At 36.5% G+C, this 278,900-nt stretch overlaps 16 protein-coding genes, 1 non-coding gene and 1 pseudogene across 23 annotated transcripts in view; 8 read left to right on the top strand and 10 right to left on the bottom strand.

The window, feature by feature from the left end:
• Window positions 1-24,670, bottom strand: part of LOC113108429 (slit homolog 2 protein-like) — a 63,864-nt gene extending 39,194 nt beyond the window's left edge. Inside the window, exons 1-4 of the mRNA XM_026271560.1 lie at window positions 24,482-24,670; window positions 23,627-23,698; window positions 22,125-22,196; window positions 17,527-17,598 (exon numbers count right to left, since the gene is read on the bottom strand). Of these exons, the coding sequence (XP_026127345.1) occupies window positions 17,527-17,598; window positions 22,125-22,196; window positions 23,627-23,698; window positions 24,482-24,639 (374 nt within the window). The 5' untranslated portion in view covers window positions 24,640-24,670. The remainder of the gene's footprint in view (window positions 1-17,526; window positions 17,599-22,124; window positions 22,197-23,626; window positions 23,699-24,481) is intronic.
• A 49,829-nt stretch (window positions 24,671-74,499) lies between these two features.
• LOC113108353 (ligand-dependent nuclear receptor corepressor-like protein) lies at window positions 74,500-93,851 on the top strand. Of its 3 annotated transcripts, none has more exons than XM_026271437.1 (7): window positions 74,500-74,601; window positions 76,119-76,184; window positions 76,283-76,362; window positions 77,075-77,204; window positions 81,171-81,383; window positions 81,668-81,737; window positions 82,402-86,557. In XM_026271437.1, exons 1-7 carry the CDS (start codon window positions 74,505-74,507, stop codon window positions 83,372-83,374), a joined length of 1,629 nt encoding a protein of 542 aa, XP_026127222.1. In that variant the 5' UTR covers window positions 74,500-74,504; the 3' UTR covers window positions 83,375-86,557. The 3 variants fall into 3 exon arrangements, with proteins under 3 accessions (XP_026127222.1, XP_026127214.1, XP_026127204.1); XM_026271429.1 differs by having other exon boundaries at window positions 81,665-81,737; XM_026271419.1 differs by lacking the exons at window positions 74,500-74,601; window positions 76,119-76,184; window positions 76,283-76,362; ... (1 more) ...; window positions 81,171-81,383; window positions 82,402-86,557 and adding exons at window positions 81,531-81,563; window positions 86,921-91,344; window positions 92,479-93,851 and having other exon boundaries at window positions 81,665-81,737.
• LOC113108369 (condensin complex subunit 3-like) lies at window positions 81,245-107,576 on the bottom strand. Of its 3 annotated transcripts, none has more exons than XM_026271458.1 (24): window positions 107,523-107,576; window positions 106,839-106,956; window positions 105,735-105,944; window positions 105,426-105,654; window positions 105,146-105,291; window positions 104,583-104,667; window positions 104,010-104,205; window positions 102,759-102,908; window positions 102,475-102,615; window positions 102,166-102,289; window positions 101,796-101,885; window positions 101,519-101,704; window positions 100,962-100,997; window positions 100,353-100,463; window positions 100,039-100,158; window positions 99,747-99,953; window positions 98,001-98,182; window positions 97,361-97,523; window positions 97,110-97,280; window positions 96,824-96,950; window positions 94,734-94,775; window positions 94,588-94,657; window positions 94,329-94,484; window positions 81,245-81,376 (listed from the first exon to the last, which is right to left on the bottom strand). In XM_026271458.1, exons 2-23 carry the CDS (start codon window positions 106,944-106,946, stop codon window positions 94,358-94,360), a joined length of 3,021 nt encoding a protein of 1,006 aa, XP_026127243.1. In that variant the 5' UTR covers window positions 106,947-106,956; window positions 107,523-107,576; the 3' UTR covers window positions 81,245-81,376; window positions 94,329-94,357. The 3 variants fall into 3 exon arrangements, with proteins under 3 accessions (XP_026127243.1, XP_026127234.1, XP_026127252.1); XM_026271449.1 differs by lacking the exon at window positions 107,523-107,576 and adding an exon at window positions 107,160-107,211; XM_026271467.1 differs by lacking the exons at window positions 100,962-100,997; window positions 107,523-107,576 and adding an exon at window positions 107,160-107,211.
• A 5,353-nt stretch (window positions 107,577-112,929) lies between these two features.
• On the top strand, window positions 112,930-126,592 carry LOC113108721 (protein FAM184B-like; annotated as a pseudogene).
• A 68-nt stretch (window positions 126,593-126,660) lies between these two features.
• Window positions 126,661-130,403, bottom strand: LOC113108399 (serine/threonine-protein kinase haspin-like). The gene is made up of 10 exons (XM_026271515.1): window positions 130,343-130,403; window positions 129,041-129,226; window positions 128,880-128,965; window positions 128,736-128,798; window positions 128,535-128,626; window positions 128,381-128,460; window positions 128,113-128,201; window positions 127,878-128,020; window positions 127,044-127,146; window positions 126,661-126,966 (listed from the first exon to the last, which is right to left on the bottom strand). The coding sequence occupies exons 1-10, from the start codon at window positions 130,343-130,345 to the stop codon at window positions 126,771-126,773; spliced, it is 1,041 nt and encodes a 346-aa protein (XP_026127300.1). The 5' UTR covers window positions 130,346-130,403; the 3' UTR covers window positions 126,661-126,770.
• Window positions 130,404-132,839: 2,436 nt separating this feature from the next.
• On the bottom strand, window positions 132,840-135,740 carry LOC113108404 (uncharacterized). The gene is made up of 6 exons (XM_026271528.1): window positions 135,635-135,740; window positions 134,254-134,432; window positions 134,061-134,156; window positions 133,606-133,770; window positions 133,431-133,518; window positions 132,840-133,354 (listed from the first exon to the last, which is right to left on the bottom strand). The coding sequence occupies exons 2-6, from the start codon at window positions 134,418-134,420 to the stop codon at window positions 132,842-132,844; spliced, it is 1,029 nt and encodes a 342-aa protein (XP_026127313.1). The 5' UTR covers window positions 134,421-134,432; window positions 135,635-135,740; the 3' UTR covers window positions 132,840-132,841.
• A 2,274-nt stretch (window positions 135,741-138,014) lies between these two features.
• trnar-ccg (transfer RNA arginine (anticodon CCG)) lies at window positions 138,015-138,087 on the top strand. The gene has a single exon. It is a non-coding gene; the product is annotated as a tRNA-Arg (tRNA).
• Window positions 138,088-140,786: 2,699 nt separating this feature from the next.
• Window positions 140,787-146,572, bottom strand: LOC113098113 (neuronal acetylcholine receptor subunit alpha-9-like). The gene is made up of 6 exons (XM_026263424.1): window positions 146,527-146,572; window positions 145,957-146,102; window positions 144,060-144,214; window positions 143,729-143,912; window positions 142,469-142,820; window positions 140,787-141,640 (listed from the first exon to the last, which is right to left on the bottom strand). The coding sequence occupies exons 1-6, from the start codon at window positions 146,570-146,572 to the stop codon at window positions 140,787-140,789; spliced, it is 1,737 nt and encodes a 578-aa protein (XP_026119209.1).
• Window positions 146,573-150,997: 4,425 nt separating this feature from the next.
• On the bottom strand, window positions 150,998-151,840 carry LOC113097120 (rho-related GTP-binding protein RhoH-like). Its single transcript, XM_026262641.1, has one exon. The coding sequence runs from the start codon at window positions 151,780-151,782 to the stop codon at window positions 151,204-151,206; it is 579 nt and encodes a 192-aa protein (XP_026118426.1). The 5' UTR covers window positions 151,783-151,840; the 3' UTR covers window positions 150,998-151,203.
• A 2,603-nt stretch (window positions 151,841-154,443) lies between these two features.
• LOC113108343 (NEDD4-binding protein 2-like) lies at window positions 154,444-167,707 on the bottom strand. Its single transcript, XM_026271407.1, has 16 exons — window positions 167,494-167,707; window positions 165,036-165,750; window positions 164,130-164,254; window positions 163,633-163,721; window positions 163,342-163,418; window positions 163,104-163,256; window positions 160,622-162,936; window positions 160,006-160,091; window positions 159,824-159,869; window positions 158,479-158,636; window positions 158,264-158,388; window positions 157,121-157,247; window positions 156,853-157,035; window positions 156,398-156,566; window positions 156,170-156,293; window positions 154,444-155,180 (listed from the first exon to the last, which is right to left on the bottom strand). The coding sequence occupies exons 1-16, from the start codon at window positions 167,630-167,632 to the stop codon at window positions 155,123-155,125; spliced, it is 4,689 nt and encodes a 1,562-aa protein (XP_026127192.1). The 5' UTR covers window positions 167,633-167,707; the 3' UTR covers window positions 154,444-155,122.
• Window positions 167,708-168,936: 1,229 nt separating this feature from the next.
• Window positions 168,937-195,095, top strand: LOC113108334 (sister chromatid cohesion protein PDS5 homolog A-like). 3 transcript variants are annotated; one of them, XM_026271360.1, is made up of 34 exons: window positions 168,937-169,075; window positions 169,765-169,908; window positions 177,795-177,998; window positions 178,177-178,263; window positions 178,431-178,528; window positions 178,600-178,726; window positions 178,822-178,902; window positions 179,006-179,146; window positions 179,238-179,353; window positions 179,440-179,534; window positions 179,616-179,761; window positions 180,796-180,947; window positions 181,080-181,193; window positions 181,337-181,418; window positions 181,647-181,695; window positions 181,783-181,922; window positions 182,098-182,213; window positions 182,774-182,879; window positions 183,293-183,453; window positions 183,612-183,735; window positions 185,770-185,928; window positions 186,017-186,085; window positions 186,172-186,308; window positions 186,401-186,524; window positions 187,489-187,693; window positions 188,195-188,309; window positions 188,405-188,537; window positions 188,921-189,040; window positions 189,124-189,192; window positions 189,953-190,110; window positions 190,209-190,293; window positions 190,375-190,712; window positions 191,666-191,879; window positions 194,720-195,095. In XM_026271360.1, exons 2-34 carry the CDS (start codon window positions 169,801-169,803, stop codon window positions 194,759-194,761), a joined length of 4,215 nt encoding a protein of 1,404 aa, XP_026127145.1. In that variant the 5' UTR covers window positions 168,937-169,075; window positions 169,765-169,800; the 3' UTR covers window positions 194,762-195,095. The 3 variants fall into 3 exon arrangements, with proteins under 3 accessions (XP_026127145.1, XP_026127164.1, XP_026127155.1); XM_026271370.1 differs by lacking the exon at window positions 168,937-169,075 and adding an exon at window positions 169,162-169,216; XM_026271379.1 differs by lacking the exon at window positions 191,666-191,879.
• Window positions 195,096-195,195: 100 nt separating this feature from the next.
• On the bottom strand, window positions 195,196-201,101 carry LOC113108341 (ubiquitin-conjugating enzyme E2 K-like). Its single transcript, XM_026271394.1, has 7 exons — window positions 201,003-201,101; window positions 200,355-200,448; window positions 200,197-200,255; window positions 199,241-199,323; window positions 199,031-199,130; window positions 198,820-198,948; window positions 195,196-196,755 (listed from the first exon to the last, which is right to left on the bottom strand). Exons 1-7 carry the CDS (start codon window positions 201,063-201,065, stop codon window positions 196,681-196,683), a joined length of 603 nt encoding a protein of 200 aa, XP_026127179.1. The 5' UTR covers window positions 201,066-201,101; the 3' UTR covers window positions 195,196-196,680.
• Window positions 201,102-203,261: 2,160 nt separating this feature from the next.
• Window positions 203,262-207,530, top strand: LOC113108332 (small integral membrane protein 14-like). The gene is made up of 5 exons (XM_026271344.1): window positions 203,262-203,432; window positions 204,515-204,595; window positions 205,081-205,129; window positions 205,220-205,368; window positions 206,379-207,530. The coding sequence occupies exons 2-5, from the start codon at window positions 204,521-204,523 to the stop codon at window positions 206,418-206,420; spliced, it is 315 nt and encodes a 104-aa protein (XP_026127129.1). The 5' UTR covers window positions 203,262-203,432; window positions 204,515-204,520; the 3' UTR covers window positions 206,421-207,530.
• Window positions 207,531-209,002: 1,472 nt separating this feature from the next.
• On the top strand, window positions 209,003-216,506 carry LOC113096134 (UDP-glucose 6-dehydrogenase-like). The gene is made up of 12 exons (XM_026261859.1): window positions 209,003-209,046; window positions 210,452-210,613; window positions 211,714-211,815; window positions 211,893-212,093; window positions 213,361-213,558; window positions 213,638-213,785; window positions 213,880-213,974; window positions 214,595-214,725; window positions 214,981-215,126; window positions 215,225-215,316; window positions 216,190-216,300; window positions 216,384-216,506. The coding sequence occupies exons 2-12, from the start codon at window positions 210,452-210,454 to the stop codon at window positions 216,486-216,488; spliced, it is 1,491 nt and encodes a 496-aa protein (XP_026117644.1). The 5' UTR covers window positions 209,003-209,046; the 3' UTR covers window positions 216,489-216,506.
• A 943-nt stretch (window positions 216,507-217,449) lies between these two features.
• Window positions 217,450-224,261, bottom strand: LOC113108330 (lipoyl synthase, mitochondrial-like). Its single transcript, XM_026271329.1, has 11 exons — window positions 224,045-224,261; window positions 223,028-223,191; window positions 222,427-222,520; window positions 222,277-222,357; window positions 222,044-222,200; window positions 221,774-221,831; window positions 221,554-221,682; window positions 220,216-220,361; window positions 220,044-220,114; window positions 218,886-218,997; window positions 217,450-217,956 (listed from the first exon to the last, which is right to left on the bottom strand). Exons 1-11 carry the CDS (start codon window positions 224,129-224,131, stop codon window positions 217,889-217,891), a joined length of 1,167 nt encoding a protein of 388 aa, XP_026127114.1. The 5' UTR covers window positions 224,132-224,261; the 3' UTR covers window positions 217,450-217,888.
• An 89-nt stretch (window positions 224,262-224,350) lies between these two features.
• LOC113108329 (60S ribosomal protein L9-like) lies at window positions 224,351-227,602 on the top strand. The gene is made up of 8 exons (XM_026271313.1): window positions 224,351-224,419; window positions 224,845-224,891; window positions 224,979-225,094; window positions 226,470-226,565; window positions 226,687-226,819; window positions 226,927-227,007; window positions 227,153-227,271; window positions 227,459-227,602. The coding sequence occupies exons 2-7, from the start codon at window positions 224,846-224,848 to the stop codon at window positions 227,257-227,259; spliced, it is 579 nt and encodes a 192-aa protein (XP_026127098.1). The 5' UTR covers window positions 224,351-224,419; window position 224,845; the 3' UTR covers window positions 227,260-227,271; window positions 227,459-227,602.
• A 2,060-nt stretch (window positions 227,603-229,662) lies between these two features.
• Window positions 229,663-243,059, top strand: LOC113108325 (replication factor C subunit 1-like). Its single transcript, XM_026271297.1, is given in 25 exon segments — window positions 229,663-229,748; window positions 230,248-230,355; window positions 230,504-230,570; window positions 230,930-230,980; window positions 231,060-231,361; window positions 231,461-231,535; window positions 232,020-232,097; window positions 232,358-232,389; window positions 232,391-232,667; window positions 232,988-233,095; window positions 233,186-233,365; window positions 233,466-233,570; window positions 234,077-234,464; window positions 237,056-237,165; window positions 237,328-237,442; window positions 237,527-237,615; window positions 238,156-238,293; window positions 238,616-238,711; window positions 238,787-238,885; window positions 238,997-239,151; window positions 239,933-240,050; window positions 240,575-240,720; window positions 240,813-241,026; window positions 241,181-241,363; window positions 242,458-243,059. Coding segments are annotated over 25 exon segments (3,339 nt in total). The 5' UTR covers window positions 229,663-229,745; the 3' UTR covers window positions 242,560-243,059.
• An 833-nt stretch (window positions 243,060-243,892) lies between these two features.
• On the bottom strand, window positions 243,893-276,902 carry LOC113108646 (multiple PDZ domain protein-like). The gene is made up of 42 exons (XM_026271936.1): window positions 276,896-276,902; window positions 275,016-275,185; window positions 271,613-271,813; window positions 271,371-271,507; window positions 271,115-271,277; window positions 269,942-270,064; window positions 269,669-269,842; window positions 268,817-268,913; window positions 268,634-268,722; window positions 267,292-267,469; window positions 267,103-267,199; window positions 265,907-265,985; window positions 265,635-265,781; window positions 265,068-265,250; window positions 263,829-263,978; window positions 263,487-263,696; window positions 262,443-262,523; window positions 260,744-260,855; window positions 258,019-258,217; window positions 256,832-256,963; window positions 256,503-256,760; window positions 256,258-256,435; window positions 254,667-254,765; window positions 254,462-254,527; window positions 254,316-254,375; window positions 253,324-253,471; window positions 251,675-251,883; window positions 251,407-251,498; window positions 250,948-250,993; window positions 250,622-250,687; window positions 250,262-250,543; window positions 249,130-249,213; window positions 248,699-248,922; window positions 248,442-248,589; window positions 248,260-248,331; window positions 247,290-247,338; window positions 247,163-247,206; window positions 246,979-247,077; window positions 245,748-245,852; window positions 245,573-245,667; window positions 244,183-244,306; window positions 243,893-244,057 (listed from the first exon to the last, which is right to left on the bottom strand). The coding sequence occupies exons 1-42, from the start codon at window positions 276,900-276,902 to the stop codon at window positions 243,893-243,895; spliced, it is 5,442 nt and encodes a 1,813-aa protein (XP_026127721.1).
• Between the last annotated feature and the right edge of the window lie 1,998 nt (window positions 276,903-278,900).

Genomic DNA, 278,900 nt, shown 5'->3' with positions numbered 1-278,900 from the left:
CATCTCCCTCTTAAAACATGGCCCTCAGTCATGCATTTATAGAGCGAGAGAGAAAGTGTGTGCATTCGTGTCCTGCATCTGTGAAAGCGTCCTATAGCTTTAGTGTGTCTAAAAACACACTGACTGGTGAAAGACACCATCCGCAATCACAGAAAACCAATAATGCGCATCGAACATCCACATAGCGCTGTAGTCTGTACACTTGCTTCCAAAAATTATTCATAGTCGGCAGGTTGCTTTTTTCCCAGTTCTGTCCATCAGACATAAACTTCAATAAACAGTCAGTCACCGCTGTCTGTCAAACACAAATATTTGCCTAACCACACCCACATCTCCAGAGCAGCTATACACCATGGTGGAGAGTTTTATTACACCAAATCAAAGAAAGAACCGATGCATTTGTGCTTTCAGACACAACATTCAGTAAAATACAAACGACTCCTCAATAACTCCCCATGCATGTCTGCCAACATTTAAATTCTGAAGAATTACAGTGTGTTTTAGTTATAAATATTATAACCACACCCTAACCCTAACAGAAAACTTTCTGCATTTTTTATAATAAAAATTACAGTTTTTACAAGTGAGGATATCACCAAAAGGAGGTTTTGTTCCGATTTAGCTGATTTAGATTTAGAGTGGACAATGCAGCAAAACTAGGCAGATTCTGACAAGGATAGGTTGCCCTCATTCTTAAAAAACTATCAATAAACTATGCATGGTAAAATAAAATACTATACAGACTACATGACAAATATATGATCACTTGATGCGATGAAAACGTGGTTTTTGAAGTCTAACCACCATGTTTAATCGTGCATCAAAAGCATCAGAATTCTTAAGACATTTAGAAAACAAGCACGTTTTTTTTTTATTCATCTTCAAAACACTAATTGTTTTTTTTTTTATAAAACCTGAAAGATCTCTTTTCATTTAAAGTCCATTTCGATAAAATGCTGGAGTTCATAAAGACACTGCTACTCCATATGAGTCAATAAATAGCAATACATATATGCATACATGCATCACATTAATTAGTAAACAGCAATTCAGTCGTACTTGATGCACGACTACAAATCTCAAACACGTATGTGACCCTGAAGCACAAAACCAAATTTTAATTTTTGATGAGTAATATGCATTGCTAAAAACTTCATTTGAACAACTTTAAAGATGATTTTCTCAATATTACATTTTTTTTGCACCCACAGATTCCAGATTTTCAAATAGTTTGTATCTCAGCCATCCTAACAAACCATACATCAATGGAGAGATGATTTATTCATCTTTCAGATGATGCAAAAAATCTCAATTCGAAAAATCACCTCAAAAATCACCTTATGACTGGTTTTAATAAGTTTTAGAATAGTCTTAATTAAACTTCCCATTATATAAAGTCCTCATATCTCTTGATATGCATCCATGCATCCAAAGTTTTGGTGGAATGGACAACTAAGTAGGTTTGGAATGACTTGATTGTGAGTGTTTAGCACATAAGTGTGATCTGATAAGCATCTAGTTTGGAAATCACTGACACCTCATGCATTCATCTGACACTTACAGTGACAAATTCCTACACAGACACCGGCGCGACGCGACAGAGACGTCTAAAATTAACTGGCCCACATGAGCAGATAGACATTACCACCCAGAGTGAAAGCACACACACATTTACACACATGCAAACCCCACACGGTGTCTACAACAGATGCACAAACGGTACCAGTGGGCAACTGTATTATGATTGATTAAAAGATTATTTTCACTTAAAGTCAAACTTTACTGCAGTGTGAGAGCGTGGATTACGACTCTTCTTTAGACTTTTATGAATGTGTCTAAATATGACGGCAGTTGTCGACAGGTTTAGGTTTATTGAGAGAGAGTGTTTTATAGTGTGTGTGTTTGTGTGTGTGTTGATCCATGTTAAGCTCCTGCAGTCATTAAATCTGTGTGTCACATTCCCAACAGTTCCTGCATTATTTTTAGAGGCCAGGGGTTTTACACAGACACAAGTTCAAATCCAGTTTCAACAAGTTCAGTTGAACGTGAACATATTAAACTGATTGCAGATGTTAAATTGTCTTCTACAAAATGAATCCACAAATTGTTTTTTTTTCTTTGCATTTATGCATTTGAAAAAAGCTCTTGTGATTCTCACATAATCATTGTGTGTGTGTAAAGCGTTGATTAGAAAAGTTAAAAAACAATCCAAACGATTTCTAGTCAGAAAGAGAAAGGCATCAGAAGACGAAGAGACCTTGTAGAGAAAGAGGTGATGAGGAGGAAGATGGTTTTGCAATGGCTGATGCTTTCAGGCTCTAAGGAAGGAGCTGGAAAACAGAGAATAACGTATGTGAGAGAAATCGTCAATGGGAATGAAGGAGTGGATTATCTGAAAATCTCCTTTCAAGAACTTAGGTTTAAAAGTCCATTTTGTCTCACTGGCAAATCTCTTTTTCCCTCCCTCGCTCTTTCTTTCAAACAAACACACTTCCGAACGGTGGTGTTATGTTGCATGTCTTCATCATAACAGTGAACTGGAGAAGTGAGATTGCAGTGAGCTAACATAGGAGGAATTCCTGCGAGAGCGACTGAGAGACAAAAGAAAAAATTAAATTAACACCTGCTAGACCCAGATTCCCAAGTGAAAACATTTCTATCCCAACGGGAAACATACAGTAGAGGGAAGGAAAGAGAGCGAGCGAGCGAGCGAGTGAGAGAGAGAGAGAGAGAGAGAGATGCACCAAATACACACCCATAGAAACGATCAGGGCCAATTAGTGCCCATCTGTCACGTTTGGGACTACACACACTGACAGACAGAAAGAGATGTGAGTGAGTGAGATCATGACAGACACACACTACACACACATACATGTGAAACACAGAAAGTCAAGCTTGTTTGGGTCAGAGCAAGAGGCATAAACTATCAACGTGACCTTGATATAAAACTCACTGAACCTGCTAGCTCAGGAAGTTAAATATTCTGAGCTATAAAGCACTTTTAAAAGGAACAGTTCATCTCAAAAATGACCCTCATGTTGCTCTTTTCCATGCATGCAATTACAATGAACTGGAGCTTCTAATAAAGTATTTTGTTCATCTTCATTTTCGAGACACAAATTAAGATATTTTAACTGAAACCTGAGAGATTTCTGTACCTCCGTTGAACGTCCATTATGCCAAAACTTTAACACTTCCAAAAGTTCAAGAATAGATTGTGTGGTAACAACTTTAGAATAAGGTTCCATTAGTTAATGTTAGTTAACTACTTTCGTTAACATGAACTAAGCAAGAACAATCCTTCTACAGTATTTATAAGTCTTAGTTCATGTTAATTTCAACATTTACTAATGCATTATTTAAATCAAAAGTTGTGCTTGTTAACATTAGTTAATGCACTGTGAATTACCATGAACTAACAATGAATAACTGTATTTTCATTAACTAACATTAACGAAGATGAATAAATACAGTAATAAATGTATTATTCATTGTTTGTTCATGTTAATTAATACATTAACTAACATTAACTAATGGAACCTTATTCTAAAGTGTTACCGGTTGTGTTTTATGAATTAAAAAAGGCTAAATTAAATCTGTCCATCATAGAAACCGGTAGTCATTCAGAAGACTTGACTTAACTTTAAAACTCGATTTATTAAATATATCTTAAATATATATATTGTTTTTCAAAAGATGGACAAAAGTCGTATGGGTTTGGAAAGACAGAATTGTATAATCGTTATGCAAAACGACATAAACAGCTTAAAGTATACTATAATTGGTCCCCCTGACTTGAACTTTGTCTGGAGCCATATAATAAAGTAAATACATTTTGATCTGTTTTCACTCGAAAAGTGGAATGTAGTGAGCATTTCATAACAAAATACTTTTATTTTTAGATTTCTTATTTTCTGCTTTGGAATGACTGAGCGTGAGTAAATGTAAACAGATTTTTTTTCTTTATTCCTTAACCTCTCTCTGTTGCTTTCTCTCTCACTCGTACAGTTTTATCTAAACTACTGATTTCTATGCCTGCCAGAGCATTGTAGACTTGCATAAAGATACATTCCATAAAAATGCATGTGCAAGACCATGTCAAGACCATTGCAGCAATTTCCATCTCACTGATAAAAATAATACAAGTACCTGCAGGTGACAGTGCCTTGTGTGTGTGTGTGTGTGTGTGTGTGTTCTTCCCCACCTTTTCTGAGCTCGACACTCATAACCTCACTATAATTGTGTCACTAGGAGACTAGTTCACCCAGAAATGACCCATTGCATTTTATGAATCACCAAGGAGCACGGTTTCAGCTAAAAATCTTCTGTACTGTTCTACTGAAGAAAAAAGTAGGGTAACTATCCCTTTAAACACATTGTGAGCTTGACATTCAAATGCATTGTGAATGCTGTGTCTTTAATCATCAATTCCATACGGTAACAACTGATGCATAAACTGGTTAACAAAAGCATGCATCTGGCTCATAACTATCACAGTTCAGTTGAATCAGTTCATCACGACTGACACCTGTCCTTCTCTCAAAGATGTGCTCCTTTAAAAGTTCATTAGTTCAGGTCTCTCTCCCCCCTGATGAGTAACGTGTTTTGGGTAGCTCACACACTCGCTGACACACACATACATGCATGCTCAAACACACTTTCATCTCCCTGTGCACACTGACCCGGCGCAGGGAGCCTCAGGCTTTTAATTGCTTCTATGGTGAAAAGACAAGCGTCTCCGCCCCTCTGCTTAGCATCACTCTCACTGCACTCGTTTACCTCCTCTCATCCCCCCCAAACCTCCACAAAGAGATGGAAAAAAGATAACATAAAATGAGCGTCAGATGTCACAGTCATTTGAAGCTGTTTGGGTCATTTGAAATTCTATTTATTATGCGGCAATGTGCGGATGTGTGTTTGTGTGCAAACATCACAGAGGCATAACAATGCAATCAATCATAAATACATGCAGTAATCTATTTTAAGTGAACTTTTGAACCTTTCCTGTTAACCCCCGCCAGACACACACACACACACAAGACAAAAGTCAGAAGAGCCCTCATTACATTTGTGTTTTGTTTCAACAGGTAAAGTAGTGTCATTCTCCAACCGTCTACTCCTCCCCTCCTTTTAAATGCACATTCCTGCAATAAGACACACACACACACACACACACACACATCCTTGTTCCAAAGTAGTATATTTCCACAGAAATGTATTACTTTGTGGGGTCCGTCAGTTGAACCCCGCATAGACAACATCTTAAAAATAATAATAAAAATGTTTAATAGGATGTTTAAACTCAACTACAGTATGGACCTAACCTACACAAACCTTAAACCTACCCAACTTAAACCTAACTTAATTAAAAAATTCTTATATATATATATATATATATATATATATATATAAAGAGAGAGAGAGAGAGAGAGAAATTGTTTTAACATTCTTCATTTAATCAATTAATCAATTAACATACATGCAGGAAATACACTCTGAAAAGTGCATTTTTGATGATTATTGGAGTACGTTTACAAGAAAATATGATTTCATCCGTTCTACTTCAAATTCTCATGTTTAATTAAAAGTGTTACTTTCTGTTATTTTGTTAATAATTGTGGAATTTTCAAACATTTTCTGAGTTAAAACTGCTTTTTTTCAGAGTACATTCTTTTCAGGTGTCAAATTTGCTATATTTCAAAAAGAGATAAAAGATATAAAATACAAAAAATGTATTTGTTTTTGACTTAATTATTAATTTATAGTTCCAAAAGATCTATTTTTAATAGAAAACCTGTTTGTTAAAAGCAAGGGAGACCACACGGCACTAAAACAGACAATTATACAATTTTATAAGTGTGAAAGTGAGTGTCAGATATATCACTTTTTCCTAAAGCTAAGCCTTTAATACAGTCAGCAGCTCAACTCTATTAAACTAAAAAAAAAAGTGAGTTTTCCAAAAACTCTAATTACAGCCACCATCCTGAAAATGTCAATTTAAATCTGCCTTGTTCTCTTTTTCCTTGTTAAACCGAGGCATCTCATTTTCAGGTGTAGCAGCAGTTCTATAGCAGTTATTTGAGGAGTGAAAGGATGTGTAAGCAAGAAAAAAAAGCCACGTTTATCCGGTATCCAAGCAAACAGATGCAGAAAGACATACCAGAGTCTTTATATCCTTCTATTACCTGAGGACACACACACACACACACACATTTAGTGCTCCCTGGGGCAGTGAGATCGGACACACCCTTGTATCACCCTGCAATTAGGAAACCCGCTTACATCATCCCTTAAGCTACTGTTGCACACACACACACACACACACACACCCAGGAAGCAAGCAACAAAGCTTACTCAGACATAATCAAGTGTCACCGTACATGTCTGCCTCCCACCGTGCCTGATCTTAAATAAAGGATCAGCTTTTCAGGCTATGGGGTGGTCTTCAGGAACTATTTGGTAATATCCTTTCTCTCAAAACAATCTCTGTGCTCCTACCCACTCCATCTTAAGGTGGCCATTATGACACTGTTTTGTGATGATATAATGCCTCACAATACTTGTGCAAAGACCCTAAGCAGGGGGCCATGAGACATGACTTAGTAAACGACTCATTTTGCTTTTGATTTAAAAGCTCTAACAAAAAATTCAGGAGTGAGTTGCATGGGTGTTCCAAGAAAAATAAAAAGTAAGCCTTTCTCGTGAAGCATTTTTATGAGAATGTGATGAGATGATAAGATCCTCTGAGAAGCCAAATGAACTTGCAATTGTTTAAGCTTTATGATTTGTCTGCAACAGCTTGTTATGGGGAATGTGTTTGAAAAAACTGTGCATTAAATTTTTGCTTAAGATTTCCATCTATACATGCTATTTTTTCTTTCCTATTGTCAGACATAAATAACATCAAGAACATTGTGGGACTGAATTAGTTTCAAATTTTCCATGCATTATTTGAAATGAACGTATTGCAACAATGCAATAATGAACAATGTTTCCCCAGCACTTTATTACTTAATCTCACATATTTACCAAAGATTTTGTCATAAACTGCATGAGACTTCATATTTCAGTTTGTTTAATTTAATAAATTAATGATAAATCTCTTAATAAAGAGGATTAAAACTACACAAAGCAGAAATAAACTTGTAAAATAGCTCAAATTAAAGACTTAAAAATGTGAGTAAACTCAACTTGAAGATACCATTCAACTCACTAACAGTCTATATTACTTTATAAAATTACACAAATAGATTGCTTTATTTTTTAAAACTTGATTTCAAAACCCAAAATTTGTCATAACAGCTAATGTTAAATAGAATAAATAAGTATAATATAATTTAATGGAACCTTAATGTTTTACAGTGTTAACAGCATTAAATATTCAGTAATAAAACACAAAAAAAATATATTTTTTTATGTCAACAGTCTCAGCTTAAAGTTGTGTGTCATGAACTGGAGTGAATCTGTTTGTCGATCAGTACAGTACTGAACTTGGTTAACATTTAAACCTATGAATATTTGTGTGAATATCCTTTAGTCAGTAAATCATTTTCTATTTTTGTTTTGTTGTGAATAGGCCCTTACATGGAAGGATCCAGTGGTGTGGTTACATATGAGTTTTTGTAAATCTATATTTAAAATTATGAACTTTAGACATTATATTGCATGACCCAGCTGATGTCTTAAATAATATGTTTTTCAAATGTAATGTTAATTTATTTACATCTTTTTAATGACACACACACACACACACACACATACACACATGTTTGTTTTTGTGTAAAGTGTGTTCATCCCATAGGTGTAATGGTTTTTATACTGCAGAAACTGTATATTCTATGGCCCTTCACCAACCCTACACCTAACCCTAACCCTCACAGGAAACTTTGTGCATTTTTACTTTCTCAAAAAAACTCATTCTGTATGATTTATAAGTGTTTTGAAAAATGGGGACATGGGTTATGTCCTCAGAAGTCACCCTCTCCTTGTAATACCTGTGTCATACCCATGTCATTATACAGAGTTGTGTCCTGATATGATACAAAAACAAGAGCACACACACACAAACTGACACACACACAGACAAAAGCACACACACACACACACACACACACACACACAAGGTGTGGTCCTTATAAGTCAGGGCTAAGTCCAGGTGCTCAGGGTTAATCCTCCATACAACTTTGACCAGTGACCCAAAGGACATCTCACCTTTACTCACTTAACCTCTGGACACTTTACACACACTGGCTAAATCCAGGAATTTACAACTTAACACACACACACACACACACACACACACACACATGAATCTTAACCCTCCAAGTACAAAGGAAGATTCCTTTAAAGGGACACATGGAGGTCTTGTGTTAGTGATCAGACCCAACCTGATCTAACAGTATACAAACAAAATCAACACCCACACACACACACACACACACACACACACACACACACAGAGAGAGAAAGAGAGAGAGAGAGAGAGAGAGAGAGAGAGAGAGAGAGAGAGAGTTGCACACCCTGCTGCCCTTATGTCAGCAATTAACTGGCAAAAATCAACAGAGTGTTTAACCAAGTAAAATAAAAGACGTGATGGCTGTTAGTGTTTGAAAGAGAGGGAGAGAGTGACGGTGATTGTTAGACAATTCACATTAGCAAAAGCCGATTAGAGGGCATACATGAACAGGATCAACTGTGTAAGCCAGAGAACAACACTAAGCTTTCATTCAAAGACTCAACCCTTTCAAACACATCCTGATTTGTGCAGCATCCAAGACACACACACACACACACATATGTATACACACACACAGGGTGGCAGACATTCTTCTGGGAATAAACCTCTGTGAGAACTCAGATCTCAGTGTATCAGAAGGGGTGGTGATTATGGGTGCTGTAGTGGGACAAAAAGCTCAAGAAGATTCTATGTTTCGCACACAATGACACTTAGACATGATCTATTCAGACTGGGCAAGTCTGACCCATAAACATGACACACTCTCTAATAAAAGAGTCCTATGAGCCCTTTCTGACCCCCTTCTCATCCACCTCATCATAAAACGTCTTCAACTCATGTTGGAATGATTGTATTTATGCAAGGAATAACACAGACATGGAAAACAGGATATTTCTAAATCAACGGAAGAAGTTGGAATTCAGAGTCACATGATTCATGTGCTCGAAACTCATAATTACGATGTTTTCGACTCCACTTGAATGAAACAATAGATAAAGCATCAGCTATACATTTGATCATTTCAACTGTTTATACAGGTTCTAAAAGTGTCCTATCCATGTCACGAACTGAAAGAGAGAGAAAGAAATCTGAAACTGTCCATTGTTGTTTTTATTCCGACCAAGTCATTTGAACGCACACCGCATTGTAATTACATCTTTTCAAATTTGCAAGTAGGAATTTCCCAGGAGGACGCCTTTTACAATGTAACATCCTCATATGTAACCGTAATGAGAGATAAATTCATGTTTTATTTGATCATTTATTATCTTACACCTGATTATCCGGCTCATGTGCTTTGATGCATACAGCCTCAGGATGGGACTTCAATCAACAATCAACTGAAATGCAAAAGAAGACATATTTACAAGAGCATGAAAAAGAAAAAGATTCGTTTTTCGTTACATTTTTCACAGAGCAATATAAAATAGACTCTGGTCAAGAATAAGGCCAAACCAACAAAACACATACTGTATATTGCACACACACACACACATACGCATCTTCCACAAACACCCACACACAGATTCTCACACACCAGACTTGAAAACCTGACAAACTAAACACCGCAGAGGGCGTGAGTGTGTGTTTGTGTCCAGTCTTGGTTGACCATAGGAAGTGTGTGATTCAGTCATCCCAATGTCTCGTTTTTCACCGGCTGTGTTGCAATACTCAATATGACCTTCCTAGTCAACATCTCTGTGTGTCTGTGATGTCCACAAATGCTGTCTATGTAGACAGCTCGTTATATTTTGAGACGCAGCCGATGCCTCACCTCGCTCTTTTAAAGTCGGGGAGTGAGGAAGTGACTCGGCAACCATACACCAATCAGGAAAACATTACGTTGCCACAGAGATGGGAGGAAGCGGTAATTAAATAATGACAGAGCTGCGGACGAAGCCTGTTATTACTGAATTACATACGTATACACGTGCACACAGATATATACTTTCACTTTGTGTCACCCTGTCAATCCCACACACAGTTTCCATGTGTACATTTTAGGCAAGTGTTTGCGTTCTTGCACCTCGTGTCTGGTGTGTGTCCACTTGTTTGTGTGACTGCGAGTGTGAGAACTCAAAGTGAAGAGGCTCTTTTAAGAGGTTAAAGATGACAGCAGTGCTGAAGAATGCTGACAATTCCACTCCAGCGCTGCTGAACTCACTCCTATTCCCTCAGAATGGCCTACTGTGCCACTGTGTGACCAGAGCCAAAATGGAGTCCACTTCAGAGCAATTACACTCCCATGCTTTCACTCAGAATAGACGACTGTGTGACTGAGCAAACGGAGCCAAGATGGAGTCCACCTTCCAGAGTTCACACAAAAAAAAACAAATGGACAGCTTTCACATCAACAATATTTGAATGCAAACTGTAGGGGATCTGAAGCTTAACATTAACAGTAGAATCCACAATGAAAGTCAAAACATAAGTATGGCAGAGCATTGAATCTATATTAGATTCAAGAGGGTTTTAAAATAAATTTCAGTAACTACAAAAGTTAGATTACAAGTTAAGACCAAAGTATGGTTGGGCTTTTGTGTATGCTAGGATATGCACACAGTAAACATTACTTAAACTTACATTTTTGCACTAATTAGTGGTGGACACCATGATCTAGGATGTTGCTTCAGTCTTAAACTATTTTAATCCACAACACGGCTGAGCGTTGTATTTATCATTATCGTTAGTTACTACAGCCTACAGCTACGCCTTCATTGCATAAATTCATATTACCTAGTTGTGATTATTTACAAAACAGCTCAGTCTCGTTATTTAAACAGAGCATCCATTCAGGTTGTAACAGTATTTGAGTTGAAGGAGAAGGCAGCTTTCCCGTGAGTGGGCGTGGCTTCAGCACAGAGGACACGCCCCCAGCTTTGAGAGCAGAGAATAATGCTTGTTTTTTCAGGATAACTTATTTTATTTATCATTCAAATTTGGCCGGGTGTTTAATAACACATTTTTCTGTGTTGTTACAAACTCAGAACACATATTAAATATTGCTTTACGTGGACTACATTATTTGACCGGAAGCATGATGGTTATTTCCGTCAGTTACTGCTTATTGGATCTTTAGTATTCTTCCCACTTTAAATATAACAGTTAAAGATAACAGTTATTTGATTTAATTATCGAGAAAAAGAGAGATGAAACTTGTGTGTGCGAATATCATGCATCTGAACATTTCTCAAACACATACAAGCTTCATCACTGTGTCTGTCACACCAATCTCTTCCCATTTCGGGCTTGAACTGATGCTAAAACGAAGGACATTATTAACTGTCTTCTCGCGATTACGGAGAGGGACGTTACATTTCCGACGAGTGCTTGCGGTGTTCGGCCAATCACAATGCACTGGGTCAGTTGGCCAATCAGAGCAGACTGCGCTGGTCAGAAGGAGGGGCTTTGTAGAAAACAAGGCGTTTGAGGGAGGCGGGGCATAGAGGATCTACAATAATAAACAGTATTTGAAAAATAATGTGTTTTTTTTACATAAAAGCATGTCAACATATTCTGTTACACCAAATACACAAAATAATGATCTTTAAAAAAGCATCATATGACCCCTTTAAGTATTTTGTTAAATAAAAAATAGTATTTTATGCAGTAAACATATGGCAAACTATTCTAAGGGGGTGCTAACGAGAAACTGCACACTTTTTGTTATTAACACTCACACTCGCTCACACGTTCACAATCTCAGACACAAACACACAAGCATACACACGGCCTCAAAGAGATCACAAAAAGTGGCTTGCTCAAACCGAAAAGGACATCTTTAAAACTCAGTGTGTGTGTGTGTGCGCACGTGTACATGTGGGTCCATGTTTAGACAGGAATATAAACCCCGCGTGGTGCAGCCTGACAGGTCAAATAAACAATAAAGATGGATGATGCTGTTGTGCGGCGTGATCCCCAAATCTAGTGTCAAATGTGGAAAAAGAGTCCAGATTACACACCCTGTTCATGAAGCAAAACACAAACACTTTCTCGCAGACCAATGACATTTCAAAAGCTTTCACAAAAGTTCAAATTCAGATTTCAGTATAAAAACAGCCTGGTAGTAACTGCTCACAATAAAATTAAGTACTTGTAACTGGATATATTACATGTTTAAATACTCACTAAATCAGACTACAGTTACTTTACAAAGTTACAGTTCAGGCTAATAAGGTGGTTATAAATACACAGAAAACTGAGAGGCCACACAGCAATTGACGATTGGATTTACAAAAAACATTTCAATTGTTAAAAGTGTTTTCTCAACGCTGCATCATCTATTAATGAACACATTCATGTTTATTTAAATGATCACTCAGGATATTATATAACCATGTATTGCTACGTCTTTGGAAGGCTTTTGTCTTTCAAACACATACAATTAGACAAATTCACATTATTTCTTACGTGTAATGTATTATGATACTAACTCAGTTTTCCACATGTAATTTGAAGTCAGTAACAGACTACAATTTGCAAGTAATCTGGCCAGCACTGTCCACAAATGACTACAAATATTGACATATTGAACTGTTCAGACAAACATAAATCACTTATCAAGTGGTTGAATGGTCAAAGGCCATAACTATGTGGTCAACTGATAAAAAAGGTGTCTTGTGAAACCCCTTCCCCCAACACACACACACACACACACACACACAGGTGTTTTTTCTTCTAATTGTGGATGGCTCAGTGCCTGGCCTGGAGACTGTCTGTCTGAGGCTCTCTCCTGAGGACTGCTCAGGTGTGTGTGTGTGTGTGTGTGTGTGTGTGTGTGTGTGTGTGACTGCCAAAACCCCTCCTTGGTTCTTTTACGTATCAAATAAAAGTAAGATGTTCTCTCTATCAAAAATAAATGATCAAATGAAAAGCTCATAAATCAAATGAAAAGCTTTTGAAATGAACAAAATTGGCTGAAATGAACTCATGCAAACAACTGTAAGAAAAACATCCAATCATAGCTATTCATGCAGCTTTATCTGCACTCCAAACATTCATAACACTGCAATTAAATCTAGTGCATCTATTCTCAATTACAAGAATACATAATGCCATGAACAAAAAACATACACACTGCTACAATTAAAACGTTTCTGGATACAAAAAAAAAATAAAAATACAAAGCAAAGATTGTGTCTGTGCGGGAATGAATGTGAAGGAGTTTATTCAAACAGCCTGCAGGCAAAAATAATAATCTAATAGAATTTCCTGAAATGTTTGAGTTATATTTGCATGACGGAAAACGGCAGAATTTAAAAAAAAACTATATTGTAATAAATGTTCTTACTTTTCTTTCCTTGCAATGTATAAAAAGTTGATAGGCTGCCAGTCAAATCTAATTACATGATATTTTAATTAACTAACATATATCAATATAAAAAAAGTGCTAAAGGCATTTTAATAAATCAATTAAAACGACTACTAAAACTGAGAGACCTATAAATAGTTTATATTTAGTAATATTGTAAATTACACATCTATCATATCTGCTTTTAGTTGCATTAATATTCACATGCAATTGCTTAAAATGTTGACTGCTTGCGATGACGTACCATATGATCAAATATCTGATGAAGAAGTTTAGCAAATGATGTACAGCAGATTTAGCCTTTACCTGTTGCGTCTTGCTTAAATATTCTCATTTGCATATTTTCAGACAGCATTGTAATGAACTGGCAGCTCAACACATCATTTACTCAAACAAGGAGTTTGTTGTTAAATGTGTTATTTTTGATCTTCTGACAAGGTCTGAAAATGTCTGAAATGCAGAGCATGCACAAAAACACACAATAACACATGAACAAACACACAGACTCCGACATACACGTACACACATGTCTACAAGCTTCAGGTTTTTCCATTATGAGTCATGGCAATAAGCTATAAACTCTTTTCCTGTCTTCATTAAAATCTGATTATGAATGAAATTAAATCCCACACATACACACACAGAGACATATGCACACACACACACACACACACACACACACATTTACACACACGCACCTAATAATGCTATACTTCAACAGACAGGCAACACTTCAGTTTATTTTATCCCTCTTTAATTTCAAAACTGTTCCCACCAACTCGTGTGAACAGACAAGGCTTAGCAAGTGCGTGTGTGTGTATGTGTGTATGTCTGTGTGTGTGTGTGCGTGTGGTTGTGTATGTGTGTGTGTGTGTGTGTGTCTTGTGAGCTGAGAGGACTGGGGTTAAGCGTCCACTCCGCACACAAAAGCCAAACTTTCTACAGCACTGTGACCTAGGAAACGCCGAGCTTGGTAAACACACACACACACACACACACACACACACTGAGATGGCAAACAGTTTGGCTTGTCTAGCGTTTGGTGGTGTGGATTAAGTAAGAAAACCACCATGATTTTTCACCCCGAAAACTCGTGGCACATTTCTCGAGAAAACCACATCGTCAAAGCCATATTTAAAACCAGCTAAGCGTGTGTGAACCCAAAGCCACTGCTAACAGACATGACAGGAATATGAAGATGTCTGCTGGCATACTCACATATTCAGTTTAAGTTTCTAATCTGTTCTCATAACATAACGTCAGTGCTCCCATGATGCTTTGCTTTGGCTTGGAAAACAAGCAGATTATTTGCATTTATGATCTGAGGTTAAAGCTGTAATTTCTGCGCTACTATTTCAAAAATAATTGCAAAACATAACAGAATTACAATTATGATGGTCATCTACAAAATCATCTAGTCATCAGCATCTACAAAATCTACACAATTAAGGCAAGACACTACAGGCAACACCACTCCTGGTCTGTTTTTGTTGTTGTTGTTTTTATTTCAGGCTTTTTTTTGCATCTGTAGATTTCAACAACACATATCTTTAAAGGCCATTTTCTTAATATGAGTTTTCATTTTTCATGCATTGTTCCAGAAATCTCCACTTCGGCAAAACTTGCATCAAACTCTCCAGTTGGTTTTCCTATTTATATTCCAAGGGGTTTATTCATATATCATTTGACTGGTTTATTGAACCTTTAATGGTCACACTTAACAATTAACTAACTATTAACTTTGACTAAACTCCTGATCTGATTTAATAGTTAGTCAGGTAGTTGTTCAGTTTAGGTGTTTATGTGGGATTAAGGGATATATAATATGGTCATGCAGAATAAGACATTAGTTTAAGTACTAAATAAACAGCCAGTAAGCAACTAGTTCAAAGTGAGAATAGTGTTACACATTTTATTCTTAAGAAACATGGAGATTTTTTTAATTTCAGAAAATGTTAAATACAAAAACTTTCTATTTGTTACAATTATCACCTGGTTCCTAAAGGTCTATTTTTTTTTTCTTTTTCTCATTTTTAAACTAATGGTGAATTTTAACAGCGTTCCTAATGGACCTATCCCTCTCTCTCTCTCTCTCTCTCTCTCTGCTTTCACACCTCCTCTTTTCTCTCTTTTCTTCTTTCCCACTTTCTCTCTATCCAAATACGCACAGCTGTGACCGACCTGCCGTCCGTGAGAAATGTTATCTGAACGTTCTCTCCAACATCACCAATGTTATTCAAAGGTTTTCAAACAGGCCTGGCCTCCGCGGAGACAAAAGACAGAAATACTTCAGTCGCTACTGTGGCAGCAGCCGTATGTGTGTAACCATAACTCATAATCAAGCAGACAAAGACACACAAACATATATGAGCACACACACACACACATGTACAGCAGAAGCTGGGGTCACTAGGGCACCCGGCAAGATGAACAAAACAAGCTCCCGCTACCAGACCATCCCCCTCCAAAAAAAAAAAAAATTAAATCACACACACTCCATCCAGACACATTAACGTCAAACCTGATCAGAGCAGCAGAGAGAGAGGACACACTGAGACAAGAAAGAAAGAAAGAATGCACATTAAAGAAGCATAAAAGATAGAAAGAATGAGAGAACAGGAAAAGGAGCAAAGTAAAGCAAAACGAGATAGACAGAGTGATGAAAGAGGCAGGAAGATAAAAGCTGCACATGTTAGCCACAGATGTAGACGAGCTGAGATAATCTAATGAGGGAAGAACACTGTGTGCGTGTGTGTGTGTGTGTGTGTGTGTGTGTGTCAGGGCATCAAATCAAATAATGCTATCAGAAAGTACATCTCTTTTTTTCTCTCACACACCTGCTACCATCTTGATGAAACTGAGTTGACAGACCAGAAAAATCCTTCCTAAGAATCATAAAATCTGATACGTGCCTTCACACACACTTTTCAAAGACTTCTATTGTTTTTCACACTGAGCTAATAATATGTCATATCCCTCACCCTGACCCAATGCACTTAACATTTTCATTAAAACATTACTTAAGATGTTTATTAATTCATTTTTCTATTGGCTGGTCGCCCGGTTGGTACTCATTTCAGGTTTATTATCTCTGAGGGGACATTACAATGCAGGAACAACAGTGAATTGTTGCTGAACAAATTAATCTAATTTAAAGACCAGCATTTTACTTTAAGTCTGATAGTTGAGCCTGAAGATCCCAGTGTATTTTTAGGAGCCCACACACACAACCATACCATGTCTAGAACATGAAGTGTGGCTGTATGATGGCAGAAACATGAGCGATATGTGCAGCAGGGTACTCACACACACACACACACACACAGAGACAGACATTTCCTCCATCAACCTCCTCCAAAGTCCGTTAGAATGTTGTTTTTCCTGGTAAAGCTGTTAGCGCTCGCTATCCTTCCTCTCGCTCTCTCTGAGCAGCAGATGTTTAAGCATGCATCTCCTTTTAACTCAATTTAGTCTGTTCATGGTCTGAACCTCCCTTACTGCTGATCCCTAGATGTCCTGCATAACTCAATTACACACACACACACATATGCACACACACTCATGTCTGGGAGTAATGAGCGAGATTTAGATTTTGCTGTGTTCATGCTCTAACTTTTTCTCCAGATTTAATGTCACTTTCTTTTGGTACTAATAACAATGCATTAAAACCGAACCTATAAACCACACAGAAGATTAGGGAAGCAAACAGAAACATTTAAATATATATAGTGCATGAATTGAGATCCTAGATGTGAAAGATCCCAGATCTGACTGCAGCAGCACAGCAACAGAAATACGCCGAGAAAGAATATAATGTCATAAGCAAACAGATTTGTAAAAGCTATATTGTTTAGCTTTGGTAAAGAGACAAATATCTAATTTTAAAAAATGCAACAAAAGGAGAACAGAGAGAGAAAGGGGCTGAGAAAAAAAAACAAGGAATAGAAAAAGAGGGGCTAAAAGATTCAGGACTCACAGTCTGAAGAGTTTGGTCGTGCTTAGAAACAGCAGCTCGGGAAGAACCTGAAGATTATTCCTGTTGAGACGCCTGCAAACACAGACACACGCCGCGACATGAAATCACACAAACACACAGTGGTGCAGTTTATGTACATTTACAGGAGACAAATTCAATGACTGTGAGGCACCAGAAATGATATGACCTTGCAGACGGTCTGATTTAACATGGGAGGTTGTGTGAAACAAGTGGAATAATCGAACCCAGTGACATATTATAGAAAACATCATGAAAAATATGAACCCATATGAATCATCAGATCTAAATGTTTACAGAAGTATGCACTGATTGTGCTGTGCTAGGAAAAATACTTTAAACATTTAATGTTATACATTTTTTCAATTCAGACAGCCAGCCGTCAACTTGGGCCTTGACTCTGCATGTGTGTGTGTGTGTGTGTGTGTGTGTGTGTGTTGTTGGCAGACACTGTCAATGTGTGGGGGCATCTAGCAAACACACGCAGACAAAGAACAGCCCGGAAAAACAGATGTGGGAAAAACAAACACAACTTCTCACACAAAGTGAAGCAAAAGATCTTATAGTGCAAATACGCACACACATAAACACATATGCACACATGTCAGGAAAGGAAATGATGCATATTTGCTTTCATTCAATGATAATTCGGTGATAAAAAGTAATTTCTCACTCTCTCTTGCTCAGTTCTCTGACATTGTAATAAACTGGGTAATGTAGTGTATGTATAATAGACGTTATGCATGACAGTCAGCACATATATAATACCCCCTGCGCATATTAATGAAGAGTGGCGCCACTGCTGTCTGTGCATTAGATTAATGAGGCTTGAGATTAATCAATAATGTTTTTAATACCAGAATACAGATTGTTCCGAGTGCCCTACTAAGCTCCCAAGATCTGAGAACTTCTATAATAATGGAAAAATTTTAAAATAGCACAAACAGCCGATCAGTTGACGTCAGCATGTGAGATTTCCCACACGTCAATCAGACAAAACCCAAGTTCTAAAGTGAACTCTGAAAGTACGAAACCACTCTCCCTCTCTTGTTTCTACACCCTCACTTTCCTCTGACACACTCTCGCACTCAAACACAGCAGCCGATGACATCATCGCTCGGCTCCTGGGGTTACATCATTCCATTTGAATATTTAATGAATGATGAAATAATAACGAGGCACACAGAGCTGCACACTCCAGAAATGCCCACGTGTTTCACTCAGGCACAGAGGACAGCCTTCCCTGAGGACCCCACTGCAGAGACACACAAGACATACACACAGTGCTTAAAGCGAATAAGATCGACCCTTAAAATAGACGAGTACACACAGACACACACTTGCAGATAGAAATGCACATAGCCAGACTCTGACACACACACACAGACATGCACTCGCACTCATTTCCAAGGAGGGCCATAAAGTGAAATTACTTTTAATGCCAAAAAACAGGCAACAAGACTGAACAGAGGAAAGAATGAATTGAAAATCAGTACAACACAGCTTCTGTAGTGTAAAGCAGACATGAAATGCAATCAATCACATACAGGGAATGAGATAAGTTTATAACTTCGTTTATAAATCAGACAGGGATGTACACAGTCTGTTCGCGGACAGCCTGATGCATATTGCACACAAAACTGGAAATAACTTTCTTTATTTGGCAAGCACTAATCTGATTGGCTAAATCTGTGCAGCTTCCTTATAGGCTTGCAAAGTTGCTGAGAAAACGGTATCAAATGTTTGAAAGACAGTCAGCATTTAATTTATTTTAAACATTTCTTCAAAATGATCAGATGTGGAGTCTATATTCCTTTTTGCAATATTTTCTGAACAACTGTTCATGGATAAAAAAATTTCCTTTTTATTTATTTTTTTGGTCACACTTAAGTTCTAATAAACAAACTATTAACTGTGACTTTTCCCTCAAATAAATCCTAATTTGCGGTTTATTAATAGTGAGTAAGGCAGTTAAGTTAAGGGATCTAAAATACGCTCATGCAGAATAAGCCATTAATATGTGCTTAATGTGAAATTAATAAGTTTGCTAAAAAGCAACTAGTTAATACTGAGAATTGGTTTCTAAAATAAAGAGTTACAGCTTTTGTCTTTCTTTACTTTTTTTTTCCAAAAAACAAAAAAACGAAACAAAAAAAGACACAAAACTAAACTAAATGAGATGGAAAAACTGAATAAAACAAAAAGAGAATGAGCTGCAATGTGGACTAGACTATACAGCGGTCTGGTCTCAATCCACACGACTTTAGCTCACATTCAACAGCTAACACAGGACTGTGTGTGTGTTTATAAAGAATAAAAAACAAAGATTGAAGGAAAAAAAGAACGGCAAAACCGGTGGCATCAATGAGGAAGGAAAGAGGACGCATGAAGCAAAGACTGAGATGAACAGTCCTTCTCCAAAGGTTTACTTCACCTGACTGCATTGCTCATAACTAGCAAGCCGTGACGAAGGGTGTTTGTGCGGATCTGAGTGTCTAAAAAGGGGGTCTTACATGGAACAGAGAGGTAATCACATCCAATACCTAAATGCATCTCCAATACGCATACACACACACATCTATGCAGGGCCTTTGGTAAAGGTATTATAATGTCTATGAGTTCTAATCCTCTCAGTTATGCAGTCACCCTCCAGCATTAGACTCCTGCTTTTGTACCGGCACAGTGGGACTGATCTTACACACTGACTTTAGCTGTGCTATTCAGCGCTATCGCTAGTTCCTCTATCCCTACACTTATCACTATAACCCTTCAGTTATGCCAGCACTGCACAATTTACGCCAAAAGCAAGTTTGCTGTTATTACTTGCTATCACCAGTTAGCTGTACCCTGCTTTATGAGCTATGTGTTACTGCACAAAGCCACAGTCACGGTTAACGCCACTGACCCTTTCGCTAGTTAGGATTCACACGCAACAAACACAAATCATTTATTAATCTAAAGTTATCAAATTCGTGAGTGAATTTTATGTTTCTCACAGAGCCGAGTTGGCAAAAGGCTTTTGTGGTTCAGCTGGGCTGATCGCAGTCATTAAACAGTTCCTCACCAAATTAAAAGGTAATGACTAGCGGAAAAAAACAGGAGTGCATTGAGCAGGTGACTGACTGAGCTTCACGAGGATTTAATGTGACCATCCGTGAAAACCGAACATCTGCCAGTCACCATTAAGTGGGAATTGACAGTCAGTCATCTTGAAGAATATTGTTTGAATCTAGACAGTAATCATGATTATGCAATAGCCTAACATAGAGTTTAATCTCTCCTCAGGAGAGAAATAAGGCTTTGTGCGGAATTAAAAATTCATTCATTATATAATACATTACTGTACTGCACAATAAGCTTTATTAATTGTAATGCATTATTAATTGTTAATTTGCCCTAGGTTCCTTTGAGAATGTCAAATGGGTTTTTTGAATTTATGATTAAAATTAGTAAGAGTGCTGTGTAGAGTGCAGTTACTGAGCAAAAGAAAACACAATTTATGATTAAGAAAGAATCTGTGTGTGTGTGTGTGTGTGTTTAAGAATTGTTAGGTTCAATGTACAGTACTTATTGTGTTTGTGTTGTAAAAACATGTTCACTGTATCAAAATGATTAATTTAAATGTTAGTGCATAGCAGCTAAAGACACTTGGATAGTAGATAGAGTCAGATAATAGTCAGATAATTCTGCAATACATGTTGTAACAAATGTATTAATAAATAGAGTTTATTCCGTTTAATAATACTTTAATTTCATAGAAGCAACTTAAATGCATTAACAAAATGCAATGGGTAGAAAAGGCTCCTTGCAGTTCATCACTTTCTACAATGTACATAAGGACTTTGACTTCAAGGATTTGAGTTTATATGCTGGACAAATCACACAACCGTAGCAGCTTGTTAACCACAGACCACACTGTACTCATAAATAGTCTAAAGACCCCATTAGATATTCCTCAGATGAGCTCATGGCTCAAAAATGCTAATTCAATTTTGTGTTTGCTCTATATTAATTTGTCGTACTGGTTAATATCGAGATCTGCAGTACACCAAGTGCAGCACTTTAAGAATCTGACGAAACATAAACTTTTGTCCGAGTCACTGACAAAGAGATAAAGGCCATCAGAATGAATATGGTCTGAAAATGGAGAATAGCTGAGGGGAAAGAGCTTGAAAGAAAATGTGTGTGTGTGTGTGTGGGGGGGGGTTCCTTAAAAGCATAATTCCCATTTCCATTTCAGCTTCCAGTGTCATTCTCTTAAAGGCCTGTGTGTGCCAGAGTTAGTTGTGCATGTGTGTGTTCCCCTGAGGCTGGGATAGCTGTCAGACGAAAATGTTGCTCCATGAAATCCTGACCACAATGCGCACATACACACATGCCCACAACATACAATGTCCACCATTGAAGTATGAAAACACACACTTGATTGTGCAATGCCATTTTGCAATTAATTGTACTCGGCAGGTCACACAGTTAATGTTAACTCACAAATACACTGCTGACTTTTAGCTAGTGCAGCATATCTGTGTGTGTGTGTGTGTGCGTGTGTGTGTGTGTGTGTGTGTGCATTAGTCACTCACAGTCTTTCCAGCTCTTTCAGGTCCTGAAATGCCCCCCTCTCAATAGAACTGATCTTGTTCTCCATTAGCTGCCTAAGAAAGGAAATAAAAATAAAGATAAGTAACTCATTGCATTAATTTCAAAGATTAAACTAGTTAATTTGTTTGTGCATGCTTGACTTTACATTTCACTGTCCGCAAATAGTTTTCACAAACACCATTTCACAGGATATCTCACGATCGGAGACCCTCCTCTCATTATAAAACAACTGTAAATAAGAGCTTTTAACTACAGTCTAAATTCAACCTCTATACTTAGACTATGATTTAAAAGAACAACATAATTGCACTATTTTCCTTCAGCTACACTGGCATTCAAAAGCAAACGCCTGTTAAAATTAGACTCTTATACTGTGATTTGTCCTGTGACACGCAGGTTTGTCTCCACTTTAAGAGTAAAAAGAGTGTGATGATTCATGTCAAATCACTAAATCAGACATTGCAATTTCTTTGTTTCAGCTTTAGCTGTAATGTTCTACCTTTTTATAACAGTACATTACAACAACACAGATACCCAGGCGAACTTTCACCGGTATACCCCTGCGGTATGAGAATAATATATTTATAACATCATTCAAAGGTTTACTGATGCATTATTTAACCCTTCCGTACCTGGAAATACCCCTTACATGAGAAATCACAGTTGACAAGTCACAATGTTCTGTTTGACCGAGAGACGTCTGTGAAGGATGTTATGAACTGTTGGTTGATGTCATTTTAAAATTGGTACACTCTTAAAATCCCAGCAACCACCAGAAGAATAATACACTAGGTTAGAGTAAAGAAAAAGTAAGAGTGAGAGGAAGAGAAAAGTATGCATCTGTGAGGGAAAGGGAAGACAGACAGAGAGAAAGTCTCAGGCTGAAATACTACTCTCCAAGTGGGAGGGCAAACCTGTTCTTACATGAGCTCTCTTTACGTCTCTCTCGAACACTTACAGTCACACCCACACATTCCATCTCACACACATTTACATTCACAAAATCTCCCGCTCTGTCACAATCTCACACAGAGCCAGAGACGAAGATAGAAAGAAAGATATAGACAGGCACGTCACATTCCAATAACGCAATCATTTTTCTGAATAAATGCTGTCTTTGTTTGACTCTGACAATCATGGCTCACTGCCTTGTTAAGCTTCATCTTTCAAACTTGTTTGCTCTAAGTGTGCATACACTACAAGTGTTTAAAACCCAGAACAATGTATTTTGTGACAAGTCATGCCATTTGGAATAATGATGCTTTCACTGGCATTAATCTAATAATGGGAAGATTGGGAAGAATGGGTATTTGCACAGTAACGTGCAAATAATGTGTGAAATATATATTTTCTATTTTACATTAACTTTCTTTTCTAGATGTTTTTGCTTTTTTGTAATAAGGTCTAGGCTACATTATGCATTTTGCATGCAAGATGCACTCTTAAACTAATAAAACGAATTAAAAATTAGTTCAGTACTTACAGAATTCTGAGGTGTCGTAGTCCCGCAAAGTCTGCCTTAGTGATTTTAGTCAGATTGTTTGCATTCAGGTCACTGTGGAAAGAAAAGAGGAGGGTAAAATGGTGAATAATGGCTTGGGTATTTAGCATAAATTAAGAAGTCTAAATTAGGCCATTAAGTGGTAAATGATGCTTTTAAACTTTTTTTGTTCTGTCCTTCACTACAATGGATTACACATTTTCCACAGCATGCTAGATTGCTTAAATTGTCTGTGTCCTCATGCACCATCCTTGAGTGTGTTTTATCACTGGTGAAGTGTGTGCTAGACTGTGGATGAGTTCGTGTCATGTAGCCTTTGAAACCTACGTTTCTAAATGACAGCTACTTACAGCTATTCAGACAAACATGCATATCATAGTATTTAAAAAAAAAAAAAAAAAAAGAACAGCATAGGCCAGGAGTGATTGGAATGCTAATAGTTAAGTAAAAAGCAGGATTTGAGCTGCGTCTGATGGTTTAACAGCTCCTCTGGCTTTGGTTGTATTTAAAACTTCATGCCAGTTTAATTAATTAATCCCACTTCAGAAAGACAGTCAATGTTAGAGATGCGTGAGTGGCATAGAAAAGGACACTCTGGTATTTTTCTGATGACAGCACTTCAATAAGCATGAAACAGAATCATATAAATAAATAATTAATGTGGCTTATTATACTAAATGCACACCGTTATACAAAATAATAGCAGTCAAATTACATAGCATATTTTCAAGAATATTTGGTCCGCATGTGCGCATTTTTTTTGGCTCAAATGCACACTGTAAAGTAAAGTGTCTGCCAGAGTAATCGTGTTGGTGGTGCGAGTCTCTGCGCACTCACAGTCGCTCGGCGTTGCGGGGAATGTTCCGGGGCACGCTCCGCAGATTGCGCCCGTGGCAGTCCACCGCTGTCCCGCTGCAGGAGCACTGAGACGGGCACGACTGAGCCCCAGCACCGCTGAGCAATGCACAGAGAACCACTGCTTCCAACACAAACATTACCGCTGTTCCCCTCCGAGTTCTAACAAAACGCACGAAATTCCTGGTGCGAAACAGTTGCACCAAATCACCCGCAGGAGTTTTAAATCCAAAAACGAGAGGAGTCGCAACAAAATATCTTTGAGAAGAAAACACTTGTAATCTCCTCCGGCTGGAACGTGTTCCGCTTCTTCTTTACAAAGGAAAAAAATTCAATCCAGGGTCGTAGTCTCTTCTGTACAGGGGACGCAAGTTTAGAGTCCAGATCCAGACGATTCAGCCGCAAACCAAAGTTTAAACTAATCCCGCACGCGCATTTCGCTTAGTGGCTCCTGACCTCACGCGCACACTTACAGCGACAGGAGAAACGCGCACTTGAAAAGCCACCTGGTGATAGAGATGCAGTCACACATATCCAGCTGAGCCAATCTTCACGTGCGCTTAGAGGGTATTGATTAATTAGGTGTATTGATCTCGCGCGCCCTCATGCATCCATCATGTTGTCACACAGGGACAAATCTGCTTTGTAAATCCAACTCGGTCCCGCGTAAAGTCCTGGGTGATCTTTGCTGAGCTGTTTTACTCGAATACTCAATCAGAAGCGTGTGTGTGTGTGTGTGTGTGTGTCTGGCACCTGTGTGTATGAGTGTGTGTTCAGAGCAAAGGCGGTGCCTCTAGTGTGGAAATAAGCCGCGCACACCGATAACACTCAGTAACGGAGTCAGTCCAGGAGACACTGAGACCAGTCGTTCAAACTCACTGCACTTCAAAGAATCATTTAAAATATATTATCTAACAGGCATGTATTTAGCGTTTTTGAAAAGACTCCCGGTTTTGAAATCATGAAGTTGCAGACTAAATGGGCTTTTCCTAGAGTGAGTGAATCAGATAATTCCCGTGCATGCACCAGTGCAGTGAATGAACTCCTGTGCTGTGATTCTCTCCGTTCTCACGCTCGGATTAAAGTTGTTTTAGGTGAAGTGTGCGGCTCTCGGACACGGGACTCTCTCTCTCTCTCTCTCTCTCTCTCTCTCTCTCTCTCTCTCTCTCTCTCTCTCTCTCTCTCTCTCTCGCTTTCTCTTTCTCACCGGAAGCGGCTCCACCCCTCGCCCCGCCCCGCTGGAGCCCGTGCAGTCTCTCCCGCTTTAGGGACACGAACGGCGATCACGAGCGCTCTCAAGACCGGAGCTGATGCGCGCGTGACGCACGGAGAGTCAACAAGTGAAGCAGCGTCTGTTTCTCTCTCGCACGCTCTCTGTTTTGCTTCTGGACGAGGAAGATTGATGGTACTGTTTAGCGATTGCAGGGAAAGTTTTGAAACTGTTCAAAAGCAATCAAAGCTGTTTACTGAGATCACAGATGAGTATCTACAGATCCGAACCCAGATTCAATTTAAACCACAAAGCCAGAGAGAGGTGGGGAGTTTTGGCAGGAAGACAGAAGCAAAAGAAAGCAGCGGGAATGACCTCGGTCACCTTCTCAGTATGCACCTGTGGGGTAGGGAGAGGTCAAGGGTCAACTGCAGCTCCTGTGAAGCTGAAACTCACAATTGTACACACCCACACTAATCAAAAAAATATGCTTTTGACTACTCATTTGTTTAATTATTAATAATTTATTTTGTGTGTGTGTGTGTGTGTGTGCTCTTGTTTTTGTGACATATCAGGACACAACTCTGTATAATGACATGGGTATGACACAGGTATTACAAGGAGAGGGTGACTTATGAGGACATAACCCATGTCCCCATTTTTCAAAACACTTATAAATCATACAGAATGAGTTTTTTTGAGAAAGTAAAAATGCACAAAGTTTCCTGTGAGGGTTAGGGTTAGGTGTAGGGTTGGTGAAGGGAGATAGAATATACAGTTTGTACAGAATAAAAACCATTACACCTATGGGATGAACACACTTTATACATGTATGACTCTAGAACTACAATTGAAACATTCTAAATATGACATATATGTGCTATATTCTGTAGATCAGATGAAGTATTACAAAGCAGTGCGAGGGATATTAATAATGTAGAGTAATGAAGTCAACTGATTGGTAGAGTACGCTTACAAAAGTATGTTTAGTAAAAGGAGGCACTGTGATATTTTAGCTCTGTTAAATAAAATGACAGGGGACAACTGAAAGCTCAGAACTGATCTGTTCTAATCACTGAACACTAGAAATGTGGTAGTGAGTGTTTCTGTGTGTGCTAGACAGATGAAAAAGAAAGTGTGAGCAACTAAGAATCTGAGAGTGAGTTAACAACCTGTGTTTGTTGTAATTTACAGTTGTTTAGACTGCAGTAAACACATTTCCAGATGGATGTTAGTCTGCACAATGTCCTTCTCTGTTTGTGTGTGTGTGTGTGTGTGTGTGTGTGTGAGTCTATAAACCAGACCTCATGGTAAAGTAACTAAACGTTCCTTGCACACATCTGCCAGTACCTCAAGTCTTAGCTGAATGACAAGCCTATTGCAGAAGCTAAAATTAATTTGCTCATAAATGGCACTTGTCATGATTTTAGGACGATTAATATAACTTCATCTGTCCTACTACAGAACATCTGTTAATAATTAGAAAGCATGAAAACATCCGTAAAAGGAATTCAGATGATAACTGAAGCAAATCCTTTTAAAACTGTTCCTAGCGTGTTATAACAGCGTCAGAATTGTGTTCAATGACAAATAAAACAACAGTAAGACAAAGTAAAGAAAAAGGAAAGATCTTTCAGAATGTAGTTTAAAATGCATGCCACATTCTTAGAAATGTAATAGTTAAGACACCTCTTCAGCACTCTTAAATAATTAAAGCTGAGACCGAACTTTATAAGACTTATTTATACCGACCTTGACAGTAAGTCATGATGGCTTTCAGGGGTGTCTCTATGATATAATTTACTGTTTTTCCTGTTTTACTTGTTTAGTTGCATCAAGTCATTGACCCTTTAACAATTTATTAGATCTGGGGTTTTCAGAGAAATGATAGACTTTGTGTAAATTGTAGCGGCACTTATCACTTTATATTTGAAAGTCACTGTCAATGATTTTTTAAATGTGTGTTTATTTGTTTATTTATTGTTGTGTTTGTCTTAATATGTGTAGGTTATGTGTGTGAAAGGTATATCGACAAGATAGGACACTCCTGTATAAGTGAGGCTCTTTTCGGATTAAATAAAGGTTAAATTAAATAAATACAAATTCTGAGTAAGGTCCATTCCTGCAAAAGGCTGAAAACTAAAATGCAATTAAAAATGTTATCACAGAGATTGTGAATCAAAACAATGACAGTTTCCTTCAAGAAAGTGTTTTTAAAATATCCGAGTCCCCAATTATAGTAACATCTGGTTTATTACCAAACACACACACACACACACACACACACACTTTTAATTGACAGACAGTCAAAAATGCATCACAAATGAATACAAATAAAACCCATGACATACTGGAAGCCCATCCCACTGAATGTCTAATGTTTCAATCTCTATTAACAGTTGTCTGCGAATGATGTCAGACTGCAAAGAAAATAAAGGTAGACAGAACAAAGTATTCAACATTCCAAATTCAGGTGTCTTCCTGTTAATTGTTTTGTCTGGTATTGTGCAGTGGAGAAGAAATGTTGGCTCAGTGGTTATGATGTTTGTTTGAAAGGCATGTCGATGTTTTCCATCTAAACAAAACACTTCATTTCCTCCAAACTGTGAACCACAATACAAGAATTAGACTTCAGTCCCTTCTCAGACAAAAGCTGTCGGGTTTGTGCGTTTGTTCAGGCACTGCTAAAGACTACAACTAAACAGTTAAACATCTCAACTATTTCAGGCGATGCAAGCGTGTTGACACAGTCTCTATTCCTGTGAAATAACAGCAGTAACTTCCACCTGATCTTAGAAGTGACCAAAACAAATGAGCAAATGCGCTTCAATAACTAATGCCCCTTATTGACTAGTTTTTCTGAAGTTTTGTCCAAGGACGGTTGGAGACGGGGGTCTTGCAGACTGAAGGCAGAGATGAAGAGATAAAGAGAGAGAGAAGGGACTGCACATATCTTTAATCAATCAGAAAGCGACCGATTTCAACAGCATGGCAGTGTTATAATGATATCATGAACCGTTTTGTAAACAGAATGCAATTATTTGTCTAAACTCACATTGCCTATTCAGCACACTCTCACAGAGCAGCTTAACTATTAATGTAGTCTCTCATCTCTTGAATTTTTTACATAATTATCTCATTCCTTGCTTCAGTAACAAAATTTCTGAAATTATTAAGATGTCTTTTGCTGATACTATGATAGTATAATGTCTTACTGCCTTTAGATATTTATCAGCGTGAACACTAAACAGGTTCAAGTCAAATCACATTTCTTTATATAACGCTTTATACTTTACAAAAATTACCTTCATATTAATAAACAGGAAAATAATGGTCAATGTTGCAAGGTTCATCCATTATAGAAGAAGTTTAGCTATAAGCAGCTCTACAGAAGGCAATATGTGTCATCATATATACTTATACATACATATATATATATATATATATATATATATATATATATATATATATACAGTGTATATATATATATATGTATAAGTATATATGATGACACATTGTCCAGCATTTAAATCCTCCACAACTGGTTCCATTAACTTCCATTTGTAGGGCCTTACTTACACTTGTATTTTTATTTTTATGGTAATCAACATTACGCTACAAATGCTGTCGATTGAACTTTTGTATTAATCCTTGAATATTCCTTAAACAATGTGAAATGAAACTAAATCCAACTTTTGGAACCGTTCTACCTCCCACTTGCCTTAAAAGCAACTGCATTCATAGTTTCAGTGACAACATGAGGATCTTAAAGTGAGAGGTTGATTTCCGATCCTGACGAACTTAATGAAACAAAACCAAACCTGTGGCAGACAGACAACGTGAGGTCTCATAACTTCTTACAATGCTTTATTAGCATAATGGCAGACTGTCAGGTGCTCTCACTTACTGAGGTAAAAGAAAGAATGGAGAAGAAGAAGAGGAGAAGTTTGAGGAGGAAAATGCATATACGTGTGGATCTGTCTCTGAGCGGTGAGAATGAATGAGTTTGCTGATTGTTCAGGGAGGCCCGGAGCAATAGCCAATAATAATCCTGCATTTGAACTGACAGTTTTTTCCCTCCCTGGAATTTCTCTGCCTCCTCCGCCCTCCCCATTCACACGCCTTTACTGTACATAAAAGAAACAACAGAATAACATCGAGAGAAGAAGAAAGGGGAGGAAGAAAAGCACTTGAAACTGAGACAAGCGGAATGCATGTGTGTGTATGTGTGCTCTTGTTTTTGTGTCATATCAGGACACAACTCTGTATAATGACATGGGTATGACACAGGTATTACAAGGAGAGGGTGACTTATGAGGACATAACCCATGTCCCCATTTTTCAAAAAACTTATATATCATACAGAATGAGTTTTTTTGAGAAAGTAAAAATGCACAAAGTTTCCTGTGAGGGTTAGGGTTAGGGGTAGGGTTGGTGTAGGGCCATAGAATATACAGTTTGTACAGAATAAAAACCATTACACCTGTGGGATGAACACACTTTACACAAAAACAAACATGTGTGTGTGTGTGTGTGTGTGTGCATGCTTGTACAAGACTGCATGAAGCATGTCTATGTAGATGGGGGCATGAATGTGAGTGTGTTTGTTTCTCCCCGCGTGTGTTTTTCTGCATGTGTAACAGATGGTTAGTTGTGGAATGCGTGTTGCACTTGATCTTCTCAACAGCTAGCTGGACAGTGTCCAGTGAATTTTGAAGACAGTACACAATACTGTATGACTCTAATGAAAGACACACCTGCTTCAGTGCATGCTTAATGTTTGAATACTTAAAGTATTATGCAAATGCATGAACACACATATCTGAACTTTACTAGATTGTCTATGGTTATTATTCACTAAAGTTGCAAAGTTTGGCATGTTCTGCGGCAACAACAGCAAATATTTAAAGCAAAGATCTCATATTTTACCCTTGAGATTCAGCCCCTCAAGTGTCAATAAATTACTATCCTTTTGGTGTTGAAATAAAGAAAGGTATGTTGAAAAATATCTCAGTGTGTGTGTGTGTGTGTGTGTGTGTGTGTGTTTTATTTTACTTCCATACAATGGAAGTCAATGGTAACCAAAACTGTAGCTACAAACATTGCTCAAATATCATCTTTTGTGTCACACAGAAGAAAGAAACTCATACAGGTTTGGAACAACTTGAGGGTGAGTAAATGATGACAAAATTTTTATTTTTGAAATAACTTTCCCTTTAATGTAATAACAACAATTTACCTCATTTTATTAAGCTAATGTTTCAGTTATTTATAATTATCATGTAAAGGGTTTCCCGAATGATGGATCATGAAGGAATTGTTAAGGGGGATTTATGAAAAGCTAATAATTAAACAAATGGTGCTGCATAATTAATCAAAATAAAACTGAAATAACTATGTATCTTATCAAATCACAATTATCAAATCAAATATTTAAACATTAATTGTTTATCCTAGGGAAAACAATGTGTCCTAGGATCACTTTATTTCCATTCAAATAATTTCCAATCAAAATCAAAATAGAAGCTTGAGGATTTGAAATGTTAAAAGCGAGCTTTGAAGTTTTTGAAAGCGAAGACGTAAGTGTTTGTATTTGTAAATGTGAATGTTTGTAGCTTGTAACCTGGGTTAGTTGGTTCTTATAAAGAGTGAAACTAAGTGTGAACACCCTTAAAAGTAAGTATATCCATATAATAAGTTATATAATAAGTATTTGTTCTTTGTGCCTGGACGCAGCAATGTGAGATATTTTCATATGAAATGAAATGTCGCAGCTAAATCACAATCTTAATTGAAATTCACAAATATAAAAATAATTATCTCACTTGGCCTGCCAATTAAGCAAACACACAAATAAACAAACAAATATATATAAAAAACACACAAAGTAAAACACGTATAGTTTGTTTGTTTATTTAAATGGTCATGAGACTGTTAACCCACATCAAAGAACTGTGAACATTTGAATGTATCATTGTATTGTTACATTGTTGTTCCTTTTATATTTCAAGGAATTTTGTTACATCAAAGCTTGTTATGTTTCTGGTCTCTTAATGAGAGTCTTCCTGCTGATCTGCAAGTAAAATATTGCATTGTAATAATAAAATTTGAGGCATAATTAGCCTGTATTAGTATGCTAGGTGTAATCCATGCATCAGTAACTGTACAGCTGTGCCACATAAGCGCATATAGTTCAAATTCATGGTTATAAATCCCCTTGTGTTGGTTGTAAATGCCCAACTGCCCCTGACGGAGAACACCACCTGGCCTCATGTAATTTGAATTTAAGATCTCTGGTTTAGTGCACAGAATGAAATGTGTAAACACTGCAGCATAAATTACTTACAAACTTCCCGCAGCATCATTAAAACAGAAAGACATTGTAGAGGAAGAGTTGTGAACTTTAAGTAGACTCAGCATTATGACGTCTGATATAACTAACACATTATTTCCGATTTGCAATCCAAGTGTCTAAACAATCCAGATTTGGCTGCATATCCTTTTATATGTAATCTAGATGGCATGCTAATCGATTAGGCTCAAATTGATTAGCATGCCAGGCATAGCCCATAAAACTGTGTGTGTGTTGGAGAGCACCTGTCTTCTCTGTAGAAGGTAGCAGACAGAGTTAATGAGACCAGCGATTCAGTGAATGACACAATTCATCTTCATTAACCAGCTCAGACACTCTCTCCTTACTTTCATTCACATACACACGTTTTCCAGACATCTTCATGCAGATATACAGTACACAGAGATGCATTGTGTCATGAGAGTTTTTTTCGCTCAATAATGATAATACCACATGTCCATATTCATAACAGGACATATAGTATAAATGTCGCAATATGCAACCATTAAAATGAGATATGTTTAACAAGTTGAACATGATTGTTACAGTTGTTATACCTTTTCCATTTTTCCAGAGCATTAAATGTTAAAATGTCTAAAACAGATGTCTCAATGGTTGAGAAAATAATTTTTTTGATCCGTCATAAAACGTACGTTTTGGTCCCTGAGAGCGATTTAACAAGGCTACAGACTGCATTGTGTGTGTGTGTGTGTGTGTGTGTGCGTAAATATTGATTAAACCTGACGTTTTTCAGCAGGAGGAAGTAGACACTTCAAAGCTGACTTTTACCACACAAGCACACACACACTGCTGATTTTCTACTTCAAACACTCCTGGTGTTTGCTCTGAAAATAAGACTGCTGTGTAGCCAAAAGATTCATTTCCTATGCGGAAGGCAGAAGGAGGGAAAGGGAGAGAGCGGCAATGATATTGTGAACTGACTTACAATTCATAGCCATAACAGTTACGATAATGGCAGTGACCTCTCTGATATATTACAATGAATTTTAGTCAGAATGACCGAAACTCATCTTAAAGGGATAGTTCACCAAAAAATGCATGTCAGCGGCTGCCCATATTTGGAAAAAAAAAGTTTTTATAGCCATGACTCCTGACGATATTTTGTGGTTATATGAAACAAAACAATCAGTCTGTGCAAGAAACTGATCATTATTTACTACATTATTACCTGTAATCCTAAGACAGATGCTCCGGAGTGATCCTTGTTTTAAACCAGCTCTTTTTTCTTTTCTTTTTTATCTAGATCAATGGATTCCACCACTTTTTTCTTTCTTTCTTTCTTTTTTTTTGTTGCATGGACAAAAACAGTGAAAACATTCTTTAAAATATCTTTTTTTATAGTCCACATAGGTTGTACAGATTTGGAACGACACAAGGTTGAATAAATTATGACAATGTTTATTATTGGGTTAACTTTTACTAGCTTTAAGGCAAGTCAGGTCACTCAACAGTTATCTCAGTAACAATAAAAGCCAAAAAAATCTGACAAAAATAATATATATTTATAAAAGTCATGCATCAAATAACTAAAATCATATGTAGATGAGCATCGGTTACAGACAATTAGCTGTTTGAACTGAAAAGTGGGGTTATACTTCCTCTGTTTCTCCCATTAGTTTTCCTCAGAGTGGTCCCTCTCCTCCCTATTATAAAGTCTGTGGTCGAAACAGCAGGAAGATGCTATAAAATATTAGTGTGAACTCAAACCATGTGATACAACTAAGCAAAACATAAACACACAGAGTTCACCAACTATTAATACACATGTAAACACACACACAGTCAACCTGAAGAGAGAGAGAGAGATTAATATGAGAGCGTTATCTGCCAGTGTGGCATTTCTCTATCACTTCCACACACTCTCACTGAGGCCTAATGCCAGACTCAAACTGTGCTGGCCCACTGAACCACTCTCCACACACACACACACACACACACACACACACACACACAGTGACTGCTGGCAACAGTGGGTTGTCAGGCAACAGATGGTTTCACTGAATGAGCCTCTCGCGGGAGATAACTGATCTGGAAACGCTCAAACCATTACACAACCAAACACTAACCATTCACAAACCAAAGAGCAACCACAAATGAGCAGCCAAACTATATAAAAACCATTAAATAAACTCATTCAAAACCATTATATCAACCAAAATATCGATGACTCAGGGAGCTCTCCTTTAAAACGAACTTTGAACAGCTCTTAGGAAACCTCTCAGCACTGTGGTCAAAATAGTGCTAAAATGATGTGTGTTCAGTATATTTGCAGTAACTATAAGTAACTTTTTGTCACACCTGCCAATGAAGGGTGAATTAACAATTCCACAGACAGGTTTTTTCTGCACACTACCTAACTTTTGCCCAAATTTTTCCACAGTTTGCAATCTGGAAGAGTCAATACTAGCTGTCGCTAGAAAGTCATAACCAATCTCCAGATGTTGGGATATCAGAGTTGACAGATTTCTAAAAAACAAAATGTATAGTGAACTATGGCCACATACACTATGGTTCCATCTAGCCCTCATTGCATGGAGAAAACACATTGTTTTCTTCTAGAAACGAAGGACATGAAAGTCTAGTATTGTGCAACCTTAGTCCATTTAGTAGAGTATGATGCCCATTTTTTCCCCCATAACCATTTACAAAGACAGCAAGGATGCACAATCTGTTCAGATTTTAAAAGTAATTTTCCAACCTTTAAACTGCACCGTATTGTTACAACTCGCTCTATTCACACTTTGTTCATCCACTCACAATCACCCTCAACTCTTATGGCTTTCTTAACTCTGTTGGACACAAAATAAGATATTTTAAAGAATTATTTTATTGTTTTGTTCACATTATCAAAGTCAGTGAGGTTAAAAATGTACAAGCTCCAAGAGAAATATATGAAAGTATAACCTGAAATTAATCTATGTGACTCGACTGGTAGCTACACAATCATTTTGTATGTTGAAGAGAAGTTAAACATAAGCATTTTACTTTCAAATCAAATCAAAATATTGATCAACATTCACACACACACACAGACAACATCAAATCAACCTCTGTCAAACCTCTGGTTTATATACCAAACATTTTTGGTGTCTCACACACACACACACACACACCCTCAGTCCAACAAAATACCCTCATAAGACCTGCAGTCTGGCAACAGAAGGGCTTGCCACGGTTGGACTGAAACTTATATGTTTTATATGCTCTCTTTCAAAAAAAACTACGTCTACGTCTCAAATTAATGTATGTAATTTACTGAGACATTGGTATTCAATCCAATAAATTTTCCTTTGCATCCAGTTCAGACAGGATAAATGCATGGTATTCACATTCCCTGATAAGTATTGCTATATATCATTGCAGATGGTACATTAAAATACAGGAAACTGAGGAAATAGAGGGAAAGTGTTAAGGCCGGTCCAATAATAAGAATCCTGATGAGGTTAATATATGACAATATTAAAAGTTACGCTGCAGGCATTACCATAATAAAATGAAGCACTGTAATTCTCTTCAACTATTAAAATAAAAAAATACTGCCAGGCTCGCAGAAAACCCAGATAATCCCAAAGTTACATGCATCACTGCTATTCTTAGTGCAACATTCCAAAATACGACATCAAAAATAAATGAGTGGTGATGGATTCAAAAAATGTCAATTTTGGTGAGTTTTCACAGTATATTAGAGCTGTGCATTCGGTCTTAAAGGGACAGCGACCCAGTTTAGTTGCTGCTGTATTTGTGATTAATGCTAATCAAACAACAAAATAAAGAGAGAAAATCACTTGGCTGAATTACTTTAGTAGTTTAAATAAGTATTAATTATTAATGAAGACATGTCATGTGTCACAGCCATTAAACTAAAGCAATTCAGATGACTAAAATATGACTGGCGTATAAATGGCATTTAAATCAAAAGACTATGACTAAAACTAAATGAGGATTTGTGTCATACCTGTTTATACACTCATATATTGATTTGCTTTCCCTTCTTCTTTGTTGATTTGCTGCTGATGTGTATTTGCGATCACATCGTTTGTGTTCAGATCTTTTAATGTCACTCCCTGTTTCTTCACCACTCACACTCTGATAACAGTCTTTGTCCTCTGGAGAGGTCAGACGGTGAGCTGTGTATCTATTTAACATTCCTGTGGGAAGAGAAAATGGCAAACAAAGATTCCGGAGGTTTTAGCCTCAAATATCTGATGAGATGGACAGCACATTCAAATGAAAACACACAGACTTCCTTTCTCTTTTTCTCTCTGCGAAAGATGCAAACACTGCTTTGATGCTTCAGTCTCATTTGCCAGGAGCTACAAGTAAAAGATGGCAGAATTTTTTTTTAGGTGCCCTTTAAAACTGCAGTATGTGATATTGACTGCTAGTGGTTGAAATAGGTAATGCAATCCATATTCTAAATATTGGTTAGGTGGGTTGCCAGATTGAGGACACGCAACAGGAAAGAGTGCAAGTGGCAATAGAAAGTGATGAGCCTTATACTGTACGCCGATGAGTTGATTTCTCCATGTTTTAACATTCCTCTGATAAGAGAGTTTTTCAGATGGATGCTGAGGCTTTTAGTTCAGGTAGAATCTGCCATCAGTTCGTTTGCTGGCTTCCATGGCTGCAATATGCTGTGTTTTCCACCAACTGGCAACCCGGGACGTGGACGTACTATTGGGTAAAATTATAGTAGGCGGAGTCACACCGACCAAAACAAAACCAGACATTCTGACACTTAACACACAATTAAAATCTGGATAACTAACTGCAGCGTTGTTTTTAAGATAAAAAAGTATGTGAACATAGCATGTTTCCTAAATATCTGCAAACATATAAAGGTATTTTATGCTTTAGTACAGTCAAACAATTACATACAGCACCTTTAAATTGGGTCACAACTTGTCCTACAACATTCCAGTCTCGCGTACTGAATCAAAAGTCCACAGTACCTTGCATCAAAGAAGAGCAAAATTAACCTGTGCAACAGTTTATAGTTTTCTTATTCTTTGTGTTTCTATGCCATTTCAGAGTATTGTCCTTGTATAACCTGCTTGCTGACCCTGACAACAATGTCAGCAAGTGCTTCTTTCCATTTCACTTACAATGCCTCAGAAAAAAGTTATAATTCACATTGAAATGAGGCTCAATGTATAGATGCTAGATGTGTATTCTTGCAATTTTGCACATTTTTCTTTTGCATTTTTACTTGTCATCTGCAATGCAATGTTATTTATGCACTAAATAAATGTCATTATACTTTATTACCAAATCAGCTCTTACTTTTTTTCACATTTCTGCTTTTTAATAAAAACTGTAACTCGCATTGTAACAGTCAGCTTCAAGTCAACACACAACACTAAAATAATACAATCTAATCTAATATGAACAAAAAAAGTGTAAATACATCCTGATGTAGGCTACATTATAACAAAAACACAAAGATCACACACACACACACACATATTTCTGGGCATATTGTTTGCTAATACTAAAATAAAACATAAAAAGGACTTTAAAAATTCAAAGATACATTACTTTAACGCCATTTAAGCAATAAATTACACCTTTTGTCATGAGAAACATTGTATAAGTTTTCCTAATAAAATTCACTGGGTTTTGCTTTAGTGTTACTGTTACTGTAAAGATTTATTTTTTTGCAAATGTGGGTTTGTGGAGTGCGTGGACCTCATTAGAAATACTTAATAAAGCTTGCAGTCTGGTTTCACACTGTGAGCTCATTAAAACTCAGAAACTAAATCCAGCTGCCCTTCTATATCTATGTATGCGCGCGCACACACACACACACACACACACACACACACCATAGAATGTAAGTTGGAGCTTAATGTAGCCCTCTGCTGTTAAACTGTTCACAGTTACAATCATTAGCACATAAGAGTAATAAATACTCTTGTAGCAGACCATGACTTATGATTCACACTGACCTGAGCCGCATAACAGTTACATGTGCTACATATTACAGTTTCTAGTTCTTGTCAGTTCCAATGCAGGTTACATGTGTAACCAATCGATATGTCTGTCCTTATATTCATTCATAAATGGTGTCCACCCCCCCATCTCTCTATCCCTTCATCCCTTCTTGCTCTTCTCGTTTCCTTTCCTCTTTCTTGTCCACTCGGGCATGCTGAATGATTTTAATACTTTTGCGCTGACAACGTAATGCCAAAACCCTAAAACAAGTTTATAAATGATTTAAAGGTGCAGTAAGTGATTTTAAGTGCCAATACACACTTATAGCCAATTACAAGGAAGGGGGCGTGTCCACTAGTAATGGGGGAGGTGGCTGTTGCATTGCATATTCATGACTTTGGGGGAGGGGCTATCAAGAAAGGGGTGTGATCCTTTTAGGTAGGGGCCAGTTTGTTTTGGTGTTTTCAAATATCAATGGCGTTTTTTTTTTAAGAAAAAAGAAGATGTCTTTATTTTCCTTGTGGTAATCAATTATGCAACAAATGCTGTCCATTACTGACAATTTAACTTAACAATTTAAACTAGATGTAATAATCCTTGTTTATCAAAAATCAGTACCTTGGTTGTAAAGGCATGTTACAGCTTTTAAAATAGTCTCATCCTAAAATTATATTGTTATTATAATAATAAATGTAGTTTGATCAGGGGTACATTTTTATTACTTTACTATTATTGCCACTAAATTAATTTTAAGCATTTTCTCACATTGTAGGAATCTAATCATTCATCCTGCAACTGTGTTTAAAAATGACAATAGATAAACATTCGTTGGGGGCTTAAAAATCGTCAATTATTATTTAACTCTCATTTTCTTTGTGTAGTTCGCCCTCTCTCCTAACCTCCTTCGATAGCTTGTGACTCGAAATGCTTTTGAAATGTCACTCCAATCAAGCTTTGGCACGATGAGTCAGTCTCCAATTGAGTTTTTAATTTATCTTCCCCTGCAGTTATAAACTGCAGATCACAACAACATCAACGCTCTCAAATGTCAGCCAATAAACCATTAAAACATCTGTCAAGAGAAGCACATCTGAGAGGTTTCCCGTCTCTATTCCGTGTGGAAATATTACAATCATCATTTTAATTTTTGTGATGTATTGAAATATCATGTAGTCGATGGTGACTTTTACCTTAAACAAAGAGTTGCCTAAGGATTCAGGCTACAATACATAATTATCCTGCAGGGGAATACATGCTGATTTTCATTTAAGCTTGCCATATTGCTTTATTGTTTTCTATATTCTGTACCCAGGTTCAAAAATATGATTTTGTTTTCTACAATAAAAAAAAATGCATCTCATGTGAGCAAAATAGCTAAACCTGACAGACATTAAAGCATTACATTCTTAGTTGGGGAAAGAGAAAAGCACAGTTGGTGTCAATTTGCATCAGTCAAGTAAATTGTCATTTAATCAAAGTAATAAGATGTAGTATAGTGCATTTTTTATTTCCATCTGTTTCACTGGTGACTCCTGAAATTGGTGCTTTGTTGGGAATGTATTTCTCATTCACCATATAAGTGCACAAACTGTTCATGACAAATTCTCTGGAAACAATAAACCAGCATAAGTAATATTTTGTTAAATCAACTCTGGGTTTAAGGTTAATTTCATTGTACATAAACCCTGCTTTCGGAAATACATCCCAAAAGTGTGCACTGCTATTTTTTACTTGAATGTGCAAGGCTTCCAGAGTATTTTATTGTAATATATTTAATTATTTAATATGGACATAGTAATAACATTGGACAAACCAGATGCATTGTGTAAAGTGTTATAGCACATGTGCTAATTTTCAGCACCTGTCAAATATTTTAGCAGTAGCTTACTAAAAACAAATAGTCTTTTTTTCCCACAGCTCAGAATTGGACTTTACAAAACTCGCAATTGTGAGTTTATATCTTGTGACTTCTTTTCTCATAATTGCGAGATATAAAGTCAAAATTACAATGACTTTATTTCTCGTATTTGAGAGTTTAAAATCCTGCAATCCTAAGAAAAAAAGCCAGAACTGTGAGTTAATATCTTACAAATCTGACTTTAGGACTCAAATTGTGAGTTTATATCACAATCCTTACATAAAAAGTCAGAATTGCGAGATAAAAGGTCGCATTCATTACCTTTCATTCATTATTGATGCAATTATACACAAATTAGTTTGTAGTGAAAATACTTTTATTGTTTACTGCAATACTTGCACCTTCACTGGAAATAGCGTACTTCTGAATTGAAATAGGCTGCATCTGAATATTGAATAGAAGGCAAACATAGTGTTAAAATTTTGCAGCATTTAATAAAAAAAGTCTAAAAGTATCAGAATACCTACTATTCCAGCAAAATTCCAGTGCATTCTAAATGGCAATGAAGCAACTCATCGAAGGCATTTTCTTAATTCTACGAATGCAACTTGCTTTCTCTTGGAGACCGGTTTTGCCAGTTTATGTTTTATATTTAATTAACTTGAAAGGATGTGAGGGCTCAGAGCACGTCCCCCGTTTCTAACAGTTAAATTCTGTCAAGTCTGCATTGGATGCATCCTCGGTATCAAGAACACATCTTGCGTCCTCTGCACTTGCTCTTGAGTTTTGGAATTGAACTTTGATGGTTGATGAGGACGTAGTACAAGAACACAAAGATATAAAAATCACTTAAATATTGAGAAACGGCAAATTCAGCCTAATGTTTAAAATGTTGAAACGATGTTTTAATCTTTTCCGTCTACTGTAAAACTCATGGTCTGTTTGGTTTGAATCCGTTGGACTGCTCTGTTGATTTGTTGCATGCGAGTCCCTCCTCTAACACTTGTGCATTTGTTAAACACCCTCAAGCTTTGAAACGTGTCATGAGTTTTGAGTTTTGGTACAGATGTTTCGCTCTGAGGCTTTTGGATGGCTTTTGTATTGTTCTTTTCCGAAAACCCCAGCATGACATCAGCATGGCGTGGTTCAAGATTGACTTTGCCATAAGAGTCAATTAGAGGCTCTCCCACATGTACTTTGGGTTCGTGCATTTGATCAGAAGAAGGTCTGGAAATGATTGTTGTTGTGTGGCTTTTGTTTCAGAGACGTTTGATTTTGAAACATTTTAACTGTCCACCCCCCTAAAGTTCAAACGCTATGGATCTGTTTTTACTCTTTCTTTCTCTGTCTCTGTAGGCCACAGATGAACTGTTGTGCTTGATATGTGTATAGTAAGCTATGCCTCAATGATGTGCAAAACATTGGTTTAATGCAGTACATTGTTGACACAATCTGTATTGGATAAAGTGCTATATAAATAAAGGCGACTTGACTTCCATTCTCTTCTCCAGCTCTGTCTCTCACTTTCATGACAGTCTTTGTGTATATGTGTGTATCCTAATGCAAGTAACTTAGACAGCGTTTAATAACATAATAATTCACTCCAAAATAAAAATTCTGTCATTATTTCCCCAACTTCATTTTCAGGAACTTTGAAGTAACTCTTGACATTTTTTAAATTCTTTGATGAATAGAAAGTCGAAAAGAGCAGCATTTTTGCTGAAAAAAAAAGTATTCATTTATTAAAAAAAGAAAACAAATATTTATAACCATCCATAAAACTTTACATTCCAAGTCTAGTCTTCTGAATCCAAACAAGGATTCTGCATGTCGAAGAGATAAATATTTCAGTCATTATTCATTTATAATCTTCTCTTGGCCAAAGATTGTGTCTAGACTCCAAGCTCTGGTTACAAACTAGCTTCAAAGGAAGCTAAATTATGTTGTGAAGAATGTGTTTTTAAGCCAAAAATACAAATGCTAAAGTTATAAAATTAATTGAAATCTTAATGCTGTTGATGGTGTCATGTTCTCAGGTGATAAATGAATCCAGTTGTATTTCTGCCTTTTTATATTTCAGTCTAACACATTTGATATTGCTGCAGTATAGTTTTATTTTTGACTTATTAGACTTAGAGCGCACAACTCATATGGACAGCTTTTGTTGGTGTTTTTCTTGTCAGTTTTGGAATTTGACAGCCTGTGGTCACTATAAACTAGGATCTTTTGTAAGTCCATACTGATGTTGCATGACATGAAGGCGAAATTTGAATTTTTGCGTGAACTATTCCTTTAAGGAATGCAAGCCCTCACATGCTCTCTGTGACCTTGCATTTCCCACCTCTTCAGCCTTGCAGTGAGTTTCTATGTGACTCTTTTAGTAAATGAATATATTTGTTGTGTTGATTTGAGCTCTCTGGAGTGCAGTAATAGCTCTGATGATTACACGCTATGGACAGATTTGATTGGTGCTTAATTCAGATGGTGTTTAGGTTATGCCTAATCACTTATGGCCACTGCTGACAGGCACAAACATCTCTCAGACTCACATTGCACAAACTGCTCCCAAGAGTGGCCCTATTTAATCATTAGCAACCACATTATTAGCATTTTGAAGTTACAAAAACAGCTTTGGAGGCGGCATGAGCTCTTCCTAATATTTTGGTGGTGAGAGAGAGCGTGTGTATACTTATGACCGGCAGTTTATTCCAAGCAGACAGCTTAGACAGATACACAAATACACAGACATGCACAGTCTCACCGTCACTCAGTGACCTCAAATGGAGAGCTGGATGTGTGTGTCTGTGTATGCATGTGAATTTTTTTAATTGATTCATTCACGTAATCTTCAGTAAATACGTAGGCCTATTCCTGGCACGGTATTTCCTCATCTTGTTATTTTAAATAAGTATTTACATCAATAATAGCAATTCAAAACAACACTGACTTGAAACTAGTTTTCAGCAGTTCATTAAAAATACCTTCCTGCAGCATAAATCAGAAGAGCTTGTGTTGAAGTGCTGAAGGCTAGAAGTTTGTTATTCTTTGTCATTTGTGATGATGGTTAGTCTCATGATGTCTTGCACACTCTTTTGCTCTCTTACACACACACATACACAAACCGTGAATGTGTGTGAGAGAGCATCAGGGCCATTCAATGAGACTCATATAGTTTACTGGCTGCTTACAACACAATGGCCTCCATCATTACTCTTTTTCTCAAATATTTACAAGTGTCTTATTGAGGAGATTTCGTCTCCATCTATACATGCATTTGGACTGTCAAATGTGTGTGTGTGTGTGTGTGTGTGTGTGTGTGTTTATTTAACCCTTCTTGCACTCTGTGAATGTTTCTTGAAGAAAAGGGAAATATGTAATTGATTGTAATTCAGGAGAAAACCGAAACGAACTCTGGGCTTAGAATCCTAACCACACCTGTGATGTCATCTAATGACATCAGTATTCCCAGACCAATGCAGCCCGCTCCTCACTAGGTGTGCGTCTTACATTATATACGGTAAATGTGAATTCTTTAAGGTCTTGTTTTTGGGGGAAAATTCCACATTGGTGTGTTTTCAGGACAGCCCTTATTCCACGTTGTGCCTCCTGTCTAATGTTTTTGTTTGAAGCAACAGTAATCTTAAAGGGACAGTTCACCATTAAATGAAAATGTGTTTTTATTGATTCACCCTCAGGGCATCCATGTAGATGATTTTTCTTCAGCAGAACTGTAAAGATGATCTTTAGCTGAAACTGTGATCCTTGGTACCAGAAACTAGCATTCATATATACTTGTGGCATGCAAGATTATCGAAGGCTAATCTCCTCTCACTCTTTGTTTTTTTTTAGTTTTTTTTTTATTCTGCTTGAACAACATGAAAAATGACTACACATTTGTGGTCCGCTCTCCCGATTTAATTTGCAATATTGCAGTAAGAATCTCAAATCTTTCTTCCCAAATCCTCACATCTCTGGTTTGTTGTCAAACACACGTATAACATCAGTGATGGCCAGAATTTGGTATGCATTTTCAAAATGATAATAGATTGTAATTTTTATTACATTTATTTACATTTATAATGTATGACAGATTTTTTTTTTTTAAACCTCTTCTTATTCAGCACAGCTGTTATTTACTTGTCATTAACTCATTAACTAATAATATGAGCTCAGTAGTTGTGTGAATATGTGTTTTTGATGCTCAGGTTGATATATGCCTCCTGCACATCTGCTGATTGTAAGCAGCTTGCCCTGGCTGTCGCTGAGCCTTATGGGAATTGCAGTTTTTCTTACTTTATGAGCTGTGGACAGCTTCAAAAGTGCAGGAGATTGAACAGAGAGAGCATTCGATTTGGCAACACCAGCAGCCACGTAAGGTGTTTTTTCCTCCCTCTGTCTGCCTCTCACACACACTCTCACACACACATTCTCACACACACTCTCGCACACACTCTCACACACACTCTCACAAACATGTGGTTTGAGTTTAGTGGCGTCTCGAACTCAGGGCTCCCAAATACACACACAGGCCACCCTGATCCCAAATAATGTGCCAAAACTGACTGTGTGTGTCCATGTGCACTTTTAAAAATGCTTGAAACTTGCAGCATTATGCTCTTTCTAAGATGAACCCGCTCTGAAGTGTGTGTGTGTGTGTGTGTGTGTGTGTGTGTGTGTGTGCTGGAATCAAATGATTATATATATTTGACATTACCTGATTAAAAGAAGGGGTTATATTATTGTATTTTAGTAACTGTAAACTAAAATATGACACACACTCTTCCTATATTCCCACTATTTGTCTTTCTCTTTCTTACACACATGCTTGTGGGAGATGGATTGATGGAGTGTATTACCTCTATAATGCCATTTCTAAGAAATGTGGAAATTATTTAGTACTCATATCGCCTAAGTTATGTCAGTGGAATCATGAAGTCATACCTCATTCCAAGTGGAAATAAGGCCTAGAAATAGAAAGATGGAGTGAGATACAGACAGAGAGAGAGAGGAAACAAAATAAATCAATTTCCCTGAAAGTTACTTTTTGGTAATGCAAACTGTGCAACCCTCGCTGTTAGACTTTGTTGGAAGTCTACAGCAACTCAGAAGGTCTAATAGTCTGATCAACTTGATTTCTTCCAAAATTTTACACCGTCACACTCTCATCTGCGTTTAATCTGACAGGAGGGAGTGGGAAGGAGACTCATCCAGTTTTCATTTGCAAAAGAGCACTGACACGCATGCACCACTCCCGTAAACAAGCATGAAAGAATTCAATAAAACAAGCATCTGTCACCCAGACATTCACAAACAGCTTCAGCCTACATTCAGGAGTAGTTTCAAAAGTACTAAATGCATGACTCTGTGCAATCCTGAAATCTTCTTGATCAATTACAGCATTCTGCGGTCAAATGTTTGTGTATAATGACCCTTAAAATATGTATAATTGGCCGCTGTCCCATGCAATAATTTTCCATATCTGTTCTATATTTAAAGTTCTCTCTTATCACTCTTCTTTTCAACTGAAAGCAATAGAGTGTGTTATTTTTTATGAATGCATTTATTTGCCAAGTAGCTGTGAGTGGGATCATGTACAAAAAACTAAACTTCTTCAAAACTAGCTAAACCTTACTCCATAGTAATAATATAAGTTATAAAGTAATATTTTAAACAGTATAATAGTGTTTTGAAATTCATATGTATTTCTGTACAGACATGCAAATTACCAATTGGTCTGGATAAGTCCTCTTTAACTTGTGGGAAATGTAAATGACTGTTATTGCGAGGTCATTAAAAGGCTTTACTGTCGATGATGTTGTTTTTATTTAAGTAAAATGAAAATGCACTGATGAAATCCTGGTTTTGAGATTTGTTTGTATTCTGCTGAAGGTCATATTATTTCATATAATTTATTTCTTTATTTTTCTTTTCTGTACAGCACTTTGGACAGCCTTGGTTGTTTTTAAATGTGCTTTACGAATTCATAGTGTATTATTGTCATATGTCTAAAATGACAATTCTCAACTCGTTTTATGACAGAATTTTTCTTAGTTTCTTAGACCTAGTTTGGCTAGCTTATACAAAAAAAGTGACAGATAAAACTGTAACAAAATAGTGTAGTTGAATGCAAACTTGTTTTTTTTTCATCAACAATAAAGGTATGAGAAAGAATATTTTTATGCATTTTAAAAGTTTATCTTAGAATCCTTTAAAATGCAAACTATCTTAAGGTTAGTTATAATTTTAATGCATTTACATTTTTTCCCCTTGTTGTCTCTGATCTTATAAGAACAAACCTGTGACTCATTTTTGGTGTGCGACTCACGGGTTTGGGTTTTTTTCACAACATGTATCACATTCAGGAAAATCAGTTCCAGCGCACCATCTTAACTGTTTCCTGTCTTCAAAGAAGGCCTGTTTTTTTTTTTCAGGTGTAGTTGTAATGTCACAACCCAATACTTGTAGATTAGTCAATTATCCACTCCAGATCTCTTTTAGGACATGCTGTTGTTGTGAATTCATTTTGTGTGTTTGCTGAAACATTTTCAGCCAGAAGTTCCATGCTGGCAGGCAACTGAAGCTTTCTGTGCTTGGAAAGAAAATCCCTGTGTTCTCAGTGCTTAAAGCTGTTAGTTCCACCTTGGATAACCATTGCCTTTTATAGTGGGTTTAACTTTTGATAAGACTTGTACTGTAGTTTAAAATCCTGCAGCTTTTAGATCCACCAAAGACTGTTTTCATGAATATCCCATATTATAACATTTTATCTGTCTTTAGATCCAGTCACATTAGTAAAAAAAAAGGTTCATTATACATCATCAATATAGTGTATGAAGCACAGCTCACACAGAAGTCACTTTAAAATCATACATTCACTGATTTTGCTTGACCATCTTAAACCCGATGCAAAACCTGTGGTGGCAAATTTCATCCACACACAAAACTCAGCCTTTTCAGCATTTACTTTTAGCTTTTGTAATTTTTTGCATGGACACATTAAAGATGTTACCATGCAATTTACTGCAATGCATGTTAAAAAGACACCTCGTTGCAGTAAATTACATGTAAACATCTTATGTGCATAGTGTCACTTCATATTAGTTTGCATTTTTCATCTATCCACCTGCATGAATTCCAGCAGATGCATTTATCACACGATAACTGTTAATATTAAAAGCGCCTGCTGGATTTAAACAATTTAGACTGAAATGTGATAAATGTAGCCTTCAAGTTGCTTGCGGTCTCATCTGTCCAGAATTTGTCTAAAATATTTACCATGCCATGAGTACAACATATAATCCATCCAACTTGGTCTTATACCAGGTAGCGACATTTTATGAGACGTGGTTAACCATTTTATCTAAACTTGATCCATGCAGGAGATTCGTTCTGACCCACGCATTTTCATCTTGTTTTCTATTCACTGACAAAAATGCCAAAACGTCCCCACAAATAAAGCAAATACTTCTGAAATCGACCCCACAATTGCAGGGCTCATAAATCTGCCAAATCATGTCAAATCTAATCATTTCCACAGCTTTCTTTGAGAGTTAGGTTTAGAATCAGGGCATGGTAAAAATGAGACCATGATGTCTATAAGAGGTAATATAAAAAGTCTGTGCATGTCTGTGTTTACTATGTTCACGGCTCTGTCCCTGATTGTAGTTGACAGTGCCGATTGTGGCAGACATCATCAGTAGCCTGAAGTCAGCACCAGCTGTGAGTCCCAGCACCTCCAGAGTTTAGAGAGGGGACAGCGAGAGCACTGACCCAGCCAGGAGCCCTTGATCTGGGGCTAGCACTCCATCGCTACCCCCTACAGCCCTGGAGCAAGGTGACACCCAGAGAAAGCACTGTGAAAACAGAGAGAAAGACAAGCAAAGTTAAGACAAAACAGTGCCGATGGAAGAGTAACCAATGTCAAACATATACACATATGCACCCTGGCTGCTTTCCTTTGGAACAGATGTGTGAGCGTTTTTTTCTGTCTGTGAGCATCTGAGAAATAAACACAGCGATATATCTGCAATGGCGATGTCCTGTTGTATCGGATGGGAGGAAGGATTGCTTAAATAAAGTTCTAGATTTAAGTTCTACTTCATTGTTCGTGCCAAAAACACATCAGTTACACAATGTGCTCCAAATAAACAAATAAACAACCGTTTCATGGAAAGAAAAAAAAGTGTCTGACAAATGACAAGATTATTAGTTTGACATGAAAAGATGCTATTCTCACCTCGATGCGGTGTAACATGCACCAGATGATGATCTTTGACCTTCACCTGTAAGCCAATCAGACACAGTCAAGCCATAAATCTAAGTTGCATGCTCACTATAGGATCTTAGCATACATTATTGACGCCCTGATTCATTCAATATTTTATAATCTAAGCACTCTAAGACCTGGTGAGATCTGTAGCACTAGATCAGAGAAACTGTTCACACAGTTAACGTAATGGATGATGTCAGCTTTCATTGGAAATCACAGTGTTGAGTTTTATGGCAGTTTATGTCAAGCTAACAAATAACCCTGTGAGTTTTTCTCTGGCTCCACTCAGAACTTACAGAGGTACTTATCTATCTATCATCTCGTTCTCTCATTTTTAATACTGTTTCTGCACCAAGGAGTCTGCATTTTATTACTCTTTGCTTCTAGATGTTAAATTGGACACGAACAACCTTGAATGGCATCCGTGCAATTTTAATTGTAAAAACTAAATAAAACAAAAACAATTAATGGCAGTTTATTGGTCAATCAATTCCATTTCATTGTTTAATCCAGAACATAAATTCCTTCTTTTGCAAATTCGCAAAAAAAAATGTGTATGTAGGATTTCTAAAAAATATAATTGAATCGAAAGCTTATAAAATGTAAAACTCTAAATGAACAACTATCATCAAACCGAAGTATGAAAAGTATAAGAATTAAGAAATAAATAGTTAAAACACCATGGATTTATTTATTTATTTTTAAACAGCAATGTGTGTTTTAAAGATTTATTGATTTGTGTGCAAAAACTTATCAAATCAGGTAAATATGTATATATTTTATATTAAACATTGGTTAACTGAGATGGTCTTACCTTTAAATAATTATTAAACATTTTTTCGAAAATGTAACTTACAAAACAATTATATTTAAAATCATATAAATGTCAGGAAATTCTATTAAACATTTGTTACTGTGATGATTTTAAATATATTACACTGAATAATTTTTTTTATTTCATTATATTTTTAAAATATTACTTACAAAAGTATTACAATAAAAACAATACATCAATTTCATGAAATTCCAACGGTCCTCAAAGTGAACCTTGAAAACTCTATGGATGTCAAAGTATTTCTTAAACAATTGTTAGTCTGTAAATTTGTTAATATGCAAACAAAGTACTTTTCAGATATCAACACATCAATAATATGCATTTCAGAATCTACAAAATAAATAATATACATGTGCCTTAAAACATCTTGCTCTGGTTTCAGTCTGGTTCAGTTTTTTGTACGCTTAGTCTGTGATGAAAATAGTGAAAACGAAACTCGACTTATGTACCATACAAACACAGACATAAACCTCAACACATCCCGACACACAGCTCCAGTTCTTCATCCCTGTCTCCTGCTGGTCACACCGTCCTTTGCTATAAATGACATTTCGGTTCACCTCAAGACACGTCACGTCTGAGTGAATCACACTTCACATGCAAACCTCCTCAAACCTCCTCTGTCAATTCAAATCTGTATTTTTTTGTGACCGGTAATTACTTAAACTGGAAAAAAAAAAATCACCCCTAGGCTGTTTGTTTTGAGTGTAAGGATTCCAAGCAGCTGTTAATGACAGCAATAATCAGCACTCATTAAGTGTGTGTGCGTTTGGTTTGTAAATGTGAACATCTCACTGGTTTTCACACATTACCAGACAGACGTGTGGCCTGGTGAATCTGCCCTACAGAAATATCACAAACCATCAGTGTCTAAAAAACACACACACACACACAGAGAGAGAGAGAGAGAGAGAGAGAGAGAGACTGGAAATATCAAAAGAGTCTGTAAAGACTGCATCGAAATGAAATGAAAGCTGTTAATTTACTCACCTTCAGACCATCTAAGATAAAGGTGACCTTTTTTCTTCAGTTAAACAGAAAAGAAGATTTCTAGCTGAAACCGTGTCTGTAGGTGATTCATAAAATGCAAAAGTCAGCGGCTACTAGTTTTTAAGAACTGCATGGTAAAAAAAATAAATAATGGATAGCCTGAATGCACTGAAAGTTGCTTTGGATAAAAGCATCTGCTAAATGCATAAATGTAAATGTAAGGGGAAAAAAAAATATGAAGGAACACAAAATTAAGAGCCGTGACTCCTGACAATATACTGAGGTCTTATGAAGCAAAACAATCAGTATGTGCAAGAAACTGATTATTATTAACATCAAGTTGTCATTTTTGGTTGAACTATCCTAAAACTCAGAGTTTTTAGAATTGGGGGCATGTCAGTTAAAAAATATTGGATATGCAATTAATGTTGTATGCACAGTAAAAAAAAAAAAATTATTCACAATAAAAAAAACTAGCTGTTGCATGTACAAATTCTGACCATTTAATCAATTCACAGCAACTGCATAAACTTGATGTGCATTTTTAATTTATTTATTCATCACTTTGTTCGGTAAAAAAGTTACTTTGGTAATTTCTCCACCCAAAGTGACTTGAATGCACCTGAAGCCCAAGAGTAGTTGACTGCTGCGTGAAAAACATCATCTTTTTACCACTGTTTTATGTATCAACTCTGGACTTGTTTGTATACTAGTGCAAATATATTTGTCTTGATCAACTACACATTATTTGCTGTTGTTTACCATCTCCTTTGTGTTTCTGTGTCCTGTTATTTAGGTTTTTATCATTGTTTGAAATTTAAGTACTGTATATTAAAAGTTTATAACATGTAATCCATGCATACATTCTCTCATGTAAACCAAACATAGAAACATATGCAGAAACATATGCAAAGAAACCTTTTAGCTGCTTTGAATATCAATTCAGAGAGCAATGGGCTTAGAATAAAAACGATAATCAAAGAGGAGAAAAGAAAAGGGGAATTAAAAATCAAAGGAGAAGTAGAGCGGCTCTCTCTCTCTTTGTCTTTCAACCCTTCATCACAAAGCTGAATCAATTACTGCCACTCCAGAAAGTAAGAGAGAGAGAGAGAGAGGTAGCAAAGGAGGAGAAGAGAGGGATTTGCCAAAGACTCTGGCAGGAATGTGTGGAGAATAGGAATCAGGTGCTTTTTCCTGAAATCCGATAATGTCGTTCGCCTTTTGTTTTCATCTTTCTTTCTTATACACACACACACACACACACACACACACACACAGCAAAACTCCCTTAGTCATCAAAAGCACTTAGTAAATCTGCACATGTGAGCACACATTCTGTCAGGGAACACACATTGCGATCACAGGCCATGTGCTCTATGATGTATGAATATATGGATGATTGTGAAACCACAACAAATCTCAGCGTACAGAAACACACTCACACACACACACACATCATATTTAGTATTCCATCTTTGAAGAGCCAGCAGTGAAGTGTTCTTAAGTGCTTTCAACTAGAAAAATACTCACAGACAGACCGAGACGCACACACACAGACATGTACACTAACAAAAACGTGCTGGTTTTGGCATCCTGAAGTGATATGATGCATAAAAGGCGACACGGATTCTGTTTATCATTGGTTTTGATGCAGTTTGCTTTAAAGAGTATGTTCTATAATCACATCACACACACATGCAGTCACACACACCACATCACAGCTTCGAAACCTCAAACACAAATGACTCCAGACAATGTGGCACACCACAATGTTAGCAATCCAGTGAGAGAAAGACAGAGAGAGTCAGTGCATTTTACCACTTGAACCAACTCTTAAATTAAACAGCATGTTGAGTGAAGTGTTTTACAATTATTTTATCACTGGGTTTTGATAGTCCTCTTTTTCCAGATTATTAAAGTTTAATCTGGGGACAGCCCTGGTCTAGCATCAAGCAAGATTTTTGATTTGTTTATCAAATTATTTTTATTTAGTGAGGGCACCAAAGCCATCTCATTTATCACTTATCAATGCTGTTGGGGAAAGACTCTATAAATGCAGGCAGAGGAAAACTGAGCTTTTCGAAATGTGTAGTTTGCATTTGGAGCCATCCACTGACTGTGAAAAAGGAAACAGATTTCTATTTGCTTTTAACTGTAATCATATTATTTTTTTGTACAAATGGCATGTAACATTATGAGCTAAATTAATGCCAGACAGCCAATTGAAATGCATTGCTTCTTTGGACTATATCTGGAAATATGCTTCTAATTAAGACTTTATTTTTGCCCTAACTGTTTGATCAAGGACACTGTGCTTCCAATAAAATGACAAGTTCTTAAGCAAAGCCCAGAGCAATACAATGATAGTATATGACAGATGTGCTAGAGTTACACAAACAGGCTCACCTTCAGTAAAAGACAAGTCAAAAACAATAATGTTGCCTCTAAGAGTGAGTTTTCAAAGACATGTCGACCTGAGGCTTTTGAATCACAAATAAATTGGATACAGAAAACACGCACATACAAAAGAGGCATGGAATGTGCAAAAGGACTTCCAGTTTAGCTCAAATAATCTAAAAATGCCACAAATTATTATTTTTATTTTTTTATGAAGCACATATATAAAAAAAAGGTTTTACAATTAAATCAAAACAAAATCAAATTCAAATACTTCATTGCTAAATATTTATCTAATATTAAATATGGTACTCAAAATTGTTTTATGGACTTTTTATGTTCCAAAAGTATTTATTTATTTATTTAATTAATCCCTGATCACTCTCTGTTCTATCTTGTACTAATCTGAACAATGTCTGAACGTTGTATTACGAGCACATACTGTGTTTATTTGCTTTTTTATGATGAATCGCTTGGTGCTTTCCTCAGTTGTAAGTCGCTTTGGATAAAAGCTTTCTGGTTTGTTTTTGTGGAAAGTGTGTTCATCCCACAGGTGTAATGGTTTTTATACTGTACAAACTGTATATTCTATGACTCTACACCAACCCTACACCTAACCCTCACAGGAAACTTTGTGCATTTTTACTTTCTCAAAAAAAAAAACATTCTGTATGATTTATAAGCATTTTGCAAAATGGAGACATGGGTTAAGTCACCATGTCCTTGAAATACCTGTGTCATACCCATGTCATTATACAGAATTGTGTCCTGATATGACACAAAAACAAGAGCACACACATACACACACCGCCATCAGTTCGTAGCAGTGAATGAAGATGTATCATATCGATCACAAGAGCAGTATGGAGTACCTCAAGGCTCAGTACTAGGGCCGCTACTCTTCACGCTTTATATGTTACCCTTGGGAGAAATCATCAGGAAACATGGTGTTAGCTTTCACTGTTATGCTGATGATACTCAGCTCTATATTTCTTCATGCACACCAATTTGAAAAACTAATGCAATGCATAGTCGATATAAAAAACTGGATGACGAGTCATTTCTTAATGGTAAATTCAGAAAAAACAGAGGTGTTAATTGTAGGACCTAAAAACTCTGCTTGTAACAACCTAGAACACTGTCTAAGACTTGATGGTTGCTCTGTCAATTCTTCGTCATCAGTTAGGAACCTAGGTGTGCTACTTGATTGCAGATTTCCTTAGAAAGCCACGTTTCTAGCATTTGTAAAACGGCATTTTTCCATCTCAAAAATATATCTAAATTATGGCCTATGCTCTCAATGTCAAATGCAGAAATGTTAATCCATGCATTTATGACCTCAAGGTTAGATTATTGTAATGCTTTATTGGGTGGTTGTTCTGCACGCTTGGTAAACAAACTATAGTTAGTCCAAAATGCAGCAGCAAGAGTTCTTACTAGAACCAGGAAGTATGATCATATTAGCCCGGTCCTGTCATCACTGCACTGGCTCCCTATCAAACATCGTACAGATTTTAAAATATTGCTTATTACTTATAAAGCCCTGAATGGTTTAGCACCTCAGTATTTGAATGAGCTCCTTTTACATTATAATCCTCTACGTCCGCTACTTTCTCAAAACTCAGGCAGTTTGATAATACCTAGAATATCAAAATCAACTGCAGGCGGCAGATCCTTTTCCTATTTGGCGCCTAAACTCTGGAATAACTTACCTAACATTGTTCGGGAGGCAGACACACTCTTGCAGTTTAAATCTAGATTAAAGGCCCATCTCTTTAACCTGGCATACACATAACATACTAATATGCTTTTAATATCCAAATCCGTTAAAGGATTTTTAGGCTGCATTAATTAGGTAAACCGGAACCGGAAACACTTCCCATAACACCCGATGTACTTTCTACATCATTAGAAGAATAGCATCTAGGCTAATATTAGTCTGTTTCTCTCTTGTTCCGAGGTCACCGTAGCCACCAGATCCAGTCTGTATCCAGATCAGAGGGTCACTGCAGTCACCCGGATCCAGTACGTATCCAGACATGATGGTGGATCAGCACCTAGAAAGGACCTCTAGATCCCTGAAAGACAGCGGAGACCAGGACAACTAGAGCCCCAGATACAGATCCCCTGTAAAGACCTCGTCTCAGAGGACCACCAGGACAAGACCACAGGAAACAGATGATTCTTCTGCACAATCTGACTTTGCTGCAGCCTGGAATTGAACTACTGGTTTCGTCTGGTCAGAGGAGAACTGGCCCCCCAACTGAGCCTGGTTTCTCCCAAGGTTTTTTCTCCATTCTGTCACCGATGGAGTTTCGGTTCCTTGCCGCTGTCGCCTCTGGCTTGCTTAGTTGGGGTCACTTCATCTACAGCGATATCATTGACTTGATTGCAAATAAATGCACAGACACTATTTAAACTGAACAGATATGACATAACTGAATGTTGTTTTGACGCAATGTATTTTGTTTAAAGCGCTATATAAATAAATAAAGGTGACACACACACACACACACACACACACACTGCAGCTGATATCTGGAGCCTTCAGTGACTGAGTCAACATTTCACACATCGGGAGGGAAAAGACAGGGGTGTGCGTAGCTTGTTCACAGACAGCTCTGCTAATTCAAGCTGTCATTATGGGCAATGATCTCATTACAGCAATTTAGCAGCGCACACTATAACCAAACTATTAATGTTCCTGCTTTGCTTCCACTGCAGAACCTGTTTGAATACGAGTCTACTTTACATTTTCCACCCTTCCAACTGTACCAAACTGTTCCACAGAGTCAGCGGAGTCTCTTTTGACATCACATTAATGCTAAACGCAGATGAAGCTACTCAGTAATATATTCTGACAACACCAGCTCTTCTGCTACTTGTCAGCTAAGAGGATCAACCTTTATTTATTCATTTTTACCGCTGAGCTGACACATCAATACATGCTAAAACTTTATAGTCTTGCGACCTTCAACGCTGAGGCTAATTTACTTGTAAAATCCCCGTGTGGCTGCTGCGTCACCAGTCAATTAGTTGTAAAATGCTACATGAAAATCTTAGTAGGACTGAGTAGATGGCGCAGTCTAGATGAATAAAAAACATCACTGGGCTCAGTATGCATGGGCACAACATCCGTCATGTTTAAAAGCTGACACGTTAAACCTGCATCTGCGCTTTTATTGTATCAAGATAGAGCAGAGTGTCCCTGTCCAGTGTCTCAGATGATGACAAACAGCCCTTGATTGAGAGAATAGCATCTGATTGAGAAGATTACAGAGGTTGTCATCCTGGCTACATTTCAGGTGTGAGTTATTTTGACATTTTCAAACCTACAGTGTGTGTAAGATAACATTTGTCCTTCTTAACTTCGCCTGATGGCTAAATGATCATCTTATTCCGTTCATCTGTAGTGAACACGAGGTACACCACACTTCAAATCTTTTGAAAAATCATGCATTATTTCACATTTCCAGTGTGATGGTACCCATAGAGGATATCTGCCGAACAATGAGATGAGATTCACAGTCCATCCTTGGAGTTCACAGCTTTGTTTCCCCCCACAGAAATGATCAAGTTTCTCTAGGGAAACACATTACAAAAGATTTTCCACATGGACGTTAGGAAGAGTTTGACTGTAATAAAACAAGAAGGATTTGTCTTTTTCCTTCCATGTGTCTGTGTAAATGTGTGGCTCTTTGTATTCAGCAGTATGATACCTGTGAGCAAGCCTTCTTTGAATTAAAAAAGAAAAAACACAGGAGAGACAAACAAGCCCTACAACTAATCGAGTATTTCTCCTTCTGGTTTCATTAATCACTCCACCGCTGGAAAAAGTCCCATTCACTCATTCACTCATGACATTACCCCCTGGATCCATGTGGTGAGTTCTTCTGGTGAAGGAGAAATCTGAGTCGCTTCAAAGTGTCTTAACCTTCGCTCTTATTATTGTTGGAGAGGAACTGGCTTCGGGACAAAGGAGAGAAATAGAGGGAACCTTAGCCAGGATAAAATAGCTCCCCAACCTGTTCTAACAACATAACGTCAGTGCACTGTTCAACACATTCGAGTGAATGAGTGAGCGTGTGATGAATAAATGGATGAATCTGCAGACACACTTCCATAAAGCTCATTTACTATACTACGTATGCTATCAGGATATATTTGAATTCTCTGCTTCAGGATCATTGTAGATTCCATCCATAATCAATGGGTTAATTCTGCATTTATTGGATTAAATTATCAACATTTCATTAATTGAACAAGTTACTGTGAATACAGGATTGGAACTTGACACAGAGCAGAACATAATAATAGAGAAGAGAAGAGAAGTAATTGTGTTAATCATCTTTTACCACAGCACTAGTGTATTTTTGCAAAACACATCGTGTGCATGTGTGTGTTTTTGCTATTAGGTTAAAGGTTGTGTTCACAGGGCTCCTAAAGATCAAAGGCACTGTTGCTGTGGCAATGGCTGCTGTCTGGGATGTTGCCGTGGTGATGAGTGTCTGGCCACCTGCCAGACACACACACACACACACCTTCAACATTATGCTGTCATAGAAACCCAGCACATGCACTAATGGCTCAACATACATATTACAGATCTGGATTGAGAAATCAGGAATTTCTTTGGTCAATTTAGCTTGGAAGGCTATTTTTTTTTATCAAATCTGTGTGTTGTTTTCTGAGATCCCAGCGTGTGTTGTGTGCATGTGAGCATGTGCGTATGATTAATGAATAAATATGCAATTACTTTCCCCCCTCTCTGCATGACAGTAATTGTTTTAATAACAGCACTGGCCCATCTCTCAAAGCAATGAATGAAAGGACTCTCGGGCAGCTAAAAGACTTTAACACCTGTGGACCGAGGGCCGTGGGAAACGCAGAGGAAGTGATTGATCTGAATCCACACACTTTCACACAAGTTCAGGGCAGGACAGACTGCCACATAGCAAGAATCAAATAATCAGAGTGATCCAGCAAACTTAGAAAACTAGGGCTTTGATTGAAAAGTCAAATTCCAAACTAATTTAATGATAAATATATATACCAAATTTACACTGATAAGGGAGTTCTAAAGTGGTTGTTAGATGTCGGACTGTGGATAACATTTTCAAAATGTGTTTTAAATGAGGTTTTGTCTCATAAAGTTGTTTCTTTAATTAATCATGAATGGTTAAATTGCTCCCTCATAAAAATTGTCATATGTCGCCACCTTCTTCCTTAACGATGCAAGTTGCTCTGAAAAGTCTTTGAAAAATAATTATTTAGATTATTGTCTGTCTGAAACATGCACTGTAAAAAATATATAGAGAAATAAATAAATAAACATTTTACGTTGTAATAAAACAACTCATGCTTTAAATTTGACAAGAAAATACTATTTCACTGTTTCAGAATGTCCTGTAAATGTAAAGTGAATCATGTAAATTATAGCTTATATTCATTTTAAAAATGCAAAATTAGATGGTGTATTAGTGAATGAAGATTTCTATAGTACAACAGCTATTGAGCTATTCAGCTTCTTGCATCTTATTTCACATTTGATGACCTGATGAATGTTTACTGAAGTGTCACACTGGAATTCAGCCACAATACAGTCCAGATTTTATTCAGTATTACATCTTCACACAGGATTTAGTGCAGGAACAGAACAGCCTTAAACTGTAAAAAATAATGTAAAAAGTTTGAATGAGAATTATGTGTTGTGGTGACATTAAGGGATTGAAAATATCATTAGTCCCCATCATAATAGAAATGTGTGTGTATTCACTGAAGCCACACACAGTAATCCTTTAAGCTAATGTTGACCTTTAGATCAGGAAAGTAGTGAGAAATATTGACCTGGATTGAAGGGCAGGGCTCTGGTTATGATTGCTGTTTTAAATTGATTTGATAGCAGTTGTTCACATTTTGAGGGCTCTGATTTTGGAGAGCAAGTCTGTTCCTGAATGAGTGATGAATGGAAACCTGGAGCAAAAAGGAGATGCTTGACCTCTTCACATCCGTAAGACAGGAAGGAAGCTGTCAGTCACATCCTCCTGTGACAGGAAGTTTTAGAAGGTCGTGACCCTCCAGCTTACGAGCTCAGGTAAGAAAAGAGCCTCAAAGGAGCTGAAAACTCAAAAACATTTGATCTGGTTGAAGCACCTGCAATATAACATATTCAAATCGAGCTGAAAAACAATACACTGACCCGGGATCATTCTTCCATTGTGTGTTTATAAACATCTATAAATGTTAGTTTTAAAAGAACCATTAGCCCTGCAGTGATATATCTAAATGTGATTATCTGAAGCAAGAGTTGATAGTGTTGAGAAAAAGACGAAATGAGTAATGCTTTGTGTGTGAATTTAGGGCCAATGCAATACCCCGAAATCCACATGCCGGAATCAAATCACCAGTGCTCCGGCCAATCCATACAATTCATCCAGAGACAGTCACAATCAATAAATAAACAGCACAAAGCGGTCCGAAAGGAGAAGACACAATAGATCACACAGACACACTGACATGATAAAAGAGGAAAAGACGGAGGGCTTGAGACAAGGAAGTCATCAGAGTCATTTCATTTTTTCCAGGAATTGTCTTCTTGGAATGGAAGGTAAAGATGGAGAGGCATCTGGAGAGAGGGGATGTATTAAGGAGTTTGTGTGTTTATGTGTGACGTGTATAGGAACTGGAGATGAACGGAAGAGATTTCAACACTGATTTGGGATTGCAAACAATCCACACACACCAACAAAGATTTAATAATATACAAGTAATGTATTGTTTTTTTCAATACAAAAAAGTACTGTGTTTATACAACCGCGCTACTGTGATTATATGTTATTTAAACTACTTTAATGCAGTTATTCGCCTGTTATTATTGATCTACTTTAATCAATGCAGAAATGTTTTCTGAAAACAACTGCAATTGTTGTAAAAGAAGTAACTCAGCAAAATGTGAGGGTCAAGAGCCAAACTGAAACACTGATCTCCATGACGGCGATCTAAAAAAATACATATCCCACAATGCCATGCGGTAGCTGTAAAATAATGCTTGTACTGTGTATTTACAATAATATTAAAGGACTGTCCATCAATTTCCCATCATGCATTTGCATTTAAAATATGTGTATTATGATAAGTGTATTATGATGGTGGAAACTCATTTTCTCTCTGCTTTATAATATATTTCATGCATCAAATACAAAAGCCAAGGGTTTAAGTTGTGATATAATGATATGATGTGAAAATATTCTGTTTTCTATTTCCCCTAACAAGGAACACGGAGACACACAATAGCCTTTCCATTATCATAAAACATGTATTCTTATCCTTGATGACTGCTCTTTCTCTCACATACACACCCAAACACAACTGCAACACACACAGACACATTCACACAACTTACGGTGTGCTGAAAGGATTTCTATTCCTTCAGATGACTGACCGGTTGGGAAGGGTGTGTCAGGAAGTGTTAGAATTTTTTGTGTGTTCCTCTTGCCCAGTCTTCCTCTCCCGCTGCCGCACACATACACACATACACACAAAGCCACATACACACTTTCCAGGCAGACGTAGGGTGTGATATGGATGAAATGAGTCAGCCATTCACACAGCCAAGTGAGGTTTAGGGACAAAATTGTACTCGGTTGTTGTTGCCGCTGCAAAAGGTTAAGTGTGTTGTATTCATAATGACCTGTTTGAATGAAAGCTGGAGGAGTCTATGTCTAATGTTCTCATTCAGCCCAGAAAATGTGTGTCAGATGTTCCTCACACCTGCTATTTCATATCACTGTCGTCATCTTGATTTCAAGGACACACGGTCTTACACAAACACAAACGATCACAATCTATAACCAGAGACAAGCAGCACCATCCACTTCACCAGTATGCAAACACAAAGACTCATGTCTCAATGCATTGCCAATGCATATGGCTCTTCGTAAAGCGAGCACAACAGCAGTATACGTGAGTTAAACTAATCTTTTAGAATTGGTTTGGCACACAATGCATTCACTTGCTACATTTTAGCGACTTTTTTCACTCAGATGCAACTACCATCCAAACTCTGCAGGCATATTTGCATGTTTACATGCTCTTTAAATTGTTAAATTAAGTTAACATTATAAAAAAACAAATAAGACCCAAATAAAGGGCACTCGTGAGCACACCCATCTAAAATCCAAAAGGCCAAATCGGTCACCCTACAAATGTGTTGACCATGATTTACACAAACAACAGCCACTGAAAGTCCACAAATGAGTCTGCCATTTGGGGCAAAGCCAGTGCCACTGGGAACCAAAAACGACATTTCTAGAATGTTCCCACAGTATACTTTTAAATATTAATTTCAGCAAGGGAAGTTGTCTTTACAGAAGTAGAATGATTGTTCTAGTTTTGCAGAAAGCTCCCCTAAAAACATATCCATTAGGGAACATTCTGTATAAGTTATTTTTAGGTTGTCTCGAAAAACTTCTGAGCATGTTATTTTATAGTCTGGAAAAAAACAAAAAGCTAAAAAGAATACTTTGGTTCCCTAAAAAAATAACTAAAAGGGAAGTTAAATACTAACTTTAGGGGAGCGTTCAGTGGTGTGGATCTGAGTTTGTGTGATGTGACAAGAATAGAATAGAATAGAATAGAATAGATAAGTGCTAGTGTCTTTTGATGTTCTGATGTCAATAGACATCTTTTTCAGCAGCACCTGTCCAATTAATTCTATTCTATTCGTATTTTCTCTTTTGTATTTATTATTATTTGCTATTTGTACTTGTCACATCCGATTGCTTCTATTGTTTTCATAAAAAATTGATAAAAGCTTTGGATAAAAGCGTCTGCTAAATGATTAAATGTAAATGTGAAATAATGAATTTTGGTGCATAAATTACATGTCAGCGTTAAAGTGTTTTTAAAGCTCTTTTATTAGTTGTTTGAAAAAAGAGTTGAGAGTATGTGAGTGTGAGTATATGTTTACGTGTGTGTCTGGGAACAGAATTGCAGGTCTCCGTGCCCTAATAAAAGAAAACCATTACATTTACCATATCCAGTCCCAATGATTTCAGAATAAGCTCGAAAGAGAGAGAATGTGTGAAAGGGGGAAAGGAGGAAGGAAGAATGAGGTGATCTTGGAGGGAGAGATGGAAACAGTGTTTTATTTTCAAAGGAATGAGCCCTCTGAGACATTTATCAGGAATGAATAGCCCATAAACACACACACACACACACACACACACATCCTCAGGGTTTGGGTTGGTTCCACTATGCTGTTGTAAGCTTACAACGCAACTTAGAAAAACCCCTAAAGTTACAGGTCACATGAGGGTGACTATAAGAAGTAAATAATGTTAGGATATGTGAGTGTTTCAGACGGATCAGAGTAGCAATGGAGATCAGCGATATATCACAAAGACCACCTTCATCCAGCTTTATTACAGTTATACATACACATACAAATATAGTAATGTCTGAGAGAGTTGGAGAGATGACAAGGGAATACCTCTGTCTCTCTCTCTTCTATTAAAAACAAAAGTGCAGCTATAATACAGATGCAATCAAGAAATTCCACGTTTTTAAAACCTGGAAGAAAATTAGCAATCGATGAGAATGGGTTCCCTCAGGAATTTAATGAGTTTACTTATTAGAACTTACATTTAAAAAGAAAACACTCGTTTTAAAATTCATTTTTGAGTTATGACTGTGTGGAATTTATGATAAAGAAGGAACATTTTAAAGTATGTATAAGTAATGTTTACCACAGACTTGGATCTAAATCTATAAAAATTACATAAGATGGTAAATTGTCCTAAAATGAGAGCGCTTCCGGTACCTTTGAATCTATAACACCATTCATTTCAGTATAAAGCAGGCAAACAATTTCTCAAATACAATAAAACGTGTTTAATACATGAATCCATGAAACAAATTCAGCAAACTGCATATATCTCTTTAAATTCCAGTTTTGGATGTACTTAATGAATCTGTTCTCAGGGACGACTAGAGGACTAGTGAACTTAAAACTAAAGAGATCTGGATTATAATCTACTAAACGGTGTCACATTGCACTGCAATACATTTGTTATTATGTTAAATGTGATTTAGTAGGAATATGATGTGTTCTGCTGGAATTACAGATGGTGAATAAATGCACACACACACACACTTTTGCTTGTGGTGTAGCTCAGTATCTTTCAAGTTCTCAGTATTTCAAAGCCTGTTTGTGTATTTGTGTGTGTGAGAACATATAAATAATAGGAAGTCAAGCTGTGAGTTTTCCGGAAAACGAAGTTGAAAGCAAAGCAGAGAATGTTTACAAGGCTACACATCATTACATGCTAAACTAAATGACTGTATTTAGTCTAATAATCAACATACATTTATCTCACCATCACCAATCTCTCCATCGGCTCCTATCTCTCTGTCCTCATTCTTCCTCACATTCACACACACACACACACACACACACACATACACACACACACACACACTAACCTGTCAGGTGTCCATAATTTTAAGATTCTGGAATGCTGAGCTTTGTTTCTCTCTCATTGCACTAATTACTCTTAAACTCTTTTCATTATTCATCAGCCCTCATTAATTATTCATGCTTTAACATTCAAGTCCATGCCCCCTGTTTTCAGCCAATCAGCTTATTAGTTTCAATATTCCCTCTGGGGGGGTCTGTGTATTTATAGAGCAAACATCTATGGAAAATTAAAGTGTAATATATAATATCAGATGGCATAATAAATCAGTTGAATTTGATAGACACTGATTTGTGGTAAGTAGGCTGAAAATAACTGTAATAATTGAAGTTGGCAGTTTTATTGGAAGCATCTGATTTCTGTCTGTTCACACACACGCACACACACACACACACACACACACATGGCTAGGTGATTATTAGAACAGCAGTTGAGTTCAAATTATGAGAATCAATTAAAATCGATTCAAAATGTTGTCAATCAAAAATACATTATTCATAAAGCATTCTGAAATATGTGGTAGTTGAGTAAATATTTCCATTTGCTGGTGAATATTTACATTTAATACATTAGCACTTATTCATTTAACAGACAAAAATCACTGACATATACAAGAATATTCATGAAAATTATAATGCTACCTGATGTTCATTTAGTCAAAAATAACAATAATGTGTAAAAAAAGCATTGCATCTTTACTGTTTCTGTAATATAATTTAAAACCATGCACAAATCAGCAGAATCATATTTTTTATTCAGTGGTGGAAAGGGGCTTCCGTAGTTTGCATGCTATTTAATAAATTCATAAATTAATGCTATTTATTATGACTTTGGCATGCTGCGATTAGCCAAATGCATAACAATATATTGAATAATACTTTAGGAATTGCTGTTTTTCATACATTATATTGAAAAATATACAATATATTTATTTATATAACAATGTATGTGATAAAATACATTCATTTGAGAACACATATACAGACAATTATGAGGAAAATATAGATAAATATATGGATATCACAATATATATCTACTTATCATGCTGCCTTACTTTAAAAAAGACATCTAATCGTCCAAAACTTTGTTTTCAAAAACTCTTTTTTCTTATATACCGTCATATATGATATGTGTGACTATATGCAAACAATAGAGACAGATAAAAGCTTATGAATGTGTTCAGCTTTATGTAAACCTGTGCAGCCATTAAGTCATGAAAGAGAAATTAATTGAGCGTTTTTACATACATTGCAGTATCCCAAAAAATATTAACACTTCATATGGAAATGTATTGTTTAATATCTCACAGTATATTTTCCAGTATATTCCCATGTATTATTGTTTCTTATTGATCACCCTACAAACAATACACACATACGTCATTACAAATATAATGTGTATTATATAAATAACATATATAGCTTTCATCAAAATCAGTTTTCAGTAATTATTCTGTCTCTGTCTCACTCACGAAGATCTAAATTATGAAACCAACTAATACTAGTGATCAACATTTCCATTTCTATTCCTTAAAGAGTTTTGAACCAGACCTGGTTTCTTTCTGTCTCTCTTTCTTTACTCCTGAAATAAAAACAGGCGGTTTTGAATACCACAGGCACAAAATCGTTGCAGCTTGTCTGCTTAGTTTCAGCAATTATTGAAGAAGAAACAAAGGAAAAGGGAAGTGGAGAGAGTTTTTGATACAAACCTGCAGTCCTTGGATGCTATAGAAGTCTAATTTTGATTAATGAGATACACAAATGGTTCTGAATGTTGGATCTGTAGCTAAAAGCAAATAACACGCACATGCACATTCATCTTTGGCTAAAAGAGTTGTTGTTTTTCTAAACAATGATCTTTACAGTGATGTGTACATGTGTCTCCTATGTCCTGTTTTTTTGAGCTTAAATGAAGTTGATCAAAAGTGAGCACAGGGTCAGGGCCATGCACACAGATCTTGTTAGGAGACTATTTGTAAGAGAAGCTGAACAGCTTTGGCCGAACTGAGGAGTTTAGATCATTGTCGCCATCTAATGGATATTCAGAGCTCATATCAGTCATATCAAGGTTTTTTCTTTTTAAACAAATGGACTTTTTTAGGCCTCTTTATCTTAACATGTTAGACAAAGTGTGATTTAAAACTGTTTAAAGCTGTTTTGATGGTTTACGGTCCGTAATCTTTTATGCTATAAAGAGCTAACATGTCTCATAAGACGATTAGATATTTTAATGAATGAGACTGTGTTATATAGCTCAAATATGGGATTGTATATGAACAATTATTTTACATTTCATAGGGGGGGGAAATATTCTAAAATGTCACTGCAGCAACACTTTAAATCGCTATCAAACTTTTACTGAAAGCCAGAACACCGTTCAGGTGAAATGCAGAGACTTTGTGCATTTAGACGTCTATTATCACACTGACAAACACTCTGTAGTCGAATTTACATTTAAGGGATCACAAAAAATCCTCATGAGTGTAAACATCTATCACAAATCTATCCAATATGCATAGTTGACCCTAAATGTTAAAAAAAAAAAAAAAACTAAAATAAAAAAAAAAAAAAATAACCTATTAAATATATTTTAGTCTTTAATCTGAACATGCATTCAATTTATGATGCATGTTTCTGAAAACAGCTTACTATTGATATCAGATGAAACACTTAAACAGAAAAAAAATGTCCTTGAACTAAAAAAACACTTGGCAACAAAATATTCTGTTTCTTAGATCTAAATTATTTGGCATGCTACTGTGTGTGTGTGTATGCATGTCAAGTCACCTTTATTTATATAGCGCTTTAAACAAAATACATTGAGTCAAAGCAACTGAACAACACTCATTAGGAAAACAGTGTGTCAATAATACAAAATGATAGTTAAAGGCAGTTCATCATTGAATTCAGTGATGTCATCTCTGTTCAGTTAAATAGTGTCTGTGCATTTATTTGCAATCAAGTCAACGATATTGCTGTAGATGAAGTGACCACATATGTGTATGTGTGTGTGTGTGTGTGTGTGCATGCATCTGTGTGCATGCATCTGTGTGCATGCGTGTGTGTGTGTGTGTGTGTGTGTGAACAGACTTGGATCATGTTCCTGAAACCAGTATGGCTTGTTTACTTTGTGGAATTTGTAAATTAGTGTGTAAACAGAGGCCCCTAGTTTACAGAGTCCAGCCCAATATGAAGAGCAGAATGTATTCAGAAAGCTTTTCCTCAGACAACTCAGTTACTTTCACTAGGTCAGGACAGGACAGGACAGGACAGGACAGGACACAAGTCATGCATTAATCATTAAAGATCCATTCAAGATCCAGTGCTGAGTGAGTGAGAAAGAGAGAGAGAGAGAAGGAGGACAATCCAACACATAAGAGTTAAAGACACAGACGGCTGTGTAATCAGGTTTCTCAGCTCTGTGTTTAAATATGTGTGAATGTTTATGTATTTGTCATTTGAACAAAACCTTTACTGAAGATAAATAATGAAAACACACACAATGCTACTGGTTTTTCAAACAACATAACACAAAGGTGCCTGTCTCTCTCTCTCTCTCTCTCTCTCTCTCTCTCTCTCTGTCCCTCGCTCGCTCGCTCGCTCTTCCACTGGCACCTTTAACCCAAAACATCTGTTTGCTCTCTCATTTTATAAGGCTTAAACTGCAGTCAGTTATAAATAAATAAAAATCTAAGCATAAAAATCAAGAGATAAACTATTAGACAGTCTTAAGAGTTTTATTTCACTGTTGTCCCCCATTTTCCTGAAATATCTGGAAAGCGCGGTGCCAGCAAGCGGGGGGTCCTAATGAGAAAACATTGATTTTCTTCAGGAAATGGAACGGAGGGAGATTAAATGGTTTATTCCACCAGCGGTATTTGCACGTTCCTTTACACACCACAAAGTTCTTCTCCACTGCCAAACATTTTATCTATCATCAGGAGAGCCGTTGAATGATTTACAGCGGTGAACCGAACCACCCCACCACGTCGCCAAATACAACCACAGCAAATTATTACTATTAGAAAATCCAACAACAGACATGATGTAGTGCAAACGTCTTCCATTTTGAAACTCTTTCTTGTTGTTGTTGTATTTTTTTGCAAGAACGTGTAGGAATGAGGATAGTGAGAGCTATCAAAGCCCTTTGTGGAAATGAGACAATTCTTTAAAAACCACTTAGCACTGGAAAAATTAAACTGTTAATGGATTCACTTCCAGAGACTGAGCCTAAAACCTATTAGCAAGTGTCTTTTAATTTGACATAAATCAGGAACCGAGTAAAAACAACCAGCTCAACATTCAACTAGAGTTAATGCTTCGTGCAATAACAAGCAATAATGTGTTATATTCAGACATACATATTATTATCAAAATTGTTTTATGCACTTGCATATCTGCAAATCCCAAATCTCTCGAAAGAAGAGAAACGTGAATGACATTGAATCTACATGCACATTTATATTACTCCAATGATATTTTACCAGATACAGTATATGTTAAGGGTTCATTTTTAGCTGGTTTTATTTATGATGTTGTTGTCGTTGCACCATATGTTATGTTGTTATACTGTTGTGTATTTTCAGTAATCAATCATTTTGCAATTTATCAATTATCAGCAATAATTAGATTTGTATTTTAAATGTTGAAGGCTGATGTGGGTCTCATTCATTTTGCTTTTTTTATTTTTTATTGTTTAATCATGTTGCAAGAGGTCTTTTATTTTAAAGCTGAAAAGTCAATAAAATTGCATGATAAAAAAAAAAACACATTCAACACAGTCCTTTAGCTAAATAACAAATTAACAGCTATCAGAAACCCCAAATCTAACTAAATTCAACAAGCACTAATAAACTTGCTATTAAACTTGAATAAGGTGCATTGCATGTCTTGTCATATGTCAGGTATATATATGCTTTGAGACCTTTGAGATGTACATTTTTGTTGGTTTTTAGCTGTTAACTGGGGATTTAATGATGCAAATCACAAAATATGTGACTATTTAAGTCAGTTGTTAAACGAATTGCAAATCCATTGGTGGGGATTTATATGAATGTATCTCTGAGGGGAACTGATTGTCTTCAGGAAAGTTTAGATTGTTGCGTTTCATCTTGCCTTGTATAATGCATTGTTTATTAGCGCAGCACTGCTTTGTTTAACAGCTGTGCATAATTTCACAAAGCTTAAATTAGACCATTTTTGTTTTTGCTTCAAATGCATTTTATGTACAAGGTTTATTTTCTGTTCGAAAATGTAAACATGCTGTTATTTGGGATTCTGAAAAAAGGGCTAGAGATCAGATGACTGAGAAATCTGAAAAAAGGGCTTATAATTGTGAATATTGCAGATATTTTTATTCCCTACTAGATTATAATTTAATCCATGGATATCCACAAGATTATTTTGAGTTCTAAAACTGTCTTTATGGCCTATGCACCATCAAGTAACAGAAAAAAATTATTGAGATAAAAGAAAATCCCTTGTAAAACCACTTACATTTCACATTTTATGAAATAACACTTATACGAGAATACACTCAGTATATCTGCCTTGTGAGTCTGTTTAAAACCATTTCATGCAATGCTGCAAGCACAGCACATCACGGCTGCAATACATTTATTGTTCGGTAACACTTTATAATAACTACACACTATTAATCATTAATTAAGCATTAGTAAACAGATAATTCATAATTTATAAAGCATTAATAGACAGTAATAATCAATTTATAAATACAGATATAAATGCTTTATTCTTGATTTAAAAGCATATCTATAATGTGTAATTTCATACTTTATTCATGATCAATTTATCATTTCTCAATGAAGTATAGCATTATTTACAAACCAGTTATTTAGGAGTTGCCAGTGATTCATAAGATCACAAGAAATGTAGTAAATTCAGGTAGTTATAACTCATTCAGTAGTGGTCAGTTAACTATTTATGTGAGCTCATCTAAAGTGAGGACCAGTTATGCCTTGTAAAGCATTTATAAAGGATATTTAAAGGCTCAGTTATCTTCTAAACAAAAAACAGAAACAAACACAACACAGTGATACAGAACATAGAAATATTAACAGCCTTTAAATCTCATTTGTAAAAGCTTTACAAGGCATAAATAGTCCTCACTTTAGATGAGCTCACAAAAATAGTTAACTAACAACTACATATGTTTTATAACTACCTGAATCAACCCTGAATTACAGTAGAAATACATGTTAATAAACAATTTATTAACACTATAAGTAACTATTACTATATGTCTGAATAAAAAGATGTATGAATGCTCATTTAAATCGTTTATTAATCATTTACTTACAATTTCTAAGTGATCTTATGAACCACTGACAACTCCTTAATAACTGTGGTGTAAATAATGCCATACTTAATTTAGAAATTATAAATTGATCATTAATAAAGTATGAAAAAACAATTATTAAATACATTATAGATATGCTTTTAAATCAGGTATAAAGCATTTATATCTGTATTTATAAACTGCTTATAAATGTATATTAATGCTTTATAAATGATGAATTAACTGTTTCCTAATGCTTAACTAATGATTAATAGCATGCAGTTATTATAAAGTGTTACCTATTGTTCTACTAGCTTTTGTCCTTTAGAAATCCTGTAGATGCATGCGCTCGCCAGCAGATGGCGCAGCAGTGACCTGCCACAATGAACATATCATTCAATGCAAACATCCCTCCCTAGCTCTTATACAAACACTTCAATATTCCTGGTATTGCAATGGTTTAAAATCTGTTTCAGAAATTAGAATGTGAGCTTTACTCAAAAAAAAAATCTATTTCAGATCTATTTTTTTCTTGATTTCACACTGCTATGTACTGATTCACTAAATGCACTTCCATAAAACTGTGCTTTATTTTTTTTAATGACAAGTATATGGCAATGTATTTTCATGAAATGATTTACAGTAGCTTGTTAAAAATCTCCTTGGTTGGAGAAGGTGGCATTTACTGCTGATAAACTCAGGGACACCCACACACAATCATTCATGTATTTATTCATACTCACAACTTATACTCTACAAATAATGGTTCTATTCAAATCAGGGTAACCTGTGTCAAGCCACATGAATATTGATTACACACAAAACCCAGCTTAAAGGGTCTGTCTGTATAATTTTGCATAAGACTACTTCAGAATGTCATAACAGTTATGGATGCATCAAGGTGCGAGTATTAAAATACGAGAGGTAGGATCTCTGCTTTGTTTTGTGTACTCAGTCAGACAAAAGATTGCTCAAGTTGTTGCTCTGATATGACTTATTAAATTGTCTGTCCAAATCCCACTTGTCTCTTTATTTTCTGTTTACTATCACTTAAAGCCTTTCTTCTTAAATGCAGAAAAGGAGTGGTTAGAGTATCTAGCTCATTTGCATACCCCAGTAATCTTAAATTAATAACACACACGAGGGCAACTCTAACGAGACCTTTTAATTGCTGTAGACGTGGTTACCTAGGAGATAAGGCACTGGAGATCAAAAGAACCCATCCAGAGGGAGAATCAGTTTTTATCTCTGAAGATATCAGAGAGCGAGCGGACATAGAAAGATGAAGAGACAGAAAGATGCCATTCAAGGTTATAGCATAGTATCTTTTGCTTTGCTCCCATAGTGTACTCAAGCTTTCCTGCAGTGTATTTCTCTCAATGTCTATTTATTTTTTATCCTCCTGTACCCTTATCTTAGCAGGGCAAATTCCTTTTGTTGTAATTACTGCATTAATCTATTTTAGTCCAGTTTTTTTTTTTTTTTTGAGTCAGTTATTATTTTATAATTAAACAGGTCATCCGAGATTGGTTTTTAAAGGCAAACATTCCAGGATTTTTCTCCATATATAAAAACCTGGCCTGTTCCAAGAGATGGCATGCATTCAATCATTAAGAGCCTGGTGAAATGAGTAAGAGACAAACAATATCAAATGTTAAGTTAGATTGACTTCCCATGGCATGTTGAATTTGAATCTAAAGTGTCTAAATAATATAAAATACATTATATATCCTATGTAAACAAGTAATTGTTAACTAGGCTGTTACTTTATTGCCGTTATCAACCAACTTTGCATGTGTGGATGATTGCACAACAGACTACTTTACAAAAATAAACACTTAAGCCAACAAACAAATAAATAAACCTTACCTGGGACTCCACTAAAACAGTTTGCACTTCAAACCCCACAATGTTCAAACCAAAACTACTCCCTTGGATATTGCATATATGAACCTTTTTATTGGAGTATTCACTTTAGTTTTATTAGAGCAGTCACCTTCTTATTAGAGGGCTATAAAGTGATTTCTGAGCATCTTGTGCTCAACAAAATAGATCTGAGCATTACGTCTTGCAGAAAAACTGAGCTGTCAATAGCTGAGAAAGAAACCAAACCAGTGTTAGATGAATATGTTTAGGTTCTAGTATTTGTTAAGAGTGACCTAATTTTATAGAGTATACCATTTCTAAAGAAATGTTTACCAAATGTTTGAAGGCTTCCTTCTGATACAGTTCTCCTCACTTGATTTCAGCAATTCTGACCATTTCATGTCAAAACTCACGGCTGCTGAGAAGACCACAAACCAAAAAGAGCATTTTAAGGACCTATTCTTGCTATTAACTATTTGTTCATTAGCATGCATACAGTATGACTATTTATAAAGCCCATATTAAAGCCTTATTCTGCATGACTTTATTCTAGATCCCTTTATCTGACCCCAAACCTAAACGTAATAACTATCTTACTAACTCTAAATAAGCAGCAAATTAGGAGTTTAATTAATTAGTGAATTAGTGTTCTCTAATCTAAAGTGTTACCATATCTTCTCTCCTCTTTCTTTGCTGTCAAGGTCACTTTCTATCACAACAAGATCAGCATCTCTACAGACGCACATGCCTACTATTCACAACATACTTCTCCTGCCATCACTCTTTCATTGCTGATGACCTTGCCACTTTTTCACTAATAATGTGGAGACTATTAGAAACCGTCAACATTCAGAATGCTTTCCTTCTTTTCTCTGCCTTATGGAGACTGAGGCCTTCCTCCTGTCCTCCACATTAAAAAAAAAACTAAAAACTAAACTACAGACCCGTTTCTCTCCTACTTTTCATGTCCAAAATACTCCAAAAAGTTGTTCCATCAATTCCATGCTTTTTTCGAACAAAACAACCTTTTCCATAACAAACCAATCTGGCTTCAAAAGCAGATGCTTCACAGAGAATGCCTTTTTGTCTGTTGATGAAACGGGTGGCAGGAGTTACTTCCAAATCATCTGTCCCCATCCTTCTGGACTGGTTTCTCCTACCAGTGCTACCAAGATGATACGTGTCTTTTTGACATCAAGGTCTGGATGCAAAAATGCCATCTTCAGAAAAAAACGCATCAATCAACCACAGCATGTGAGCTCTTCAATCCTAAAGCAACTGAGGACAACCATGAACCTCTTGGAGAATCCTCTTTGACACGATGTCAGCGATGACCTAAACTGCTTTCCAAATCCAGAATTTTCACAAAAATAGTAAGTGAAGCATTAGCTGTCTCTTAACTCTGCTTCTCTTTGTTTCATTGCATGATGCTATTACTGAGCTTTTTTCTTTTTCTTTTAAAGGACAATAAAGAGTCAACAGCTCATGCATGTTGTATAAATCCCAGCTCTGATAGAGTCTCGTTGTTCAAAATTAAATTTAGTTTGGAAATATCCAACAATACAGTATTCTCTCTCTCTCACACACACACACTCACTTAATCTCTTGTTTGTCCTCTCTCTTTTCCCCTCCTCTTACCTCGAATGTAAAGTATAGTCATGCAGTTAGTCTGTATAATTATAGTCAACAGTATAATATGAGCTTCCACACTTTATCCCTTGCCATTTTTAGTAAAGCATCTAATATGTGAGATTTCCATTCTAATATATTTCTATTTTACATTTTGGTGACTAATTTTGGTGGTTAATTCGTATAAATCTGTGGTAAACCTCTGTGTAAGATGTGCATGTTTTTTCATGTAGTTGGGCTGTGTGTGTTGGTTGTCGCAATCCAATTTTTGGACTATTCAACGAGTTAGTTTTACACAGACACAATCCTTTATGACAATGAATGTGCCTGTCAGTGGAACAATGCTATCCTTACCTCCCCCTCACATAAACACATATAGACCTTTAGCAATGTTAGCTGTGGAGGAGGGGCACGCTTTCCACCAATGCATGAGCTCTTTCCATCAGGGACTCACATGAGCAATTAGAGAATATATATTTAGTTACAGGGAGGCAGCAATGTGTGTATAGCAACAAGACCTAGCTGAATAAAATAACTTCATATGTCTGAATCCTTCAAAGTAAGCTAATTTAATGTTAGACCTCCTCAGAGAGACTTCAAAAGCAGAAATGGATGTTGTCATCAGCAAAATACATGTGTGCAATAAATGAATGCACATTATTAAATTCTGCACTGTTAGTTAATGACTGAATACATGCAAGTAGTCATCCTAACAAAGCTGTTACTCAAACAGCAAAGCTCAGAAATTATAAGAGACCTGGAATGTTTATTGCCTTTCCAGTTCAAATAAAAAATCAGATCAAAATGATCTCCGATTACACTGATGTCTGCATGTCTTGTACACACATGAACACGTTGTATAAAATTTAAACAGGTTGAACAATACTTTGATATGTGACCTGTAATATTGATCTAAAATGGAGAAAGAGAATATGAAATCATTTTAATGTGCATCTGAATTAAAAGCAACATACTAAATTGTAAAACAGATATATTCTCTCTCACACACACACTCTCTCTCACTCACTCAGTGTGTGTGTGTGTGTGTGTGTGTGTGTGTGTGTGTGTGTGTGACAGATGCTCAGCTGGGCATTAACTCCATCTGTTCTCTCTGAGTGCCTTCCTCTTCCTGGACAGTTGGACTTCATATACATTCATTAGAAGTGTGTGTGTGTGTGTGTGTGTGTGTGTGTGTGTGTCACTTTAGTGAAATGGGGGAGGGGCACACATTGTGTTTGATGTTGATATTGAAATATAAAGACAAAAGGACACATGTAGTTTTATAATTCATGATTCACCATAGTTTAATGCAAAATTGTACATTTTGAATTACGTTTTGGTTGACAATGCAGTATCTGATTGATTCTCCTGTCTGGTAAAGCTGCATTTCTGTGCCACTCCTGCAGTATTATTGAACAAGCTGCCATTTTAGCACTGAATTGCCATTATTATCCGCTTGTCGTTGATGATTAAACCAACCAAGCTTTTACATAAGATCTGATAGTTTATGCTCACAATAAGCATATGTGATTGATGATTATCACAAGTGAGGTTGATAGGAAGAAAACAAGAAACTATTTAATTTATTAGTGATACGATGTTATTTAACCTGAGTTGACAGGTGCAGGCATTTCAGCTTAATAACCTAAATTAAATTAAACACTGGTATTCAAGAACACAACTAGCTACTGTACTCAAAAGAGTACTCATCCAGCGATTCTACTAAATAAATTCGCATACTAAGGGAAGGTTGTTTACATCGCTAAGCCCCGCCCCTTGCTTGTTCTGACACGTGTCAATCAATCGGAACCGTGATAAGGATGACGCGCGGTGACGTCACGCTCAGAGCCGGGGGGAAGGAGGACGGACAGAATGGCGACCCAGTGCCGGAGCTCCAAATGCACGGTCGAAAGAAAAGGATTCCGGCGGGAACTCGACTCATGGCGGCACAAACTCATCCACTGTGTCGGTAAGATTAAACTACCGCTCCGTGAGCGGACCTATCGCACGGTCCGCTCGGGTTTTTCTCGCCCGAGTTCCCCTCAGCCGCTGTTAGCTTTCCGAGTTGCTAAGCGAGCGTGTGTCAAGTTCAAAAATATCGTTAGTGTAGAACCGTCGTCCGCGCGAAGCTTTTGTGGCTAACGGAAAAAACGGACAAGGGCCGAGCGGGCTCTACCGGATCCATTTTCTTTGTCCCTACTTCTTGATTCCTCGATAACCGAGTTAGCTTTGCACTCACTGACCCTTTCTGCACCGAATACCGATGTACGAACGACCGTGTGATTGAATTATAATAACAAGAGCGTCCAGCTTTCTGAGGCTCCTGCGTGAATTATTTAACGTTAACGTTAGTCATTTTTGCGACGATGTCCTAAAGTAGTAACGTTACTGTTTTGATAAGTCATTAGAGATTTTTTTAATGTTTGGAAAGCGGGTAACGTTAGTTAAGTAGAACCCCGGTTTAATCTTTTAAAATATCCTCTTGGGAACCAGACGAAAAAAAAAGTTTACTTGAATGTATTATTTTATTTTATTTTTTAGTAATTACAAGGGTTGGAGGATAAAACATAAATGTAGAAAAACATTTTATTCAGTGGACGTCGGGACTGAGTTATTCAAAAAGGAATAATAAATAGATATGAAATGTCCATAAATAGGTATTCCTATTTAATACCATTGCATCTTATTTGCATATCCGTGTGTTTCTGGGACAAACCATAATGAAAAAAGAAGTGTAATAATGGGAGTAAAATTAAAAACTTTGCAACTTTTTCATAAGAATATCAAATTTTATAGAATTATATCTATAATTTTTATTGTGTTTCTCCATAACGCCTGATTAGTGATTAACCCTTTGTCCTGGCGTCCTGTACAGAAGACATGGATGAAAATGATGCCCAGTTTCGTAACAAAAAGCCACATACCATGTTTTCTGAGATGTTTATTTACAACAAACAATTTGAAAACGAGCCAGATTTCAATGATAATTACAAAACACATCACACACAATGTTTACTGCATAAACTGTTCACTAAATAACCTCTGGGTTTATGTGAAACTGTTGACATGCATTTAATACGTTGTTGTTGTAAATGCTACTTTCCATGAATAAGAAAATGCATGTTAATGTTTTGATTAGAAATGCCTATTGGCAATTCTGTTTCTAACATTACGAGCAAAATGTGGGCACAACTAGGTTGTTAAAATAGTTTTTTATTTCAATAGAGTAGTGGAATTAATCTGTAGAATCTCAGTTTAATAGATCATGATTTGTTGTATGGTTTTGAGGGTCGAATGCAGTCGAGAAGGTCAAGGCCTCTGAGGTTTTTAAGCATGAATACAGAAATTCATGCACTACCAAAATGCACCATATTTCCAGAATGTGACATTGCTATCAACCCCTGGCCAGCAGGGGTTGTGACAGATTCAAAATATGAATGCATTTAGGATTTCACACAGGTAAGACTATATTGCATTTGTTTGCAGGGTTTGAGAGTATTCTGGAGGGGATATATGGACCAAGGCTGCTGCAAGATCTCAATATATTTGATGGTGAGTTTTATGTTGTCTTCTGACTGTGCTCGGTCTTTCTCTCTCATGGTATCAATGCTTCAGCTTACCTGATGGTTATTCATATGATTCTCGCTCAGAGTGTGAACCAGAGGCGGTGGATGATTGGTCCGTGAATGCAAACTGCTCCTTTTGCAACCTGCAGCTAGAGAAACTGAATGTAAGTCAACCCTCAGAAACCACAGAAAAGATGTGCTTATTATGGGGTGTTAGCTGGTAAGACAGACATTAACTTTTTAACTTCGTGTTTTATACAATATATATCGTTTCAAAGCAGTGACAAACAGAAAAAGAATGATTCAATGATGCAAACAGAAGTCAATTCTGCTGTAAAGCAGCTCTAAAAAGAAAAAAAAAGTACATTATTGGTGATATTCGCCTCCTTAAATTGATTTACAAGGGATTTTTTTCCCTTACCTTATCAAATGTGTAATTTGTGTCAAATGTATGTTAGTTTGTGTATAGAAATATTAAAATAATTACATTGATGCTTTAAAACAGAAAATTAATCCACCAGTAGATGGTGACAAGTAAATCATGTTTAGTAAGATTTTACCAATTCTTTTCATATTTAATAAATCTTTTATAATTCTAACTGCTGTATTTTTGTGTTTGCACAGTGGTTTTTTTTTTTTTTTTTTAGTTTTTTTTTATCTTCAGTGTGTTTTATTAAATGCGACTGAGTGGTTGCACTGTAGAGCTCTGTTTGTATATAACAAATAGTTGTCTGTGTTTCTGGGTGTTTTAATCTTTGTAATGTATGGTTAAACACATTGTAAGTGCATTCAGCATAATTATAATTGAGCAGAACTCAATGCTGTGAGACTATAATCAGTGCTTGTTTGGGGTGTATGTGATCTTTCGTGACATAGGACCATCCTGCAGTGGCTGTTTCTGGCTCGCCACCCCCTGCTGAAACCCCCCCACCTCAGGGCCCGTCCACCTCTGATAAACTCCAGTGCCAAGCAGACCGATTCCTCAATGCTTTATTTCGTAAGAAGGGTGAGGAGTACATTTTTATTCTTATTATCCATAGGGAGTGAAGTTTTTATTACAGCTGTTACATGCATTACCAGTGCTACCATCCATTACAACTTCTAAACATTGCATTTCTTTAAAGAATAGAATTTCTTTACTAAGGCTCACATTTGCGAAGCATTAGAGTTTTCTTAATTTGAATGTCATAAAGTCTTCAATGCATGAAATGCATGGTAAAACAAATGTCTTAATGATCATTTTACATTTGATGTTATATTTTAGGGATGTTAATACATAAATCTCGAAACATCCTATTGATTATTAAGCTTTAGAAGGCTGTGATTTCATTATAAAAATAATTGCTTCAAAGGGATTCTCAATCAATGAATAGTGCACATTTATACCAAGTGACTACTTATGATCTCAAGTTGATGAATTATGAAAATGTCTGCTTTATGGCCTTCATATAATGTGTTTTATACTGTTGCAAGACCGCCTATTTTAGCTCTTACCTGAAGGATCAGCCCGCAATACTTAAAAATAAAATTCAAAATAAGAGTCCCGGTGCATTTCTTTGTTATTAGTATTCTGCTTACACTATAAATTGTATTTAATTTAATTTCAATTTAATTAATAGCAAACTATTGTAGTTTCTGGATGCTTCCCCACTGGAAGAAAAGTCAAAGAACATTATTTGACACATTACTGAATATATAGATTAGGCTTGGGCGGTAATACGGTAATATGGTATACCGCGGGATCTAAAAATAGCAACGGTATCAGTTCCAATACCGTCATACCGTTAATAAAAAAAATAAAAAAAAAAATGTACTTATATAGGACACAAGGATTAAATATTAAATATAATTTATTTAATGCCTAAAAAAGACGAGGAGAAAGAGAGAGGAGGGGAAAAGATGGCGAGTTGCGCACCGAGTGATCTGGTCTCAAAAAAAAGAACATAAATTCTGCAGTTTGCCAGTATTTCGGGTTTCGACCGAACGAGAAGGGAGAGGTGGTAAATAAGGACGAGGTTATTTGCAAATTGTGCCCTCTGGGAATATGCTGCAAAAAAAAAAAAAAAAGCAGATGCAATGGCAGGTCCTGTCGGCATCGGCAACGTAGAGGACCGAATCGGAGCTGAAATAACAGCCTACTGTTTAGAGCCAGTTACTCAAGGAGACGAGGACCCACTTCATTCATGGAAAATTGTGACTGGTGTTTTCCCCAGATGTCGCGAGTTGCACGAAAGTACCTGTGCGTCTGTGCCACAAGCACACCAGCGAAGCAGGTTTTCAGCACCGCATGTAAAGTTGTCGGTCCACAGCGTGCCCTAGCGAAAAATCTTGACTAGATTGTATGCCACTTGCCATTCGTTCCTATTGGCACTGTTTATTTTTTATTTATTTAATGGATTCGGGTATTTTTATTTGGTTTTCATTAAAAAACTATTTTGGAAAGAAGAGTGGAAAGAAGTTGTTTTTATTTAAACATATTGCTTTTCAATATTTTTTATTATATATATATATATATATATATATATATATATATATATATATATATATATATATAATTTATTTATTTTTTAAATTTATTTATTTATTTATTCATTTTTTAATTCAACTCTGGTTGAGTGTTGTGGGTCTATTCGCTCTTTTTTTATAAGCTGCTCTTTGTTATTAAAAGTTGTTGGTGCAGTGTGATTTTTATGGATGGGCGTTTTTCCGCAAATATCACATTCAAATAATTTTGAGCTCACAAAAAAACGAATATTCGAATATTCGTTTATTTAAATTAAGTTTAATGAGACAGACGTTATTTTTCAGCAACATTTATTGTTTCTGTCATTTTGGAACAAGCTTACACACAATAAGCTTGAACATTAGGCTACACATCGTGTTTTGTAGCTGAAAAACTTTAGCAACGCAAACAAACAAAAGTAGCCTACAGATTTAAAGCAAAAAAAAAAAAAAAAAAAATGAACAAAGAAAAAACGTAAATCAGCCTGCAGCAATTATGCCATTGTACAGAATGTAGCTTACACTTAACTTTGAAACTGTCTGCAATTTTTTTTTTTTGCTTTTATTTCTATTGTTTTTCATGTTCTTGTTAAGAAACAAGGGCATGTAAACATGATCGGGGGAAAGTCAGCTCCTTAGTCTGTTAAAAATAAGGCCGGCCGCGGAGAAAACGCTCTGACGGCACAGATGTTGGCGGGACTCACAAATGACGCTGTGCTAAGTGAATAAGTTTTGTGAAGCGCTTCGTGTTTTCTTTTCACCACTGAATGGGATCCTCATCTGGTGGAATACATGGCTCCAGCAAGAACTGTTCCCACTCGTCTCGGCTGGATTCTCTGTAATCATCACTGAAGAACTGGAGAAGAAGATCTTTTCCGACGAGTGGGCATTGCATCCTCTTCATCGTTGGTGACGCACCACTTACATCAAGGAAAATGTTCTGATAATGTTCCAAAAAGTTTTATTTTCTTACTTCTCTCCTGTTTTCATCGAGAAACCTGAGATCTTTGGGCCGAGGGTCTAGAGCAGATTCAAGAAGAGGAGTTTTCACTGCATTCTCCAAGTTAGCGGTGTTTATTCGTTGCTTGAGAGAAGCCGGAACAATGTTCTTGAACGCGGTCACTTTCTGTGATTCTCCACGGCATATTTGAAGTACTGTAGAAGACCGCAGTTCTTATTCATTCATTAATTATTTTTTTGCTTTCATTAATCTTTAAATATGCAGCGGAGATCACAGAAAGTGACCGAATTAGTTTTTATTGTGGAATTTTTCCCTTTTTTCTTTTGGCAAGCAAAAATATATCGAAATTCGAATATAATTTTTATTTATCGAATAATTAAGAGCCGAACGAATATTATAATAATAATATCTGTGCACACCCCAAGTGATTTTATTGATTTGTGTGCGCATCTCTGCGCAAAAACGGTTCTGTATGTTTATGTTAATTTAATTATGTTTGACTATTGCTATTTGTTGCTAATAAAAGTTGTTAATATTGTTGTGCATGTCATTCTGTTATTGTTTCAGTATTAGTGTATGGTATTCAGTTTCTGAATGGTTTAGGCACAATCCAACAGTTTGGTGATGCTGTCTCAGCCTTACGTCAATTTTTTTATTTATTCACGGGAATACCGTATACCGAGGTAAAATAGGGAGGAGGTTTGACGGTATCAAAATTTGGATACCGCCCAAGCCTAATATAGATTGTACAAATATTCACTATTTTACCCAGCCACTGAGACACTGTGACAAAGCAAAGAGAACTCTACCATTTAAATGCTGTAATTTACATAATTTACCATGCATAATGAGTATGTAATTACATTTATATCTAAAATTAATTTCAATAAATAAAAATATTGTTAAAAATCACACTTATGTTTTTTGTCACATGTACACCGTGGTATGCGTCGTCGTAATTGGAGGATTTTCCATTTCTTGCCTTTTTTGTGTGTATTTGACCATTTAAGCCCGCACTTAAAACTAAAAATATACGTTGCATGTTTCTTTATTACTCTAACGTGTTAATAACTCTGCCAACTGAAAGATATTTTTACATGTAAACAGAAATAGGTCACATTTGGTCACAATCTCTACGTTTCTTTTGAAAAATAGATTGTGGATATCATCAAAAATAGTCAGATCGCTCACCCCTAGTCTACGGTATCACATTGTAAACGGTCACTTGATAGAAAGTTTGAAGAATCAGGCGTGAACTTATGGACAATTGGACAGAAGCGATTTTAAATATTAGTATTTTTATCAAAAAGAAATTTAGAGAGCAAGCTTTCAGAATCATTACAGTTGTTGTCTTACATACAATGCATCCATGGAGCTCAGTTTATCAGCTCCAGATTCTTAAGATCCTTAAAGTCAAATATGTAGTAAAAGTAAAAATTAGCTTTTACATAAGGAACGTAATGCATGCAATGAGATCTTTAACTAGTTCTGTATTCTTCAATGTCCCAGAATTCCCCCAGAGCTGTGATTCCAGTATACCGTTGGTGGCGCAGGAGTTGATGCGCAAGATGATTCGGAGGTTCGCCTTAGAGTATGCATGTAAAAGCCAGGCTCACGAAGGCCTGAATGGCCTGAGCGACAGCTCTGAGCTTCTCCCTCATCAACCAGATCCTGACGGGCCTCTGGACCTCACCATCAGCCGAGCTTCTCAGGCCCTGAAAGGTAAGCACCACAAACAAGCCCTTTTTCACTTCGGGAGACCAACACACAGTCAGATTCAGGAGTTTGTAGCTCAGTGTCAAAAGTGTCACTTTTTTCAGAAAATCTAGTCGATTGATTTTCATTAATTATGCTTGTCTCTGAAAGGTACGCAACTCTGAATAAACAGGGTGAATTTACAGAGTGAGCGAATACTTCATTATTTGCAATGATCTTGTGCATTTGCTCTCAGACTTAATATTAATTGCTGTTTTTTTTTTTTTTTTATGGATTGCGTTTCATAGTAGATGGAGCACTTGACCTCTCTAAGAAAAACGCATCGTCGGAAAATGAAACTCCTCAACGAAAGGTTTCAGGGTGAGTACTTGTTCTTGTTTACCAAGTTGTGTGCTTGACTGTTGACCGTCATCCTAACGAAGCCAGAGAAAAGCTTGGTATCAAAATGCTAACATTTTGACACAGTAATATCAATCAGAAAATGTTTTTTTTTTATCCTATCTGATAATTTTGTGTGAACAAATTCTACTTCTCATACATTTGATGTGTTTTATATATAATTCAGTGGTTGTTTTGTTGCACTGCCAAAGGGTTGACTCTTTTCTAACTTGTTGGAAGGTAACGTCACATTTGCCAGCAGTCAGGGGCTTTACTTGTTCCTTTGTGCCACCTGTATTTATTCATCTGTTTATTGATCTATTCGTTGATTCATGCAGTATTACTTTCACATGAGTCTTACAAAATGCATCCGCATTGCAAAGATACTGGAAGTACTTCCATAGACGCTTGTCTTTCTCCACACAATTGACGAGAGACTGTCCTTCCAAGAAGTATCGTTTGCAACCTAAAGCCAAAAACAAAGCATTTATCCCCAAACAACTCAAAGGCTTTGTGTTATACAGACAATTGAGAAGCGAGTGATGTTACCAAAAGACAAGGCAGTAAAGGAGTGGACCCTGAGTGCGTCCTGTCATTGGTCCGCTCACCCCATTCGTTTCTCATCCTCCCACCCACCTCCCCTTAGGAGACCAATCAGAGAGGACTATTTGGATCGCAGCTCTGAGTTTGCAGAAGGTTTGCTCTCGAAAGCTTTGAAAGATATTCGGTCCGGATCACTGGACATTCACAAAGCAGCCATACTATACGGGATACCTAAGAAAACCTTAAAGCTCCAGACAGAGGCCTTATCACCAGAGCGGAGGGCAGGGGAGCCACACCTTTTTGGCTCGGAGGCGGTGAGCCCAAGCAACGACTCTCGACTCGAGCAATCCGAAGTAAGAAAAATTATATTAGCATCACCAGAGCACACCGAACTGAAGTTCCCAGCAACCGTGACCGCCTCGTCATACCTTAAACAGTTAACCTTGCAGAGGATGGTCTCGCAGCTCCAGGAGCAGAACAACAGCAACTCGCCAGCCACATCTCCTCAGAGTCCTGCCGCTGGGCCAGCTGTACACATCCGAATCCCTCAGGTACGCTTCAGTGCTCAGCCCAAAGCCCAACTGGATCTGGCCGGCCTGGTGGATGCTGTGTACCAAGCCAACAAAACCTCCGACGGCTCCGCTGCTTTCCACAAGCTGAAGACCATTCTCCCTAAACAGGGCTTGATGGAAAGCCACTCGGGCCTCGAGTCACGTCTCCTCCAGGGCGACCTGCCTCCACTGTGTCTGAACGTGAAGAACGGGAGCATCACCGGAAGCATGCTTGACTGTGGAGACAAGCAGCCACGGAAAAAGCGGGGCCGTTATCGCCAATATGACCACGATATCCTAGAGGAGGCCATAGCCATGGTGATGAGTGGGAAGATGAGCGTGTCGAAAGCTCAGAGCGTCTATGGGATTCCACACAGCACACTTGAGTACAAAGTCAAAGAGCGCACCGGCACGCTCAAGACCCCACCAAAAAAGAAGCTCCGCCTTGCTGAAGCGGCAACCTCAGGCTCCGGAAAGTCAGGGACAACAACCAACGCCTCATCTACTGCCTACAACCAGTCTTAACTCAAAACCAAAACCTCGTCAATTTCCTAGAGAAAGATAGAGATGATGGTTTTACCGAAAACATCGCCTAAACTTCAACCAACAAGGATTTTATTTCTGGTTTTGTTTTTAACATGCAGTCAGGACCTCATTCAGACTAGGAAGTTACACTTGAATCCTCAGCCACAGCTTAAATGGTACATTTTATCAAGTTACAAAACATGCCTTCAAAAAATCTATTCAGGGGTTTCACTGTGGATATCTATATGAATATATATATATATTTAAAATATTGTAAAGCACTGTTGATTTCTAAGTTAACTGCTCTTAAAAGGAAGAGAGATAATATTCAGGTTTTGTTCATACATAAGCTAACCTCAGCTTAATGATTGTTCTACGCAGCTTTCACACTAATTAGTCTTTGTAGCGACTGGTCGTTTCATTTTGAAGTCTATCAGCAGTATTTTTATGTGACGGTATGACTGTAACGTCTCTCTTAACTCATCGGTGGGAGATGTCCATCCTTATATGCAATGGGGAGATATGGGTACGAGTTTCCACTCCCGCAAATTTTGGGCTATTGATGCTTATTGGCAGGTAATCAGTTTTATGAAGTACATTAATTAGGACTGTTGTTAGATGATAGGAGTGAAAGCTTGGACCATCTCGGGCTTTCTGTGGATGAGATTTCCCACATTCTGCTCTGATAGTGATTTTATTTTAATTTATTTAATTGCTTTCTTATTTTATGTCCTGCCCTTTGTATCTTTTTTTTTTTGCCTGCAAATCTACTCTGCAAATCACACGGGGTAAGTTGCAACGTAATGCATGTCAGAATGATGCACAGAGGGAAAAAAGTGCTTGACGGCAGTCTCAGCGAATGTCTGTTTTACACTGAATAATAGATTGCTTTTTCAGTAATCAGAACTACTGAAATTCTCAACGTTGCAGATTTGAGTTCTACTCTTAAATTGTTGTGTTGCTCAAACTAAAAACATCATTGCATTAACTGCCTGCTGAAACGAAACCGTTCAGGGTCATTTTGCCACTCCATTCACACACACTCCTTGAGCGAAGCAGTTTAGAGTTGGGTGCTGCTGAACTTGGATCAGAATTTCTCCTGGTCCGTATTTCATGATGCACTTATTGGACAGAACTGCAAATCCTGATCCAAGTGCTGCTCTGAATTGCTTTGTTTTATGTCCAGGTTTCAACAGTTTTGCTGCTCTTGCTTTGTGGTGTTTTTTTCTTTCATGTTAATGATTATTATAGCTTTTAATGACCTATTATACAACCGATTCACTTTCTTTATCAAACTTTTTAAAGCAGAGTTAGGGAGGTTGGAATATAAGATTCAGTTGCACTTTACAAAAGATGCACACATACTTGTGATACGTCATTATTTCATACTTGCGGTGAGAAAATGCCATATACTGACTTTGAATGGCATCTTTTTAGCATCGTTCAGATATCTGATTCACAAGTATACTTGTAGAGCTTTGCAAAGTGTAGCTGAAGCATTGTGAATTTTGTGATTGAAGCTTTGGAAATATTAACATTTCCAAATGCATTGTTAATGTGTTTTATCTTTGTGTTGTAAATGTTCTGTAAATGGTTTACCTCTTATTGTTCCTCAAATGTTAAATTCCCCTCCCCTAAAAGAACTGAGATACTCTTAATTTAATTTAGAAACATTTATCCAACCACCCTGAATGTTCTTCACAGCTCTTAAAATTAACAGCACCGTGCCTGCTCTTACAGATACTGCTCGGTTACTCTAGCAGTTTTACATAAATCAAAAAAATATTTGTATACTACTAAAATCGGTATTGTGGATTTATATAGTTACCATAATTACTGTTAAAGTTTTGCTTTTTTTCTCTCGGGGATAGTTATGCCACAGTCACAGTTTCACTTTTAATGTAAAGGGTGGTCATGCAGATTTTTATTATTATTATTATTGAAATCATATAAATGTGTTGTCAGCGCTGCACTCTCATATTTTCATATATGGGATACTTTTAGGCTCCCTTTGGTGAATGTTGATCTCTTATTTCAGATTGCTGTTCTTATATATTAATATTAGTGTCCTGTATAATTTCAGTCCAAAAACATTATTATTCTCAGGGTAACAACAGTCCTATAAAAAACAGAGCATGGTCGAGAAGTTAGAACTGTTCTTTTATATCAAAATAAGGCTCCTTGGGATTCTGTTATGGAGCCAAATATGGTTCATCCAAAGCTAGTTTTTTTTCTCCCATTTAATGGGGACAGTTTGTTCAGGAGTAGTTCTAGATCAGAGAGGCATACGATTATTTAAATTCAATTTAATGTTTTTCACTTCTGAGAATAGTTTGGCTTAATTTTATAGATGGATCATTAAATGGATCACCAGTGTAGGCCTTTCGAAGTATGTGTAATTTCATATTCATAACAGGTGCAGGATAGAAGTCATTTTGCAATCAGTTATTTATGCATATATTTGTTGCACTAAGATTGATTTTGTATTATTCCCTCTAATTTTATCATCTAATTGTATTTGTGTTGTGAGTTATTTCTTTCGATGTAATCAGAATATGAAGTTTAAATGTGTTAGTTTTCTGTTGAAGCACTTCTGTTCTCTTGCACATTGTTATGTGAAATGCTATACTGCACTTGCATGCCTCAGTGAGTTTCTTGTCCTGTAATGTTCCTCTACTACATGCCCACCTTTTTTTCTTTTCAATCCTAGACAGGTTAATATATTTGATCTTTATGATGTTTTTTGTCAACTAAAAGTTAATTGGTCCTTTAAGCATGCATTTGTGTCTGAAATATATTTGATGTGGTCTCTTTTTAACATTTCAGGGTAAAAGCTAATCAAAGCTAGAATTGAATTAATTGTAATAAGATGGAATACTGAAGGCATATAATTCCAGTCTGTTTTAACTACCCTGCATTTAAAAATGTGATTTTTATATACTTTTTCAAACATTCTCTGTGTTACCCTTTTGGGGTAGTTGTATTTTAATTTCAAAATAGATAACTTATTGCCTGCCAATGTTTTTGGTTTGTAATCGGTTTTGTCAGGAAACACATCAATTCATCAGGAAACAAAATGATTCAGGTTTGATGAAAATATTCTGTATAGTTTTCCTGAGTGTAAGCGTTACTACAATCGCCATCCTTTGCCTTCAAGTTACCAATAAAAAATTGTTCCATGTACTGAGTTGTTTGTACTTTTTTGCTCATTTCTAATCCACGCATAAGCTGAGAGAGGAGGAATAATGCTTTATCTGTGGCATTTACACATTTAATTCAGTTTATACATTCTGTAAGGATATAACACCTTTGCAATGCAATGTCATTTGGTGCCTTTAACAAGATGAGCATTGCTCATTTAAATACAGCTGTGCAAACTTTATAATTCTTCAGTATGTCTTTTATAGTAGGATTTTGTAAATCCTTTAATCTATTACAGGTTATAACGGAGTGAAAAAGAAAGGAGTGTCGTAGCTCAGCTCACATTCATGAAAAGCTGATTATGCCAGTGATTGAGTAATGACTTAACCCAATTTATTTATGTAGTTCCTTAGGGCCATGCATGGAAGACCAGTCGAGATCGGAGAAGGAAGATGGCTCTAATGCCCCAGCGGTCTGTAGAGTCACGGTGTTGGAGAAGGTCCTGTCTTCACTTTGTTCTCATCACAGACTGCTGCTCTATCATATTTTAAAGGACGTGCAGGAAGATTATAACACCTCTGTAACTCTGCGGGATGCTCAAAGAAGAGAACTTAAGGCTGGATCCCTCTGTTCCCATGCTGATAAAAAAACACTTAATGAGGCCCCAATACTTTCATTAAGTGACTGCTCAGTAAATGTTGGCATTTGTTGCAGAACAGCTTGTAGGCTTCCAACGTGTGCATTTTCTCCTCTATGCGTCTGTCTGAGGAACATTCATGGCCATTCCTGCCAAAATACATCTATGGCGTGTGTTGGCCAAGACATCGGTTCCAACCCCACTGTTTGTTGTACTCACTCAAAACTACCCTCACACCAGCATCAGCACAATGGTGATCATACTTACATTTCTCACGTAAGAGAAGCTCTTATCACCCATCGGGGTGATTGTAGATGTAAAGGAAGCCGTAGCCCCTCCCCACCACCACTATCACCAAAGCCAATGGACCTGGACTGTAAAATAGCTGTGAAGTCCAGTCTCTTCCACATTCAGGACTGCAAGTCCATGAACATGACACCTCCTTCTCTCCTACCTCACAGAACCGAGGATGAAGATACAGCTTTGTACTCTAACACTCTTCTAAGTATGGGATCTCCTGATGCATGCCGTGAAAAGGTTGTAATGTTGCATGCACAAGCAGAGAATGACCACCAGTGTGGATCATTTATAGGAGATCTAATGGATCGAGTCACTGAGAAGCTCAGGAGTATCCAACCTTCAGAGAAGGAACAAAATCTCACGAACCATGCCAGTCAAATCTCCAAGACAGCAGATGACACACATTTGACAGAGATTATAACAACGGTGCTACACAATAGTAGTGACAAAGATTACAACCTTAATGAGCTTTTAGAACAGCATGTAGCCACAGAGCAGCGATCCCCTCAGACACGTTCCCGTAAGAGACTGGAAACGTTAGTTGCCATGAGCAAGTCCCCTGACCTTCCATCATCACGAAGACGGAGCTTACAAATCAAAAGAGATCTGGCCAGTCTTAGTCCATCATATTTCAAGAGGAATAGGGGGTTTGAGAGAGAGAGGTCCTTAAAAATGGTTAAACCTGCGCAGCTAACATACACTATTTTTGAAAAATCTGAATGCATAAAGTTGGACGGAAAATCCAAGACTGTGTACACAGAGCCTGTAAGAGATACCTTAGAAAATCTGAAAACACATGCACAAACTGAGACACTGAAAAATCAAGAGAGCCAAGAAACTAAACCAAATACTGTACGTCTTGAAGAACCACTGCCTCCAGATGAAAGGCCACAATTACAAACAACAGGTAGTGACCAGAAGGTAAAAGCGAAAACCTGCAAAAAGAAAAATCAGACTCTTCAAGTTGGTAGAGCCAGACGAAATATAGTACCACCTCAGCGTTTCTCTTCCTATGTTACTGAGCCACGAAAGATGTATTTTGCAGCCTGTTTTTCAGAAAGTTTATTCAAGCATTCCCCTAAGGACGGCACCTTAACAGCACTTAGCTCTTCAGAGGAAATCTCCTGGCCAAGTCATGTATGTGACAAGCAGCCTTCTCAAACTAAGGATGAACAAGAAGACCGTGATCTACCACAGAACACAACTTCATCGAAAGATGAGATTCTATCCATAAAAGAGTCACCATGTGAGCTTAAGAGTAATGGTAGGAATCCCAATAAAGAGAGTGCAAGAAAAAGGCCATCCACCTTGCCATCAAAAAGATCTAAACGCCATAGAACCAACAGTCTAAACACTGACCCACACAGTCCTACTGAAACTATGTCTAACTTTACTACCATTGAGAGTGCACAGCAGGCCAAAGCAAGCCTGTCTGGAATGAAATATGAAAGTCCAATAAAGCTCATGTTTGTTTCCTCTGTGACCGGTGAAGATGGTGTAAAATATACTCTCAAAGCAGCTGCCTCTGGCTCAAATTCCCATGGAGAGATGTTTGATCCATGCATGGAATCCTCATGGGCAGGCAGTGCCATAGACAAACATTTCCACAAATCGGTCTTTGAATCTCCGCCACGGAGAACAGTTGAGCGCAGTGGGAACAAGTGCACTTCACCGAAAGTGCTTTCACTCAATGCATTATTGCCCGGTTGTTCAAGCAAAGAAAGTGGAATCCAAGAAACACTACCAAGTGTACATCAAACAACTCCAGTAAAAAGGCGTCCTGGGCGCCCCAAAAAAATAGGACCACATATTGAGAAGTCTGTGAAACGCCCCATTGGCAGACCTCCGAAACCCAAAACAACTGATGTAAGTTCTTCCACTGGTACAAGCGGTTCCAGTGGAGTTAGTCAAAGAACAACAGAAATGTCTTGTAAGGATGATGAAAACAAAAATCTAAAAATCACTATAATGTATGGAAGATCAAGAAGGGCAAAAAGAGTCGTTTCTGAAGATTTGAGTAATTTCCCAGCAGAGCAGCATATTTCTGACGTATTAAATGGTGGAACGGACAGTAAAACATGTTTTGGAAACATGAGTAGTAATGATCAAATTACCAAAGATCTCCATTTTGTTATGCCTATTGAAGAGAGGAAATGCATCTATTCTAGCAGCAACATCAAATGTCAAAGACTGAGTGACACAGCAGTGTCAAGAAAACCAGGAAGACCTCCAAAAGTCAAAATTTCTGGGATCTCTGTCACTGTCACCACAGGGTCGCCAAGGCAAAGAAAGATACATTTAAAAAGGGACACAAAAGATATACAAATTCTCAGAAAGACACTTTGTGATGAATTTCAACTTTCTAAAGATCAGGAGACAATTGGCATTCCTAATAACATTCACAAGGATACAGGGGCTGCACCAAAAGAACATAACCAGAATACCAGAGGGCAGGTCATACCAGTGAGGCATTCGATTAGAGAGCGGAAACCCTCCATTCATTTGCTCCACTCTGTAGCTACAGCCAGATCCTGTGCATTGGTTCGCAGGTCACGAAAACTACTGCTGAATAAGGTTAGCTGTGAGGCCAGCCAGAATACAAAGAACGCACAAGAGGAGCTCCCAAAAAATGCACTTTCCATAAAGACCAAGTATGTCAGTCGCGAACAAGACATTGTCCGTTTTTCTGCTGTTTCGATGGACTCTATTTTTTCACTGAATGAGGACTTCAGGTGGTGGCCCACCTCTGCATCACCTGAAACTTTAAATGAAGAGTTGGCTAGGAGGATCAGGCTAATGTCCAGCACTTGGGTATCAGATGTCCCGGAGGCTAACAAGTCAGGAGATGTTAAAACTGATCTTAAACCGAAACCTTGTGAGAAGCTCGATGGTTCTGCTGAGAAGTCTGCTTCTGCCATCAAAATGCTTTTTGAGAAAAACTATAACATGGAGAAGCTCTGCACTTGGTTTATGCAGTCCACAGAAACTCAATCCCTTGCGATTGTAAAGAAAGCAACTGCAAGAAATCCCAAGGACGTCTTTCACTACAACATGAGCAGACCCAATTGCAAAGTGAATACTTGCCCAAGTCCACAAGCAGAGAGACTCAGGAAACATGTCAAGAAATTTGCTAAAGTCGTCCCAAAGAGTCCGTCAATGCTCAAGCAAGCACAAGAAATACTGTCAAAGTCAACAATGTCACAAGCCAAGAGAAAACTTTTTAACACCTCATCATTTAAACCAAGGCATGAAGATAGGCAGCAAATGCCTATGTCTAGAAGCACATGGGTTGTCTACAGAAAATCTCTGCTAAAAGCAAAGCTAAAGTTTAAAACCGGGCCTAGGATAAAATTAGGAGGGCACACATTTTTTCGTGACCAGATGAGGACAATGACTTCAGGTGCTAAGACTCTAGAATTATTGAAAGAAATGCCCAACTTGGTAGACAAGACATCCAGACCAGTAATGAAAGTTCAAAATGCATTAAAGCTTCTAGTCAAAACTCCTCAGAAAATGATTGCCAATATTTCAAAGCAGAACAGAATCAGCTCCCAAGCTTGGAGTCCAGAGTCCCTAAAGGAGTGCAGGGTGTTTCTGAAAAAGATCAACTCCCCAAACACAAAGTCAATGACAGAGGAATGTAACAATTGCACAGTAAAGCTATATGATGAGCAAGAAGAGAATGAGGATGTTACATTGGGAGTGTCGCCTCCAAGTACAGGTAACTCTCCAGTACAGCTGCCCTCATCCCCAAAAAGCCCGAGCAAGAAAGGTAGAAAAAGGGGCAAACGGAAAAGTGCCAGCACAAGTCCATCCCCTCCAACAAAAATCATCAGACAATCAAGGCGCAGCAGGGGTGTCCTGGGAGCGAGGTGGTGTGACTTTGTGCTCGGTAAGTCTTCTTATAGCATAATTTTTTTGTTATGCAGGAAACATACTCTATGCAAGTACGCAAACATGTTCTAGCTATAAACGCTCTGTTATGAATAAGATAGCAGAGCAAGTTTAAAGCGAAATTTTCCAAAATATACTTGCATAAATGCATAATCACCAATCCGTTTAAAAGGAACACTCCACTTTTTTTTTTTTATAAATTAAGCTAATTTTCCAACTCCCCTAGAGTTAAAAAGGTGAGGTTTATAGTTTTCGAATCCATTCAGGCGATCTCCGGGTCTGGTGGTAGCACTTTTAGCTTAGCTTAGCATAGATCATTGAATCGTATTAGACCGTTAGCTTCTCGGTCAAAAATGACCCAAAGAGTTTCTATATTTTTCCTATTTGAAACTTGACTCTTCTGTAGTTAATCTTTGTGAACCAAAACTGAGGGAAAATAAGTTGTTTTTTTATAGGCCGGTAATATCACTGCACCTGCTGCACCCATGATACGGCAGTAAAGTTCCTTGATTATTACGGCAGAATGAGAGTATAGTTCGTAGCCATATCAGCCTAGAAAATCACAACTTTTAATTTTCCGTTGGTCTTAGTACACAAAAATTAACTACAGAAGAGTCAAGTTTCAAATAGGAAAAATATAGAAACTCTTTGGTCATTTTTGACCGAGATGCTAACGGTCTAATACGATTCAATGATCTATGCTAAGCTAAGCTAAAAGTGCTACCACCAGACCCGGAGATCGTCTGAATGGATTCGAGACTGTTTAACTCTAGGGGAATTGGAAAATGAGCCCATTTTTACCAAAAAAAAAGTGCATTCCTTTAATGTCGACATATTTGAATGTAACTCATTCTGACACAGTAGTACTGAGGGTTGTTACTGCAAGACCGATGCAACTGTGCATGTCAAGTAGGTTTAACCTGATTGTTGTGTTGACCATGCACTCCTATCTGCAAGCTGGCATAAAGTATGTTTCTGGCTTCGGTAAAGATTTTTTTTAAAATTTGATATTAAATCAAAAAGTTAGTTTTTTTTTTTTTATCAGATAAAGATTTAAAAACAGAATATGCCATGTTTTTTAGACCGTACTTTCTTTGGGAACTCAAATTTGTCTCCAATTTGTGCTTTACAGGGTCATTGAAATAACATGGAACCAGTTTTGGGCAAGGCATTTTCTTGAACTCTAACATAAGGTGCCTTTCATAAGGGGTCTGGCTGAGTATCACAAGCATTTTGACACACGACCTCGGCAAGCGTCATGTAGCAAAAACAAACAAAAAAATACAACTTTAAGACACTTTTTGCACTATTTAAACTTAATTTGTGTTTTTATGTTTTATGTAGCTTTAAAATCTCCCTTAAATTTTACTTTTGGTGCGGAGCAAGAGAAGATCTAGTAGTTACATGAAGGAGTACCAAAGGTCACAAGAGCAGTATATGGTTTGATTTGCGTAACCTGTGACTTTGGAGTCTCAAGAGTTCAAGTTGAAGGCAACTTATATAATTCTGGAAAAGACAAGTTCATTTCTTTACATTTTATAATATTTGGCGTTGCAAGAGGTCTTTAAATAGGATTATTTTATTTTTGGTGAATGTTTTTTTTTTTTTTTTTAAACCATGTCACTCTTTTTAAGTTGGGAATTTGTTTTAAATCAAGTTTTATGTACTGTTAATGTTCCATACAGAAACTGCCCAGAGTTGAAAAAGTACTAGCAAAGCATTCTGAAATTTGAAAATGTGTAATGTCCTCCAAAACAAAACAATCCTCTAGTCCTGTATTTATTGAAACAACTCCTGTGAATTTACTCTTTGCCAAGTTGTTTCTAAATCATTTAAGCATTAATTTACATTCAGCTTTATGTTCTCTTTGCACTACCAAACCCAGACTAGCTACCAGTTACATTTTCTCATTTCTGACTTAAACCATTGTTGTAATGTACAGTGTATTTTTTGGTGCAATGTTTTACTCTCACAAAGTTGTAAGATTCTATTTTCTTTCTTTTTTTTATTAAAAGGTTTAAGATGATCAAGAGGCAAATGTTTTACATATTGTTTCTTCAATACAAGAACTTTTGTTGTGCAACTTTAATTTCTGATCTATTGTAGTATGTGATGCCTACCTCCTGAAATCTACTGGGCATGGTCTAAACTGATTAACCCATTGTTGAAACCATGTCATTCATTTAAGCCCCTACCAAAAACATTAAAACTGGTTCTACAGCATGCATGTTTAGTTATTTATTTAAATACTGTGATGTTAGCTCTAGTTCCCATCTGATGTGCGTGTTACCAATCTGTGGCTCTGTCCATGTCATCTTAGTTCATTTAGGTTCTCTGTAACAAGACTGGCTTGCGTCTGTGCAATACAAGTTAAGAACCACCTTAGAGGCATCTTTTTTGAGAAAGTGTATGTTCATTTCCCACCTAGTTTATTCTATTAGATTTAAACCATTGTGTCTTGGTACTTGTCAGCTAGAGGATTTGTTCTGAAACTGCTAAAAAAAACTTCAGCCACATCCATCTACATACCCAGTGCCAACATAAAGGGGCAAAAGTACAGACAAAAATGGTGCATTATATTTTTAAACCTATGCCAACCAAATGCTGGAGATGAAGCTTGTTATGAGAATCATCAGGAGGCCTTCTGTATATTGTCTTGCCATTTTGAAGTTTTGGCCACTGTAACCTTGTTATCTGGTGCTATATGTTGTACATAAACATACAAATTATGTACACATTGTATTTTCTGTTTTTATACTTGCCTTCAAAGAAGCTGTCTCAATCATTAGAACAATAAAAGCTCTTGCAGACATTTTTAAGAGTAACTGTGTTACAGCTTTAAACTTTTATTTAGACTGAAAAATGCACACAAAGTATTTTTTTTTTACTTTCAAATATTAGCTATTATTGACATAAGCCAACTGGTCATACTAGAATCTTAAAATAGCAAAAATAAGGGAACAGTTTGTCATACTAGCTCACATGCATACTAGCTCCGAAAGTGGACCTTCTTAAGAACCGTTGGCCTCCTGGTTCATTAGTGCAGTCAGATCCTGCTTTGTTTTATCTATTGCAGCCATCTTTGCACGGCGAGTTGGTCTTACTGATGAAGGCTCTTCAGGAACATTCTCTTCATCACTATAGATTGGGATGCAAGCAAAAGATAAGCAACCCACAAAAGGAAACATTTACATTTGAAATTAAAAACGAATCCATTAGTTAGGATGTGGAACAAGCCAACCTTTCCTCAGAGGACAACTCTGCTTTACTGGCTTTCTTGCCATTCTTTGCAGTGGAAGCTTTTTTCTGGCCTGAAACACAACAGTGTGGAAGTTAACAACAATCATTAATCCTCGTTGTATTTTATTACAATGAATATAACTGTACCTCTTTTTGCACGTTTAGCTTTAGTTTCATCTTTGTTCACCTCTGCAAGAAAGCACAGATAGGTTTGTTAATGTAACAGATACTTATGTCAAATACTTTCATTGAATCAACCGAGGATTATGAATCCAAATAGTTATCAAAATTATACTTTAAAACTACTTCATCATGGTACGACTCCACCAATAATTGCCTCTGAATATACATACTAAACTATACAGATCTAAAAACAACGTTAGATGAATAAATAAAACTATATTAATATACATATGAAGAGTTTGGTTCCAAAAAGCAATAAATCCATTTTGATTAATTAGAGTAAAAATGTTTTCTTTACCAAGAAAGTGGCCGGATGGAAACCAATATTTTCTGTTTCAAACTTTCACATAGCATCTTTAGGTTATAATAAGATTAAATTCAAATCTAGGTTCTGATTTTCAAAGATTTATTATAAAAATAAATGTATATAATTTTTTTCCAAAATGCAATGATGATCCATATATGACAGCCTCTGAACTTGGTCAATACTAAACTAATACACAAGCACTAAAAATACATTCATCAGTCATCACTCCCAAAATGAATTCAACAGTCATCTTGTTAATGCTTTAAATTAATTCAGCAATAAAATAAAATTCCAAAATAATATTTACCTTGCATTCAACTTCCAAAAGTGCATTCATCTTTGCAATGTTTCATTTAGTTGACTAGTGCTACAGTGGCATGTGAAAGTTTGGGAAACCCTTGCAGTCCCCAACTCACACACTGGTGAGTAAAATCTGAGAATGTATTAGCCATTGGCTAATATTAGACATCATTTAGTCACCAGATTAAGGCGGGTGTACACGGTGCGATTTTTGCTGTCGTACGAGTTCGCGTGCCATTTTTTTCAATCGTGTGGAAATCGCGTATTCTCATATGGTCGCGGCTCGTATCATTTGCGATGAATTACGAGCCGAGCAGAGTGGCTTACGAGCACTTCCCGACCTCCCGATCATTTTCCTGACCTCCCGATTATTTTTAAACATGTCTAAAAAGTCCGTGAGCTATCGGTTTGAATTCGTGCCATTTGTGCGGTTGAACGAGCCGATTTGTTGATTTATCTGAAGTTGACCAATCACGAACTAGGAAAACCACAGAAGAAGAAAGAGAAGACTGCAGCGCCACGGCGAATGTGGACTATTGACCGGGGGGATAAACTCGCTGAACTCTGACAGGAACAGTGAGCGCTGTATGATGTTTCTAGCAACATATTCCAATGCCTTTTTAGTTCTCTCTCTCTCTTTCTCTCGCTCACACACGCATATGTAGTTTACAGGGACTCTCCATAAACGTAACTATTCTATACTGTATATCCCCATACACTACCTCTATCCTCACGGAAAATGCATGTTTAAAAATTCTATTAAACACCATATAGTAAGCCATTTGGTTTACGAGGGCACAGTAATTGTCCTCACAAACCATGTTTACATTTTAATACCCATTTCAGATATTTATAAACCATATACAAGAACACACACACGGTAACCAAACGTCCCGGTTTCCTATTGCTGAAAATGAACCTGTACGGGTAGGAAACAGTCACGGCTCGTATCAATATTTTATTTGCCGTTATGAGAGAGGGAGAGCAGTTATATTACAGTGATCCTTCTGTGCGTGCAGCGCTGCTTCAAGTCGAACGCGTCTATCAACTTCGTGCGATTGCTTCTGAAATTCGCAGGTTGTAAAATCGTGTTGTATATCATGTCGTCCGTACCATTTTCAGATAAACTCACTCGTGCCGTGTGCGTGGACATACGATCTTCCGACCATCCGAATTCGCACCGTGTACGCCCGCCTTTACTCGCAATGTAGAGGAGGTTGCCTAATAACTCTGCAAATATCACATTTTGTGTAAAATTAAAAAATTAACTTTTCAATACCGACAAGACACAATACAGATTTTGGCTGAAACTCAATTGAAAAAAATAAAAAAAGTTTTGGAACAAAACTCTTCATATATTATTCACCAAGGGAACAAGTTTTTGATCTTTAACCCTCGATACATTTCTCAGCCTGGTAATTAAGGTTAGTTTATTACTAGCTAGTACCTCCATTGTTGTCATCCAAGTTCTGCAAAGTTGTGTCCTGGTTACCAGCTGATTTGGAACAACGATCTCCATTTAGCTGGTTACAAAGCTTCTCAATAATCCTTATACAGTGCTTATCTTTTACTTCCTGTAAAACACATGCACACACAAGAGCGAAGTCACTTGATGATCATAACTGCTTACTAATGATGTTCTAATTTGACAGAATATTTATTTTCTATTTCTGCTTAATCTGCTGTACTTTGCGTTCATCCAGTGTAACTCTCCAACCACAAAAAAAAAGTACCTGTAAAATGTCTTTTAACAGGAGTTGCAATTCACAGTTAGCTGGTCCAGGTTCAGTGTTAATCTCCAGCCAGCTGAGAGTTTTACAGAAGAGACGCACCTCGGGAGCAGAAATGTCTCGCAAGATTTCATTACAGACACGTACTGCCAGAGAGTCATGCACAGACACAGCCTGCAAAGAATGTAATCAATCACAAAATATCGACACTTTAAAGCGCTTTTTTTTAAGCATGCATGTGTATTGAAGTGTACCTGTACCGCTGCAGGCTTCACAAGAGTGCTGGGTCGAGTTAGTTCAACAAACAGTTCAGCCACGTTGGAGGTGTCTACCTCAGACAACGGAGATGTCACAGGAGCATTGAACAGAGTTCTCATGGTTGGAAGAAAACTCTCCTCCACACACTCTTGATTTGTTCTAGTGTACAACAATTACAGGGACAACTGTAAACATCCGTCTGTGCAATTACAAGTCATTAATGTTAATGGCAGAATGAACAAACACCGAATTCATTTAAGAGATAGTAGCGATGTAACGGTTCACTCAACTCACAATGTGATATGATTTATGATACTGATTTCATGATGAGATTCTCACTTTTTTTTTTAACAAAATTGTTTTAAGACACAAATGAAAAGGTGCTCTTTTATTATTTCTCAGACAAAATGGTGTACATTTATTGTGTACAAAAAAAAATATTTCTTACTTTTAAATCCAATGGTTAATAAAATGAAACAGCCTCAATGCATAAAACAGATGACTGAAATTAAATACGCTATTTCAAAGTTGAATAAAAGTCTCATGAGTCTGGAACAGTATTAGTGTGCGTAAATATCGGTTTTCATTTTTGGGTGCACTTTCCCTTTCATTACACTTGAAGCAAGAGATGTGTACCTGCTGGCGCGGGCATACAGCTGTAAGAACACCCCCAGGCAGTGGCGCAGTCTTTGGTCATCCTCGGTCACAGGGTTGTACCACAGCAGCACCAGACGGGACAACAGCTTTGGACTCAGGATTCTCCCACAGTACATCAACCTTGCCAGACCTTCTGCAGTCTCTGTGCGGAGCTCACAGATCTAAGAAATGGAAATTAATGTTTTATTTGGTACAGCATTTGCACTACATTGGAAACAAGTATTGTTGCTTAATACTTTTTTTTTTTTTGACACCAGAGATATTTTTTCCAGCATTCTTTGATGAACAAAAATCTAAATACTACCACATCACCAATTTAACAAATCATTGCTGAATGAATTATAAAATAAATAAATAATTTATAAAAAGAAGAAAAAAAACACTGACCCCAAGATTTTGAACTAGGGCAAGAATCTAGCGATACGATTCGTATCGCGATACAATATATTGCGATACACTGCAATACTGTAAGACGATATATTGGGATATTACATAATTTAGGAATAGGATTTTTTTTTTAAATAAAGCTGACATTAAGAAAACACCACCATATGCAAACCTTAGCAAAAAAATAAATAATTGTCTAACCAGAACACACTGGCATCTGCATTTGCAATAATCAGTCCCTATAACATTCAACTTTATTGAACCAATTTTTTGTGCAGTATGAGTAAAGAGGGGGAAATTCAAGTGCTTGCAGTATTCTTTGGTCAATGTATACATTTATAAAAAATACCATATATATTTTAAGACCCTGCTTTTAAAGGTTCACAGTTTAAGTTTACAATTGTAACAATGTAAGATTTTGATCTGAACAAAAAATTACATCTGCTTAATATAAATGAAAATTACAGTTCTTGCAGGATTCCTATAAAATAAATAAATAAATACAGATGTTTTAACATTCTCAGAACCTTTCTACTTGGATTTCACAGGTTATTCGGTTTGTATTTATGTTCCGCGTGGAATTACAGAGAACGCGGCGCGAGCACCGCCCCATCTGCACAAAACGCAAATCACGAGAGAAACCTGCAGCCATTGGCACAAAAGCCCCAAGTAAAGACGGCACACTTCAGCTTTGTACACCGAGGCGGGAACTGGAAAATTTCTCTCATCCTCCAGCGAACTAGTGGCTGCCTTAATGCTAGTATTTCCGGTCACTGTTTAAGTTCAGAGATGAAGACTGCCATCTAGCGGTCTGGATATAAACTCAAAAAGAAACAACTGCCATGAATCTTGTATTATTATTATTATTATTATTATTATTTTTATAAATATCAATATTCCATTTTTGAAAATCGATACAGTATCACCAAACAAAATATTGCGATACTCACGTGTATCAATATTTTCTTACACCCCTATTTTGAACAGTGGTGTGAACTGTTACAAAATACTCATATTTTAATAAATCGGCTAATTTGAATAATTTCTGAAGGATAATGTGACATTGAAGACTGGAGTAACGATGCTGAAAATACAGCTTTGATCACAGAAATAAAGGAAGAAACCGACTGCAACTTTCATATCAGGTTCACTTGAAATGGTGCAACTAACCATTTAAAGTGAAGGTAAATGTTCTCTTTTTTGCCTTTAAGTAAATTTATTACAATAGGCATACAAAGATGATATATAGCTGTAGGGTATTAGCAAGAACTATCAGATTTATTAGAGATAGCAACGCTCCAATATAGTATAACCAATAATATAATGGACATGCAGTACCTCACTATCAAGGAAGTCTGAGAGCATCTTCAGGATGCTCTGAATGGTACTCTCCTCCTCAGCTTGATGTTCAGGCTGCTCGGTACTGTCGTCTTGGGAGACAGGAGCAGGCTTGTCTTGCAGGATGTTGAGGCCATTGAGCAGGAGCTGGTCGATGAGAGCTCGGAGAGCACTGATCCTGATTTTAGGCTCGTCTAGCTGTGTGATCTAAACACAGAAATAAAAAACAAACCTCTGAGCCACCAGGACAAAGTGAATTCATCCATCTTTATAGCAAGTGCATCATAAATACCTGCAAGAGCAGCACAAGGTGTGTGTTGGCAAGGTCTTTACTGTGGAGGGCAGCGGTTCCCAAACAGATGACAGCCATGTTGCGAACAGCAGGGTTAGGGTTGGACACACCTGGCAGTATCTAGAATAGAGAGATCACTTTTTGAAGTTGTATTCCCATAACTCCAGCTCTAATTAAGCACTCCACTGATTATGGGTTGAGAATCCAGAAACCAAATTGGCTTCTGATAAAAGTGTTATACACTTAGTAACCTAGAATGCAGAACAGCAGGAAATGGGTACTGATGTGAGTGCTTTTATGAATGTGCATTGTACCAGTGACTCAATCAGAGCATTCATTGTAGGGCAGATTCCTCTCTTGATGCTCATTTGCTTGAACAGCTCGGCACACATTGTCAGACATTTCAGCAAGGTGGTTGGATCACTCTGGGGGAAACAAACACATGACAGAAGACTACATTATGTGGGATTATATTTAAATTCGGCACTTCATGTCTGGCTTGCTGCTGCAAGCGAGTACAGGAACTTGCTAATGCCAATATATAAGCTGATATGAAGCGGTGATTATTTAAGACGAAGCTGCTGCACAAATAGCATATCAAATAACCCATAGCAGATCTATACAGGTGGAGCTGGGGACGGTGGAGGGTTTCAGAGGAACTCAAAGTGCGCTGCAATGCTTAAGCGAATGCTAATCAGCCATTTAAATATAAAGCAACAATCGCATTTGCTGCGTATGCAACATAAACCAATCATGGTTCCTGTTGCTGATGTTACCACTCCATTTTAGTATTATTGTAAAATGTGATTTATTCCTGTGATGCACAGCTGTATTTTCAGCATCATTACTCCAGTCTTCAGTGTCACATGATCTTCAGAAACCATTCTAAGAGGCTGATTCGCGGCTTAAGAAACATTTCTTACCATTATCAGTTGTGCTGCTTCATATTTTTGTGGAAACTGAAATATTCAATTTTTAATTATTTATTAGAAAGCCCAAGAAACAGTGCAATTAAAATCTTTCGTAACAATGTCGTTTTTAGTTTTCACTGTTGATCAGCATCAGTGCTGACTAAATAAATTACGGTATTTTCCGGACTATAAGTCACACTTTTTTCCATAGTTTGGCTGGTCCTGCGACTTATAGTCAGGTGCGACTTATCAAAATTAATTTGACATGAACCAAGAGAAAACATTACCATCTACAGCCACGAGAGGGCGCTCTATGCTGCTCACTGCTCCTGTAGTCTACACTGAAGACATAGAGCGCCCTCTCGTGGCTGTAGACGGTGATGTTTTCTCTTGGTGCTTGGTTCTAAATAAATGCGACTTATACTCCAGTGCGACTTATATCTGTTTTTTACTCGTCATGACGTATTTTTGACTGATGCGACTTATACTCAGATGCGACTTATAGTCCGAAAAATACGGTAACAGTTTTTTTTTATGTTTTTGAGTGTTTGTACGCAAGTGATTTGTACCTTTTCCACACGCTGCTCCTTGATGTTGTCAGCAGACTGTGACGCCTCCAGGACGAGCTGGTTCTTCAGCTCCTCGAGCTCAGAGATGGATTCTTTCAGCTCAGCTGCGCGACTGAAGTCCTGACAGCTGATGCATTCTTCTAGAGTCTGCTTCGCCTCCATTATCTGCACTCGAACCTCAGCCAGCTAGAGAAAAGTATTTTAATATTTTATTGAAGCCTGTCTAATGCAAGAGGGTGATGCGACTAATCACCAGGGGTGTATGAAGATCACTCACTTTGACTTGTTTTCTGCGTTTCTCATTCTCATCCACAGGTTCAGAGATGGGCAAAATGGGCTCTCTCACGTCAGATATTATTTCAGCGATCTGATTAAAATAACCACACGAGCAAAACAATTAAACTGTTGGAAAATTGCTGCAGAGAGATTGGAGCAGATCTCAAAGACCACAAATCATTTTTTTCAGCCATTGCAACCCCCTTGTAGCATGTGTGAAAAAAAAAACACTTGAATTTTTGGTGCGAGCTGTTTTTGATACATATCTGACCCACAGTCAAAGAAAAGTACATACTCTAATCTGAGAGGACTACATTGGTACAATATCAAGCAGGTTCTTCAAAGAGTATGATGGTCCCACAAAGACTGACCATCTGAATTTTCTGTGCATCGTCTCGTAGAATTCCAATCAGTTTCTCCACTAGCAGACCAATCAGAGCGCTGGGCGTGTTGGACATCAGAAGAACTTCCTGCAGCACTGCAACCATGCGCTTCCTAGAGCGGTTCATGAGAAGTTTAACATGCCACATTCTCAATGTAAAATAAATGTGCAGTTTAACAATAAGGGCGTTTTAGTAATAAAGAGAAACCAGAACCTCAAGAACTAAAGACACTAGTTCTCCAAATCATGTTTGTTCTACACTGATCAGTAAGAGATTAAACGTTTGGATAATTCCAACCTGCCGCCTTCTTCAGAAGTGTCCAGACACCCGACTAGAAGAATCAGCTGCTGTCCAATGAACTCTTGGGTCATCACCATCTCAAGCTGTGTCATATCTGCTCTCTGTTCCTCAGACAGCTGAGTGATGCTTTTTAGATAACTGAAACAAAAAGGCTTCCTTATATAACTGGGTTATCATTAGCAAAGGTTTCATGTTAAGGTGAATTCGACCAAGGAAAAAAAACGCCGTGGAAGAAATTTAATTAGCTAATTTAAAAGGATTAAAAGAAACAGTGCAATCACCTGTACAGGTACTCAGCAAAGATGGCCGTCTCTGGGAGTAACTGCTCCAGTAATTCCTCACCTTCGTTTCCTTTATTCTTGACAAACTCACACAACGCTCTCCAGTACAACACATTTTCACATGTTAGGGAGTCCACGGGGATTAGTTTCCTGCACAGAGAGATATGCACCTTTAAGAAGACCAAAGCTAAAAATTGTCACGAGATAGCCATCTGTCAAAACACTGAAAACAATTATATTATTAAAAACATAACATTCTCATTTTCCACTAGATTTTTTTTTAGGGATGGACATTTTTTTAAAATATTGCATTCAAATATTTGAATCTTATAAAAAAAAAAACCTGAATATTTGTTTATTTAAATTACGCTTAATTAGAAAGACGTTATCGTTTTAATCAAACATTATTTTGTCACCATTCCTGAACAATCTTATCAGGCTATAGCCTTTTCACAATAAACTTACAATTAAATAGACTATCCGGTTTTTTGTTTTCATTTGAAAACATTAAACAACATGTGCAAATGCAAAAAATGGTTGTAAAGCACATATTAAGTCGGTACGATGGTTATTGTGTTTGCGGTGTTTCAAATGTTCTTGCTGAAATAAAATAAAATTATATCTAAATGATCGAGTGAAGTCGTTTCCTTACGCTGTGTCATATCAATATTAACCTCTCAGTGTGTTATTTGCCCGCCCCGTCTCCACTGTGATTGGATGGCTGACTGAAAACTGACAGTGATCTTTGTGAAAGTGATTTTGCCCAGAGTTGAACATTTATTAGCGCTTTGTTGTGCTGCTGGAATCTTGAAAACTGTTGAAAAAATATTCTGTTTTAAGAATTCAGTTTCACATGACAAAGTTTGCGTGCTCTGGATTTACTGCCAGCAAAGTAACATTGTAGTGAAATTCAAATAGTCTTATTTTTTCTATTTCAATTATTGCAGATATAATATATTAGACTACTCGTGCACACCCCTAATATTTCATCTTCATTGATTTTGCCGATGCCGGCTCAACATCATGACATCTGTCAGCCAGTGGCGATAGACGATGGCATTCAATGCAATGCTTCTATTAATAGCTTAAAGCAAAGAATGATAAAATAAACCTCAAATTATTCCTATTTTCACATTCTATTTTAGATTTTCCATTAAACCTTTCTCAACATCCCAAATGAACACATGAAGGGTACAGATGGTTTGATTTATGCCATATGCCTGTTGCAGTGTTTAGATTCAAGTAACTGACCTCTCATTCAGCCTGACCCCGTTCTGCAGGAGGTCATCGGGGCTTGATGCCATGGAGAAGATGGCTTGTAAAGTAGTCATTGCAGTTTCTGCACAATTCTCTACATCCAATCTGTGAAGCAACTGCAAAACATCTCCCTGCTGCATGCGAAGCCAAGCAGGCAGCAAATGGGTCTTGACGACCTCCTTCACTGAGTCTAAAGGAAATACATATGATTTGTTTTATTGACTTGTACTATCCTGACAGCAACAAGGCTATTTCATGACGAGCGCAGAGAATTACAAGATATGCAACTTCACAAAACTTCACAAGAAGACATTTCTAACATGCATTCAGGTGAAACTTTTACAGAGGAAAAAAAGTTCTCATCTCAGAGATTTTTAAATTAAAGAAATATTTAGGCATTTCCCTTAATGGGAAAAACCCACATTTAAGTCTTTAAAGAGCCAGTTGTCATCTTGTAAATAACTTATTAATTTCTAAAACACTGTTGATATGAGATTGATATGAACCGTTATACGAGTACAAATGGATTCTTTGACAGTTTGATCAACAAACGCTGAATTGCCTTACCTGCAGAATCACTGAGACCTTCATGCAATAGACTGACTCTCTGAGCAATGCTCAGTGCTCGAATATGCACTTTCTCTGCCAGTACCTGAGCCACAAACATACACACATTATATTTGAACTTATAGCATACACTACCATTCAAAAGACTGGGGTTAGTAAACTTTTCTTTTGAAAGAAATTAAAACTTCTATTCAGAAAGGATGCAATAAATTGACAGCAACTTTTCTTTTATGCAGTTCCCACAAAAAATAAAAATAAGAAGCATAACTGTTTTCAGCATGTTCATGTTCCATTAGCACCAAATCAGTATAGAAGAATGATTTCTGAATACTAGAGGCTATTGAAATTTCAGTTGTCATCACAGGCGCAAATTATATTGCAAAATATATTAAAATAGAAAAATAATCTTTTAAGTTGTAATACATTTCACAGGGTTGCATTTATTGGTGTTTAAATAAATGCAACCTTGCTGAGCATGAGAGAAAAATCACACTAACCCCAAATATTTAAACGGTAGTGGACGTTTAAACATATCTGGACTAAACCTATTTAAACAATTTTACCTGATAAGCAAGTTTCCTGACTTTCTCTTTGACGTCCCGGGTGCGCTTGTAGATTTTAGAAAGTGTAGTGGCCGAGGGAGCGATGCAAGACAGCACAGCTCGTCTAACTTCAGGGTTTGAGTCATTTTCCAAAAGCAGCATATAAGCTAAAACACAGAATTAAATCACTTTTACCTTGTTTTAGTTCATATTCTTGAAAAATCAAGGATCAGTTATAAACATGTTAACTAGAGACTGTAACTTAATGTCCTTTAGCATGAAGTTTGAGCATTCTGAGTACCTTTAATAGTGGGGCAGTCCACGTTACTGGGGTCCTGGAGTCTGGACATGGCCAGTGCTGCCTGAATCCTAACATTAGGGTATTTGTCTGTGACTCGGATCAGCATGGCCTCGTGGATCCTATCCCACAGATCATCATCAATCTGAGCATTCTCACCCAGACTGCCCAGGAGCTTATTCACCAGCTGACAAGAACGAAACCTCACCGCGTGGCTGTTTGCACCATGAGACTGAGAGAGAGGAAAAGACAGTAAAGATTAGAAATCTAATGTAAAGAAGTAATGCTAATGCAGCATTTGAGTAGAATTACCTCTAACAGGAAGTTGAGCAGGACGTTCAAAAACTCATTCTCGTCCTCCTCCTCCTCTTCAGCATTCTCATTAACAGGAGTTTCAAAACTAGCAGCAAACCTTGTGACAAACTCAATGACGTTCTCCACCGCCGGCTCTCGGGTGTAAATGATCATGGCATACTTCAGGCAGCGGATGAACTCTTCGTGGAATTCAGTCTTATCTTCCAACTACACAGAGAACAGAATTAAAATCGATCTCTTATTCCTTTTTTTTTTAATGCATCAGACAATATCATATGCATCTACAGGTGCGTCTCATTAAATTAGAATGTCGTGGAAAAGTTATTTTCAGTAATTCAGCAAAAGGAGCCCCTACCAAGTATTGAGTACATGTACAGTAAATTAACATACTTTGCAGAAGGCCAACAATTCACTAAAATATTTTTTTTTATTATTGGTTTTATGAAGTATTCTAATTTGTTGAGATTGTGAATTGGTGGGTTTTTGTTCAATGTGAGCCTAGCCTACATCACAATTAAAAGAATTGACTTCAGTCTGTGTGCACTGAATTTATTTAATACCCGAGTTTCACAATTTGAGTTAAATTACTGAAATTAACTTTTCCACGACATTCTAATTTATTGAGATGCACCTGTTAAATTCCATTCAACTGCATCTATTTCACCAAACATAGTAAAAAAATATTGTGAAAAATGTTTTCCATTTAAAATGTTGATTTCAGCCGCCATATTGCCTGGCTTTTGCAATATACAAAGAGTTTATGTTGGGAGATTTCTACATTTCTAAATGACAATGATTGCTTTTACTATATGCTTTTGTTGTGCAAACGTTCAAGCATAGTTTTTAGTGTCATATGAACAATAAGAAATCAAACCAATATGCAGATTTAGGGCTCGAAAAACATTTCTTCATATTATTATTATCGAAGTTGAAAACAGATGAGCTTTTTTGTGCAAACTGATGAATCAACAGAATGAATCATTATGACAAACAGAAACCATTTAAACTAAATGCATCTCCCAAAAACACATTTCCTAACCCTAACCCAAAAAGGGTGGTATATCATAATGTGAACTGTTTAATGTACATCTGCAGTTGTACCTTATTATATCTGTTCTTCAAACTGGCAACAAGTTTGGCCTTGTTATTATGAGCTTTCTGTGCTCTCCGGAAAGCCTCTTCAATCTCTAGATCACTGTCTCCAGACATGTTGATGTTACTGAAACACACATACAAAACACATGTGTGAATGATATATACATTATATTATATAAAACCAACACATCCATTCATTTCAGAAAGATAGCAAATGAAAGACACCTACTTGAACATGTAACGTTATTATTTATGTCTTTAGCTGTTAATAGCACACTTGACAGGTGAAAGTTAATTCGTCAAACAGAGATACCTCAGAATCGTTACCTGATCTTTCCTCGACCCATCGGACACTTTTAATGATCTAAATAAAGAGTTATTCATTAAATGATCTAACGTTAGCACATACTACACAACTAGATGACATCCCATACTAAATAAAATAAGTAAACATGTGAAACAGCTGAATAAAATATAATTTTCCCTCTGTGAGAGCGTTTGTTTATGTTAAGGAACTGTTAGCATCGACACTTAGCATTAGCATCAATCCAAAAACACGAAGGACTAGCTCATAATTATAATTTTCAACTACTTAAAGTTTACCAGAACATTCGTCCTTGTTAGTTTCTCTGTATAATACTTAATTTCTGATCAACGCGTTTCGGGAAAATGGTTCAATCTTAATCGTACCTGCAGGAAATCGCTTTTGAAACTTCTGTCTTGAAAGACGTTGAAGCGCCACTTTTTCAAACTATCCTCTCGCGAGAGAATCGTAGGACCGCCTCCTTCCGCTTCGGGCTGTCAATCATAGCAAGCTACGTTCGCAGTAATCCAATACTATACCTCCAGGGGGCGTTCTGAGTCTATTAGTAAGAGCCGCGTTAAAATTTTAATTATTTTAACTTTATTAAGTAGTAGTAGAGACTAACATAGAAATATCTTTATAATGATTTAATAAAACTCTTTATCCTGTAATTCCAACCCTTTTAAACGCGGAGAAATAACAGAACAGAATAGCTAGAATAGATACTGATTCCAAATTACATGACAAAAATTGTAGGTAGTATTAAATTAATCAATTTCTGTACACATTTTAGGTAATAGAATCAGATTGCTACTTTAAGAATACTTTTCACATTGATTTGAATAGGATGTACCATATTGATATGAAAGTATGAAGAGGAAGAGAAATCTCAAGTAAATATATTAGGTGAAAGAGGTTTAGCTGGGGAAAAAAAATAAATATTTTGGGAATACAAAATAACATGAATTAGTGTTTGAAAGACATAAAAGCCTTCCAAAGATGGTTAAAAATCCTTTAATTAAGGCGAGACACTGCAATAGGGTCAACAAACTTACTTACTAAGTTGATTGATTACATTCATAATTGCAAACATTTTTTGTATTACAAATTTTCTAAATCTGATTACAAGTATTTAATTTTTGGAATCTGATTACATAATCTAGATTATTACAGGTAATCGATTACTAGCCAGCACTGGCTGTGGGTTGATTTTTCATTATAAACCGGTGGGCCAGATTTTAGCTATAGTTCAGCTCCTTTGAAGGCAGCAAAGCACTTTTTTTTATTATTTCATAACTCTTGGTTTAAAACTGCATGTAGAATGGCACGAGTGATTATGAATATTAACAGTAGCCTGTATATCAAAGCCCCATGCATTTTCTGAAAATCAAAATGTATATCAGTAATACTACATACTAGTAACTGGATTACATACAGATTCCAAAAGTTAAGTAGGCCTAGTTCTAATCAGATTATATTACGTTTAAATGCGTAAAATGCTAATTATCTGATTACAGTAACTTTGTAATGGATTAGCTACATGATTAATAATCACACAATCACAGTAAACGATTCATGATTTATTGATTCACCCTATTTTTTCCCTCTTCTTCTTCTTTTAAAATGTTCCCTTCAAAAATTAAGCTTTAACGAAATATGGTTCAGATACAGTATTTGAGGGTTTTACTTTCCCCATGCATTTATTTAAAATAGCCTAATGGTTACTCACGTAGCAATCACTTGGCCTTCTTACGTATTGCTTATTCTTTTGAATTGAAAACAAAATGATATGAATCGTTAAACATTCACAAATCAGATGTAGTAGGCTACTATCTGTAAATAACCCGAGTTGTGGACATTGCGCGTGCTTATGTTTATTGTGCTGCTGGGCGCGCGGTAGTTCCTGTGGGAGGGGTTATGATTACACTGCAGTAATGTAAGACTGTAGTCACACCCCGGGTGAGACAGGTGTCCAGGGGCACCGATGGCATTGTCTCGTGAGCTGTGGATGGTGTTCTCCGGTCGCTGCAGCATGCACGATGTTCTCGGCTGTCGTAAGGACTATAACGTTACCTTCAGGATCACGCAGAGCCGAGCAGGGTGTTGCGCAGCCCAGCTTGTGATTGAACAGAGTGGTTCCTCTCATATATATATATAAGCCTAAATATATGTGTGTGTGTGTGTGTGTGTGTGTGTGTGTGTGTTTGCGCGCGCGCGCTAATGACCCTTTTTGCTATTGCGCAAAATATAGGCTGCATCATTTAAATGTTGGCTACTTTATGGCGGGGTTAGTGCATAATGTAAATCTTTGACACGTATCCGTATATATTCTGTCTGAGCCATTGGTGTTTTTTCATGGAATGCCACAGGGTTTTGATGGACTCAGTGTCGCATCTTTCCATTACAGGTGATGCAGGTGATCCAAGACAAATCACGACTTCTTTAGATATCGTGTGTGGTAGCAAATGCACTTTCGTGGAGTTTATATAGCTAGGTGAGGGAGGGCTAGTGAAGTCCACGCTTTAAAGGGCTCATCTAAAATAATCTGACCCCTGAGTGAACACTGGCAACAGAGATGGGTTATTATCATCAGGTCTATGATAAAAAAAACTGTTAAAATATCAAGTAACTAACAACCTGCATACTCTTCACAGCACATGAAATTAAATATACATTTACTCACCAACAATAATAATAGAAGCAAACACATCAAACAAACCCTATACACTGGGAGTTTCAGTTTGAATGATGTGTTTTTGGTTAAACTGCACCTTGATGATGTATGATAAAATCAATAGCCATAACCATATCTGTCGCTGTGTGAAAAATTATTATCCTCTTGGCCAGTTATGAAGTGCAACTAATACATAGAGGTTAAATGCTATAAAATCTATTTGGTATTAATGGCTAATTAATGTATACACCGTCAGAAGTGAGAGAGTGTCAGGTTTTATTAGTATGACCCCTAGTCAGGGAAGATGCATATTTACTGAGAATGAAAACAAGGCTGAGAGATGTAAGCCTTTTCCCTTGGAATTGATTTTGGAAAGGAGTTATTGTTTTCTTTTCTTCAGTTTGATATCCAGGTGAAAGCTATTGAATGGACTGTACGCATGTCTCTCAAAGCCTCGTTTTCATTTCATCAAATGAAAAAAAAGGCATCTGCCCTGACTGAGGTCCTCTGGGGTTAGGAACATGGAAAAGCAAAACTGTTCCTAAACAAAATAGGTCAGGGCTTAAATTCAAACCTGTGTGGGTGAGCTTGAATGTCACAGCTGTGTGGAATCGCTCTCTTTCATCATGTAAACATACTCCTAATAGTTATCTTTAGCCAAGTGTGTGTGTGTGTGTGTGTGTGTGTGTGTCTATAAGAACAGATTTGTGAATCATACCCTCTCTACATTCAGCTCAGCTTTGTGATGCTTAGTAATGCTACATACCAAGCCACACTATTTTTACCAAGAAGGAGCATATGAGATTTGATCTACTTCAGTCTCATGTTGATATAAGAGCATGATTGGAATGCTATGGGTGGTGTGAAATGAAAATGTTAAAAAAGCTCCAATCAGGGGCTCGTTTCCTGTACAACATCGTAACTCACTGCTTAACCGCTGAGAAATTAACTAGTCACAACTCTTTCCCAAAACCACAGTAATTATCATTTAAACCATGATAGCTCACCAATATAGGGCTGTCATTAATGACTTGGTGGTGGAGTAAATACTTTTGCTAGTTAATCAGTTCAAAAATCACAATCAATAGCTTGAGCATTTAAACTGCAAACTGAATCTTAGCATATGTTGGAATGGATGCTAATAAAGTTATCATTAATGGTGTGAACAGGCCTTCACAGACACACACACACACACACAAAGAGTGTTAAAGAGGAAGAAGGAAAGTAAGACAGCTTGTCTCAGATTTCATTAGTATGGATCGTAGCGAGGCAAGGTGCCATATTTGCAGAAAATGAAAACAAGGACAAATAGATTGAGAGAGACAGGGATTTCGGCACTTCCCATTTAAAATAATAATTCATGTAAACAAAATAAAAACAGTCCCTTTAATCTGCTCTTCATCCTAATTTTCTCTCTGTCCCAGTCCGTTCCAGTCTGCTAGGAAAATTATTGCTCGATTTAAAGCTAGCAGACATTTCAGTCTTACAGATATATAACATTGCGTTCACTTTTATTAGATGCACTGTAAAACATGAGAGTTAATGTTTAAGGAATGAAAGGGTGACAGAGAGGCAGGAATATAAAAAAAGGTTGAACATTATAAAGAGTAGAGAGAGAAAAAGAGAGAAGGTGGTCGGCTTACAGGAACACTGTGTATGAACAACTACCGGAAATAATATAGCTGTTTTATTTTCTGTTTGTTTGCAATTTTTTAAACCCTGTTACAAAAAAATTAAATAATAGACCATTTCAGAATCTTTTTGATGTATTTCTTGTATTTAACAATACAAGATAACAATAATCATTAAATAAGCATCAAAGTTAAATTGAATAAAATTTTCATTCAGCCTGTCTGCCATTTTTGTTCAGACCGATGTGAAAATTAGACCAAACTTTTGTTGTAAATCTTAACTAGTAGATGGAAAATAAGCCCAAACACTTTGGATAATAAAGAAGCTTATGCAGAATTGTTCATGGAGAAGATAAAATGCCTATAATTTATCATTTCGATTCGTTTCTTTCTTAGAATAATTTAATGTTTGAAATGAAAGGTTTATCATTTTATAAAAAAAATTTGTCAGAACTTTATTTGAAGATGCAGTACACATTAATTAGATAGCGTTATGCTGTAAGTCATCTATAAGTAATATTTTTTTTGCAAACAAAAAGCACATCATGCTGCTAATTTTATTTGTTGCTTGTTGGTTTTGAGAAAAAGCTTGGTGAAATGATTTCGGTGTGTGTGTATCAGTACTTTTTATTAATTTCTAGCACATTTTAACAATACCGTGGAAAATTGATAACTGTAATATTTTTTTTCTTTCAATAACGGATTGAATGATTTCACTTAAAATGCAGTCATCATCACACTGTATTTGTAAGACTTTTTCTAAATGATTACATTATATATTTCCAAAAGGGTTCAATTAATGCTTAGCTGTCAATTAATTATTTCTTAGGAACATTTTTTGTAATGGAGAATAAATCTACATAGATAACGGATAACAGGGTTTTGGCGGGACATGGGAACACGTTTCTTACTTCAATGTCTTAAATATCATTTCAACAGATTATGTCAAAGTTGTTCCTCTGAAGTTGGACAGATCTTGGATCCATCCATCCACTTTCCTCCACTTATACAGGACCGGGAGTTTAAAACATATTACATGTTCATATAAATAGTTTATCGAACACATGCAAACAACAAAAACTTGGGATTAGTGCCTCTAATGCTTGAAACTGGACACTCTGAAAGTGCCAAACAAAGTCACACAGCTGTGCACAAGAAATCACACACACTCACAGAAGGTTAAAACAGACATCTGTAGAACACACACACACACACACACACCACACACACACACACACGCGTACTAGATAAACTGCAGCTCAATTACTGCAGACTGTGGGTGTGACTGATTCGATCAGAGAGGTGAAAGATTTCATCACTAAAAACAAGACGCTATATGCGTGAAATGACAATGAAATAAAGCTTCCAAAAGGGAATTTTGCAGTGATGCAATAGAAGAACCATTTATTTTTTTAAGAATCTATATCTATAGAACCTGTTTTCACTATAAATAACCTTTTTGTGCATTAAAAAAGTTCATGTATGATCATGGTTCTTCATGCAACCGTAGATGCCAGTAAAGATTCTTCATTTTTAAGAGTGTGGCGTTAGCATACACACCTTTACTTCAATCCACAGTGCAGATAAATAATGTGTGTGTGCGTTTTTGTTATATGCATAGGTGATATATTCCTTAAACACTAAGAATGAGGAGCAAGAGGAAGCAGGTCAGGATGAGGAAGAGGAGGAGTCAGCATCTATTCTGAGGACACGCCTTCTAGAGCTGCAGGCCACTGTAGAGGAAGTAAAACCCATAAGTGCTCACACATACACGTGTTCATTAAAAGCATATTAGATGGATAGAATCACTTCTTAGGATGTGTGGATGTGTGTGCGTTTCAGGTGGAGGAGCGTGGACAGAGGGCTGAAATAGAGTATGTGGAGCGCATAGCTGTGTTAAACCAAGAGACGTCAGATCTGCACAGAGACTACCAGAATCTGCAGACGGAGAGAGACAAGCAACACAAGTTACTGCAACAAACACTGGAAGAAAACAAGCGCTTAGAGAGCGAGTGCCAAGAGCTACGCAGAGCCAGAGATGAAGAGAGGAAGCAAGAGGAAGAGGAGAAGAGGCACAGAGTGGAGGAGGAGAGGAAGAGGGAGATGTAGGAGAGAAAGAGACTAGAGGAGGAGTGTGAAGAAAAGCTGAAAACCGTGAGAAAGGAGCTTCAGGCTTTCAGGGAGGAGAAGGAGAGAGCGGAGAAGGAATGCAAGAGAGATGTGGAGGAGTGGAAGAGGAGAATGAAGGAGATGGAGGAAGAGAAGAGGGAGGAGCAAAAGGCAGCTGAGAAGACGCTACAAAAGAGCCTCAATGAACACATCCACCAGTGGCACCTGAGAGAGCAAGAAAACCGCAAGTCCCAGAATGCAACACTTCAGCAGAGGCTGAGAAAAGCGGAGACTGACTTGGAGGTTCAGGAACAGAGGCTGAATGAGAGCAACAGACGCTGCAGCGAACTTCAGGAGACAGTAGAGGTAATTAACTCCAAAATGAACTTTTTACACTTCTTCCCATTCCAGGTGAATCCTGACAATCTAACATCCTTAAATAGTTATTCCATGAGACACTATTGTGTATGTTTCCTCTGTACTTTAATAAACATATATAAATATTGATATAATATTGGTGGTTCGGGGGATACAGATAATTTTTCTACAGACAGAGTTAACAATTATTTATGTTGTTTTTTCTTTAGGAAACAACAGTAGCAGTCATGGCCCGGTTATTATAGTTTCAAATTTTTACCTTGATTTATATTATTAATAATATATTCAAATTTTCTTCGTTTTTTGTCAGGTGTCAATCTATGACCGATTGTTTTAGTGTAGTTATCCGTGTATAATTTAGTGCATAATTCTTTTAAATAAATATCTGTACAATACTGGAGGTAGTTTTTCAGTTTTATGACATAAAACATACAGAAAATATGATCAGCTGATCAGATATAAATAATAGATAAACTGAATACATTTTTTTTTTACTTTTTTAAATTTCAAACACAAGCTCGCCTTATAATCGCCATATGTTCCCATGATCATGAAAAACTGGAAATTGTAATTCATGGAGATTTATATGGTGAATAACAATTTTTCTATTTATGCATGTATCTCACTGAGATAGCGATTAGAGGGATCAGAAAAACACCCACAATTCCCATCACTCAGACACACAGCTGTGTGGAAACAGATGGCACACCCGAATCACTAAACCATCTGTGACAACACCCCACAGATCTGTAATCAGGGTTTCAACAGCAAAGTCTGCACAGAACTTGCAGAAAATAAAAATAACATATGCTTTTTTTAAGTGGACACAGAAGTAAGTCATTACACTTAGTATTTAGATCAGGATAAAACCAAGCGATTAGATCAGTAAGAGTTGGTAGGCATGCAGCATTGACTCCTCCGTCTCCGATGCAGCTTTTCACATAATGTGCTTTAAATGTGCCTAAAGATGAGTAACACCCTCCCTTCTTTACCATGTCATACTTCACAGAAAATTAATCAGATCTGCAACTCAGAGCAGCTGCTGTGATGGAATATTTTCTTAAAGGGGCAGTTCACCCTTAAATTAAAAAGTGCTGTGAATGTACTCACCCTCAGACCATCCGAGATGTAGGTGACTTTTTGTCTTCAGTAGAACAGTGCAGAAGATTTTTAGCTGAAACCCGGTGTGATTCATATAATGCATGTTTTTGACAGAACAAGATACAATGCAAGGGAAATTTCAAGGGGAGTAATCGAAGTCTTATGCCATTCCATGCATCACTTATTCCTATGTATGCCGATCTGTCACATAATGTGCAGTGTGAAAGGTACAGCAGTATAAGTAATTGTAACAGTTATGCTTATTGATGTTTTTCCTTTCTCCAGGAGCTGGAGGAGCAGTTGGAGGACGGGCGTCACCGGGTGGCCGAGGCCGGGAATGTGGCGAAGAAGGCAGACGAGGAGTTAGCTGTAGCCAAAGAGCGATTATTACTGCAAGAAAATGAGCTACAGAGCAAGTCAGGTACACGCACACACACACACACACACACACACAGTACAGATCAGTGAAAAGCTGGTTGTGTACTTATTTCCAGCATTATATGGGATCACATTAATCAGAGACATGCTGCAGAATTCCAAAATCACTATTTGGTATAAGATATTTCAAATACGGTCTAATAAATAATTAAACAGACAAAATAAAAAGTCAATTTAGAAATAAATATGTCTGTGGGTGTGTTTTATTCCCTCTGAGAAGATGTCCTTATTCACCACACAAGAAGCATTTTCAATGTTTCGTCAGTACTGTTTTTATAATTGTTGGTCTATATCTCTGATGGACATCTATGCCTTTTGCATCACACCTCTTTTTTCAGTCTCCAAGCTTAAGTGCCCTGTTTTTGCTGTCAGATAGTTTGAAAATGTGTCTCGAGATCTAAGCATTCTGTTCCATTGCATTGCACCGCATCTGTCTGCATCTCAGGAAACAAAGCTGAAGCGTAATCGTGGTACTTAAACCTTAAAATGTATAAAAATAATATCACCCATTGTCGTTTATAGTCGGTTTGATAATAATTATTTCATTTCTGTTAAAATAAATGACTGCTTTTGCCAGGTAAGAGTTGTGATCACCAGCTTGTTCACAATCATCATCTTCCTCATTTCTGCAGAGGAGTTAATGAGTCAGAGTTCGTCTCAGGTGAGGGTCTCTGCTGAAGTAGAAGAGCTGAGGTTTCAACTCAGCCGTCTCAACATTAGAAACAAAGAGCTGGAGCTTCAGAACAGCGGCCGATCCAATGACCACGCTCGCATGCTCAAACAGGCAAGCCCCGCCCACAAACATGCATTTAAGTCACGGATGAAGGATTGTGTTTATGAGTTACTGCACCGCAATGTCATAACTACAAGCACAAAACTCAGGGTTTTATGTTAGTTCTGAGTTTCTGAGTCAGGTGTGTCAGTAATGCTAATATTGTTAATTAAAATGATAAAAAATTGTTTTCGGTAATAGAAAAAAAGCTGAATGAAAAATAAAAGTTAAATAGAAATCTTAAAACTAATAAAAATGACAAAGGCACGTTTACAAAGTAAACGTAAAGTTTTCGTTTTCATAAAAAAACCTAATAAAAATATTATATCTAAAACTAATTCAAAATATGTTGAATTGCATGTTTAAAACTATACTTTTTTACTATTCTTTTTTGTTTAAATAATTTGTGAATTTAGGCATCACATGTATAATAATTCAGTATAAGATACAGTCTTTTTCAACTATTGGTGTTTTATAGATTCAAGAGAGATATGTGAGTATTAGCTGAGAGCAAAGGTATCTAAAAAGTAAAAATAGGAGAAATGAGCATGCACAAATATTCAACATCGTCCACATACTGATAAAAGAATTTCTAATATTGTCCGATAACTGAATGAAAAAAATATTTTACAGTGCCTGAAATTTGTCTCCGATGGAAAAATTGTACAAGAATTGTACGACGTGCTTTTAAACACCTCTTGTATTCTCTACAGCATCTGACATAAACCGAATGGTGAAATCACATCCCAAATGAATGCCATCTCTGACATGAAAGTCATGCACACTCTCTCTCACACACACACACACAAGTGAGTAAAGCACACTATAAAAGTTCTTTTAATGGTCAACCAAGCCCTTAAAACATCACGGCTGACACATAAGAAGCTTAAAAGACGTTGTGTCATTCTTTCAGAACTAAAGGATTACAGTTTTATATCATTAAGAGTCGTGTGTGTGTGTGTGTTTTAGCATGCAGATGCTCTATCCTCTATGCGTCTGGAGCTGCAGCGTGCTCACACTGAGGAGATCAGGCGCCAGCAGGAAGTGGACAACGAAAGAGAGAATGACAGACAAGAGCTGGAAGAAGAGAAGAAACAGGTGAAGCAGAAGATGGAAGATGAGAAACTCAGGCTGAAAGAACAGCTTGGGAAAGCACTGGAAGAAGTGATACGCAAAACACGCCAGTGAGCTGCGGTGTACGCAGGCAATGCTGAACACAGAGAAGAAGACGACGCAGCAGGTACCACGACAAGTTACAGCTGCGCTTCTCATGCAAACTTTTGTCCTCTTGACAAATGATGCACTATTTTTGGCTAATAATTTCATAACTTCTCATTTGCTCCTGTTAATACTAGGGCTGGTTATGGGCACTGACCGTCTGATTTGATTTCTCTCTCAATTTGATCTTGATATTGCTTCATTTGGGAAGTTTTAAGTTTAAGAGATTCCAAAGACCCATCTATACTAGTATGGCTTTACTGTTACAGCTGCATAGACATACATCATTATTCACAATCCAGTGGCTCCAACCCCAGTCCATTCAGACCAATTATGGAAACTAAGCTGCAAAAATTGGTCATTTCGAAATCAGAGCAACATTAACATGATGAATATTCTGCATTTAGAAACTTGGCTCAACTTTATGAACATGCAGAGATTAGCCATCAGCTGTAGAAAAACTCTTAAAGCTACATGAGCTAAAAAACCCAATGATTAAAACTTCATCCTCATGTCATTTCCGCATGACTTTTCTGATTTCCGTGAAAATGTTCAGCCTTTTTCATGCAATGAATGAGTAGCAGATGAGAACCAGAGGGTTTCTTTTTGCTAAAAAACATTACGCTCAGAATGTTTTCTTACGTATTCCGCCAAATGAAGGTTTAGAATGACATTTTTGTATCAAATTTTGTTAGAACTATACGAGAGACACATGACAAGAACAGCCAATGACAGAGTAGAGCTGAGAAAAATGAACCAATCAGAATTTAGAACTAATAAAGACCATGTGACAAGACAATGAACCAATGAAAACATGACACTTGAATTAAAGGAACACATGAGGGAACAGGGAATCACATGACAATGACGAGAACTATGACAGGAGAATACAGAATAAAAAACATGAAAGAAAACCCAAAAGTGTTCTGTAGCTCAAAGAGTATGTTTGGTTTCAACTGCTTGGAAATGCAAGAACAATATATAACTTAAATGCAATATAAATAATAAATGAATGAAAGTTTTTTTTTTTTATGGATGGAAATTTATGCCAAATGCATAAAATACTAACATGGTAATTGACTTTAGGGAAGGGAAAAAAAGCAGCCTCAAAGATGTGGACCCTCTTTAAAACAAGTTAAGCAATAGCAAAAGCAGGATTATGAGTAATATAATCTGAATTTTTTTATATATTAAGATACACTTGCATTAAAAGCTGAAAAATGAAGGTTATTTGCTGTTTGACATGGTAAAGCTGCTTTGACACATCCAGGATTGTATAAAGCGCTGTCCAAATAATGGTGACTTGACATTATAATGTTGGTTTGTCTACAGGTTGAGGAGCAGATGAAAACCAGAGAAGAAGAGAGAAAGGCTTTAGAGAACGAGAGAGAAGAGCTACACAACCAACTACAGCTGTCCCACAGAGAGGTAAAGAATACCAGACAAAAGAAGAAGAAAAACACACCTGTCCTTTGCTTTTTTCCACTTAAAAACCTAAACAATCTTGAATATGTTTGCATAGGATTGTTGAGCTACTATTGAATCAGGTCACCATAAATAACCTGAGCTATATCCATACAACTCTTTCTAATTGGTTAAAGACTCAGGCGATGTATGATAGTGTTTCTTTACAGATTTGCAAAATAATGCAGATGGGTTACATAGCACCTGCAAAGTGATTTAGGAATCCTGAAATCCATTTCAGAAACGGTAACTGTGTGAGCAAATGAACAGGGCTGAAAGGAAGGTTATCTAATTCACAGTGTGACAGTGCTGCTGAATTGCTGAGATTAAAATATCCTCATGAGCAATTGTTTTATTTAAAGCTATATTTAGAATAGAAAGCATAAGTGAACTTACACTGCACAGTGCACATCTCTCAGTTCATGTCCTCATATCTCAATAGCTTCAGCATTGCTGGAATTAACTGGCAGCGCTCTTTTGTTGCACAACCAATAGATCATGACCAAACCTTTGAGAACCTGCTTTAAATACCAGGACACAGATGACTCAGTTTCCTATTTTAAGTGCATTAATATTTAGTTGTTATTTATAAACAACATCTTTGAACATGCCACCAGGCTTCTTTGTTGAAGATGTTACAAAGAAACAAAATACAAAGTTACAAAGCTGTTATGAATTGTGTGCCTGCATTTACCATACAGGCATTTAGACGTAAATGCACAATTTAATATTATAACTTTCACAACTCACTTTAATTGTTGATTGCTATCAGGACATGAAGAGATTTTCAACCAGTGTAACAAAAGATGTTAGCTTTAAATATCGTGTGCATTTCTAATTCAAATATCTAAACATGCTTGATTTACACAGTTTCTCATGTGTCATTTTGCACATTTCTGATTGAAGACTGATTTTTTATTTATTTTTTTGCTATTTGATTAAGAGGTACAATAACAGTTATTTCCATATTCTGGTTGAGAGTAGAGCTATTCAAGTTTCTGTAAAATGAATTAAACCGTATAACAGGGATTGTATTTGAAACTTTAAGGTGTGTGCTTCATAGACATTTACATTTTGACATATTGTGTTCCCTTCAATTTATTCCTAAAAGTTTATTGCTCTAAAAATTTTCACTTTTGACAAGATTACGTTTGTAATATGCAATTACTTTACTCCTGAACTAAGGAATAGATTGAGACCCATTGTATCTTCATGAGAAAGAAGCCTAACCTCTGGTTGCTTTAAATTAAGATTCTGTAGAATGTTTTTGCCGATCTGAGTCTTCTTGGCTTGCAGATGTCCAAATCGAAGGAGATGATTCAGAAGCTGGAGAAAGAACGAGAAGAGGAGAAGGAAAGAGCAAAAGAGAGAGAGCAGGAGGTGAAGCGACAGACATGTGGCCCGGAGTGTGTTCGAGTGAGAGAAGAACTGGAAAACACACGCAGCAGCATGCAGCAAACACAGGTCAGTCCTGTTTCAGTCCCTACGCATTACTGCACACAGCAGATCTGTGCCACCGATCTCCTTTTTCTTCCTTAAACCATGGATCTGTCCTTCCATCAATCCTTGTCCTCCTTTCTTTTTTAATGTCTCCCACAGGAGGAGTTCACTGCAAAGAAGGAAGTGTTACAGGCAGAGATTTCTGCTCTACAGCAAGAGCGAGACCTTCTACAACAGTGCAATCACAGCATCGAGGAGAGGATCAGGTGCGCTGGACAGAGAGAAACTGGCTCACATTGCATGTTTCATTTAGAGCATTTTAAATATGTGATTCATTAATGCGTTTTAGGATTTTTTAAAATGTTTAATTGCATTTATTAGGACAAAAATCAAGTTCTTTTAAATGCAAATAATGTTTGACCATTTTTTTTCCATTTTAATAAAATGCATAAAAATAATTTTTGTGATTGTAAAGCATCGTTACTCCAGTATTCAGTGTCACATGATCTTCAGAAATCATTTTAATATGCTGATTTGAGGCTCAAGAAGCATTTCTGATTATTATCAATGCTGAAAACAGTTTGTGCTGCTTCATATTTTTATGAAAACCTTCATTTTGTTTTTAGAATTCTTTCATGAATAGAAAGTTCTAAAGAACAGTGTTTCTTTGAAACATAAATATTTTTTAAAATGTACCAATTTAATGTATTTATCTAATGCATTTGTCCATTTACCAAATGTATTTAGCAATTAAATGCATTTTTGCTGAATAAAAGATTTTACAAAAAAATCTTACGGGCCACAAACATTTGAACGGTAGTGAATATAGTTTGCCCAAAACGGATGGATGTAGTTTTGGTGTATTTCTGCAACAGCACACAATGCTTTTACCTAACAGTATGCAACTTAACAAAACAGTAATGTTATAATAATATTACGCAGTCTTAACACATCGATTAAACTGAGAACCAGAACTCAAGCGGAAAACACGTCAGATGCAACAATGTGCTAACTTTGACTTTGAAGTGTAAAATTGGTATAAAGTGACATTTTTTTTTTTTCATTAAAAAAAATGCATGTCTGTGTGTGTGTGTGTGTGTGTGTAGGCTACAGTTTGAGAAGCAGTTCTCTGATCAGATCGTGGAACTGAAGAGAGAAAGAGAGGAAGAGATCAGAAAGATGAACCAACAGTGGCAACACAGAGTAGAAGAACTGCAGACACAGGTAACACACACACACACACATCTGTGTGTGTAGTTGGAGGAGAGGGGAGCGCTCTCAGAGAAGATTGAAGGAGAGAGAGAGAGACGTTATGGTGATGGAGAGATGGAGCGAATGAAGCAGGAGATCCAGGAGACGAGAGATATGAACAGCTCGCTCAGATCTCAGCTTCACTCCATCATTCAGGAGAAAGAGAGACTGGTGAAGCAGCAGCTACAGGTGAGTGTTATTACTCGTGTGCATCAATATGATACTGAGCCAACAACAACAGTTAGAAGAAGTGAGTCTTCCAGAACTTCAGAAGTGTAAGGTCAATGCTGGATGATAATTGTTTTGTGTGTTATGACTTAAATGTTCCAGAAAGCACTAGAATATCTCAGAACATTAAAGAAGCTCCTAGAATCTTCCAGTCCTTGCAAAAGCAAAATATCTTTAGAAAAAAAGAAAGTACAAATGTGTAAATTATAAATGTTTCATAATTAATGATAGATGTTCTAAAAAAATTACCTGACCTAAATATTAACCAAAATATTGATGCTATGTGAAAATACATTTAACACATTTTTGTTATATGACCCTGGACCATAAAACCAGTCATAAGGGTCAATTATTTTGTTAGGAGGACAATATTTATCTGAGATACAACTATTTGAAAATCTGGAATCTGAGGATGCAAAAAAATCTAAATATTGAGAAAATCATCTTTAAAGTCGTCCAAATTAAATTTTTAGGAATGCATATTACTAATCAAAAAGTAAATTTTTATATGTTTATTATAGGAAATTTACTAATTATCTTCATGGAAAATGATCTTAATTTCCTTATGATTTTTGAAATAAATAAAAAAATCTATAATTTTGCCCCATACAATGTTTTTTGGCTATTGCTATAAATATACCCCAGAGACTCAAGACTCAAGCTTTTGTGCCGTTAAAGGGATAAACAACATTCTGTCAAGTCATTCCAAACCTGTGTATTTCTTCATTCATTTGGAATACAGAAGAAGTTATTTATTTAAAATACTTTACTTTCACCGTGTTGACAGAAACAGTTCAGATGACAGAGCACACACAAGAACTCTGTGTGTTAGTGATTTGGTGTTGTCCTGTAGGTGGTTAAAGAGGAAGATGAAGACGAGGAGGACAGAAGCGTGTTGCGTGAGGAAAGGTTAAATCACCAGCGTGCTCTTCAGGTCCTCGAAGCACAAGCCCATGAGAAACTTCAGTCAGAAAGACAGCGCTTGCTCACACAGCACAAACTCCAGCTGGGTAACCATCGCGCTTACACAGAATGTTTGTGCAAGCTTCAAAGCTGCATGTTTTCTATAATACGTACTTATAGAGCAAGCAATCTTCCCTAGCCATATCTCCCTACTAAGGGGGCTGCAAAGAAGGTTTGTATTAGTTAGAGGGATGAAGGTTATTCATAATATGCTGATTGCTGTATTTGCACATATATTCCGATAGGCTTTTCCAGAATATGGATGCTGTTTTGTCATAATGTGCATTGCATTTTGCACAGATGCATCACCTAGTGCCACTGACTAAAGCAGAGCAAGAGCAGGACTGAAGATGTCAACCTTTGTAAGCATGTCTGATATAATGTGTGTGTGTGCGTGTGTGTGTGTGTGTGTACAGACAAGCAGAAGGCCGAGCTGACCCAGCAGCACACGGAGTGGGTGAGACAGGTCACCCAGAGACACATGCAGCAGATCGAAGACCTTCAGAACGAAATACACACACACACACAAATGATGGCTTTGCAGCAGGCACACATACAAGCCACACGGAGACACACACATTACACAGTGGTTCATTACCCCACATCTATGTCTCTCTCTCATCCCCTTCTCAGGATCTGAAGCAGCAGAACCGTTTACAGTCACTAGAGAGACAGCTGGATGAGAAGAGCAGCGAGGTCCAGGAGCTAAAGAGAGAGAACGGAGATCTGAAAGATCGCATGAGTGCAACACAGGGAGAACAAACAGATGAGCACAAACACAAGAGGTCAGAGGTCACACACACAGACAGGAGGTCAATAACAAGATGACCACACACACTCATTGGCATACTATGCTGCTTATTCTGGTCAAGAACTGCTTATTTATTCCCATTCAAATCAGTTTCAGCTATAGAAAATCAGCCCCTTAAAGGAACACAACTGAGCATATCTTCTAATACGTTGAAAATTTTATATCATGCAATTCTGATAAAATTCAGAACATGAGACATGCAACTAAAAGATTCAAAATTATGAGATTAAAAGTCTCAATTAGCTTTTTATTTTTTATTCAGTGGTAGAAACGGGCTTTCACATTAATGTGCAGATTTAGAAGTAAATCTGAAATCTGCTATATACACATGTCTGAGACTTATTTATTTGTATCTGATGCGCAGTTTCTCGGAGGAACCAGATGAGTGTGTGAAGAGAGAGCACACAATGGAGATCCAGACCATAATATCAGACCAAACACGACTACAGGCCCGCATAGTTGCCTTGGAAACAGAGTACCTACTCCTCCCACATCAATAATGCACAACGCAAACCAAATTCCACACTCCTCGACACAATGCATGCTCATAGTAGCTAATTTGACAATAACTGTAGCTATAAAAATGCAGTACATAACATTCTATTTAACTGTATTTTACTACCACTTTGCATTTTATTGCATCATATAACAGACTCTCTTATTGCTAATGTAAAACCGGCGGTACTAGAATTTACTCATTATTGTATATATTAGAATATCATGTTATACAAGTCTTAATCTGAAGTTTGACAGTATTTTAATGCAACATTCAAATCTAAAATAAGATTTCAAGACTCAAGTAAAAAAAAAAAATGCAAATGAAGTTGTAATATATATATATATATATATATATATATTATAAATCTTCTTTAAAGTTGTCCAAATTAAGTTCTAAGCAATGCATATTACTAATCAAAAATTAAGGTTTGATATATTTACGATAGGAAATTTGCTAAATATCTTCATGGAACATGATCTTTACTTATTATCCTAATGATTTTTGTCATAAAAGAGAAATATAATTTTGAACCTTACAATGTATTTTTGTATCAACTATACCCCAGCGACTTAAGACTGCTTTATATTACATATTTACACACACAATGTTAAACTGAATATTTTTTTCTTTCTATAGTTATATCTTTATAAGTTATATTAGGTATACATTTAATTTCCTAAAGTTGTATTTAATTAATATTTGTATGTCTGCTTTGTGTGCTTGATTTTTATGTTTGCAGGTTGAGAGAAAGGGAAGAAAGGGGAAAGAGGAGAGTAGAAGACTTACACAACATTGCTAAACTACAGGACAAGCTGAGCGAGAGAGACCAACTCATCAGAAGTCTAGTGGTTAGACACACACACACACACACACACACACACACACACACGTAACAGACACAGGATGCTCGGCTCATCACATTTCTCTTTCTATTTCAGGAGGACCTCCACCAGCTGTCCCAGCATCCTCCTCTGTGCAGCGACGAAATATTGAAGCCTTATGACTCTAGGACACAAGCAGGGACCCTCACGCCTACTACGAAGGTAGCATACACACTTTACAGAATCCCACATCACGTCAGAATACGATTCATCCAGGATCATATTCACTGAAGCTCAGAATGAATCAGTCTTCTTTATATAGAAAAAGAGGGTTGAGGAAACTAGCATCCTGAACCTCTGCTCATACGCCGTGGAGTCACCCGAGGCCAAATGCTCAGCGGTTATGGAGCGTGGATTATCCAGTCTGGAACAGGGCGGGCGAGACACCACCCTAACAAGGACACCCACACCCACGCCCCCTAATGCTGAACACAGCGCCTCCATCAGACACAAACATCCACCTTCACAAGAGGTGCGACATCAGCCCCAGCTTCAGATCAACTACAGCCAGCACATCATCAGGTAATAACCCAATGCATGGACCGGTCTGCATATTGAGAATTAATAATGCATCCATGCATATTTTTATTTTAAACAGATGCTTTATCCAAAATAAGTATGTGGTGCTGTTTCTGTTCTGAGAAAAACTCAATATATAATTTATATTTATCTGAAAAATGCATGAAAAAATTGCATATTTTAATTGAAATATAAACAAAAGATTTAAATTAAAATGAAAACATGCAAATACAATACTATAATAGTATTTAAAAAAATACTAAAATAACTCTTCATAACTACTCCAAAGACTAATAAATATCTTATTTAGAGTCCCTATTATTTTATCTCTACACCTTTTTGTTTAATGCAACTAGCAGCACTGAATATTTGCAAAAGGGGGTGGGGGAAAAAATCTAGATTAGTCAGATGACCAATAACTATATTTGTCAAAATGTGCAGTAACGGCACACACTATAACACATATGAGGCAGCTGACACCTGAAGCCTTGCATATTCAAGATAAAAAATACATAAAAAATTAGATGCATGCATAAATTCTAACCTTGATATAAAAAATTAAATCCAGACATTTTGTGTGAAATACCTATTCAAATACTTTATGTGAACAATAACCCCCCTTTTCCTGATTCAGTGTTTTTTTCTTAACTCTTTTTCTCCCAAGATGTCATATCTACATTTCCTGTGGTGTTTTGTTCCAGGACTCCTGCTGAGACAGGCTCTGATGGACAAGAGCCTCAAAAACAGGAGTGGTTCACCAAATACTTCTCTTTCTGAGGTCCTCCGGCCCCAACCTTTTGAGAACAAGCTCACCAAAGTCTCCTTTTTCTGCATTATTACACTCAACTACAAGCTAACACCAAATAAGCTTTCCTACAGAATGCATCTCAGTTTTATTCTGTTGAAAGAGCGGCAGCACACAGAGCCAGTGTCTTAAAATGTCATGAGATTATGCATTAAACCACGAAGAAAGGATGACGAGTGGCTGAGCATGGTGTGAAATGCCAAGACCTTTCTTTTGAAAAAAAAAAAAATTAATGCAAGAAAAGCTGGTTTTGCCATGCAATGCTGAACCTGTAACTTTTTCAAGATAATTAACTTGCTTAAAAATTTTTTTTTATAAATGACATGATTTTATTTTTATATATATTTTTTTTTTACAGAACTTTAGAATATCGCTCCTTGCCCTGGACTGGTAATTCTAAATATACAGGTCTATCGTTTGTGTTAATAAAAAATAAAAATAAAAAAAATCTTTCACTGAAAGAGCCTGCAGTTCATAAGAGCTTCTGTAGCCGACGGAAAACTAAGAATCTCCGACTGGAAAGATGTGAGGGCGTTCTTCAGCGTCTTCTGCTGGCCTTTGTTCTTGTATTTCATGTTTAACAGCTTCTCAGCTAGATAGTGTAGCCACAACACGTTGGAATGAGGATTATACGTGGACCAGCAGTTACTAAGAGAGAGATGAGAATCAATGATTTAGAATGAAAGACTTTTAAATAACATTTTGTCTGAGGCTGAAGGACATACTTGTTTTCTTTCTTCATTAGACGGTAGATTTCAAACTGATAATCTCCCTGACCCATAAACAGCTCCTCATCATTAGAGATATCACATGACACCGTCAGTCCATCTGAGAGAGAGACACAGACAAGAGAAAAAAGGTTTCAAACATTCTGAAAATTATCCTATTCATTTGTATCAGTGTGATTGATGTAAAAGTAACGTTAATTTGAACAAACAATGGAAACAAGGTCGCAAATTTAACCTAAAATAAACTTTTAAAAGGACAACTCTCAATTTTTAACATATGTAAACATGAAGTGGAAAATAAAAGTTCACAGTTCGTTGTAAGAATAGAAAAGCTGGATGAAAATGAGTGAGCTTAGCTAGTTTGGGACCAAATATTGATAAGTAGTTTTTTTTCCTTACATAGTCAAGCTTTACAAATGCAAATCAACAACTTTTATAAGAAATTCAAGTTTGCTATAATTAATTCTACAGACTGTCAGTACTGTAATGTTGTATGGTTTCACAGACGAGGCTTAAGCCTGGTCTCAGACTAAAATGTAAGTCTGAGCTGTGTCAATCTGAAAGAAACTTGCACTGATTGATCTTAAATTACATCAGTGTTTTGGCTCAAGATTCACACCAGTGGTGTGTTTTCTGAGGCATGTTTAAGAAAAACTACTTCAAGGATGGTCTAATCCTGGCTTAGTCTAAGCCCTGTCTGTGAAACCAGGACTTGAGTTGTTAGATCTCAACTGAGAAAGTCAAGGAAGGACCTGAAAATAATCTCTAATATAATTTATTGAACGTGGGAACATGGGACAACAAAAAGAGTTTGAGTTTGCTGAGACTGACCGATCTCCAGGCGTGAGAGCGAGTAGTCGATGATGTTGACGTGAACCCCCCGTGTCTCGATGCAATGGACCGTTCCATTCAGGATGAACTCATTGTGTTTGTGCTTGACGTCCTTCACCAGGATGTTTCCCCAGTGAAGATCTCTGAAACCCCAGCACACAACGCTAACATCAGCTTACACTGACAGACAGACAGACGGAGGGTTTACACACGAGGTACATTTACAACACCTCACCTGTGTTCAAAGCACAGCGCTTGCTCGGCTACAGCCAAAGCGGCAGTGACTTGATGAAGAACGCTCTTGGCCTGGACCAGGGAAGACAGCTGCGACGGTACACACACATAAACTCTTTAAACACTAGAGCTCAAAGTATAAGAAAACCACACTTCTAATAAACAGGTTTAGACATTACAGTGACTTCTAAAGGAACAGTTCACCTAAAAAAATGACATTTCTGTCCAGAGTCCAAACGGTTTACAAATTAAAAGTGCGCTCGAGGTACCTTTCCGTTCATGTTCTCTAGATCACTCCCTCCAAACTCGAACTCCAGGATTAAAAACAGCTGCTCGTCATCAAAGAAATCTGTGCCATAGAATGAGTACATTTATAGACATTAAATATCATAATACAATTAAAAGGCATATCATAGTTTTTACCAGGTCTGTCGTTCTCAGATCCCTTCTGACGGTCAAACTTGTCCCAGGCTTTGAGCAGAGCGTCCGGATAACATCCACGAACACAATGAAGACTTAAAGATAAAGGAATAGTTCACTCACATGTGTGCATTCTTATAACTCTAACCCACACAAATCTCCTCATTTTATAATCAAGTTAGCAGAGAAGTAAAGAAGGCATACTTGTTTAGCCCAATGAAACCGTCTGTCTTGTTGATCTCCTTCATGTTAAGACAGCTCAACTCTCTGTAATAACATTTAAAGATGCGTTTGAATATCTACACACCATTACGTTCAGATTTTCCTAAACTATGCAAGACATCCTACTTGGAAATGATGATTTCATGGAGGATTTCGCCGAAGGTTTTCTGTTGTTCACCATTGACCTGCTGACTGCCTTCTACTGGGATGATCTATAGATATAGATATACAGGTAAATACTACAAGTGTCTGGGATGTGTCTGACAGCAGTTATCACGTGCACATACTTTGAGAGCAACGGTCTTGTTGGAATCGTTGATGGTGGAGAAGACCTCTCCAAACGTCCCTTCTCCGATCTTGCTGCAGAGCTTCATGCGAGCCGGAGGGATGCAGTCACTGAAGGAAAGTGGGCCGCTCTGATGGCATTCCTGATACACTTTTTCTGCATCACTGATATCTTCATCATACGAAGCCTACACCACAGACAAGGGAGGACGATCAAAAAAAAGAATAGAGACAAAGAGAAATCATAGAGATGATCTGTAATGAAATCTGGAACAAAGAGACAAGAATTATCTCTAGTTCTGTTAGATGTATTACCACATGTGACCCTTGACCTTTAGATTGAGATGTATTGTATACATCATCTTAAAGCTGAATAAATCATCTTTTCATTGATGTGTGGTTTGTTAGATGGACAATAAAATAAAATACATAAACAAATAAAAAAAACTAAATATTGAGAAAATCATCTTTAAAATTGTCCAAATGAAGTTCTTAAAAAAAGCAAATTACTAATAAAAACTTCAGTTTTGATATATAAACAGTTTAAAATGTATAAACCATCTTCATGGAACATGATCTTTACTTAATATCCTAATGATTTTTGCCATTAAAGAATGGTTCAATAATTTTGACCCTTAAAATGTATTTTTGGCTATTGGTACAAATACACCCCAGAGATTTAAGACTGCTTTTGTGCTCCAGGGTCAATAACATTTTATTGCAGACATTAATTTAAAAAGAACAGTATTTATTTAAAATAGAAATCTTTTGTAACAATATAAACTACCTTTCAAACCTTTGGGGTCAGCACTTTTTTTTAAGAAATATTTGTATTCAGCAGTGTTAATTGATAAAAAAATAAAAATAAATAAAAACTCAGTGCAGACTTATATTGTTACTAAATATTTCTATTCTGAATAAATGCTGTTCTTTTTAATTTTTCTATTTATAGAAGAATCCTGAAAAAAGCATCAAAGTTTCCAAAAGTATGTCTGTATGTATATGTATATTAAGCAGCACAACTGTTTCCAACACTGATAATAAATCAGAATCATTTCTGAAGCTCATGTGACAAGAAATAAATAAATTATATTTTAAAGTGCATTAAAAATAGAAAAACTATATTTTAAATTGTAATAATATTTTCACAATATTACTGTTTTTTTCTGTATTTTTTTTCTGATTTGATGACCACAAGAGAGAGAAAAAAAAACATTTTAAATCTTACTGATCCCAAACCTCCTCGAGTTAAACTAGACCTTTACCAAAAAAACCTGTTCATTAGTGTTGAGTGTTGTCTTTACCATGGGGGTGTTGATGGTGGAGCGGAGCAAGTGTGAAGATGGGAATCTGGACGGTGTACAGAAAGGGGAAGCAAAACAGGTCTAGACTGTGGTCAGGTGGAAATACAGCACCTGGGGACTTCAGATGAGCCTGAGCCAAGCGGCGAGGGGTGGCAAATGCTGTGGGACACACACACATTCAGGTGTTTATACATAACAAGAGCTTTTAGGAAAAGTGTCAAGCACATAAGACCATTTTACATGCTTTTAAGTTGTCAGAAGGAGAGCGGTATCAAAACAAAGGTGGCCCTAAATGTTCGCCGGCTGTCATTTAACATGTCAAATGCCGCTTTAGCTCTTAGATATGCAAACTATGAGTAGTTTAGTGTATGAATCGTAGACTACTGGCTTTATCTGGTCTGCTGCAGACACATACCAGTCTTCTTCTTATGCAGGGACAGTGCTGCCTTTAGTCGGCCCCAGGAGTGTGTCGTGAGTGTGTCGGGAGTAAAGTTGGTCAGAATGGAAGACAGATTCATTTGCTCCATCCTGAGAGGCGTTACAGCCAGACCGATCCCACTGGTGCCCTGCAGCCAGGCACATGATGAGTCCTGCATGGACACACAGAGAAGACAAGCAAGCGGATTAAATATTCAATCCTTCCATTTAACTCCAATTCAATCAGTTACAACAACTAAGTGGCATTTATTTTTTTTAGTGGCATTTAGCAATAAAAAAAAAAAAATCCTCAGAATTTTAGTTCGGATATGGTCTAAAGTAAACAAAAATATATAATAATATATTACCTGCTTAACTAATAATAAATGTGCCTTGACCCATGCATACATTTCATAATAGATATCTGAAATGTGCAACTCAAAAAAAACAAACAAATAAAAAGAATTGTAAAACATAAAAACCATATATAAAATGTCAAAAAAAAAAAACTTAATCTACTTGTCAAAGAGTGTAAATGACTATTAGCTACAGTAAAATGAGCACAGGAGTGTATGACAGTGACAACTGACCCCTGCAGAAGACATGCTGCCCCAGTCTCCTGACACCGTCTTTATCCGTCCGTCCTTTTTCCTCCGCTTTTCATTGAATTCTCCAGCACCCCTCTTTGACCAGCGGCTGACATTAAGTCCACTCACACAAACTTTGCGGCCGGTGCCAGTACCTGACCCAGTGCGTTCTTTAGGCACAGCAGGAGGACGTGTTTTGCTATAAGCTGCAGAGGCAGACGGAGAGACCGGAGGTGGTCGGGATGATGCAGACGAGTGTTGAACATCTCCTTCAGGGTTTCTGGGAGTCTGGGAGCTGGTTGGGATGACGTTCCCCGTCTCTTTGAGAGGTGGAGAGGATGCACTGTCTCTGTGGCAGGTGTGTGGGGAGGCGGGGCAGGGCGCTTCTGCTGCCCTCTGGTGGACAGAAGGATACGCATCCAAGTCCAGACGTGGAACGCTGACAGCGAGGGAAGATAACAGACATTCAGCCTTAAGACGCCCAATAAGAGACTGCTTTGAACAAACAGCTCCAGCAAAAGGGGAAGTGGACGGAGACTTTGAGGAGAGATAGAGTGATGGTTTGGATAGAGAGGAGCAGCTGGATGATACAGTTATATAGGTTTGGCTGTTTGCTGCCACAGACGACTCCAAGCAATCAGAGGAGATTTTCTCTTCTCGTTCCCTGACGCAGCTTTGCACCAACAGATGATCCGAGACGTCTATTTTTTTTAGCATTACGGCTACATCCACTTTGCGACACCTATATATGAAACAAAACAACGGGAACTTATTTAAAAAGGGTCTGTTTTGAATATATAGAAAAAAAACAATAGATTATCCTTTTTGAATGCATTAAGAACTATAAGTCCAAGGTTTTTCATAGCATGTCTTTTATGTGTTTTTTGAGGTTGAATTGAAATCAAATACTGCCATACTGAGCCTTAATACTTCTGATTGTGAGGTCTACTTCATAAATATTGAGAAAAGTATGTAAAAACATGTCTCGGGTCACTTAAACCATTTATGCAAATGAAGGCTCCCTTAAATGGTCACTAATGGGGTTGGGTGCCCATTAATTTTTTGAGATATCAACCTCAAATTTGGAATATAACTTGTTCAGAATGTAGATTTTCTAGCAGTTTTAGAGTAAAACATGTTTTGTAAAATATGAATTTTATATAAAATAACTGTTTTTATATTTTCATAAACATAACTTTTTTGTTATATAACCATTATAACTTTTTCACTTCTACAATAACCTGCCAAGTGTCTGTTTTGAAAAAAGACCAACCTTAAGTCTGTGGCACTGTTTAAAACCGTTCAAGCTGGAAATGTCATTTTCACGTCTATGCTCAAAAAGTGGAACCGACAGGTTTTTACACACAGGTTTCCAAACTTTTGACTGGACATGTAAACGTTTGCGGCCAAAAAAAATCTCACTATAATAATAAAAAATTAATAATCATAAATCACAAGTGTAAGAGTTTTCACTTTGTGAATAAAGAGGCATTACTCACCTCTCCTTTAACTCGTCTGCTAAAGATTCTAGACGTGACTGTCGTGAAACGCATCCAGGATTTCCTTTTTTATCCCTCTCTCCATCCCCAGCTCTCTCTTCCACAACTGCATCCCGTTCTCCTTCCTTCTGCTCCATCACTCTCTCTCCCGAGGAGATCCCTGGGTTTGTGAGTTGGTGACTTGTGTGGTCACACGCTTTCATATTCTTCAGATTATGAAGGCTGTAGTTGTTTTCTGCAGGCTGGTGAAGTTCATCAAAGCTGAGGGAGGAGATCTCACTGATGGAGCGCTCTGGTAAGGTTTGGAGCCGTCTGCAGACCAGAGAAGGTGTACTCGACAGCAGAGGACGTTTACTTGGGAGCTGCTGGTCATCGCTGTCATTGAACGAGACTTCAGCCAGAGCCACGCGGTTCTTGAGAGCAGCATGATTATTGGAGCCCATGTGAAGCGGCTTCCGCTTGTTTTGGGAGAATGGAGGAAGAAAGTCATCTAAGGAATCATCAACAGACTAGAGGGAAAGAAAAAAACTGTTTTAATGCCAATCCAATAGAAACCAAGAACCCCCCTTGCAGACTGTTACTTACGATCGGATTGGTTTGGATGGGTGCTGGTGGTCTTCTGCGATGTGTGACGAACTTAGGCAAACATTGAGCGCCGAACACTTTCTCAGCACTACACAGATACAAAACAATATTTCACTCAAACAAAGTCAAGCAGCAGTGATTTTTTTTTTTTTACTAAATGTATAACAAGCCTCACCCAGCACATTCACCAGCAGACGTTTTCGGACGAATTCTTTTCTTTATCATACAGGAGTCATCCTCATTTTCACTGCTGCTGAGAATGATCGGTTTATTTGTTTTTGCCGTTCGAGTCTTCCTCACAGCTGTCGTCCTCACTGATGGTTTTGCATTTGTCTTCTTTCTGCAGAAACAAAGCCATACGGTACAGTGAAGGTAAACACTGTTAACTAACGGTCATCTATGACTTTAGACTCAAACTCCTAATTACTGCTTATTTATAGTTAGTTAGGTAGTTGTTAAATTTAGGTATGGGATGGATTAAAGGATCTAAAATATGCTCATGCAGCATAAGCCACTAATACACGGCCAATATGCAAGCAAGTTTAATGTATTCGCTGTGGATATTTCATCTGTTCTGCACAATGTTAGTGAACTGTGTGTTCTAGTGTGCTGTTTTGCCATAGTCCAGACCTGAACAATGAGGACGGTGAGTAGTTTTCCTCGTTCTCCTTTATAGCAGTCATGCCTTTGCTCTTGGCAGGACGGGAAGCTCTTTCTCTTATTCTCCTATTCACAGACAAAGGAACTGTCATTGATAATATCAGCTTCCCTATAGAAATTTTAAACCACAGTTAAGGATTAAATGCATGCATGTGTGTTTTACCGTTTCTTGGGTTGTGTGGTCTCTGTTATGGACTGATCTGATGAAAGAGTGCTTGAAAACGAGAAAGCTGCTTTCTTCAGGTCAGGAGAGAACCACGGCTCCACCTTTCGCATTCTTTTACTGTACGTCTTGATAAACAACGGCCCATTTCTTCCTCTTGCATTCATCTTGGAGCTTTACTACAGACAGAGTAGAATTAAACAATTATTATAAAATAAATTAAAATTAGTGCATATAAACGTAAAGGCAAGATCATGTTTTCAAATGTAGAAAAAAAAAGGAACTTCAAAATGCAATGTTGTGAAATTTCAATATAATTCCTTTGTTTTATTAGTAACAGGTCATTCCTAATGTTAGTTACACTTAAAACAAGGTTTCATTTTTAAACCGTTAGCACGTACTAATAACGAACAATACTTTAGATAATATTAATTTCAACATTTACTAATACTTAAAGATCAGTTAAGAATAATCAGGCACGTCCTGATTTTGCCAAGTTCGATGTGTTCCTAGGTCAACATATTTTGTTGACCCTGGAACAACATTTTACTCCAAAAATATATTCATAACCATATCCCTACACCTAAACCTAACCTTAACCATGAGTAATCCATAAAATCAGAGGAAATGATAGATGAATGACACTGATGTACAAGCACCAAACAGTGATTTTAAGCGTAAACTTCACAAAATCTATAAACAAGTTCTTCAAATCTGATTGGTTAATCACAATGTTGTTCCAGGGTCAACAACGATGTTGTCCCAGGAACATGTCTCACTTGGTAAAATCAGGTTCTGCAATAATCAGTGCACTGTAAACTAATATAAACATGAAAAGTTTTATTAAACAAAGGCTGTAAAAGTAATGCTAACAAATTAAACCTGGCATATTGACAGAAATGTTTATTAATATGCATTGTCCATGTAATAAATAAATAAAAGAGGAGATGATCTAAAAATCTCTTCATGTAAACAAAAATTAAAGTGGCATTATTTAACTGACTTGCCTAGATGGTTTAGGCTTATTTGTAATATTATTCTTCTAGATAAGTGTAGCTGAAAGTGATCATACCAAAACAAACAACCTAACGGCGCTAAAAATCAACACGAGCTAACGATGAACTTGAACTAAACACCAAACGGTTTCAAATATACACATTTGGAGTACAAACTGTTTTCGGTTACTGAAAATGGCAATGTAAATTAAATAAAAAAAATGCTTGTAAAATTAAAAAAGTCGAAATGATAACTTCATTTTCGAGAGAAAACGCTAAAAGCTAAAGCTAACCGCTAACTTTTGTAACGTTACATGAAACATCTGCACTACGATGCGCATGTTTTAAAAAATTGAAAGCGTTAATATGATGCCAACTGATTGTACCTCTACAGCGTGTTATTGACATGCAGAACTCTTCTCGGTATTATTAATAAATGAATGTCAAATATGAACCGAACTGATCACCATTATAACAAACCGCTTCGCGTTCAAACTGAGTAGAGTCGCTCGCTGATTGGAGATTCTTCTTCTTCGTGTTTAACGGCCGCTCACAACTTTGGGTCATTACCGCCACCTATTGAACACGAGCAACTCATACACTTTTGGGTCGCGGTGACCATAGACATATATAGGTAGACGCCCCATCGAACGCTACTGCCTATTGGCACGAACGAGCCGTGGAGCCGCCATCTTGGACCGGTCGCCAGCTCCACTCAGTGTAACTTGTTTGCCAGGTGCAATGAGCTGTTAGCGCATTAAATTAATCATATCTCACTGAATACCTAACTGATTTTGACGCGGGGTTTTTTGCTGCAAAGGTCATTCATGCAGCTATGGTACAGGACACATGATTCAGCGTATTTTAATATACATAATATGCTTTACAGTGACATATTATATTCTGATATAATATATAAGTGACCAGATGCCCAAAATCTAAATATGTGAGGTAGGATATTTATAAATCACACACTATAAGTATGATAAAGAAGCAGAAACAGATAGTTGCAGTAAAATAAGATATTTTAATAAGTTGAAGAAACAATTTATTATAATTTGTGACATATACACTCTCTCTGGTTCTCTCTCCCTCTCTCTCTCTCTCTCTCTCACACACACACACACACACTTCTCCCTCACTCTCTCTCTCTCCCCATCTCACACACACACACACACACTTCTCCCTCCCTCCCTCTCTCTCCATCTCTCTCACACACACACACTTGTGAGGTTATAAGACAACTGCTCTCTTATAATTATTTAAAAAAAAATCATGCAAAATGCAGAACCACCCAAGAGGGAGAGAGAGTGAGATGACAGGATGAGACAAAATTTTTTATTTATTTTTGTTATAATTGTAATTTTATAATATTTAGATATGAATCCAACTGAATCCAACTTGTGAAAAGATATCTTTCAGGTAGTCAAATAGCATATAGTAGAGCTCTATAGCCATCTAGTGGTTAAAAGTGATTTTTTTATTTATTTTAAAACTTCATTTTCCAAAAAATGGGTATAAATGTTACATTAAATAATTTAAAATTATCCATGTTATCCCCATGAATGAAAGTTAGAAATCTGTGTCTTTTATAAAGTAAATTTTACATAAAATGCTGGGTTTTTTTTCGTAAAAAGCCTATTTAAATAAATATTTATTTATAGAAATTTAGAAGATATCATAAATCCTCCAAAAACTGCACGAATGTTGAGTAAAAACATTAACAAACAGAGTAAAATTACATTTAAAAAAAATATATATATTATCTTGTTACAAAATTAAATGTTATTGTCAAAAAACACGAGTGTGGACAGGAAACGAAGACCATCAGAGGGTTAATATACATTACTTCCTGAAATCACGTGCGCAAACACAAATAACAATAGTAGTAATAATAGTAATGTTAAATCTTACTTGTGAAAAGTAATCCCGAGCCGTACTTGCGAAGGTCCGCCGATCAGAACAGGAAAATGCTGCACAGTGATCTGGCATCTTAACTGCTGCTACGCAACGAAACTAGGAGTACGACCGGTTCAAGATGGCGGCCGCAAATCTCGTCGCCCAGCGGCCAATAGGGCGTCTACTTATATGATGTCTATGGCGGTGACATCTACTCTTTTTAGGAACTGTAGGAACTGTAATTCCTTCAAAACAATACATCGATTTAACAAGTGTTTCAGCCTATTTAAACAGTAATGCATTGCAGTAACAGTACAGCAAACATTCATTTTTTGAGAAAACCCATAATGTTTTAAAATATTATGAAATAATATAAAGATAAAATAAATAAAAAGGCGTGCGACCTCTGACATATATAGCAATTGTAAGTCGCTTTGGATAAAAGCGTCAGCTAAATGTAAAAAAATGTAAATGAAACATGCAATAAATTACTTTAACATCAAAGACAGACCTATTGTATTGTAATTATAACTACACAACCTAACCCTAACCATTCCCCTTCAATAAAAATAAAAAATACTGTAGAGATACATAAAAAAAAACATTGACACTTACTTCCCCCCCCCCCCCCCCCAAAAAAAAGTGAGCTCATAAAAGCCCATAAAAAAAAACTTGCTGAGATGAGCTTACATTTGGCCTAATGGATAAGGCATCAGCTCTCAGAGCTGGAGATTGTGGGTTCAAATCTTTGGTGATTTATTTTTAAGATCGCTTTGAAAGAAATTCCAGGATGCTTCTTTCAAAGCAGCATAGCCATAGAGAAAGGTGGAATTACCATATTTCTTGCACTAAACTGCCCTCATATGTGGCCCAGTGGCCTAATGGATAAGGCATCAGCCTCCGGAGCTGGGGATTGTGGGTTCAAGTCCCACCTGGGTCGTCTGCGGTGATTTACCTTTAAGATGGCTGTGATAGAAATCCTAGGATGCTTCTATCAATGCAGAATATCAATGGCAACTTGTAACTGAATTTTGTGTAGTTCTGGCAGTTTTGTGTGCATTACACTGTCAGAGAACGCCTCAGGCCTGCCCGTTCAGGCTGCGAAAACACATCAAACAAGTGGCCCAGTGGCCTAATGGATAAGGCATCAGCCTCTGGAGCTGGGGATTGTGGGTTCAAGTCCCATCTGCAGTGGGCTACATTTAAGTTAGCTGTGCAAGAAATTGCAGAATGCTTTTTCAAAGCAGCAGCTCACAGCCATGGCAAGTGGAGATATAGTTTGCATTTAAGCTCTGACAGTTTTGTGTGCGCTATACTGTGAGTAAGCGCATCTGTCCTGAATGTGCATGTCCCATCTCAGCCTGAGAATATATACAAAGCACGTATATATTCAACTGTTATTGAAATGCACGGGTATTTTATATTTTACATCATTTATCTTACAATAAAATAACAATGAAATGAAAACATGACAAAGTCACTGGATTTCTCATGAAATGCCATATTAAATATATATTCATAGAGGCAATTTGGAAATCTTAAAATTTTTACATTTTGCCAATAATATGCCACAGATGCCATTGACTGACTCAACTTAAATTGAACCTGGACTGACACACTGAAATACCTGATACCAGATGAGATACTTTGTAATGGGTATGCCTGTTTTTGAACTTTTCTATTTTTTAAAATTTTTTATTGCAGGTTTTCTCGGAGCACCAGTTGGAATGATTGCAAAAATTATAAATGGTTTGTCATTGCCGGGCTGCACGGACTGTGCAAGAAATTCCAGGGTGATTATTTCAAATCAATGCCTCGTTCATGAAAAATGCAAAAATAAATATATATAATATATAAATGGTCTTTAGATCAATAAATTAATATTCTAAAATGTTTGTCAAGCAAACAATTAACAGTAATATACACTCAAAGTGTGCTGTAATATTACAAAATGTAATGATTCTAACATTTATCTCCACACTGCAATCTCAGATGGCAAGACATTGATTCATTATTTAGGATTTGTTGAAATATTGGTGTCTGGGATGCTGTTAGTCTGGAGACTACACACACTGTGAGTTTAGATCAATGTGGGATTAGAATAAATAAAGTGGTCATAAATGGCTGTTGAGATACTCTCAGTTGAAACAGGTATGTCTATGACCCAGAAAAACTATTTTCCTTATGTTACGGCTTAATAAGAAGACAGAGGTCAAGGCCAGCACCTATTCAAGTCTTTGCATCAATCTAGATTTTAGCTGTTCGTTTTCATGCAAGGCTTGGTTTAGTACTTACCCAGATTAATTAATTGATATGTCTCCATATAATCAGGTATTAGTAGGCAGTCTGAGGTGACAGTGTTTATTTTTACTCACTTTCTTACTCTTTTCATTCTCATTCCATTCTCCTTTTATGAGCAGTTGTTCTAAGATTCTGTGTTTTTGTATTGGTGTAGCACCATTTGTAAAAGACAGTTGTAAGCAGAGAACGAGAAACGAGCACAGCACATCAAAGAAATGAGTTAACACAAGAAAATATATTTCTCTGATGAGATAATATGTTAGCACTGGTCAAGTTTTGCACTGTATTTATGTGTGGTCGACATTCTAGACTGGTCTATTTATGCATTTTTAATGTGCATTAGTGTGGATGTCTGTCCATGTGCATGTGCAGGGTTAATTGTGCATTATTAATGTGTGTCCGTACCAGACAAAGATTGTGTTACTCTACACATACACATGTGGGAACAAGTCTACACCTGAAATATTAATGCCATTTATTTAACTGTTACAACCAGGGAATCTTCTTCAGTGGAAAGAACAAATTAAACAATGAAGAAAGTGAGAGAGTCGTGCAGTAAGTGTAGACCACATATTAAGCTGAATGTAGAACATGAACCAATTTGCCAACAAATACAGGATTATAGGAATTACTGTTTGAAAAAATATGTAAGAATCAGTAACTAACTGTTCTTTTGACACATATAGTGTTAGCAAATATATAATCAATTGATTGCTTCTTTAACTCTTTCCCCGCCATTCGTGGAATTTTCTGGCTTGCCATGTTTCCACTGTTATACAGTAGGAGGCGCTATTACACATCTTCTGAAAGAATCCCTGAATCAAAACATGGTGAAGAAGAACCAGAAACAACGATTGCATATGAAATGAACATGATCATCAATCATTAAACGGCGTTTAAATCAAAACTGCCTAACGTTACCGAATTAAATGTTAATCTAGAACGTGTTTCACGGCTATGAAGCTTTGGTTGTGTGTTGATGGAAGCTTTCTGCTCCATCTATGTTTTAATCATCTATCTGAATTCCATACAGACGTAGTCTGACAAAAAAACAAAGAAATAAAAAATAATTATCAGCTTTTTGTAAAAAAAAAGTTGCTTTTTGATGAAAGGTGCTGAAAATAAAGGAATGCATGAAGCTACATTAAACTTTTTTTTTTTTTGCTTGTTCAAAGCAAAGGCTCTATTCTTTCTTTTGACATTTTGCATGTTCAGATATTCAAACAATAAAATATTCTGGGAGCCATGACATTTTTGCAAAAATGAGCAAAATTGATGGGGGTGGCTGACAACTGGTGGGGAAACGCTGGTGGGGAAAGAGTTAAGGTGTAGACGGCTCTAGGTTGCCTTGGCCATGACAAGGATACTCATGAGGAAGACCATGATGAAAAACACCCACATGAAGAATCTGTCCATCACCTTGGCTACCTTCTTCCACTCAGCTCCTTTGGCCTGGTGTCCCCTCTGCTCTCTGAAACAGTTAGCTATGTACTCAATGTTTCGCACCACTTTCTGATGTTGGCCACAGGGGCATACAGATCCTGGGCCACTGGTGGTTTTATTGTAACTATCTGCTCCAAAGGGTTTGCCGTAGCTATTGTCATGTTGATAGGCGACTCCACTGAGATAGCCATTTCCGGGATCATAGGTGTATCCATTAAGTTTTTCCGGAATAGAGATTTCGCTATCTTTGAGTTTCTCCTGGCTTGTTAGCGGGAGCTTTTCGCTTCCATCTCGACCAATGTAGTGTGTGTATTTTGGATGTCGGACAGGGGAATTTGAAGATGAGCGGGTCCTCCTTTGCTGGTCATGCCTATGATGCCGATTGGCACTGTTGTTTTGACGGTACCCATTCCCATGCCGGTGATCTCTGTGGCTGTAGCCGTTAAACTGCCTTTGGTTGCTCTCATCATGGTGACAGTCTCTATAAAATCCTTTGTCTAAATACCCGTCTCTCTCCAAGCTGGTCAGTGGGTCTTCAGGGAACAACGGGCCTTGGTCGCTTTCAGCTGTAGTGCAGTTCTCTCCTACCTCATACACAAAGAAGATCTTTGACATGTAGTCTATTATCAGGACTTTGGCCCAATGGGGCACAGGTTTGGCTTCCGCTCCACAGAAGTGTATATTCATGATAAAGATAGTCAAAGAGGTAGAGGCTGTAATCATGGTCATAGTTGCAATGTAGTATTTTCCTATAGGAAAGACACAAAGAAGGGATAAATAGTAAAGAAGCTATACGATCACACAATCAGTGGTTGGACCTGACAATCATATGCACTCGAAAAGTACTGTCTGTATGTCCACTTTTCAATGACAGTATAGCTTTTTTTTTTTTTTTTTTGCATGATTATATTTATATATATTTATATAAATATATATAAATATAATCATATAATCAATTTCCAGTGGAGAGTCATATTAAATCATATTGATAGTGCTGGGTAGATTACATGAAACATTGTTTTAAATAGGATAATATTATACCATATTGAAAAAAAAAAAAATTAATAGAAAGAAAATATATTCTCTTTGTTGTTATTAACAACATTAAGTGCATTAAGCATTACATCACATTACATCAAGGTTTCCCAAACTGGGGTTCATGAAGTTTTTTTTTTTTTTTAAGAAATGCTTATAAATCAAATCATAGCAAAGCAAAAAGTCTAACCAACATTTAGAAATAACGTGAATTTGAGCAGTTTAATGTGTTTGTAATGTAATGCAATTGTAATATGTAATACAAAGTAACTGTAGTTGCATTGTGAGTGTTTTAAAATGTAATATGATCTAATCACGAGTACTTAATTTTTTGAATCTGATTACGTAATCCAGATTACATGTTATTAGTTGCTACCTAGCACTTACTAAATACTCTAGTTTCACTTCACAAACGAGTTGATAGTTATTGCAACTTCCACTAGAGGGCCAACAGAGCCACTATAGTGACATATGGTTATCACTTTTGTGTCTACAGCCAGAGAGCAATTAAAATGAGCTGTTCTGCTCTACTGTAAACTCACCAATTAGAGGAACGCTCTCAGAAGGCGGCATACTCTCAGCCACCATCAGCTGAAACACAGTCAGAGCCAGCAGCACCGTCACCCCCAGTGAGACCTTCTCCCCAGAATCAGCTGGCAGGTAGAAGCCCAGCGGAGCCAGGAAAGAGATGAGGAAACACGGCAGGAGGAGGTTGAAGATGTAGAAGGAAGAACGCCGCTTGAGCAGGACTGTGTATGTTATGTCAGGGTATGGGTCCGAGCAGCAGCCGTACATTATGACGTTCTTAACCGCCGGCATGCCATGACACTCCCATTCCACATTTTCCACAAAGTCTGAAAGGTCTCCACCCTCCATGCCCATAGCGATGTCCACCTGGGGTTACAGTGGACATGATGGGACTTTAAGTACGGGACAACTCTCTCTTTTATATGCAAATATTTTTTTCTTCTTTAAAGGTTCAATTTCTTTTTATGCTTTTTATGAGCAGTTGAAATGAGGTTCCCATGCATGAAGACTTGTTTTATGCAATTGTTAATATTCTTCCCTGCTTTGTGTTTGTATATATTCTGATTTCATCTCATAATCTGTTGATGTTGGGTTTCTGTAGTTCACCCACAAATGACATTTCTGCCATTAGTAATTCACCCTTATGGAAGCCACCGAACAAAAATAATTTAATTGTGACTTTTTTTTCTCATAATTCAGACTTTTATTTCTCAGAATTGGGTGATATAAACTCTCAGTTGTGAGAAAATGTTTATCTTGCACGTGCAAGTTTATATCTCAAATTTGACTTCTTTTCTCCAAATTTTGAGATATGAACTTGCAAGTTATGAATCCAATTCTGAAGGGAAAAATATTTTTAATGTTTATAAGTGAGTTCATGTCTCACAATTCTGAGAAAAAAGACAGTTGTGAGAAAAATAGTCAGACTTGTTAAGGGGAAAATTTGCAATTTTATTTTTCATTCTGTGTCTGAAATAGACGCATAATTTGTTTTATTACCAACATCCTTCAAAATATTTAAAGATAGCGTTCAACAGCTGAAAGATATTCATCCATGTTTTGTTTTTTCTTATAATGACAGAAGGTTCGTTTTTGGGTGAACAACAGTTGACTAATTGAATTCAAATGTGTTACAAATGCACCTGTTCATACCTTCAGATTGTGAGTTACATTGATAGATTGTGACATAACAGTGTGTATTCAGATATAAAAAGCAATTATTTAGGCAAAACAAGAATGCATATAGTTGCAGTACACCTGTCCAGTGCATATACCTGGTTGCCATTGTAGGTCCAGGAGCCAAAGGTCAGGTTGCACTCCTGACTATCAAAGGGGAAATAAGAGACGTCCACCCTACAGGAACTCTTGGTGATGGCAGGGGAGTCCCAAGTGATCTCACCATCATACCTCAACACCACATTCGTGTCTGGGGGTCCCGAGGAGTCCTCCTCATCCGCGCTGAGCAAAAAATGAACATAGAGAGCAATAATTCAGTCTTCCTTGTGTCTATCAATCAAATCTGAGCATGCTGTCTAGATGAGAATGTTTAAATTCCACATTATTTTTTCCTGTTTTATGCATGGTATTGTATGTATATGTATTCACTTGTTATACAGAACGATGTCCGGTCTCCAAACGAGGTTGCCGGGTATTCGGATGACCTCAAGTCCGTCATACTCATCTTTATCCCAGCTCAGATAAGCATCATGCCAGATCTGACGCACCCAGAGGTATGTGGTCAGCACCTGGTTCCTTTCATCCTGGCACAAAGAGTCAAGCACAAACAGTCATTTACAGACACACACCAGCCAAATCATACCAAACTATAAAATCTAAGAATTTATGTTGTTTATGTGTCACCATTTTGGACCTGGGCTCTGTGTGTGTTGTGAGTGAATAATCTCCCAAGTCTATTTCTCATCACAGAAGATTTATGGACTGAGGATTACTTTTGCACCACCTTTATGCCTTTTTGGAGTTTGAAACCTCATGTGCTTCAATGTTCAAATATCTACTTTTCTTTGAGGTAACAGTATGGTTTGTTAAGAACATGTATTCAGTCGCACAGGGTCTTGCTCCGTTGTTGTTGTACATGAAACACTTTCTCACAACAATGAAGAATGAGAGCGAAGAAAGTCTGAACCCTTAGGCTGCACTTAATGCCTTCTACATATCACATCTCATTGGTTAAAAGTACTCCTCGGGTTCAGTAAATTAATATTTGATTGGGTTTGATCAGGGTGGAAATCTTTCTGGAACGCAGATAAACAATGTCTTATATAACCATCATCCACAGACACTGGACATAAAACCACACGAGAGCAATAACCGCAGTTAAACAATGTTTTGATCTACTCTGTTGTTTTCTTAAGTATTACAATAGTGCGTAACAGTGCATGTGTGTCTGAAACCATACTGAAAATCATCTGGAAATAAACAAATATTTTGAAAATGGAAAGCAAATAAATGGCATAAAATGAAAAAGATTCTGCATTAATTTTAGACAAATAGTCAAATAATCTAACTTGTGACATTGTGTGTAAAGTCAGATGTTATTGAGTTAAAATTTGCTAAACCAGTGTTTTACTTAAATTGGTACACTATGCACACACACACACACACACACACACATACACACACACACATTCTTATTCTCCTTATTTTAAAGCAGAAACTACTTTTGTGAAAATAAGTAGAAAATATCTAAAAACTATTATGAGTAACACAAATCTTATTAGTAGGTTACTTCATCACACATGCACTGAATAAACACTTTGAAGGGAGGATAAACATGATCAGCAGTGGCACACTTTGTAGATAGTGTTATACATTAGTCACACTATACATACACACATATACTGTTTACAGTGTCACAGGATACAGAGGGTTAATGAGAAGAGGATCCACACAACCTAGACACCTAAAGTTATAACTGCAATGGATAACTCACATTTATTTGTACAGAAATCATTTTTCTCCACTGATGCATTCTTCAAAGAGGCTGTGTATTCATTTTGATTAATGAATTGTTTATGTAAACAGCAGAAAATGTCCAATGTAAAATCTGTGCTAAAGCAAAAACATGCAATGCATGCTTCACCAGTGAGAACATGCTTTTTTAAAGGCTAGGCACCATTAGCAAATGCTTCCGATATATTCATTAGTAGTTCACTGTTGCTATTTAAGCACTCGGCCTGAATGAGTGTGAATTTAAACTAGGCATGCATTTTCAAAGACTAAAAATTCGGGGCAATTGTGCAATCTTTGCGGTTTCAGCATTAAGTCGCCGAAGTATGATCAGAACATGTATGTGCAATGCCACATCAAGGCCAGTCGGACAGTGTGTGGGTGTATTGCTGGTGAGATATACTGTATGCCCAACCAACAGAAGTGATCTCAAACCCACTGTTTCTGCAGAAGCTCAGATGCATGTAGCTGTAACCTCATTCTGTTATCATTCAGTGAAAGCATGAGGTTAAATAGGTGTGTGTTTAGTGCTCACCATGTCTTTGATCTGTGAGAGTGTGATCTGTAGAGTCACGTTAAGGGTCTTGTCTGTGTCCTCCACAGGCCGTAAAGCGTTAGAATAGTTCTCCATCAGGTCGTTCAGCAGTTTTTGGGCAAAACGACCCTGAGCAGAGAAAACAACTACAGAGGAAAATAGAATTATGTAGTTTAAATTGTTTAAAATAAAATAATAGAGATACAGCTTTAAAATAATGCATATGTAGAAATACAAACAATAATCCTTATGTAGTGTATATATACTGTATGTACCGTATATGTGTGTGTGTGTGTGTGTGTATAAACAAAATACATTAAAATCTGATGTAATTATAAAAGTATTTCTTAATCAGATGTGGTTTATGAGAAAATATATATATATATATATTATATATATATTATTAGTTCAAGATATATTCTCAGAAAATCTCTTATCTGACACAATTTTGCTTATCAAACAAAATTAATCGTGTTTTAAAAATTGTTTCGTTATTTTACAGAAAAACTAGGCAAAATTCAGATTAAGTAAATTATTTTAGCATCAACATTAAAAGGAGCATGGACTTACCATTTAGCAACATGCTAATGTGAATCAGAAGAAATATGATCTTCATTTTTTAGAAGAATGGCAAAAAATCTAATAAAATCTGCCAGTTATTGTGTGCTGTTGCTGCTCATTTGCGGCCCATAGTCATAAGAGACTTGCTGCAGAGGAAAGAGAAGTTGTTAGGAGTCCCATAGCGAGGTGAATGTTGAGAGCAGTGTGTCAGGTACAACACAGAAGGCCTGAATGTCATTCTGACTGTTTCTCTGGAACAAGAGCTGAGGTATCACATAACACACACACACACACACGCACACACACTTCTTGAAACTGTGGAAATATTCAAGTGTGTGTTTAATATTGGGGTTCTTCTGTTCTTTCAAAAGCAGAGACTTGTTATGTGTTATCTTCTGCATGCTGGTTATGGATTGTTTGTTGTGACTGTGTGTGATTGAATGTGTTTGTCCTGTCCGTCACAGAGAGAGCGATCTGAAGTGCAGACAGGTCATGTGGGTTGAATGTGACACACAATGAAGTTTAAAGAAAGAAAGGTCTGACGCTGACACAAGAACATAATGAATATCAAGGCGACAGAGAGATTAACATCAGGTATAAAATCCAACACAAATACATTTTGCAGGCATGGAAATGAAACTCATTAAAGAGTGAGAATGAATAATATTGTTCCTGTATTAGTTTACTGGAGAGCTTTTTCAGTGGCTATAAGGCACAGGAATTAAAATTATATAAACTAATACGTGACACATTTATTCAGACTACATTTGTGAAAGTAGTGCACTATTTTTTTATATTTTACACTAGATTTAGTTTATGGACCAAGGAATTATTTTAGTTAAATCATTAAAAAAAATCCACCTGCGAATATATAATACACAATATATTCTCTGAATATCTCTTTTGCTTATCAAACATATTAATCTTGTTTTAAAAGATTTTGTTATTTTACCAGAAAACAAGACAAAATACAAAGACAAGACAAAATAATACAAGACAAAACTAAATGAATGCAGCGTATTGTTACATATTGACACAATAGCATTCCAGTTAGCTGAAAAAAAAATCATATTTTGCAATCTTTAAAGCAGTCCTGGTGTTGGAAGATACCAATATTACTTATTAAAAATGCAACTGTGTGACAAAGCTGAATCAACATATTGTGAACATTTTATAAATGCCTAAAAATTTCTCTATCTCTATTTATTTATTTGAAAAGTCAATTTGGCGCGTAGATGTTTAATAGCATGCCAAATCATGGGATATGTTTTGTCCCATCTGTAAAGAATCAGTATATATAATGTATATTTCTATGCACCTATGGATGTTTCTAACGAATTTCTTTAGATTGTGTCAGACAGCCCCCTCATATTTCCCAGCGCCTACGCAGGAATACAAGCACACACACACACACACAAGGACTGTAGGGTCTGAAATGACGAGAGATGAGAGGAATAAGACAGGAAGTGGTTCTTCTCGAGGCATCTGTCTATATCTTTCTCTTTCTTTCTCAAGCGTAGGAGCGTTTCATATCCTGTAGTGCACTTTGACATATTACGCTGCAGAACTACATTACCCATAATGCTCCAGTCAAGACAATCATTCTCAGGGATGACTATATTGGCTAGATTTTGCTTCAAAAGGAAGCCGTTTTAGATAATTGCCATTTCTTCTTCCATTTTTCCGTTCATGTTACACTGCGGCAGAACAGGTAACTATCTTTAGAGATAAAACCACACAATCAAATGACTCAAAATGACTCAGGTTGGGTATTCTCTTTGTATTTTCTGAAATTAAGGTGATTCTTTCAGTATCATTTTCAGAGGTATCTTCCCTGTCCCACACAATCCTTCCTCTCTGACTCACTGTTGGGCAGATGACACAAAGTGTGGAAAAATCCTCGAGGTTCAAGTGATGGTTTCTTTTACACCTCTGCTTATTTTTGCCAATGTTTTTTGCTCATTTCAGCATCCTGAGGTGCTTAAATGCACATGTGGCTTATCTGATGATGCACAATCTCTTAAGTTTTGGCTTAACTGTCATAAAGAGGTGATTGTGCAAGGCTTTGATGCTTTAAGGGAGGATTGTGTGTGTATGTGTATCAGAGCGCTCGTGTGGTAAGAGAACAGTGCAGGTGTTTCCTGTTGTAAAAAAGAGAAAATGTGGTAGGGTCGCATACGTCGAATGTGTATATGCATGCATGTATTGATTTTGTGTGTTGTGCAGACCACAGCACTCTGTAAATTGGCCAAATTTGGACTAAGGCATCTCTCGGCAGTCTCTCGTTCACACGTTATAGTTTAAAGTCTAGTTCTTTAAAGGTAGAGTTCAGGTAGAGACAATCCTGTCATCATTTCCATGATATTTCAAAAGCGGACTATTAAAGAATAAGTTAAAGACTATTAAAGAAGTTTTTGTTTGTACAGTTTAAGTAGTTGAAGTCCACTGGACCCCTTTGTTTTTTATTGCATGGACAAAAAACACTGAAATGTTTTTCAACAACAACAAAAAAATCATTACGCATGTTTGCTTCACTTGCACATTCAGTGTATTAAAATTGAGGAGTAAATAAAATCCTTCTTTCACTTCCTCTTTTGTGGTTTATACATATTGCAGTTTGAGTACAGTCCTGTTGACTATATTACCTACTCTCAACCTTTATTTGATTAAAACTAAATGTATAAATGTAGTTCATTTTCATTCTTCTCATGACTTCTAGAATCAGTACAACATTTTTTTTGTAAAGCGTAGGAATGCCTTAGTTTACGAAACATTTGTTATAAGATTCTCACAGTATTTCACAATGCAGATAGAGCACTTTTCTGTGGAGCCACGAAGCACAGTGAATTCAGAGAGAGAGAGAGAGACGTTCTCCTGTTGGGATGTGGTTTCGGGGTCTGAACTCTTAAGTTCTCCTAAAGTATGGCCTACATCACCCCATCTCCATAAACCACGTCTTCTTCTCCTCTTCCTTTCATATAAAGCGAGTAGTAGAGCACATCTTCTGTGTTTTTACATCTCGCCTGAGTGTTCGTTTGAGAACAATTTACAAATACATGCAGCTGCCAAGAAACGTTTAGGACAAAGGCTCAAAATGCCAGAGGCTGCATGTTAGGGATATTAGAAATAACTCTATTCAGTGCATTTCCCTCTGATTTCTTCTATGCATCAAGCCATATGACTTTTATATTATGTCCAAACCTGATAGCTCAAGCAAGGTGAACTCTTTTTCTGTTGTCTACATAATCATCACACGTACACTGACAACCCAACCTGCAACCTCAGAATAAAGTGTTTCAGAATGGCTTTATATAACATCCTCGCTTCACATCCTGCACCTATGTACTGTCATAATAAAGACATTATGTATCACGTGTTACATATTATCTGATGCTTATAGAATTTTCAAAGCAGCTTGTCATTTTGTAATATCTATACTTTCCTAAATCTACATCTCTGAAACCGCTCGTACACCTGTGGCTGAATATCTCAGATAGCAGATGCATTCATTGCATATCGACAGAAGAGATTATGCACATATACGATCATGATTTTGTATTTAAACAGAACGTTTGAGGTAAGAAACAGCTCGGTTCTCTCTCTATTTTTTTCTGTGCAGTTAATGTTAAGGATTTTGCAGTGTATAAGGTATCTTCAAAAATGGATTGTTTGTCAAAGACTTTGTTTTTGCTATGGAACATTGTGGAATAACCTCTAGTAAAAAAACTTTTTAACAAGGCGTATTTAAATTGAGGTCTGGGGACCCCCAGGGGGCCTCCAGAAGGGCCCACACTGTCCGCAGGAAATTTCAGCAGTTAAAAAAAGAAAAGAAAGAAAGAACAGAATTGTTTTGGAACAGAATTTATTGTAAAAATGTTATCGTAGTAATAAATTTAGCTCATTAATATACATCTTGAATAATAATATATCTTTTGGGCTTTAGTAAGAGTAAATATTACAGTAAATAACTTTATTATATGAAGGAGGTCTTTCTCAAAGGGATTGTCATATTTATTCTTAGCATTAATACGTCTGAAAGTCCCTTTAAAAAAAAGAAAGAAAAAGTATTTTTTATTTTTAATAACACGTTTTTTGTTGATTTAGTCAGAACGTATTGAAACACATTTTCCGATGGTTCGCTGTGCACACCGAGCTAAACTCTTTTTAAATTTTTATTTAAACAACTACTTTTTTAAGTGACCTCATGAAGACTATCAATCTTTTAAGAATAAGACAACAAAACACAGACAAAAAGCAATGACAGCAAATCAGAAATTCATAACCAATTTAATCGGCATCTAAAATTAAGATTACAGAACGTGATCTGATTATTATGAACTAATGTGAATCCTTGGCAGATTGAGAGGCTCCGTTTCAATTCACAAGAATGAAATATGAACCTGAAGAGCCACAATCTACAGTAGCAATAAAAGATGCACACGTCTTTTTACATGTTATACTCAATAAGGACACATCTTTGTAATTAATAAATATCTGTAATGTGTCTAATGTATAGTCAGATTTCAGAGCCTTTCTAGAGGACTCAAAATCAATCAATCAGTCTTTTTAGTAAACATTATCAAGATATCAGTGTTAAGAAGTTAAGAAATAGTTGGTGTTGTGTGTGAGAAACTATTGTGTCTTAGTGATGCATGAGAAGCAAGCGACATCGCTCTCTTAAAAGCATCAGGAGACTTTACAGGGGTTAAGGTCCATCAGTCTCCACCGTGTCCGTCTTCGTGCACGATTAACAGCCGTCCGAACGGCACACTCAAAAACCTGTTGCACGCCACGATTGCTGAGAGCCGAGCATTCCAGGTATCCCTTGGCACGGATCTCCTGTGCCACCTGTTTGCCCTCCGAGGCCGCGGTGCAGTTGACACGATATGGGCCTATCTCACGATGGTCTGTCTGTGTGGCAACAACCAGCACAGGAACCTTCGGGAGATGTTCCCTCACTTCAGCGATCCACTTGTGCCGCAAATTATTTAACGAATTCGCATTTGCCACAGAATAGCAGAGCAAAACCACATCGGCCTGCTGATAGGACATGGGCCGGATTTGTCGGAATGTCTCATGGCCTGCTGTATCCCACAATCCCAAGCTGATCTGGACTCCATCCATGAATACATCAACGCCAGTGTTTTCATAGACCGTAGGTCTGTAGCTGTCTGGGAACGTTTCAGACGTGAATCGTACAAGAAGTGCTGTTTTACCCACCGCACAGTCCCCGACCAGGACGCATTTCACCGAGGTCTCTTCCATCCTTCTGTCGTAGTTATTGATAATAATAATGAGTGTGAAAAAAAATATCAGTGGTGTCCAACAGACGATGAAGACATCCTTCTAATCACTAAGAATAAAACACTGCAAGCTACACAGCATTCTGGAGTCTCGTGGAGTTACTCCTCGGCTCTGTAATCCAGGGAAGGTTTAGGAACGGAGTTCATTATGATATTCAAGACCAGCTGTATCTTTACCTGCTTCATTAAAAGAACAAAGAAACACAGTTACTATTATGCAATCACAAAACACCTTTAATCCAAAAACACTGATTTATATGCCATATATTTAAAGAAAGACATTAATTCTTTTTTTTTTACTCACTCTCATGTCGTTGCAAACCTGAGTTTTTTCTCTTAAATTTTTATTCTGGTCCAAACAGTGATAGTCTATGGAGTCAGATGTCGTTTGTTCTTTCTAAAAACATTCCGTGTGTTAATTAGAATAAAGACAGGTTTGGAATGACATGAGAATTCCGTATTTTTCTCACCCTGATTTTTGTGTTAATTAACATCTTTAAAATACCAAAGAAATACTACAACGCCATTCTAAGGTGTGAAATCAACACAATATCCTGCTATACAACAGAGCACAGGCCTCAGACATCGCTTTTCCGTTTCACAACATCCCTGCTATCCACTAAAGTTGATTACATTTTTGGCTATAATATTGTAAAGAATGCTGTTTAACACAAAAGCGATAGCTCACTTGTTACTGTGTTTTATAACTCTACTGGCCAATGCTGCAAAGAGCGTTTTTGACAAAACACAACCTCAAAGATGGATCTCCAAATAGCAACATGGCTGTCATGAGAGGAAAGTACACTGATGATTCAAACAGATGCTCCAGTTAATACCACAAAACACCAAATGGTAGTGAAATACAGTCAGAAAACACTTTTCGGTACAAAACAAAAAAATACTGGAAACATTGTCAGACAGAACATTCTTGAGAAGCAGGCCTATAGTATTTAATACCCTATTTCTTTCCTAAATAGAAAATGTGCGATTTTAAAAAATTACGGTATATCCTTATTGACATCAGGATTTATAAAGTCTTGTGTGTTTCATTAAAGAAATACTATTAATATTAGAAAACCTAATCTAAATTTTGAGGACGATGGAGAAAACTCCCTTCACACACACACACACACACGCTGTTCACAGACTCTGAAGCATTGCAAGGTATAATTAAAATACAGATTTTTGTTCATCAAAACGTCAACAAAAAGTATCGGACAAGTTATTGAAGTCGTTGTTAACCACATTATATTAATCTGAAACCAGAATATTACAAGTTTCATTTTTTATTTTTTTTAAAGACGTGAAAATGTATATTTACAAAATAATTAATTTAGATTTAAGCTGGTTAAAAACCTTATAGATAATGAACACTATACACATCAGCTTCGGATTGGTGATCAATGTACGCAGGCAAAATTATATATATAAAAAAATGGATTCACAGTTTTAAAACTGATGCGCAGTATAATTAAAAGATGTTTTATATAGAATAAAACAACTCACCTCTTTGAACTCTTCAACCGTGAGATTCACCTGCATAGAGTTTAGCTCTTTTAATTTAATGAAACATCAGAAAGAGATCCGAGCTCAGTCCAATGCTGCTGTTTTTTCTCCAAACTTCAACTGTTAAACTCAGGAAACTCAAGCACCTTTGAGCACAGAGAGATAATACATGCCTTCACAGACAGAGCATACGTTGCATCCTCTAGCAGAGGGAAGTGAAGTGCGAGGCTAGGCTCTTTTCTCTGTAAAATCATACATCATATTCCTTCAAAGCTTCCGCTGTGACGTTCTCAACGTCTACAGTATGCAGTCAAGAACTCATTATGCATGAAACAGTCTAATGCAGCAAAACAAGAAAGATTTAGCCCTTTGCTCTTTGTTTGGGGTCCCTGAGACCACAGTGCTGTGTGAATGCATTTTAATCACTTTGATAGGAATCCTTATTTCCAGTTTAACTGATTTGATCATAAATCAGACACACCTTTTAGAAAGGCATCTGAAACAGCCTTGGGTAGTAGAATAACTACCAGACTTAAGTTATGAAAGTGCATGTAATTAAAGCATGACAGTTTTGTCTTTGCTGTTTTTAGATCAGCTGAAGGAATGATTCAAAGCATCCAAACCTTAGTGCATGTGCTATAGCATCAAACATTTAATAAAGCCAGAAAGTCATTGAGCACGTCGCCCTCTGATGGAGAGGAAGTGCACTGCATTCACATCCACAGCTGCCGCTTTCATCATGGAGGAATCTGACCTTTACTCATTAAAAGAAACGTCAGCTTCTGAGCGTTCAACAAGCTGAGCTATATTTTCCCCCGCCAACGGTTTCTACTGATTCAAGGGGAAATGCAGAGAAAGAGAAACGAGGATGTAGAAAACGTTCAGCTGTGTTTTTGAGCTCCGAACACATGCTACACGAAGCCCTACTGTGCTGATACAACTCCATTATAATTTCACCACCCCCCCCCCCAAAAAAAATATCAAAGCTTGCACATTTTGAGATTTTATTCTTCTCTTCATGTTTTTTCCCCAAAAACAAAATTATAAATATAAAATCTTTTGAGTTTCCAAATATAAAATTTCACAAAAACATTTTTCAAGAATAAATTCTGACACATAAGAATTGTGGTTTGCATAGCAGCGTTAAGATGTCTTTAAAAATACCGTGGCATCAAGATTTTAAACTGGAAATATAAAAACCAAAGCGAAGCTAAAACTATATAAAATCTATCATTCTGATCTAGGATCAGTCCAAGCTGCTCACAAACAAACTAAAATGCAAAGCTGACTGAGGATCAGCATTCATATTTCCAGAAAGACTATTAAATATATTTTATATAATATACCAACGCAATGTGACGTCCCCATTTGCCACTAAATCTCTGAAAACCACATCCTAGATCTTGTAAAACTGACATTGCATTGCATTTACAAGCCGAAAGCATGGATTGAAACAATGTACAAAATCAAACAAGTACCTGAATAACAATCCACTTTTTTCCTCTATATGGTCTGATTAGGAAAAATGTGGGGCCACTATCTATTGTGACTAGTGACCTTGGAAGGGAACATCAACATTCAGCATTCAAGAAAGTATAATCTGTATATACAGATCAATGCATTAAAAAAAAAAACACTGTAAATATGAAATACCTTGATTTTTGTGACTTTGATGCACTCTTACAGAAAGACGTGAAAATATGCATGTAGTAAAAAGACAAAAATACTGGCACTTTTAGTCTTCAGAGAAAACATTGAGGCAGTGGAAAGAGAGAAACTGAAGTCTAAAAGCTTCATTAAAGCAGCTCTTTGTGAAACGTGACCAGCACCAATCCGGTCTTAGGCTCGGTGTAACTGTGAGAAAGACACACAGAAATGAAGAAATCACAAAATGCACATTTAAAGACAACTGGTTCTGCAAAATACAATATCAAAATATGTCAAGTCCTTATAATGCTGCTGGCTTCTTAGCATTCACTTATAACTCATCTGTTTAGTTGTGCATTTATTGAATGAGCACTGTTCAATGTCCGAACTGATTGCACTGTATTTTACATATTCACTGTATTTTAAGTCAAAAAAATTTTAAATAATTTTTTTACATTTATTTTAAATAAGTATTTTTTTAAATAATTTCAAAATTTTTAAATTGCTTGTTTTATTTTTTGTGATTATTTTTGTTCATGATTATTTTTCTTTTATGTAAAGCACTTTTAATTACCATTGTGTATGAAATGTGCTATATAAATAAACTTGCCTTGCACAATTTTAATTGTTTTAAAATGCATATAAATAAATAAAGATTTCAAATAAAGGATTTTTAAATTAACTTTAGAACCTTAGAAATAATCAAAACTATGTGTATCAAGTTTGGATTGCTGATCACTTTATGCTGATGAAATAACCTCATTTAGAAAAACAGACCCACTGAGACTATTGTGCATTTTTGTTAATATTTTAAATAAAAGACCAATTCTCATTGCTTATTAGCATGCAAATTACTAGCACATTGGCTGTTTATAAAGCACATATTAATGCCTTATTCTGCATGAGCATATTTTAGATATCCTAAAGTTAACAACTACTTTACTAACTATCAATAAGCTGCTATTTAGGAGTTTACGGATGTAACATTCACAGCTAGTAGTTAGATAATAGTGAGAATAGTTTCTAAACCATACCCAGCTAAATACACAAGCACGTTTAGATTTTTATGTGTGACTTCTTAATAGTTGGCAGGACCTAGAATGTGTTTAATTTCATTTTCATGCGATGGCATGACTGTTGCATGTAGTGAATCAAGGCAGCATTCAGAAAGAGGGCGCTGGAAGCAGTCAGTAAACCTGTAGTGGTGCTTTTGGAGGTATTCCAGTACAGCAGGCCGGATGCGTGCCACTCCTCCTTGGCTGTGATTGCCTCTTCCAGTGATGACTGACAGCTGAGGCTGACACAAACCCTGACTGAACTCTACAAAAGACACATGCATTAAAGAGAACATCAGAATCTGAAATCAAAACCCATACAAATCCATGCGATGCATACACTACAAAAACTGTTTGTGGATCACATACCTAAATTTTTATCGGCAAGAACCTGACTAAGATGATGAAGTGCCTCATCCACATGCAGTCCGTGGAGATCTAGAATATTCTGAGGCAGGAGTGAAGCATTCACTCGCTGGAATATCTGCATGGCTGCTCGGTGGTTCGCTTCACGCATCTTCTCCCCGTGCATGCGACCCTAAGCATTTACACAAAATTGTGCATAGGATCATAAAGAATTATAAATAAGAGCTATAAATCCAAGATAAGCACTGCACTCCTCATGCATTTAAAAAGCACCTGCTTATTGATACAGGAAATAATGCTCGACATGTGGAGATCCTGAAAATGTTTAAATGAGATGTGATAGAAAAGACACAAACATTGATTTAACTACATTATTTACACTGCTTCATGGAATGAGTAGCTCATTTAGGAGAGCGTTTGAAATCCCCAGCATACATTATAATCTTTATCTCTTTAACCTGTTGTGTGTAGAAACTAGCCACATCCTTGCGTCCCTGATGATGGGCTTCAGCCGCCTTGTTAAAACACTCGATCTGCTGTTGTCTCTGCAGTGTTGCCTCTGTGCGGAAGTCCTCATATTCGGGATCCTCCGAATCCTGGAAGTGAGCAGCTTCCTCCTCTCCATCTCTCGGCTTCCATCTCTGAGTGAGCGAGTGAAAATGCGTCAACGATCAACACAGGGATCCCGTTTCATTTCAGTATGCTGTAAGGTCACACGTAGCTCACCCGCTCTTTGCTCTGAGTTCTGTGCGTGGCATTACGCTGAGGGGCAGGTTCAGGAGCCACTGCGTTTCTGACCGGCCCTTCATCTAACAGAGCATGCAAAAACTGTTCGGTGTGCTCCAGAGAGTAGCTACACAAACACAAGCACAACCTTTCAGCTCGTCTTATTGTGCACAATTCCTCAGCACACATTTTTCTAAAAAAAAAAAAAAACTATTGCAGCATGCATATTACTTGCATACTGACCTATAATCAGTATTATAAAGCATATATTAATGTCTTATTATGCATGACAATATTTTAGATTAATGGTGGAGCAGCAAGTGTTCAGTGGTGGACAGACATATAGCTCGCCACCAGATATGATGCTTTGCACATTTAAAACACTGTTTAAACTTTGTGTTTAATCTAAACTATGATTAATTAACTCTGAATTCATACCTAAACTGATCAACTACCATACTAACTATTATATATAAGCAGCAAATTAAGAGTTTATTGAGGCACGAGTAAGAGTTCATAGTGTGAGCTGGACCTTAAAATAAAGTGTGACCAAACAAAGAATAAACTAAAAATGCCTTAACCGAAGAAAAAAAAAAAAATCACACACTTTCTATAAATAAAACCTTATTATGCATTATTTCTTAACTGAATATTTAATTTCACATTATGATCTTTAAATGCATTGTGAATGCCATATCATGCTGCAATCATTAAATTTTAGCAGCACAGTTATCACAGGAACAGGGTTAAAGGGACAGTTCACCCAAAAATTACATTTCTGTCATCATTTACTCACCCTCATGCTGTCCCAAACTGGTATGAATTTCTTTCTTCCGTTGAGCACAAAAGAAGATATTTTGAAGAACCATTTATATTTATGGAAAAAATAATACCATGGAAGTCAATGGCTGCCGTCAACTGTTTGGTAACCAACATTATACAAAATGAAAAAGAAAGAAACTCATACAGGTTTTAAACAACTTGAAGGTGACAGAATTTTTGGGTGAACTGTCCCTTTAAGAATCGGGTTTTGTTTTTCCAATGGGCTTTTCAATGTCCAGTGCCATCACTGATAAGCCCAGTGAAATTTGATCTGAACAAATATAAAACTATTGCTAATATCACTATGTATAATATTCTCACTTGTGATCTCTGAAGATATCCCTGAGGAAATGTCGGTCTATGGTGGGGAACGTTGAAAACAGCTGGTTCTCCTTCAGCGTGTCTGCACCATCTTTCTTATCCAGTTCCCTCCGACTTGACCTGAACTAAAACCCAAATGCAGCTCATTCTCACTACTTACTTTCACACTTCTTGGCAGTGATTATGCATTGTGTGTGCCCGTGTGTGACCGTTACCTTCTCCATGCTGTCTTGCTTCACCTGCTCTTCAATCATGATGTCCCTCAGTGAGACAGGAGCACGGGTTGCACTCCAGTGATCCATAAAAGGGATTTCTTCATGCAAACCTAATTGGTCCCTCAGCCTGCCCTGTGATTCACCCCAGTGGACAGGACCTTGATTACAATGGAGACACAAAGAGAGATAAATCAGCCAAGACGAGAAACAGTGAAAAATTATTCATAGCATGGAGTGGTTTTCACAAATTGGGTACACTTTGGTTTCTCATTACAATGTTAAAAGCAATCTTTTGCACTATAGTGTGTCTGGTGCACTATATGTTAAAATAATCAAATTTTTTGCTTTTCAGTCTGAAATGAAGATGGACACTGTTTTTATTTTATCCATCTGTATGTACTCAGTGCAGCTTTTAAAATCCAAGTGAAAGATCAAACACCAACATGTCAGAAAGAAAAACACAGAATCACCGAATTGGAAAAAGAATCAGCCCCCTCCTAAAAATTAATCAGATGCAGCTAATCACCTTCTCAAAGGCACACAAAGCCATTTGACTTTCAACTGCGATCAGCTGTGCTTATTTTGATTAGCTCAGCATGAAAAGAGCTTTTACTGGAGCATTTGACAAAGAGAGGTCATTGTGTGCATGTGACAACAAAATCACTAATTCTCCACAAATGTGGCTTGTTTTGGAGGGTTGCAAGAACAATGGAAAATCCTCAAGTAAGACTACATGCAGTCAGACTGAGCTTTGGCAAAACACACCTTGAAGATTAATGATGTATTATTTGGCCTCAACACCAATCGATATATATGTCTGGAATCCAATCCAACTCAGCATCCAAATAACAGCATTTCTGCAGCTGGTGATGTCCTGTTCTGGAGACTGGGGCATGAGTCAGGATGGAAGGAAATATGGACGGGGCAAAATACTGAGGGAAATCTGCTGCCCTCTGCCAGAAAATTGTCAATGACCCAAAGCACACAGCAATGTCCTTGCATGGGCTCATCAGAGCCCAGACTGAAAATCTGTGGAATGACCTGAAAACAGCTCACAATCAAACTGAACTGAACGAGAGCGGTTCTGCAAAGAAGAGTGGACAAAAACAGCAAAGTCTGATGTATAAAGTTAGTAGAGATAAATCCCAACAGACTGAAGGCTCTAATTAAAGCAAAAGGTGCTTCAACAGAATACTGAGCCAAGGAAGTGATCACTTTTCCAACTCAGTGATTCTGTTTTTTTTTTGTTTGTTTTTTTGCTGTTATATCTTTCACTTGGATGTTATACCCGCTGTAAATCAGTATTCCTTGTGTTTGTGTGTATTGAGAGAATAAGTGTTCTTACTCTCTTGCATTAGTTGATAGGACAGAGCTGCCTGTCTGTGCTTCTCCTGCCAAAGACAACAGACCCCAGGTAAGTTTTACATCAACTCACAATCAAATAATTAAAAGAATAAAAATAAAAACCTATGCAGTTTTTTTTTTTTTTTTGAGGTTACTGTAAAAGATAATATCAAAATATCACACTTGGATAGTTTCCTTCCATTTCTGGTGCAGCAGTTTGGCCAAGTTCAGGTCTATCTGCACTGCACAGTCATCTGAAGAAAACGCACCTGCAACAATATGGATTTTTTGTGTGAGTGTGAATAAGAAAGTCTAGGTGTTTTTTTTTCTTCATTTTATTTCATAGTAAGAGCTTTTCATATCACTGTATTAGTGATATTTATATACTGTAATTAAGACTACTTTCAAGCTGAAATATTACTTTTTAATAGGCTTTTAATGGGAACACAATAGTTTAGTGCAGTTGTTCTCAATTGGTCGTGATGGCAGTTTAGCTCTAATAGTACAGGAAAAAACAATGCCTACTGGAAAATTATAAAATGAAACTAACCACAGACTGTGGGTCTGATCAAATTTTACAGTATTTTGTAGCAAATTCATCTGTCATTTGGCAGAAGGAAGCAAAATTGGGGAAATTTCATCAAGGGTAGGTCATGTAAAAACCATGTACAAAACTCCATGGTTTTGTCCATATTGAATATTGAAAAAAACAATGTTATGGGTTGTGTATTGACACTTCATGTCACTGGAATGAATGACTGAATCATTTATTTGACTTATTGATTCAATGTTTTATTACCTGGACTGACACCAACGGGTCCAAAAAGCTCAGAAAGCTGCAATGCAAGTTCAGTCGGAAGTTTCAGCTCCAAGGTTTGAATATCCATTGAATTTGGCTCTCTTCTCCCCTGTCCGGCTCTCTTTCTCTCTCTTTCTCGTTCCCTCCTCTCCTCCTCCTCTTTGCGCTCCATTTCATCAACCTGACACAACAGTAAATGAGTTATGGCATTCACCTCTGCTCTTGTCTCCTCATGCTCTTCTTCTTCCTCCTCCTCGCTCCCTTCCTTCAATGCTCCCTCCAGGCACTGGACAACATTCTCACATTGTGTCTCTAATGCCTCTTCCTGCCCAGGACCTGTTTTATCTGGCTGTTCCTGTTCCTTATTTGCTGCTGTAACCTCCAGTTGTACTTTAGTGCCTTCGCTCGCAAAGGACGTTTCGGACTCACATTTTTTCATGGTTATGCACGCTTCATCCGATCCTTCAACTTTGCTTTGTGAGCTCAGACCTGGACTCCAATCATCATCAGCTTGGCTAACATCACTAAAGATAGATTCCTGAAACTTGGGACTGATGCTAGAGTCACTTTCTGAGCCCATCACCATTTCTAATGGTTTTATAGAGGGTTCACATGACTCTTCATCAGGAACCAAAGACCCCATGTCATTGCCCTCGCCATCTTCCTCATCTACTTTATACAGTCGCTCTCCAGAATCTAGTAACAAGTTAGTTGTAAACTCAATATCTCGATGGCACTTCTCATAAAGGTCCTGCAGAATATCCATGGGGACACTTCTGAAATGGCGACTCAGAATCTCCAGGTTTTCCTTTTTAGAGTGAGTTTCTCTAAAGTCGTTCTCTTCCACCTGAGAACCCTTCTCATGGACTACACGATACGGCACTCCCCGTTGGAAGGCAGACTGGTCTTCATTTGTTTTTGGGGTAAAACGCAAAGAGTTTCCCTCCAAAACAAACACACCGCTACTAGAGAAGTCAGAGTCTAACTCTGAACACTTCTGCTGGTCAATTCTCCAAAGCAAGGCAAAGTCCTGAGGTTGTGTTTGGGTCGAGGCACAGGAACATAACAGCACGGGTAATGAAGGAGGTTCTCCTGTAAGTGCGGGAACAGTGGGCACATGCAAAATAACTGGAGATTCTGAGCAAGGCGATGTAGGAGTTTGATTTGTAAAGGTAAGTGCCAGTTTACAAGATTTCCCAACTCTGCGACTAATCCCTCTCCGTCTCTCCAGACTGCTTTCTGAATCTCCGACAACCTTTGAACACAGAGATTCTGGGACATTTGGGCTCAATCTGCATTTCTCTTCTGACAACACACTGTCCTCCTGCTGAACCTCATCCTGTGTGCCCTTCTCAACACACACTAGAGTAGCCTGCTCAGTTGGGTCTGCTCTCGATTTCGAAGGACTTGAAGAATCCTTGCTTGGGTCAGTGCACTCTGAGAACGTTCTCTCCAGCACACAGTCAGGGAGCTCAGGCCAAACCACAGTCTCCAAGTTCAAGGTACCCTCTTTTCCACCAAAGGAAGGGGAATGCAGAGTAGCCTGTTTACTTGGAGCTGCCGATTGGAGAGAAGAGTTTATTCCACCTTGCAGTAGATCAACAAGTTTTTGAAATTCAACTATCTTCAGCTTCTCGGTATCGGACTGCTTGTCTTTATCAGCAGAAGCGTTATCTTTGTGTTCAACAACACTGGATTCCAGAACAGTGTTATTTCTTGAATTTTTACGTCTTCCTTGACGTTGTCCTTGGGACTCCATTGGCCAGTCCCCTACAAAATCCAACAGCTCTGGTCTTACTCCTTTCTCTTCAGAAAGAGACTCAACTTCACATCCTTCCTCCTTATCTTGCCCTGAGGAATCAATCCTGGGGTCAAAGTTCACAGGTTGGTCCACGGCACCATTTTTGTCTTTTCCTCTGTCCCTTCTCACACGCTGAGCAATGGACTCTGAAAACGCCACGGGCAACTCCGGAAACGTTTCATGCGCTGATGCTACAAATTCTTCAGTTGTCCCGCAACTCAAATTTCCCAATTCTTTTTCCGTGTCCACAAGGCAGGCATCTAGCTCTAAGTCTAACGCTTCGGCATCAAGCAGATCTGACAGAGGTTTTCCAGACCCTTCCAGAAGGGTTTCCTTGGATTCCTTGGAACTGTAGGAGCTTATTTGACTTTCGTCCTCACCTGCAGATATTGTACTGTAAGTCTGGCTAACAGAGGACACATCGGGGAAAGATGAGGAAAGGTTTGTGTTTAGTTTGCTCAAGCCAGAGTCACCAACAAGATCAGGATGGCTGAGACAAGGGGGTAAAGATCGCCTGAAGGGAATAAGAGAAAAAAATAGTTGTTTAAATACAAAAAAAAAATGTAGTTCATAGTTATTAACACTCAAATTGTCCTTTACGGTTTGTGACCACCATATTCTGCTGCTTGTGTTTAAAGCACAACATAAATACTGTAAAGTGTTTATAATGCATATACTCACTGGGGTTGCTCCGTCTCTGTTTGGGTCAAATCCACAACACTTGGCACCTTTTCCGGTCTTTGTGAATTCATGATGCTCTGGACAGAGACAAATCTGTCATACCTTTCTAATATGCGTCGGATCTTTTCTTTTGATACTTGATGCCTTGTGCGCCTTCATAAAGAGGGCAAAACAGAAACAGTTTATGAATCTGCAGCAAAGAATAGTTATTTCTAGTTTGTGCTTATGTTTGACATACTTCTCCAGCTCTCTGGGTTTAGTTTTCCACCAGGTATCTGGCTCACGAAACAACACCCTATATCTGTGTTTCTGTGCCTAGAAGAAAATAAAAGAAGACCTACAATCAGCACAATGGCCTTTTTATGAATCTGTTTGTGTGCACACAGTCAAGTGTGGAATATTCTAAAGTTAAACCAATGAATAATATAAATAGCAATGTATAATTGTGTGGTATGATATACGTATTCATAACAATACAACACGTACAATATAGACACGGTTTGATATGAAACATTAATAACTTGCTTACCATAGAAACATATGGTTTCATCTCCCAACATTGCATATTGGTGTTGTCTATTATGATGGGTGACTGGCCTTTTTCAAAAGCCTCTTTTGCTGAAATGTTGATCACCACAAAGAAATTGCAGAATGATTATATAAAGACTAAAGATGAAGTGTGTAATTTAACATGCTATCAGTCGAATAGCTTAATAATGTCTGTTTGTATTAGTAGTACTATATTTCACCAAAACAAATCACACCTCTATCTTGATAGCCCCGCCCCCAAACACACAAACACATTTATGCAGCACAGGCACCTCCCCCATCATGAGTGGACACGCCCCTTATTGATGATTGGCTACATGAGTGTTCCAATGCTCTGTCTGTTCCCCTTTCAACAGTGTTTATTAGAAATCACTCATTGCACCTTTTAATATTTAACACAAAGTGCAATAACTGATATTAATTGTACACACCAGACATTTTGCTTTGGTTTGAGCTAAACAGGCCTGTATTACTCACCTCTCTGGTGATTCCACTCATGGGCCTCTCCTAGTAAATGGGGCTCATAATGGTACTCTCCATTTCGAGTAAAATAAGCATCAGTGCTTAAAACAACCCCTCCAGGGTTCTGCGCCAACATAACACTGGACAACAGAGATAGACAAAAATATATCTATGAAGCTACCCTACAGCAGAGTGGTCAGAGTAATTCTGAAACTTCACTAAAAAAAGCTTCAACGTGGTTTCTTTGGTTTTGTAATGCAATACAATACAATACCATATATGACCATGGACCACAAAACCAGTCCTAAGGGTAATTATTTTTTTAATGTAGGTTTGTATTATTTTTTTAATGTAGGTTATTTCTGAAAGCTGAATACATAGGCTTTCCATTGATGTATGGTTTGTTATGATAGGACGATATTTGACAGAGATATGAAAACCTGGAATCTGAGTGTGCAAAAAAAATCTAAATAGAGAAAATCATCTTTAAAGTTGTCAACATGAAGTTCTTAGCGATGCATGTTACTAATTAAAAATTAAGTTTTTATATATTTACAGTAGGAAATGTACAAAATATCTTCATGGAACATGATCTTTACATAATATCCTAATGATTTTTGGCATAAAAGAAAAATCTATCATTTTGACCCATACAAAGTATTGTTAGCTATTGCTACAAATATCCCCCCAGCGACTCAAGACTGCTTTTGTGCTCCAGGGTCACTTATAATGAAAAAAGCTTTATCAAAATCATCAAAATAAGAAAATTTGACACCACCACATGGCAAACGTCCCACCCATGAAGCGTTAACAAAGAACAATCGATCTAAGATTTTCTTAAGACACCAAAAACAGAAAGGTCCTCCTATGCTATTCCATCTCTTTTCAACAGAATAACACACATCCCAGATTTCTGCATACTTGGCAAGGGTGGTTTTGCCAGATCCAGGAGCCCCTCGAAGTAACACCAACACCTGCCCTTCTAATCTGAGCCTGTTCCTGGAGGGCAGAGTCCATGATTTCGGCACAGCTGGAGGACCTTGTCTGATAGGTGCATGAGCTAACCATTTAGCAGCAGGGAGGGCATTAGAGCCCCATGCTGTGGAGTTAACAGGTGTAATGAATGCCGGCCTCACAGCACGGGGATGAAACTCGGCAGCATGAGTGTTCCAGAACATGGCAGGTGTGCTGAGAGCTTCTTCTTGTTCTGGTCTACAGTACACCTGAAAGGCTGTGGGTCTCGGTTCAGTAGAGCTGGCTTCCAGTGTCAGGTGACTGAAGTCAAGAGATATGGCTTTGGTCTCTGGGATATGATCGCCACCAAAACTTAAATCATTCACTGGTGAACTACCACCGCAGGCCTCACTGAGCCCGTGATCTGGTACAGTCGGAGGAGCTGGAAGCTGGGATGAGGAGAGTGGGAACATCAGAGGATGCGAGCTGGGTTGAGTCTGCTGTGCCGTCAACGTTTGAAGTTCCTGATCTAAGAGAGCATCGAACTCTTCTGTCAGGAGGGTTTCAGTAGGATTGAGCTCCGGATGTGATGCAGGCTGGTTTGAAAAGACGAAGCTCTGTGATGGGGCTCGGTCCTCAGCAGCGTCTGAAAGCTCCAAAAGAGAATCCATTGCATTGTCCACTAATGCAGAAAGAGGAAAAATAAAAATATACATATATTAAAATGTGTGCACTATTTAAGGACATTGTGAAATATTATTACCATTTAAATAATAATAAAAAAAAATGTTTTGTGATGGCAAAACTTAATTTTCAGTAGCCATTGCTCTTTAGTGACACGTGAACCATTTTTGCTGCTTATTTCTGTAGAAACATTCAACTTCAGAAGTTTGGGATGAGTAAGATTTCAAACTAATAAATAAAATAATGAATACTTTCAGCAAGGATGCATTCATTTGATCGTTAAGGCAATTATAATAGTACTAAATATTTCAATGATGTTGTTTTTAAGCTTTTAATTAATCAAATAATCCTGAAACAATTTATTTAAAATAGTAACTATCCGATAAAAGTCATTTTTAATAATTGAGCACCATATCAGGATGATTACTGAAGACTGAAATAATGGCTTCTATAACATCAAGATTCAATTAAACTGAAAATAAGATTGCAATGATAAACAGCTATTTTAGATTGCGATGATATTTCACAGTATTACTGTTTGTGCTGTATTCCTGATTATATAAATGCAGCATGGTGAGATTGACAGGCATTTAAAAATCATAAAAAAAACTTCATTATAACACCCTTTTAGTGGGTAATTTTTCATTTTAAGAATGTACATTCATACTCAATATAATTATAACACACTGAAAAAAAAATACTTCTTAGCAATTTTACACTAACACATTTTAAGTGAATTTTACTGCTACTGCTCTGTACAATATACTTACTATTGTACTTAACACTCATAAAGAAAATATAAACTAATATTACAATAATTATATTTAATTTCACAATCAGAATTAAGTCAAATCTACTTAACTAACTTAAGTAAATTAAACAAAGAAATTTATTTTTTTTAGCTTGGCCAGTTAAAATTGGCATAATTTTTACTTAGTCAAAGCTAACTTGGCAATACTTTAATTTTTTCTCATTTTACCACCTAATTAAACTATGCTTTTAACGTGTATGTTACTAAATACACATATAAGTAAATAATACAACAGATATCATGTAGACACAATATCTATATAATTAGTAAAGCAGCACTCATCCCAGCAAAGAGACTTAATTCGGTACTTGGTACACAATACACAACGACAGATTCATTTTTAGAGTAGAACTTGAACTCCAGATGTAACAAAATTGCAAATTACTAAACCTAACAACAAATGCAATGATAAAACAGTGTGGGGAAAGAAAAAAAAATCAATCTTATTCATCTTTCATGGCACAGTGCATGATGGAAACACCAGTATCAGAAATGCAGAGGTTTTACTTCATTATACAACACTGATATGTAAGCTTTAGTTTTCTACAAGCTTGAATAGAGTACTAATATTGAATTTATAGTCTGAACTTACTTTTTGCATGTAGAATTACAAATGCTTTCTGTAGTATTTACTTCACCAAAGCATAATTTTTACCAGTGTAACTTATATAGAAAATATAATAAGATCAAGTAAGTGCATAAAAGCTTTTGGTACATGTAGCTGGTTTAGGAAGACCATTAGATGACCCAAGATGATCTCTGACCAACCTGCTACTAGTTGGTCAACCAGGTAAAGGTGGGAAAGCTGGCTTTGGGTTAGTTATAGAAACCTTATGCATGCCCCCAAACAATAACAGCTTATCATAAATGTCTTATTGGACTGTGTCTTGCAATGTCACACACTTGCTAAAATCACAGCCAGTGTCCTACCTTTAAAATCAGCCTCTGAAAGCAGCATGTAAATGACATCCGGGTCCAGATGTGAGAACATCTCCTGCATGCTCTGGACGATTTCGTCACGGTTTTGAGATTCCAGCTGAGGAATCTCATTCTTCCTTTTCTTTGGCATTCTGATGTGACACCGACCGCGAATCCACTGTTTAGAAATTATACCACAGGAAGTAAAAGTATAAGTAAACCAAGAACAACAACAACTTCTGGTGTTTATTGGCGGTTGCTAACGTAATCTGTTGGTGCACTACCGCCATCCACTGGACTGGAGGATATTTGTTTGATGAAAATAATACATCAATTCAAGCAAAACATAAACACACTAGAAACTTTTTTAAATTGAGTTCAAATTAGCTTTATTGAAATGACTTGCACAGTATTATCAAATCATTGTACAATAGATGAATAAGGAATAAACGATTATATAATACAAAAACAAAACATGTACAATAATTAAGTACATACATATAAGTATATTTACATTTTATCTAACCATCTATGGTACGGAGTTGACATATGACAATAAATAATTTATATATATATATATATATATATATATATATATATATATATATATATATATATATTGCACCATGTGAATTAGAAAGGCAGTTGCAATATTGTATTTATTTTTCTATTGTGTGTATTTCCACAATGTGAATTTTTATAGATAATAGCATCAATAATAAGATTGCAAGTTTTTAGTAGGCTATAATTGTATTTATGTATAAATTACAAAATTACTTCTTTTCAGAAAATGAATACAGCAATATTTAGTGGAAAGGCCAAAGGGAAAGGGAAAAAGGGAAAACAATCATGATATTATCCATCTGAAACATTTACAGCACTATCAAAAACAGTAGTATTTAACACTAGAACACAGAATGGTTACAGAATGAAATTAAATATGCAAACACTGGCCATGAATATTAATTATATCCTTCAAGTTAAATAAAAAGTCATGCTAAAAACATTCATAAGAGCACGAGACAAAGTTTTCATCTATATAGCAATGCTTATTAATGAAATCTATAACAGTAATAAGTATTAATGCATGAATAATAAACAAACATTTATCCACCCCAAAATGTTAACAAATTTTGATGCAATATGGTCTAATTGAAAAACTTCCACCCCCTCAAATAGAAAAAACATCTTTCACGAACATCCACATATTTGTCTCTTTTAATGTTTTTAGTTGTATGAGTAGTTGTATGAGTAGTATATGTAGGTGTTATAATAGCACAATTCCTAACCCTACCCCAGACCTCACTAATTTTCAAAAGGTTTCACAGCAAGTTAAAAAAACAATTGTGTATCTCTGATATTTACGGTACAAAAATGTAACGCCGTTGCTTTTCTAAACTGTACGGTCACGTTTCTCCCTCCGTCGGAACGCTGCAGTACCGTCTCTGTGCCAGAGGGGGCGATGCGCCTCCACTTTCCACGCGAGGACGTTCACACAGCCCTGAATGAAAGAGACGGAGCTTTGTGCCCAAAACTAAAAAAACACCCGAACCCGAACCCGACTCATGAGTTAAAACAACGATTTGTCTGTGAGGTAATGACCGGGGAATGGTTTATAGGCGGTTGTGAGGCGACTGGGTTCGCTCGACGGAGTTTAATTCACACAGTTTGTGAGGGATGATCAAGTTAGTGATAGCTGTTTGCGTCGCTGACTGAACTTATACAGAGAAAACAAGTAAACAATTCAGATTTCTTACTGTGTAAAGTTAGGATAACGGGCGCGGTGGAGTGAGATATATTGAATCAGTGCTTTTTGTGCAGCAGGAAGTGTCTGGTTGGGATTTTATTAGATAAATGTGAGTTTTGGCTTCATAGTTTGAGGCCTGTAACGGTAGCTAACGGCTAAGCCGTTAGCCCATCAGAGAGCGTCAGAAACGATTAAAACGACTTTTAAATTTTTTTATATTATCCAAGTAGTGCGATAATGTCGGAACATGCATAATATGTGGATAACCATGTCAGGAGAGTTTTGAATATATATAAAGCAGTACGTTTTAGAGTAAAAGCGCGGGTGTCGTTAGCACTCAAGCTAGTAAGCTTCGTGATTTTATTCGAGATTTTTCCTGTAAATGTCGTCTGTGAGGTTTCAGGGTAACTCCGCGGGCTTATGTGGGTTAGTTACACGGCCAGAGAGCATGAGACTGAAGCGCAAACGGTGTTTATTTGAGTGTTTCTGTAAGCGTGTGCTGGGCTCGTGTTGAACTGTAGTGTTGTCGCCTATAGAGGCCAGTAGAGGACCGTCTGTCTGTCTGAAGAAGGATGGAGTTCCCGCAGCAGCCTCAGCAGCAGAGACCCATCACCTACCCACTGGGGGTCAAGGAGATCACAGAGAAAATCAGCAACGATGAAGTCGTCAAACGACTTAAGGTAAGAGCCAGAGTGGAGACTAACTAATATATTGAGCTCAAAAAAACTATTGAGTATTGTAAAACACTAGCACATGCTTAAACTGTTGAACTTAGTCTCATTTATGTCTCCACTGGTTCGGTCATGATGCCTATATTTTCAAGCCACTGAGTATTTTAGGATATATACACTTACTGCCTTTCAAAAGTTTATGATCATTAAGATTTTATTACTTTTTAAAGAAGTGTCTTTTCCTCATCAAGCCTGCATTTATTTAATGAACAATACTGAAAAAAACTGTAATACTGTAAAATATTATTACCATTTAAAATAATGGTTTTCCATTTTAATATGCTTTAAAATTTAATTTATTTTCTTGATGCAAAGTTGAATTTTCAGCATCATTACTCTATTCTTCAGTGTCTCGTGATCATTCAAAAATCAGTCTAATATGCTGATTTATTATCAGTGTTGGAAACGGTTGTGCTGATTAATGCTGTTTTGGAACCTGATACTTTTTTCAAGATTTTGATGAATAAATTTAAAAAGAACAATTTAAGAAAATAACGATAGAATAATGACACTGACATTAATCGGGATTGTGCATTTTTTCAGGCTCTTTGGATTTAAACTGCATCTGTAGTCTTTGAGCTGTCGTGCACATCTTTCAAAATAAAAGTCTCATATCAGAAAATACATTTAAAATGACTTTTTTTTTTTGTTTTTTTGGTTGCTGTTGATGGTGAGTCTTGTTTAGTTCTAAATCCACTGAGTTGGTGAGTGTACGTGGACCAGTAATATTCCACTAATAGTCAAAAAAAATAATTTTTGCAAATTGCAACCTTCATATTGCTATTGCTCATGCTTTGAGTTAGGGCTTGAACATGAAGACTTGAAAATAAATCATTGGTTCCATTAAAAAATGTAAGTGTACTGATTACTTGCCCTCAGGCCGTCCAAGATGAGTTGCAATTTAGCATTACATAATGGTTCCTCTGAAGTGAATGGGTGCCGGCAGAACAAGAGGATCACAATCCACAACACAACTCCAGTTCATCAAGTAACATGTTGTGACGTGAAAATCTGCGTCTTTGTAAGAAACAAATCAATCAGGAAGAGTTTTTTTTTTAATTCCAAACCCTGGCTTATGGCTAAACTGCTTTTTCCAGTGAAAAAAAATAATCTCGTCTGAATCAGCAAAGAAATATGCACAGATCAAGCACCGTTTACAAGCCAAAACAGTTCTGTCCATTAATATGGATTGTGGATTTATTTAAAAAGTGTTTAATGATTCATTTATTACAAGCTTATGATTTCAAAAGACACTAAGTGAGGTACTAGAGTAGTGGTGTGGATTATTGTGATATTTTTATCAGCTGTTTGGACTCATTCTGGCGGCACCCATCCACTGCAGATGATCCATTGGTGAACAAATTATGTAATGTTAAACTTCTCTAAACCTGATAAAGAAACAAACTCATCTACATCTTAATGACCTGAGGGTGAGCACCTTTAATAAGCTTATTGTGATCGGTTCTGCACCTTGGAGACTTTCTCGTTTGACGGATGATAAAATAGTGACAAATACATTTGGTAACACTTTAGGATAAAATTTTCACTATTAACTAATTGCATGCATATTACTAGAATATTGCCTGTATAATAGAACACATGCACGGTTATATTTTGGATCCCTTAATCTTACTCCCTACCTAAACTTAACAACTACCTTACTAGCTATTAATAAGTTGCAAATTAATTTTGAGGCAAAAGTCTTAGTTAATAGTGATAATTGGACCTTAAAAAAAGTGTTACCAAAAATGTCTTAGTCTTGCAATGAAAGAGAGAGTAAAGCTGTGTCTAGTGAATTGAGACTTTGAGATGGGCACTTTTGATTTGGGGCAATAAGTAATTAATTTCTCTATTTTTCAATGTGTAATTGATGTTTGCGTTGTTGTTTTCATGTAAGAGGTTACACTGCAACGTATCAGTCTTTCATGTGATGCAAATTTGCTGGGCAGAGTTCACCAAATTGAACTTTTGAATGTAGTGTAATGCAAAGCTTTTTGCATGTGCTTACATTTCCAGTCTCTTGCATTTTTATGTGTATAAAGTTTGTGTGCAATGAATATCTAGAATATAAGAAAGTTTGCTTTTTAAAATTAAATTACAAAAATAAAGACCTTTTCCATGATATTCTGATTTTTTTGTGATGCACCTGTAGTTACACCCCACTGTTTTGGTCGATCACTTTTTCATAAGCTAGGACTAAAATACATGCATTTTATAACGATTCTGGAAAGATTAAATTGTGATAGTTAAGTGAATCTTCATTATCCCCCTATGCATAATAATTATTATTATATCATCAAAATTAACCCTGTTTATTTTTTCTTGTTGTTAATTATTCATCCATGCATTTAATAATTAATTTATGATTTACGAGTGGTCCTGGCTGTTTTTATCTGGATTGTGCAAGGCTTTTGGTTTGAGCCACTTAATACTTATTTTAGTTGTAAAATAACAAGATGTTGCAAATAGGTATTCATAATCTTAAACAAACTGGTGTGTTGTGCAAATAGCTTTCCCAAAGTCTGCTTAACAAAAAACTATTGGCAGGAGAAAGCAAACTCAGTGGTTAACTCTGCGATGTCTGGCTGAACAGGAAGTTGCAACAGACTGGGTGTTGTAGAAATGAAACACTTTAGCTTTGTTATCCAACTGAAGTTCAACATATGAGGGACTGTTTGTTGAATGACAATTTGGTAGACAAGTTTATCATTTGTGCACTGGGCGGTATCCAAATTTTGATACCGTCAAACCTCCTCCCTATTTTACCTCGGTATACGGTATTACCGTGAATAATTAAAAAAATATGACGTAAGGCTGAGACAGCATCACCAAACTGTTGGCTTGTGCCTAAACCATTCAGAAACTGAATTCCAAACACTAATACTGAAACAATAACAAAATGACATACACAACAATATTAACAACTTTTATTAGCAACAAATAGCAATAGTCAAACATAATTTAATTAACATAAACATAGGCCTACAGAACAGTTTTTGCGCAGAGATGCACACACAAATCAATAAAATCACTAGGGGTGTGCACAGATATTATTATTATAATATTCGTTTGGCTCTAATTATTCGATAAATAAAACTGATATTCGAATTTCGACATATTTTTGCTTGCCATAAAGAAAAGAAAAAAGGGGAAAAAGTCCACAATAAAACCTAATTCGGTCACTTTCTGTGATTCTCCACGGCATATTTGAAGATGTATGAAAGCAAAACATTATTAATGAATGAATAAGAACTGCGGTCTTCTACAGTACTTCAAATACGCCGCGGATAATCACAGAAAGTTACCGCATTCAAGAACATTGTTCCGGTGTCTCTCAAGCAACGAATAAACACCGCTAACTATATATATATATATATAATAAAAAATTTTTGAAAAGCAATATGTTTAAATAAAATCAACTTCTTTCCAAAATAGTTTTTAATGAAACCAAATAAAAATACCCGAATCCATTAAATAAAAAATAAACAGTGCTAATAGGAACGAATGGCAAGTGGCATACAATCTAATCAGAAGTACTGAGTACAGAAGCGAAATGAAATTGAGCGGAAGTAGGAAGTCTGACGTAGTCAGGCTAGTTGTGGCTGACAACTTTACCTGCGGTGCTGAAAACCTGCTTCGATGGTGTGCTTGTGGCACAGACGGACAGGTACTTTCGTGCCACTCGCGACATCTGGGGAAAACACCAGTCAGCATTTTTCCATGAATGAAGTGAGTCCTCGTCTCCTTGAGTAACTGGCTCTAAACAGTAGGCTGTTATTTCAGCTCCGATTCGGTCCTCTACATTGCCGATGCCGACAGGACCTGCCATTGCATCTGCTTTTTTTTTTTTTCAGCATATTCCCAGTGTCATCTTATTTCGTGAGGGCACAATTTGCAAATAGCCTCGTCCTTATTTACCACCTCTCCCTTCTCGTTCGGTCGAAACCCAAAATACTGGCAAACTGCAGAATTTATTTTCTTTTTTTTGAGACCAGGTCACTCGGTGCGCAACTCGCCATCTTTTCCCCTCCTCTCTCTTTCTCCTCGTCTCGTTGTCACAAGATGACAACCACGCATACACATTTTTAGGCATTAAATAAATTATATTTTATATTTAATCCTTGTCTCCTATATAAGTGCATTTTATTTTATTTTTTTTATTAACGGTATGACGGTATTGGAACTGATACCATTGCTATTTTTAGATCCCGCGGTATACCATATTACCGTATTACCGCCCAAGCCCATTGTGCACTATTAATTCTTACCTGTGTTACTGTGATTAGAAATGAAAATGTAGTGTAATATGGTGGAGATAAGTACCCTGTGAGTTTATTTTACTGCTCTCAGATATAAGGGGCTTTCCCTGCTGTTAAACCTTGAATAACTCTAGAGCACTATGAAATCAGTTTTTTTATTTTCCAAATTCTTTTTTTTTTTTTTTCATTTAAATTTCTCTTGATAACAATTTATTTTTTCTGTTTTAATTTTGTATCTTTTTTTATGGTTATATTATATTTTATCGATAAAAAATGTGTCTTATTCAGGGATGTGATTTTTCCGTATGAATAGGTATTTCCGTATTTTCTGACCTGAGGAATAAAGTGCATCATTATTTTGAAATTATTTTCAACATTAATTATCATAAATGTTTCTTGAGTCAAATAAATTGTAATGATTTCTAAAAGATCATGTGCCACTGAAAACTGGAGTATTATATTTTTGTCATGATTATTAAATGCTGCTTTTTATTTTTTACAGGACTGAATCTATTTTACAATATAAGATGTATCGTTTAATGTGGTAAAATATTTTTTATATTGAGTTTTTGGGCCGTGGATTGTGGGCGTGGTTAGATTTTCCTTAATTATTTTTTTTTGCCTCTAGCTGATCACATGCCTTTCTCTTAACAGTTTTAAATTTCAGTTACTGTGCATGTTCAAAACTATTTATGGTCTTTTCTACGCCTGTGTTTTGTTCTCACAGACACCCGATAGCAAGTAACAAAACAACTTTAAACATCGGCAAGAAGTCAGTCCTTTTTGCAAATTCATAGAAATGTATTTACAAATCAAGTTTAACAAAGGAACACATAATGATCTTTGACTGAGCTGACTGTTGGAAATGAACGCAACCACGGTTTAAAGGCTGACTGACAGAGCAGAGAAAAGAGTTTGTTAACTTCAATGTAAGGACTTAAGTATTCATATGTAGCTCACATTAAGGTGGTTCTCAATTCCAGTTCCTCTTGCCTCCCAGCTCTCCATATTTTGCATAAATTCACATCTTGCACACTTCAGTGCACTTTGAATGGAACATATACGTTCGCTTCGAACTGGAATCATGGTGAAATATCCTGCAATGTCCACTTCGCATAATTTCTTCAAGTTAAACCAAACTTTTATTTTGACGGGTTACAGGGAATACCTTTTATATTTGTGTTTGTGCATATGATGATATGATAGTTTCTCTCAAAAGATATGGTCGAATGCTCACTTTTTGCTTTTCAACTTTGCAGACTGTTTACATTCACACACAGCTACACTACACACAGCATGAAAGGTATTAATATACCCTTTCACATAACACGTTTTCACTCTACCAGTAATGATTTTGTGGAAAATAACACTGTAATCTTATAGATGAGGTTGTACTTTTCAATAAGTAAACATGAATTTAGGTCACCCCCCACCCACCCGAAAAAAAATCCACAGATGGTGGAAATAATTGGGAAATCTCTGTAAAATATAGTACCATAAGTTACTTTTTTTCTCTCACATGAACTGAAGAACTGTGGACTTTTTGTAGCAATCAGTTCATACACATTTCCAGAGATTCTTTCACTCTGTTATTCTCTAATCTGCAAAAGTGGTTGAAAATGGTTAAGGAGGAGGTATCCGAGTGTTTTGGAGGGATTTGGAGTGACAGCTGGGCTTGCTGCTTTTGCCAGTGCGCTGTTTCGACTGAGTGAAGCTCAAATGCAGTCCTTGAGCTCAGAGCACAATCTGCCCTTCCCCCACTTTCCACACACACACACACTCTCTCTCTCTCTCTCTCACACACACACACACACCCCGGCAGCAGAGAGAGGTAGAAAGTAGAAAACATAGTTTCTCCTGGGTCTTAGATCTAGAAGTGTTGCATGCAGAATGGCTTAATTATTTACCTTTAGCAATGTATGACTAAGCTTTTTTTAATAGGTTAATCCAATCAACAACAGATCTAGTCCCTGCACTACAGTTTTGTTTGTTAATCCATTTCACACAGCTCTACATGTCACAATATGAAGGAAACGCTCTGTCACTATTTGCAGATAACCTTCTAGGGCCTGCACAATGCTATTTTTGTTATTCACTTATTATTCCAAATTACTCCCAAACATATTTAATTTCAATAAGATTTTTCAATTCAAGAATTGGATAAAGGTGGCTCATAAAGTGACAGCAGTCTAATATTCCTGCTGTCTGTCATCCATGATAATAAAAGATAAAAAAAAAAGGAAAAAATCTCACTGTTCTTGACTAAATAACTTTTGGATAATTTACACAGTGAAAAAATATCCAGTGTTTTTATACATTTGATTGCTTTATATAATGTATGTAGCATTTCTTATTTTTGTTCTATTGCATGTAATTAGTTTCTTATTCTTAGTTAATAGCTGACTTTTTTTTTCTTCAGTGAAATTGAGTGTTTGTTGTTATTATTATTTTTGCTTGTGTTCGGTTTTTGTGATAGCCGCTGGTAACAAGAATTATGAATTATAAAATTACTCATATCGTGATATAAGATTTTGGTCATTTCACCCACCCAGAACTCTTACTTTTAAAAACTATGCTTCTTGCTGCTTAATAAATCACAGCCCAATCCTAAATCAATCCACTTTTACACTGCACCAAACTCATAATATGAAAGATTGTTAACATAGACAAGCAGTGTGATACTAAACTGTACTCCGTATCAGCATTCATGGTATATTTGAGCACCAGAACATGATATGAATGCAAATATAAGATTTTCTAATACCTATTTTAAAATAACCACATTCATTTCTTGTCAGGTTGCAAATTTTTTTATGTGCAGAAATTCACAGGCACTGTTAAAACAGAAAGCTTTAAAAATAAGGTCCATAATTAGTGTGTCCACCTATATTTACACGTGACCCGATGCATTGATTTAGCACAAATGTGCTCTTACAAAACAAGCATGTTATTTAGCTCTGACAAGAAAAAGAATAGTGTTGTTATTTTGCTTAGTTCCAGTTGGGAGGAGCCGAGTCGGATAATGCTTGTGTGCAAATGGTTAATATAAGATATTAAAATATCAATAAAGAAATGGATACAGGGCTGCCGACTCTCATGCATTCACTCAATGCTAAACACCACACATAGCCATGACGTAAATAAGATATGTGCAGAATAGAGAGATTCACTGATTATAGTGGAACATTGTGACATTGCGATAAATTATAGTGAGTGACAGCTTTTTAGTGATTATGTGAACGAGCTAATTCCTCGCATTCTAGGCTATAATATGTTGTGGTTTTCAGTTTATACCATTCTCTTGTAATAGTGTATAAACCAGTACTATCTCATCCGTTCTGCTTTACACTTCATGCCCTCCATCTGAATTATGCGTGTCATTAGAATCATGTGATTGCAAACAAGCTTTTTAGTGTTTAATATTTTCGTTCACTAGGTTTTACAGATATGCAATGTGTAAAAGATAGGTTTTGTCTAAAGTTGAACCTTTAACATAATGAATTAATAAATGCTTTGAGATATCTTGCTCACTGTATAAGATAAACGCGTATAATATGACACCTCTCTGTCTTATAGCTGGTGGTTAAGACATATATGGACATGGATCAAGACTCAGAGGAGGAAAAGCAGCAGTATTTGGCTCTGGCTCTTCACTTGGCATCTGAGTTTTTCCTGCGAAACCCTAACAAAGATGTACGATTACTTGTGGCCTGCTGTCTTGCTGATATCTTCAGGATCTATGCTCCGGAGGCCCCATACACCTCACATGACAAGCTCAAGGTATGTACTCCTCAAAAGATTAACTTCACAAATGACTTACTCCCACTCGAGCTAAAAATATATAACCCAAAACTGATCATGCATTTGCACCGTAATTTTTTCCGCCATCCTACACACAATCCCAGTTAAAACAAAAAAGCACACTGATGTCATTAATTTTCTTTTTTTCCCCATCTAGGAAATCTTTCTCTTTATTACACGACAGTTGAAGGGATTAGAGGATACCAAGAGTCCTCAGTTCAACAGATATTTTTACTTACTAGAGGTGAGATGGTTCATTCAAGGAGTCAGAGTTTATTCATTGCATTTAATCATAGCCTGTGTTTGTATGCATGCATGCATGTGTTTACAATTTACTTTCAGACTCTTTGGATTATAAACAACATTGCAGAAATATTCACCTGTTTGCTTTTTATATAACATTTCATGCAGAACCTGGCATGGGTGAAGTCCTACAACATCTGTTTTGAATTGGAGGACTGTAATGACATCTTCATCCAGCTCTTCAAAACCCTCTTTTCTGTCATCAAGTGAGTTTGATTTTAAGTCTCTTCTGTTACGCAGCTGTACTCTTTTTGATCAGGACTTTTCCCTCTTCCAGTAACAGCCATAATCAGAAGGTGCAGATGCACATGTTGGACCTGATGAGCTCCATCATCATGGAGGGAGACGGAGTGACGCAGGAGCTGCTGGACACAATCCTCATCAACCTCATCCCTGCTCACAAAGTATGCAAACACTTCTTCTTACTTTCCAAACTTATTTCCCAGTCCAGTCTCAGATGGCTCATCAACACGTGGTTGTTTATCTGTCTCTGCTTTAGAATTTGAATAAGCAGGCGTATGACCTGGCCAAGACTCTTCTGAAGAGAACGATTCAGACCATCGAGACCTGCATTGCCTCAGTGAGGAGTCATCCATTAGAATAGTTGTCTTGTCAGAGTTGAGTTGATTTCAATGATGTGTTCCTGTTTGGCATTGTATTGACTTTCATCTCTTTCTCCACAGTTCTTTAATCAGGTGTTGGTGATGGGAAAGTCCTCTGTGAGCGATCTGTCCGAGCATGTGTTTGACCTCATTCAAGAGCTCTTTGCAATTGACCCTCTGCTTCTTGTCTCTGTGATGCCACAACTTGAGTTCAAGTTAAAGGTGAGGAAATGCACATACATTTGCTGGCGCACCGGCTTGCAGACAAACCCCTTTAGAGGAAGACTAAATCTGTATGTTGTTGTCTGTTTAGAGTAACGACGGAGAGGAGAGGTTGGCTGTGGTGAAACTGTTAGCTAAGCTCTTTGGAGCAAAGGACTCTGAACTGGCCACTCAGAATCGTCCACTCTGGCAGTGCTTTCTGGGAAGGTGAGGAAAAAAACCCTTGATGGAAAGTCAGATTTGGATTATGTGTGTTATTTGAGGGTTCGTTGAATTCTGATTTGCTTTCAAAGGTTCAACGACATCCATGTTCCTGTGAGACTGGAGTGTGTGAAGTTTGCTAGCCACTGTCTGATGAACCACCCGGACCTCGCCAAGGACCTTACAGGTGTGTTCGGGATCAATATCGGCTGATTTTTCCATTTTAAGCATTTGCTTGACTCGTAAAACATTTTGTCTGTCGCGACAGATTTTCTGAAGGTGAGATCACATGACCCAGAGGAGGCAATCCGACATGATGTCATTGTGACCATCATCAACGCAGGGAAGAAAGACCTGAACCTGGTGAATGATCAGCTGTTGGGATTCGTCAGAGAGAGGATGTTGGACAAGAGGGTAAGAAAGATGTACCCTAAAGTCATCCGAGTTCCATTTAAATTAGGGCTGCATTATATTGGGGTACCTTTTTTTTTATTTCTTCAACATGTGATTAATCAATCCATGCTGATGAATAGTTTTTCCGTTATTATAGTTTAGCGTTACATAGTGACAAAAATCTGAAATCTCACTTCCTGCATGGGGCGTGTTGAATGTTAATAGACACTCACACAAATGCAATCTAGATCCCTTATAGTGCAAAAAAATTATAAAAACCTACCATCTATCTCTTTGGGTGCATCTCCACTTTTTTGACATTCAGTATGGCTATTTAATAATATGTGTTTTTTTTTTTGTTATAAAAAAATTATTAAAAAAATTATTTTGTACTGTAAAATAAAGTAATAATGTAAAAATTAGGAAAAAATTTATTCCTAGTACAACTTTAACAATGCAATACTACTGTTTGCATCTGTATTTTTTTTTAACATTAAGCCATTAATCTTTTAATTTGCTGTTTTGTTTGCAAATAAATGCTAACACTTTACAGTAAGGTTCTGTTAGTTAACGTATTAATTAACATGAATGAACAATGAATACATTTATTACTGTATTTATTCAGTATATTAATGTTAATAAGCACAACTTTTGATTTTAATAATGCATTAGTAAATGCAATTAACTTTAAGATGAAGAAAAGCTGTAGAAGTGTTGTTCATTCTTAGTTCCTGTTAACTAAAGTAGTAAACTAATAAACCTTTTTGTAAAGTGTTACCAAATAAATATATGCGCTGCAGGTTAGTGAATGTATTTGCTGTATATTTACAGAATGCATATATTTACCATATGTTCCAAAAATAAGTTGCAGCTGAGGAAAAGTCGTAACAGGACAAAATTGCAGTTTTATTTTGATACATCATGGAACCCTTTTTCAAATCCAAATCCCTTGGAATGTGAATAAAACGATAAAGAATCCCACATATACTGTAATTTTAAGTCCTCTGTGTTTTTTAGATGAAAGTAAATTAGCCTGTTTTCATGTTTTGTTTCAGTGGCGTGTCCGTAAGGAAGCAATGATGGGTTTAGCTCAGCTTTATAAGAAGTATTGTCTGCACCATGAGGCTGGGAAGGAGTCCGCTTTGAAAATCAGCTGGATCAAAGACAAACTCTTACACATCTACTACCAGAACAGCATAGATGACAAGTATGACACACACACACACACACACACACACAAGTGGTTTCATGTCCTTCATCGCCTAATTTATTGACATTAAAACAGTGAAGCATGTCTAATATGCAAACCTCAGGCCCTTAAAGTGTGTTTGTGTATTAGGTTGCTGGTGGAGAAGATCTTTGCCCAGAACATGGTTCCTCACAGTCTGGAGACTGAAGAGAAGATGAAGTGTCTGTACTACCTTTATGCCTGTCTGGACACTAACGCAGTCAAGTGAGTCTTAATCGACTGTTTTAAAAGCAGATATCAGATATGATTCTCATCCGACAGTGTTGTACAGTATCACTGTGCTTCTATGAACAGCACTCATCTCACTGATGTGTTCAGTTATATCAGAGCATCTCGTTGTTTTTCAGAGCACTGAATGAAATGTGGAAGTGTCAGAATATGCTGAGAGGGCTTGTTCGAGAACTGCTGGATTTACACAAATTGCCTACAGTAAGTTACACTTAGACACTAATACACTCGAACTTACATACGTGACTCTATTATTGGAACATGCGCACACACACACACACTTTATAAAGGGTCTGATACCTCACACTCACCTTAATACTCTCTTTAGTTGTTAGTCACAGTTTATTCTAAGTTTTGCAGTTTAATTAAAATCGTACTGCATATAATGCACATGTATTTTGCTTATGACTTGTTTTTCTCCTCCTGTAGTCTGAAGCAAACACCAGCGCCATGTTTGGAAAACTTATGACCATCGCTAGTAAGCTCACACTTCATATATGACTGTAAATGGATGGATGTTGAAACCTACAGATTTTACAATGTGTAATTCGTCTCCCATTCTCAGAGAATCTCCCAGACCCAGGTAAAGCTCAGGACTTTATGAAGAAGTTTAATCAGGTTCTGGGTGAGGATGAGAAACTCCGTCTTCAGCTTGAGCAACTCATCAGTCCCACCTGCTCATGTAAACAGGCTGAACAGTGTGTGGTGAGTCTTACAATGATATATCCACCAATTACATTCAGATATGCACTTTTTAAGCTGATATGGTAACTGTTTATAAGCTTGCTGTATATGATGCAAATGATTCAGACAAACACTGTAAAACAGCTATTTAAATATTTAGCATGTCATCTAATGTTTGTTTTTGTTTTTTTAAAAGAGGGAAATCACAAGGAAGCTGACATTCCCAAAGCAGCCCACAAACCCTTTCCTGGAGATGGTGAAATTCTTGCTGGAGAGAATTGCACCGGTGCACATCGACTCTGAGGCCATCAGGTAAGCAATGAGCTCAAATTACAAATGAGAAATGTTTTTGTTTTGGAGGGAAGTCAATTAACATGCATCTAGCCCAAATTTTTTTAAATTACTTTTTTGGTAAGGGATGAGTATTTTCCACAAGAGCTGTCAATCAAGCTTAATTTGTTTTCTGTAAGAACTACTGTAAATATACTGTACATACACTATGATGCCCATATTAATTTTAGTTTGGGCACCTGCAAAATACCTGCATACAATCTGAAGAGCAAATCAAAAAATTAAGAATGCATGCACTTTGTGCACAAATCGGAAAAAAGAATGCATGCACTTTGTACAATATTGAATATGCACTGCTATCAGTGCACCTGCAGATGTAAAGCGAGGACATGAGTGAGAGGGGAAGAGAAACTGAGTGGGAGAGAGATAGGAGCAATATGGGCCATGTGCTTCTTTCCTCTCAACGGTTGTGTAACACTCTGAATAGCTTTTTAAGGGTGAGACATCTAGTGAGGAGGAAGTGTAACTGCAAGTATCGTGTAGATCAACAATAATGTGTGCATGTGTTTGTGTGTGTTCAGTGCCCTGGTTAAGCTGTTAAATAAGTCAATTGAGGGCACTGCTGATGATGATGATGAGGGAGTAACCCCTGATACTGCCATTCGTGCTGGACTTGAGCTACTCAAGGTACTGTTTGGAACAACAAATGGACACATTTAAATATCAGGGAAAACAGGATTTCTTTTTTTTTTTTTTATTAGAGTTTGAAGTACTACTTGGACACACAGTCACATTGATAAAAAAAATAATTGCTAAAATAATAATGGGCTATTTCTCCCTTTAATACCAAGAATTAGAAGACTCATTTTCATAATGTATAATATTTTAAATATTGAATTTAAATATGTAAATATTTTTAATAATAATTCCAATATTTAAATATTTGTAATAATAATTAAAAAAAAAAATTTTTATATTTTAAAGTACAAAAAAATAAATATATATATATATATTTTTTTTTTTTTTTTTTTTTTTTTTTATATTTTTTTATAATTTAAATACTATTTTAACATTTGCTGTTCTGTCTGTCCCTACCTCAGGTTTTGTCATTTACTCACCCCACTGCGTTCCACTCGGCTGAGACGTACGAGTCTTTGTTGCAGTGTCTGAAGATGGAGGATGATAAAGTGGCAGAAGCAGCAATACAGATCTTCAGAAACACAGGACAAAAGATTGAGACCGATCTGCCACAGATCCGCTCGTATGAACCCTTCTCACATGCACACACACAAACAGTCAACACACTCAGTACCAAACCTTTACACTCATTACATACTCCATTCAAGCTCCTCAGTGTCGTCAGCTTTAATGATGTCAAGTTCAAAAGTTTGGTGTAATGAAATATTACTCTTTGTGCAGGACTCTAATTCCCGTACTACATCAGAAGGCGAAACGAGGCACCCCTCACCAGGCCAAACAGGCGGTCCACTGCATCCATGCCATCTTTCACAACAAGGAGGTCCAGTTAGCTCAAATATTTGAGGTAAATCTTGTTCTGTCATACTTTCTTTCCATTAGTTTTACTGAATAGATTATACAGATAAACATTACTTTTTATAAATACATTTTTCCTCAATATTTAGATTTTTTTGCTCCCTCAGATTCCAGATTTTCAAATAGTTGTATCTCAGACAAATATTGTCAGATCCTAACAAACCATACATCAATGGAAATAAAATTTATTCAGCTTTCAGATGATGTATAATATGATGGGGTGGTGTTAGCACAGTGGATAAGACACACGTCTGTGGTGTGGGAGACCCGGGTTCAAATCCACTGTGAGACACCAATGTGTCCCTGAGCAAGACACTTATCCCCTAGTTGCTCCAGAGGCGTGCGACCTCTGACATATATAGCAATTGTAAGTCGCTTTGGATAAAAGCGTCAGCTAAATGAATAAATGTAAATGTATAAATCATAATTTCAAACAATTGACACTTAAAGACTGTTTTTGTGGTCTAGGGTCACACACACACACACACACACTTATATATAAGGGGTTGCACGACTACTGATCTCTACTAGTCGATTTTTTTTTTTTTAAATACTTGAGTTTCTCGACTACTTGTGGTTCATGCTACTGTAAATGAAAAGACATTAAATCGTTTTTTTTTAATCACTAAACGCTTATTAATTCATAGCCATATGAACAATTAACATATGTAAATTGTCAAAACTTTATAATTATGACATTACATATTAAAATGTTCATGTACAACGTTGATGAGACCGTTATGGCCATCTTTTTTTTCATAGTTACCACTGAACAAGTATGTCGTGTTAAAATAAAATAATTATTAATTTCTAAAATAACATTTATCATGCAAGCAGAGAGAGATGTCATGACAAACGTTTGGTCATCATTTGAACACGACTGAATCAATTCAGTGCGCACACTTTCATTACGCAGAACACTTTTAGCGAGTCTTAATGTTTAGTGAACTTCACTAAACAGATGTGTGTGTGCCGCGCAAACCAGCAAAAGGTAAAGATGCAGACACGAAGGACAAGTAGAAAATGTATCCGTATCGAAGCTGATTATTAGCATATACTAGAACTGGTTTGGTTTTTGAGAGACTGATGCGTAACGTGGCTGTTTGATTGGTCATTGGTCATATCTGTAGCCTAAGCTTTAAATCATTGCCTTTTAAACATGTACAAATAAGAGAACGTGTATGATGTATTATTATAGGTGATATTACTCTTGCAAAGCTCTGATTTCTGAGAGATGCACGGAGAGACAACAGCAATGCGGTGTTTGATTTGCTGTCTTTTCATTAATAAAGTTTACATTCATTCACTTCACACTCGTGACTTTAGAGTTCTGTGTATAATATTGCGCTGATCGCCTGACTCACCTGTTATCTAGCCAACTCCGAACTGTGCCAGCTTCAGCGGAGTATTCAGGCAGAATTATTCTGAATTTATTTGTCTGTTATTCATTTTTGAAGCCATTATCCGTGCTATTCCAAATAAGGAATTCGGCTTCAGCCACACCCCTAATTATTACATTATATATTTTAATTTTACATGCAACATAGATAAGGTCATAGAAAGTAACAGCTACAGGCAATTCTGAAGTTCTACAATTCATGTCGTACTTGCAAACTCTTTGTACACATTATGGTTAATGCATGTTCGAGTCGTCGATTGTTTCCAACAGCGCCATGTGTGTGTGTGTGTGTGTGTAAAAAATACTTATGTATATATGTGTGTGTATTTCATGTTATCATCTCCACAGAATGTATTTTGGAAACTAAATGTAACCAGTCCTTTAACGCTAGGGATTCTGGTTATCTCCAAAATTATATTACTTTAAAAGATTTTATTCTCAATATTCTAAATAAATATATTTGAGCTAAATCAAAGTGCATAAAAGCATTCTTCCTAAAATGCCAGAAAAATGCATAACATTATTTATTTAACTGTCAAATCATTTGAATATTTAAATCAAGACATTTTTTGCTGCATGAGAATTTTTCAAATGTGCTTTTTTTTTGTCTGTCTCTTGTTCCAGCCGTTGTCTCGCAGTCTGAACGCAGACGTGCCCGAACAGCTCATCACTCCTCTCGTGTCTCTCGGACACATTTCTATGCTGGCCCCGGATCAATTTGCATCTCCCATGAAGGCAATTGTAGCCAATTTTATCGTGAAGGACCTTCTGATGAACGACAGAGTGAGCGTTTCGATGTGCTGTTCTGCTTTTAGCATGAATGAATGGTTTGATTGCCTCGCATGTTAAACAAGCCCTCTCTATCTCTCAGTCTGTGGGAAACAAGAATGGACGACTCTGGACAACTGACGATGAGGTTTCGCCTGAAGTGCTAGCTAAGGTGAAATTTCATGGAGTAATCAGGTTGAAAATAACATCTCTTGGTGATTTGTGTGTGTATTAATGTGCATGTGTGTGTGTTGCCAGGTGCAAGCCATTAAGCTGTTAGTCCGCTGGTTGCTGGGAATGAAGAATAATCAGTCTAAATCAGCTAACTCTACTCTCAGACTCCTCTCAGCCATGCTAGTCAGCGAGGGAGACCTCACGGAGCAGAAAAAGATCAGGTACTAACATCCCCTGAGTGATGATGTATGCAACTATGAAAGCTGCTCTAATATGGCTAATAGGCCGCTAACACACGTGTTTGTGGACACAGCAAGTCTGACATGTCTAGACTGAGGCTTGCAGCGGGAAGCGCCATCATGAAACTGGCACAAGAGCCCTGTTACCACGAAATCATCACTCCAGAACAGTTCCAGCTCTGTGGCCTCGTCATTAACGTGAGTTCAATCACTTCCTAGACACCCGTTCTAAAAACTGTGTTTGTAGAGAAAGTTATTAAATTGTTAAAGTTACAGGTAATGGCTGATGTTAAAATGCCTTACTGTTTAGTCTGAATAAAACTGAAATCAGTCATTTTCAAATGAATTTAGGAATAAAAAGATAGAAAAATTTAAATTTGTTTTAAGATTTTCTTGGGATTACATTTAAGTGCTTTTAAAGATTAACATATAATACTCAGTTAATCTTAATGGATAGATAGGCATTACAATTAAATATCCGATATCGACTGATGCTGATAAATTAAAACGAATGTCTAATATTAGCTGTTATTGGGGTTATATATTATGTATATTTTACTTGTATATGATGGACCTAGTAATGCTGAGGTCAGTAACATTAACATTAATACACTTGCATTTGGCAAATGCATGAATCTTAATGTAATATGTTCTACCAAGTTATTTATTTATAAAAATCTTATAAGTTCAGGAGCCAAAAAAAAAAAATATATATATATATATATTTTTTTTTTTATTATTTATTTATTTATTTATTTATTTATTTTTTTTATTATTATTTATTTATTTTATTTTTTTTAAATACACCTCTTAAATGCCACACACATTTTTGAACAACGACTTGAAAGTGCATGATCCAAACCTAAACTTTTATAATTCATGACTGAAAAAACATTTTGTGACATGATTTTGACGTACCACTTTCACGGAAATGCACTTTTTGATTTTAAAAATGGGCTTCAAAGGATAAATTTTGAGATTTTAAGTTTTGACGGGATCTATGATTTCTGATGATTTCTAAAGTGTGATTGAGAAAAAGGCAACAAAGAAGACTTTTAAATTTTCTTTGACAAAGGTCAGACAAAGGCTTTTTAAGGTGCTTTTACTTTTCCTACATAACTTTTAACAGAAAAAGATTGGTAAAATATCCTTCTCTTTATAGGACGAGTGCTATCAGGTGCGGCAGATCTTTGCTCAGAAGCTGCATGTTGCTCTGGTGAAGCTGTTCTTGCCACTGGAGTACATGGCTGTGTTTGCATTATGTGCTAAAGACCCAGTGAAAGAGAGACGTGCTCACGCTCGACAGTGCCTGCTCAAGAACATCAGTGTTCGCAGAGAGTTCATCAAACAGAACCCTATGCCCCATGGTTGGTACACTTTCTGGTTTTTGGTGTCGCACATAACACACTGGGACAGTAACGCTATTTCCTGTAGAACTGCTGGACTGGCCAGGACGTGCATATCCTATGTTTGGAAAAATATATCTACCGTATTTTTCGGACTATCAGTCGCACCTAAGTATAAGTCGCATCAGTCCAAAAATACGTCATGACGAGGAAAGAATCGTATTTAAGTGGCACTGGACTATAAGTCGCATTAGTTTAGAAACAATAACCAAGAGAAAACAGTACCGTCTCCAGCCACGAGAGGGCGCTCTAATGTCTTCAGTGTAGACTACAGGAGAACTGAGGAGCACCCTCTAGTGGCTGGAGACGGTAATGTTTTCTCTTAGTTCATTTCTATTGGTTCATGTCAAATTAATTTTGATAAATAATTCACACCTTACTATAAGTTACAGGACCAGCCAAACTATGAAAAAAGTGTGACTTATAGTCCGGAAAATACAGTGTATATTTTTTTTCTTTCAGAAAAGCTGCTGTCTCTCCTGCCGGAATATGTGGTGCCATACATGATCCATCTTCTAGCTCATGATCCAGACCTCACCAAACCACAGGATTTGGAGCAGCTCAGAGACGTCAAAGAGTATGAGTACTTCTACACAGAGACAACATCACACTAACTAACAATTCTTCTGTTAAAATGAAAACTAATTCAGGTGATTTCTTGTTTCCTCCCAGGTGCCTGTGGTTCATGCTGGAGGTTTTGATGACAAAGAATGAGAATAACAGTCACTCGTTCTTGAGGAAGATGGTAGAGAACATCAAACAAACAAAAGATGCTCAGGCACCAGACGACCCAAAAGCAAACGAGGTTTATCTCCATTAAAACATTATTCGATTTCTTCCAGATTGTAGTCTGTTACTGATTACATGATGAAAAGTGTAGTTCATAACGTAATCTAGGTTACTCATTTTAGGCAATGCATCTGCCTACTTTTATCAAACACGAAAACAACATTGCATGCCAGGTTTTAAATCTTTTAATCCAGATTTCCAGAATCTGAAAGTCACTGGATATGATGGTGAAAGTGTTGATCATCATGTTTAATAACTTAAGTGAATAAAACACAATCATGTACTCCATAATAATAATACAAGTACCTAATTTGTATTATCACACTGATTACATCATTCAGACTGGACTGTTCACTATTAGCCTGTTATGGGTATTGTTTGTGTTTCGTGCGTTTACAGAAACTTTACATCGTGTGTGACGTGGCATTATTTGTGATCGCCAACAAGAGCACTTCATGTCATCTGGACTCCCCGAAAGATCCCGTGCTGCCCAGCAAGTTCTTTACCACACCTGATAAGGTAACAATCTCTCTGACGGTCCGCAGTGAACACTTCTCATGTGACCTTACGATCAAACTCATTCTGTCCGTCCCTCTACACAGGATTTTATCAATGATAAGGAATATCTGTCCCCAGAAGCGAAATTGGTTCTGCAGACAGGGAAAATCCAGGTAGGTTTTGTCACCTCTGCGAACTATACGTGAATTAATTTTAAGAAATTTGCTTTATATTTTATGCATTTGAAAAGATTGGAGTTTGTAGGAGAAGGCCAGTTCCAAGTTAAATATAAAAATGTATGATTAAAAAAATATAAGCAAAAAAAAAAAAAGTTCAGGGTCAGGAAGAACATCATTTATTTGAAATCTTTTATAACAATAAAAAAAAGCCCTTACTGTCACTTTTGATCAATTTAATGCAAATAGAGCTTTATTTATATATATATATATTTAGCATACACTTTTATCCAAAGCGACTTACAGTGCATTCAGGCTATCAATTTTTACCTATCATGTGTTCCCGGGGAATCGAACCCCCAATATTGCGCTTAATTAAGCAAAGCTCTACCAATTGAGCTACGGAAACACTAATTTAATTAAATTTAATTCAGAATGACTCTTTACTGTATTTTTGATCAAATAATTCAGCCTTGGTAAGCAGAAGAGACTTTCAAAAACTAATAAAAAAATCTTACCCACCCCAAACTCTTATTAACAGTTGTGTAATAATTTACAGATTTAGAATTTTTTTTTTTCATAATGACATTAACATTTTAGAACGTGACTTTATAATTTCCAAATAAATATATATTTTTGGTTGAGGGTGTGTTCGATGTCACAGTGTTGGAAGATATATTTTGCATGCAGGAATCGATGACATCTCAATATTTCTTGTTGGAAGTATACACAACACATACTCATTAATATATTTCAGCTACCACCAAAGCAGCCAGGCGTGCTGGGAGCAGTGAACAAACCTTTAACTGTAACGGTAACCGCTCGCCGCCCGTACATTAAAACCAGCGCCTCTGACACGGCAAGCAACGCAAGCACCAACTCCCAACCCATCTCGCCTGCAGCAAATAAGAGCAGGCAAGTGCTTTACTTTTATATCAGTGTGATGTGGAATCTATCCAGCTTTTAAAAATATTGAAAACACATTGTTGTTGTTTTTTTTTTTTCTCGTAAAGGGATGCAAGCTCCGAGGTTTCAGAGACGGGGGCGAGGGAGAACGAAGAGAATCCAGTCATCACAAAAGCAGGAGATGTAAAGAAGGTCAGATACATATATCTCATGTGAACACTAAGAATGCTGCACGTTAACACTTCTGTCATTCAGTTTTTTGCTCTTTCTCAGGAGGAAGCGGCTCAGCCCAGTGGGAAGAAGCGTGCTGCTCCTGCGAGTGACGGCTCGGAGAACAGCGTGTCTTCAAACCCCTCTGCAGGGTCACAGACCCCCGCCAATAAACCCAGACGCGGTCGACCACCTAAAAACACTTCAGGTGTGTCCACACCGGATAAAGAGGCTGGAGCGGCGACGGGAGGAGGGAGCGGACGGGGCCGGAAGAGAGCAGCACCAGCTCAGGATCCCGCCAGCACAGCCTCAGCTGATCCAGTCGGTGTCAAGACACCAAAACAGCAGAAAGAAGCAGAACCCAAAAGAGTGACACCACAGAGACAGATCGACCTGCAAAGGTAACTGAGTGCAAGACTTTCCCGTAGGACATCAATCAACTAGAGATGAACCTGTCACTGAGAGTTACTAGTAGGCCTTCATTTGACACTGCATTTCAATCAATGTCTTCCCACAAGTTCAAATACTAAAGTTTTTTTTTTATAAAATGTTATAAAATGGCTTTGGTCAAAAGAGCGTTCCAGGCAAACTAAAAATATATATATTATTTAATAGTGTGTAATTATAGTTTTTAGCATATTTATAAGTTTTTGTATATAATAAAATAACTTCTGATTAGCAGCCTATTACTCACAGTAATCATTTTTATTTTACTTTATTTTACACTGCCATTCAAAAGTTTGGGGTCGGTAAAAAAAATTAAGAATTTAGTGGTTTTAATCAGCAAGTATGCACTACATTATACTTTTGCATTGGTTGTAAAAACTCTAATGAAAATTTGGTTTCAAATGAATGCTGTTCTTTTTAACTTTAATCAAAGACTCCTGAAAAAATGTAATGCAATTTACACTTAAAGCAGTGCAACTTTTATATGATGAATATTTGTAAAATGCATGAAAATAGAAAACCACAATTTACTTTTTTTTGTTTTTTATGAAATAAATGCATTCTTAGTGAGCAGAATAGTCCGACATTTAATGCATTTTTATTATAGTATACATTTTATTTTGTCAGTCTGCATGGACTTTGCTTGTGACCCCGTAAATGATAAACACACCCATCTTTGTCAAACAAGTTTTTCACTAAGCTCATCAACGCCCAGAGTGCGTTTCACATTTATTATTGCATGCAAATCCTTTTTAGAGAATGACTCACATTTGCATGTAATTTGCCTCAGTGGGAATCATTTTTGATATTCCCATGTACACCAAAAACAGTGTGTGTAACTTTGTCATCTTAAGCTGTTACTGAAGTCTGTTCTGTGAAGTTGAGGCAGGTGTTTCTGTCGTCCAAAATCAGTGAGGGTAGCGCAGCGAGATCAGCAGGTGTCTCAGAAGACATATGGAAGTGAAGGAGAGACAGAGAGAGAAGTGGAGTCCAGCCCAGAGTATGTGCTCTGCTTCACACAGCTACAGGAGCAGGAGGAAGCCCTTGACAGGTGGCTCAGGGGTGCAGCCGCTCCCAAACAGAGAGCATCCACCCATGCAGCAGAGCAGGGCGAGCTGTCAGTGAGTGTCAGTGAGAGAGAGAGAGCTCATGCTGTGACCTCCAGCTCTTAAACAGTTCACATTCGTTGCAGCTTTTAGCTTAAAGCAACCGTTCACCTCGATGTTCTTACGAACTGTGTTGTTTTTCATCAAATACTAGGAGAAACTTTGCAGAATGTATATGCTTGTTTTCCACACAACATTGGCAACATGACATTAGTCCAATCGACTTGTGTTTTATATTCTTCTGATGTCATGCGACAGCTTTCTGTCAGGAACACAAAGCTATCCAGCGACCTGAGAAGGCTTGAAATACATATTTTTTACACTACCGTATTTTTCAGACTATAAGTCGCACCTGAGTATAAGTCGCATCAGTCCAAAAATACGTCATGATGAGGAAAAAAACATATATACTTTTTTTCATCGTTTGGCTGGTCCTGCGACAAAGTCAGGTGCGACTTATCAAAATTAATTTGACATGAACTAAGAGAAAACATTACCATCTACAGCCACGAGAGGGCGCTCTATGTCTTCAGTGAAGACTACAGGAGCAGTGAGCAACGCCCTCTCGTGGCTGTAGATGGTAATGTTTTCTCTTAGTTCATGTCAAATTAATTTTGATAAGTCGCACCTGACTTTGTCGCAGGACCAGCCAAACGATGAAAGAAAGTGCGACTTATAGTCCGGAAAATACGGTACTTTTATGGTGGCTGTTTTGGAATTTGCTCGAAACATATTTTGCAAAGAAAGAAATTGGGGTCAGTAAGATTTATTTCAGTACGAGTAAAAATGAAAGAGTAAAAATAGGAATATATATATATATATATATATATATATATATATATATATATATATATATATATAAAATTTTAAGGGCTGTCAGTTTAACATGTTAACTTGATAAGAAAATAAATTACGCAATTAAAATATTATAACGCACTGTCTTTGCCCCAGACATTTCCATCATCTTGCTGTTGCATGATCTAGTGCATTGGTTCCCAACCTGGGGTCCGGAGCGGATATGCTTTGAGGGGAATAAACATGCATAAAATGTTCTACTAATAATTTTATATAAAAATATTTTTTCAAAGTTTTTAAAAAATCGTATGCTAACAATGCCAATTTCAATTACAATTTCGTTATTTCAAATTTAGGCGCGTTGCGCGTGGCAAGCGCGCTCATAATGACATCAAATGTCAAACATAATGCAAGCGGAACGAAACTGCTCGTTATTGTGTGGTTGACGGACCGTTTATCAGTTTGGACCAGTGCAGCGCGAGCCGATCGTGATCATGCGACGCTGTTACTACACAGCGCTAATAAGAGATCCAGTAAAGAAAGCATTTGAATTTGCCACAGAAGTAATAACATCGCTGCGAGATCTAGAGAGAAACATTCACATTTCTCTATTATTAACGGATCAAACAGCGCGTGGAAACCAGGAAGAAACATTGTGCCGTGAATGAACTATCCAGTGTCCAGATGTGAAACATTCACCATGGATTTACTGTAGTTACACTAACCGAGCCATGAAAGTTTGGCATGAATAGTAGGCTATAATGCCTTCAAGTAACATTACGTCGGTTGTATTTTGACATGAATACAATTGCTGCCCTTAAATGTTAATCTGAAATAAAATAAAAAAAATTTTTTCAAGAAGCTGTTTTGTTTTATATGCTCATAAGAAGAATCAATTATAGCTCCAGAATTACTCAAAGTAAAAAAATCACACTTTATTATGTTAGTTTTAATATTTAAAAAAAAAAGAAATCAAGGAAATTTCTCTGGCATTTCTTTCTTTTTGCTGTATCAAAACCGTACCGTGACACAAGTGTACCGAACCGAACCGTGAATTTTGTGAACCGTTACACCCCTATATATATATATATATATATATATATTAGTGCTGGGAAATAAATTAATTGCATCCAAAATAAAAGTTTGTGTTTGCATAATATATGTGTGTGAACTGTGTATAATTATTTTGTATATAAATACACGCATATGCATGTATTAATATTTTTTTTTTTGCATGTATATACATTTATACATAATTTATATTATATATAAAAATAAATAATTTATATATAAATAAATACAAATATTAAATATATACATGCATATGTGTGTATTTATATATACAAAATAATTATACACAGTACACACATATATATTATGCAAACACAAACTTTTATTTTGGATGCGATTAATTTTTTCCCAGCACTAATATATATATATATATATGGGGGGGGGGGGGTCACGGATTTTTAAATATGTACATAGGGGGGGCCCCAAGGAAAAAGGTTGGGAACCTCTGATCTAGTGCATAAATGCCCCTAAAATTCAAGATTTTGGTGCAAAATATGTTTTGGTCTCATATTTACATAGTTAATGTCAGACAAGCAGCAAGAGCAATAAAATTAGATAAAAAATTTTTTTTCTATTTTCATGGTTTAAAATGTAATTTATTTCAGTGATGGCCAAGTCAGTGTCACATGATCCTTCAGAAATCATTCTACAACAGTTTTGTTTTTTAGTCAAATATTTTTTTAATAATAAACCATGACACATTTGAAATATAATTTTGGTGACTTTTGATCAATTTATTGCATCCTTGCTGTTGCTCATATTAGTTTCATACATTTGTTCGAATCCTACTGACCTCGTGTTTTTTTTTCTCTCTCTCAGTTTCTCCTTTTATGTTTCATGGAAAAATAAAAATGTCAGTTTGAAAGGTTATTTGTAAGATATCATCTTTGCAGTTAAATGTTGAAAAGTCTACTGCAGAATTCCACCAGACCTGGTCTCACACTGCTATAATGTAGAATTGATCGATTTCTATTGTTTTCTGGTTTCAGGTAAACCGTTGGTGCGTAAAGACAAGGACGGTCAGGCAGTAAAGAGTTGAGACGCATCCACTTCCACATCAAACGCTCTTCATGAACCTGAACGGTCCTCAGCTCACACCTCAAGATGAACGAGGAATTCATTCTTTAGATGTTCACACTTGTATGTAGAAACATACTCTCCATTCGTTATTTTTCTTTTTTGTTTTGTTGACATTGTTCTTGTTGCCTCTCTGTCCGGAGCCATTTTTAAAAACAAACATTTGAAAGAAAAAAAATCTGTTTTAATCTGCTCTAAGATTGCTTATTAAATACCTGGAAAGATTTTTTTACTGTTGTAACTCCCTCGCTTATTTTAATCCTCTATTAAATTGAAAAACTGTCCTCAGATTTCTGATTTTCATTGAGGCTCACATCCTGTGTTCAATTAGTTTAACCTTATAAAGTGCCAATACGACTGTATGATTAATAATGCTGCTATTTATTCATTTTTGGGTGGTAAAGCATGAATTCTTCACACTTTTACAAAGGAACTCGCTGTATTTCCTACATGGAATTTACGTTAGGATCAGATTTTTATATTGGGAAACATTGAGTTTTAAATAGAAATAGCTGATTGATTTCATTTTGTCCCCAATTTCATATCCCAAGCGATTTACATGCGTTCTCTTAAATCTGACGCCGGCTGATGTAGAAGTCAGAGATTCACGGATAACACCAGTTTTATTTTTTCACTTTTTTTTTAATTGAAAAGAACATGACAGTTTCACAATAAATAACCATGCTTGTACGGCTCGGGGTAGGGTTTTTGTTTCTGTTGTGACTTGTAAAGGAGCTTAAAGTGACTAAAGCCAGAGCCCATGACCTGCATTTCTCCTTTGACAGACTCGTTTTTAATTCACTTCTTCGTGCAATATTGAACAAGGTGATCAGGAAGACAGTCTTTTTGTTCCATTTATGATTTTCATACAAAATATAAATCCAGCCATCAATGGTGCATTCTAGAGATGAGCAGCACTTTATCCCCTCAAAAAACTTTTGCTGTGTGTACATGAGGAATAGAAGAAGAGCAAGTAGCAAAGAAAGAATAGAAACTTAACAATTCACCCATGTAAGAAAAGAAGAGAACACTAGATAAAAACACAAAGCATTGTGTGGCAGTACTTGCTCTGAAGCATCATCATAGACTAATAACTGTTTGATTCTTGCTTCTAATATTTGTTATGTGGGAAATACAAATTATATCTGACCCTTTTAAACCTCTGCGCCAATGCCAATCTGAACGCGTCTCACCGTATTGATTGTTGCACAAAAAAGCCAATCGTTTCTCCATGTTTAATACAATGCATTCTTCTAAAAACAACAAAAACGAGGCAACTCAAGGTGTATCGGTCCATTAGCAAGTTGCAACCCTTGTGACCACCAATCCCACATCGTCCCCCGAGGGAAAAGTGAGAAACGGCAATCTTCCTATTGTTTAATATATATATATAACACTTCAAGTTTGAAACCGTGTCTGTGCTCACAACATAACACCATGTCATCTGGCTATATCTGCTACTATACAGACAGATTAGTGCAAAGGAAAGCCGAAAGAAACTCGCTAAATTCAAATAAATCACATTTGTTCATTGCAAGAGAGCATCAAATAAAAGGGGTATTATTAATCTCAGGGTCTAGTTTTTATATGCTCAAAATCCCATTCAAATAAGCATATCCCAAAACACATTTTTATGGTGTACAGAAAAAGAAAAAAACACACTTTTTTAGCATGAAATGACAGTGATAGAGGCTTGTTGGGTTTCTTTAAAAAGTAAGTGACAGCCTAAATTTAAGAGGGGGAAATGATTGTAGCAAGGCAAAAAACTGAAAGTGATGGGGGACAGACAAGATGATTCAGTGCTGACTCTTCCCCAAACATTGATTCTGAACACAGAGCAGGAGGGCTTGAGGAAAACATGAGAGCTGGAGGATCAGTTGCTTAGAAGCAGCTCTGTCGCAGTCTCCACGTCCCATGATTTCGATGACAAGGCTACTATTACTGCATTCTGTTAGAGAGAGAAACACAGAACGGAACATTTCTAAGCAAAAGTAAATTTGCTGAATGAAGATGATGCTATTAGTTCACTGAAAACTGTCAAATAACATTGTCTATTGCTCATTCAACACGGCGCCACAAATCAACTAAACTAAGCAAAATTTTCACTCTCTATCCAATAGTGCTTACAAAGTAGTAGGCATATAACATACTAACGTTCACTTTTTTTTTCAAGGAACAAATACTTTTAATTCAGCAATGATGCATTAAATTGACAGTGAATGCATCGATTATTTTACAAAAGATTTTTTATATCAAACCAACGCTGTTCGTTTTCATTTCTATACATGAAAGAATCCTGAAGTTTCCACAAAAACACTAAGTAGCACAACCATTTCCAATATGATGAGAAGTTGTTTGAGCAACAAATCAGCATATTAGAATGATATCTAAAAGATCATGAAGACTGGAGTAATGGCTGCTGAAAATGTAAACTTTTCAATTATCAAAATTTATATTTGATCAAAAATGCAGCATTGGTGAATATAAATTACTTATTTTATGAATATCGTACCAACCCCAAACTTCAGAACTGTTGTGTATTTTCTAACGTGACTAACTAAAAATATTCACCTAAATATATGGATTGCATTTCATTGTGCAATATATAAGTGAGTACCATATTTTCCGGACTATAAGTTGCACTTTTTTTCATAGTTTGGCTGGTCCTGCGACTTATAGTCAGGTGCGTCTTATTTATCAAAATTAATTTGACATGAACCAAGAGAAATGAACCAAGAGAAAACATTACCGTCTGCAGCCGCCAGAGGGCGCTCTATGCTGCTCAGTGCTCCTGTAGTCTACACTGAAAACATAGAGCGCCCTCTCGTGGCTGGAGATGGTAATGTTTTCTCTTGGTTCTAAATTAATGCGACTTATAGTCCAGTGTGACTTGCATGTTTTTTTCCTCGTCATGACGTATTTTTGGACTGATGAGACTTATATTCAGGTGCGACTTATAGTCCAAAAAATACGGTACATCTTCCAGACACTAGTTGGCAACTTTTTTGACATGAAGTGTCATTTTATTTAGTATAGGTGTACTATTTTACAACTCTGATGGCATGTGGTGATGACCCAAGAATGCATTCTTCTACCCAGGGTGAAGAATGAACACCCACCATCAGTCAAGCGCTGTTGCTTTTGGGAAGTGGCTGGTAATTTTGCCACAGTCTACAACATCTGATTACCCTTAAACACAAATGTGTTGGTTTGTAAACATAGAAAAGACACAAAATGACTCAAGTATTTATTTGATTCAGATTTTAGAGCCATTTAAAAAAAAAAAACGAAATGCAAGCTTGCTTTCAGATCTGAACCAAGTACACTCCCTACATTTTCAATAGTTTAGACATTCTTGTTTTTGAGTTGTTTTTAAATGGCATGACAGTGCACTGATATCACAGCTATTGAATACATTTATCATACATTTAAATAAAGTGGCATCAGCCACATTTTTCCCATTTTTATTTTTTCATTTTTCATATCCTTAAGCATCATATATGTGTCCCTGGAGCACAAAAGCAGTCTCTGGGGTGTATTTGCAGCAATAGCCAATGGGTCAAAATTTTTAATTTTTGTTTTATGCCAAAAATCATTAGGATAATTCATGTTCCATGAAGATATTTTGTACATTTCTTACTGTAAATATATCAAAACTTAATTTTTTGATGAGTAATATGCATTGCTAAAAACTTCATTTGAACAACTTTAAAGATGATTTTCTCAATATTTAGATTTTTTTCGCACCCTCAGATTCCAGATTTTCACATAGTTGTATCTCAGCCAATCCTAACAAATCATACATCAATGGAAAGCTTATTTATTCAGCTTTCAGATGATTTAAAAAAAATCGACACTTAAGATTGGTTTTATGTTCCAGGATCACACATGACTTCCTCACTTACCGTGTTCATGTTTCATTTATATATTATAGGCTAACCTAAGGTTGCAAAGCCCTTCTGTGTATTCGGTGCATCTGGATTTTTAACCATACGATCAGCTGTCCACTTACTTTGTCAAAGCCCATAGCACAGAGTTTGTCTATTTTGCGCGTGTACTCCGGACTGGACATGGGAGCACCAGCGTACACGTGAGACCAGAGACGAGCCGTCTGTTTGAACATTTCTGGATTCTGCTTATACTGCAAACAACAACAGTGACGTGACTGGACGGGTTGCCATGCTTTGTTTCTGCCATGTTCTCATTCAGACTTGAGCGTGTACCTGATTGGCTACCACAGCGTCTTGAGGATCATCCGGCTCTGCTGCAGCTAAAAGAGCCTGAAGTGAGAGCAGAACTGTTCGCAGAGTCATAGCAGCCGCCCTGCGCACAGGAAGTGAAGACAGAATGAGGAGGAAATGAAGAAAGAGTGCAGTATATGGCAAAAGAAATGCCTTCTACACTTGTCATGCTCATTAATTGTCAGCACTCACCACTGGTCTTTTAAAATGTCCAAACATATCGCTCCGGTAACCGAACTTATATTGGGATGCCAGATCTTAGTAATAAACCTCACCTGAAAAAGATAAAAAAATTTAAAGTCAACATTAAATCATAAACGAATCGTTTTGCTTTACTGCACATGATTTATCAGCGCATACAATGCTTGAATTGAGGGAGCATTGAATTCAAATAAAATTAAACTCTTGTATCAAACAAAAACTAAGCTTGGATTATTCCCCCGATATATAACATTATTCCCCCGATATATAACATTTTTCCCCCGATATATAACATTTTTCCCCCTTTAGTCAAGCTTTCATTAGCAAATAATTATAGTGAGTTCGTTGTTTATTTATGCACAGCCAAATTTAGAACACATTTAAGATCATGTTGTTAATAGTAGCAGCTGTTGCATAGAAAATGTTAATTACGTCAAGTGTTGGTTAAGTTTAAGTTGGAATACACTACACAACTGAACAGATGTTAAAACACTAGGCATCATACATTTCTCGTAATACACATGCAGTGTTACAGTCACAACAAATTCACACATAAACGGTTCAAAATATCTCATGTTGAAGCTAAAGTCTGTGGCCTATGCAATGTTCTATGAAAACTGATGGGCTTTGATTTTCAGACACTAGCATCAACTCATCCAAGGAACTATTGAATGGTGCAAAAGAAGACATCAACAATTTAGTAAGTGCAAGTTAATGAGGTTTAGTTAACATGGTTGTGCATCTTTGACTAAAAGCTTCCATTACGGAAAGCAAGAGCTACTATTGAAAATTCAAAATGATGTCTTATTTAGTAATCCATCAAGGGTGTGTTTCTTTGCTTGTATTGTTACCCGGAGTTCAAGGGAACTTACCACCATACCAGGTTAATTTGGCTTTTAATATCAACCATGAGAACTGATAGAAATTAAACACTAAAAACAGGGTACCTTAGGTGGGTTAAAAGGATATGTCTCAGGAATCTTGATTTCTAGCTGGTATCTGCCGCCTGTGTGGAAAAAAAAAAAAAAGCTTGTGAATCACAACACAGTCATGCATTAGAAAACATTAGCAATATAGAAAATATGATTGAGAATATTCTCACTACCTTCATATGGTGTGTCTGGAGGTCCTGCTATTTCTCCCTTTAACTCTGTGAAGTTTTCATCCACCAGATCTACTTTTATTTGATTTTTACTTGTCTGTTATAAAACAGAACAAACATAGTAACAAGGGAGGAAAGATTATTAACCCTTTTATTTTTAACAGCATTAAGAGGTGCATACGATTCCAAAACGTGATGTCTAGATAGGGTTTGAAACAGCCACACTACTGAAAACTACTTAAACAGACACTAACACATCAAACACGACCAGTAAACCAGGATTTAAAAAAGAAACACACGTTAATAAGCGACAAACACGAGTGCTAATATAACAACAACACACTCAAGAAGCGCTAGTTGAGCTAACAGGCTAACTATGACATATAACAATATAAATAAATAAATCTAGAAGCGTCTATAAATGGTTTTCAGGCAAGGACTTCGTCTCCAAACATCCAAGTAAGGGACATTTGTCAGATGTTTGACTTCAGACTCTAACAAGTACTAAAGGCCATCATCTTATGACAGATCGTGCTAACATTAGCTTAGCGGGCTAAGCTACCCGACTGGTTTCTGTGTTTTTGGCCTCAAAAAGTAATTTTGTTTGCTCTCAACGGGCTCAAAAACGTAGGAAAGTAAAGTTTTGCAAACCTCTTCGCTTTTCAGCACTTCTTTGAACTCTCGCTTGATCCTCTGCACAGCGATATTAGCCATGGCTGATCTATCTCTCTCTCTCTGTGATCATTCTGCACTGCGCAGAATCATCAGTGTATGACATCAAAGTACCGCGAGAGCAGACGGATCCTATGCAATCGAATCGCTCTCGCGGTACTTTGATGTCACACACTTTGATGTCATACACTGCTTCAAGTCGAACTCGCCTAATAATACAGAAGTTTATACGCCCAAATCACATCTGTCCAAGTGTACATCCTCAGCCCTGCACTGTTGGTATATAATTTATAATTAAAAAGTCAACAGTAAATCATATAGGACTATTAAAGGAATGTGTAGCCTACGAGCAAATAAGGTGAAAATTAATAGGTTATAAAGTAAATATTTGAATGCAACCCACATTGTAATTAAACATTAACATTAATATTATATATATATCAAATAAATGCTCCATTCTTCAAAGAATCCTGAAAAATAAAATCAACCATGGTTTCCACAAAAATATTAAGCATCACCGCTTTTTCAATGCTGATCATAAATAATAAGAAATGTTTCTTGAACAGCATTAGAATAATTTCTGAAGGATCACGTGACACTGAAGACACTTTGCATCACAGGAATAAATTACATATTAAAATAGAAGAGAGGTTAAAATAGTTATGTTAAATTATATATATATATATATATATATATATATTTTTTTTTTTTTTCAGTATTTCTATTTTTACTGTAGTTTTTGATCAAATAAATGCAGGTTGGTGACCATAAAAAAAATTAAAAAACTTACAAAAAAAAAATTATAATCCAAGCCAGAAGTATTCTCAATTAACATGAATATTTGTATTGATCTTTTGAGCCCCTGTAAGTTATATGGAATGTTTTATCTGGTGGGTGACCTGAAGAAGATTATAAATGCCCTTCTATAAATTTGGACTATCAAACAATGCATTGCAATATTTATACAACAGAGAAAATTCATTATACAATAAATCTCAGTCTAATAAAACAAATGTATCTTGGTTTAAAAACAAAACAAAAAAAAACAATAAAACTAGATTATAATAGTATTTCTCCTTCTCTCTAACATATTTACCCTCACTTAATCATCCACACAACGATATCACTCATACACAATTGACACATTATAAATTAAAGAAACAGATTTCCCTAAATAACAAGTAAGAAAAACAGACAGGAAGACTGTTTTGGTGCAAAGTGCACTTAAAATGACTTCATGTAATGTAGCATTATGTGTAAAAGAACAAGAAAATAAATAATAAAATCAGGTCAGTATCATCAGACATGTATTTTGTTGGTTTGATGTGTTGGGCAGACATTAAAGTAAATAGCAGAAGTGCAGATTCCTCCTACAAAATTACTTTCAAGTAGTTTTGCCAGTACATGATCCCTAAACATACCTGCTTATGAAAAAGTTGTATTAGTATTCAAAGGTGACATTAATTTATAATCCAATTACAATTAGCACGTCACAAAAACTTTACTAATTACTTTCAGTTCAGACAATTTTCTATATTTCCATGCAGCACCATTTCTGATGTTGACAAAGCCTTCATTTGCAATTCCATAGAAATGCATTGTTTGATTGTTATTTTTCAGTAGGTTACCATGACATGATGGCCCAACACCATGTAAAATAAAGCACATTTTATTAAATAAGTCTATTATTTTACAGGATATCCTTGTTCAAAATATTTTCCAAGATTACTGTTCATCTCTATTTGAATTTGCTTAACGCAGCTGACACGTTTTGTTATTTATCTTAGATTAGGAGCACACATAAGTACACACGTCATTCACACGAACACACTGGCAGAGGGTTAGGATACATTGCATTATTTACACTCAGCCAGCACAATAACCAATGAAGAGATGATGCGCTGTGCAAACGGTGAGAAAAGTAACGGCATTTCAGTGTTTCCCTAAATATACCACATTTCGCGTCATGCACCGACGTGGCTCTAATCAGTTAATTCCGCAACACTGATGTACGAATCCTACTATGGTCAACGCCTCCCTCATGCATATTATAATACTTTCGTCCGGTCGGCCTTGCTGATTCGCTGAAATGTTTCATCTTGGATATTAATTAGGCGGAGCGATTGGACGCCGCGGGACGGATACAAAATGACGTCAGCGCAAGCTACTTAATATTCACGAGACAAGCCTTCGCCTTAGTAACATTCCCAAATTTGCTTCCCTGATATTCATCAAAACACAGCCGGAACATCAACCGGAGCTCGGGGCCCAGAGCCAAGCAGCAGTGTAAACAAGGAGTGTTTGCACTGGATCTGGAGACTCTCAGAGGGCAATATTCACATTCCGCTGCTCCTGGTTTAAAGCGAAGAGTTTAACTTAAATCTCTTCGAGTGAGTTTTCGAATCATCGGTAAGACATCTATATCCAAATCTCGTTTGTTTTGCACTGGGGTAAACGTCTTATTTTAGTTTTAAATGCTGTCTCTGTTAAAATAATTTAAATGCTTTAATGAGTAAATAAACATCTATCTTTCTTTAAAGACGCAAATAATTATAGTCTAACTCTCGCGATGGGAAAACATTACTTTTTATTCTTTGTCTTTGCTTGCATATTAGTTAATATACATGTTTTGTGGTTTATAAGTTTTTGTGTGTAGACAGACATTGTTTTTGAATCCGGTTGAGTAAGAGGAAGCAAAAAAAAAAAAACTTGCCAAACTGATAATCTATTTGCATTAAACGTCTATTAATTAATTCGTATTATTTTTGCAAAATAATCATTTGTGTACACTTTATAGCTATTTAGTCCTGCTTAAAATGCACGAAACTAAAGTATTTTAAAAGCATTAGTGTGTTGATAGTGGTGGACCTAGTTGCTGTGGCATACAAATATATTTAGAAATAGCCATTTTTACTGAAGTATTTTCGATTTAGGAATTGAGTCACAATGCACACAATTCATAAGTTGATTTAACCCATTACCTTACCACTGACAAACACCCATCAGTTACAATATCTCACATTAATATTACAGCTATACACCATTTTCACTAATGCTAACATCTAACTGTAAACCAAGTGTAATTTGCATGTGGCTATTTCAATTTGTGTAATATAAACTAAAACTTAAATAAAGGATAATTTATCTTTTTTTTTTTTGTCCTGTGATATTAGTCCTTTGACATGGGCCAATACGAAAATCAAAAGCAATGCATGAACAATTTGGTGTTTGGACATTTTATTTTATGTCCCTTTTATGTCCACCAAACAGATTTTAATCCACAAACACTTTCACTCCCAGAAAACATTTATGAGTACTAGATGAAGTTTGGATTTTCAAATGCGAGTTATGCTGATATCCTTGCTACGCCATGTTAAGCCATCATAATTTACCATACCCATTCGCTTCTGAGTCTCTGTGTGTTTAAAATAATTAAGTGTTATTATTAGACTCTGTTTTTGGAATGTGTGTGAATCCTCTGTGTTATTTAGGAAAGAATGGAAGAGGGAGGTTTTGACCCCTGTGAGTGCATCTGCTCTCATGAACATGCCATGAGGAGACTCATCAGCCTGGTGAGTTCTATTATATTCATAAAAAATTATAATAATAATAAAAGTAATCTAAAAATAGAAATTAATCTTATACATTTTATATAAACATACTGATCTGTATGAAATATGTCCTTGGATTTCTCTTCTTTTTTTTCGTACAATATTGTTTATCATTATCTATCTATCTATCTATCTATCTATCTATCTATCTATCTATCTATCTATCTATCTATCTATCTATCTATCTATCTATCTATCTATCTATCTATCTATCTATCTATCTATCAAATGAATGAAATTGGCATTCTGCAGAGGGATACACACATTTGTTTCAAATTCAATTCAAAATCAATTAATGTAATGTAGAAGCATCAGTTTAGTTTTTGTTCTAAAATTGCTTTAATGCAGAATCCCACATCAACACACAATGTTGTCATTACGTCCATATGGTATGTTTTTGGATCAGCCTTTTTGATGAAATATACCCTTTGTGATTCATTTGCAAGCTGAGACAGTCCCAGTCCTACTGTACAGACACTGAGTGCCTTCAGGACAGTAAGTTTGTCTTTCCGAAACAAGAGCAATATCGCGTTATGGCACATGTTGTGTGTTGTTTTCTAACGTGTGAGTGTTGTGTGCATGCAGTGCCGGGCCCCAGCTCCTCAGTGGAAGGGGACATCACTGTACCCATGATCATTATGGGATGGCTGGTGCTAGCTCTCATGCTCTTTCTGATCCGGCCAGCCAGCATGAGGGGCCCTTCAGCCAGCAGCAAGCCCTCCGGTCCCCGAGGTGTAAGTCATGACAGACAAGCTTTCATAATGAACCATGTCAGTTATCACTTGCAAAACATTGTCAAAAAAAAACAAACATTTATGCTCACCAAAGCTGCATTTATTTTATTTAAAGCACAATAAAAACAGAAATACTGTGAAATATTCTTATATAATTTAAAATATATATATATATTTTTTTCTTATTGTGTATATAATCTAAAAATGTAATTTATTTTTGTGATGCTCCGCTGTATTTTCAGCATCATTCCTCCAGTCTTCAGTGTCACATGATCTTCAGAAATCATTATAATATGCTGATTTTAAAGCTCAAGAAACATTTTTGATTATTATCAATGCTGAAAACTGTGTTTGCTGCTTTATATTTTGTTGTAATGGTGATACACTACCATTTAAGTTTGTGATAAGTTAAACAAATAATACTTTTATTCGGCAAGCAGGCATGAAATTGTTCAAAATTTATGTGTATAATATTACTACAGCTTTCTATTTTAAATACATACTGTTCTTTTGAATTTTCTATTCATCAAACAATCCTAAAATATTATATATATATATATATGTATATGTATGTGTGTGTGTATATATATATATGTTTGTTTGGTTTTTTTCAAAAAAAATATTAAGCAGCAAAAATAACTTTCAACATTAATAATAATAATAATAAGCCTTATTAATATTTCAGTACCAATAATAATGAGCAGTTATTTTATTATTTCACAATATTTTTTATTTTGCTGTATTTATGTCAAATAGATGCAGCCTTGATGAGCAAGAAACATACAAAAAAAAAAAAAATCTACCTCCACAGTGAAATAACCGTGTACATCTTTAATCGGTTTTAATTATCAGCAAAATATCTAATGTGTATTTGGGCTCTGAATCGGTTTACATAGTAAATCACTGAATTGGACTCCGTGGAAGACACAAGAAGTCCAGTTCAGTGATGAGAGTAAACTGACCATGTGTTTAAAGAGACTGATTGAATAGAACTCTTTCCTCTGGTCTAGAATCCCGGCAGAGATCCTCCAGCAGCTCCTCCTGTAGACTAGAGCTCTTCTCATGGATCCTTTCATCAGCTTCCACCTGATCAGATACTGTGACGAATATAAAACTCGTTAGTTTCCTTCATCTTTCAGTGTTTCAAATCTCAGATTCTTTAGTCCAATAATGGGGGTGGATTTATACAGACTCTTGGATAGCAAGGTTTATGTACAGTTTGTGTTACATTTCAAAAGAGAAAATTGAGGAAACAATGTTTTCCAGGTTTATATATCTGTCTTCATTTTTTTTTTTTACTTCTTCCTATATGTTTGTTATGAAGCATTATTAGGTATTTTGCAAGTTGTTAATATGACATAAAAGCCTAGTCTAGATCAGCCTGGATTTAAATTGTGATTTAGTTATTTTTGAAGGCGTAGAGGATCATGTTCTTGACTTTACAGACATGATGTCATTGAATGAGCCATGGCTCATTCTAAACACAGATGTAATTGAAATGATTCACACATTTGAGGCTGACCGAGTCCACTTCTTAAAGGGATAGGTCACCTTCAGTTGCCGGTACCCATTGACTTGCATAGAGTTCTTGTTTATTTTTTCAACTGAAGGTGAACTATCCCTTTAAATCAAAATGTTGAGCAAGAGGAAATAATAAAAATGGGTGTCTTCCAGTTTTTACTTGACTCTGTCATGGTCTGGGATAGACTAAAACATCTAAAACGGACCTCTCCACCCTGAACACTGTTTACTCTTTAAATCACTAAAAGAATCACTAGTACAGCCAGTGAAATGCCGTTCTTAGGAGTTGCTTGCACTTGCTCAGGAATCATTATGTAGCTGTATTAACCACATGACTTAAATGGTATGAATAGCTGTCAAATTTCAGAAACGGTGGCTTTCAAAATAAGCTTTGAATTGGGCATTCTGCAATTTCGGTAATATTTGCAAAGAGTGAGATTCTGTTTCGGATGAGCTTAAACTCTAGCACTTTCGTTCTGGCTCCAAAGATAGGATGCTGTCTCTTCAGTGCTTTGAGAAGGTTTGAATGTCTTAATTGGTTGGACTTAATATGTGAGTTCTGTCTATGTACACTGTTCTATGAGAAAGGGCTTCATCTATGCACTTTTGGTTTCTACAAATAAATCTGATGATTAATAGCATCCCATCGTGTCTGTCTCTTGTTAAATGTAAGATATCTGTTGTTGTGGTGGTTAGTCTCTTCCATGACTCTGTATGTCTCAACCATAGACTGTACAAAAACAACCTCAAACTTTCTGCTTCAAACTCCACTCATGTGTTCCTTACATGTGACGTCACCGAGGCCTCCAGTCGCTGATTGGTCTGTGTGTTTTCTGCGTGTGTTTATATATCGAGGATATAATAGTTTTATTCATTCGGGAACAAGCAGTGTTGGGGCTAGTTACTCAAAAAAGTAATATATTACATATTACATATTACTCTCAAAAATAGTAATGCCTTACTTTACTTTATTACTCCCTGGAGAAAGTAACTAGTTATATTACTAGTTATATTACTAGTTACATCTTTTTTTCTTAATTACTCTATGATTGCCTGAGATGCATCAGATGGAGGGAGAACATACAAAGGAGGAGTGTTCTTTAGGGTCTTTATCAGTGGCGGCTCCTGCCAATTCTCTCAGGGGGGGCAAATGTTTGCTCTATTAATGAGGATAGGTCACCCATTCAATTGATAAATTAACGGGTAGTTAAAGATGTAAAGGGAACAGAACTACTGTAGTATTAATTAAAAATAAACTGACATTAGGAATCAATCTCTTGCACTCCTTATTTTTCTATATCCGTGTTAACACTATTCAGCAGCATATGAAGACTAACACCAGGATGTGGTTTTTCCAAAAAATACTTTTTACTTTTCGATTTCAGTTTAATAAGAAATAATTGAAGTCACATAAATCACTGTTTACACAACTCACTTATATTACTGCTCGTCAGTACACCTGTTCTCTAATCAGCGGTTAATTCCATCAGGTGCGTGATTTCACATAGAGCAGCTGTTACTACACAGAGCCGTTATTAACTGAGAAGATGCGCAAATCCACGTTCATTTTCAGCGTTTATTGGCACGGTTGTATGAACATATGGTTCACGCACCTGATGGAATAAACCGCTTTAGAGAACCGGCTTTACTGAGATGCGCATTAACGAGCGGCCGATCGTGATCGGAACACTCCTACAAAATAATTACTGAATCTCCACCCGTCGAAACTAGCTTTCTGTTGCTGGGAACCTTCCTCTGAAAAAGAGCTTGCCGTTGTTGACGCTTCCATTTTTCCCCATCTGTCTGAGCGTGCCGCTCTGTCTGCTGCCGGCTGTCGACCAATCAGTGATGGTAAATGATACCTCGTGCCAAACCCAGACCAATCACTGTTCCATTCACGCCCTCCTTCCCTTCCCTTCTGTTCTCTGTGTTGTGTGCCTTGTGTATGATGAAGGTGCTACTGGCAAATGTAACGCAAGTAACTAGCTTGGGAAAACTGTAATAATATTACCATTTTCAGACGAGTAATGCCTTACACTACTAGTTACTGAAAAAAGTAATATTATTACAGTAACGCGTTACTTTGTAACGCGTTACACCCAACACTGGGAACAAGGCACAGAAGAGAGTTTTAACTGAAGTCCTCCGATAGACGAGGTAAGTCTACTTAAAATAAAGAATTTAAAAGTTTTTGTGCAGATTGACTGTAAATTGAATACAGGTCAGTTATAAACGCTTTAATGTTCCTGTTTTGATAGAACACCACGAATCACATAAATAATTTTGACATTTTAAATGTAACGTTATTTTAAAAGCAGCAACAGTTATGAACTTTTTTTTGCAAACACATTTGCGTTTTCTTTATATATCTTAAAAGTTTATCATCTTATTAATTAGTCATGTAACGTACGATAATGGCTAAACCTTTTTTTTTTTTTTTTTTTTTTTTTTACTGAATTATTTGATCTTTTGAGGTGATTCATTCACGAGGCGATGTCAACATTTACATTCATTTTATACTTGGTTTAAAAACGGTTTATTTTTCTTTACTATTTAACATAGTCCTGAGAGTAGATTTTAGTTTTCGGATTTATTTTGTAATCGTGTTTATAAGGAGAACGCTTAATTTATAAAGTATTTTATATAAAAGAATCGCTAAATTGGATTTTGGGATGAACTGTTCAAAAGAACCGAGCGCGCGCAAAAGATTCGAACTTCTCATCACTACTTGAAGCTCCCCGGTGGGGTCAGTAAAACTTAAAAACTGGCAAAAATGGATAGATTACTTAGATTAAACTACAAATTGTAGTTCGTTATTGATTCCAAACTGCATGACAAAAAAAATGTAGTTAGTATTGTAATAAATTACACATTTTAGGTAATATAATCAGACTACTTTTCACCCAACTCGTTAATCACAGGATAACTGTGTACCATATTGATATAAAAACAGAAATAGAAATAAATGAATTATATTTGTTGTAATTAATAACATGAAATGCATTAAAAACATTACATCATAAAGGTTTCCCAAACTGGGGTTCTTAAAGGAACTGCAGGGGGGTCGCCAGTTCAAAGAAAAGCTAATAATTAAATCGTTTAAATTAAAACAAAACATTAAAATAAAATGCTTACTACAAAAATGAAATGTTTTATATGGTTTTCTGCATGTCATGTGAACATTAACCAACACCAGAGAACCAAGAACATGCAAATGTGATGCATAATTATTAAAATATTTATTTTATAATCTCAGGGTTACTTCAAGGAAATATATTAGAGGAAAGAAAAAAAGTTTGGGAATCCCTGCATTACATACAATAAGGTGATGGTAATGTGAATTTTTGCATTTTAATTACAAAAGTCTTAGAATCACATACTTTAAATAAAAGTGATAATTCAAATAAACATTAAACATTTTGTGAACTGGAATAATTTCCGAACAAATATATGTGGTAATCTTATAAAAAGCAATGTTTAGAGAGAATCAATAAATTGTAAATAATTGATTGCTATTGTGTGAATAACTTGTCCCTTTGATTGCATCTGTGTCTCTGCTCAGATGTTTCAGATTAAGAAGATTTGCTGTATAGGCGCTGGGTATGTTGGAGGTCCGACATGTAGTGTCATTGCAAGCATGTGTCCCGAGATCACAGTAACAGTGGTGGATGTTAATGAATCCCGGATCAGAGCCTGGAACTCCGAGATCCTGCCCATCTATGAGGTAATGGCGTTAAAGGAATAACAGGGTTTAATCCAAGATAAAGGTGCATTTAGAAATAGACATGCACTGACCGACCAGAATCAGGTTTGATGTTGGATGTTCAATATTTACTAATTTAGGGACCATCTCTAAAGTTACATATGACATTGTTGTACATGCAGCATTTGGAAAAAAATTACTTGCAGTAATGGACACCTTTTAGATTTTTGATGTTTGTTTAAATAAACTGTCAAATCATATGATGAACACTTTACATGAATCTTATAACATTATTTATGCATTTGCAATTTATCAAACAGCCTGTGTAAATGGGTCAAAGGCGAAAAAGGGTTTAAGCATAAAAACAATAAGTGTAATACTGCTTTCAATGGTTTTTTTCCCCAAAAAATATTCAAAAGTTTTTTTTTATCATTTAATTGCAATTTTGTTCTTGTTTTTCTTAGCGAAAAATAAATATCATACATGTTCCCCCTGATTTACGGAAGAGACCCGCTAAAATGTCATTCAGTGTAACAATCTCGTCAGGCATTATTTACAACTAAAATCAATTTATGACATATCAAAAGACTAATTACTTTTACCCCAAATACTAATTAGTTGTATTTTTGTGAATTTTCCACTGTCGTAGGTTTTGCTCATTTGTCAATAAAACATTTTTTCACTCACTTAAAACACATAAAATTTAATATGATCCCTTATTCTTTCATATGCTTTAATATATACACATCAGAATAAACATGTTTACATAAATATTGTAACACTGAATGACAATGTAACATTATTGCAACCAAGTTGTTACATTTTATCCTCCAAAAACTTATTTGAAACCTTAAAAGTAGACACTTTACTTACATTTAATGTGCTTTCTATGAACCTAAAGTCACGTCTTGTAAATTCCTTTGCTTTCAACGTCTTTGACCCAAATACATCTAATGCCACTTCAGATTCTACCTCTTTCCAGTCACAGAGCACTTTATTTTGAGAACATATGTAACTTAGTCCAGATTGGCGGAAATTGTAATATATATAATATATACATATGTCTAATCAGACATTTTTAATGAACATCTCTTCTTCTTCTTCTTCTTCTTCTTCTTCAGCCGGGTCTGAATGAGGTGGTGATGTCTTGTCGTGGGAAAAACCTCTTCTTCTCCACAGATATCGACTTTGCCATTAAACAAGCAGATCTGGTCTTCATTTCTGTGAGTTTAATAAACTATTTGAATGTGGTTTTGCACGTAGGTCTGTTCACTGACCCTAATCTCTCTCTTTCGCTCAGGTAAACACCCCGACTAAGACGTATGGTATGGGGAAAGGTCGTGCTGCTGACTTGAAGTTTATCGAGGCATGTGCACGGCGGATTGTGGAGGTGTCAGAGGGGTATAAAATCGTTACAGAGAAGAGCACGGTGCCGGTCCGTGCCGCTGAGAGCATCCGCAGGATATTTGACGCAAACAACAAACCCAAACTCAACTTACAGGTGTGTTTGTGTGAGCAGCTTAACTTTACACCATTTCTTTTTTTGACTGTACTGCAAAAAGCTGATTTTTACATTGTTATAGAAGTTTCTGTGCTGTCATTTTAAATGTTCTATTCATCAAAGAATCCTGAAAAAGAATCTATTGCAGCTTCCACAAAAAAAATAAAAATATAGTCATTTTAAACAGAAGCAATATTTCAGTTTTACTGTATTTACAGTAATATCAAATAAATGCAGCATTGATCAGCATAAGAGGCTTCTTTCAGAAACATTAAAAAATCGTTTCAATTCCAAACCTTTGAATGGTAACGTGTGTGTGTTCACTATACGTGTGTGTGTGTGTTCACTATACGTGTGTGTGTGTGTTCACTAAACGTGTGTGTGTGTGTGTGTGTTCACTATATGTGTGTGTGTGTGTGTTCACTATGTGTGTGTGTGTGTGTGTGTGTGTGTGTGTGTGTGTGTGTGTGTGTTCACTATATGTGTGTGTGTTCACTATGTGTGTGTGTGTGTGTTCACTATATGTGTGTGTTCACTATATGTGTGTGTGTGTGTGTTCACTATATGTGTGTGTGTTCACTATATGTGTGTGTGTTCACTATGTGTGTGTGTGTGTTCACTATATGTGTGTGTGTTCACTATATGTGTGTGTGTGTGTGTGTTCACTATATGTGTGTGTGTTCACTATGTGTGTGTGTGTGTGTGTGTGTGTTCACTATATGTGTGTGTGTTCACTATATGTGTGTGTGTGTGTGTGTGTGTGTGTTCACTATATGTGTGTGTGTTCACTATGTGTGTGTGTGTGTGTGTGTTCACTATATGTGTGTGTGTTCACTATGTGTGTGTGTGTGTGTGTGTGTGTGTGTGTTCACTATATGTGTGTGTGTGTGTTCACTATATATGTGTGTGTGTTCACTATACGTGTGTGTGTGTGTGTGTGTGTGTGTTCACTATATGTGTGTGTGTGTTCACTATGTGTGTGTGTGTGTGTGTGTGTGTGTGTGTTCACTATATGTGTGTGTGTGTTCACTATATGTGTGTGAAGAGGACAGAATGGTGGTATTTAAAAGTTAAAGGAACTTCTTTGTCTAATTTATGTTGTGAAAATATGCTTTGCATTAGTTTGACATTTTTACACAGCCACCTTCTACTTGTAAACACAATCTGGATTTTATAGTGATATTCTACACAATCTTGCCTCTGTAATTGACCGACTTCACAGTTTATTCTGTGTTAGTAAATCACATTTTCCCGTCTTTGATCACAGGTTCTCTCTAACCCAGAGTTCCTTGCGGAGGGTACAGCAGTGAAGGACCTGAAGGACCCAGATCGCGTCCTGATTGGTGGAGATGAGACTCCAGAAGGTCAAAGGGCCATCAGTGCACTCTGTGCAGTTTATGAGCACTGGGTTCCCAAATCACGTATAATCACCACCAACACCTGGTCCTCTGAACTCTCCAAGCTGGTGTGTAAACGAGATTTGAAGTAGTTTTGTATATGTAAAAATCTTTCTGCGCTGTATAAGAACTGTGTTTGTGTTTTAGGCAGCGAATGCATTCCTGGCTCAGCGCATCAGCAGTATAAACTCCATCTCTGCTCTGTGTGAATCCACTGGTGCTGATGTGGAGGAAGTGGCCAGAGCCATCGGCATGGATCAGCGCATCGGATGCAAGTTCCTCAAAGCCAGCGTGGGTCAGTCTGATTTTTAAAGAATGGGATTAGATCAAATAAATAAATGAAAGCCAGTTTTGCATTAATTGCTTCAATCTCTATGTGTCTGTATCAGGTTTTGGAGGAAGTTGTTTTCAGAAGGATGTGCTGAATTTGGTGTATCTGTGTGAGGCACTGAATCTCCCAGAGGTTGCTTCATACTGGCAACAGGTCAACTTCAGTTTGAATATTTATTTAGTAAGATGTTGGCTTTGTGTGGGTCATTATACGGTCAGATTTAGCTTCGTGTGAAGTCATCAGACGCTTACCGATCATGTCACAGCAAGCAATGAATATGAGTATGTGGAGATGAACATGAGATGATGTAAGTTTTTACGTAAAATAAAAAAAACATTATTAGGTGTGGATGCATAAAATTGTAAAAAAAACAGGTATTTCTTGAACTTCTTATTCATCAAAGAATCCTTGAAAAAAAATCTATACTGTTTTCAACATTAATGATATTAATAAATATTTCTTGAGCAGCAAATCGTCATATTAGACTGATTTCTGAAGGACCATGTGACATTGAAGATGCTGAAAATCCAGCGGTGCATCACAGAAATAAATTCCAGTTTCACAGATATTGACATAGAAAACAGCTTTTTCAAATTATAATAATATATCACAATTTTACAGCTTTTATTGTGTTTGTGCTCAAATAAAATACCCTTCTTTCAACAGCATGAATCATTTGATCAGAGGTGTAAATTCAGTTTAAGCTAACTTGTCCCATAGAGACACGCTGAAATCTAAACGTGTTTATTTTTGTCTAATCTTTTACTCTGCAGGTGATTGACATGAACGAATATCAGAGAAAGAGATTTGCCTGTCGGATCATTGACTGCCTGTTTAACACCGTCACAGGGAAGAAAATCGCCTTGCTAGGTTTCTCCTTCAAGAAGGACACAGGAGACACCAGGTGCAGGCGGGGATACATGAACAAGGCGTTTTGTTTATTTATGACAGCTTTATCACATGTTCATTTAAGTCAAAAGTGTGTCATGTTTTATGCATTTGACAGATTGCATGCATTTTTAGCTATTGTTCTGCACTAGTGTCCCTGGATTAATTCAAAACAAGCCTTATTCTGTGGCATCATCATCTGTCTGTAAACGGGAATCTTGTGCTGTAAGCCCCTCCTGTGTGTGTGTGTTTGTGTATGTGTGTGTTTCAGAGAGTCCTCTAGTATCTACATCTCTAAGTATCTGATGGACGAAGGAGCTAAGTTGCATATTTATGACCCTAAAGTGCTGAAGGAGCAGATAATCCAGGACCTGTCTCAACCCAGCATCTCTGGAGACAGCCCCGAGAGAGCAGTGTGTGTGTGTGTGTGTGTGCTGAGCAGATAAACCTCATTCTGAATCTCATGTAGGTGAACGTTTGTGTCTAATTCATCATGTCTCTGACTCTCTCGGCAGTGTCTGATCTCGTTACAGTGTCATCTGACCCGTATGAGACGTGTGAAAGTGCACACGCTCTGGTCATCTGCACGGAGTGGGACATGTTTAAGGTACAAAAGACACAAACGCTGTGCATATTCAAAATGCACTGACATATAGTGTAATGTCTGATTCATGCACCAAGTATTTGCTTTACCAAAGCAGGACTGTCACTTTATCAGCGCCATATTATTGCAAATAATGCATTCATTTCCAGGTAAAATGTTTGGAACATTTTGCTAGTATTGTATTATTAACAAATGTTTGATTTACATATTGATGTTTAAACATAAAATATATATATGTATAATGCAAAATAATGGTTTTTAACACTCATTTTAGTACAAACAATAAATAAAGGATTTAAATATAAATAAATAATTTACATTTATAACATTATATTTACATTTTAATTATATATTACATTTTAATTATATAATAATTTTTAAATAATTATTTGATACTCTAAAAATTATAAATGGAAAATAATTAATTTGTTTGGTTAATTTATTTATTCTTTCCATGTAGAAATTTAACATTTATTTTAAATAATTGTTTTAGAAATAAATACAAAATTAGATATTTACATGCATATAATACTATAAATAAATATTTAATATCTAAATTTATTTAGAAATGTAAATTAATTAATATATTTTTATATATTTATAATTATATATATATATATAAAATAATAATATTTTTTTTTGTCAAAGTGTTAATTAAAATCTAAGTTTTAAGAGGTAACATTTTATTTTTTGTGTTGGGTCCAGTAAAAATAGCAGTGGGGTATAAATCTGAGCCCCTGGCATGAAAGTCCTGCCCTGGTGCTGAATAATTTCCATATATTCATATATTATAGTAAATGTGGTACCACACTGTACTCCCAAAACAACAGTTTGTGTAAAAGAATAGTGAAGTAATGTAAATAGTGTTTATTGTAGGAATTGAATTACGAGAAAATCTATCAGAAGATGTTGAAACCAGCGTTTATCTTTGATGGGCGACGAGTTCTGGACCTTCTGCACCCTCAGCTACAGAACCTGGGCTTTCAGGTGAGAAGCTGTTTGTGCAGTTCACAGGTGTGTGCTCACACACTTCACTGGTTAACATGGTTTAATGCTGTGTGTTTGCATAGATTGAGACCATTGGGAAGAAAGTGACGACCCGAATCCCCTTCACACCATCCTCCGGAGGAGGTCCACGACTCACTGAACCACCCATCAAGAAAACCAAAGTTTAACACACACACACACACACATTAAATTCCTTCACTGACAAAACCAAAGTAATGTGAAAAAATGCATGTTTTGTGTGTGTGTGTTAAACTATCTTCAGAATGTTTTTATATGAGTTTCATCTCTCATGACCGTTTGCAAAAATGCAGTGATGTACTGTTTTAAACACTGGCATTCATGTTTTAAAAAACATCTTAATTTTTTTTTTTTTAGAATGTTCTCAAATCTGTGCCATTTCAAAGACATTGTTGAAACAACCATAGTGCACACAACTGCATTAATGCAATCCCAGTACTGTTTAGTTGCATATTAATGTTATAGATTTTATTTAAAATATCATCTGTTTATTTGAGAGCGATGTCTGAGGGAGCAGCAACAGAAGGAACTTTAATAAGTGGACCAAGGGGACATAAAAACTGCTTTAAATCATATGTGACCCTGGACAACAAAACCAGTCATTAGGGTAAATTTTTCAAAATTGAGATTTCTGCTCCATCTGAAAGCTGAACAAATAATATTTCCATTGATGTCTGGTTTATTAGGATCTGACAATATTTAGATGAGATACAACTATTTGAAAATCTGGAATCTGAGGGTGCAAAAAAAAATATCTAAATCCTGAGAAAATCACCTTCAAGGTTGTCCAAATGAATTCATAGCAATGCATATTATTAATTAAAAATGAAGTTTTTATATATTTACAGCAGGAAATTTACTAAACATCTTCATGGAACATGAACTTTACTAAATATCCTAATGATTTTTGGCATAAAAGAAAGATTGGTCATTTTTGACTTGTACAATGTATTTTTAGCTATAGCTACAAATATACTCTGGTATGTATTGTTTGACCTGTACTGTTTATATTAATGTAGAGTTACAGTTGTAGCTTTTATAAAATCATCTCTTACTGTCAGGTTTGTAATACTCCGATACAATAATGTCAGAAAACGTATTAAAAAAATATGGACCAATAAAAAGCAGCAGTGTTGTTTATTTATGTCACAGGCCTAAATATGAAAGTCAACCATGACTCAAACAAAAATGGACAATTGACAAGTTTTCATTGAATATATTTCTATTTATATTACTTAAATGATGCACAAAATAGACAGCTTTAATCCATTTCTAAAACAACCCAACATGTTCATTTAAATATTATGTTTATAGTGTCACTGCAACACAGTGAATGTTATCTTGTAATATGTTTTCTTAAAGAGACAGTACACCTAAAACTGAAAATTCAGTCGTCGTGTCGTTCCAAAAGCTGTATGATTCAAAATCTTCTTTTATGTTACACAGAAAAATAATGACATGATGGAGAGTAAATTAATACAGCATAGAGCAATTTTGGATTAATTTTCCTATTAATACGGTTTATACGGTAGGAATAAAGAGGAAAAGTTCACTCTGCTGCTTCTACGGTTCCTTCAGATTTCTTCTTTTCCAGCAGATTCTTCAAAAAGAACTCACCTAAGAAATGAAATGGTATTTTTAAACAAATAAAGTTACAGTATGTGTGAGTGCTGACCTGATGCACAAAACTACACCTTGAAACTATAAAGCATCTCTTGCCATATTTATGTATAATGTGACTGTATTTTTGTGCATTGCAAATAATGCATTAATTTCCAGCTATTTTCATTCCTTGATTTTTATTTATTTATTTATTTTATTATAAACGTTTGTAAAAATAGGAATAATCCCAAGTAATGGTTTTTGAACGATCGCTTTCGTATAAACAATAAATAATAAATTTAAATGTAAATATAATATTATAAATATAAATAAATACTTTGTTTATATATTTACAAATGTAAAAATGTGTGACACTAAATATTATTATTAAATAATAATTTTAGAAAAAAATACTAAATTAGACATTTAAATGTATTAGAGATGTAAATTCATGAATGTTTGGTTTATACATTAATGTAAAAATATATAACACTTATTTACTAATAATTTACAAAATGCAAAATTTACATGTAAATATAATATTAGGTTTATATATATTTGTTAAAATGTAATTTTTTTTTAGAATAAATTTAATGTTTCATTTGCATTTATGATTGTCTGAGTGTAAATTAAAATGTACAGGTTTTTTTGTTAAGTCCAGTCTCTTTTAAGTGTCTTAGAAAAAAAAATTTATATATATATATGTATAAACTTGTTAAGGCTTTAACATATCTAAAAGTAGGTTATAAAATGTAATTTTTTGCAAGCAACATATAGCAAATAATTAATTGCTCCATGAGAAAAGATGGGAGATTTAAAGTCACATGGTTCAAGGCATCTAGCAGCAGCCAAGCAAGTGTGATTTAAAAAAATGAGAAAGCCAGCAGATCCCATAATCTGAGCTCTGGCTAGAGCCCCATGAAACAGAAGACGTGTGAGGTTACCTGCTCTGTAAGAGGTGCGCACAAGCGGCCCGCTGGCTGTGTAGACGAAACCCAGCTCCTGGCCAATCTGCTCCCAGTAAGCAAACTTCTCAGGAGTGACATACTCTTCCACCTTCAATCAGACACACAGCTTTAGACTGATGCATTCCAGAAGAGATCGCGAGAAGCGACACAGGTGTGTGATGTAACACAATGAAACTCAAATGATGGATGAAATGGGAAATGCTGATTGGCCTGGTGCTTTTGAATGGCGCATATAAGCAACTCCTCTGTATTCGGTCCGAGTCGGAACTGTTTTCTCAGTTCAGTGACTGTTGGAGGAACTGGAGCGATGAATCGGTTCATTCATCACAGAATCAGATACGCTATTTCTCCTCGTCAGGAGAATGAAAGTGAGTTTTGATTGAGCAGCTTGTAAATCTTTGCTGTTCGAGCCGTGAACTGTGTCAGACGCTTTACAGCCAATGATCTGATGAACTGATTCAGTCAGTTCACCAAAAAGAATCGGTTCAATAGAATGATTCATTCTTGAACTGAATCGTTTGCCTGAGGCTCTGGATTAAAGGTAATAATGCTGTAAAGTTTCTTGCACAGACTGATCGTTTCGCTTCATAAGACCTTAATATATCATCAAGAGTCATGAGTATTAATTTTGTAATATGCTTTTTTTTTTTATTCTCAAACATGCAGTCACTGATTTGCATTTTAGAGGACCACAAAAAACGATTACAGTTTCAGCTAAAATTGAATTGTTCTTCTAAAGAAAAAACGTCACCTACATCTTGGATGACTTGAGTGCGAGTACATTAACAGCACATTGCTAATTTTCTTTTTTTGGGTGTACTGTCCCTTTAAGGTTCGGTTGCATTACCAAATTTGAATAGAAACTCATTTTGCGTGAGGGTGAAAGATTTCGCAACAGGTTAAAGTTGGCCACGCAGAAAGATGCATGGTTTCAAAAGTGACACTGCTAAACTATTCTGGCCTTAAATTTTACCAAAGCGTTGTATAAAGCTAGCCAGTCGTTGGTGATGTCAGCCAGAACATGCCTTTTGTGTGTGTGTGTGTGTGGGTGTGTGTGTGTGGGGGTGCGGAGTGTATCACATAGTCATTGAACAGATTGTGAAAGTGAAATCTAAGACACAGTTAATGTCGCACCTTGAGACTGCGTTTGGTCGGCTGCATGTACTGCCCCAGTGTCACACAGTCCACTCCAGAGTCCTTAAAATCTGAAGGAACACAAATCAACTCTCATACGCTAATACATGCAAATGTATGTACTGTACCTCACGTGATGTACATTACACATCTGTAACTGAATATGAATTACCTTTCAGAGCTGCGTGTATCTGTGCGTCTGTCTCTCCGAGGCCCAGCATGAGGGACGTCTTCGTGAGCACACCGGACTTCACCTTTTTAACATGTCGTAAAACACTCAGCGATTGGTCGAAGTTTGCACGGGGGTCACGCACATGTCTAAAGGTCAAAGTTGAAAAATTAGGTCTGTTATTAAATCTACAAACTTGAAACTACTGTTGCTAATTCACTTGATAAGCTGGACTAGATGTTTCTGCCATCTGCTGGTGATCGTATATATTAGAAATTAAACTGAAAATAATAGCGAATAAAATATGAAAGCAATTTAAAAAAAGAATGCACAGCAAATAAAATAATAAAATATGAAAGAAATAAAAGAAAGAATGCATAGCAAATAAAATATGTAATTAAATAAAGAATGCATAGCAAATAAAATAATAAAATAGGAAAGCAATTTAAAAAATGCATAGCAAATAAAATATGAAAGAAATAAAAATAATGCATAGCAAATAAAATAATAAAATATGAAAGAAATAAAAAAAAGAATGCACAGCAAATAAAATAATAAAATATGAATGAAATTTAAAAAAAAGAATGCACAGCAAATAAAATAATAAAATATGAAAGAAATAAAAAAAAAGAATGCATAGCAAATAAAATAATAAAATAGGAAAGCAATTAAAAAACAATGCATAGCAAATAAAATATGAAAGAAATAAAAATAATGCATAGGAAATAAAATAATAAAATATGAAAGAAATTAAAAAAATAATGAATAGCAAATGAAATAGGAAAGAAATAAAAAAATGCATAGCAAATAAAAAATGTAATATGAAAAAAAATTGAAAAAGAATTCATAGCAAATGAAATAGGAACTAAATAAAAAAAAGAATGCATAGCAAATAAAATAATAAAATATTAAAGATATTAAAAAATAATGCATAGCAAATAAAATAATTAAATATGAAAAATTTTGAAAAAGAATGCATAGCAAATAAAATAATAAAATATGAAAGAAATAAAAAAGAATGCATAGCAAATAAAATAATAAAATATGAAAGAATTAAAAAAAGAATGCATAGTAAATAAAATAATAAAATATGAAAGCAATTAAAAAAAGAATGCAAATAAAATATATAATTATTATATTGAAAGATTAAAATATTTTACTTTTTTTTTTGCATACAAATAAAACTGAATAAAAACAGAACTTTCTCATATTGAACACCACTTTGTGAGATCTGTCTGAGCATCTTGACTTGACAAACAGCTTTACAAAGCATTCCTCAAAAATAATAATAATTGTATGTGAGCACACAAGATCCAGGCTGTACCGGCGGATTGCACTGACCTCTGTAAATCTCTGACCGTCTCTACATTGTGAGCATAAACATCAAGCCCAGACAAAGCAATTTTCTCCACTGCAGCCAGATCCCCTCGAAAATCAGGAGTCAAACACTCCACCAGGATTTTAGGGTTCCTAAGAGAGAAAACATCATATATATATGAGAGAAACGGATGAATAATCTGCTGTTTCTAAAAAAAAACTAACATTTCCCCCATCTCTCTACCTTTCTTTAAGATTGGAGACGGTCTTAGCAAAGTGTTCAGCTCCACCATCAGGAATATCTGTCGGTCAGAAATCAATCGTAAAGCTTCTATATGCTTCTATATAACTAATTTTTTTTTTTTATCAGATGAACTCATTTAAATTAAACTTCCTCCTCCGGGAAACAGACTATGGATCATGGCTATGATGCAACTAAATAGACTGCACTTTAATATAGCCCAGTTCCAGGGAATTTAATGTTTGGTTTGCTGGTGTTTTTGGGTTTCCTTACCATCTCTGTCCACTGATGTGAGGACTACATAGTCCAGTCCCCATGCAGCGATGGCTTTAGCAGTGTTATACGGCTCCTCAGGGTCGAGAGGCGGAGGATGTCTGGCTGTTTTAATTGAACAAAACCTACAGCCACGTGTGCATGTGTCCCCCATTAACTACAGAAAGAGTGCGGGAGATGTTTAGTCCTGACCGGAGCATGCATATGTTGTATTTCAGACCCAGCACACTCACCATTATGGTTGCTGTGGAAGTGTCATACTCTCCTCCACCCCAGCATTCACCGATATTGGGACACCGGGCCTCCTCGCAAACCTTTAAACATATTAACAGTCAATACTTTCGGTAACTGTGTGAAGGACATGTTTTTTTTAAGACACTCACTGTGTGCAGCTTCAGGTCCCTAAGTGTGTTCTTCAGTTTGTTGTAGTTCTTTCCAATAGGGATCTCTGTTTTCAGCCACGGTGGAAGCCTTAGCCTGGCAAATATAAACACGAGGGGTTAAATCATATTCGTGACCGTCTTAAATTCAGATGTCTACATCATCTGAAGGCTGATTAGGACAGGAAATAGCTTTCCTTTGATGCAAGGTTTGTTATGATGGAACAATATTCAACTGAGATACGACTATAAAAAAAATCATCAAAAAAAAAGAAAATCGAAATATTGAGAAAATCACCTTTGAAATTCTTAGCAATGCTTATTATTAATCAAAAATTAAGTTTTGATATAGTTATAATAGGAAATTTACTAAATATCTTAATGGAACACGATCTTAATGTCCTTATGATTTTTGGCATGAAAGAATAATTAATAATTTTGACCCATGATATGTATTTTTGGTTATTGCTACAAATATCTCCATGCAACTTAAGACTGATTTTGTGCTCTGGGACATATGTGTCTAAAGGACAGCTATAGTGTTCAGTCAGCAGCTCTCCAATGCAAAAGTTCTTGAGAAAGACTGCGGTGTGCATCAGCGTACCGCTCTCCCTTCTGTCTCTTCAGACTGCCTCTGTATTCCTCCCAGCTGCTCTTCTCGGACAGCTCTCCAGAGATGAAGTCTTGCAGGTTCAGTCCGTCGTCTCTGATGTTCTTCTTCTTCTCAGGGAGTGAGGAGGATGTGTTGGCAGCAGTGATCAGTCTAACCTAAGAGCAGAAGCACGGGGTCAGCGGGGCTTTTCTTTAAGAACATACACACTTTGATCATCATCTACCAGCTCACACAGATATATTCAGACCATAACATATATTAAACTCATTTTAACCCACTTTTGGCCACCTGTACACACACAAAAACAATATGTACTTGATTTGTAAATGAATCCAAACAAAGCATGCTGTTACTACTTGCCAGGTTCATTTTGAATTCGTACCCATTTAATGCCATTTTAATGTTTTGAGTTTTTCATTTTTTACTTATTTAGTTTTTTCCTTATAGCATGATCAGATTTTGCATAGTCTAACCCAACACAAATGTGTTTTTTCTAGTGATAAAATCTAAAACTTAAGTGGCTAATGATTTATAGATTGCAGTACTACAGACAAAATAGTGGCTATTGATATTTAGATATTTCTATACCATCATATGTAATCAAAGTTACCAAATGTTTAAGCTTTCGGATGTCTGAACTTACTGGAATAATTATTATTTTTACTGAGGTTAAATAAATATTAAATACAACATAAAATAAGCATTTAATTTAAACATAGAAATATGGTACTTTTAGAGGTAAGTACATTTTAAATTGCATTAATTGAACGTTTTTATTTTATCGAGGTTACTGGTATAACATTTATAATAAAATAAATGCATTTTGGGATCACACCTGAGACCCTTGTCCCCAACTTTGTGCACAAATGAATTATTTGCTATACGAAGAATTAACATGTTTAATCAGTGGATATTGTACTTTAGATCGCTGTGACTTTGCGCTGACCTAAACACTAAAATGTCAGTCACATCAGTCATACAACAAAACGGAACAAAGAAATCACTTACACTAGACCCCTCAAAGCATGTTGATGGTAAAAACAGACGATTAGACGAATATCGTCCCGAAACAACACAACTTCTGATCAGCGCCATGTCTTCAGAACCAGCTCCAGCCTGTCAACAATTCGCTCTGACATCGATTAACTCACCCTGCGCGTTTATGACAAAAACATATAAAACATTTTCCTACATAAAAAAGAAATGGCATTAAAATCGTATTGAATAATCTTTTTAACAATTACAACACGCTGTTAAATTTGCTTTATATAAACAGTATCTGTAATCGATCGGTGATCGATTGCGGTGATGACGCACAACGTACTGGTTAGTACATGTACGTCATGACGTCCTCCCGCCGTCCTTTCCTCCTCACTCGGCGAGGTAAGAATATGCCGCGTCCTGTTCTTGTGTGTTTAAATCAACTACAATCCTCACCATCGTCAAATCTGTAGGGTTTGTTTAGTGTCCCAATCCTTTATTTACATGTCCCTGAGAATATATGTGCTAGTATTAGTGCAGAAAACCCGATGTTGTTTAAAAACCGTGATGTGTCTAGTAAGTGTTTATCTATTAGCTCGGCTAGCAGGCTGAATTAATTCATTTAGCGATAATCACATTGACCTTAAGACTCGCTTGTCTCGTTATGACATTATAACGTTTTCACTGTTTGAAAACGTACGTTTAGCATTGCTGTCTGAGCGGTTATTCTGATTCTAGGCTCAGATGTTCTCTATTGCTAATTGAAGTTAAATGAACAGGATGTGACGTAACATCTATATGTTGTGCTTCTGTGCTCCTTCCTTCAGAATGAAGACCATTCTCAGTAACCAGACTGTGGATATCCCCAACAACGGTGTGTTTGACGTCCTGACCACCTACCTACACGTTGCTTCCTGACCCAAGCTTTCATTTGCACTGAATGTTGTCTGTTTCCTTGCAGTCGAGGTGACCCTCAAGGGCCGCACCGTTGTAGTGAAGGGCCCCCGAGGAGTTCTTCGCCGGGAGTTCAACCACATTAATCTGGAGCTCAGTCTGTTGGGCAAGAAACAGAAGAAGGTCTGAATGAATCTGCATTAAAGGATTGGTTCATCGTTCACTCACCCCAATGTCTTTCAAGACGTTTGTGTCGTTAGCCAAAGTTTAGTTTTTGAGGAAAACATTCCAGGATTTCAGTGAGGCTGAAGGTCCAGACTGCAGAGAAAATGCAGAACAGAGCATTTGTGGTTAAAAGTAAAACTTTTTTTTTTCTTAGTTTAAGGTAATTGACCAATTGTTTCACTAGATAAGGCTCTTATCTTATCCTCATCTATAGCTCTGTGAAGCTGCAGCTTGCACCTTCAGCCCATTGAAGTCCTTTATATGAAGAACAGAGAAAATTAATGTTATCCTGAAAAATCTGAATTTCTTTAAGACTGAAGAAATCTTGAATAACATGTGGGTGAGCGAATGACCAGAACTTTTATTCTGGAAGTAAGGCTGTGCGATACAGCCAACAAAAAAACCTATTGCGATTTATTTGATCAGTTTTGCAATTTCATGATTTTGACACATGCTATACAGTCATAAATGCATTCAGTATAAATTTGAAACATATTTCCAAAAGAAAAACAAAGAGAGCTTTATCAAAACGTTGTAATGTCTCTAGAACTGACATAAATCAAAATAATCGCTAAGTAAAGCTGACAAAATGTCTAGACATACAGAAAAAAAACCCCACCCATCCAGGTTCATGCGCTAGATATAATTTTTGCACATTTCTATTTTCTAACCTTTTCTGTTCCGTATATTTTACCGTGTGCAGTGTGAATGTTATGATCCGTTAAAAAAATCCGGAAAAACCCTGTCTGCTCTGTTCTCGCTACATTTCGGCATGCTGCATTCTAATTGGACTATTCCTATTAATCGCACAGCCCTACCTGGAAGTGAACTAATCCTTTAAATACAGCTTAACTGTTTCAATCGTTATGGTTTTTTGCACCCACATCTGGATTGTTTGCTTAATTGGACCGGAAGTCCTTTGTGTAAATGCCTCAATTGATCAGATTAAGCTCAATGAAAATGAAATGGAGATCGTATCGGAACGAGGTGGTGTAGATCTGAAATCCAATCAATGAACCGAATACCGAATCTGTTAAATGCATCACACAGTGCTGCGATGCTTATGTTTGTTGTACATCCTACAGACATGCTTATATTAATGTATTATGAACTGGTCAGTAGACACCATGTATTAAATATGCTAAATTGGTGATGCATAAAAAAAAAAAGCTGATGATGCAAAATAGTTTTGTTTGGAATGTGGCGTGTGAAATAAGAACTGGTTTCATATTTCAAATGATGAAACATTGCAACTTTCACAATCTGATGTCGAGTTGGATTCCTCCTAATTGAAAGTGTGTGGAATCTCAGCAAACGATGGGTTTTGTTTCAGCTGCGTGTGGATAAGTGGTGGGGTAACAGGAAGGAGTTGGCCACAGTCCGCACCATCTGCAGTCATGTCCAGAACATGATCAAGGGCGTCACACTGGTAAGCAACCCTGATTTCGCTCCTCTTCATGCTAACGCGTCTAATTCAGTTTTTAAGTGACTTTATTCGTGCTCTTAATGCGAGGAGGAAAAGATATGACCCTAATATTATTCATCTTCAGGGCTTCAGATACAAGATGCGATCTGTATATGCCCATTTCCCTATTAATGTGGCGATGCAGGAGAACGGCACTCTGGTGGAGATCAGAAACTTCTTGGGAGAGAAGTACATCCGCCGTGTCCGCATGAGGCAAGGTACATGTGCAGGCTCTTCCTAAAACATTGTGATGTCTTTTTTCTTAAAGCGCTGGTCTTCACACATTCCTGGTTACACTGATGCAGAATGTTTATTATTTGGCTAGGTGTGTCATGCGCAGTGTCTGCCGCTCAGAAAGACGAGCTTGTTCTGGAGGGTAATGACATTGAGCTGGTGTCAAACTCAGGTGAGATGTACATTGCCAATCCTGAGTGATTGAATAGACTGATTGGGTTGTGTGTGTGTGTGTGTGTGTGAGAAAGTTGTATGCAAGGTGTGTGTGTAGTTCAGTGTGTGTGCATGCCTAACCTCCCCATCATCTCTCGTTTCAGCTGCCCTCATCCAGCAGGCAACCACAGTGAAAAATAAAGATATCAGAAAGTTCCTGGATGGTATTTACGTCTCTGAGAAGGGCACTGTAGTGGAGGCGGAGTCGTAGAGAACACCAGAGGTTAGACCAGTTTTCCTGCTTTAGTCTCATTTGGCATGTTCATGGTTAAATCTGATGGATTTTCTTTGCCAAATCGTTACATTTCAAATGATGCAATGCTCAAAACGCTCAAACGCAGGTTCTTGGGTGCACCACTTTGTCATTTAAACTGGTTTGTCTTATTGTGTTTTCACTTTTTCTCCATCAGCTGCTGTGACCCAGCAGCCACGGCTGTGAGAATGAAGGACATCTGGACATTTTTGGACGGGATCTATGTCAGGGCACAGTGGTGGAACAGCAAAAGGACTAAATTAGTCTCTGTAAAATAAAGACCAACTTAATTTTTCAACCACATAATTGTATGTGTGTTTTATTCATGTTGGCACAAACATGACCGGATTGGAATTAAAATATGAGCTACTTGTAGTTTTAAATATTCTTGCACTCTCAATCAGTGTTCATCTTGTGCACTTTCTCTGAATGCATTCTAAATCTGCATAGGATATTTTGGGACCTCAAGAGTAAGATTTTAACAAACCATATTGTAAGGATATAATTGTAACTAAGAAATGCCTGGTTTAAAAATGTTAAATTGAGTAGAACTACACATAAGCATAAAATCTCAGGATTACCAGAGTTAAATCTTGATGATTGATTTAATTAAATGCCTTTTGAACTTTAACTCCTCAAAAATAGTCTGAATTTTATCAATGGGCATCCATATTCCAGTTTATGAACAAGATTATTTTTGATGCGCTATTGATAAGTTTAATGAATAATGTCGTGTATTTTAATTGGTGGTGTGACTGGTACATTTCAACAGGAAACTGAGATATTTGCACCAAATAAATTACATTGTGCAGGTCAGAGATTTTGTCATATTTCTGTAGCTGTATATATTTTTTGCCACTCAGTTAATAATATGGTGAAAAGCAATGTATTTGTACTAATTGTATTTTTAACATTTATTGATGGATACTTAAATTTCAGAAGATAAACGAATATTTTTTTTTTTTATAAAATAAGAATCACTACAATGACACAAAAAAATGATAGAAAAACATAATTATCTAAATAGCAATGGGATATTTTTACAAATAACATTAAGACATTTTTATAATATAATTTTTTCATGGTATAATGGGTCTTTAGATAGTAAACCATATAGATACCTACCTATAAATGTATTATGTACTGCATTTTTAGGATGAGTATGGTAATATGGTATGGTATTTGGCTAAATCTGGCTATTTCCCAAATGGTTTCAAATCTGAATATGACTTTTTATGAAACTGCATAATTTTCATACATTTATTCTGTAGAGGACACCAGGACAAATTTAAGAAATTGTAGATCAATATTCCTATGAACTATGAGATATTCCTTAAAAAAATATTTCCATGTTATTATCCCATTATTACTCTGTTTTTTTTGCACTAAATGAACACATTAATATGCAAATTAGATGCAATGTATAGATACATTATATAGAATGAGAATACCAATTTATAGACATTTCACGCACATATTGCATAAGTACAGTAGTATATCAAACCATACAGTTATACTTTGTAACATAGTTGAGAACAGTGTTGGGCTCGACACTAAGAAAATGTCATTTATTACTCGTTACCAGTTCAAAAGTATTTCTTTCAAAAGTAATATTATGACTTAGTGCTACATCTGGCAGCGGTAATTAGTTACACTACTTGTTAAATTATTTTTCCTTCACACTCCACAGAAGTTATAATCGTATCTTCACCATAAAATTATTCTAAATGTTACTAACAATATATTTCTGCCTCATCATTTGATCAAAATCTTAATTGGATCACAGTCAGAAGTTATTGCAAGCACTCAATAGAATTTAAATGGAATTATTTGGATTGTTAGATTCAAAGATTTAGCTGTTTTATGGTTGGTAACTGTAATATTATTACTTAAATTTTAATAGTAATCAGTCACTGCAAAATTAATATTATTACTGTAACTAGTTACTGCCCAATACTGGTTGAGAATCATCTTTGTACAAAGTCTGGTTAAAAATAATCTGATAATAATAATAATAATAATTGTTTTTGCCTGTACATGCCTTTTCAGGTCTATTTTTTTTTTTTGAATAACTTATATATATATATAACTTGGGCTTGCCTCCTCTAAATATAAGATATGAATAAAAATAAAATATTAATCTTATTAATTCTGCATTTGTTTCTTATGCTCGAACCTATATATATATATATATATATATATATATATATATATATATATATATATATAACAAAACTTTTTTTTGGTTCTCAAAAGGATATAATTAAACGTCTTTTACTGTCTATGCGTGAAACGTCTCGGCGTCTCAATCGGAGTCCTCTCCGCGCGTCATCACTCTGCGCCTGAGTTTAGCATCATTGGCGCCAAAGAGCATCAGAGAAGCGCTGCTGTCGCGCAGTTTCGCCCCCAAAAAATAAAGAAACGCTTTTGACACATGCTTAATAATGGTGAGTCGTCTTACTAATGCACCGTGTGTATAAACAACGACACAATCAGAGCAATAGCTCGGTCTGTTTGGCTAAAGAAAGAGCAGTTAGCTCCAACTTGCAGCCTTCACGTGTTTGTTAACAGACTAACATTAGAGCTACAAATACAATCAAACATACAAAATACTATATATGAACTCAACAGTCCGTGCTCATGACACAGGTGCATGTGTTTACATCCTGTTCCTGTAAGCTTTCAAATTAGCCATAACTTAACAAATCAAATTGATTGATTGGTTGCCAATACAGTCCTTTATGATACTCTATAACAACACAGGTTAGTTGTTTATGTTTTGCCATTGATAATAATCAATTTTGAAGTCTAAACATGCAACAAACTCATCCTGTAATTACTATGGTACCTGCTCTGCATTGCATGTTTACTAGCATGTGTCATTATAAAATAATAATAAAACTACATTAGATGTTATTAGTAAACATTGTTTTGTGTGTATTTCAGGACATCCGGAGGTTTTTTGCATCTAGCAAACCTGCGGCACCCAAACCTTCAAATGAAAGCACCAACACTGACGAAGATCAGAAGAAGAAACAGAAGTCAAAAACTAAGGTAAAACAAAAGTCCTTTGATTTGTACAGAATTTATAAATATGAGATGGCATCTACAGTGTGATTTCATTCTTTTTTTCTCTTTATTTGCATGAGTTTGCATGCTGGTGTATTTTATGTTATCTCTTTCTCTCTCTCTCTCTCTTTAGGTCAAAAGTCTCACATCTGATGAAAAACCTTCTGGAAAGCGAAAGAAAAGAGTCATAATTGATTCAGGTTCCTAAAGAGCATTTATCAAATATTAGGATTTTTTTTTTAGTATACTTTTAATATCTTACTAAATAAAAAATTCCTTATTTTACATTGTGTATGTTTTAGACATTTATAATACTAACTTTCCATATATTTGTGGGTTTGTGGGATCTGAAAGGTTGACACACACACACACACACACACACACAAACTCTGTCTCTCGCTCTCTCTCTCTCTCACACACACACACACACACACACACACACACTCACTCACACAGGGTCCCAGACACGAACATATTTGTGGGTTTGTGGGATCCGAAAAGTTGAACACCCCTGATATACCACTATATTTAGATGTTCTCGTCTCTCGTCTTATCTTAGACTCTGAAGAAGAGAAAGAGAAGAAGACCAAAAAAAGCGCTAAAGATTCTGGTGAGGGAGTCATCAGATGCTTTCCCCCATGTATAATATAATGCTATGTACTCCTCTTTTGTCCTCTTTATATTTCCAGATTCGGATGACACATTAATGATTTTGAAAATGTCCAAACTTAAAGAAAATGGAACCGCTAAAGGCAAGAAAGAATTCGATTCAGGAAAAGCAAAACAAGCGCAAGTTTCTTCCAGGAAATCCCCAACCAAATCCCCAAACGCGGTCTCAAAGGGAGCGGCGAAGATCTCTCAGCCCACCGTCTCCCCAAAGGTGGAGCCACCAAAACACACGCCCACCTCAGTAATGGCCTTCTTTGGGAGCTCAAGTGTTCAGAGGTCAGAGAAGAAGATGGTGGCCAGTAGCAGCACTAAGAGGAAGGCAGTGAGTAGAGAGAGTGTGAGTGTGTGAACACGCTTAAAGTGAAAAAGAAGAAAAAAAAAAAAGAAAAACTCACACTCATGGCTGTCCGGTGTTGTCCAGCCCACACAGGACACTGAAGAGCCACTCAGTGATGAAGCCATTGCTAAACAACTTCAGATGGATGAAGACATGGAGGTTTGTCCAGGACACATGTTTATAAGCTCAATAAAGCTTCTATATCAATCTGAATTTGGTCTTATAAAAAATGCATTGTATTATATATTATTAAGTGAGCAAGGAGTTGAATTATGAATCAGAATTGCTAAAAATGAATGAGATTTCCACAAGAGCATGCTTTTTTAATTTATTTTTTATTATTTAATAAAGGCTTATCCCGAATACACCTTTAAGGGATTGTTCACCCATGAATGATAATGTCGTCATTTACTGACCCTCATGTTGTTCCCTCAAACCTGAATCGTTGAAAAATATTGGTAACCAAACAGTAGCCATCGACTTCCATTGTATATTTCCTCCATACTGTAGTGTTTGGGTGAACTGTGTCTTTTAATGGGAAAATTATGCATGTAAATTTTGCACTTTGTTTATATCTAGTTCATTATCATGCAGAAATTGTCAGTTTTCTGTATGTGTGTGTGTGTGTGTGTTTTTATGTTAGTTGGAAAAGAAGATCCATGATGATGAGGAATTTGCGAGAACATTAGCCATGCTGGATGATGCTCCCTTACCGAAAAAGGTCTTTAGTTTGTCTCAACACTGCATCATCTTCTGATTTAAACATGCATATTGATCATTGTGTCATATCTACTAATTTATTCAAAATACATAAAAAATGCAACTCAGTTTAAATTTGTATGTCTGGTATCAGAATAATGAAAAATCTATATTTACTCATTTTTTCTTAAGAAAAAACTGTTTATGAATACTTGAAAAACATCTCCACAGTCAAGTGTGGAGTGTGTTAAATGTAGTAGTATTTTTTTATTTTTTACTTAGGCTCGAGTGGACTCCCCAACAAAGAGCAGCACAAGTAACCTCAGACACCAAACCCAAAAAAGACCCGTCCCTTAAACAAAGTCCCGTGAAGACCAGCTCCAAACTGGCTCGGATGAAAAGGCAAGAGGACGAGCAAAGGAAGAAAGACAGGGGTGAAAAACAAATGAAGATTTCTCCTAAGAAAGAGCCCATGTCTCCAACTAGCTCAGAGCGAGCAGCTACGCCCAAATCAGCAAGCGTTTCCACAGGAGCCACAAAATCACCTAAAAGTGACGGAGCACCCTTGAAAACCCCACCAGCAAAACCAGAGGTATATCCTTCACATATGTTATACATTCATTTAGGATTTTTTTATTTATGTTAAAGACGTTAATTTGTCAGGGTAATATTTGTAATTGTGTTGTTTAAGGGTCTAAATTAAAAGAGGGCATTAAATATTTGGATATATTTGTAATTTGTGTTGTTTATATAATGCTTTTCACAATGCACTTGAATGCATGCACTGTAAGTCACTTTGGATAAAAGCGTCTGCTAAATGCATGCATGTTAATGTAATGCATGTTGTTTAATGGGGCATTGCACAGTTGTGCTCTGCTAGTGAGCAAACCAAAAGCATCTCTGTCATTTCAGAATAAAAGTCCTGAGGACTTAGAGAAAAAACGGGCAAATTCATCAGCCTACCGTAACTTTTTGAACAGAGAAGGACCACGAGCACTAGGGTCTAAAGAGATCCCGCAGGTAAAAACATCTCTGCCTATCGTCTCATTGCTGCTTAAGGAATCCACTCTTCCTCTAAACTGCTTTGACGATGTTCTGTGATTGTTTTAGGGAGCAGAGAACTGCCTGGAGGGGTGTGTGTTCGTGTTGACCGGTGTGTTAGAGTCTCTGGAGAGGGATGATGCCAAGTCACTAATAGAGCGATATGGCGGGAAAGTCACAGGAAACTTCAGCCGTAAAACCACTTACCTTGTTCTGGGACGAGACAGCGGGGCATCAAAGTCTGAGAAGGTCTTACTTTGCATGATTTTTCTCAGCATATACCAGCTTAACCATATTTATATTTAATTTAACCTTTTAATTAATTGAATGTGTTGTGTTTATTCTTTAGGCGGAGAGTTTGGGGACTAAGATCATAAATGAAGATGAGTTGTTGGAGCTCATAAGAACCAAACCAGGCAAGAAGTCTAAATATGAGATTGCAGCAGAAGCAGAGGTGAATAAAGCAGCTCCCATCAACTTTCCTGCTTCTTAGTTTTTTCCTCAATTAATTGTTCAGCCCTATTTTAATGTTGCATTAAGTTGAGTTAATTATTAGCTTTTCATCTCTAAAATCCCAAGTTTGGAAAACCCCAGTTTAACTTTTAAATTTTGAATTCGGAATTTTACAGTGTACTTTAAAATAATATTATTTGATTAAATTCTTCATTTATTATTTTATTGAAGAAGTACTGTATTGCAATATTTTGTTTAATATTTCTTATTTAATAATAGTCACAGTAATAAAAAAAAATCATATTTTATAGTTATATTGTAAAGTTAAAAAACAATGGGAATTTTTTACCCAGTGGTTCGTACTCAACAAAAAGTCTTCACTGTATAACCATTCTGTATCTTTTCAACATATATTGCATAAAAAAACTATTGTGCATATAAAATGTCAATTATTATTTTTTTGAATTTGGTTCAATTTACAAACTCTGTCTATTGCACTTATTACAGAATAAATCCTTTAAAGCAAGGACTCCAGACTCTAGACACAAACACGCTTCTCCATCCAAGAAGGCCACTCCAGAAGAGCCCAGCCCCAACAAGAGCAGCCCTTCAAAGGGGAAGTCTAAGCCTGGCTCTGCTGCTAAATCTGGAACACTTGGCGCCTCTCATTCAGAGGTCAAAAAGAGTTTGAGCTTTGATCAAACCAAGAGCGCATCCCCTGTATCCCACTCCACCCCTGAGAACGATGGGAGGAGCCTGTTGTGGGTGGATAAGTACCGCCCTCGTAGTCTGAAGAACCTGATTGGCCAGCAAGGAGATCAGAGCTGTGCCAACAAGCTTCTGCGCTGGTTACAGAACTGGCATAAACATCACAGCGGCATTACAAAAGCACCATGTCAGTATTTAAAGTTGGCTTCTACTGTCTGTTGGCAGGCAGTTGATATTTAGGTACGTTCACTAGTTAAATTAAATATGACCGGTGCTTTTTTTAAAAGTACTATTTATGCATTTAGTCTCTCAGTCAATATGACTTAATAGCAGTGCTATAAGATAAGATTTAGAAATGTTGTTTGTGATGGGTTTTATATGGAGTTTAGCATCTCATGCTGCGAAATCTGTTCAGTTTACCTGTGTTTCTAATAGCAAAATACCAGTATGCATCAATGCCTGCTATATTTTCAAAGCATATTTGTGACCCTGGAGCACAAAACCAGTTTTAAGTCTCTGGGGTATATTTGTAGCAATAGCCAAAAATTACATTGCATGGGTCAAAATTATTGCATTTTCTTTTATGCCAAAAATCATTAGGATATTAAGTAAATATCATATTCCATGAATATATTTTGTTAATTTCCTACTGTAAATATATTAAAACTTAATTTTTGAGTAGTAATATGCATTAAGAATTAATTTGAACAACTTTAAAGATGATTTTCTCAATATTTAGATTTTCTTGCACCCTCAGATTCCAGATTTTCAAATAGTTGCATCTCAGACAAATGTTGTTCTATTATAACAAACCTTACATCTATTTAAAGCTTATTTATTCAGCTTTCACATTTAAAGAAAATGACCCATATGACTGGTTTTGTGGTCCAGGGTCACATGCTATATACAGTATTGTTCAAAATAATAGCAGTACAATGTGACTAACCAGAATAATCAAGGTTTTTCGTATATTTTTTTATTGCTACGTGGCAAACAAGTTACCATTAGGTTCAGTAGATTCTCAGAAAACAAATGAGACCCAGCATTCATGATATGCACGCTCTTAAGGCTGTGCAATTGGGCAATTAGTTGAATTAGTTGAAAGGGGTGTGTTCAAAAAAATAGCAGTGTGGCATTCAATCACTGAGGTCATCAATTTTGTGAAGAAACAGGTGTGAATCAGGTGGCCCCTATTTAAGGATGAAGCCAACACTTGTTGAACATGCATTTGAAAGCTGAGGAAAATGGGTCGTTCAAGACATTGTTCAGAAGAACAGCGTACTTTGATTAAAAAGTTGATTAGAGAGGGGATAACCTATAAAGAGGTACAAAAAATGATAGGCTGTTCAGCTAAAATGATCTCCAATGCCTTAAAATGGAGAGCAAAAGCAGAGAGACGTGGAAGAAAACGGAAGACAACCATCAAAATGGATAGAAGAATAACCAGAATGGCAAAGGCTCAGCCAATGATCACCTCCAGGATGATCAAAGACAGTCTGGAGTTACCTGTAAGTACTGTGACAGTTAGAAGACGTCTGTGTGAAGCTAATCTATTTTCAAGAATCCCCCGCAAAGTCCCTCTGTTAAAAAAAAGGCATGTGCAGAAGAGGTTACAATTTGCCAAAGAACACATCAACTGGCCTAAAGAGAAATGGAGGAACATTTTGTGGACTGATGAGAGTAAAATTGTTCTTTTTGGGTCCAAGGGCCACAGGCAGTTTGTGAGACGACCCCCAAACTCTGAATTCAAGCCACAGTACACCGTGAAGACAGTGAAGCATGGAGGTGCAAGCATCATGATATGGGCATGTTTCTCCTACTATGGTGTTGGGCCTATTTATCGCATACCAGGGATCATGGATCAGTTTGCATATGTTAAAATACTTGAAGAGGTCATGTTGCCCTATGCTGAAGAGGACATGCCCTTGAAATGGTTGTTTCAACAAGACAATGACCCAAAACACACTAGTAAACGGGCAAAGTCTTGGTTCCAAACCAACAAAATTAATGTTATGGAGTGGCCAGCCCAATCTCCAGACCTTAATCCAATTGAGAACTTGTGGGGTGATATCAAAAATGCTGTTTCTGAAGCAAAACCAAGAAATGTGAATGAATTGTGGAATGTTGTTAAAGAATCATGGAGTGGAATAACAGCTGAGAGGTGCCACAAGTTGGTTGACTCCATGCCACACAGATGTCAAGCAGTTTTAAAAAACTGTGGTCATACAACTAAATATTAGTTTAGTGATTCACAGGATTGCTAAATCCCAGAAAAAAAATGTTTGTACAAAATAGTTTTGAGTTTGTACAGTCAAAGGTAGACACTGCTATTTTTTTTGAACACACCCCTTTCAACTAATTGCCCAATTGCACAGCCTTAAGAGCGTGCATATCATGAATGCTGGGTCTTGTTTGTTTTCTGACAATCTACTGAACCTACTGGTAACTTGTTTGCCACGTAGCAATAAAAAATATACTAAAAACCTTGATTATTCTGGTTAGTCACATTGTACTGCTATTATTTTGAACAATACTGTATAACCAGAGTACATTTCCCATAATGCTGTGTGCTAGACTTGACCATAAGCATATGCACCAGATTTTATGTTTTTAATGGTGCATACTGTTTCACCTACTATACTTACTAGCATCTGATTAGTAGTATATACTGTGCAGTATGCATACTAGTATGCCGTTTCTGACTAAATGTGTTTTTTCTAATGCACCCTGGAGACTAAAGTTCAGTTTAACTATTTTCCATTGTTTTTTGGGAAGCAGCCAAATTGGGTAAATTAGGGAGTAAAGATGACGGTTCTGGATTTAAGGCTGCGTTGTTGTCCGGGCCTCCTGGTGTTGGGAAGACCACTACTGCTGCCCTCGTCTGTGAGGTCAGTTCAGTCCCACTCATATTTAAATAGAAGCAAATAGAAATCAATTTGTAGTGTTTAACAGGATTAAATCATCAGTGAATGATTGTAAACACGGCATGCATGTTTTTACAGTTTCACGGCATGGTTTATGCATTACTAGCATTCCATATGTTCTCGTAGGAGTTGGGTTTCAGCTACGTGGAGATGAACGCGAGCTGCACACGCAGTAAGAACAGCTTAAAGGAAGTGATCGCCGAGTCACTCAACAACACCAGCATTAAGAACTTCTATACCGGTAATTAGCTTAATTAATCAGGTAATGAGAGTTACACTGCGCTGATTATAATGTAAACACTGTTTCTGTGTTTAATGGCATCAGGTGCATCTCAGACGGTGAGCAGTAAACATGTCCTCATAATGGACGAGGTGGACGGGACGGCAGGAAATGAAGACAGAGGAGGAATACAGGTAAGACATTCAATATTATTCTTGCACTTTACCAGAGATGGTGTGTGTGTGCAATGGAGCATTCGCTTAATGATTACTGAATACCCCACAGTTTATGTATTTATTGTATAGCTTTTTTAAATATAGTGTGTAACAGCTGCCATTGTTTCAAACAGTATTATGCTACATTTGTCACATGATCACATGGTCTACTTCAAGCTTCATTTTTGAGTGCAATCAATCAAAAACAGATGGATCGCTAGAAGCCAGTCCTTGTCGTACTTTATTTTATTTATTGAGAATCCATTGCACTCAAATTCAGAGATACATTCATGGTTATTTTGGATTATAGAAGGTCAAGTCATTGCAAGGGGGACATGCAATACACCCTGCTGTTTATTCTGAGCACATGTAGGTATTCTGTGCATACAGTAAATGTAGATACTTTGTGCAATATGTAGACTGCAAGCCATTAAATGCGTGCCATTAAACTTGTACATGTGCACAGCAGTGTTTCCACTGTCACTGTGATTCTTGACTCTTGCCCTTTGACCCACACAGGAGATGATTGGTCTGATAAAACAGTCAAAGATTCCCATCATCTGCATGTGCAATGACCGCAATCATCAGAAGATCCGCTCGCTGGCCAACTACTGCTACGACCTGAGGTTTCAGAGACCCCGCGTCGAGCAGATCAAGGTGGAACCAGTGTCCCATTAAATCATTGTTTTATATAAAAGACATAATTTTAATTTTTTTAGCAGCAATGTGTGTTCACATGATCAGTAGTTATTGATCTTGAAATGAAGCAGAATCTTGTGGAGGTTTAAACAATCCTAGGTTTTATTTTGTAATAAGAACTGTAAATGACGCACAATAACGTAGAACTAAGCCTAAATCTGACCCAAAGCGTATATGAAGTATACATTGTTGTTAGTTATTAGTAATTAATACTACTTTTGTGTTTAATGACATTGTGACAAAGACACCTAACCATAAAAAAAAAAAAATGCATTTTCAGGGGGCTATGATGTCTATAGCTTTCAAAGAGGGTCTGAAAATCCCACCCCCGGCACTTAATGAAGTCATCCTGGCGTCCAATCAGGATATTCGGCAGGTTTGACATTAACAAACAAATCTGTGTCCAAAACGGTCTTTATCGGTTTGGTGCTTATTATATTTCTGCTCCTAGGTACTGCATAATCTAAGCATGTGGTCAGCTACAGACAAGGTCATGACCTATGACCAGGCCAAAGCTGATGCTAACAATGCTAGGAAGGACATGAAGCTGGTATATGTGCACACTGTTAAATACATGATGGGGTACACTTTGTAGAAGCATTGATGAGATGAGCGGGCTGTGCTGAATGACAAGATCTGTGTGTTTTCCTCATGTATGCAGGGTCCATTTGACGTGTGTCGGAAAGTGTTTGCTTCAGGAGAGGAAACCGCCCACATGACTTTGACTGACAAATCAGACCTTTTCTTCCATGATTACTCTTTAGCACCATTATTTGTTCAGGAAAACTACTTGCATGTTCGACCAGCCGCTGCACGGTGAGTTTTAGATGTGCACGCAAGGGCAAATTAATTATATTTGACTATTTTCCCACTTTTTTACAATATGCAATGTATGTCTTATTTTTTGCATTTGCTCTTTTAATAATTTAACAGGTGATTGTTGCTTGTTCCCCTTAAAAAAGACATGATCTAGTTAGAACAGCTGTTGTCACAAAATACCAAAAATTAGACATAGTGTCCACTTACTGCTTTTTACAGCATTAACACAATTGAAAATCATATTTAGGTATCAATATAAAAATATGATCTTTGCCAACACTGTTTAACAGTTCACATCATACATGTTCATACTATAGTAATAACAAGATATTGTGCATAATTACATGCAACTAACCCTAAACCAAACCCTAATTCTAAACATATTACTCATTACCTAACAGTATAATTACACTGTAACAAGAGCACCTTAAAATAAAGTGTAGCCCAATCAAAGAACAAAAAAACTAATAATTGCACAGTTGCATAAAAAAACAAAATTGGCAGGTCTGTTGGTTTGCATAATGTACAGATGTATTTTGACACACAAACTGACTTCTGACTGATAAAAATTACATGATCACAATTTACACAATTTTCCCTGATTTTGTCATCAGCTAAATTATTGCAGTGATATCTTTAATATTCAATGCATTGACCAGCTTTAATGCGCAATGATATTTGCATCCTGTAACTTGTGCACTATGTATTTATTTAATGAGACTGTTCTAACTGCGGATGGAAGCATGATGGTATAATTGCGACATTGGATGTTTTTCAGGGGAAATCTGAAGAATCATTTGGTGTTGTTGAGTAAAACAGCAGACAGTATTTGCGATGGAGATTTAGTGGACAAACAGATCCGCTCCAGACAGACATGGTCTCTGCTTCCCACACAGGTGACACGCTTTCCTGCCAATATCTTCTCATCAGTGTTGAGCACCAAACCTCAAGTCAACAGTAGGGATGCACAATTGATCGTATTTCGGATTGTGATTACAAAGCTGAAATTGCTACCAAAAATAAAATTTGCTAAAGTTTTTTTTCTCTCTAAAGGTTTATCTTAAGGGATTTTTTCCATTGCTTTAATTATAGTTTCAGTATAACATTACAATACCATGCATATTTTACACTTTTTTTATGTAGAGAAGAAACCAAACCAATGTACAGTTGACATTTGAGGCTTAACGCCATAGAAAAGCAATACAAGTTTTTCACTTAGAGTTAGTTTTCATATAAAAATATGGCATGCAATTGCTTCAAACAATACTGTAAATTGATAATAATAATTGCAATTAGAATTTCAAGGGAATAATCGATAATTATTGCTGTAGATAATCAGGCCCTGAAGTGACCATTTACAAAAACTGCTTTGCATCAAAATATTTTGCATAGATCAGTGAAAGCATGTTTTCCCCCTCAGGCGATTTATGCGAGTGTTTTGCCGGGGGACCTGATGCGGGGTTATATGAGCCAGTTTCCAACCTTTCCCAGCTGGTTGGGCAAGTTCTCATCTGCTGGCAAACACAGCCGCATCATACAGGAGCTCGCTTCACACATGAGCCTAAAGTGAGAAAACGCTCTTAAACACTTCCCTTCCTCCGTGTCTGATGTATGAAGTCTTTTAACCACATATATGCTTCCCAAAAATCTCCCTGCAGGACGTTAAGCAGTAAGGAAGCAATAAATCTGGATTACCTGCCGTATTTGCGCTCCGCAGTATTAGAGCCTCTTCAGTCGCGGGGTTCGGAGGGAGCCAATCAGAGCGTGCAGATCATAGATGATTATGACCTCATCAAAGAGGATGTTGACAACATGATGGAGATCAGCACTTGGGGCGGACAGCCGGATCCTTACTCTAAACTGGACTCCAAGGTGTGTGTGTGTGTGTGTGTGTGTGTGTAGAAACCGGTGGTCCAGTTGACAGTTCATTGCTTTGACAGATGCGATGTGTTTAACTGTTAAACATCTGGAGGTGCTGTAGGCCACACTCTATCCCCATCAGCTCTGGTTTTTTTCCTTTCTGCAGGTGAAAGCTGCGTTTACAAGAGCCTACAATAAGGAATCCCATCTCACGCCGTACTCTTTACAAGTGGTTAAGAAAAGCCGTAAAGGTGCCGTTGACCCTGAGCTTATAGGAGAGCTTGACGGTGAATCTCAGATCCAGGAAGAGGAAGACGACGATGGCGTTACCGCAGATGCAATGATAAAGGTAGATATCAGAATCTCTCATTTCGGCTGGCCGTGTTTTACCATCATGTTTACATCTCATTTGCAAGGGCAAGTTACTCAAAAATGTTAATTCTGCATTCTGTTAATACTGCACCCAAAGTAAATCTTACTCAAAGCGAAAAAAATTTTTAGATGTCAACCTCAAATTTGGAAAACCTCTTTAGATTTATGTTTTTTTTTTCTTGCAGTTTTAGAGTAAACGTTTTGGAAAATATAGATTTCATATTATAAAAAATTAAGTATTTTTATGCATTTTTTCATAATAATCAACTTACTTAAAACTTACTTAAAAAGAGGCCAAAAGTCAAAAAAGTAGTATTTAAAAGTAAAAGTAGATTTACAACAGTAAAAAAAGTTAGAAATCTTTAGGTCTGTGCTTAAAAAATTTAGTACCATTAAAAACCCTAGAAAATACAAATTATTAAGAAAAAAAGTTCAAACATAAAATTTATATATTTAAAAAAAAGGTCATTTTTGACCATCACGCAAACACCCGAGAAAGAGATTTCTGTCCCGCCATCAAAAGTCAATGAAACCAGGACTTTGATGCTTCAAAATGTTAATGAAATAGTTCCTCACCCAAACCTGTGGTTTAAAGAATTATTACTTTTTTCCATACATTTGTAAAAAATGGAGACTCCAGCTTTTAGCCATATTAGTTCAATAAAAGTTGATAAAATGCCTCGTTCTCTAGATTACAAATCTTCTGAAACCACTCTGAACGGTTCATAATGGCTGCTTTTATAATTTTCCATTATTTTTGAAGCTTGAAATCTTCAGCCCGTTTTTAATTGAAATGATGTTGAGTAAATTTTTTTTAACTATCCCTTTAAACACTTTTGTTGCATTCTGTTGCGTTTGTTCGAATCTAAACCCGCTGAATACATTGGGCCATCATTTTAAATCTACATATTATTTGTGACATGTACGCTTGTTTATTACATATTTTTATGCTGTTGCATGTATAGTTTAATTTCTGCAGAATTCAACATTTTGCATATAGGCAAAAAAATATAATTCACAATGCTACACCATTATTCACCTGATTTCTGTTTTTTTTTTTTATTCACACAGCAGAAAAAAGCCAAACCAGCAAAAGACATCAAGCAAGAGAAACCAGGGGCTTCTGGGAAGGGGAAAGGCAGGGGTAAAGGAAAGGGAAAAGCAGTGAACTGAGATAAACACAGAAGCGAACGAGACCTTGTCTATCTCTCTCTGTTTTCACAAAGATGTGAGCGGCTGAATGCCATCAGCTCTATAAACAGATCTTTTCTGTCTGTGAGTCATACTTGTGCACTTCCTGAAAGCCATCGCTCACTGCAGGAACCACACATTTACACACAAGTTATTATATAGTTCACAGTTCATCAAGTGGATCAGACTTAACACATGCATCAGACTGTTAACACATGCTGTTAAAGCTATATTCATCTCCGAGGTAAACCGAATTAAGTGCACTTAATGTCACTGTACTTGTGACTAACTGCATGAGCATTTTAATATATTTGCTTCAGTTGTTCACAGTTAAACACATGCACATTCCCTGCTGCTGAACACATGGATGATAACTGTACTTGCTGCATGTCAGCTAGAGACCTCACGTGATGTAAATATATGCCATATTAGCTTTTTGCTTTGTTATTTTGAATACTTCCAGATAAATTTATATATATATATATAAACAATCCCTTTCATAGTGCTTTCTACTTTTGGATACAGAGTGATCGTGTCTGATATTTGCATGAAGATTATTGTGTAAATTACTAAATGTGTGCTACTTGAAATTAGAACAAGAATTATGTCATAGAGATGCATTGTGTTTGCTGTATATATTGATTATGCAGAATAGACATATTGAATGGAATGGAAAAAACGGCTTGATTATACTGTAATTGCAACTTTTTTTCTATTAAAATTAGAGTATTGCACTTTTAGCACGTCATTTGTAGTCTTAACATGAAGACTTTAACAGATCGTTATTTAATGCATTCATTTATTTTGTATACAAGTACATTTACAGTAGAAAAAGATAGATCTGTGAGCAGATGACGTCATTCTAATAGACACAACATATACAGACCATTTCTAATTACTCAGAAAATATACCTATAAATTAGTCTTGCTTTTTGCATGATTTATGACATAACATAAATGTGTTACTGAACCACACTTATACATAATTATGCTTAATTTGAGCTCTCAGTAGTAGCTAATATATATTAATATTTATTGCAGGGAAAAAAAGGAAAGAGTTTTCACGTTAGATTTAATAGAATGCATTCATATTAATAATTCTAATTTTAATAACTTCTGTCCCTTTGGTTGAGAACCACTGGTTTAGCACTAGTCTCTATTGGCATCTCCCACTTTTACACATTTCTTTCACTTATTCAGTTTTGGGAGTTTTTTTGTTGTTGTTGATAATTCCTGCTTGTAGATCTTCGTCTGTGTCTGATGATCTGCTTCTTGAGGTCTACGCAATCATCTGGACAGGACAGACGGTGAATTTTCAGCATGTTGGAAGTGTTTTTGAGAGTACTTGTAGAGTAAGAGTCCCACTGGTTTGTCTAAGGAGCTCGACGGCTTCTGAATGAGTGACACCCTCCAGACTCTTTCCATTTACTTTCAGCAGCTGATCACCGCGACGCAGACGCCTGTCCTCCACCGCGGCTCCCTGTGGAAACACACACAAACCTTCATGATTTCTTACATGCTACGACTCATGCAAACTGAACGTGTGTTTGTTTTGATCTCTGCACTCAACTCTCAGTTTTTAGCTTCAGTGTCTTTCTTGTGTACCTTGGGAAATATGCTCTTGACGTAGATTGGCAAGTCACCATGAGAACTGCCAAATCCTCCCACAATACTGAAGCCAAGTCCAGCAGCGCCGCGTTCAAGAGTGATAGTCTGGAGCTGGGGAGAACTTAAACACACGCAAAAGACACATGAAATTTAACCCCTTTTTTCCCTCTAGAGACACCCTTTATTGGCAAACAGGGCAACAATTAATCTCATAATACAGTTAGAATAATGAAAAACAAGCATAGCACTAACATTAAACCGGGAGTCTGAATGGTCTGTGTGGCCTGGAGGGGAAGTCCTTTATCAGAGCTCCACAAGCAGACGTTTATGTAAATATTGCAATTTTAATACATTTCATGGAGTTATTAAATGCAGTGTTGTATAGAAGATTGAAAAAAAAGGTAATTATCATTATTTCATTTTCACATTTGCAAGTTTTCTTTTCGGAATTCTTACTTTTTTTCAGAATTTATAAAGTAAGAACTGTGTGATATAAAGTTGCAATTGTGTGTTATATAGTCAAACTCAATTCTGACTTTATATATTTTGTGAGTTGTAACTGAGATATAAACTTGTAAAATAGTATTCCTCAGAATTGGACTTTATAACTCACAATTGTGAGTTTGGCAACACTTTAGAATAGGAAACACGTTCAATATTAACAGGTTTCCCTCAACAAACGGCTAATTAGCTGCTTATTAGTAAGTTGTTATGGTCAAGCAGAATATGTGATTAATAAGTACTAATAAACAGCCAATATGTTGATAATAGGCACGCTAATAAACAACTAGTTAATAGTGAGAATTGGATCTTAAAATAAAGTGTTACAACAAAAAGTCAGAATTGTGAATTGTTTATATGACGCAATTTGGACTTTGTAACAGAAATTATATATATATATATAAAAGTCACAAATAAATTTTTTGCTTTTATTTAAAAAAAAAAAATATATTCAGTGGTGGAAACATGGTGCTCCATAGTGTTGGGATGAAACCAGTTTTAAATCTTAAAAGAAAGCATAAATCAGGACCTGTATTTTCTCCCGAGCTTCATTCATTTTAGTGCATTTAATAGATTTGTTAAATGAAAATGAAAGCAAATAAAATTGGAGTTCTATGCACATAATCATTGGTGAATAAAGGTCATTTGGGATTTTGCTTGCACTTCTAACTTTTATTCCAGTGATGCATTGCACAGCTGTATTTTTAGCATCATTCCTCCAGTCTTCAGTGTCACATGATCTTGATTCGCTGCTCAAGAAACATGTCTGATGTTGAAACTCATAATACAAAAACAATACTACCTTTTTTTTCATAGGAATCTACTTCGGCACAGTTAGACCATTTTTATGCATTATAATGAGATGATAAATATTCATTTTGAGTACCTGTGTTGGTTGTGTGTAGTGTTGACTCCAGGTGAGGAGTGAATTAAAGATGCTTGATCTTTACTAGCTCCATCTGAACAGCCACTCGGCATCACCTTTAATCAAACACACCGAGTGTGACATTCATGGAAAGAGTGTGTGCAATGAGTGAACACTTGATGATGAAGACGCACACCTGCAGTGTGACGGCTCCGCTGCTGTTTCTCAGGAGAACACTTGCTTCAGTATCAGAGAGACGTTCTGTCGATGTCCCGTTAATGCTGATGACCCTGGCACCCAGCTGAAAATTCAGTTCAGAGGTGATTATCTTTGAGGGCAGCGGTTCTCATGAATGTTGTGTTTGGTGTCCTGTGACGTTTGCTTTTTTGCTGTACTATTAGATATGTTAGATAAACTATGAATCTGGAATGACAACTAGCAGGTTTTAAACACATTAAATCACTGCATCCATTCATGAAAATGGTGATTTTGGCCTCTCACATTTTGATCAAATACGAAATGTAAAATCATTCAATCAAAATTATAAACAGTTAATTGCATTTTTTTTAAAATGAGCAAATACAATTTTTTTTTCTAAATTTAACAGGAATATTCATAAGTGTTCATAGAATTCATCAACCTCAAGCATTCAACTCTGTTACCCAAATCATTGTGCAAAAATACATGCATTTTGGCGAAAATTGTGATTTGAAAAAAAGAAAAAGAAGTGTTTTTTTATTTTTACACAAATATTTTTGTAAAATTATTATACAAAAAAATCTGAATAAATATATCTGTTTTAATTTATTGGTAATATAGTTCTATAAATAACTATAAAACAGTGTGTGGCCTTGTTTATAGCTTTTACTGACTGATTTTTCCATCGAGGCTAAATAAATGGAAAATGTATGTATACACACACACACACACACACACACACACACACACACACACACACGCACACAAATACTACTGTTCAAAGTTTTGGCATCAATAAAAAAATAAAACAATAATGTGTCATTTTACAATTTAAAACAGTTGTCTTCTATTGTAATATATTTTAAAATGTAACTTTTTCAGGATTCGTTGACGCATAGGAAATTCTAAAAAACATTTATTTTAAAACAGAGAAATATATATATATATATATATATATATTTAGCATTATAAATTACTGTTACTTTTGTATCCATTCAGGTTAAAAGTATACATTTCTTAAAAAAATATATATATATCTTACTGACCACGATATTCTTTTTAAAGAGGCTTTTATAGAGGCTTACAATGATTATGTAGTTATTTATTAGTTCATTTTTTTGCCTTTAATAGGACAGGCTGTCGGCTCCAGCATCAACATTTTCCAAACACAATGAAAAAGTGGATAAGTCTTTCAGGACCTGTGTTATATCCTCATTCTCTGTCTGTACCTGCAGAAGTCCAGTGCGCGCTGCAGATGTGGTCGGGTCCAGGTTAGAGATATAAATTATTCCATCTCTCAATCTCAGCTCCATAGACTCACACTCACACTGGGACAGAATCACACCAAGCGTACGGTTACTACTGACTTACTGCAGAAACGTGCTTTGAGAGTGCATGTAAAACCAAACCCACCTTCTGAACGGTGACCGTTCTGATGTCCACGTTCTCATCCACAGCTGGGCAAAAAGATGAAAACATTGACTCACTGACGAATAGAACTGAATAGTGAATAATTGTGTGATGTGACAGACACTCTTACAATCATATGTGCTGAACGAGGTGAGAAGAGGGACGTCCAGCTCGTCCACCTGCCACAACACAGACAGAACACTGTTAGATCTGAGACGGATCTTCAGAAATCTTTCTAATATGAGGATTTAGAATCTGCTCAAGAAATATTTCTGATTATTATCAGTGTTGAAAACAGTCGTGCTGCTTTTATTTTTGTGGAACTGTGATACATGTTTTCAGGATTCTATAAACAGAAAGTTCAAAAGAACAGCATTTATTTGAAAGAAATATAATATAACATTATAAATGTCTTCACTGTCAATTTTGATCAATTTAATGCATACATAACAAATAATAACATTAAGTTCCCTAAAAGAAAAATTCGTACCCCATACGTTTGAACAGTAGCATGAGTAATATACTGTATAAAATATAAAATATTTATAGATGGAAATAGATTTAAACAAATTTGATTCACAATTATGTAACTTCCCATGTGTTATGCAATCTAACTTCATAAAGTTCTAACAATCAAATTGTCAATTTATTTTAATTGAAAGTTTTTCCGTTTTTTTTTTGAGAATGTTGTTTTAATTTCCAATCATTCTGTTTTAATTGGTTTATTTTTTCTTAATGCTCTTTATCTATCAAATTATCTTTCTGTTCTGATTTTTGTGTTAGTTAGTGTTAGTTGTTCTCATGACAAATAATTCCACCTTTCCACAAAAATCTGAAATAATAATAATAAAAAGGGTTAGATATATCAGAATGGAATTTAAGTCAACATCCTGGTCACTGAGCAACGGCTATTCTTTTGGGAATAATTCTGTTCATTTTCATGCATAAATAATGCTCTGAGCGTAACCAGAGCATATTGTGAATCCTTTATAAAAAAAAGTTGTATTTTTATTTTTATTGAATTATAACACATGCATATTTATTGTTTTGTATCACAGCGTTTATAGGGTATTGCATAACAGGAATGATTCAGCATTTACCTGATCTCCATACGAGTAGTGTGATGAAGCTTTAAAACGAGCCACCTCCAACAGCACAGACCCACTACAGCTCTACAACACACACACACACACACATGAGGTGAGGTGCACATAGCCCTATCATGACTATGAATGAAATGCATTAATCACTGTATTCCTGAGTGAAGTGTATTTTCGTGCACCTGCAGAAGTGCGCTTGCATAGTCCTGTGATGCAGCTCGCACGTCCTCTCCATTCACAGACAGAATCTGGTCACCTAGTAACAGTCTTCCATCCAAGTCTGCAGCCCCTCCCCTTTTTATCTCAGAGACAAAGATTCCAATGTCATTTCTGAAAGACATGCAGACGATCCTGAATTCAGATGAATCATAACACAGCTGAATCTATGCATTATCCATGCAGTTCTGTAATTTAATCATATTCCTTGAGAACAACCCACCTTTTACCCACAATGCAAAGCCCCAGTTCCTGTCCTGTTTTGAGGTTTAGTTCCACACCGAAGAGGTCCCACATGTCCCCAGGTGTGCGGTTCTGGAGGACGTGTGTGCAGTGGTTTTCTATCCCAAGGTCTCTGTAGATGCACAAGCGCACTCGCTGCGGACTCAAGCGCAGGACGCTCAAGGCCTCCTCATGAGTGGCCATTCTCAGATCAATGCCGTTCACCTGGAGCAGATAACAATGATTACATGAAGAGCTATTCAGTGAAAAAGTAGATTAAATATTTCCCAAGATGAGTACCCTGTTGATGTCAGTTTATTTCTCTGTGCATTTGATTGTGCATCTACCTTGCGTCAATGGAAGTTCTTAGCGAAGAGATCAATCAATAAACAAAACTATAAAACTTCACTGGTGAATGCTACACTTCTGTACCTCTAGAATATGATCTCCAGAACACAGCCGACCATCTCTGTATGCCGCACCATCTTTATTCACTTCATGAATCACTATTACGCCCTGACAAAGAAAGAGGGAAAGAAATTATATTAGCAGCATTTAAGTGAAAAGTTGCATTGAATGCAGACATTCTTTAACGTTTCGAGCTGGCATGAAGCTAAAAATAGTGCAGAATCTTTAATAACTTTCCTTTGAACTGTTTGAAAATCAAAAATGTTTTATTTCCTCTGAAAATCAAGAAAAAATCCCAATGGATAGAAAAAATATTTGAAGTCCCATTTTGATTTCTGGTGATTGCAACATGTTACTTCAAAATATATTTTTAATTTAAAGGAATATTTTATAAGCTTTATCAAGCGTGCTCTCTCTCTCTCTCTCTCTGTCAAATACCAGATGAAAAAGTCATTTAGGCTCAAAACATTTCAAAAAGAGGAAAAACAGGAGGCTTTCGACAACTTTACAGATCAAATAATAAGAATTTCTGTAGTAAATAATTCAAAGTAAAAAAAAAAAAAAAAAAAAAAAAAAAAAATATATATAATACAAAAACCCCTTCTGTTAATATACCTCATTTCCTTCCACTGCAAATTAGTGTTTTTTTTTTTTTTTTTTGGTTTAAGATTGAATTTAATTACTTCCTGCATCAAAAATTAAAGGGATAGTGCACTCATTTTTTATTTTATTTTATATAAAATTGTTATCTGTTCTCCACTCAAAAATATCACATGAGCTACTTTCACAGTGAATCGCTCAAACACTAAAGCAATGCAAAAAGGTCACAGGTTCAATTCCCAGGCAATGCATGAATTGACAAAATGGATTTCTTGAATGCAATGTAAGTTGCTTTAGATAAAATATTCTACCAATGCATTCATTTATTAAATTTTACCACGATTCACCTACATTTTAAAAGAAAGAACAGCGTGAACATTCTGCTAAACTTCTCCTTGTGTTCCATGCATGAAAGAAAATCTAGTTTGGAATGACATGAGGGTGAATGATGATTTTTGATAACACTGTTGTAGTATTTGACGTTCAGGTTTGTATTCAAGTTGCTCTCGCGACATCATTAAGTGTTAAATACTTGGTTTCCTTTACAATTTCTCACCAGCACTGTGTTGCAGCCTCCTACTATGCTGAGGCCGAGCCCCGCAGTGCCCTTGCAGATATCAATGATGTTCATACAGCCAGTTATGATTGGACTCGTTAGGGGGTCAGAGGTCACAGAACAGCGGGCCAAGTAAGAAGAGCTCTGATTGGCTGTGGGATCAGCTGACGAAGGCGTACAGTGGCTGGGAGTCATGTGACTGGCAGGATGACAGGAGGGCTTGTGATTGGATGTGGCAGGAAGACCGATGTTGAGTTTATTCTCTCTGCTGATCCCTCCATCCTATCGACAAACAGAAACATGAGAACAAAGAGACTGAAGCATGCAGATATTGTTTTGTCATGTTTTTGAGTGTTTTACCTGCAATAATACTGAATGTTGACCTTCTCTGAGCAAGACTGGAGATATAACAGGACAGTTGTGCATCTAAACAGATAAAAGTGTCATTAGATGACGCATGAGACTGAAGACGTCCAGTAATGCAGACATGTGGTAAATTAAGATAAATGCAAAATAATAAATAATAATAAAACTTTAGAAGAACTTTAGAAACATGTAGCAAACTTTTTTTGACAATTATTTTAATTTGTTAACCAAGCATAGCTCTATATTTATTGTCTTTTTTTTTTTACTGTTTTAAGAAGTATTTTTGTTTATATAAGTGTGTGTGTGTGTGTCTCCATTGCCTCATATGCTGGTCCTGTAGTCATCTGTTTCTGTGCAGCTTTATTCCTGATGAGAAAATTACATGTGTGCATCAAAATATGTGACACATCCACACTACACAAACACTATATATAGATAAATAAAGACCTTGAGACTTTTAGTGAAAATGCTTCTATATGCAGTGTTTTCATTACAAATAATATATATCTGATTTTGTTTTTTTTTATTGAATTGATATTCTTTAATGACACCGTGCATTCAAGCTGGCATAGTCCTGAAAGTAATGCTGAATATATTTCTTTGTTTTAAATATTTTCAAACTTTGTTTGTCTTTATTTCTGTTTGAAATTAAAAACAAATATGCACTGCTGTCTCAGATGTTTGCACTCCATGGTATTAATCTATGTATATAAAGAGCATATTAAAATGCATGTAGAAGACAAGTAGTATTAATCTACATTCATGTGCACGTGTCTCACCTTGTGAGCAGAATCCTGACTTTAACTGGAGCGTTGTTGATGATTGCTGTTGCATTCTGGTGACTGCGTCCATACAGCACTTGACCATTTATCTGCACAATGCACACATAAACACGCTGAAGAATAACCCTTGACCTTTGATAAGACCCATATTTCTCTGTGTTTTGCTCTTATAGTTATGGGGGAGACTGAGGGCAATTGCAAAATCTACATACATCTACATATTTTTGACTGGCCAAATGAACTGGGTCCAGGCGGTCGTCCTCACCTCCAGTAGTTCATCTCCCACTCTGACCCGACCATCTGCGGCCACAGCCCCGTCCGGTTTGATTTCTGACACGTACACACTCATCCGACCACGAGCTCCATCTCTGTTTCCCGACAAACACAATCCCAGTCCAGAGCCGTGAGCGCCACAGTCCAGATCAAACATGTGCAGCTCTCCAGGCAGACGGCCATACCTCTGCTGCATGCGGCCTGCTCACACACACACACACACACACACACACACACACACACACACACACACACACACACACACACACACATTTAACTATTTATTTAAGTCCACTTAAGATAAATGTGAACACACACATGCATGCACACACACACACACACACACACGTGTTTTTGTGTAAAGTGTGTTCATCCCATAGGTGTAATAGTTTTTATTCTGTAGAAACTGTATATTCTATGGCCCTTCACCAACCCTACACCTACCCCTAACCCTCACAGGAAACTTTGTGCATTTTTACTTTCTCAAAAAAACTCATTCTGAGTGATTTATAAGCGTTTTGAAAAATGGCGCCACTGAGTGACGTCTGTACCTCCCGGTCAGAGAGCACCTGTCCATCAAAAGCTCACTATCCAATCAGAGTAGACCATTGTTAACCCCGCCCCCACGAGAGGTTTGTGTCAAAACACCAAACGGAAAACTGCGAAACGTAATCGAAATCTGTGGCAGTGAATTCAGAATCCACGATTAGCGAAAACGAATCTTTGAAAAACATTAACAAAGAATGAAGCATATTTGAAGAGCATGTTAAATTTGTGCGACTGAGTTAATTTTCATAGTGTTTTTCTTCTTTTGTAATGGCATATTTTTGATAGTTTCTGAAAAAGTCACGTTCAGTTTTATAAAGATTCGTTCATTATTATTGAAACAAATGTAATTCCATATATTCAGAGCTAATAATATTTTTGATCGCCTAATCTTCAGTTAAAAAAAAAATCACTTACACACTAAAAGTTGTACTTCAGTTTGCAATTGAAAAACAAAGTTTTTGCAAAACACTAAAGGCAGTTCTCTACATTAGAAAACATACAGCTCTTGTTTTTAATTTAGGAAACACTGCTTTTTTAATGCTATGCTCAGTTACTGCCTACCTACGGCCAGCAATTGTTTTTGAAAACATTTATACATTATTTGTTGACTTAGAAAATAAAAAAAGTGTTTCAAAGATTAAATAATTTTTGCACCTATGCATTTCTTTTGATAGTGTAAATATATCTAATTTGATGACTCGATGTTTAGAGAAACAAAATAAAATTTTCACCCTTGCATTGCTTTTTCAGTCCTATGTAAATATATTCTGAATATTCATGCAAGTCTATTATTTCAACATTCTCCGATAAAAAAGTATATAAGCTATTATGCATATTAAGCATAATATACTAATATGTACCTTTTAAAAAGTGACAACTTTTGTATCTTCTTTTCTGAGATTGTAGCATTCTGATGCAGACTGATGCATTTTTGAAACGCTGAATTTTATATGTTTTCTAAGCAGTTTTCCTGACAGGAATGATTAACCGTTCCTCACACTGTAAGTGATTCTTGTTTTTAGGAGACATTCGGTCCCCGTCATGTTGGTGCCTCTCTCACACACACACACACACACACACACACACACATACTCCAGTAAGAGGTCTGCTCCGGCTCGCTGTGATGATGTGAAACCTCTTCTGGCACTCCATCAGTTTCTGTCTCCATGTGTTTAGATGTCAGTTTCAGGAGTGATGGAGCTACATGTGGAGGCTTCCCCATCTTCCAGGCTTCTGTTCGCTGCAACAGCACCAGAAACAGTCGTTATATTATTCAATCAGTTCTCATTTTCAGCACTCAACAGTTTGGTACAACACAGCTAAAATCTGACAATCCAAAATACATTTCTCTTTTTTTCAAATACTAACAAAGTAACTTAATTTGTGTAAAGAAACATGGGAATTAAAATTAAATATTATTCACTTTTTGTCACCTCATGGTTAAATTTTTTTTTTTTCTGCTATTTACACTCTTGAAACAGAAGTGTGCGTAACTGTATTGAATTTTACAAGCATTTAATTTTTTTTTTTACTTGCAGATAATATAATCTTAATTAAATAAAAAGCCACTTAAGTGTTATTTTCACATCTTTCTTAAGTGCACTTTTTAAAAATGCACTTTGTAATGTCTATACATTAAAGTACAAGTTTTAATAATATTTTATGAATAGTGTTTAAAAATCTTTCTTTGTGCATATACTGTATAAATATGTGTGTGTGTTTAATATTTAATTCTACATTTAAAGTTAATATATTTTGAATATAATAATTTGCAACCAGTATCAAGTTTCCTTAGAAATTACATTAACGTATATTATAGTGCACAAGAAATGATCAAATATCAAAAAGATGTACTGAAGTGGATCAAAAAGCACTCTACTACAGTTAATATAAATCTAAACTACATTTAATTGCATTTAACATACAAATAAGTGTCACTGCATTCAGAACATTATTTCAAAGCATATTATTATCCTTAATAAGTACTCTTTTTAAGAGTATCCTAAAGTAGGCTAGTGTTTGAGAATCGTTTGAGAAAATGTAATTGTGGATTATTATTACTATGCAAACACACATGACATTACCTTAAAGGGGATGGGACTGAAGGGGTAGGTTGGGGAATGATTACTAGGGATTTCGGGCTCCTAAAGATGAGATCAACTTTAATGTTAGCATACACATCACACCAAAGACACTTATGATAAACACAATATCATAAGCAAGAACACACCTGATGAGTTTGAGAATTAGATTTCGATGCATCGTGATCTTCAGGGCAGTTGTCAGGAGCTGAAAGCTGGGCATTGAAAGAAAATAAATGTTTTATGTACTAGTACTCATGCATTGTCTTGTCTAGTGTATATTCTAGCACTGAGTTTGTGTATTTGTGAAGTGGTTGTGCGTGTGTGTGTGTGTGTGTGTGTATCTGTGATTACTTGAGGACTCTGCACTAGTAGTTGGACTCTGTCTCCTGCTCTACGGATCGCCTCAACGGCTTCTTCATGAGTGAAATCACTCACATCTACACCTTGAACCTGCCAACACACATTAAAAATCGAATGTCTGAAGTTCTTTCTCAGAGTCACTAATTTCTTTCCATTTTTTTAACCAGTTTGCCCCAGATTTTCTTGAAACTAATCGTGTTATCTAGTATATTTAGGTCTGAGGAGTGATGCATTAGCTTATTATGACCAGCAGATGGAGATCATTAATGCTCATCAACACTAACTAGACCCAGACTCAGGCCTTCTGATGTATATTTGACACAAAAATAGCAAAATGCACCATTCAAATCTGACTATCTGTATTTTTTTCTTTCTTTTTATGTTGTTTTCATAGTGTATGACTTATTCCTGTGAAGCACAAAAGGAGATTTTTTTCTTCTTCAGTATAATGAGAGTAAATGAGGATTCGGACTGTCAAGCTACAAAACCGCAAATAAATAAATACAATTAATACAATTTACAAAAATCAAATGTTTCAACTCCTGTGCTACATAATTAAATAGTCTTCTGATACCATGCAACTTTTGTCAACATGAAGTCTCCATTAGCATACTTTTTAAAAGAGAAATAATATGCATGCAAATTAAATGAAATGTTTTCACAAATTTAATTGCATGACAATTACAATTAATTTTTTTAGTCACAATTTATATTAAATGCAGTTAGCTGAATTTCAAAATGAAGTAGATCTTTATATGTAATTTCATAATTTCTTCTATAGCATTTGAAATAAAGTTTTCTATATATATATATAAACACTTGTATAGCTCCAACAAATCATCATGATTTGGAAAAAGGTTGAGTTTGAATCACATTTCTTTGATCATACGATTAGTTTTTGAGGTTCATGCCATAAATTCTTTATAGCAAGTAAACTAGATATTAAATATATTGCTTTACATACTGAATTTGTGTTATGGGTATCACTTTATTTAACAGAGCCCTTGTTATATATGTACTTACTTTAGTAATAATAAAACACATTTTACATACTGGATTACATAATCAGATTCCAAAAAATACGTACTTGTAATTAGAGTATATTACATTTTAAAATACTCATAATCAGATTACAGATTACTTTAGTTATGGATCACATATTATTTACAAACCATGCATCTAAAAGTAATCTAAAAAGCAGTCAGAATACATTGCCTAAGTACAGTTTGACTATGACTAACAGTTTTCATCATGCAATCTGTATTCAGTAACGGACTACAATTTCTAATAAATCTATCCAGCTCAAGCAGGTATCACTAATCATTACCCTACAATAAGTAGATGTTGTTAATCTATATTACTCAGTATTTACACATTCTTGAGATTTTCTGATCACAGTTATTTTCCACCAATGTGTGTAGACTGCTGTGTCATTATTTGACCAAGTATTTCCTACTTTTTCCCCGTTATTGGGATTTCAGACAGTGTCTAAGTGTGCAGCTCTTGGCTAGAATAAGCAATAAAAAGCAGGACAGACTTTACACCAATAGTTGAAGGTTACTGGTCTAATAAACACACACACCTGAAGAATTCGGTCTCCTTCTTTCAGGGCGCTGTTGCATGCAGCTGGGCTGTCCTCTGCGATGTGTTTTATGAAGATGCCGCGTCTCATTTCTCCATTGCTGAGTCGACTGCCCATGCCACGACCCCCCACCACACTGAAGCCCAGACTCGTGGCCCCAGCCCTGAATAATGTGACTCTAGGACCAAAAACACAACCATATCACCTTGAGCAATGTCTTAATGTTTTGTTAGTTTATGCAATACCTTCTAGGCTGACTCCACGAGCTATGATCTTTTCCGTGTGTCTCTTCGTCATCTTTTTCTCTCTCTCGTCTTTGTCCGTTCTCACTCCGCAAGGCCGCTTCTTCATTCTTCACCTTTTTGGCTCTTTCCAGTCTTTCATCGCTCTCTCTTAGTCTTACTTGGCTGTGGTTATCTATTCTTTCTTTCTCTTCTTCAGCTTGAGTCTTTCCGTTCACTCCTTTACCGTCCACTGTACTCTGTTGTTCAGAAATGCATTCTCTAACACAAAGCACACACGCATTAGGACACCATCAGAAACAAGAAAGCAAACAGACGGAAAGATTCCTTACAGAGGTTTGAACGGCAGGTTCTGTGAGTGCTTGGGTTGGACTGAAGCTGTTCTGTGGGTTTCTATTTCCTCTTTTGATTGGCTATAGCTGGCTCTGTGCATGTCCAGGAAGGCAGCAGGTACATACATCACGCTGGGACAGAAACACACAGAAACAAACTAAAATGGGTTTGACTGGAATTGATTGGCTGAAATATGCTACTGGCTAGAATATCACCTTTCTTTAGTTTTTAGTTTTAACAGGAAACATTTATAAAGAATGCATGTAGTGTTAATTGGTTAACTAACGTTCAAAAGCTATGGCTCAGCATGATCTCTTTTAAAGTCATGGATGATGCATTAAATTCATCAAAAGTAAAACATAATCTTACAAGAATTCTGTTAACTTTCTATTACTCGAAAAATCAGCTGTGCATCAGATCAATAAATTACAAATATTTATTATAAATAAATATAACATTTTAAATTACAATATTTTACAATAGTATTTTTTACTGTATTTTTGATCAAATAAATGCATTTTTACATAGCTTTTGAAAACATTAAAAAACTTACAACCCCAAACCTTAGTAACAAATAAATCTAAATAATTACTTATAAATAAATGAATATAAACAAGACTAAGTTTGTTTATTTGTTCATATAAATCAACAAACTTATTTTGTGAAAATAAAAATAACACCGCTTGCTTGAAATATTATTATATAAATGTTCTTGCAAATGGATATCCTTTATTTATTTGTATTAAATATAAAAACAGAAACTATAGCTAAAGGTCAATGTTAAGATAAAGCTTGGTTAGTGTGTGTGTGTATGTGTGTGTGTGTGTGTGTGCGCGTACGTGCGTGTGTGTGTGTGTGAGTGTGTGTGTGTGGGCATGTTTTTGTGTCATATCAGGACACAACTCTGTATAAAGTCATGGGTATGACACAGGTATTACAAGGAGAGGGTGACTTATGAGGACATAACCCATGTCCCCATTTTTCAAAACACTTATAAATCATACAGAATGAGTTTTTTTGAGAAAGTAAAAATGCACAAAGTTTCCTGTGAGGGTTAGGGTTAGGTGTAGGGTTGGTGAAGGACGATATAATATACAGTTTGTACAGTATAAAACCCATTACACCTATGGGATGAACACACTTTACACAAAAACAAACATGCGTGTGTGTGTGTGTGTGTGCACACCTGAGATCAGGTCCAATCAGTGAATGTCTGCGCAGCATAGCTCTGGCTTGTGCGTTGGTCAGGTTGGTGGTGGATTCTCCATTGATGGCAACAATTCCATCCCCAATCGCCAGTCTCCCGTCTTTACTGATCGACCCGCCATGAACCACAGAGCGGATTATCATGCCTGAACCATCCCTTAAGGCACTCACTGTCATTCCTACACACACACACACACACACACACACACACACACACGCATGCGCACACACGCATGCGCACACACACACACACACACACACACACGTGTCATTCAAGTCAAGTGCATGTACATAGTCAGCTCAGGGGATAATTAAGTAGATAAGATCATACAGGATATGTATGCACTTATTTATTTAACCAGGGAATGTACTGAATTTTGTCATGAATTTTTAATCTGACATTTTTACATCTTTGCTGTTTATTAATTGGTTTAATGTTTAAATTGTGGCAAAAAGCCTTTTACCAAATTACAAATGACCACATATAGCGTGAAAAGGTCAACATGAGTTCAATAAACAGTATTTTTTATTGCTTTTTTGTAGTCAAGACTCTAAAGTATGTGTCTGTACAGAAACAACTATGCACTGAATTAAAAAAATGTGACAACTAGCCCCACGCTCTCCCAACAGTGAATATTTAATTTGTATTTATATTTAGCCATTTTTATTTAATCAAGATCATCATAGCTAACAAAAGTGTGTATTAAAGTGTGGGTGTGACTAGATTGACAGAGCAGGTTTAACCATATCATACACTTCTACAAATGGAATATCATCAACTCTCATACATACGCCGTGAATCCATCTTACCGAATCAAACTCTGTTATTCAAAGTTAATTATCTTTAAGTAACAATGAAAGTGTCAGCGCACCATGTAGAGGGTCTTAAAACACCTCACTCACCTTCATGGCATATTAAATGCTGGCTTTGACTCAGTGTTGTATTAAAATCACAGCGTGTGCCTTCAAACGATTCATTTTATGAGTATTACTTTGAGCTAATGAGCTTCAAACAGTGCTGCTGACTTCATTGTGGCTGTAAAATGACTGGTCGGCTTTGTACTATTTTTAAGCTGCTAGAAATCAAAATTGCTCTCAATTTGAAAAATGCAACATGCAACCTGTATTAAATCTAACATGCAGCTGATTTATTAATTATTATGAGCCCATGCAAAGAGAAAACACATGCAACATGAACACACAAGCGAGGAAACACACCAAACACGGAGACAACACTATGGTCGTAAAGAATTTGAGATTCATTGATTTTAAAGCTTTTATTTTTAATTTGAACATCATGTTTCAGTCAAATTACAGTACAATCATAGTGCGCTAATTACAGAAGTGCACGTTTGACCATATAAAGCACAGACAGAGATGACACAGAAGACACACAACACATCACGATTTATAATCTCTATTCCATGAGCCAACATAAATAACTGACTATAATGTAAAAAAAAAAAAAAATCAAGGTGAAATGAGATGCTGGAACTCATCAATTAAATAACACTCATGTCGAGCTTTGTGTCAAATTAGACAGTCATTGGAATAAATACTTGATCAAAAGGACCAAGTGAAAAAGTGAAAGATCAAGCTTTGATGGGAACCATGACTTCTATATTCTTCACTGAGCTTTATGACTTTGCCAATGTGATTGTGTAGATGCATAAATACACTACAGGGCTCAACTGTGTTCTGTATTCTGTGATGCATTCAACATTATTCCTGCCAATTTAGCTGAAATGCATCAACAGCGTAAAGCTCATTTGTTAAAATCTGTGAAAGTCTTTAGATACACCAGTCAGAATGTGTTGATGATTTCATTAAAATCATTTTATGCCATCATTTTTAAGCGTGTTTATGAATTTATAGTTGTAATGGCATGCTCGTAAAATTTCCATTTCATTTTCTTTCTTTGAGAATGTATTGTAAAATGGAATTTATTTCTGTGATGCTCCGCTGTATTTTCAGCACCATTCCTCCAGTCTTCAGTGTCACATGATCTTCAGAAATCATTCTAAGATGATTATTTACATTTTTTACATTTCTGATTATTATCAATGTTGAAAACAGTTGTGCCGCCGAATATTTTTGTGGAAACTGTGATAAATTTTATTTTTCAGGATTCACAGATGAACAGAAAGTTCAAAAGAACAGCGTTTCTTTGAAGTAGGAATCTTTTGTAACATTATAAATGTCTTTCCTGTCACTTTTGATCAATTTAATGCATCCTATTTATTTATTATAAAGGAAATTAATGCATGAAATATTGGAAATACAGTAAAATAAAAAGTGTAGGGCAAGTTCAAATCAGCTGAAAAACATTTAATACATAAATGCATAGTTGAGCCCTGCAATGCATCATATACAGTATAGCTTGACTTGAGAGAGAGAGAATCTAAGAAATCTTTAAAAAACAACAACATACATACAAACTAAAGTACATGCAAAAAAAAAATTTCAAATAAATCATATGCTAATACAAACCGTTAGATCCCTATGTAATATATTGCATGTGTACTTTCATCTAAGAAGGTTTGTGAGGTGTGTTAGAGATCTCAAACAAACCCATTCAACATCTATACACACAAAGCAACACACAGCATGTTACAGGTCTCTCACAGAGTCCAGCTCCTCGTGAAACAAACTGAGGATCAATAAGAAGACAGAGAGGAAGAATGTAAAGAACAGGGTTAACATACCCAGACTGGAGTTTCCCCTGACTATAGTAATGCTTCTCTCATAGCCGCTTGAAGGGATGGAGACGTGTTTAGCGTCAGTCTCCATCCTGCTGTTCTGAGAGGGAGAATTTGTCTAGAACACAAACAGAGAAAGAGACTTTATTCAGTGATGAAATGGTCTATTTTCTGTGCATATGTGCTGCTAAGAGCCCTTTTAAACATCTGTCCTGCAGCGGTGCTTCATTTCCAGTGCCGAGAGTGTTTATTCAGCTCTCGAGAAACATCCCAAGCGACTCGGTGCCAGTGAATGTGTGACTGAATGACATGCACAATCCTCTGATGAGCAAGGTCTTGCACTTTTTCTATTTATTTATTTTTATTTTTTTTTAAGTTGTCAACAATTCCTTCAAATCCTCAACCAGTGTATTTCATCCAGAACATAAACAGGGTCCAAAATAATTAAATGGCCAAATGCAAGTAAAATGCATTTGGTAATTAAAAACACTACTATTATGCAAGATTTTCAGCATTTAAACACAAGCCTCTTTTACTCACTGAAGCTGCATTTACTTAATCAAATACATTAAGAACAGCTATTATTGCTTAAAAACGTAACAAATTATTAAATATAAACTGTATTTTCAGCATCATTACTCTAGTCACATGATTCTTCAGAAATCATTCTAATATGCTGATTTGTTGCTCAAGAAACATGTAGAAAACAGTTGTGCTTCTTCGTATCTTTGACAAAACAGTGATGCATTTTTTCTTTGATAAATAGAAAGAACATCATTTAATTCAAATAGAAACATTTTGCAACATTATAAAAATTTTAACTGTAACTTTTGACTTAACATTAATGCACACTTGCAGATTAAGGTATAAAATCCAAAAATCATTCGTTTTGAGTTTTAGTTTATTAGTTTATTATTTTTAGTTCAATAAATATTTTTTTTTCAGCAGGTCTATAAATACACTATTGTTCATTTTAAATTCAAGTTTGTTCATTAAACATTAATTTATAACTTGAAATGCTAAAAATGTATTAGAAATGAATATTCAACCAAGAAGCAATGTCATGTTAGCTTTTGAATCGTACTGTATTTCCAAGAATACTGAAAGTTTATGATAAATAATGATTTATTGATAATCTGCATTTTATCCCCCAGATCTCTTACAAATACAATGACCTGCACTAATATGCAAGAAAAAAGGCAGCTTAATTATCAAATTTTTAAGGGAAAAAATGATTTTGTAAAAAAAAAAATACAGCAAAATAAATGATATACTACAAACAATTTGTTCACCATAAAAAAGTTAAAAGCAATCAATGACAATGCTCAAATGTGTTCTCCACAAGCCAATCAAGCGGACGAGTGCTGAACACTGGAGTAAACCAAAACCCTCGTGTGAATAAGAGATGATGTCACACAAATATCCTTCCCAGTTAAACCCTGACAGCTAGAATGACCACGCCAAATTAGGTCAGTGGAAAAAAAACACTTTCTCTTTGGCCTACTAACTGCTCGAGTGCAACTAGTTAAAAACAACCATCATTTGCAAAATCAGCTGCTGCAGGACACTTCAAAATTGTATCATGAAGCAGGAAATTATGCATGCAAAACAAATGTCAAGAGTCCTTTAAAAGCAATTGTTTCATGTAGCTCAGATGCTACAGGTCACATTAGTATTATAGCAGCTAAAGCAATACGTAGCCTACCTGCAAAGTGTTGTGCTGGTTGTAATGTTCGGAGTGAACGCTGACAGTTACATCATCTTCTGCGTCCTGAGTCTCATTCTCCTGTCAATGACAAAGCTGTATTAAATCTCTGACTCAAAACTCCTCTCTCACTCGATGGAATCTTAACTTCACAGTGAAGTTCCCGGGACCAGCTAAAGCGCATTTCAGAGACACATAAACACAAACGCACCACTTGTTTTAGGAGGCTGGTGTTCGAATTCAAGAGACATTAATTATTGAAAGACTCCGGTAACCAGAGACTCACGAGCCACAGTTACTGAGACCCAGTTCTAGACTACGGTAATAACAACAGAGCTCAGGCCAGAAACACTCAAGTGACTTGGAATATATAAAATATGACAGAGGCAATGCAATGACATCTGTCTAAACAACAAAAGCAACCATAACACAGTGTAAATGCAACTTGAAAACAGTGAAAAATGCATGAAGTAATTATTAATGCCCCAGTGCATGATGGGTACACCAGTATCAGAAAGATGAGTAGGTTTTACTTAATTGTATAACTAAAAGAATAAATTATTAGAGTATTAATATAGAATTCTCAGACATTACATTTGTTTTTCTGAACAATTTATTTACTTAATCACAGAATCATTTCTATCAGTGTATTTAAAAAAAATAAAAACTGTAATATAGTTCTTCGTTTTGATGGATTATTTGTAATTTGTCTTGGTGAGAGCTTTCAAAAAAATGGCAAAATACATGATGTGGATATGGTAGAATGTTTCCAAGAATAATGAAACCCCTTTGACATTAAAGTGCCAGTAGTTTGAGAAGCTGTAGTTTAATATACTTAAGCATTCAACGCAGCCATTGCTCACAGATAATTGATATAAATGCATGCTTATCATACTGCAACTTATACACGTCAAAGTAGTGCACATTGAATTCTCTTCTTTGACATTGCACGATGACTCTGCATGATGCATGATGATTCTAGATCTCTCCCACACTGCTCAAGGTTGTTGCTCTTGTGAACGGAGCTGATTGTGAGAAATTTACCGTTAAGGGTTTGGTGACTCCGATGCGTACGATTCCCAAAGCAGTGCTCTTCAGGATGCGGACGGCCTGATCCAGACTCGCGTGGCTCAAGTCAGTCCCGTTCACGAACATCAACCGGTCGCCTGGCAGCAAGCGGCCATCTCTTTCTGCCAAACCGCCTGCTACAAGAGAGCGGATCACTATCACAGTATGCCCTGGGTTCATGGGGTCCTGAGAGAGTTTCAGCAAGTCACAGCGCAAGAGAGAAAGAGAAGAGTAGACATTAATTAGGAGAGATTGCTGCCATGTCCCCAAACCAAGTCATGTGGAGCTCATAGTACTGGTGAATAGACACGCATATACCTGGTAGTCTAGTATGCTGAATCCCAGACCAGAATCGCCTTTCTGCAGCTCATAAACTTGAATCTGGCTCTCCCACATGGCCTGATGGGAAAGCATAGGAGCCTCTGTCCTCCATTCTTCCTCTCTGCATGCAGACCAGTTTTGCTCGGCCTGTGAGAAAAAGTGGAAAAAGGCAGTATTATTTTGCAGAAAAAAAATGAGTGGACTCATGTTAACTAATTTTAAAAAAGGACAAAAGTATTAGCATTCATTTTGTGTGCTTCAATTTATGACATGTTAATTGGGAATTCTTTATTCTGATTCAGTTCCATTTTATGCTACTTCTAAACTGATTTTTTTTTTCATTTTTGGAGCTTGACTCTATTCATTGTGTAATTGCTAATTAAAGATTACATTTTACAAGAAAAAGAGGGGTTTTGAGTTTGAAACTAAATGTGGGTGAGTAAATATTTTTGTTAAAAAGAAGTCCAGTTTGGCATAGTTTTAAAAAGCGTACTTATTACCTCAAAAAATACATTAAAACACTTGCATGATAATTGTAATTGATTGCATTTAATATAAATTCAAATAAAAATCATTTTTTATTTGCAATCAACTGAACTTTAGAGTAATTATTGCTACTTTTAAGTAGGACTTACATACTTTCATAGCCTGAAATATGATTAAAGTGTACTGCCAAATAGGAAGCACATATTCACTATGAACTAAGAGTTTTCCCTCAATAAACTCATGCTCATCAGTAGTTAGTTGTTAAGTTTAGGTATGTGGTTGTATTAAAGGTCATGCAGAATAAGGCATTAATATGTGCCTAATAAGTACTAATAAACAGCTAATATGCTAGTCATATGCATGCTAATAATCTACAAGTAAATAGTGAGAATTTGTCCCTAGAATAATAAAGCAGCCTAAATAAATATATTTCAATGTAATTTCTATTGAAGCTTGTATGTCATTTATTTAAATATATTTGTAATTACACATTAAGGTCCAATTTAGTACATATTACACGTGCTTTAGTATGTTAGTCAATAAGTGTACTTCTTATTGTATACTTCAATAAGTGTACTTTAAACGATCAATTTGACATTATTACAAAGTGTACTCAGTGTTAAGAAACATTATAATGAAATAATATTCCCTTTAAGTACACTTAATGTGTCACACACTGAATACACTTGTATTATCTTTTACACGTTAGTTTTATTTCTAATGCTGCATAGATAGACACAGACAGGAAACCTTTTCATTAAATTCTGCTAATAGCTTTTTGAGGTTGAGTTGTACATCATCATCATCATCATCTTCATCACTGGCTGTGGGTGGGATGAGACGACTGCAAACCACACAAACATTCACAGGAAGTTCCTTCAACAAGCTCACAACTTCCTTGTGTGTCTCACCAATCAGAGAGAAGCCGTTCACCTACAAACAGAAAACACATCAACTCGCCTGCTCTGCTGAAACCATCCTCTAGGCTTTTCTCCTGACAGGAAGGACTATTTTTAAACAGCTGTCATGATTGATATTCATGTGCAGTCAGCACTGGATAAAGTGCTATGCATAAAAAGCAGAATGCAGAAGAGTTCAGTTATTATGCATGCATATGTTAGCAGGGTTTATGATAAGGGATTACAATGGCTTAATCTATAAACAACAGTATTATCTAATGCTTGTTTGACTTTGATGTATAACCAAATATAATTTACATTAGCTTTTTTTTAGCTAAATGCATTCTATAGTAATATTTATGCTTGTAAGGATATGTGAGATAATCTGCATGACTATGTGGGCAGCCCTGAAGTGAACCTCTAGCAGTTCGTCTCCAGGATGAATGATTCCCGTCTGTCCGATCGGACCCTCTGGCAGTAAAGAGCAGATATAATGATGACCTTCCTTAGCCTCCAAACTCACACCAAGACCGCTGCTCTCAGTCAGTTTCTGTACCTGGGCCACCTGCGCATGTGCATACATCAAAAAAAGGCATATAAAGAGACATATACTGAATGTAAACATATGCTCACACACACACACACACTTGGAATGGAAAATACAGGAAAGGGAATACAGATGAGACGCACCATGACTTCATATTGAGGACCCAGCTTGCTTTGCCACTTCTTCTTCAATATATCCTCTTCATCAGGCAGTTTGCAAACTAAAACAAAATTTCACATCACTCAGCTCATAAATAAAAGACAACATGACTAAGGAGAATCGATTACGAAAGACAATGCATGTTTCCATCATAATAGAGTCAGGATTTAAATATCTATGTTAGAAATCATCTAGCAAACTAAAGATATTATTAACTGCTTAGTGTCTATGTATGTGTGATGTTAAATGAATCAGTATTTTGGCTTTAAAGCATTTATCTGTTAGCGATGCTGATTAGACAGCTGTCGAAATGTACAAAAACTATTCAAGGTAAAAGACTACATTAAACACAAGTTAAAGGAATATATTTGACCCAAAAATGAACATATTCTCACCCTCAGACCATCCAAAATGTAGATATGAATGTTTCTCTATTGGAGCAGATTTAGCATTGCATCACTTGCTCACCAACTGATGTTCTGCAGTGAATGGGTGCCGTCAGAATGAAAGTCCAAACAGCCGATAAAAACATTAATAATCCACACCAATCAAATCCATGTAACTTTAAATCATTGCCTATGGAAAAAATATAAGTCCATACTCCAGAGAAAAAGTCCATCTCCTGTTGTCCTTCACATTGAAATCCACATGCATATTTGTTTAGAACTGTTTTGAATTGTTTTTGCCTCTAAACAGTACTTGATCTGTGCATATTTATCTCCTGATTCAGACCAGACAAAGTTTTCACTGGCAAAAGCAATATTATGCATAGAAGACTCAAATATTAACATAAAACATAAAAAATAAAAAATAAAAAACATCTTAATGATTAATTTATTTATTACAAACATGCAGATTTTCACTTCACAAGATGCTAAATGATTGACAGGAGTGGTGTGGATTATTGTGGTGTTTTGAGCAGCTGTTTAGACTCTCATTCTGACGGCACCCATTCACTGCAGAGCATCCACTGGTGAGCAAGTGATGCAATGCTTAATTTCTGATCAATTAAAATTCTCTTAAAGCAATGCTTAAATCAAAATTATATCAGTATATCATAGCAGATGTTTACTCGTACACTAACGAACCTAAGGAACAAGTCAAAATGAGTGGCTGTGATAATCAATTAGTATACACAGAACTGTAAAATATGCTAGAACACAACATATTCTGCTCTTACGTGAAACAATGTTGTTTCTGTTCCCCATGTTGGACTTTAAATAACAGCTTGGCGTTGACTCCACTGAGGTCACACAAAGGACGAACAGACACAGAAGCTGTTATTAGATTCAAAGCAGGGTCAAAGACTTCACACAGAGAACGGGTCGAATGAGTGTAAATAAACCAAAGTGAAGAGCGTTTCACTAACTGCACTCTCTGTTGAAGTTGAGGTCCCGGCGTTCAGTGTAGAAGACTTTCCCTGGGGGCAGGACTGGCTTCGTTTCGGGCAGACGTGGAGGCAGCGGAGGGGGAAGAAGCCCCAGAGGGCTTGAGTCTCTCTGAGAGATGGAGGACGCTGTCTGTGCTCCAGATGTTGAGCTCTTTCTCTGAAGAGAGATTTCTACTTGTTGACCAGTCGTGTGCAGAATCTCCGCTGCTTTCGGTTTCTAAAAACACCCCCATCCCCCAAAATAATTTACAATTAAATAATATGTGCATACAACTAATAATAATATGATTCATATAATTCATGTTCAGATATTTGAACGTTTGTCTTTTATTTAAACAACTCAATGAAAAGAGTCCTAGTTAACATTATTGAAGTCACTAATATCGCTAGCTCAACGCTCATGTTCTTCAGCTTTAATCTCATAGTTTCCTATCTTTTAAGAGCAACTCTGACCCAATCAAAACCTAAAAGATGATCAATACCTCTTATTTTCTGTTCAATCCAATATCACGTTCTATAGGAGCCAATCATGCAGACACCGTACATTAAATGGAAAATATTTGTGTAATTACAGCCATTTAACATTATATCTGAAAGCCATCTTTGATCGTTTAATGAGTCTAAACTGCTAATGATCAGACTTTAGTGTTAGGATATCATTAATAACAATTAAAGAACTGATTTTTCACTAAAAACTTACATTATAACTATTATAGATTCACATTAAGCTTCATCTTTATTGAGTGTGAAATAGCACCAGATGATATCTGTGCTTGTGTCTTTCAGGATTTCTCTATGTTAAGATGAATAGTTGCAAAGTTGAATAGCTATATGATAAGTTTTTCACTTCAAAGCTTGTCATGCATTGATTTTCATGCTAAATAACTCTTGCTACAACATTAATACCGACTATATTGATGCGTCATGACATTTTGCCCATCTCTAGACACATTATCCATCTGTTCTACCACAAAGCAAGCATGCATTTTTCAGAAATATTCCTAGTATACACTGTGTTGTTTCTGATCATTTTGACCTCTGCAAAAAATACAATAAAAGCATTGACGCTAAACATCTGACAGGAGTGTATTTCCACAGTCTGTACAGCAGAATCCCATCATTATTTAAGCATTATTTAATGTTTCATATCTGAGCTTTCTAAAACTCCAAACACAATTAATGCAAAACTTTGTAAACATGTAAATAAATAGCTTAAAAGCATTAGAACTACTGTTTAACTTTACATGCACACACAAGGAAAATAAACAGATGTGATTCTCGAAAGATAAATAGAAAATAAAGGTCTGTGATTTGGACTCACAGCAATGATGTGATCTCTGGTGTGAATTTGTTCATCCGGATTCACGGCTTTTCCTTTCAGTATGCTCTTTATTTCAAACCCACTGGACTCTAAAACACGCAATATTCATTTAATGTTTCACGTTTAACGTTCTTAGACTGAACGGGAAAATAATTTCTGAAAGGAAACAGTAAGAAATCATACCTTTGTCCAGGTTATCCAGAGATCTGGAGATGCTGAAACCGTTTTTGTTGTTACTGAATCTGATACCGAACTCTTTTTCCTTTTTCTCTGCTAAACCCTGCAGAAGGATAATACTTTGTTTATTATTGGCTCATCGATTTTTCATTTTTTTATTTGTATCTTCAAAGACATAATACAGCAGCATTTATGATTATAATACATAATCAAGATAAAAGACTTAGAAAGTGTGAATAAATATAAAATTTGACAGCAAACACAACATCTCTTTGCATTACATTGACTCTCTCACTTAACCATAATCTCCTTGTGTCTCAATGTCAGTGTCAATCAATGTTTGTTGAAAATAGAAATAGTTTGAATTTAATTAGCTTTAATTGCACCTTCAATTGTTTCCAAACTTGTATGATATAGGCTAAATAAAAAAGATCATTTATCATATGTCGCTTTTAAGTGCCATTATCAAAAAAATCCCCAAAAGTGTCAAGATATAATTTTTTTGTCATTATCGCACACCTCTAATATGAACACACACACACACACATTTGATTTTGTGTAAAGTGTGTTAATCCCATAGGTGTAATGGTTTTTATACTGTAGAAACTGTATATTCTATCACCCTTCACCAACCCTACACCTAACCCTAACCCTCACAGGAAACTTTGTGCATTTTTACTTTCTCAAAAAAACTCATTCTGTATGATTTATAAGTGTTTTGAAAAATGGGGAGATGGGTTATGTCCTCATAAGTCACCCTCTCCTTGTAATACCTGTGTCATACCCATGTCATTATACAGAGTTGTGTCCTGATATGACACAGACACACACACATTTAGGATCAGAAGCATTTTGCACCTGTAGCTGGGTGATGGAAGGTGAAAGGTCACCATCAGTGGTTTCTCTGGCAATGATAAGTCTCACACGGGGACCAGCAAGACGGAGCTCACGTGCCACTTCCTCACTGCCCATAGTGGACACATCCACATCACCGATTCTGAGGAGCAGATCTCCACTGCGCAATCTCCCGTCCTGTGTGCACACGTCAAGGCATTTGCCACTCTTCCTAATTTGAATCAGTTTGTACATGTACAATTCAAAAACATAACAATGATGCTGATTCTCTCATACCCTTCCAGCTACACCATCAGGTAGGATGGTTTTTACCATGGTGCCAGTACTCCTCCCTCCAATGATGCCGAAGCCCAGACCCGATCCGTCATTCTGCAGCTCAATATGATGAAGTTGTCGAGGCTGTGGATTCAGATTTAAATTACAATGCAAGAGAGACTGGGGCTAGTTGTCACACTTACTACAGAGAATATTTCTCAGGGTAAGTTTATTTTTTTAAATGTTAAAAATTGTCAAAAAATTTAACAAATAATTTCATGAAATAGCATTTTTTTTTTTTTACAAAATGCCATAACAATGTTGTGCCAAACAGACACTGGAATATCTTTATCTTTGATGAAAAGAAAGAATTGAATAGAAATGTTTTGTAACATTATATATGTCTTGTTACTCTTAAAAAAAACTTTTCAAACAGCTGTTACTTTGTATTCTTTTTACGATTAATTTTACTAATCTCCAAATTTGTTTTATATTTTTATATCACTTGTTTTATATTTATTATCTCAATAGAAAAATACGATCATGTTTTCTGTATTGTGTTTATAATTATTTATTGAGATAAAAAAGTCAAAAAAATTAAATAAAAAAGGCACAAAAAAACACAAGCTCACAAGGAAGGTAAACACCATATAATCTAAAAAAATTAATTATTTTCCCCATCAAAAATTACCTTCATCTTTGAACCCCATATACAGTATACACAACTATTAAATTTTTTTAGGGTAAGTACATTTTTCGAAAGAAATTAAAACTTTTATTTAGCACTAAAAAGCACTAAATTGATCAAAATTGATGGTAAAGACTTGGTGAGCATGAAAAACCTCTTCTGAACAGTAGTGTATTATAATAGTCCTGCTAATAGAAGAAGGCTCAGTTTAATCGCCACCATTACCAGGAAATCCTCTTTTCCCACAACAACCACCGAACCGAAAACCTCTGTTTTAAAAGCTAATGTATACCATTTCAAATGTTAGATGTGCTGCACTTGTGGTAATGCAATCGAATTACTGTGGATCAGAATCAGATTTGAGATGCATGGTAAAGTGGGGCAGCTATAAGGCATAAGACATTACAGTATAAGATATGAGGCAAAACATGAGCTCAGGGCACATTTAAACAGCTATATTTAGGGAACTTTAAGAGGTGTAGGCTAATGCATCTCCTAATGCTCACCTGTGGGGGGCTGAATGATGGGGCTGGTTCCCTGGCTATAATTAATGTTACCACAGAAGGAGCATCTTGAAGAACCTGGAGAGCTTGTTCTTGAGTCACAGAGGATTCAAACAGCTTTCCATTCACTGCTAGAATCTGATCACCCTCATGCAGACGTCCATCACTAATTAAAGAATGGCTTCAGATCAATTTATGCACCTATCCAGAATAACATTATGTTTTTCTACACTGTACTTAAATCCTTGCCAGTTTATACCTGTATGCTACAGAGTCTGGCAGGATCTTCTGTATGAAGATACCATGACCTCCACTGCCTTCAGCATCCATTCCAACAATGCTGATGCCTAAAGCACTTGCACCCTTCTCCAGGTCAAAACTTAGCACAGACCGACCCTAAAAGAGAAGTAAATACATGAGATAAGAATGGATTAAAACACATTTAACTGCAGTTTGCATGATCAGTTTGTTTAAAGGTCCTGAATTATGGTGGTTCAGTACCTTGGCCATGGACTGCAGCAGAGAAATGTCCACAGTGATGCAAGGGCCAAAGGTCACATGACTGGAGGATTGACATCGGTCATTTCGCCGCTGTGCTGAGAGATAAGAGTCTCTGTATCTCAGTGTGCATGAGGGATGGGATGAGCTCACAACATCTGCATCAACACTTAGTGACTGAGAAGGAGGCATTCTGGGGGAAACCTGTACAAACACATCCAAAGTCATTTTCCACACCAAAATATTAACTATTTTCAGCATTTATAAGAAGAAATGTTTCTTAAGCAGCAAATCAGCATATTAGGATGATTTCTGATGAATCATGTGACATTCAAGATGGTGCTAAAAAATTCAGCTTTGATCACAGAAATAAATTACATTTTACAATACATTTGGATATAAATCATGTATTTTAAACTGTAATAATATTTCACAATATTACTGTTTTTGCTGATCGGATATATGCGGCCCTGATGAGCCGAAGAGACTTTCAAAAACAACATACCCACATTTTTGAACAGTAGTGTGTTTTTATACAAGGCAACAACAACAAACACTTGATATCAGAAAGAAAGTGCAGTATTTAGATCAGTTTCATTGCTGGAGAGATGTTCAGTTATTCACATAATGTTCTCTCCTCAAATGAAAACAAGTGTAAATGTGAGCATTGCTATAAAAAGTCTAAATGATTGAAGTCTGTCGCGTAAAACATTAGCTCATTGTTATAATTCAATCAGACTGCCAACTGAGCCTTTATTGCAACTTGATCAAAAGCTTGAGTATATATTCAGTTTAAAAGAGGGGTTATATTTCAGTGTTTCAAGTGCAATGGTCCAATGCACAGATATTTAGTAGGATGCAAGCCAAGCCCATTGCTAAAACTAACTAATAACAGTGTGTGGGTTTTTTTTTTTTGTTGGAGCATCTCACTTTCTATTTGTTGTGTAGCAGTCAGGTTTAACACACTGGATTATTTTAATGAAATTATAGACATGCAAAAATGTTTCTGCAAATCTCAGGTGTACCGAAAAAAAAAAAACCATACTTAGTTCACTATAAAAACAACACGAGTCAATGGAAAGTCCCCACCATTACAGAAAGGTGTGTGTGACTTGCTGACCTCTGCATCTCTCTGGTTTCAGCACCGATTAAGCGGTCAGCTCAGGTAAGTAGCTTATACAACCTCAGTTTGGTGCTCGCTGCCGTTTTCAAAGAATCGTCTCTCTAAATGCATCACACACAATATACACAGAAGCACTTACCATTGACGTGGAACACAGTCAGACGTCTCCTTACAAATAATGTTCAAATATACAAATCTAAATTTGATTTAGAATGCGCATCTGAAGAAACCCAATTTATTCAGCTAATTTAATGCATTAAAAAATTATCATGCAGATTTTTTTCCTGATGAGCTATGTATCAGAAGACAAAGTATATTTTCATTGCATATGCTACTTTCATTGAGCTCTTGAGAGGAGAGTGCTTCTGAATTAATTATTGAATAATAAATTAATTGTTTGGCAACCGAAAACTTTCTAAAAACTATTTTAGAAAGATGACAAAATCCAGCCTATTACATTACAGAATGCAAACAGGAAATTATAAGATTGATTAAAGATTGATTCATATAAACAACTCAATGCTAATGCTTATCCATGGCAAGTGGCCTGACCAGTACAAAGTGAGCAGCAAGAAGATTATCTGATATATAGTTTTGCTGAAGTAGATACATCTCATGGCATATTAGCAAACCCATAAACGTGTGATTTTTCATGACAAACAGCCCGTTTAGTGCTTGGTTTACTGGAGTCGCTCATCTGGCGCCTGCTGCTCCTCTCATTTCAGCCTGCTAGAAGATTCTAACACAATCAATTATGGTTGTACCAAATAAATCTGAATGTAACATCCACTGTCTTTTTTTATGATGATATCCGAGGAGCTAAATTACCTGAGCTGCTCTTTGAAAGCTTGGGACAATGCAGGCCATTTTTGAGAGAACATTTCCCATTATTACCTTGCATCTTAACACACAGATACACACACACACACACACACACACACACACTCAACTCACATACATTGATCCCAGACCACCTTTGAGACTCTTTCACCTAGTATCCTTGAATAACCTCTCACACCTCCCACTCATATCTGCTGGGCTTCTCTGACTGCTTTATGCTCTGTAAATGTAGTCCTCTGGGTCAATGTGGTTATTACACTAAGCACAGTTACAGTCAAATGTCAAATACAAGCTCAACTCGAAATTCAATACATGCAACTATTTTTACAGGAATATATTCAGTGGAACATCCACTAGAAGTTAGACTCAGTTGACAGCATTTATGGCATAAAGTTTATTAGGACAACAAAGAGATCAATAGAAATGAATAGGGACAGTATTTGGAGGTTGTAAAAGCAGAAAAGTGAAGCTTATAATTTTATAAAAGCAATTATAAAATGTGTTAAGGGTGCAGGTTACCGTACCTTTGTACAGTGATATTCTGCTGGTAGTCATTTAAATAATAATCTGTGATATTTGGAGTTTTGTGTGATTGTAGATTTTGACTAAACTTTGAACACCCAAATTGCACGCTGTGATCAATATTAAGCTGTTTAGTTCGGAAGGGACCTCAGATTTAGCTGTGTTTCATGCAACACTGTTGATAATGGACAAAAAAAGCTTCTAAGCTCAATACATTTTAATAATGTGACTCTTCTGTTTATTATTTGAACTGTAAAGTTGACAAAGCTGCAAAATTTGGTATAACTTTACAGAGTGGTTTATTTCATGCAAAAATCTTGTTAACATGCGTATTGTTTATAAATTGCAGCTTTACTATCATATTAAATGAATGTTAATGGATTGTCCCCATTTCACCCTTTTTTAAAGCAGAATAGGGACAAAGTTATGCCACAACTGTTATCAGTTAAACTAGACTTGTGCTGAATCCAAAGCAGTCCTTTAAGAAAGGATTGTCTCCTGTTTTATTTCATCTAATAATAGACACTGAAACAGAGCTGATGTAGTCAGGGAAGAAGAGGTGAATCAAAATGATTCAGATGAAATATATTGTATAAATGCTTTATAAAATATTCCTGCATGAAAATTTCCATTTCAGTAGTTGTGGAGTCGGATATCAGCATAACATATGATTTTGTTTAATACACTTCACAAGATCAGTTATGAAGGTAATGACAGAAATATGGCACAAAATTAATCTATATGTGTCATGTCATAAATATTTTTTATTTTATTTTGCATACACCGATTAATTGAATACATTTATTAAAAATAAAACACTACATAATGTTAAAGCACACTATTGTTTTGATGTGTTTTTGTGTCAGTGTGTGCCTTTTTTTGGGGTCGTGCACTTTAATGACGGTGTTATTAGTCTCTGACCTGTTGTTGCTGATGCTGTTGTCCGGTGTCTTGCATAATGAGTATCTGGTGAAACAGGGGACTCTGTAAGACACTCTTGAGCAGACTGAGTTTTTCCTCAGTAGGTAGTTCTCCCTTCTTCTTCAGCCGCTCCTGCAGCCGCTCCACGGCCAGCAAAGCACGCTGTGTGTCTATACACACACAAATACACATACGCATAAATATATTAATGACATGGGCACATGCAGAGACATCAGTTGATATACAATGTGAGAGTGTGAATATCACATGCAGATTAACGAAATGGTCATCATAAATTGTGAAAGACAGATTAAGACACACATGACGGCTAAAATAATAATGTGGTGTTAACACCTCATACATACCCATAATTTTCAGCTCTTTGGGTAATTAATTACCAGCTCTCGCTTTCTGACATCTAAAACAATGCAAGAAAATTCATGTCAGGACCATCAGACGTAATTGCATTGAGCATATTCTAGATACAAATCAACAAACAGATTTGTCCATTTCTCATCCTACGCAAGAGGGACTTGCATCTTAATCACTGACTGGCATGCGCACCTGACAGACCTTACCTGTGACAGCGACGGTGACGTTTGGCATCTAGTGACGCTTCTGTAACCGATGACAGGCTTTATGAATTGCACAGACGGTTCACGTCACATCTCACCGATCGCCCTGATAACGCTTGCTGTAATCTGTTATTCATGCTGATGTAATCTGGCACCTCTGTGATCTGCGCGAGCGCTCGCGTCTGCGCCGCGCTGCTCCGGTAATGCGCTTACCGGTCAGGTTTAGTAGCTGTAAACGGACTTAAACTGTGCACGACGGTAATTAACCGGGACAGATGTCCTTCCAGCAAACCTGATAGCGCCTGGCGGTGGGCGGAGTGGCGGACAACAATAGTAACCAAGGGAAAACAAATCAAGGGGTTTCTTTTAAGCGGGCGAAGCTGATAGATGCGTAAATATGCAAATAGGTTCTGAACCATGGAGCCTCAGCACATCACCAAGGGGGTTGCACGATTTAAAATAAGTCATATCCAACGATCTTGAAATCATATCTGGAGTCCATAAATTGTCAAGCGTGCAAGTTGTTTATTATTTTCAGTTTTCAATTTTAAAAATATCAGGACGCGGGGTATAGGTTACGTCATTGATCATGGACTATACTGCCGCTCATATGTAGGAGCCCAAATTGCTTAGGTTTCAGTATCCACAAAAGTTACTTTACAAGTATGGAGTAGCCATAGCAACAGATGCTGGATCGCTGTCTGCATCGGATGCTTAATAGAAAATATGTACTGTCATTATTGATCAAGTAGCCTAATTATAGATTAACAACTCACAATAATATATCAGTGATATATTAAAACGTCTTTAAGATAGGCTAGTTGAGAGACGCATTGCTACTTAACGTAAAAACAGATGACAACATTAGGTTATTAAATATGTGTTGTCCATCATATAGCCTAGGCTATAATGTAACAAAAGGAGTTTATTATGAATAGTTTAATTGCGATTTTAAAACAAGTTATGGCTAGAGAGTAAATGGGCTCTGTCTGTAAGGACAACAAAAACAGTTTGCTAAAATAAATCCGATAGCTAAATAAAATCAGCATGCCATGGTTCAGGTGTAACTGACAGCTGCGATGCCATCTTCATTCGTTACGTAAGGATCAATAAAAGCTGATCTCCCCACTTCACATTTACCTTCAGATCAACAGGTTGCATGAAAAACTGCCGCTCGCGGATCGTCTCGTCTCGTCTCATCGGATGATGAAAAGTCGGGGCTCAATTTTAAACATTTTCAGACGCCATAATTATTATTTAGAAAGCCCAGGGTTTGCGCGAGAGTGATAACTGTCTGTCACTCACCGCGCATGTCCGCGATGCGCCTTTGATGCTCGAGCATGAGTGTCATGTAAATGGATCAGGCCTCTCCCCCTAATTTAATGATAACAGAGACATCAGCTCATGAGAGACATTTAAATTAATGTATGTCCACAAATTATAATTTGCCAATGTGATGTTTTCTATTATGCTTTATTACCCTAATGTCTTTAATATTAGCCTTAAACAGATGGATGACAATAAAAAAAAAATCCCTTTCCAAAATTTTCGTAAAATTTATTTCTTTTTTTTTTTTTAGATCTTATGTGTGTCCAAAATAAATATGTAAATATCCAAATATAAATATTTATTTAAAAGACTAAGCATCAGCACTGTTACTATCAGATGATGATAGTAAAAATATAATGAAACAATCGATTAAAAAATAATCATCATCGTTTCAGAATGCGAGTTCTTTATTAACAAATAATTATCTTCGACTTTTATTATTTTAATTACTCTGTCTTATGTTTGTTACAATACAGAACACAGTCAGTGAACAATCTTAAGATGCTTAAATCTCAACCCTGTTCCCATGATTTTAAATTTAATTAAATTGATCATTAAAATCTGAACATGCATGTAGAGCTATCGTTATTATATATTTTTTGTATTTTTTTAAACAGGTTGCAGTGTCCAGGGTATAAGGCTACCTTTACGTTTACCTTGAAGCCGCTGTATCCCAACTTTACTTACAATCTGTAAAATTAATTCAGCCAACAGTTTATTACTCAAACACGTAGTTTTAAGCTTTTTGAAGCTTAAATAAATGTAAAGGAAAAATAAAAACACATCTCAAAACAGAAAAGTCACACTGCACCCATTTCAATGAAAGACCCCTCAAGTGAAGTGAAGGTCGACCCTCACTGCTGTGCGCGCTCTCGACCGCCAGAGCGTGCTCAAGTCCTCCCGTCATCACTCCTCTCCTATCCTCCCTTTCTTTCTCCCCCCCCACCCCCCACCCTCCATCCGTGAATCAAGCATCACTTTACTTCCAAATTGGCTTGTCATTTTCTCTCCTCGCGCGTGCATTAGCTGTCGGGTCGCATGGACGATCTAGCGATGGACTGGCGCTGATGCCATCGCTGGACCCACTCTGCGCATCTTCCTCTTATTCCAGAAAAACACTGATCGGGATATAACACAGGGCACTGTATATCCATTGGGTTTGGGGGACGCAGGATACTCGAAATATACTGTTCCTTCTCGTCGTGGTTCTTCAAGAGGCTTCATAAAGGCGCATCTGGGAACCATCATCTGCGTGTTTTATTCACACACTGTCACGGGAATTAAGGAGCATTCTGAGATCTCACACAGCCTGATGCTGTTGAACACACCCGGAGCTGACTATTATTCCAGTGCTTTATAAGATGCGGTGAGTCACAATGCTTTTAAACGAGGGGACGTTATTTCGTAAGAAACAATAAATCAATAACCGATCGACGTTTGATTGACAGTGGCGGAGAGATGCTGTAGTTTACACTCCTCAAACTCTCCATATCCTGTAGCTGAATTGTGTGTGTGTGTGTGTGTGTGAGGGGCTTTGGACACAGGATGCTTTTTGCCGTGTGTCGTGCGTGGTGTTTTAATGGGCGTCGGTGCGCGCGCGCGTGTTTAAGTCTCTGCTTTCAGCTCTTGACGTAGCGAAACGATAGCTTTAATTTGTTTATTGCATGCAGAATGGAGGCAGCTTGTCGCAAACAACGTTGTATCGATGGCTGATTATATTCACAGCATCCCTTCATCCTTTACATAAGGAGAAGACTGTCAACGCCTCGGTCGACTTAATGCCAATTACGGACTGTCTCTCTCTCTCTCTGCGTGTAAATGCATGTGTGTGTGTGTTTGTGTATAAACAGGAGATGCGTTGGTATGAGAGCATCCAGAAGAAAAAAGAGCAAAATAAACAGCCTTGGATGCATGCAACTGAACACCGTCAGATCTGTACAGAGATCATATGACCTTGATTCATTGAGTAGCCTAATAAAGA

The sequence above is a fragment of the Carassius auratus genome, chromosome 1 (assembly GCF_003368295.1).
Source record: "Carassius auratus strain Wakin chromosome 1, ASM336829v1, whole genome shotgun sequence".
Taxonomy (NCBI): domain Eukaryota; kingdom Metazoa; phylum Chordata; class Actinopteri; order Cypriniformes; family Cyprinidae; genus Carassius; species Carassius auratus.
This window is presented reverse-complemented; position numbering and strand designations above follow the sequence as displayed.

Excerpts from the sequence above, each read along its gene's own strand:
- LOC113108399 (XM_026271515.1), bottom strand. Across the intron at positions 128,021-128,112 it reads GCGCTGTGCTTTGAACACAG|AGATCTTCACTGGGGAAACA; the intron begins GTGAGGTGTTGT and ends CTGGGGTTTCAG. Across the intron at positions 127,147-127,877 it reads GCTCTCACGCCTGGAGATCG|ATGGACTGACGGTGTCATGT; the intron begins GTCAGTCTCAGC and ends TCTCTCTCTCAG.
- LOC113108330 (XM_026271329.1), bottom strand. The coding sequence starts at position 224,131 with ATGGCGCTGATCAGAAGTTGTGTTGTTTCGGGACGATATTCGTCTAAT. Across the intron at positions 221,683-221,773 it reads GTCTCCAATCTTAAAGAAAG|GAACCCTAAAATCCTGGTGG; the intron begins GTAGAGAGATGG and ends TTTCTCTCTTAG. Across the intron at positions 217,957-218,885 it reads GCGCACCTCTTACAGAGCAG|GTGAGTTCTTTTTGAAGAAT; the intron begins GTAACCTCACAC and ends TTCATTTCTTAG.
- LOC113108334 (XM_026271360.1), top strand. The coding sequence starts at position 169,801 with ATGGAGTTCCCGCAGCAGCCTCAGCAGCAGAGACCCATCACCTACCCA. Across the intron at positions 182,214-182,773 it reads ATCGACTCTGAGGCCATCAG|TGCCCTGGTTAAGCTGTTAA; the intron begins GTAAGCAATGAG and ends GTGTGTGTTCAG. Across the intron at positions 186,525-187,488 it reads TCTGTGGCCTCGTCATTAAC|GACGAGTGCTATCAGGTGCG; the intron begins GTGAGTTCAATC and ends TTCTCTTTATAG.
- LOC113097120 (XM_026262641.1), bottom strand. The coding sequence starts at position 151,782 with ATGGAAGAGACCTCGGTGAAATGCGTCCTGGTCGGGGACTGTGCGGTG.
- LOC113098113 (XM_026263424.1), bottom strand. The coding sequence starts at position 146,572 with ATGAAGATCATATTTCTTCTGATTCACATTAGCATGTTGCTAAATG. Across the intron at positions 146,103-146,526 it reads CATTAGCATGTTGCTAAATG|TTGTTTTCTCTGCTCAGGGT; the intron begins GTAAGTCCATGC and ends TTTCCTCTGTAG. Across the intron at positions 144,215-145,956 it reads TCTCACAGATCAAAGACATG|GATGAAAGGAACCAGGTGCT; the intron begins GTGAGCACTAAA and ends TCTTTGTGCCAG.
- LOC113108329 (XM_026271313.1), top strand. The coding sequence starts at position 224,846 with ATGAAGACCATTCTCAGTAACCAGACTGTGGATATCCCCAACAACG. Across the intron at positions 224,892-224,978 it reads TGTGGATATCCCCAACAACG|TCGAGGTGACCCTCAAGGGC; the intron begins GTGTGTTTGACG and ends GTTTCCTTGCAG. Across the intron at positions 225,095-226,469 it reads TGGGCAAGAAACAGAAGAAG|CTGCGTGTGGATAAGTGGTG; the intron begins GTCTGAATGAAT and ends GTTTTGTTTCAG.
- LOC113108353 (XM_026271419.1), top strand. The coding sequence starts at position 86,937 with ATGGAAGACCAGTCGAGATCGGAGAAGGAAGATGGCTCTAATGCCCCA.
- LOC113108332 (XM_026271344.1), top strand. The coding sequence starts at position 204,521 with ATGGAAGAGGGAGGTTTTGACCCCTGTGAGTGCATCTGCTCTCATGAA. Across the intron at positions 204,596-205,080 it reads TGAGGAGACTCATCAGCCTG|CTGAGACAGTCCCAGTCCTA; the intron begins GTGAGTTCTATT and ends TTCATTTGCAAG. Across the intron at positions 205,369-206,378 it reads AGCCCTCCGGTCCCCGAGGT|AATCCCGGCAGAGATCCTCC; the intron begins GTAAGTCATGAC and ends CCTCTGGTCTAG.
- LOC113096134 (XM_026261859.1), top strand. The coding sequence starts at position 210,452 with ATGTTTCAGATTAAGAAGATTTGCTGTATAGGCGCTGGGTATGTTGGA. Across the intron at positions 212,094-213,360 it reads AACCCAAACTCAACTTACAG|GTTCTCTCTAACCCAGAGTT; the intron begins GTGTGTTTGTGT and ends CTTTGATCACAG. Across the intron at positions 215,317-216,189 it reads CGGAGTGGGACATGTTTAAG|GAATTGAATTACGAGAAAAT; the intron begins GTACAAAAGACA and ends TGTTTATTGTAG.
- LOC113108404 (XM_026271528.1), bottom strand. The coding sequence starts at position 134,420 with ATGAATGCAAGAGGAAGAAATGGGCCGTTGTTTATCAAGACGTACAGT. Across the intron at positions 133,771-134,060 it reads TCACCGTCCTCATTGTTCAG|AAAGAAGACAAATGCAAAAC; the intron begins GTCTGGACTATG and ends TTGTTTCTGCAG. Across the intron at positions 133,355-133,430 it reads CCATCCAAACCAATCCGATC|TCTGTTGATGATTCCTTAGA; the intron begins GTAAGTAACAGT and ends CTTTCCCTCTAG.
- LOC113108369 (XM_026271449.1), bottom strand. The coding sequence starts at position 107,179 with ATGGGTCGAGGAAAGATCAG. Across the intron at positions 97,281-97,360 it reads TGAAGCCTGCAGCGGTACAG|GCTGTGTCTGTGCATGACTC; the intron begins GTACACTTCAAT and ends CATTCTTTGCAG. Across the intron at positions 94,485-94,587 it reads GAGTTGTCCTCTGAGGAAAG|TGATGAAGAGAATGTTCCTG; the intron begins GTTGGCTTGTTC and ends CCCAATCTATAG.
- LOC113108646 (XM_026271936.1), bottom strand. Across the intron at positions 271,814-275,015 it reads AACAGCATCAGCAACAACAG|GTTTCCCCCAGAATGCCTCC; the intron begins GTCAGAGACTAA and ends GTGTTTGTACAG. Across the intron at positions 265,986-267,102 it reads CAGAAACAACATTGTTTCAC|AGTTTGCAAACTGCCTGATG; the intron begins GTAAGAGCAGAA and ends AAATTTTGTTTT.
- LOC113108341 (XM_026271394.1), bottom strand. The coding sequence starts at position 201,065 with ATGGCTAATATCGCTGTGCAGAGGATCAAGCGAGAGTTCAAAGAAGTG. Across the intron at positions 200,256-200,354 it reads TCCAGACACACCATATGAAG|GCGGCAGATACCAGCTAGAA; the intron begins GTAGTGAGAATA and ends TTTTCCACACAG. Across the intron at positions 199,324-200,196 it reads ATCCTTTTAACCCACCTAAG|GTGAGGTTTATTACTAAGAT; the intron begins GTACCCTGTTTT and ends TATCTTTTTCAG.
- LOC113108343 (XM_026271407.1), bottom strand. The coding sequence starts at position 167,632 with ATGCCAAAGAAAAGGAAGAATGAGATTCCTCAGCTGGAATCTCAAAAC. Across the intron at positions 159,870-160,005 it reads AATGGAAGGAAACTATCCAA|GAGAAGCACAGACAGGCAGC; the intron begins GTGTGATATTTT and ends TGTCTTTGGCAG. Across the intron at positions 158,637-159,823 it reads CTATCAACTAATGCAAGAGA|GTCCTGTCCACTGGGGTGAA; the intron begins GTAAGAACACTT and ends ATTGTAATCAAG.